Source organism: Manis javanica, chromosome 13, assembly GCF_040802235.1.
Source record: "Manis javanica isolate MJ-LG chromosome 13, MJ_LKY, whole genome shotgun sequence".
Taxonomy (NCBI): Eukaryota; Metazoa; Chordata; class Mammalia; order Pholidota; family Manidae; genus Manis; species Manis javanica.
This window is the reverse complement of record NC_133168.1, coordinates 20,955,374-21,193,442: the sequence shown is the minus strand read 5'-3', so window position 1 is coordinate 21,193,442 and position 238,069 is coordinate 20,955,374. Positions and strand designations below refer to the sequence as shown.

The 238,069-nt window shown below is 39.5% G+C and overlaps 2 protein-coding genes across 2 annotated transcripts; one reads left to right on the top strand and one right to left on the bottom strand.

Moving 5' to 3' along the window:
* The first annotated feature begins 67,020 nt into the window (after positions 1 to 67,020).
* LOC140845326 (centrosomal protein of 162 kDa-like) lies at positions 67,021 to 168,724 on the top strand. The gene is given in 29 exon segments (XM_073219300.1): positions 67,021 to 67,794; positions 68,560 to 68,670; positions 80,349 to 80,463; positions 82,598 to 82,744; positions 90,874 to 90,904; positions 96,092 to 96,165; positions 96,168 to 96,210; positions 101,648 to 101,716; positions 101,719 to 101,838; positions 102,423 to 102,504; positions 106,653 to 106,935; positions 107,787 to 108,045; positions 113,115 to 113,245; positions 113,492 to 113,625; positions 113,627 to 113,717; positions 119,454 to 119,521; positions 119,816 to 119,888; positions 121,639 to 121,751; positions 134,628 to 134,733; positions 137,154 to 137,280; positions 138,511 to 138,552; positions 138,555 to 138,673; positions 139,398 to 139,502; positions 142,673 to 142,789; positions 142,791 to 142,886; positions 145,753 to 146,405; positions 150,174 to 150,315; positions 158,759 to 158,841; positions 168,345 to 168,724. Coding segments are annotated over 26 exon segments (3,243 nt in total). The 5' UTR covers positions 67,021 to 67,794; positions 68,560 to 68,670; positions 80,349 to 80,463; positions 82,598 to 82,741; the 3' UTR covers positions 168,424 to 168,724.
* A 2,876-nt stretch (positions 168,725 to 171,600) lies between these two features.
* LOC140845327 (melanocortin-2 receptor accessory protein 2-like) lies at positions 171,601 to 201,750 on the bottom strand. Its single transcript, XM_073219301.1, is given in 5 exon segments — positions 171,601 to 181,346; positions 188,786 to 188,831; positions 188,834 to 188,884; positions 199,226 to 199,359; positions 201,564 to 201,750. Coding segments are annotated over 4 exon segments (615 nt in total). The 5' UTR covers positions 199,353 to 199,359; positions 201,564 to 201,750; the 3' UTR covers positions 171,601 to 180,955.
* Between the last annotated feature and the right edge of the window lie 36,319 nt (positions 201,751 to 238,069).

Here is a 238,069-nt window from a genome sequence, read left to right as displayed (position 1 = left end):
GGTCTAACCTCCTTTCCATGAAAGCTTATGAAAAAGACTCTAGATTCACTTATTCATCAAACCTATACTAAAGATCCAGTACATGCTAGCCACTGAGGAATCCAAGAGTAATAAGATGTCACAGGTTTAACCATAGGCTATAATTTATTTAAAATTAAGATTTAAAGCCTGAAAAATTACAGACTTGAAAGAGACCTCAGAAATGATCTAATCCAACCTATTCATTTTAAGCCCCAGGGCAGTCAAAAGATTTGTCCAAATTAATTGCCATTCGGTATGTTTAAAAGTTTAAAAAGACTACTGCATAATTTAAGCTCTTTTCAGATGTATGTAAAGTCTAGTGCATTAGTTTATGTAGCCACTATTTATAATTTTATTCTTTAATAGTTGTATATGATATTCGTTGGCTCATAATAGGTTTGTTTGTTGTTTCCTTTAAGCAAAATCTGTCTGAACATCCAGTCTGGAATCGTGCTTATTAAGACGAGGCTATGTGCTCTGGTTCTTGTTTGGACCAGTTAATTTGATTATGTGCCATGGTCTTAAGTCTGACCAGTTATCTCATACACATTTGAGGCAATCTAGACAAGACACTACAGCTAAATCAAATAAAATCTGTTTAGAGAAACTGCTCAGCCAAATATCCTGATGAAAATGAATCTGCAGGCAGAAGAGGGTCCTTGTTGATAGCTAGGCAAAAATACTCAGTGACTATTTAAGGATTATTCCACTTTTTTTTTTCTATCTAATTATCTTCTTATCAGTTTGTCTTGCAGCAGCAGCTGAAGTGACATCCATTCTCAATTCATGTTCAGGTGAGTGTAACTATTTTGAAAAAGACAGTCATAGTGACTGTCAGTTGGCATCTCCCTTCCAAAAAACCCCAGTTGTATTCAGATATTCATTGCTCAGAGAGGATGATCCAATAAGGAGCTGAAAGATAAATCTGCTTTAGCTTAAGCCAGTCATGATTTTCCCATTCCCCTTGCCAGTGATTGTCGATGGCTGTTTAAAAGGAAGTTTGTAGGCGTATATCTGGGAAAGGTTTCCATGACTAGATGGTTAGCTAACCCCCAAAGTTTAATTCTTCCCTTCCATAGCATGATCTGGAAAAGAGCTGCCCATCCAGGCACAAAGAGGATGTGTGCTTGGGGGATCAGGGCTGCATGTATGTAAACAAGAAGCTGTGACATTGGGGGCCTGAATGCATTTGGCTTGGGACAGCTGTATCTAAGCTGGCAAAGGAGCACTCTTCCTGCGTGAACCCCAAAGAACCACTGCGGAATAAACAGCTCCAGACAATACCACCTTTCAAACAACCTCTTGGCTACATTGGTTTCACCACCCACATCAGCTCCCCATTATAGAAAACTCAAAACAATACTAAGGACTAACTAGGTCTGTAGCAGAGCTACTGAGAGAGGTGGTTTAGGACCCTGGCTTTGAAGGCTGTACCTACTCTCCCTGTAAGAAGCCAGTGGGGAAGAAGAATGCCTTATGGACCAGTGTAAGGAACAGGGGCCTATGCTGAGAAGCCCAGGAAAAGGACTGATTTCCTGTAGTCTGGCTAGAAGGGGGCTTGACAGTCATTACAATTCAACCTAAAAATAAATATGATCTTATTTTGTAAGATGAACTTGTGAACATGCCAAGTATATTATCATGACTATTTTTTGAAATTTGTAATGCTGGACATTTTCTCCTTGAAAAGACAGGTATTTGGGTACAACAATTTTTTGAAATCAGGTGTGGTTATATAGACTAAATAATATTGGACCCATTATATACCTGTCATAAAATGACTTGGTTAGTGATAAACAATAAACAGGACATTGCTAAATAAAAAAAACCATCTATAATATTGAGCACTGAGAATTTTAAGGACTATCTAAAAAAACCAAATGTACCTAGGTGCTATCAGATAAAATCAAATTAAAATATGTCTGATTTACTGAAGGTCACGGTTCTGTCAGCTCAGTAGTTGTAATCATACAATATTTTCTGGCACATACATAAACACATAAATACTGGTCAACTTCCAAGAGGTTTACATTTTTAATCACTTCAGTTAGCTTAGTAACCATACTCTGGCACAGGATTCACTTCAATATCCTCAGGCTTCCACCTTTTACTCCTTCCGCTGCTGCACCAACTGCTTCTGCCCAGGTTTCTCTGCGCCTAGCTCGTGGTGCCCGGGTGGGGAATCCACTGTGCGTTACACGTGCACAACACAGAAGTGGGGGGGTCATACTGGCGGACCATACTCAATGGGGGATGGAGCAGATTATAAATACTTTATTCTTATATTATTCATGTAGACGATTCTGATACATACTCCCTTAAGTTCTTTGAAAGGTCCCAGCCTCAGTTACTTGCCAGTAATGTAACTATCTCCACAGCACACCCCTGCAGTGGTTTTCCTTCCTCCCCTTTACTATCCCTGTCCTCCACCCTTATTCCCCGGGACTACTTTCAAATTAGCTCCCTGCACACCAAGACTTTGCTTAAGGTCTGCCTTCAGAACTCCATTTTTATTAATTAGAATATATTTATTTTTTTACATTTTAAAGTTAATCACAACAGAAGATGTAGTAATAATCAAATTATAACATATGTGAAGATGCTGGGACTAATATTGGTGCCTTGTTTTTTGATCTTCCCAAACCTCCAGACAAAAACAGAGAAAGCAAGTAGATAACAAAACCAAAAATGCAAATGAACATTTCCCAAAAAAATGAAACAAGGTATTTCCACAAACCCCAAAATACAGCAGGTGGAGACAAACCACCAATAGATACAAACTATATGTTGTCACCATATTTGTGGAAGAAACCAGAGGGATGCAACAAAGCATTTGGCAAACCTGAGAAAATAAACAGCAGGGACTTCCTCGAAAGGGGAGCAGATCTTGCTGAGAAGAGAAGCTGAAACTGGGCAGGATTTTGCCCACTGCATTAGGATGGAGTGCAGTCCACCCCCACCCTTGTGAAGTCTCAGAAGTGACCAGGCAGGTGCTTTTCAAGACGACTTCACAATGAGAAGAAATTGCAGGGAGTGGAATAGAAATTGAGCAGGATAGGTACAGTGGAGACACAGGAAAGAAAGGAACCAGGTAAAGTGCAGGAAAGGAAAAGAGCCAAGAACGCTCAGACACCCCAGAAAGCAAAGCCACCGTCTTTCTAACACTACATGGGAACAACAGAAGAGGGTGCGCTGTAAAGTTAGAAGTTCCGTCTGAACCAAGCCTCCTTCAGAAGTTCAGGAAATATGAATTCATGTAAAAATAAGCAACAGAAAACTATGAAGGTCAAACCCCATAGTAAGTTACTATAAGAAAAAAGACTAAGAAATAGAACCAAAATCCTGTAGTAAACATTTCTTATAAAATTTACAGCATTCTGTAAACATGCTCAAAAAGCAGATCAAAATAATAATGTAGCATTTCAAAATAAGCTAAACGACATTAAGGAAATGATGACACAAGACATGAAAGACCAACATACATCAGAAAAATCCAGAAATGAGTTGAGAGATTTAAAGAAAATCATTGAAAATAAAATAAAAATACCGTTTTAGAATTGAAGACTATAACAGAAGGATCACAAAAATAAACACAACAAAACATGCCCTAAGAGAAATAGGTGGAAGGGATGACACTTTGAAAATCAAAAGTAAATGAAAAGGAAGTGGGGAACGGAGAGTTCCTGTTGAGCAGAGTTGCAGTCAGGGAGGATGGAAAAGTTCTGGAGACGGATGGTGGTGATGGTTGCACAAAACTGTGAGTGTGCTTAATGCCACAGAGTTGTGGCATGAAAACTGTTAAATGATGTATTTTATGTTATATGCATTTTACCTCAATTTAAAAATATTTAAAGTAAATGAAGAGATTAAAAAGTGAAAAGGAAAACAGGAAAGTGACATATATTGTTGACTGTCCAAAAGTTCATGAGAAAGAAAAAAAATGAAACAAGAAAATGAACAAATATAAACACTGTAATTCAAGAAAGCTTTCCTGAAGTTAAGAAAAATATATTGAGAAAACATGTAGCTGAGAATACTGACTCAGAACAACTAATATCTATACATAATTTAGTAAAACTCATAGACTTTTATAGATAGGAAAAAATCTTCTTGTTGCATCTATGCAACAAGAGATGATTTTATAAGGGGAAAAAAATAAGTTAGTATCAGACTTTTTGACAGCAAAACATTATACCAGAGAAAAAATGAAGTAACATATTTAAGACACTCAAAGAAAGAGAATGTAAAATATATAAAGGTCATAGACAAACATGCAGGAACTCAGGGAATATCATTCCCATAGTTATTTCCTTTGGAATTTATTAGAGAACAAGCTTCAGACAGCTAAAATAACTAGAACTACATTGATATAAGCTCTTGGTTGAGCATTAAATATGTTGTTACTTATAGAATTAAGATTTAGTGGGAAAGGTATCCTAGACTGCAAAGAATATACGATATGATAATATAGACACAATACAATTATTTTTAAAAGGTAGGGGAAGAATGGGGAGAACACATAGAAACATATATAACTTCTTTTAGTAATCATAATGGTGATCTTAATGTAAGTTTTGTTATTCTGAGACTGTCCCATATGTAACATGGGATAAAGAAAGTGGGTAATTCTGGGACATTATAATTCTATGATCCCTGATATCCTTAAAAACCAAGATTTTTCAGTGTAGACAGAATAAATACAGATGTAATATAGAAAAGGCAAAGTATAAACCCTGTGGTCCTGTTTTTGAGTCAGAAATATTAGAATGAATTATCTGAAAAAGCCTAGAAACAATGATAACCCTTGTTCCAATGGGTGATCCTAGAGCCTAGATTGTAGTCTTTATATATCATTTCCTATTAAAAGACAGTGGAACTTCTTGGAAAAGTGGCTAATTCCATATCAGGAGCAAGTAATACACAAGATGACCTGAAATATCCTGGCAGAGAGTAAAGAGAGACTATTTCATAATGTTGGAAGACTTTGGAGCCAGTTGAAAGAAGCTCCCATTGGCCAAAGATAAGAAAGTAAGTATCAAGAAGGATAAAAATAACATTCAATTGAAACCCATGAAATATATTTATATTTTGTAATGATATTTAAAATAAACTAATTGGTCATTCTTGAAAATAATAGATAACCACTTCACTATCTTGAAAATTGGGTAAATAAAAAAACCAAATATGTGGTCCCTCTCCTATGATTATACTATTGGATAACCAAATAGTAGATGATATGAGGCATCTCATAAATTTGCTAATTAATAAATTAAAAAGAAGTGATAAAATTAAATATCATCTTTGTTCCAACCCCAATAAGTTAATATAGCTAAGCTTTGAATATCAACTGCTATAAATATTTAAAAAGAGCAAAAATAATTATTATGTGCCTCCTGATGAAAACCATAGTATCACCGAAAAGACTGAACCTGAGGCTAATTGAATGTGTGGATCCAGTTGCCAATCTGCGGGAAATACAATGGACAGAGGACCGTGTTCAACTGCATCACGGGTATGCAGTCGGCGAAATCTAGATTGCAGACTCTGGACTATAAAAGTCTCACTTGAGGGATAAAACCCTAACAAAATGCTGGGAAGAAATTACTATCCACATCGGGATCATGGTGCCTTTGGAGGGAGGGAGGTGCTGTGACTGGACAGGTCCATGAAGACATTTCTGGACAGGCTGAGTTCTCATTAGAAACAGACTAGTAGGATACATAAATAGATTATAGATCTAGATTAGATATGGATACAGATTAGATACAGATATCAATATATAGGCTTATGTCATTATGGAGGCTGAGAAGTCCCACAATTTGCCATCGCAAGCTGGAGACCCAGGGAAGCCAGTGGTATGATTCAGTCTGAGTCTGAAGGCCTGAAAACCAAAGGAGCCAATAGTAGAAATCCCAGTCCGAGGGGCAGAGACAGCGAGATGAGGTCAGATGCCCCAGTTCAGTCAGTGAGGCAGGGGAAGAGAGGCAAATACCTCCTTCCTCCACTTGATCCAGTCAGACCCTCCATGGGTTGCACGATGCTCATCCACCCTGAGGGTGACTTGCTGAGTCCTCAGGTCCACATGTGACATGTTGGCCCAGCAGCAATGTGTAATCTGGGCACCTTGACGTGGGTCAGTTAACGGAAAATAACCATCACAGCTGGCAACATTCTATTGCTTAAAATGAATGGTGGTTTCAAGTCTGCCTGCCTTATAACAATTTTCTAAGCTACACCTTTTTGTGTGTGTGTTTCTGTACCTGTGTTTTATTTTACAATAAAAGAAAACAAAATACAAGCAAACCCCATATCAAATATAGTTTGTGTATCTACATGAAAAGTACATTTTGTAGGCAGGAATACTTTTTAAATCAATCTTGTAATTTCCAACCTGCTACACAGAACCTAGGGTTCTTAATAGAGAAAATATTACTTATAACCCCTTTAATAACATAGGCAGTGTTTAAAACATCTTTTATGTTATCCCATGGGCCTAGCACAATGGTGAGAATGTAATAGCTATCATTCATTGAAAGTTCACCACATGGTAGGCACTATGCCAATTGCTTTGCATGAATTATCTCATTTAATCCTCCTACAACCTCAAAAATGGTCATTATACTTATCCTAAAGAATATTCCAAATAAGGAAACTGAGTTTAGAGAAGTTCAGTCCCAGGCCTCAGGTCCCCCAGCTCTAAGCGGCAGAGCTGGAGTTAGAACCCCAGAGTGTTCTGACTCCAGGAAATCCTACCTCCAAGGCAGGTATTCAGCAAGTATTTGTCTAATTGAAGTTTTTATAAAAAGTAAAATATATTTTGCTTATCTTTCATTCACTGAGTCATTCTGAACACAAAAACTATCAGACAATTATGTTTGTGTTTGAGTAGAATACATTTTCCAAATTAGTGTAAATAATATATTATATCAAATTAATCAAATACAGCATGTCAAACATCACTTGGTAATTTTCACAAAGCATATAATCTCACCTAAAGCGAGTGTTTAGGCTAGTAGTTTTAAAAAAGGAGGAAAAAAACAATTCTTCAGAAAATCAGTTAAATCTCCCAGAGCCTGCTTTCTCATCAGCTACCTTCAGTTTCCCAGTGATTCTCTTAACACTGAATAAACAAGGTGAAATACACCCACAGGGTGCATAGAAGAATTAATGATGTTGATCATTTTTTTTAGTTTGTTTAAGTGCTTGAAATATTAAAAATAAAAAATTCTGTTTTGGCTGCATTGTTTACATTCCATGTCAAGGTGACTTTTTGACATGTGATTTTCCTAATTTGTGTATTTAGGTAAATATAGGAAGTCAGTATTTTGTAGAAAAAAATAATGAAAGTTTTTATTAAATTAATAAACATGAAACTTGAGAGTAGAAACATCTTAAAAAGTTGTTCTATTCAAAATAGCATTCATATCATCCAGTTTAACCTTAGGTTTTCTAAGAACAATTTATATAGATTAGAGTTTTGGATAATGAACTACCCAGAAGAATGAACATTCTTGAAATACCCCCTTTTGCAGTTGTTTGAAGATGAGAAAAGTTAATAGTTATTACCTGATGTCTTGCCTGAAGGTTTCAGCCCTGGGCAAGTTCACTGTGGATTCAGTGAGACTGAGAAATGACAATGGAATGTTCCTGGGGGTAAAAGGCTTTAATTTTCCCATAAATAGGTTGAGCTCTAGAATCATGTCTATATCCAAGTCTGCAGGTCTGTAAACCTCCTTTGTCTCTGCCTCTGCCCAGACCACTGGGCAGAGCTCTTTCTATAGTGATTCAGTCAATAGCTTATTGCCTACAAGTGTGGAAGCAGTAGCCTAACAGTAGGCCAATTCCATCATCAAGTAGTTTAGGGTCAGATGAAGATCCTGGCCATAGGAACTTCCACTTTCCCCACACCTGAAAAGGTAACCCAAGGAATTATGAATGTAAACACCTGAGTAACTACCTCAACTAATAAATATCTGATGCTGTATTAAGAGAGGGAGAAGATAGTGTAGTAAGAAAAATTCCAATTGTGGCTCTGATTTGAATGAAATTATGAGTTGACATTGAAATATTCATGAATTTGAGTAGAATATATGATTTTAAAATTGTACATGGAACATTGCATTCCAGAACCTCACTACTTGTAAAAACACCACATTATGCAATTAGCTTTGCAATCTACATAAATAACAAATGATCTTCATTTTATACCTCGCTGGTTATAGTTAAGTTACAGTTTTGCTATTACAAATATTGTCACTAACCTCATTAGAAACAAATTGTTTCTGTTGTCATCATTTGTGTTGGGTCATCTTGCCAATGGGTTTCAGCTCCAGGCAAGTTCACTATGGATTCAGTGAGACTGAGGAATGACAATGGAACATTCTTGGGGTGAAAGGGTTTATTACCTGGCTTATTTGCCCAGTGATAGATGGGGCACTACATCTGCATCCAACAGTCTGCAGGTCTGTAATCCTCCTTCATCCCTGCCTCCACCCGAACATTAGGCAGAGCTCTCTATATAGTGACTCAGTCAGTAATAGCTAATTGCGTATGGGCATGGAAGCAGTAGCCTAGCAGCAGGTCAGTTACATCATCAAGTAGTTTATGTTCAGGTGAGGATCCTGGCCATAGGAACCTTCACTTTATCCACACTCCACCCCTCCAGGATTCTCGCCTCATAATCTTCACACTTTCAATCTTCTGCAATTGTCCCTGTGTTAGAAAGCTGGAGCATTGTAACCAGATTCCACACCACCAACAGAAGATAACAGCAACATAGAGATAATAATAAAAATTAAGATAAAATAAGATTTTGATACAGATAATAGAAATTATAATAATTAACAAGCCAGAGGAGGTTATTTCAGCTATATTCAAAAGCAGTTCTACTCAGATGAGTTCATGACTCACACTTAGTAGTGTTATGGATAGGGAGCACCATGCACCCGAGCAAGTAGCAGTTTTTTTGCTAGGGTGTGTGCCCAATCCACAAAGACCTTAGGGGCAATAAGACACATGATTTAATGGCACCAACATAAGCAAATCTTGTCAATCAGGTAGGATGCATGCAAGAGGGTGGTCCTGTGATAGGACTGTAGCAGGAAGGGGGTCCCGTCCAAGTCTAGTATACCATACCTTTACTACTCTCCCAGTGGGGGTTACTGAGGGGTCTATATACAGTGCTACTGGAGATTCACACAGTGGCCATAATGATAAAATTCCTTGGTAAGATGCCCCTCCCTTCTGGCCATTCAGGATAGCCTACTGTGATCTTTGGGGGCCATTCTGCTGTTACCCCAGGAATACACAGGAAGCCAGCTTCTGGGCCTTGTCCCCAAGGTGCCAGGAGGGCCAGCCATTGTTGGTCCATGTGTCAAAAGGTCCAAGGCCATGCCTACTAAATGGAGTCTCCAGGGTTTAGTGCAGTTGGTGCTGGCAGTAAAATATTATTCTGGTGACTGAATCTCAGTTTCAACAATTCTTCCTTGGCTCTTGGGGATGAAAGGATTTATTACCTGGTTTGTTCTCCCAGCTATAGGTCAGCACTAGAATCACATCTGTACCCAGCAGTCTGCAGATATGTAATCCTCCTTCATCTTTGCCTCTGCCCAGATCACTGGGCAGATCTCTTTATATAGTGACTCAGTCAATAATAGCTCACTGCCTACAGGTGTGGAAGCTGTAGCCTAGCAGCAGGCCAATTATATCATCAAGTAGTTTATGTTCAGGTGAGAATCCTGGCCATAGGAACCTTCACTTTTTCCACATGGGCTATACCCAGTAATGTTCTATGGGAATTCTATTACTGTTATTTCTGGATTCTGGATCAGTTTAAAAATTCACTTACCCTATAAGAGTAACCTACCACTTCTTCTTTGTTCCTCCTTTCTTTCTACCTGCATTTCTTTCCTTCTATCATCCATTGAACAAATAATTATTGACTGCTGACCAAGTATACCAACCCTATGCTAGGAAATACACTGTGAGCCTTCCCTCATGTTGCTTAACCTAGGAGGTGATATAAACAAATACACAGGTGAATGTCACAAAATATGATATTTGCAAAATAGAAATAAACACTGGATGGTTTGGGCACATAAGGAAGAAGCAGTGAGTCCCGACCGGTAGGGAAGGTGGAGAAGGACACACTTCTTTGAACATCACAACCATCAACAATGAGGGAAACTTCCAAAGCCAATAGACAGAATCAAAAATTTTTCCCATAAGATTATCTGCAACCAGACCATCTCCTTCCATAGCCCCCAGCTCATTGCTCTCTTGAGCTCCTACCCCCTATTTAAAGAGCCACTTTAAAAATGTTGCCTTTAAAGGACCAACATCAGGAAGCTGACAGCTCACAAAACAGTCTGCTGGCACCAGGGCTCAAAAGGACAGCCCCTAAAAGCAGAGGCTCCACTCGTTAGCCCAAACACAAGCTATTCTAATCCTTTCTGCCTTCTGTGCTTACGTAGTACAGGCCTTCTTCGATTACAAGACACTTTGAAGATCTCACCTTCTCCCATTACTTGTCTTCTACATAAAATGCCCACAGATGTGAGTCTGCTAGAATGTGTGAGAACTGCAGTTGATCATTTATAAACCAATACTTCCTCAAGTTTGAAATTTGTTCGGATTCAGTGATGTTGAAAGAGGGTATTTGCTGCAGGAGCACCCCCTGCTGGCCACAAAGGGAGGTGCTGTGAAACGGATGATGGAAGCCAACAGACCTGGAAATACTACTCAACACTTCCCATCTGGTAACAAGTACTTACTGAGTGATACTCTGTGATACTGAAGGACTGAGATTATACATGCAAGTGACAAAGCGATTATCTTTTTTTTTAAACCTAGTGCATTTAATAATATGATCTCTTTTAGAACAACAGTCTCAAAAGGAACTGGTAGTTTGGCTGAATTCAAGCATCATGGAGATGTTTTCTTTTTGTTTTGTTTCTTTTTAAATGCAGTCAACTCAGGCTATGCACCAACTGAGAAAGAATAGAAAGATACAAAGGAACACTAAACCATGCCATGTTCTTGAATGGGGAGATTCAATAGTACAAAATTGCCAATTGTCACAGAAACATCTATAAATTCAACATAATCTTAACCAGAACTTACATGGGATTCCTTGATAAATACAAGTTGATTCTACAGCTCATCTCTAAAAGAACAGACAAGAGATTTTTTATTTGCTATTCCAAGTATCAGAGCACAACAGAAAGCTACAGTAACTATACTGGCAGGTACTGCCAGTATTTTGGTACTGGCAAGATTAAGGCACCAGAAACAGATCCAGATGTTTTGGGGAATTTAGAATTTGATAAGAATATCTTGTAAAGAAAAATAGAAGAGGATTCAGTGAGTGATGTTAAGACCATTGGACATAATGCTTATCATAAGATGCACAAGAATATATTACAGCTGGCTTAACAATCAAAGCAAAAGAAATCATAAAAGGAATAGAAAATGTAGGATGACATTTTTATACTACTACGAGGAGACAGAATTTTCTAAACCAAACACAAAGTTAGCCACACTTTCTAGCTCAAGGAAATATGTATTCTCTTATAACTTACACATGATTTAACATATGCATAGTTAACTTTCCCCTGCTCTGATTTGATCTATCATTACTCAACACATAATTTGCTATTGTTATTGATGGTGGGGATGATGTGGGGGGCATCTTTTTTTTGAGATAGGAGCACATGGAAATGAAATTGTTTGGCTAATAAATATGGAACCATGGACATAGTCCAAGGAATTCAGAGGCATTAATTGTTCTTTCAAGTGCTTGGACTTCCTCAAACTAGTTCAAACCCACAGATGCTAGCTGTAGTATCTAGGTGTATGGGTCTTGTTTTTGGATATTCTATTTCCTGCCCTCCCCCCAATACTTAAATTCAAGTCAAGAAAACCAACCAATCAGAAAAAAGCAAGAAGTAAAGACTAAATCCTCTCTTCAGTTCTAGAGATAGAACAGGTGACAGGTACAGAGCTTCAGCTGCCAGAGAACTCACTCTACAGCTTATGTGAGTAGGCACATTGATGAACACACTGTTCTGAGGCAGAAAGCCACTTAAAACACCTCTGTCAGAACTGGGTAAGGATCTGTTGAAGAATCCACTACCCACAATGTAATATTCCAGTAATTAGTCTGTAAAAAGACCCTTGAGCCACTGAGCAAAGGAAACGGTCTAGACAGCCACACTCAAGAATGTGCCATTGTACGCATAGCAGATGGAGTTTACACTCTGCTCCTGGTTCACAAAGTGAAGCGAGTGTGCCAGTGGGCCGTGGGCCAGGATGTGGGGGGCTAAGTAAGTTCTCTTGGAGAGAGCAAAGTTCTTCTGGGAACCATATCAGCATATCAGCTGACAGACAAATAGAGGTTTTGAATGAAATTAGGCAAGACGGTAAGTTGGAAATGTTCTTTCCAATTCCCATATGCAAAGATGTGTGGACATCTACCAGATTTTGAATTTTGTCTGGACTGTCAGATTTCCAGGCAATTCTGAGTATCAGGGTTTCTCTGTGAGATACACATGAGGAAGACTTGTACGTGTCAATGATATATGGAAATTCTGTGACTATCTTTCACTACTGTATTTTGAAACTACCTACATATTTGATTGTACTTGTATAACATGACATTTCACTTATTTTCAGATGACAGTTTAGAAGATGGGGACAGAAAAAAAATCTATATTTTTCTAGTGGATTTTCAATACATTACAGAAAAAGAGCCTCCTGCCAGAAACATAATTTTCCTTAATGCATTACAAAAGAACCTTAAACTCCACCTCTTTCATGAAGAATTTCACTGGTTAATGAAAGAAAGTTGGCAATTGCTCCCAGTTCCTCAATTGTTCAAATTAATTTCCCATGCTTATCTATTTACTTAATACTGAAATATATATGTCACTTGCCTATAATTAATATAAACTCTTTAAATTCAAGATTTTTAATCTCATAATATCTGTTATGTTTTTCATATTGCAGCCTGTATTTTAAAGAAAAAATAATGAAAACTGTTCACATAAAAAATTTCCCCACAATTAACCTTTTTCTGTCTATCAGGGGATTCACTAAAGTTCTTTTCCCCATCAGAATAAACTCAGGATTAAAAAAAAAAAAGACCGTTATTCCAAATAAATACCTGTCAGACATATAACCTACAAAACTATAAGATAAATTGTTTTAAGCTAGTATGCCTGCCGTAGTTTGTTACAGTAGCAATAGCAAAGGAACACAAGTTTCCTGCAGGGCCATTAGTCCCAGAGCTAAGCATTCACGCAGATCTGGGAGTCGGAGGAAAGAAGACCTGGGGGGACAAAGCGGCGGCAGGTGCATCTGCTGCTCTGAATCAGGGCGAGTAAGCAGCTTGGCCAACGAGCCTGAGCTACAAAACCAGCTGCTGCTTCCCTTACACGTCCCAGTCTCCCAAGATGTCAAATATGTCAGATAAGAAAGAAGATTCTACAAAATTAAGTCCAGCCTAGTCAGATTAACACATTATAAGGCTATTTTATAGGTTTGTCGTGCCACCAACTTCGCCTCTGATTTTCCTTCCTTCCTTCCCCTTAAAGAAATTAATATCAAACTGATTGACCTTGAAATAGAATCTTAAAATGTTTAAGTGCATTCAGGGTATAGCAAAAGAAATATTCCCCATGACTCTGGGTTACTACGTGTAAATACTAATACATGTTGTACATACACATTTACATGTTTAATGACTTATAAAAGGTGAGCTTGGCCTAAACGAACATCAGGTTGCTAATTGAGATCATCAAGTTTCATAATGAACATTTAATGAAAATGCATGATTTCCTGCAAATTGTCACAACAAAAAAAAATGTTATTCAAAGATGCAGTGCATCTGTATTACAACATGGGAAAATAAGTTATAAAAGGCAGAAAGCATATTTAGTCTCTAGCCTCGTCTCCACTGTCTGAGCTGGGTGTGCTCATGGAAAATTACCTTATTTCTCTGAAATTTACTTGCCTCACCTGTAAAACAAGAATGATCTCTTCAGCTACCTTTAATTCCAGGAAACTTATAGCATTAAATTATCTGTGATTTTCTGAAGTCAAAGAGCATGTAATAGAAAGGATTGTTATGAGGTGGTTTTCCTGAACAGGTTTCCTAACTGCTTGATGTAATCAGTTCCATCCATGAAGAAAACAGAAGAGTGACTACATAGAGAGTTGCCATCAAGACCCAGCTTTTGAAGAACATAACTGAGAAGAACAGTAAAATTCCCATGCCTGCTGAGGTTGTATCCCTCTATCTGAGGGCAGTCATAAACCTTGGAAATGCATGGAAAGGAAACTGACCATGCCTTACCCTAAGAAATACCCTAAGAAATGAAAAAAGCATGGTAGTATTAAAAGAACCATAGGTGTGTAGTAGACCAAAACAGCGAATGCTTTCATGCCATTGTTTTCTAACGAGCCTTAGTAAATTTTCTGATCCACAGCTCTAAATAGAAAATTTTGGCTGTAAAATGTATTGAGAATTTAACTTATTTTCCATATGGTTTCATAAAGAGATTAAAAAAAAAAGAAACTGCTGTGAAAACATTATAAACAACAAAAAAAAGTTTGACCACATTAAAACAGTAAAGCACAAAAGGACAAAAGGATGATTTTTTCCCCCTAAACTTCTGGCCTGACCATCAGTCCTCCAAAAGTACCCCCTACCAGATGGCCAACCCAGCAAGGGAAGACAGCCAACTTGATTTCAAATGTGAGAGTGAGTTTTTATTTAAATGAAAGATAGAAACTGTCGCAATTTTATTGTATCTAAGAGAGCAGCTCGAGTGTTCAGCATGTGGGCCTGGTTTAAGCAGAAGTTTGTCTTTTCTGAATAGGAATCATATGTAATCCCAGGCAGTGGCCTGAACCATTTGCTAATACTAATTGTTTGGTTGAAAGCGGAGCAGGAGATTGTTAAAAGTCTTCCCTGGCAGAAACCTGATCCGTGGAAACGCACTTCACAGGAACTGTGATGAGGTTTGCAGCTGGCAGGAGAGTATGACAGTGTGGCCACATGCGTCTCCGTGTTCCCTTTGGCAAGGGAATCCCGACTCACATGAAACAACTCCAGGAGTTGCTGGGGGCCTGAAATGCAGATTGGGCATTCTTTTCCTCCCAGCCCCTCCTCAGCCCGTGATTTGACAACAAAAACGAAAGTGGGTTTGTGCACCATTTCTAAGAACACATATTTGCAAAATGATATGGCTATTCTAATGTGATTAATAAAAGTACATTTAAGATAGAACATTGGCAAGTTGGAAAACCACCAAATAATGCCAAATGTATAAACTTACTTGATGCTTTAATTTAAAACACCAGCATCGATTGAAAAGTCTGTTATTATATGAGTCATGTCACAGAGAATTTGTATATAAATTATGCTTACCTATTATTCTAGGAACCTAGAAATAATTGCCTATTAAGATTATTGTTAACTAATCTATACATCATCAAGTGGATTTTGTGAGCTAAAGTATTGAATTATAAAAGTGAAATTTTGGTTTTATGTTAGTCATGACAATATCTGAGAATCTAGTTATGTTCTATAAGTTGTAATGTAAATTATCTTACATTTTTAATTGTTGTGGGACATGTAAAGTTGTTGCTAAATTGTTGTCACATTCTTTTCTGATTAAGATTTTGTTAACCAATACCTGAAAGTGTCTCCTCCTCCCACCACATCAACACTGCAGGAACTCTGTATGACTCTGTCACTTCAGCTTTATCAGACATTTCTATGGCTCCTTCCAGATGATGGAGAAAGGTACCTGAGGAAAGTTCATTAGGGAGAATCAACACATAATATTACGTAGATATTCTAAATGTACTTTAGAGGATAGAGTGACACATGTCCCCACTACTCATACACTTACTAGCATGTATTTAATAAGTATAAAAACCTGCATATGGTTCTTCCACATTTGTTAGAGTTAATACTCTAGCTTTTCAACCAAACATTTACTGTCACCATTTTACAGGCAAGGGAACATAGTTCCAGAGATCCTAAGTTGAACTGGGGTGTAACACCCATGCTCTTTCCATGACATCTACTTATCTAATAGAAAAGAAAATGCAATTATAGGTCCTACTTTGGAAAAGGCGTACATGAAAGAAATGTAAATTAAAAAATGAGAATCAGAATGGTTCACGATCATTTAGCAGCTATCAGTCAAAGATGTCTTAATATCTTTGTAATACTACAGATTGTAATCTTATGAGAATGCCGCATTGGCTTATAAAATAAAATCTTGTCCTGCCATCTGGCAAGAGCTCTTTTATTCTAAATATTTAAGAGAAAAATACTGTTTTTTTTCCAAGTCAGTGGTCTTTTTTTTTTCTTCTTTTTTTTTTTATTAAGGTATGATTGATATATAATGTTATGCTCAGGCTCCACATGAGCAACACTGTGGCTACTAGATCCCCCCATTATCAAGTCCCCACCACATACCCCATTACAGTCACTGTCCATAGGCATAGTAAGATGCTATGGAGTCACTACTTGTCTTCTCTATGCTACACTGCCTTCCCCGTGCCCCCCATATTATGTGTGCTAATCATAATAGTGTTCTTTTTTACAATATATTTTAAACAAATTATATTATGTAAATTTTATCTACAAATATATTGTGGTTTTATAAAAATTTTTATAAAAACCTCTGATTTGTTTTTGGGTTTGGTTTTGCTTTTAGTTTCCTAGTAGAGGCTGGAGTAGATAAGCAAAAGGAATGGTGTACTGCACATAAGCACAGAAGCCAGTTTCCTGACTTCTATTCCCCATCTAAGAAAAAACCTTTCTTCTAGTGAATCCTTCTAGGTTTATCTCCAAGTTTCTCCTGTTACAAAGCATGAGCATTATCAAATATTGACGGTGCTGTTCCCCTCTGCCCCTCACTGAGGCTCACTGAACCAATGCTCCACACCCCATCCACAGGACCTCCCCACCGCCACCCTCCAGGCCTCCCAAGAGCCATGACTTGAAGACGGGGCCCATGTCTTAGTCCCCAGACCAAGCCCAGTATCTGGCTCATGATTGAAATGAACAGAGCTGGTTAAAGGAATTTGCCTTTCCAGATACCATGGGAATCCTATCCGGTAGACCAGTACTTCTCCAAGCAGACTGTGGATCTGAATCACTCGGGGAGCTTTACAAAGTCCTGCTGTCTGTGTCTCGCTTCCTGAGATCCTGACTTGACCGGTCCAGGGTGTGACCTGAGTACCGCCATGTTGTCAAGCTCTGCAGGTGATTCCACTGAGAAGCCACGAGTGAGAATCCCTCTAATGGCCAGCTGCTTCACCAACTGAGAAATGCTGCCAGCAATCCCATGTTCACAGTCTGAGGTTATACTGGTCAGATAGGATTTCCCTCATTCTGTGGCCCCATCCCTGCTTTTGGGGTGTAAGACAAGTAACTGCTCTTGCGTTAGAAGCTTCTGAACCAGTATTTAATCCATGCAACATATAATGCCCACAAACTTTCAAAGGGATGCATTTAGGTTATATTTTAAGTAGGTTTTAAGCAACTTTTCTTCTAGAAAAAAATATCATTTTACAAGCCCAGGACAAAGGGACACAGGGAACAAAATTTACAACTCTCACTTACTACCTCTAATGTATAGAGGCCTTCCATGCCAGTAATATGAAAAATGTTTGTATGCCCTAGAAAACACACACTCACACATGCGCACACTTACATACACAGATTGTGTGCATGTAAGTTGATAGAGTTAACACCACACAGAGGTAGATGATTTGAGAAACCTTTTTTACAAACAATCTAGCATGATTCTTGTTCAGCAGACTGCTTCTCTGAGCTCGCTGGGCTTGTACACTAGATGGAATTAGCTCCTAGTGAGATATAGGGCAACAACCATGCCCTGGGGCACAACCTACAGGATCCTTTGTGCTCGGACCCCTGCCTACATCACCATTCCTAACCAGCCCCTCCCCTTCTCCCTCTCCCCTCACCCTCCACCCTGAGCACTTCCTACTCTGTGATGCTACAGTCCCATGAACACACTGCCGAGGCCACACTGCCCTGCCAGCTGCCCTTACAATCACTCATCTTCCTGTCTTCATCACTGGATTATAAGCTTCTTGTGGAGTGATCCCATGCCGTCAGTATTGTCTTGCCAATGGGTTTCAGCCCCAGACAAGTTTGCTATGGATTCAATGAGACCAAAAAATGACAATGGAATGTTCTTAGTGTGAAAGGATTATACCCAACTTTATTTCCACAGTGGTGGGTCAATCACTAGAATCCCGTCCACCTCAAAGTAAGTCTGCACACAGCAAGCCAGTCTCTGCCTCTGGGCCTCTCTGCCCCACAGCCATCTCAGTCTCTGTCCTCAGTGCTGCCGCCCTTCCAGCCTCTGCTCTCCTGCAGCCTTGCAGCCCTGAGCATGGAGTGGAGTTCTTTATAGAGAGGCAATAACAAACAGTGTATTGCCCACATGAGTGTAGTGAGCTGGCCAACCAGGATCAAGTGAGAATCCTGACCATAAGAACCCTTACTTTCTCCACAGGTATTTTTTATCTCCAACACTGGAAAGGAGTAGAGGCCTGGAAACCCTTTGGCCTCTTGAACTGATTATAGAGTCCAGTCCATGCTCTTTCTAGGACTTTCTGCAAGTCCAGTCAGAGAAGTTTTGGATGTCGATAACTATCCTAATCCTCCATAGCAGTGGGTGAGACTTGACTATCCAGACCTTGAGTCAGTGTGTTAAATAATTCAAAGAAAGAGAAGAACATGAAAAGTGACTTTGAAAAACATATCTTCAGTAGGTGCCAAAATAAATGAATAAAATAATTGATGTTAACTTATATTTTTTAATTTGACATTGTTTTTAAACACTTTCTTGGTAGAGGAACTATGTGGAAAATGGAAGTCCCTATGGCCAGGATCCTCACCTGAACCTAAACTACTTTATGATGTAACTGGCCTGCTGCTAGGCTACTGCTTCCACACCCGAGGTAATAACCTATTACTGACTGAGTCACTAAATAAAGAGCTCTGCCCAGTGCTCTGGGTGGAGGCAGAGACGAAGGAGGATTACAGCCCTGCAGACTGTCGGAAGCAGATGTAATTCTAGTGCTTGATCTATCACCAGGAGAACAAGCCAGGTAATAAGCCTCTTACCCCAAAAACGTTCCATTGTCATGCCTCGGTCTCACTGAATCCATAGTGAACTTGCCCGGGGCAGAGACTCGCTGGCAAGACACTCAGTTACAGTGATGACACACAGCTCAGCCCTGGTTCCCCTTCTGACAGAGGCCCACACAGTACTGATGCAGAACTGGACACTGTGGCTGCCCCTGGGGTCCAGGGAGACCAGCGCCCTTGAGCCCTCACTGCTTCATTCTGGGAACTGTTTGCTCGTCGAGGCAGCACCCCCACAAGGGCCCCTCCCTGACTTCTAGCACCTTGCCCTGTGCCGCCAGTAAGGCCGATGGCCACAGGAGCCCCTCCTCACCCATTCTGCTTCTAAGTTTAGTGATGGTAGGTGGGTGAGGAAGAGGATCAAGAGAACATTTTTTAGCATCCAGTACCTATCAGTTATTACAATAGTGCTGTGTGCTCTTTCATCCATTATCTCATCTTCAACATCACAAAACTCCATGAGATAGGCCTCACGATCCCTTCTCTACGTAAGGGGAAACTGAACCCTCCCACGGGGTTACCAGCTGAGCTGGCCGGTGGCAGAATCTGGGTACAGATGGCTCTTCTGACCGGAAAGGCAGTGACAGCCCCAGCAGCCAGGAAGCCCGCCTGCTCTGGTATCCACCTGCCCCTCCGGTGTTGAGCTCTCCCTGTGGGCGGGTGCCTCTGGCTAGGACAGTTGAGGGTGGGGGGGGGCTCTCTGTGAAAGCCAAGTCAGTTCATGGAGACCAGAGTGGGAAGAGGATGTGTTCCTGGTCTCTTCATTTAAAACTCAGAACACATTTTTTCATGGAAGAAAATATTATGCAGACAAGGTCCACTTTTTAAAAAATGTATGCAAAAGCACTTTGCAAGCACCGAGCAGTGTGTGATGTGCCCGTGAGGAGCTAGTGCTCTGCAGGACCTCAGCAGTAAGATTCCAACACTTTGTGGGTTAAGTAGCCTTTTGCAAAGCAGAATTTAAGCACTGACTCTTACGTTGTCTCAAAGGAAAAATACTTTCCAATAGCCAAACAACTGACTGACAACGACATTTGGAATCCAACCAGTTCATAAACTGGGAACTGACTGGATTAACGTGAAGAGGACACATCAGCACTGTGTCCATCACCTATTATTTATTAAGAGCTGTGCATGGGTGAAGGCTTCAGGGTAAAGTAAAAAAAGAAGGGAAGTGTTAATCTAATTTTTTTAATGGCAGCAATTCCACATTCCCACTTGTGAATGGACTCAAGCTGTTCCAAAACATCCCTCTCATCTCTCGCTGTTGTTCCCCTCATTGCACACTCATCTTTCACTCTCCTGTCTTTCTACTTTCCTCTTGATACTCTGTATTTTGTGGATCTTCCACATTTATTCAACACTTATTCTTGCATTGAACAAACTCTTCTCAAGAGCTGACTGTATCCTCAGACGCTGTGACAGTCTAGAAATACCCAGGTGAGGAAAAGACAGTTCTCAGCAAACCCCCCAGCCAGGAGGGGAGGGAAGGCTGAAATAAATAAAATTTTCTCTAGTCGGATAAATACGGAGACACAGAGGGAGCCAGAGGGCGTCGTCTAGGCAGAAGGCAGAGGAACTATCCTGGTTCTCCTCGTGCGCCTCTCGCACCTGCAGGTCCTCTTCGTCCCGTTCCCCACCGCACCTCTTTACACCCTCCTCAGCTCTCCCCTGAACTGCCCTAACCGGCCTCCCGGCCTCTGCCTCTCCCCGCCGTGATGCAGTGAACATAATGATTCCCGGTGAATGTTTCTTCGGAGAACTCCAGTCACATAATGCCCCCTAACTATCTCACCGGTGCACTTTGCTCTCCGGATGTTACCCTTGGTGGTAGTGCACCTGGAGGCCCTCCCCCACCTGTGTCTGTAGCTCACCCTCACACAGAGCTCCCTTGTGAGTTAGTCAAATGGACCTACGTGTTGTTTCCCCAAACCTAGCCAGGATTTGGGCCCCCATACATCCAGGCTTCAAAGTCCATATTTGTCTCTTTCTGTCAAGCCGTGTTGCCTCCGTTGCTATTTCTCTTGGAGCAACAGACTTTAAAATGGTATGTGTACCATCACTTTCTCTATAATATTGTGGATACTTTCAGATTACAACCTTAGTCTTGAGGATCTTTACATATCAGCATGTCTACTGCCATGCATAAAATAATAGAAACTTAATGTGACACTGATGTGAAAGGGCTCCATCGGGATGACACTGAGGGGGTTCAATCTATAAGCCCCTATCTTGCTGCCATATGCAACTTAACTCATCAGTAAACAACTGTGGGGCCATATGTCCACAGACACAGTAATACAAAGCTCAGGGATTCTCACCAGTGTAATTCCTTACAGAGATTCGGAACAGAACAGAAACTAGAGAAATTGGCCTTCGGTGTTTGCATCTGGCAAAGTTTGAGAAGGACAGGATAGTGAGTGTCAGCAAATACTGAAAATGCTTTGTTTATTTGCTTAAGATATTCAAAGTGAACCATTTGTCAAATTTGTGGGCCCCACAAACAAGTGTTTCTTCTCAGCCAATAATGGCTTCTAATGCCATCTGGAAACCTACACCAGTTAAGAAAGAAACAAATATGCTTTTTTTTTTCTTTCCTTATAAGACCTCAAAGCTTGTAAATCTGGGATCTGTTGGGGAGGGAAAGGAAGAGAGTTCCAAAAATGGGGGCCCTTCCTCAGGCCCAAGCTCCTGGCAGCAGAGACTTGAGATCGTAGAGGCAATCAGGGATCATGTTTATTCTGTGGCTCAGGAATAAAGTAGAGGTTGCTGCTATCTCTGTCACACTGAAAGAGCTTCATTGTGATCCAACATACAGTTCAGTCCAGCCCTGTAAATTATTATATTTTTATTGATATTATGAAAATGTACCCTTGTTTCTCTATTGTCACAAAAGCATGTTGTTGAAACACTTAAAATATCTTGGCACACTTTAAAAGTGCTTTCTAAAAAAAGACATGAAATTAATGGTGCATTTCAGTCAACATATCCCTCACAAGGTTTGCTTTCCCCTTCCTCAAAGCCACAGAATAAAACAAAATGGGTCCAGCCAAGACCTCTGAACATTTCTCCCATGGTAGTAACATCTGGGTAGTCAGGAATGAGAATCAGTGTTACAATCTCCTCTCATACCCTAATGTGCGCATGAGCAGCATTAAGCTAGTATTATCATCAGGTTTCACTTGTCAGTGAAGTTTTAATTACCAATCCTTATAATGTCATTTCTGTGAGGGAGTTTTGTAGTTTATCTCCCATGTTCTTGCTTCCCAACTCTTTGTCTTGGCAGACTCCAGTCTATTGTTTTTCCGGCCCCCATTCAGAAGGCTTCAGATCCAGTGTAACGGCTTACCACTCTATCAGCGTCATTTTTTTGAACCCCGTATTATCTTAACCACAGCCATCAGGCACATAATCTTAGTTGCCCATTAGCCTGGAAATGGGCTTTTCCCCACTTTGGTTATCTTATCCACAACATGTGAAACTATTACCTCATTCATCCTTGTGCTGGTTCCAGAGATTAACCCCAAAACTTTCATGACAAATGTACAATTTAAAAAATAGTCAGTTTCCTCAAATTTTATTTTGTCAAAATTGTTTAAAACTTTATCCCCTGTTATGATGTGGCTACTAGAACTTGTCTTTTATACTGTCTCATTTCCAAAGGCTGGAGCCAAATATGATGTCATATGTTCTAGCAGCCCAGCACTTATCTGAAGGAAAAAACATATCCAGAGCTGTTACCATTTTTTTTATTTGTTATAATAACACACATAGCCCAAGCTAGAAAACATATTTTTAAGGGACACCAATGAGACAAACTTTAACCTTTAACTACCAAAAGGATTCTGTAAGTATTTCAAAGAAAGACAAATTCTATTCCTTAGGCTAGACATTGATTCCTTTGGCATTAAATGGCAGCAAAATTACTCCACTTATTAGTCGAGCATCATATGAGTATTGTGGGAAAATGTTAAGAAGTGAGAGATTGTGTGCATGTCCAAAGGAATTTAATATTTAATATTTTTAAAAGGAAAATAAAACAAATTGTGATTCTCCCATTTTCTAATCAGCACCAGTGGTGCCGTATTTAAATGGCATGAATGGAAGATGCTGTCATAGAAGATCAGGAATACGGTCTTCCACAAGATGTAGAAATAGAAGACCAGGGCCTGGACCTAGTAACATGATGTGGAGCAAGTTTCTGACTTTTCCTTATTTATTAGAAATAATAAGCCTTATTGTTCAGAGTACTTGAGGAAGATCAACCAAATAATTCATGCAAATGTGCTTTGCAACTATAAAGTACTACACAAATAGATGCTGTCATATCTACCAATTTTTAGTCCCCACTCTAAATTTATTAAATTGTCAGAGTTGGCACCCACCCCATTTCCACTCTGTACATGCTTCTCCCCAGCACTGACCACACTGTGCTTTCTATAATCACATCTACGTGATTATTCTTGCCACCAGCCTACAAACTCCTTCAGTTCATCTTTATAGCTCCTGGGCCAAGGACACTCTTATTACATGTCTGTTGAATGATTTACTTGCCAAATGAATATTTCTATAGGGCCCCCAAGTTTCATCAACTCATTTCTCATTTTCAGTCTTTCCATTAAACCCCACCGCTCTTGTCTCATTACTATGTGGTCTACACAAAATAACATTAATTATTGTTCTTCATCCCAAACGTTCCTTACTGTTTTCTCTGGAATTGTCCCTTTGGCCAATGAAAGACCTTCAGTACTGTAACTGAAGCCATTGCAAGCAAGAAGTTTCCTTGAAGTCTTAGGAATTATTCTAAAATTCATGGAAATTTTGAATGGAAATCCATGATATAATTGAATTTATCTAAATCCAAATAATATTTTTCTTCTAAATATTTGAATAAAATTGGTGGTCCTAAATAATGAGTCTGTGTAGGCAAAGACAGAATGACTACAGCGTTGTTGGACGGACAGGAACTCGCCGCTCCAAGCATGGAGGAGACCACACTGGGCCAGCAGGAAGAGGCACAGGAGTCTTAGGTTCAAAATGACCTCTGGCTACGTTCTGGCTCTATCATTTATCAGCTGTGTGATCTTACATAAGTCACTTAACCTCACTCATCATATCCTCAACTGTAAGACAGTTTTATCATATACGGTGTAAACCCATGTAAGCAAGCCCCAGGCCTGGCATGCGGCAGGAGGTCAATACTGGTGGCTATCCTTATTGCCATTATTATGAGTTATTGTATGCTGATAACACACGTACTTAAATCATTCAATTAACACTCTTTCTTTTGTTTCTTGTGCTTGCCAAGTGACTTTGTAATTATAGTTTTACTTCCTGTAAAGACTCAGCTATTGGGAAAGAATTTAATGATCAGTGAAAAGAAGTGGCCAGTATATGAAATAATTCTATTTCTTGTTGTAAATTAATACACTGGAATTCTTGTTTTTATACATGAGTCTTTTGTGAATAAGAGTAACTGAGTAACCTGTAATAACATTACTTAGTCTTCAAATAAAGAAATTTCTTTGAAGTCTTAGGAATTAAAACCAAATTTTAACATCACATATTTCAGCTTTACCCCAGTGTTGAGAACTAGTCCCTGGGGTGTAGAGACACCACCAGGAACCTCCAACAGTACCATTTGGCCTGTCTCAGGCAGGGACCCATCTCTTTCTAATTGCCCACTTCTCCAAACTGTCACACAGGGGCTTGAAGAAAAATAGAAAAATATATTTTTCTTTAACTAGATCCTCACATTTCTCACTAATAGGGGTAACAAATTCATTTTTGTAGTGGATTAAATAAAGCAATAAATATGAAAGTACTTTGCAAACTGCAAAAGCATGTAAGGTGTTGTGTATTTGTTCAATGCATTTAAAATATTTATTGGGTGCCTACTGTGTACCACACTTCCAGGCATCAAACAGAAAATGAAATGGAGCCCTTGCCCACACTCTGACAGCAAGAGGCACACAATAAACAGATCATTGTAGTGTTACAAATGTTACAGATGATAACAAAAGTACTGTGAAGAAAATGAAGCAAATGAAGGGGGATATGGAATGAGGGAGTGAGAAGGCTGACTGGGGTCACTTGATCAGAGAGCTGGAAGGAGCGACAGAGAGAGCCAAGTGGATGAAGCAGGTAGATAAAAGGGCAAAGGAAAAGACCAGTGCAAAGGCCCTGCAGTGGCTGGGGGAGGAGCCCGCATGTGTGTTAGCTACTAAGGGTCCTTTTAGGAAAGACTGAAAGTCACCCATATTCAAGAGAAAAACTGACCAGCAAGTGTATTTTGTGGCAGTAGGGTCCTCTGGAAGAGAGCAGGAAAAGGACTGAGATGGTGTAAGGGCACTCCGGAGCTGGGGTGTGACTGGTAACACTGTGCCCTGAAACCAGGGAAGCAGCCAGAGTTGGAGAAGGAGCCCACACAGGGCAAAGCAGCAAAGTCTTACTCTATTCTACCTTGCCCTTCCCTCCCATCAGTGTCACTCCTGTCCCAGTGATCACTGGACACTTGTCTTAGGGAGATAAGCACTGGAATGTCAGGAGAGTGGTGCAAGTGGTCCCGAGTGGCAAAGACGGTGGCAGGGAGAGCACAGGGGGAAGAAATGTCCTGATTTTCACAGAGAGAAAAGAGATGGATAACGGGCTGCAGGGCAGGTGCTCCTAAGTGGATGTTCATCTTTAATGCACGTGGGCTGCAGACTGCCTGAATTATTTTTTAGGGTTCTTTTCTGCGGTGTTTCTAGGGAGAAGGGAATGTCTTACTTTAAATTTTAATTTTAATTTTAAATATTATTTTAAAATTAATCCTTAATTCCATCTTGATGGGTTTTATTATCTCTATCCTGGAGAGTACAAACATCATTTTCTTATTGTAATATGGAAAATCACTCACAGAATTTGATTTCCTTTGTGACCTTCACTAGCTATATATGATATAAGAATCATTCAAAATATTTTTTCTAGAAACATCATTGAATAAGATTCATTTCCAGTTAAGGAACAGCTGAAGGAGTCTATGCATAAGACATATGTATTTTACATATTTTCACAGAAGTTTATGTTAGCCTTGCACATCAAAAAGAAGTGGACATTTCCATGTTGATACACAAAAACTTCTGCATGCATAAGGAATAATGACATTGTCCATGAGGGAACATTTTTTAAAAAGGAAATTGTGTATATGTGCATTTTTATTGTTGTGTTGTTTTCATCATCTTCAACTCTGGCTGAGGGAAAGAAGTTAATGCTAGTGAAATTTCCATGTATCATTCCTTTTTTGGGTCATAGGCCCTTTACAGACTGATGAATGCTACTCTCCCATTCTTCTACAATCAACAGACACAAAATTTTACATCCAGTTTCAGGGGGTTATGGAGCTACTGAAGTCTATGTCCTACAGACCCAAGGTCAAGAACTGCTCTGAAAGATTTTAGAATCTGGCTGTGGTCAGCCCATGGTCTCTATCATGACTGAGCCATGTTCACATAACCTACTGATTTGCTGGATTCAATTTGCAGATGAAACCGCATTATCTTCTACCTTGTAAAAGATGGAAGACCAGGCACTCAATACATAAGTTGATTCCTCCTAAGAAAGACAGTTGGGAGCACAAACTTACGGTGCCCATGAATTTGGAAAATATTGTAAACTAGCAGAAGCTATATTGACAATTGTGGTCTGTACTCACAAAGCAATATGGAGAGTAGCTCTAAGGTACATTTCATTTTTTTGATCATTGTAACCTCCCAAATCAATGGGAAGCCGCACAATATAAAAATATTACATCTATTCAAGCAACTGTTAGTATTTTATTTCTATATAACTTGAACATGAAGAGATTGAGATATGTTACCTTTTCTCTTTAATCAACTGCCGCAGGAACAGCAGATGCTTTTTGCACTGGTCCCTGCCTGTAGCCTTTTACATTATACATAGCTAGCTCTGAAGAGATACAGTTAGAACTAGAAAAAAGAGTATATTTTGAGAGTATAGATTTTTACTTCCTGCCAAGCATCCTATTCTCATACACTCTTGTGACCCTATGAAAATGGGAACCATGAAAATATTTTCTGGTTTGGAGGTTAATCTACAGTTCACTTTCTCCAGAGTACTCCACCAAAGACCAGATGGGATACTAAAATGAAGTAGGTTCTAACTACAAAGCACCCTTGTAGCCCGAGGCAGGGGAAAGCATTACAAATATGTGTGCTATGTGGAGGTCCCAGCGGGATTTCCGCAAAGAGCTTGTCTGAAGGAGCATGTCCACTCTGGGGAGCAAACCACTCTGAAATTCCCAATTCACTTTGAGCGCTGACCCTACAGCCTGGGTAAGGAGGCCAATTGAAACCACGTGTATGGGCTGCAGCTCTGGGCAGACTACAGTGCCCTTGCACACTGCCTTCTGGTTGAGGTCCCAGAGCCTTGCCATCTACATGCTTGTAGATCAAGCTCTCTAAAGGCATTGACTTAGCCTTCTAGAAAAAGTGTCTCTCTTGTGATGGGGAAACAGACGCTTTGGCATCACTCAGTCCTGGGTTGAATGTTGGTGCTACCACTTCCTAGCTGTATGATTTTTAGGCAAGTGACTGAATCTCTGAGCTTTCTGTATCCTCATATAGAAAAAGGATAATTATGCCTATCTTGCAGGGTATTACAGATATCGAGTAAAAGAGTGGAATAGTATAAGGAAGCAAGCTAGCAAAATGATTGAGAGCTCTACATTCAGTCAGCTTCACTTTCTGCATCTGCAAAGTGCAAATAACAAAATACTTACTTAATAAGGTTCCTGGAAGGATTCAGTTAATTAATATACTTACAGGGCCTCAGCCAGAGTTTGACACACATTAAATGTTTAATAAATGTTCATCTTACTGGATAATGCACATATAATATTTAGCAGAATGCTATGACAAAGTAGGAGCTCAAACATAGCAATACACCCTCTTATTTTATGCCCAAACATTGTAAAAAACTGTCATGTTTATTTCTGTTGTTCTACAAATTCAGTTTGTTTAGTGTTAAAACATCTCTTTTTAAATGCCCTAATACTTCATGTCCTATATCCAGATTATCTCTGCCAAAATCAGACTGTGTTAATTCCCCGAATTTTTGGAGAATATAAAACACAAGCTGAGTTAAACAGATTCAGTGAAAGCTAAATAAAAATCATAGAGAGATAATGTTGATCTGAGATCAAAGATTTGTGACAGATGAATTTGGTAATCTCTACCAAAAATACTCTAGAACTTCATGAAAATCTCAACAAGAAAAAAAAATGTTTTTCAAAAAAATCTCTTTCTAATTGCCAAATGAAAGATTTGTACAGTATTTTACTCAAAACAGCAATTTTCATTCTGTAGCCAGCATACTTTAAAGAGGAGAAAGCCCAGTTGTATGCATTGCCATGAAAATGATTCCAGGTGCAACAGGCCCTCAGAATTTATATAACTCAACTCCTTATTTATTTCCTTTAATCCACATGCTATTGCCAACCACATGTTTCTCAATGAAGACCGTGGTGGCACCGAACTTCCAAGTTAGGTGCTGTGAGTGCATTTCCTGAGTGCGCGACATAAAAAGTAGCTGTTGTTTTTAAAAATCATTTCTGTTGTGATATTTCCAGAGGAAAAAGTCGTTTAATGACAAGCCTGCATCTTCTGTGTAGAGATGGCCAGTGTGCACATAGTTACTAGAAAGCAGAATCTTCAGACTCTGATGTTAATTTAGCTCCCTGGCGGCGGCCTGCAGCAAAGAGCAACACTGTGATTGATGAGCGCTGTCTCCCGGGGGATGCATGGGGCAGGGGGAGGAGGGACCTAATTAAAATCAAAACCCAATGTGATCTAAACACAGAAGCATTCTTTGAAAAAATATATAACATAGGAATATTATCCAGTGGACAATATGGCCTTATTATCTATGCAAATGAAGGAAAACAATATAAATCTATGTAGATAACCACAAGGAGAATAAGGTCTAGGATATAACAAGTGTCAATGAACAAAATTTCAAACTCCGTTATTAAAGACCAACCTTTTGACATACAGAAATAAGCGTTTATCTACCTCAAGTTCTATTCCTACCACCCACCTGCTTGTACTTCTTTACATGTAAGAACAATTTCTTGCAGCCAATTTAGAGATGATTATACAAACAGAAAATTTTCTATTACATCTGCCTACATTTATTTTTACATAAAAACTAAGCTATGTAAAATTAAAAGTTCAACCAGACTGACACTATTAATGTTTTCCTCTAAGAGGTCTGAGTATAAATTCATTAGGTCAGAAAAGTAATTTGTAAAAGTTATATATAAAAAACAATGACATGAATTTCCTCCTTTTAATAGTAAACATTAATTTATAACATCCTCCCTTAAAATAGTGAAATCTATTCCATACCATCAGTTATCTTTGAAAATTCCAGGAGAAGCCATGTTGTTACCTTCTTGATGGAATTTTAGAGACTTTGGAAATACAAGCCACAATCTTTTCTCACTGCGCGAGTTAAGATGATTATTTTTCGGATGGAACATCCAAATGAGCAACTTTTCACACATTACAGATGTGGTGTTCATGTCAACATCAGGCAGATCAAACATGGCTGTGGGCAGAGGTTAAACGATAGATAAATCATTTCGTGAACAGCGTATGTAAAACTCTCTGCTCTTCGTGTATATCTGTGCCTCGGTGCTTCTTTATCTTTGCTACAGCCTGCGTCCTTTTCTTTTCTTTTTCTTTTTAATATGATTCCCAGCGTTTTGATGTCATATGTTTTGCCTTATTCAACCATTTGGAGTACAGGTGTGCCGCTGTGTTTTTGACGGAGTGTTGCTATTCCAGAAAGCTCCACCAAAAACACAACCCCGCACATGTAACCCAAGCCCGGAGATGAGCCGGCCGTGGTGCCTTTGTTCTGGTCAGAGAACTCCTCACGTAGCTCAGCGGAATATAGAATTAGTAACACACCCTATAGTTAAGGAATAATCCTGAACTTTAAAAGACCTCAATCTTCCCCTACGAATATTCAAGGAAGACATTTGTTTTTAAATTCTATGTGCATTCTACTAGAATTACAGTCAATGTTTTTAATTGCAAAAGTCCTTCGTTAGTGAATAAGCCCCTATATGCATGCCTTATATACCACCTCAAAAATGGGAACATTCCATGATATTGGTTAAATAATTTTCTGAATCAGAATGAGAACCTTGAGATAATTTCTTTCAATGGAAATATCCCCTAAAGTGTTGGTCAAGACTCTTGACTCTGACAGACACATAACCAGTTCTTATTTCTTTGAAAATGTTTCAGTTTCTTATCACACTAAGGAAATGGCCACTTTCAAAAAGCTTGCAACAACAAAGAGCACAGCCCGGTTTTTAGGCTTAATCTGGGTATTATTTTCAAGGCACATTTTGGGGAGAGCCTTTGTGTGCTCTGTGGGAGGCTCGTCTCTGCCAGTGTTTATTTCTCATACGGGTGCAGTTCAGAGGTGATTACTGAAAAAGATGCTGAAAGAAAGGGAATAAACGAGAGGACAGGTGTCATAGTCTTCGTGCTCTTGTTCAGAGCACGCACACTAATACCATGGTGGCAAATTTGGCACTATGTGGGTGGCGGCCTGACTTCAAATGCTCAGCTGCTCTGGAGCCCAGCTCACTGACAGACTGTCTCCTGCATTTGGGGACCACCAGATGATGAGTCTCTGACCCTTCAAACAAAAAGCCTGAGCACCATATGGCGGTGTTAAAAAGTGCTATCTAAAGATGCAAGGACTTTATTGTTGGCAGCCGCGCTCAGAAAATAGCGCCCAATGCAGGGCAGCCGGAAGGCCCCGAACTTCCTAATGACAAATCATCGCACACCACTAAACTACATGCTAATTGCGCCTTGGCATAAGGACCAATGAGACCCACCAAATGGTTATGCTAATAAGGCATATGGAGCCGCACCAACCAGGTCAGAGCATGAGAACTATATAAGCAAGCCTCTCCTTCCCCTCTGGGTCCTGCCCAACTCATTTGTTTCACAAAGAGCTGAAGAATAAAGCTTTCTGCAGAAGAATCCTGCTGTTGTTGCATGCTGTTCTTGCCGGCGAGGACAGGGCACGCGACAAGTGGTGCCGAATCCCGGGAACCAGAACATCACCGGCACAGGGAGGACCCTTCAGACATCTGGAGAGGATTCAGAACTGCAGGTCAGAAGAAAGCCTGGAGGGGTAAGTTCCAAGAGGCCCCTGCTTTTTAGGATGATGGTTGATGGTTCTCTGTAAATAAGGAGGCACCATGGGGAATGCACCGTCATTAGTCACGGCGCTGCAGACAGCTCTCAAAGAGCGAAACTGGAAGGTCTCCAGCAAAGTCTTAGGATCTTTTGTGAAGGAGATAGACCGTGTGGCCCCCTGGTTCATTTGTTCAGGGTCCCTCTCAATCCCGAGCTGGGACAAACTGGGGAAAGATCTTGATAGAGAGGAGGAGGAGGGTAGCCTGAGGGGAGGCACCAGGCCCCTCTGGAAACTGATTAGAGCTTGTCTGCAAGATGAGAGATGTGAAAAGGTAATAAAACAAGGTCAGAGAGCATTGACAGATATCCAAGAGAGCATGTCAGAAATGGAACGGGAAACAGAGAGCGCGCGCGGCCGAAAAAAGGCCACAAAAACGAAGGTAAAGAAACCTCAGAGTGAGGGAGAAAGCCCGCTTAGGGCAAAAGCGAAAGAGCCCCGAGAAGCGAGTGACGATTGCCTCGGAGAAAATAGTAAATACCCCTGGAAAGAGTTGAGGGACCTCCAACTCTCCAATAGGGAATCTGAGGAGGAATTAACGTCCGCAGAGGAAGGGGAAGAAAATAAAACCGCAGAGTGTAGAAGTAAGGGAACCAGCAAAGTTGAAAAGCGGACCAAGGAAAAAATGAAAGCAGGGTGTCCCCCGACGCCCATTGCCCCGCCACCTTACGTGAGTGGCGCACTCTCCTTTTGCCACCCAGATACTCTTCAGGCAATTAGACAAATGTTTCCTGTATTTGAGGATAACGGTGTACGCTCTCACCAGCCCCTGAGCCATAAACAAGTTAAAGACTTAGCGGAATCCGTCCGAGCGTATGGGGTCAGTGCCAACTATACCATAGCACAAGTTGAGAGATTAACAGAGACAGCCATGACACCCGCAGACTGGCAATATGTAACTAAGGCATGCCTTTCTAGTATGGGGCAATACATAGAATGGAAGGCATTGTGGCATGATATCAGCATGACCCAGGCACGCACAAACGTGGCCGAAGGACAGCCTGCGTGGTCATATGATATGCTGACGGGCCAAGGACAGTGGGTAGCCAACCAGACCGCCTTCCCCTTACAGGTATACGCACAAATAAACACGTGCGCCGCCAAGGCATGGAAAGCCCTCACCAACAAAGGAGAAGTATCAGGCAATTTGACAAAAATTATTCAGGGGCTGAGCGAGCCATTTTCTGACTTTGTCGCTCGTATGATGGAGGCTGCAGGCAGAATATTTGGAGATCAGGAACAAGCAATGCCCCTAGTGGAGCAATTAGTATTTGAACAATGTACCAAGGAATGCAGACAGGCGATAACACCCTGGAAACAAAAAGGGATACATGCCTGGTTGAAAGCCTGTAGAGAAATAGGAGGGCAACTCACCAATGCGGGCCTAGCCGCGGCCATATTACAGAGCCACAAACAAGCCAGGATCACTAACAGAAGTATCAAATGCTTTCAAAGCGGGAAATTAGGACATATAAAGAGAGAGTGTAGGAGCCCAGCTTCAGAACAAACAACCCAAAAGACCCCTGGGTTGTGCCCTAAGTGTAAGAAAGGCAGGCATTGGGCCAATGAGTGCCGGTCTATTAAAGATATAGAAGGGAAACCCTTAGAACTGCCAAAAAACGCCCAGAGGGGCCCCCGTCACCAGGGCCCGCAAATATATGGGGCAACCAGCATGCAAGTGTCATTCGGGAACAACCAGGCCCCCCAAGGAGAGCCACTTCAGGTTCCGCGGGATTGGACATCCGTGCCACCACCAGAATAGTATTGACTCCCCAGATGGGAGTTCAGCCTATCCCTTCAGACTTTAAAGGCCCCCTGCCACCAAATACCATTGGGTTACTCCTAGGGCGCTCTTCTGCTGCATTGAAAGGCCTGGTAGTTCATCCCGAAGTTATAGATCAAGATCATGAAGGACAAGTAAAAATCATGTGTTCGGCTCCCAGAGGAATCTATCCTATATCCCCGGGAGACCGCATAGCCCAGCTCTTAGTTTTACCTAGTCTCCACGCCAATTATCCTGCTACCAACACGGAGAGGGGAGAAAGGGGCTTCGGCTCCTCTGACTGGGATTCAGCCTTCATAGTATTAGATTTAGCAGACAGACCAAAATTAACTCTTCAAATAGAGGGAAAGAGCTTTGAGGGAATCCTAGACACTGGAGCAGATAAAAGTATTATCTCTGCAACCTGGTGGCCCTCCAAGTGGCCTGTGACCCAATCCTCACATTCATTACAAGGTTTAGGATATGAGTCAAGCCCTTCAATTAGTGCCAAACCATTGAAATGGCGAGCCCCTGAAGGACAAGAGGGTACAGTCACCCCTTATGTACTCCCTCTACCGGTCAATTTATGGGGGAGGGATGTCATGAGAGACTTAGGCCTCAAACTCATTAATGAATACTCCACCCCCGCCCAAGGCATGATGATGGACATGGGATACATCCCTGGCAAGGGGCTGGGGAAACACCAACAGGGACACATAGAGCCCATCCTGCCCAAAGTAAAGAATGACCGTCACGGCCTGGGTTTTTCATAGGGGCCATTGAAGGTGCCATGCCCATACCTTGGCTCACAGAGGAGGCCGTATGGGTTCCTCAGTGGCCCCTATCCTCTGAAAAATTAGAAGCAGCTCATTGCTTAGTGCAAGAGCAGCTCCAAGTGGGACACCTAGAACCCTCTGTGCCCCCATGGAACACACCCATATTTGTAATCAGGAAAAAGTCAGGATCATGGAGGTTGCTTCATGATCTGAGAGCAGTAAATGCTCAAATGAGAATGTTGGACCCGTACAACGGGGACTGCCACTCCTCTCTGCCTTCCCCAAAGAATGGAAAGTGCTCATAATAGATATTAAAGATTGTTTCTTTTCTATACCTCTAAGCTCCAAGGACAGGGAAAGATTTGCTTTTACTTTGCCAGCTATTAACCATGAACAACCCGATGCCAGATTTCAGTGGAAGGTCCTCCCTCAAGGAATGGCAAATAGCCCCACCATAAGTCAACTGTACATTCAGCGAGCGCTAGACCCAATTCGTAAGACCTATCCCACGCTAAAGATCATCCATTACATGGATGACATCCTTCTTTGCTCTCCACAACCAGCGGAAATAGAAGAAGCATATATAGATCTCACTAGATCCCTAGAAAATTGGAGACTGAATATAGCAAGCGAGAAGGTCCAAAAATCTAGTGTTAGCAAATTCCTAGGAGCAACCATTTACACAGATGTAATTTGCCCCCAAAAGCTTGAGATAAGACATAATCAATTGCGAAATTTGAATGACTTCCAAAAACTCCTAGGGGATATTAATTGGTTGCGCCCATACCTAAAGATACCCACCACTGAATTGACTCCACTATTTAAAACCCTAGAAGGAGACCCACAACTAACGTCACCGCGCTCCCTCACACCTGAGGCATTACAAGCCATTCGCAAAGTAGAACAGGCTTTGATGACAGCACAATTAAATAGAGTGCAATCGAATGAACCCTTTGAGTTGTGTGTGCTTCCCACCCTGGAGCTGCCAACAGCAGTTTTATGGCAGCACGGCCCACTGATCTGGATCCATCCCCAAGCCTCTCAGGCTAGGACAATAGAGTACTATCCGGCAGCCGTGGCCAAACTTGCTTTGAGAGGAGTAAAAACCTCCATGACACATTTCGGAGAGGCTCCAGCTAAAATTATAACCCCTTACAGCATAGAACAGATACAAGTATTATGTGCTATGAACGATGATTGGGCCATACTTGCTTACAGTTTCTCAGGAACCTTTGATAATCATTTCCCTAAACATCTCCTCATCAACTTTGCCAAAAATCATCTCCTAGTATTTCCTCGGGTCACTAGCCTAACCCCGCTGCCTCATGGAAAAACAGTTTACACGGACGGGTCTAAGACAGGCACAGGTGCCTATGTCCATGATGGCAAAGTTGTGACAAAAGGCTACACGCCTGACACTCCACAAATAGTGGAATGTCGCATAGTCTTAGAGGTCCTACAAATCTTTCCTGAACCTTTAAATATTGTGTCTGACTCCTGTTATGTAGTTAATGCAGTCAAATCTCTAGAAGTGGCCGGGCTAATCAAAGCGTCCAGCCCAGTAGCCACTTTGTTCAAACAGATACAATCAGCACTACTTCATAGGCAATCTCCTTTGTATATAACTCATATCAGAGCACATTCAGGCCTTCCCGGGCCTATGACCCAAGGCAACCACCTGGCAGACCTCGCAACCAGAAATATAGCTTTTCCCCTGCTAGACCCTATCACCACAGCTTCAAAATTCCATACACAATTTCATGTCACTGCCGAAACACTGCGCAAGCGGTTTAGCATAACCAGGGCCGAAGCTAGGAACATTGTCCTTAGCTGCCAACATTGCTGCAGCTTCCTTCCCACACCTCATGTTGGGATCAACCCCAGAGGTATTAGGCCTTTACAAGTTTGGCAAATGGATGTGACGCATATTTCGTCTTTTGGGAAACTGAAATATGTACATGTATCCGTGGATACTTGTTCAGGAGTCATCTTTGCCTCCCCATTGTCAGGAGAGAAAGCTTCCCATGTCATCCAGCACTGCCTTGAGGCTTGGAGCGCATGGGGGTTACCACAGATTCTGAAAACAGACAATGGCCCAGCCTATACCTCTACAAAATTTGCTCAATTTTGTCATCACATGGGGATAAAACATATCACTGACCTTCCCTACAACCCACAGGGTCAAGGGATTGTGGAACGCGCGAACCGCACGCTCAAATCCTATTTACTTAAACAAAAAGGGGGAATTGAAGATATACCCCCCACACCAAAAACTGCCATAGCCCTAGCACTTTTCACTATAAATTTTTTGAATCTGGATGCTCAAGGCCATACAGCAGCGGATCGCCATAATCAGTGGCCAAAAGACCCACAAGAACTAGTAAAATGGAAGGACGTGTTATCTAACCAATGGAAGGGCCCGGATCCAATCATAATCAGATCCAGGGGAGCTGTGTGTGTTTTCCCCCAGGGTGAAGAAAATCCCTTCTGGATCCCGGAGCGCCTAACGAGGAAAGTCCTAAACAAAGGAGATGACTTCGCTATACCTCCTGACCCTGCTCCTGACACTGGAGACCCCGACTCAGGGAGTATTGAGATGGGGAATCCTGTCTGCCTTTCCTAAGCCTATGCCTGTCCGTTTCAATGCAGCCGTTTTTCCGCGCTTTTTCACTACCAATGCTAGTATGAACTTGCCCTACTTAGTTAAAGACACCCTAGTAGCTCCCCTGGGAGAAAACCGATCCTTCGTAACTAATGGGTCATTATGCTTCACCACTCAGAATCTAGCTGGCTGTATCTCCCTGAAACGGAGGAAATACGGATGGTTCAGTGACATAATTCTAGAGGCCAGTAGCCTCCCCGTTATGTCAGCTAAATTTGAAGGGCCTAATAAGGAAGGGAGCCCGCCCAATAAGAACATGACTATCCACCAGATGGTTCTCTGGATCAATGGCACATTTGTACACTCTCCCAGGAACAATTCCACCGACAGGCCTCGTCAACCCAAATATGCCTCCCATTGTGTGGGTGACTATGAGGGAGAGCTGTGGCCCTGGACTGACTGTCAGTCAACTGTAGTAACGTGGGCAACTGAGAGGCAGGAGTTTACCATCTCCCCAGATATGGAGGGACGGCCAGCCAATGAGGCTTGGTGGCCAGTAAAGGTGCTCGAAGGCGAGTTTCGTCAGCAGCTGAGCATGAACCCCTTCCATAAATGGATGCTGTGTGGAGTCAATGGCTCGTGTACCGACCTCTCCCCCTTTTCCGCCCTCCAGGGTGGGGGAATCGGTGTAAAAAATATCACCTTTTGGTGCGAGAATAACCACATGCGCGCACACTGGAACGTGATCATGACCCATAACAACGAGAACTACACGTGTTCAGCAAAATCAGGTCCAGAGTCACCTAATTCCCTTTTTCCACCTTCTCCAGTATGCGTATACCCCCCATTTCTGTTTATCTTATCCAATAGTAGCTTTGACTCCTGCTCCAATGAAACCTGCTTTCTGTCTCAGTGTTGGGATGCGCGTAACTTTACCAATGCTTTGGTAGTCCGCATCCCCCGTTGGGTCCCTGTTCCCGTAGACGCCCCTAAAACCATGACTCTGTTTCGAGAAAGGCGCAATTTCGGTGTTACAGCCGCCATAGTGCTCCTGATCTCCGCGACCGCGGTCGCAGCCACCACCGCTGGTATAGCTTTAGACACCTCCATCAAATCGGCTACAGAGCTCAATAACCTTGCAGCCTCAGTAGCTTCTGCCCTGGACCAACAGTCCACACTTGATGGCAAACTGAAAGGAGGAATAATGATCCTCAATCAACGCATAGATCTCGTGGAGGAACAAATAGAGGTGCTCTGGCAAATGGCCCAATTGGGATGTGAGCGGAAATATCGTGCCCTCTGCATCACTAGCATTCAATATAAAAATTTTACACGGGCAGCTAATCTGTCACGAGACCTGTCCCAGTATCTTTCAGGAAACTGGTCCCAAGACTTCGATGGGACACTAGAAGAGCTGCGGCGAGAAATTATCCACATCAACTCCACCCGTCTAGATATCTCCATAGCGGAAGGACTCTCTTCCTGGTTCCTCAGAGCTCTCTCCCACGTCAAGGAGTGGGCGGGCATGGCTGGGATGGGCGTGTTCCTGCTTGGAGGTCTCATGCTCTTACTCTGGTTGTTATGCAGACTCCGCAACCAACATAAGCAGGACAAGGTGATCCTTGCTCAAGCCCTAATGGCGATAGACGTTGGCGCCTCTCCCCAAGTGTGGCTCAACATGCTTAAGAAGGAAGCTCGGCTTTAGCTTGAGGTAGCTCTTGCACCCTGAGCCCATGTGGCACTGCACCAGGCCCAAGTACCTCAATGCTTAATCACAGCTTTCTTTAAGAAGCTCATGGTGCAAGAGGGTTGAGAAAAAGGGTCCAAACCCTTTGTACCAAGCAGTCTCAATGCCAGCCAGAGGATGTGAGGCAAAGCACTGCAAGAGGTCTTGGACCCCTCTGAGAGGCATGCCTGACTGCATAGGGGTAGATGCCCAAAACCCCTCTCCAAAAAGGGGGCATCAGCAAGTATGATGGAGGTCAGGCCTCTGTCTCCGCCTCTGCTGGCAAGTTCCGCCTTGAGCTTCTGTTAGACAAAAAAGGGGGAGATGTTGGCAGCCGCGCTCAGAAAATAGCGCCCAATGCAGGGCAGCCGGAAGGCCCCGAACTTCCTAATGACAAATCATCCCACACCACTAAACTACATGCTAATTGCGCCTTGGCATAAGGACCAATGAGACCCACCAAATGGTTATGCTAATAAGGCATATGGAGCCGCACCAACCAGGTCAGAGCATGAGAACTATATAAGCAAGCCTCTCCTTCCCCTCTGGGTCCTGCCCAACTCATTTGTTTCACAAAGAGCTGAAGAATAAAGCTTTCTGCAGAAGAATCCTGCTGTTGTTGCATGCTGTTCTTGCCGGCGAGGACAGGGCACGCGACACTTTATGGAGAGCGTTCATACGTCACTCTGCTGCATGGGGTCAGTTCATTCTATTGCTTTTGTTGTTACAAACCACCTTCTAGCCTGTATCCTCTAAAAGAAGTACAGCCACAGACTAAAGAAGTTTAAAGCTGGGTGGAACTTATAAGCCATCTAGTCCAAACTTCTTAGAGGATTAAAAAGATAACATGTGAAACACTTTGTGAACTGAGAACTTCTCCCTAAAAGTAATATATTTTATTTAAAAGGTAGGAAAATCAATGACTAGGAAGCTATAATTTATCTACTCAGTCTGATAGAGAAATGCTTAATCAATTTTAACATTTTCATTGTTTTAATTACATACAAAATTCATATAAAGCTTAAAATTAGGTCATGGGTTCCATAACTTCTATTTTGAATGAGGAATTTGGGATTTAGGGCAAAGTCACTAGTGAAAATAGTCTATCTTGGGAGCAATCCATGAAACTTCAGAGAAGGTGTCAACTACAGCTGGAACACTTCTGTATAGGTTATCTTACAATCTGGCCTAATGGAAGTGCCAGTTGGAAGCCAATATCATGTATTTCACAGGATTTCAGTTTGCCAGTGTATTTTCTTCGCATAAAAATGAGAGTAGGATATAAAATGTTGTGTGATATTTTAATCCCTAAAGTCTCCCAATGCCTTTATCTAGGAGTATGTACAATACAAAAAACACAAAAGGCCTAGGTGGCTGCCCAGAGTGGGACCATCAGGTTTCTAAGTCTGACTCTAGGGGTCCCTAAGCTAATAGAGCCACACAGTGCTGCTGAGAAGCAAGACCCAGGTCCCATCCCCGCCGGGCACCACGCAAGGAAGCACGGAAAGAAATAGAGCCGCCCAAAGCGGCCGAAGGTTTGAGTCCATACCGAGGGCTACACGCTGTGGGGGCATGGAGCTGGGAACACCTGCGCCCCCACCCTGCAGGCCTGTGTGTGCTGCTCTCAGGTTCGAAGGAGTGGAGGTGAGGTAAGAGCTCACTGACTTCTAGATGCCTCATAGCATCTGCAAATTCCATGGGACCTGGGACTGTGCACAACAGACCTACACATCTGCAGGGAACCCCTCAGAGAGGCCTGGCTAGCAGGTGGGATCTGGTGAAGTCACAGGCCCTGCTGGGATCTCAGCCGAGCCCACCATCCTGTTTCCCCATGTCTTTCATGACCTGAATGCCTCCCGGCCCTCTGCCCAGATTGCACATTCCCAAGGGTGCTCCAGGTCCTCTGCTGAAACCTTCTCCCACATCAGTCACGGTGCCTCTCAGCTGCTCATAACATGTTAAAGAAGAATCAGGGTATTGATATGTGAAGAGCAAAGTTGAGAAACTGAGAGAAAAAGGAAGGAAGCACACACAGCAGGGTTGACTTTACTCATAGTCAAGGAACAAATTAAATGCCTGATTATAATGGGACTCTTTCCAGCTTCACCACAGTTTTAACTGTAGACATCAACAATATGGGAGAAAATGAATAAGAATTTGCCATAATTCTCAAGTTATCAAATGAATGTGACATGTAAGACAATCCCCCACCTTGAAAAGTGAAACTGAAGTAAAGGGAACTTCAGTGACCTCCCAACCCCAGAAACTATCAGATGTCCAGTATCTCGCATTTCAGTACCTGGTCCCCTTCTGTTTGTTTTCTTTGACAGAGTGGTGATGCTGAGGACAGTAATGCATAACGTCACTTATTCAGTAGCTCTGTCAAAGCTGCTGATGACAACTGTCAGCACATGGAGCACCACACCTCCCTGGTTAGATTCGGCCTCCTATTCGCCAGGAATCCAGTGGCAGAGCTGAAACACACTTTATCTCTTAACTCTACATGGGGGCAGAATTTCCACCCACCTTTACTCTCTTGATTCTCTTCCGTTTTTGCAACTGAGGGGAAAGACTGCACTAAACTACTCCCATATCACTTTAGGGAATTTAAAACAAGTCGCCACTTTCATAGCTTAAACCTTGTCCGATTTAGCTGTAAACTAGTGAGAGGGATGAAAAATGGTTAATCTAGAGCATAAACACTGCTAGAGATCAAATCTCTCTCCCAGTGTGATGCTTAGGATAAACATACATTCACATACTGTTTATTATACTTCCCAAAATTTTTAAGTTTAGTGTAGGGAAAATTTTTCAAGCTGTATTTAGAGAGTGACCTGAGATGTGGGAAAGTTGTCTATTGCTTATGTTACTTTTTCACCCACTTTTGAATCCTTTGAGGCTACATTTCCGCTGAGTTCAGCGGGAGACCGCCGTCCCCCTCTGCTCTCCCTGCCTCTGCCCGGCAGAGCCTCTTTGTCGTTTTATCTGATCGGATCCAGAGGCCCTGCTATGGCTACTCGCTCAGATTTTTCAAGGAGGTTATATTTCTTATTTCCCAGGCTTCAGAAGACCTAAAAAGAACTGGGTAAAAATCTAAAAGGCAAAGCTGCTCTGTCTGCCAGCATTGCACGGAGATAGGATCAGGCTTAACTGAATGAGAGCCTATCTCTGTCCTTCTCCAATGGTTAAAGCAAATTTTATGAGACCAGTTTAGTAACTACGGTCTCTGGTTTGCTGTAGGTCCATGCTTAATACACTTATTTTTTTCTTATTTGTCAATGAAAAATATCCATATGAACATCTATGCTTTCATGACCAACTTAAAAATGAAACTGCCCTTAAGTCATGTTTGGCCCTCACATTTGCATATCTAATATTAGGTTAAAAGAGAGACTTACAGAATAAATTTGAAATGGCACCAGTAAGAGGTGTTCAGTCTGAATGGCTGCTATCACCATTTATATACTTACAACCACTTTCTACATTTGAGTCTCACGGTAATTCTTTTACCACTTAATGGAGAATCTCATTCGGAGTGTGGGGACCCTGAGACTCATTATGAAGGATTTGCTAATCAAGACAAGTGGCCCTCTTTTCATGAGGCTTTGCTGGCAGGAACATCCATCGCTTATGTTTTCAAAAGACAGATTATGCCCATGGAGCATGGGTGAGGGAACATCTGTCATACATGAAAGATAAAATATATCTGGCTTTGCCTTTTCATGTTTTATTTTTTAGAGCCATAAAAAATTAAGAGACTAAGTCAGGGGAAAAAGTTCAAAAAAGTAGCTTGTGCCATTAACTCTGCTAGGGCATCAGAGGAGATATAGGATTTCAGTTCTGAACTTGAAATATGTGAAACCAGAGATTATGAAAATAAATATTTAGTCATATTCCTAGTTGTCTTTTCATAAAGGTTAACAGTTTCATGCTGAATTCAAAGCAAACAGTGGTGAATTAAGAACTTTGTTCAAACTGCTTTGTCATCTTCACAGTGATAACCTCCTTATGAAACTCAGCAATTAAAAAAGATAAGACTCTCCAAGAGAACACTAAAGAATGACATTGTTATCAGAAATCATTTGCATGCAACATAGAAATTTTAATAAGTCATTCATCTTAAATATAACATATACATATATATAAAACATAAATAGCTGAGTTCGGTCACCAGACTTGCCAAATTGTTTCATATATCTGAGCTAAGGCCCAGTTGGCAAGTCAGAGTAGTAAAACAGACTGAAGTCGGGGTAGGGGGGCAATGAGTAAGATTGTCTGCATATGGGAGCAGGAAGGGTTTCATTCCCCTGTCTTCTGAGCCTTCTGTACTGGATCACAAAAAATGGCTGGCAATGATTCTGGGTGCTCTAATTGGTTTTGGTGTAAACTTTTACAATTCTGACCATCTTTAAGCTCTGTTCGTGCAAGGGCCACCTCTACTCTATTCACAACTCTTCTCCAGAGCCTATCAGTCACTAGTGCTCACAAAATATTTGTTCAATAATTGAATGAAAGAATGAACATATCAACAGTCTGAGTAGAAATGGTTTCATTTCCAGTGATGCATTTTAAGTGACTATCTGAGAAACATGCAAAATTTGTTACTGTTGAAGGTAACATTTTACTTTTCCACTCTTCCTAAAAAGCTTCCAGTCTAAAACTGCAAATGATGAAATAGAAAATTTAAGTCAGTATCTGCAAAACCTTTATGTAATACTTTGTTTGAGAAAGACAGGATGAATGGATTAGCAAGGAACAGGAAATCTCTTTGAGGAACTTTCTGTTTTGATATAAAGTGAGAAAAATAGGAGAGTGTATGGTAAAAGAAAATGACAAAATGCTGCTTTACAATAATGAAGGTGGTTAGTATCTGCATTGTCTAATAGCGTGAGTGCTTATTTTCATTCCCAAAGCTTGTTTTTCTAAAAAATGTTTTTAAAGAGTAAAAGTTTGCTCCAATCATGCTTGGTGTCTGAAGGCAAAAGGCACAAACGCTTCTGCACCATATTTCCATAGGGCCACTCTTGCTCAGACGTTGTTAGTTGGGCATATCTTGAAAATATTAGTGTAGTTCAAATCATTTCAAAACAGGATCTTACATACACAAAGTTTTTAAAGAATACTTTGTCTCCATAATAAAAAGAAGATAAAGTTCTCCAGACATATTAAATGATTTCACATATTCAATATCTCTCTCATCTGTGCATAAGAACATTATCTCTTCTGTAACAAATATGTGCACACACAGGAAAAGTCAATTTTGAACGAAAGACAAAGAGAACAAAGCACAAACCTACTTCAAAGGACCTATGCTAAGTGGACCCATTTAAAATATCTGGGAAAACAGATCAGAAACTTTTCTTAATTATTTGCCAAACACCTACCTATGCCGAGTACATTACCAACACTATCTAGTATCTTAGCCCTAAGAGATAATTATTTTTGTTATTCCCATCTTACTATAGAGGAAAATTCATGCTCAAGGAGGTGAAGTAATGGAAAATCCAAGCCACACAGCACTAAAGAGCATAAATGAAATTTTGGCCTTGTCCTGGTGACAAAACAATTGTTTTCTAAACCAGTGCAGTGATTTTTAAGCTGTGTTCCATGGGTAGCAGGGCATTTTTGACTGGATGCTGATGGTTGAGCCATCCAGCCCACACTCTCTCCACACATACATTCCTACATATGTGTATACACATAAGCACACCTTAGCAAACATATCTGTTTGACTTCATTTATTTGTTTCAGTTTTTGTTTTTTATTAAGGTATTATTGATATACACTCTTATGAAGGTTTTGCATGAAAAACCAATGTGGCTACTGTATTTACCCATATTATCAAGTCCCCACCCATACCCCATTTTAGTCTCTGTCCAACAGTGTAGTAAAATGCCACAGATTCACTATTTGCCTTTTCTGTGCTACACTGTCTTCCCCATGACCCCCGCACCATGTGTGCTAAACATAATACCCCTGAATCCCCTTCTTCTCCCTCCCCACCTGCCCTCCAACACCCCTCCCCTTTGGTAACCACTGGTCCCTTCATGGAGTCTCTGAGTCCACTGCTGCTTGGTTCCTTCAGTTTTGCTTCACTGTTATACTCCAAAAATGATGGAACTCATTTGGCACTTGTCTTTCTCTGCCTGGATTTCTCACTGAGAATAATATCCTCCAGCTCCATCCATGTTGTTGCAAATGGTAGGATTTGTTTCTTTCTTATGGCTGAATAGTATTCCATTGTGTATATGTGCCACCTCTTCTTTATCCATTCATCTACTGATGGACTCTTAGGTTGCTTCCATTTCTTGGCTATTGTAAATAGTGCTGCAATAAACATAGGGGTGCATATGTCTTTAAATCTGAGAACTTGTATTCTTTGGGTAAATTCCATGGAGTGGGATTCCTGGGTCCAATAGTATTTCTATTTGTAGTTTTTTGAGGAACCTCCATATTGCTTTCCACAATGGTTGAACTAGCTTACATTCCCACCAGTAGTGTAGGATGGTTCCCCTTTCTCCGCATCCTCACAGCATTTGTTGTTCTTATTCTTTTCGATGCTGGTCATCCTAACTGATGTGAAGTGGTATCTCATTGTGGTTTTAATTTGCATTTCCTTAATGATTAGTGATATGGAGTATCTTTTCATGTGCCTGTTAGCCATCTGAATTTCTTCTTTGGGGAATTGTCTCTTCATATCCTCAGGGTTATTTGCTTTTTGGGTGTTGAGGCATGTGAGTTCTTTATATATTTTGGAGGTTAACCCCTTGTTGGATACGTCATTTACAAATAGACTTTCCCATACTGTAGGATGTCTTTTTGTTCTGTTGATAGTGTGCTTTGCTGTACAGAAGCTTTTAAGTTTGATGTAGTCCCATGTGTTCATTTTTGCTTTTGTTTCCATTGCTCAAGGAGATGCATTCAGGAAGAAGTTGCTCATGCTTATATTCAAGAGATTTTTGCCTATGTTGTCTTCTATGAGTTTTATGGTTTCATGACTTACATCTATGTCTTTGATCCATTTTGAGTTTACTTTTGTGTATGGGGTTAAACAATAATCCAGTTTCATTCTCTTGCATGTAGCTGTCCAGTTTTGCCAACACCAGTTGTTGAATATGCTGTCATTTCCCCATTGTATGTCCAAGACTCCTTTATCATATATTAATTGACCATATATGGTTGGGTTTATATCTGGGCTCTCTAGTCTGTTCCATTGGTCTATGGGTCTGTTCTTGTGCCAGTACCAAATTGTCTTGATTACTGTGGCTTTGTAGTAGAGCTTGAAGTCAGGAGCTTAATCCCGCCACCTTTATTCTTCTTTCTCAGGATTGCTTTGTCTTTGGGGTCTTTTGTGGTTGCATATGAATGTTGAAATGATTTGCTCTAGCTCATTGAGGAATGCTGTTGGTATTTTGATAGAAATTGCATTGAATCTGTAGATTGCTTTAGGCAGGATGGCCATTTTAACAATATTAATTCTCCCTATCCATGAGCAGAGGATGTGTTTCCATTTATTGGTATCTTCTTTCATTTCTCTCATGAGTGTCTTATAGTTTTCAAAGTATAGGTCTTTCACTTCCTTGGCTAGGTTTACTCCTAGGTATTTTATTTTTTTGACACAATTGTGAATGGAATTGTTTCTCTAATTTCTCTTTCTGCTAGTTCATTGTTAGTGTATAGGAATGCAACATATTTCTGGGTATTAGTTTTGTATCCTGCAACTTTGCTGAATTCAGATATTAGATCTAGTAGGTTTGGAGTGGATTCTTTAGAGTTTTTTATGTACGATATCATGTCATCTGCAAACAGGGACAGTTTAACTTCTTCCTTACCAATCTGGATGCCCTTTATTTCTTTGTGTTGTCTAATTGCTGTGGTGAGGACCTCCAGAACTATGGTGAATAGAAGTGGAGAGAGTGGGCATCCTTGTCTTGTTCCTGACCTTAAAGAAAGGCTTTCAGCTTCTGCTGTTAAGTATGATGTTGGCTGAGGGTTTATCATATATGACCTTCATTATGGTCATGTACTTGCCCTCTGTACCCATTTTATTGAGAGTTTTTATCATGAATGAATGTTGAACTTCATCAAATGCTTTTTCAGCATCTATGGAGATGATCATGTGGTTCTTGTCCTTCTTTTTGTTGATGTGGCAGATGATGTTGATGGATTTTCTAATATTCTACCATCCATGCATCCCTGGGATGAATCCTACTTGATCATGGTGGATGATATTTTTGATATATTTTTGAATTCAATTTGCCAATATTTTGTTGAGTATTTTTGCATCTAAGTTCATTAGGGATATTAGTCTGTAATTTTCTTTTCTTGTGATGTCTTTGCCTGGTTTTGGTATAAGAGTGATGCTGACCTCATAGAATGAGTTTGGAATTATTCCCTCCTCTTCTGCTTTTTGGAAAACTTTAAGGAGGATAGGTATTAGGCCTTCACTAAATGTTTGATAAAATTCAGCGGTGAAGCCAGGTGGTCCAGGGGTTTTCTTCTTAGGTAATTTTTTGTTTACCAGTTCAATTTTGTTGCTGGTAATTGGTCTGTTCAGATTTTCTGTTTCTTCTTGGGTCAGTCTTGGGAGGTTGTATTTTTCTATAAATTTGTCCCTTTCTTCTAGTTTATCCAGTTTGTTAGCGTACAAGTTTTCATAATATTCTCTAGTAATTCTTTGTATTTCTGTGGTGTCCATAGTGATTTTTCCTTTCTCATTTCTGATTCTGTTTATGTGTGTAGATCCTCTTTTTTTCTTGATAAGTCTGGCCCAGGGTTTATCTATTTTGTTTATTTTCTTGGTGAAGCAGCTCTTGCTTTCATTGATTCTTTCTATTTTTTTATTCTTCTCAATTTTATTTATTTCTGCTCTAATCTTTATTATGTCTCTCCTTCTACTGACTCTGGGCCTCATCTGTTCTTCTTTTTCTAGTTTTGTTAATTGTGAGTTTAGACTGTTCATATGGGATTGTTCTTCTTTCCTGAGGTAGGCCTGTATTGTGATATACTTCCCTCTTAGTAGCGACTTTGCTGCATCCCACAGATTTTGCGTTGTTGAATTATTGTTGTCACTTGTCTCCATATATTGCTTAATCTCTGTTTTTATTTGGCCATTGATCCATTGGTTCTTTAGGAGCATGTTGTGAAGCCTCCATGTGTTTGTGGGATTTTTCATTTTCTTTGCATAATTTATTTCTAGTTTCATACCTTTGTTGTCTGAAAAGCTGACTCATACAATTTCAATGTTTTTGAATTTACTGAAGCTCTTTTTCTAGCCTAGTATATGATCTATTCTTGAAAATGTTCCATGTGCACTTCAGAAGAATGTATATTCTGCTGCTTTAGGGTGTACAGTTCTGTAGATGTCTGTTAGGTCCATCTGTTCTACACTGATGGACAGTGACAGCAATGGGTTTTGTGGGGGACTCGATAATAAGGGTGAATGTAATAACCACATTGTTTTTCTTGTGAAACCTTCATAAGATTGGATATCAATGAACACCCTTTCACATGTTATATGCAAGAGAGCTGGTAATAAATGAAAAGTTTAAGGTACCTTTGAGAGTGGTTGCTGCTGATATTCCTGAGGATATTTTCTTTAGCCAGCTATGTACATCTATAACTCTCACAGGCACTCCATCCACCCTGCCCATCTGAAAGGCCATCCATGTCTTTCCATCCCTTGCTTCCCAACTCAAATTCTGCTCTGCATATGCACCAGTCCCAGGATATCTCCAGCTGCACCTTCCATTCAGTAGTTCAGTGTGCCCACGCTTCTCTAGCTCATTCAGTCAATGACCCCATCACTCCTCTACCCACCCAGTCATCCAAGCCAGAAGCCTCACAGCCTCTTTCCTGCTCTCTCCACCCCACTCTGTAAGTTACCCAAACCAATACACTTACCTTCTGTAAAATCTCTCCATCCCTTCTCTTTTCCTCACTGCTCCTTTCTTTTAAAGCCCTCATTATCTCTTACTTGACCATCACAAAAATCTTCTACCTAGACTCCTTGCCTTCATTCTCCTCCTTGCCAATCTCAACTTAGATAACAGAATTGTCTCTTAAAAGTAGAAATATGATCACATAATTTCCCTATGATGAAGCCTTCAGTGTGAAAAAAAAACTATTTAGGATGGCATTTGAAATGCTTCATATTCTATCCCAGCCTTCCCAACTCAAGCACGAGCAATTTTGACCTAAACAGGGTCATTAGTTCCAAGAATTATGGCTTATAAAACAAGAAAGGAATTCATGACATACACTGAGGAGCTCACAGAAATCTTGGGAAGGTTGAAGAATCAGGATCTGAAAAAGCAGGAAGGAAGGGAGGCTAAGCAAAAAAAATGACAGCCAAAAGTAAACTATACAACCAAGACAGCTGAGACCACCACCAACTGCCACCACAGGACACTGGTCCTTTGGTTCGGACCATGACAGCTGCTCTGTCTGGATACTGTCTCTGGGCACTGAGGGGGGACTGGTCCCACAGTAACTGCCCTTGGAAGCTGTAGCCCCAGGTACACCAGAAGGACCCTCCACTCCATGTGTTTGCTGCCTCCTTTGCTCCACCTGACTGGCATAACCGGCATTAAATATCCACTGCTTGCCAAGAAGGGAGGGGTGGGAAGGGTGACAATGACAAGAGGCAGATTTTCCAGATTCACAGGGCGAGGCTGGCCACAAAAAGTGGTATCAGATGCTGGACAACAAAAAATCAACAGAGGTTCGATCTATACTCCAGCTCCGTGTGCTATTCAACATTCTCCTAAGGAGAAATACTCCTTTTGCCCTTTTAAAAAAATGCTGTTCTCAATTTTTGAAAAGATGGTTCCCTGTTTTCTAGTAAGGTAACGACATTTATCACCTCTGCTGTGAAGCAGTGGCTGGTAGCAGGCAGAGCTGGTAATCCTTTGGCTGGTGGTCGCCACATGGTACTGTAGCAGGATGTTGTAATCATCATTTCACCATTCAATTTCCCATCTCAGCAGTGAGTTCTTCTGTGCAGGGATTACTTATTTTATCTTCATGCCTTCAGAGCCAGGCATTGCACCTGGGACAAGATATGTCCTTAGTAAAGACTGCTAAATAATTTTTGTGGCTCCCCTAGGGACAATGTTTTGGAGTCTATGGGTGACCCCCAGAAGATGCTGGCCTCTACTGTCCATAGTAGAGGCATCAGGTTCCTCTTGCCCAGTGACAGAAACTGACAGTTCCCAGAACTTTACAAAACAATTGCAAGCTGGAAGGTGCTCCAGGCATGAACACTCACTGTTAACCTCGTAACCAACACCTCTTAACTCCATTCTCAGTTCTGACCTTCAATATGGTGTGGTCTTTGGCATATGCAGGTTATGCCTACACAAAAGCTTATGTGTGGCTGTTTTACTGCCCAAACTACCTATAAGCTGGGTAGTAGAGCAATCTTGTGAAAATGTTTCCATTGTTTCATAAATGAGGGCTAAAGGAATTACCAAAGTATCCAAATCCTGTGAAGTAATACTCATGGACACTAAAATTTATATTATCTTCCCTGTGCCATGAAGACAGTAAAGAGCCCATTGTCTCTACCTATATTTCAGATTGAAATTAGATAAATTATTTACTCTTTCATATTGTATAATATGTCAATATAACATAAAATTTGATAGTTTCCAGCATGCATTATTACATTTCATAAGATAGTAAATTTCATGAGAAGTATTCAACTTTTTGATCAATGACATAATGGAAGATAACATTCTTTATACTATTAATATTAACTGAGAGGTAAAGTATTTGTAAATCATGTTCATTTGTTTTAGGGATGAAATTTTTTTACTTGGTACCCAGTTAAATGCTAGCATAAAAACAGTATGATTCTCAGCAAATACATTGACGGTTGTCAGCTGGATGCTTCTTGGAGGCACAGGGAGCTGCTGCTCCTCAGGCAGTTGAGAGGTAGCGGTCAGAACGCACGGTGATCACTCCACCAACATGCACCGAGCTTGCTAAAAGGAAATTAAGCTGAAATAGCTGGCTGAAAAAATAAATGTTACAAGAGTTGACATGGGAAAACTGTGAGAAATAAATACCCATAAATTCAGGGGGAAATGTAATTATTCTCTCATTGTGAGAGTCAGCCATATATTGTTTTCATACCTATGTACACTTATTTTTTCATTGTACAACTGACTGCTTCCACCAGGGTGCCTGGGAAGTCTTGGCCCTCCAGCAGTCCTCAGGAATGTGTTTTGATAGAGTTTTTAACCTGAGTCTTTGAGAACCTTTCTGCTCCATTCAGTCTTCCTTGTGTTTGGTCACATGTTCTGCCACTGTAGCTGTGGGCAGTATTTTGAGAAACTATTAGATTGTATTGCTGTCCTTTCCCTACTTCTGTCCCTAAATGGTCTTCTCATCTTCACCCTGGACCCCTGCACTTGGTTCAGTACAACAAGAAATCAAATAATGTGTGAGTTTCCAGACTTATGAAGAAATACTTAGATTCATCATGACCTAGATAAAGAAACAACATGGAAGGGGAAAGTCTTAAGTCTCAACCTGCATATTAACCATTCCTATTTTAATATTTATTTATTTTATTATTACCGCAGTATTATTTTGGGCCCCTTCCACAACATGAAGTCTTTATTATGAACATACAACTTATATTATTATCACCTAAGCTATAAATATACTTAAAAGTTCACTGATCATTCAGTAATCTATGGATTTTTTTTCAAATATAAAACTCTAACATTAGGAACTGCCCATGGAAGATGCACAAACATCTGAAATTCAACTATGTTAATAATAACTTCTCAGATAATTAAAGGCTTTATTGATTTTTCTGGTTATAAATATATTTTAAATATAAACTTAAGTTTTGTATTTAATTTTACAATTAAATATAGAACTTTAACTTTATATCTGATCATTTTCTTCCCAAAAAAAATCTCAATCAAAATTTTTAAACATGTACACAAAAGTAGTACATACTTGCATGCTTCATAAATTATTTTGTACTTTCCCTTTTTTAAACTTCAAAAAGACTATACTTCCAATGAAGATAATTAGAAAAACATAATAAAGTATAAAAAAATTAATCCAATATGCCTTCCCAGCCCAGATAATTTTCATGTATAGCCTATGCATTTTTTCTGAGTTTATATGTATCCATATATAACAAATTTTGAATTGCAAATTCTAAATGTGATATTTAAATTCTGTCATATACCAAGATTTCAAAGACTAAGGAATTTTCCAGAATTTAACAAGAAATAGAAAGTAGCTTTTTGTCCTTGAAGAGTTGCCAGAACTAAAAATGTAAAACAAACTCAGATTAGCCATGTATTCTGGTTGTGTTATCTGACCTTAAAAGACTTGATCTCGGCCAAAAGTATACAATTCTCTTCTAGTGTTCAGATGCTACTTTCTCAGTAGCATGTCCCTAGTTGGTTTTCACGACTATTCCTGCCAGCCCTGCCTCCCCACCCGCATGATTCACCAGGCTGCGGTTCTGCTGCAGAAGGCTGGAAGTTCTCAGACTGTCCAACTTAATCCTCCATGGTGGTAGCCATCTCTGCATCATTTGTCTGACATATTTCTGGTGTCAAAACAAACCCACTAGATGTTTTGCTTCAAGCAAAGTACGTTCATGGTGGTGATATTTCCAAGTTCTGTCAAGGGTCCATTCCCCACTTAAAACCAAAGTCTATGGCCTCTTGTTAGATTTACAAAAACAAATATGCTTTAAAAACCCAGGGCTAATGTTACCAATGCTACCATGTGACTTGTTTCTTTATTTCTTGCAGTGTCCGTGTTACATATTTTCAAATAAAAAAGTCAATTTCTACTAAAATTAAATCAAATTTACCTCCTTTAAAAAAGTATCAAGAACTCACAACAAACCTTGAAATATGGAGGTTATAACCTAATGGGTTTTATTATCTTTTTAAAGAAAAATAAGGCATTAATTCTTCCTTGGCTGGGAGGGGACATAAATTCTGCATCTTTTCCTATGTATTACAAAATAGCTTTTCAGAGTAGGTAAATAGCCTAAATGTGCTTATTGTTATAAAAGGAAGGAAATGAAACCTCTGAAGAAAGTTACTTTAAGTTACATTAATTTATGAGAAAAATGTGATAAAGTTAGCAAAGCTTCTTCAGGCTTCCCAAAGACACTAGACAGGTAACTTATCCAGAAGGCACCACCATTGGACACCCTCATCCTAAGGACTCTGAGGAGCCCTATTCCGGAGCAGTAAGCAATTAGCCAAGATTTTTTATTTGTTCCAGGCCTTCAGAATTAAGACACAAAAGGAAAGAATTTTCCCATTGATGCAACATACAGATTAGCAGAAACAATTTATTCATCCATATGCTAGACCCTAGGGAGGTAAACATGTGCAATGACACTGTGCAACTGCTGAGCTGATAGAAGAGCCTGTACAATTCCCATGTTTCTCATTTTTCTACCCCTAGACATTTGGTTATCATTGCCATCACCGTTATCAGAGAAAGTAATAGTGGACCACCACATTATATTGTAACTGTTACACTCCTGCCTGGGAATAATGTGTTGCCATTGCTTAGGCCAAAGGACAATCCTTCTACTAATGCACAACAGTGGGCTGCAAGGTGAGGGTTGTGGGGAGAGTATTACCCCCACCACACGTTGGACAACCATCAAGCAGTATTAACACTTAGGAAGTTTTAAGTTATAACTTAAACCATTAGATAATAAAATAGGACCAAGTGCTACTCTCAGTATCATCGATTATTGAATGCAGGATGGTGGTGGATTATCCAGGAATTTTCTTCCTCTGGCTTTCCTCATAAGAACCAAATCATTGTTCATTAAAACTTCCTATGGAGGGCAAACAAGGGAGGGGATGCAGATGAAATTCATTTTGGAACTTGTTAGAAGCATTGGTGAAAGGTCTGGTGGACCTGTAGTAACAGTCTCTTTATATTTTCTTTTTCTTTCAAAGAAATCTTGTTTTCCATCAATGAGATTTATATGGTGACTAGAAAATGGTACGTGTGCCTTGACTTTCCAGATATAGGAGTTCTTCAGAGAATGACTTCAAAAAAAAAACCAGGGCGGACAAAGATGGCGGCGTGAGTAGAGCAGTGGAAATCTCCTCCCAAAAACACATAGAGCTATGAAAATATAACAAAGAAAAATCTTCCTAAAATAGAGACCACAGAACACAGGACAACATCCAGACCACATCCACGCCTGCAAGAACCCAGCGCCTTGTGAAGGGGGTAAGAAACAAGCCCCAGCCCGGCGGGACCCAAGCGCCCCTCCTCCCGGCTCCCGGCGGGTGCAGAGAAACCGGAGCGGTTTTTTTTTTTTTTTTTTTTTTGGTGAGCGCTTTTTGGAAGCCTTAGAGGGACGGGCCCCCGTTGCTGGGAAGGCAGGGTGGCGGGACCGGTGAGGAGGTGCCTGGGAACGGCGCCGGAGGACAAAGAATATCCCGCGTTTCTCCCTGCGAGACCTGGGGGCGGGTGCCTGAGACCGGTGCCTGAGGACGGAGGAGGTCGCGCGTTTTTCCCCTTTTTTTTTTTTTTCTCTTTTTGGCGAGCGCTTTTTGGAAGCCTTGAAGGGACGGGGACCCCAGTGCTAGGGAGGCACGGTGGCGGGACTGGTGAGCGGGTGGCTGGGACCGGCGCCTGAGGACAAAGAATATCCCCCGTTTTTCCCTGCGGGACCGGTGGGCGGGTGCCTGAGACCGGCACTTGAGGACAGAGGAAATCGCGCGTTTTTCCCCTTTTTTTTTTCTCTTTTCTGCGAGTGCTTTTTGGAAGCCTAAAAGGGACAGGGACCCCGGTGCTAGGGAGGCAGGGCGGCGGGACTGGTGAGCGGGTGCCTGGGACCGGCACCTGAGGAAAAAGAATATCCCGCATTTTTCCCTGTGGGACCGGTGGGTGGGTGCCTGAGACCAGCACCTGAGGACGGAAGAAATCGCGCGTTTTTCCCCTTTTTTTTCTCTCTTTTTGCCGAGTGCTTTTTGGAAGCCTTGAAGGGACAGGGACCCCGGTGCTAGGGAGGCAGGGCGACGGGACTGGTGAGCGGGTGCGTGGGACCAGTGCCTGAGGACAAAGAATATTGAGCGTTCCTTCCCTGCGGGACCGGTGGGTGGGTGCTTTTTGGAAGCCTTGAAAGGACAGGGACCCTGGTGCTAGGGAGACAGGGCAGCAGGACCAGTGAGCGGGTGCCTGGGACCGGCACCTGAGGACAAAAAAAAAAAAAAAAAAATCGCTTGTTTTTTCCTTTTTTTTCCTTTTTTTTTTTCTCTTTGTTTCTGTTCCCTCTCTCATTGTTGCTGCTGTTGTTTTGGTTTGGAGAGTGCTTTTTGGAAATCTTAAAGGGGCAGGACAGGTCACTTAGACCAGAAGCAGGGAATCTGGGGATCTCTGGGCACTCTAACCCCCTGGGCAGCAGGGAGCACAGCGGCCCCTTACGGAGATAAATAGTCTCCTGGCTGCTCCCCTCCAACGGGGCTCCACCATTTTGGAGGAACAGCCCCAGCCAGGCCAAGCCCACAGCAACAGCGGAGATAAACCCCAGAGCAACTGGGCAGGAAGCAGAAGCCCTGTCTGCGCACAGCTGCCCAGCACAAGCCACTAGAGGTCGCTATTCTCCCAGGAAAAGGCTACAAACCAACAAGAAGGGAAGCTCTTCCAGCGGTCACGTGTACCAGCTCTGCAAACTATCTCTATCACCATGAAAAGGCAAAACTACAGGCAGACAAAGATCACAGAGACAACACCTGAGAAGTAGACAGACCTAACTAGTCTTCCTGAAAAAGAATTCAAAATAAAAATCATGAACATGCTGACAGAGATGCAGAAAAAAATGCAAGAGCAATGGGATGAGATGCAGAGAAAAATGCAAGAGCAGTGGGATGAAGTCCGGAAGGAGATCACAGATGTCAGGAAAGAGATCACAGAAGTGAAACAATCCCTGGAAGGATTTATAAGCAGAATGGATAAGATGCAAGAGGCCATTGAAGGAATAGAAGCCAGAGAACAGGAACGTATAGAAGCTGACATAGAGAGAGATAAAAGGATCTCCAGGAATGAAACAACACTAAGAGAAATATGTGACCAATACAAAAGGAAAAACATTCGTATTATAGGGATACCAGAAGAGGAAGAAAGAGGAAAAGGGATAGAAAGGGTCTTTGAAGAAATAATTGCTGAAAACTTCCCCAAACTGGGGGAGGAAATAATCGAACAGACCATGGAATTATACAGAACCCCCAACAGAAAGGATCCAAGGAGGACAACACCAAGACACATAATAATTAAAATGGCAAGGATCAAGGACAAGGAAAGAGTTTTAAAGGCAGCTAGAGAGAAAAAGGTCACCTATAAAGGAAAACCAATCAGGCTAACATCAGACTTCTCAACAGAAACCCTACAGGCCAGAAGAGAATGGCATGATATACTTAATGCAATGAAACAGAAGGGCCTTGAACCAAGGATACTGTATCCAGCACGACTATCATTTAAATATGATGGTGGGATCAAACAATTCCCAGACAAGCAAAAGCTGAGGGAATTTGCTTCCCACAAACCACCTCTACAGGGCATCCTACAGGGACTGCTCTAGATGGGAGCACCCCTAAAAAGAGCACAGAACAAAACACACAACATATGAAGAATGGAGGAGGAGGAATAAGAAGGGAGAGAAGAAAAGAATCTCCAGACAGTGTATATAACAGCTCAATAAGCGAGCTAAGTTAGGCAGTAAGATACTAAAGAAGCTAACCTTGAACCTTTGGTAACCACGAATCTAAAGCCTGCAATGGCAATAAGTACATATCTTTCAATAGTCACCCTAAATGTAAATGGACTTAATGCACCAATCAAAAGACATAGAGTAATAGAATGGATAAAAAAGCAAGACCCATCTATATGCTGCTTACAAGAAACTCACCTTAAACCCAAAGATAAGCATAGACTAAAAGTCAAGGGATGGAAAAACATATTTCAGGCAAACAACAGTGAGAAGAAAGCAGGGGTTGCAGTACTAATATCAGACAAAATAGACTTCAAAACAAAGAAAGTAACAAGAGATAAAGAAGGCCACTACATAATGATAAAGGGCTTAGTCCAACAAGAGGATATAACCATTCTAAATATATATGCACCCAATACAGGAGCACCAGCATATGTGAAGCAAATACTAACAGAACTAAAGAGGGAAATAGACTGCAATGCATTCATTGTAGGAGACTTCAACACACCACTCACCCCAAAGGATAGATCCACCGGGCAGAAAATAAGTAAAGACACACAGGCACTGAACAACACACTAGAACAGATGGACCTAATAGACATCTATAGAACTCTACATCCAAAAGCAACAGGATATACATTCTTCTCAAGTGCACATGGAACATTCTCCAGAATAGACCACATACTAGCTCACAAAAAGAGCCTCAGTAAATTCCACAATATTGAAATTCTACCAACCAATTTTTCAGACCACAAAGGTATGAAAGTAGAAATAAATTCTACAAAGAAAACAAAAAGGCTCACAAACACATGGAGGCTTAACAACATGCTACTAAATAATCAATGGATCAATGAACAAATCAAAATAGAGATCAAGGAATATATAGAAACAAATGACAACAACAACACTAAGCCCCAACTTCTGTGGGATGCAGCGAAAGCAGTCTTAAGAGGAAAGTATATAGCAATCCAGGCACACTTGAAGAAGGAAGAACAATCCCAAATGAATAGTCTAACATCACAATTATTAAAACTGGAAAAAGAAGAACAAATGAGGCCTAAAGTCAGCAGAAGGAGGGACATAATAAAGATCAGAGAAGAAATAAACAAAATTGAGAAGAATAAAACAATAGCAAAAATCAACGAAACCAAGAGCTGGTTCTTTGAGAAAATAAACAAAATAGATAAGCCTCTAGCCCAACTTATTAAGAGAAAAAGAGAGTCAACACAAATCAACATAATCAGAAATGAGAATGGAAAAATCACGACAGACTCCACAGAAATACAAAGAATTATTAAAGACTACTATGAAAACCTATATGCCAACAAGCTGGAAAACCTAGAAGAAATGGACAACTTCCTAGAAAAATACAACCTCCCAAGACTGACCAAGGAAGAAACACAAAAGTTAAACAAACCAATTACAAGCAAAGAAATTGAAACAGTAATCAAAAAACTACCCAAGAACAAAACCCCGGGCCGGACGGATTTACCTCGGAATTTTATCAGACACACAGAGAAGACATAATACCCATTCTCCTTAAAGTGTTCCACAAAATAGAAGAAGAGGGAATACTCCCAAACTCATTCTATGAAGCCAACATCACCCTAATACCAAAACCAGGAAAAGACCCCACCAAAAAAGAAAATTACAGACCAATATCCCTGATGAATGTAGATGCAAAAATACTCAATAAAATATTAGCAAACAGAATTCAACAGTATATCAAAAGGATCATACACCATGACCAAGTGGGGTTCATCCCAGGGATGCAAGGATGGTACAACATTCGAAAATCCATCAACATCATCCACCACATCAACAAAAAGAAAGACAAAAACCACATGATCATCTCCATAGATGCTGAAAAAGCATTTGACAAAATTCAACATCCATTCATGATAAAAACTCTCAGCAAAATGGGAATAGAGGGCAAGTACCTCAACATAATAAAGGCCATATATGATAAACCCACAGCCAGCATTATACTGAACAGCGAGAAGCTGAAAGCATTTCCACTGAGATCGGGAACCAGACAGGGATGCCCACTCTCCCCACTGTTGTTTAACATAGTACTGGAGGTCCTAGCCACGGCAATCAGACAAAACAAAGAAATACAAGGAATCCAGATTGGTAAAGAAGAAGTTAAACTGTCACTATTTGCAGATGATATGATACTGTACATAAAAAACCCTAAAGACTCCACTCCAAAACTACTAGAACTGATATCGGAATACAGCAAAGTTGCAGGATACAAAATCAACACACAGAAATCTGTAGCTTTCCTATACACTAACAACGAATCAATAGAAAGAGAAATCAGGAAAACAATTCCATTCACCATTGCATCAAAAAGAATAAAATACCTAGGAATAAACCTAACCAAGGAAGTGAAAGACTTATACTCTGAAAACTACAAGTCACTCTTAAGAGAAATTAAAGGGGACACTAATAAATGGAAACTCATCCCATGCTCATGGCTAGGAAGAATTAATATCGTCAAAATGGCCATCCTGCCGAAAGCAATATACAAATTTGATGCAATCCCTCTCAAATTACCAGCAACATTCTTCAATGAATTGGAACAAATAATTCAAAAATTCATATGGAAACACCAAAGACCCCGAATAGCCAAAGCAATCCTGAAAAAGAAGAATAAAGTAGGGGGGATCTCACTCCCCAACTTCAAGCTCTACTACAAAGCCATAGTAATCAAGACAATTTGGTACTGGCACAAGAACAGAGCCACAGAGTAGTGGAACAGATTAGAGACCCCAGAAATTAACCCAAACATATATGGTCAATTAATATTTGATAAAGGAGCCATGGACATACAATGGCAAAATGACAGTCTCTTCAACAGATGGTGCTGGCAAAACTGGACAGCTACATGTAGGAGAATGAAACTGGACCATTGTCTAACCCCATATACAAAGGTAAACTCAAAATGGATCAAAGACCTGAATGTAAGTCACGAAACCATTAAACTCTTGGAAAAAAACATAGGCAAAAACCTCTTAGATATAAACATGAGTGATCTCTTCTTGAACATATCTCCCCGGGCAAGGAAAACAACAGCAAAAATGAGCAAGTGGGACTACATTAAGCTGAAAAGCTTCTGTACAGCGAAAGACACCATCAATAGAACAAAAAGGAACCCTACAGTATGGGAGAATATATTTGAAAATGACAGATCTGATAAAGGCTTGACGTCCAGAATATATAAAGAGCTCACACACCTCAACAAAAAACAAATAACCCAATTAAAAAATGGGCAGAGGAACTGAACAGACAGTTCTCCAAAAAAGAAATACAGATGGCCAAGAGACACATGAAAAGATGCTCCACATCGCTAATTATCAGAGAAATGCAAATTAAAACTACAATGAGGTATCACCTCACACCAGTAAGGATAGCTGCCATCCAAAAGACAAACAACAACAAATGTTGGCGAGGCTGTGGAGAAAGGGGAACCCTCCTACACTGCTGGTGGGAATGTAAATTAGTTCAACCATTGTGGAAAGCAGTATGGAGGTGCATCAAAATGCTCAAAACAGACCTACCATTTGACCCAGGAATTCCACTCCTAGGAATTTACCCTAAGAACGCAGCAATCAAGTTTGAGAAAGACAGATGCACTCCTATGTTTATCGCAGCACTATTTACAATAGCCAAGAATTGGAAGCAACCTAAATGTCCATCTGTAGATGAATGGATAAAGAAGATGTGGTACATATACACAATGGAATACTACTCAGCCATAAGAAGTGGAAAAATCCAACCATTTGCCGCAACATGGATGGAGCTGGAGAGTATTATGCTCAGTGAAATAAGCCAAGCGGAGAAAGAGAAATACCAAATGATTTCACTCATCTGAGGAGTATAGGAACAAAGGAAAAACTGAAGGAACAAAACAGCAGCAGAATTACAGAACCCAAAAATGGACTAATAGGTACCAAAGGGAAAGGAACTGGGGAGGATGGGTGGGCAGGGAGGGATAAGGGGGGGGAAGAAGAAGGGGGGTATTAAGATTAGCATGCATGGGGGGGAGGGAGAAAGGGGAGGGTGGGCTGCACAACACAGAGAGGACAAGTAGTGACTCTACCACATTTTGCTAAGCTGATGGACAGTAACCGTAATGTGGTTGTTAGGGGGCACCTGATATAGGGGAGAGCATAGTAAACATAATATTCTTCAGGTAAGTGTAGATTAAAAATTTAAAAAAAAAAAAAGAAAGAAAGAAAGAAAAGGGGGATTACTCCTTAACAGGATAAAACTATTGGTAAATCAAAGATCAACGCATGCTTTAAATATCCTTAATGTTGATCACTTAAAGGGTGTCAGATGATCAGCTATGGAGGTACTCTTTTCTGATAATATTCCTTTCTCTTAATTAAAAAAAAAAAAAAAAAAGCAGTTACTGTGTGCTGACCTCCAATGAGTTCTGCACAGTGGTATAGAGGGCATGTCAAAGTGTGGGCAAAGGGTCTGTTTGTTTCTACGCAGAAGATCAAGGCCTAGCTTGGATACCCAGAAAATGAACTAAGATACGATATGAGGAGGAGCTTCCGGCATCAGCACTCTCTGGAGGACTCGTGCCGGGGGATGATCATCAAAAAGCCTCCACAGGGTTCCGGACGATGCTGCGGTTGTGGCTGCATCCAGCCCACCGTCTCCTGGACTTGCCATAAGAAGGAGGAGGGAGATGTCTAGGCTGGCATGTGCATACAGTGAGACAACGAATTTGACCGGATCTGTACTGTTGGAACTCAACCAGGAGTTGGGAGGGGTGCAAGTTGTAGCACCCCAAAATCTCATGACTATAGACTATCTATGGTTAAAAGAACATATGGGATGTGAACAGATCCCAGAAATGGGCTGCTTTAATTTGTCTGATGGTTCAAGTACAGTTGGACAATATCCATCATATCATAGATAAATTTTCACAAATGCCTAGGGTGCCTAAATGGTTTTCTTGGCTTCACTGGAGATGGCTGGTAATTATAGATTTGCTTTGTTTATGTCACCGTATTCCTATTATGTTAATATGTGTGTGCAAATTAGTTAGTAGTTTAAAACCTATACATACTTAAGGTACTATACAAGAAGATATGTCAAAGAAATAATCAATCCTCCCAAGTTTCCTTCATATGCTACATCTATAGCTTTTCTTCTTCCTTCCTAATTACAAACCTTAAATAGAATTCGTGCCTCATATCGAATTTACCGAGTATCATAATTCCTCCAGGTGGTAAAGATACCTCGAGACAAGTGCTGGGCATAGAAGCCACAGGGCATAAATCTGCAAAGAAGTAAAAAGCTAACCTTTGCAAACAATATGGCTTCTCTCTCACTTACCAACTTTACATTTCCCTGTATGGCCCCGGAAGATGACTGGTTAGCCAGAGACGGGTAAGATTCCTCAAGGGAGGAACAACCTAAGACAGGCACAGTCGCAGGGGGGCCATCAGGTGAGAATTTGGGGATCAACAGAGGTGAGGCTCAGAACCTCACCCCCCCTGCTTTGAGAGAAATCTTCTGCATCCGTGGATGTCTTGCTGCCCTTGTCTAGCCTGGATTAATACTTAGTCCATAGGCACACACCTGATCACCTGATCATCTATATTTGCCTTCTTACAGCACTAAACTATGTTTTCTACCTTTATCTTGCATCTACCTACCACTTCAGCATTTTATTAAAAATAAAAATAATAATAATAATAGGAGAAATGTGGGATCAACATATAAATCAAGTACAAAAATCAAATGAATATTCATATTTGACCTGATGGTTTATAGGTCATATTGCATGATCAAAACCGAAAGTTTCTGTGATGAATGCCCTTGTACTGTTCACCATGTAAGAATTTATTCACTCTGTAAGAATTCGTTCAACATGTAAGAACTTGTTCGTTATGCTTCAGAAGATTGGAGACTGACGAGAATTAGGGTTGAGATGGATTAATGATTGTACATTGAGCATTGACCCCCCTATACTGAATTTTATTGTTGTTAACAACCATTTGATCAATAAATATGAGAGATGCCCTCTCAAAAAAAAAAAAAAAAAAAAAAACCAAAATTTTCTCCCATTTCATATCGAATATTAATTTATAATTTATAGTTTTCCTTTTAAGTGTGATGACATAACCAAACCAAACAAAATTAGAGTAAAATATTTCTAACAGAACACATCACTATTTATACAATAGCAGAATCTATTTTAATGTTAAAGGTGATGGACCCTAAATTTACTAATGAATCAAGCAAGTGTGAGAAACAAAAACTCTAAACTGATTTTGGAAAAAGAAAACAAAGAATGACTTCAGAAAAAGTATTATTATTAAGAAAGACCATGAGTTAAAATAATAAAATCTGTGGTGAAGATATCAGAAACTCCAGATTCTAGCCGACCTCCCCAAGCACCACACACCCATTGTCACTGTATGGGAAGAGAGTGATTTCAGGCAGGAACGTGCTGCGCCTGTCAGCAGAGTGGTGGGCTCCACGACCTGAGGGCCGCTGGAGTCTTAGAGAGTAAACTCAGTAAGACCGAACTGACTCAAAGACGACAGCAGACATGAGGGGAAAGACAACTGTGTGGATGCTGGTGAGGACTAAGGTTTCACTGTTTAAACAGATAGTCCATAAAAATGAATTTCTGTATTAGTCACAGAGATGAGGGTTTTTTAATTATTATTTTTAGGGCTTTCTGATAACTGTGATACTCCTGGGGCTCCAAGAGACAAACACAGATGTCTTTTCATACATTAGGTGGGAAAAATGGAATGCATAATAATGGTGATAATAATGAGTATCAAATCATTGTTTACCATATGCACCATATGACGTGCTTCACAAATGACATGACAGCTAATGTTTATTGAGTGTTATGACATACAAGTCACCATTCACCATTTTTACATGTTTTAACTTATTTATTCCTCACAACACTTTTGTAGATACTATTGTGCCTGCTTAATCAGGAGGAATTTAGGATGGATGGTGTCACATTTTAATCTAAATTTCTTGTATAAGTCAAATACAAGTCTCTCAACCAGGCCCCCTCCTGCAGGGATTGCTTTTGCCCCCAGTGGCTCCTCCAGCTGGCTAGACTGACAGCTGCTGAGAGGCATCCCAGACAGCTCCAGGTGCTGGTGACATTGGACTCTAACTTCAGTGGAAAGGATTTTGATTGCCCAATGTCGATTCATGTGCCACAGTATTGTTTTATTCCCATTTTTAAAAATTATAGTAAGATAACAAAATTTGCCATCTTAAGTATTTGTGTTTGTAAGTGTACAGTTGAGTAGTGTTAGGTACATTCACACTGCTTACAACCATTCCCCAGACATCTTTTCAAGTCTTGCAGAACTGAAACTCTACACCCATTCAATAATCCACAGACCCATTTTGCTTTCTGTCTCTGAATATGACTACTCTAGATATCTACCTCATAATAAATGGAATCAACATTTGTTTTTCATAACTCACTTCATGAGCCATAGAAATTTCACAAACATAAAATTATGCTAATGCAAAAAATTAACAATCAACATAAAAGGTTTTTATTATTATTACAAAAAAAGGGCAATGACAATGGATGACTTGTGTATTTTTATTACCCCAATGGAAATTATTTTAACTTATTTTTTGCATTTATAATAATTTACCTAGGAATTTACCCTAAGAATGCAGCACTCCAGTTTGAAAAAGACAGTTGCACCCCTATGTTTGTAGCTACACTATTTACAATTGCCAAGATATGGAAGCAACCTAAATGTCCATCAGTAGATGAATGGATAAAGAAGATGTGGTACATATACACAATGGAATATTACGCAGCCATAAGAAAAAAACAGATCCTATCATTTGCAAAAACATGGATGGAGCTAGAGGGTATTATTCTCAGTGAAATAAGCCAGGTGGAGAAGGACAAGTACCAAATGATTTCACTCATATGTGGAGTATAAGAACAAAGGAAAACTGAAGGAACAAAACAGCAGCAGAATCACAGAACCCAAGAATGGACTAATAGTTACCAAAGGGAAAGGGACTGGGGACGATGGGTGGGAAGGGAGGGATAAGGGCAGGGAAAAAGAAAGATGGCATTACGATTAGCATGTATAGTGCGTGGGGGGCACGGGGAGGGCTGTGCAACACAGAGAAGTAGTGATTTTACAGCATCTTACTACGCAGACGGACAGTGACTGTGAAGGGGTATGTGGGGGGGACTTGGTGAAGGGGGGAACCTAGTAAACATAATGCTCTTTCTGTAGTTGTAGATTAATGATACCAAAATAAAAATAAATAAATAAATAAAAGTGTAAAAAAATAATTAATTTACCTAGAGCAAGAAAAGTTTTGAACCAACACATGCTACCTATGATAAACAAAATACATATCAACAATAGACATGTAAAATTAAATTTATTACCAATAAGATATTTAATATATTTTGCATTTAGTTTATCAGATGCAAAGTTTGAGACATATCTTTCTATGTTTTATGAAATATATACTATGTTCACTAAGAGATGCATTCCTAGAGACTTCTGTTTTAACTTTATTGCCTTTTTTAAATAAGTGGAATACCTTTGTCAATTACATACCCAAGTCCAGTGAAAATTAAATACAATATAGTTCTAAGACAAATAGTCATCAATCCCTTGCATTTAAAATTTTATTCTTAGACTAAAAATTGAGAGCACCTAGGTCAAATAATAGCCTGATGTTCTTGTCACCCATCAGATCATTACATTCTTAAAAATTATTTTCTTTCTTTACAAACAATATTAGGTAGATTGTGATTTTCTTTTTAACAAAGCATTCTAGGAATGTTACAACTCAAATTTCAAACTTACATTTATTTTCAAAGAAAGCAAATTTTCTGTTCAACATTGTCCTTTCATGACCTCTGATGGCGAAAGCGTAAACTGACATTACAAATATCAATGGAAATAATGCCACAAATTCCATTTACCTTGTTATTGAAGATCCTTTCCCTTCTTTTCATACATTGTTTCATTGAGAATGTAATGTTATCAATTATTCATAAACATAGACAGAATGTTGGACAATTTAATACCACCTTAAAGAATAAAAATACCCTCTTATTCACAGTCTTTAAATCTCTAAATATGTGTCCACTTTATATAGCAGAATGAACATCCTAATGATAAAGCAACTTACTAATGTGACCAGTAGCACTCAAAATGTAAATTGAATAAAATTTGGATGAGTTGAAACAAGTATTTAAATTCCAAAATCATGAGACTTTTCCTAAATCTCTGTACATATGAAAATGAAGTATATTTGTATATTAAGATCTGGATTTATTTATTGTTTCAACTTTGTTGATAAGGTAACTGTCTCAGCTTCAGTTTCTCCCAAAAAGGCTTCCCTACAAGTAATTTATCTGGGAATATGACCCAGAGATCAGGAATAATGAAAGGGGGGTGGTAAAAACAGGAAAGAAGAAAAGCTGAAATACAGATGCATTGTCAGAATGGCTATGGCTGTGGCCAACCAATGCTGGACTCCATAGTCCTACCAAGTTGCCCTAATGAAATCCATGAAATGAAAAGAAGGATTTTTCCATGAGTTTCCATGTCCCATTGGTGAAGTTGATGCTTTGGACTTTGACTACCACATAACCACTTGTAGATTGCATTTACAAGGCAATTCAGTGGGAATCACACATTTCTATGTCAGAAAAGTTTGTGCATCACTCAAAATCCTCTCAACCCTACATTTACTGTTCTGCCATTGAGCCTCCTACAAGGTGCTGGCCAGCCGCAGTTTCTGCAAGAGCTTCTGAGAACTAGCCAGTCCCTGTTGCTGCGGGTGGTCCCAAAGCCATGCTGATAGACATCATTTCTCTCCTCCTTTACTGATGACACGTTTTTCTGTGTGTTGGCCAGCACCTCAGCTGATCTCAGGTTGTTTACCTGATAGTGTGACTCAGACCTTCTTAGTCTGGGTTTGGCTTGCTTTGCCGCCATCAGGACATAACTGCTATAACTTCCCATTCACCATTATCACCTGGCACAAAACACCAGGGCAGAGACTGAGACAGCTGCGGCGGTAGAGAGGCCCAGAGGCAGAGACCGGCTTGCTGCATGCAGACTCGCTGTGAGTGACGGGATTCTAGTGACTGACCTGCCACCGTAGGAATAAAGTTGAGTATAAACCCTTTCACCCCAAGAACGTTCTATTGTCATTTTTTGGTCTCATTGAATCCATAGTGAACTTCCCTGAGGCTGAAACCCATTGGCAAGACAGCATCCATCCTGGGGCCAAAAGGGAATCATCAGCCCTGTCTTGCCAACGGGTTCATGTATCACACTTAGAAACAAACAAACAAAAAATATCCTAAATTGAATTGACGTGTACATCGTAAGGATTAAGTGAAATAATGCATGCGAGGCTATCAACTTCAGTGCTCAATAAATAGTAGCGTTTAAAAAATATTATTATCCAAATCTTTATTTTCGCAACAGTTCTTGGAATATATACATTTGTATCGTAATAGACTTGCTGAATGAGAAGTTAGGGCCGGAGATGGGGTTCCTTAACCCTGAGCTGCTAGTAGCAACCCTTTCAACTATTTTACTTAGTGAAATCCTAAATGCTGTCCTCTGAAACTCCAGCTTGTGGGGTTTTTTTTCCTTTTTAGAAAGAAGAAAAAGCTAAAATAAAACAAAATCCAATAAGTAATTGTAAGATGCCGCTATATGGAGGGGTATCGGCACACCTTGCAGATATTCTTAAATGAGTAGCGGGTTGCGGTGTGTAGGTGTAGTTTCAGTTCTTGCCCACTAGATGGTGGAAGAGTCCCTATCCTGACAACAGCTCTTTCTCATAGGTTCGCATTTTTCTTGAAACGCCCCCACAGGGCTTTGAACATGGAGGAAATCAAGTAAGTTAAAATTTTTCAAAACTTCTGCATGGATAGCAAAGAGCGAAAACGACAAGTGTAGGGAAGAGAGAAGATGCGAAGTGATGAGAAATCAGGAAATTAAAGGACCGCGGGGCGGGAGGGGGGGGGGGCTAAATTACATTTCCCAGGAGGCGTTGGGCTGCGCCTACATCACCCATCATGCCCGAGCTCCGGCCCTAGCCGGTCTTCTCAGGAGTGCAGAGAAAGCCGCGGGAGTCTTCGTTGATGAAGCAGCGGCGGCTCTGATCCACCAGATTATTCCGGGCCATGGCTTTTGCCACCTTCCTTCCTACCCACTAAAAGATACAACTTTCCAGCCCGGGCACGAGCCACGTGACCGGCCGGTGTCACGTGACTGCGGTGCTGGGCCGCGGAAGTCTGTTACCGTGGCAACTGACCGGACCCCACAGCTTACCGGGGAAGCGCGGAATTTTGAGAGGTATGTAGGTGAGTCCCGGACGCTCGCCTTGCACCCGGTTCACCATGGCCGAGATTGTCCTCAGGCTCGCTTTCCAGGGCCACTCTCTCCCCTCCGCCCAGTCTCCCCTGCAGGTGCGTCTTTGTCTTCCTGCCAAGTCCGGAGCCCGCGCTTCCTGCTGGGGCCCCCGTGGAGCTGAGCCCTTCCGGGGGGATCCGCCTCTCACCAAGATCTGAGACCCTGACCTTAACCACACACACTCTCAGCCGAATCGGAAATGCGCAGTGTGTGGGAGGAATTGTTCTGCAGGTTGAGCAAAGTATTATCCAGGTCTGCACACATACTTCTCCCTCCCTTGCCTCTGGAAATAAGCTGCAGTTTGAGCTGCCTCAAGGACTTACAATCCAGAATCTGTAGGAGATCTGAAGTTGGATTCAAAGAGAGCTTTGCGTTCCAAGTCACTATTGCATAGTTTTTGCTGTATAGTTTGTTCTCTTCAAAAGAAACAAAATTCGTTCTGGTTTGAATACTCCATTAATTTCATTTTTTGGTAGATTCTGAGTCTTAAAAAATTACATTTATCTGTATCTGGAAACATCCATATCTGTAAGCTATCTAGTTCGCAAAACTGTTAACATGGATTGATAAATAGCTGAACCATAAGGTGCAAAAACTCTGTCCTGTGCTTTGCAAAAAAGAAAGTGTTTTGGATTGCTAATTTACAATTTTTAAAAGATTCTTCAAGTGGACTTGATTTGATTAAGAGATGTTAACACACACGCACACACACACACACACAGCCCTCTAATATGTACAGATTTAGTTAATGTTGTGGAAGCCATCTTTTAACAATTCAATGTTAACAATGAAAATGTAATTCTGGATCTTAAGTGCATGACAAACTGTGAAAGCTGCTTTTCCAGATCAGTTTTATTAGTGAATTAGGAATCTCTTGTCCAGCTGACTGGTCCGTATTGTGCATTTATGCTAAGTCGTAAGAGAAATAAGAGGTGTTTGAGGTTTAAGTCTGGTTGTTTTCATGATGTAATGTGGATTTCATCAAAAAGGTGTTTATTATTGTTTCTTCTTTTATAGCGTTTTCAATGTTTTCAGTGGAATGTTTAGTTTGAGAAGTGAAAACTGTTGATTTTGGCTTACTATTCCAAAGAAGAGCTGGATGAAGAATTTGAACAGTTCATGAAAGAGGTAAGTTTATGTTTTTAAAAGTTTTATTGTAAATTTGTCTCATAAGTTCATCTTTCAGTTCTCTCTCACCCCTAAGATACAGTCTGCCTACCTTGAAAATAAGACAGCTAGTTATTTTACCAGCAAAGTGGGTTTATTTGGGAATGGCAATTTGGGACAAGCAAGCTATGGCAAAACCATAGGCAAATCCAGAAAACAAAGGAGAGGAACATTATAGAGGAAAAAGGAGGAAGTTGGAAGGGGCTCTTCTGAATAAAAGTACATTGGAAGAAAGAGAATTCAGGGTGGTGACGATTTTCTGTTGACTGAGCTGTTGCGAGTGAGGAAAAAATCTTCCTCCTCCTGGGGTAGGAAAATAGGCTCTTCCTGTTGGAAACTAAGGTACCCCTGTCGGGTTCTGCGATGGGTGATGAGTTGGTGGGGTGAGAGAGCCCTCCCAGCTGTATTTCAAGTGAAGTGCCCTCTTTTCAGTCTCACATTTCCCCCTTTTGATCAAGATCTTTCCTTGAAAGCATCACTGACCAGGAATTGGATCATCTGTGTCCCTCAGTTCCAGGAATGACCTTTCTTGTGTTGTATCCCATGTCAGAGCCAAAGTGCATAGCAGTTGGAAACCATTTAAGGCCACATTCGAGGTTAGGATGGAGAACTCTCAAGCATTTGCCATCCGAATCTATATCTTCTCAAGGTTGTACACATTGGAGATCATCTTGAAGCACTGAGCTAACATCACAATTTGGTACACTGTTTCTCCAAAGGTTTGATAGTCAACAGTTATAAAAGTTAAAAGTAATTATACAAACATAATTAAAAATAACATGGCTATTCTAAATTGTATGATGGTTCTGAACCAGGACCCTAGGCCTAAACGTCACCAACTGAACAAATCAAAGGACCATGGTGAATCAGGTGAAATTTGTTGTGGTAACTGTGCTTATTCCCTAATTTTACGGAATTGGGTTTCTACTTCCCCAGAGTTTATCCACGTGCAATAGGTGGTGTTACTATCACATTGACAGCTTGTTCAAAAAGTAAGTAAAAGAGGGCGATGTGATCATCCAAAACTGCTTCTGACAATTAGTCAAGTGGTCCTTGTTGGGCTGCTTCTGCTTTGACTAGGGACGCGGCCGACTCCCCTGATGTTAGGGAGGGACAGCTGATCGTGTCGTCACTGGTACTTATTCCCACTGAGGGAGAAAGGCTCTCCCCGGGGAGGCAAACCTGGAGTCTCGGACACCTCTTGAAAGTTGTCTAAGGTGCCCATGAAGGTTCACCAGAGGGAAGCTACTGTTTTGTTATGAAGAAAAACGTAGAAGAGTGAGTGCAGCAAGAGCACACTGTCCTTTTATTCTCCAGCCATCAAGGTGATGGGCTACCCAAGCCTAGAGGCCATTACCAAAATGTTCACACAGAAAAGGGTAGCCAGCAGATGCACATAGGGCTCCCTCCTAAGTAGTAGCATTTATGGACCTATTGTTGGTAGAGAGGTATTAGCATCTTTTAGTCAAAGCTCAAATACCATGTTATCACATACAGAAAGCCTTCCTATATGTGGCTATGACAGCCAGCTTACAAAGGGTCAACTTACATTGGCTGTTTTGTAGTGTCTTTTATGTATATATTATATATGTATATATATGGAGTTGGGTTAAATTGAGCAGGACCAAAGGTTGTGGATTTAGTGTTCTATCCTGATAAAGGCGAACTACGGAACAGTTTAGGCATGCAGTGACTTTCGGGATTCTGGTTACATTACTTAGAGTGTAAACTAAGGGATCACTGTTATTGTGAACAGATTGAGATTTCTGGTGACAAATGAAACAATCAGAGAAGTTTCACCCTTTTTTAAGCAATAGTGGGAAATGTGGATGAGTGTTATCTGTCCGAGGAAGAAAGGGAGAAAATATAAGAAGCAACAGTGAGAAAGGGGTACACAGGACTAGTCTGGACATCTTGGGAAAACTTTGTCTCCATGAGATGTCATCTGTTTCAATTCCTAGAAATATTTACTTTCAGGTCACCAGTCGGTGTGCAGGTCGAGTCGGGGTTTGGTACTCTCTTTTGATAACACGTGAATCCAGAAGTCTGTTCCCTGCAGCTTGGCAGCCCAAGGATTGTTTAATAGTACCTGGTAGGGCCCTTCCAACAAGATTGAAGAGAGTACTTGTAGAGGTATCTTTTCCAACAGACAAAAATCTCTGGTTGCAAGGTGTGATGTTCACGGCCATTGTCTCCCGGGAGCATGCTGTGAGAGGATGGTTCTACTACACAGGTCATTCTCAACAGCAGCAATAAGGCCTTTGCAGTGCTGGAGCAGATCTCCTTTCTTCAGCTCTGAATCAAAGGAGGCAGGAGCCAGGGGCCCCAGGCACCTTGCAACAGTCTCAAAAAGAGAGAGTTTGAGTCCCAGAGGGGTAGATCTGGAATTTAGAAGGATCAGTGCGGATGCTTTTGGCCAGGGTATTTGAAGGCTCTTTATAAATTTTGCCAATTGGGTCTTAATAATGCCATTAGTACATGTAGCCCTGAGGGTTGAGGGTAGTAAGTAGTCCAAGTGCTATAGGATCTGCACAGACCTGTCAAAGTCAAAGGACTTGACTAATGAGGTGGGCTCCCCAGTTACTAGGACATTTGAGAGGGGTTCCCCAGGTAAAAATAATATTTTCTAATAAGATTTTAGCCACAGAAGGCAACATAGCCTGTCTACAAGGGAAAGCTTCAGTCAAAATGAACAAACATATGAGCCATGACTAAAACATTTATATCCACGAGGGGGGACAGAATAAAACCCATTTGCCAAATCTAGGCTAGGGCAGGGGTCTCATGGATGGGTTTCTCAGAATTATATATTGGATTGGTGGATAAGCAAAATAGGTATTTTTTGCAGCCTTATTAATGGTTCCCCACCAGTATTGGTTCAGGAAGACTGTCATTTTGTCAGTAGACCAGTGACTTAATGCATGTACAGTGACAGGTAATAGAGATTTTAGTCTCTGGCAGGACTAGACTGTTACTTGGCCCAAGCTGGAGTTCTCTCTTTTTAGCAAACCAACAATTACTAGATTGCTGTTATTGCTTCTACCTTTCTGGGTCCATTTTGGGCATCTCTTGTCAGTTTTCCTAGATGATCATTTGCTGAATCATTCCTTTGGACCATGGCAGACGTTTGGTTATTGATTCCTTTAAGAGCAGCATCTTTAGTAGTTTCCTTTGTCCTCCAGGGAGTCAGAGCTGGAATGCCTGGGAACCTCAGTAATAGCCAGAGCAGCTGGCACAAGTATGGCTTCTAACCAGCTTGGACGGTAGAGCCATTTCAATTTTATCCCATTAGAAGTAAGGGAAACTTGCTGTTGCATTAACATCTCAAGATCATGGACTTCCCCAAAAGCATATTGATTATAAGTATATAGATGTTTGTGGTTTTACCCTTGGCCAAGGTACACGCCCAGCTAAGGAGCGTACAATTAGGCCTGTGGGGCTGAAGGTAAAGGTGCTGCTTCAGTGACTTGGAAAGGAGTTAAAAAAGTGCACCCTGCGTGATACTTACCATTTTCATCTTTTAAATAAGACCTATCAGTAAACCATGAAAAATCTGCAATGGTTAGAGAACTTTTCTGTACATATCATGGAGTCAAAAGGTGATCTTTTCAGCATCAAGCAGCTACGATGGGTTTTGTCGGTGAAAGAGGGGAGAAGAATAGCAAGACTAAGGTTGTTAACAGCGGGAAAGAGTTCAAGCAGAGCAGTTGGCAAAGGCTTTCACAGGAGGTAAGATGACTGCCGAAAAGCACTGGATGCGGTGCGGACTCACGAGGGCCGCCTCATGGGGCACAGGGATGGTTGGAGGCACCCCACGGTCATTTCCTTGGTGGCCTTACCCAAAGGGCAATGGCGGGAATGGCTCTGAGACAAGGTGGGCTGTCCGTGGGCCCCAGGGCCTACTTGGTGGCTTGAATACCCTATGGGTTAATGATGCTTTCCATATTTTTGGGCGAGTACTTGAAGGGCAATTCCCTTTCTTCTCACATACAAAAAGGAAAAAGGGGAGCTGACAATTGGGATGTCTGAAAGCAGGGACTTTATTAAGCTTTTCTTTAAGGCCCCAAAGGCTATGTTATCTTGATTTCCCAAATTATAGAGTCAGGTTTGTTGTTTCTTAGTAAAACGTATAGGGATTGGGCTGTAAGAGAAGCCTGGAATTCAACTGTGACAGTAACCAGCTAGCCTGAGAAGAACTTCATGATTGGCTCTTAGTTTTAGGTATTAGGAAGTTCAGGATACTGTGAAGCTGGATCTAAATGTAGTCCTTGCTCCGAGATTGGTACCCTAAATATTGAACCTTAAGTTTGAACAAACAGCAGTTTTTCTTTGGAGACTTTATGTTCTTCTTAGGCTGAAAGTGTTCCTGGGTGACCGCTGTCCCCCTGTGGAGATGCCTGGGAAAGGGAGCAGAGGGGCAAGTCATGCACACATTGTAGGGCCTCCAGGAGAGGTTGTGTCATCTAAGTCAGCTCTTAAGGTTTGCAAGAAATAAGAGGAACTCAGAAAAACCCTGGAGCAATACTGTCTGGGTATACATATTGTTTTCCTTTCCAAGTAAGGCAAAATGATACTGGCTAGCCTTATCAACTGGAATACTAAAGAATGCCCTGCACAGATCAATTATAACAAAAAATTTCATGGAATTTTAGTTACAGTGAAAAATCCCAGTAGGAATAGTTGCTAGTAGTGTATAGGGTTAAGAACAACAGGGTGCTGAGGGATGCTGATGTTATTTATTGCTTGGAGGTCCTGCGCAAACCAACATCCTTGGCCACTGGGTTTTCTTACAGGTAAAATAGGGGTGTTACAAGGACTAATGCAGGGGATAATGAGGTCCTGAGCCTTATAATCTATTACAGGCGTGATGCCTTGGATGATTTCTTTATTTATAGGGTTTTTATTGATTAACTCTGGGAAGAGGTGGTGAGGGATCTATTTGAATCTTACTAGGAGGTACACTGTGGATTCTGCCAATATCAGTTGAGAATTTTGCCCACAGGGAAGGTGGTAGCTGACCCAACAGTGACAAATGGTTAGTGTCCTTAGAACCAGCTCCAGTGCCATCAGAGATGGAACAAGTAAAAGATGTTGAAGTGCAGCTTGATTCACCCAGGTTTATATTAGTTGCTGCCATCAAATTCTATCATTATTTCCCCCTTTTTAAAGAAAAAAAAATCCAGCATGATATTTTTCCAAGAAATCTTAGCCCAGTAAGTGAATCAGGTCAGAGGACCTGAGGAGAAAATGGTGGGTTTATTTGAGAGGACCTAACGCAAAGGGATGGTGTGGAGACGGGAACTGTTGCGGTTTCTTAGAGACCCCCGCTGTGTAGACCGTTTTGGTTCTCTGGGGCAGAGGCTGCTCTGTTCCAGTGGGCAGAGCCCTGAGAATGTAGCTCAATATCGGAGAGGGCAGGTAGACTCATTCCCAGTCTAAGGAGGCGTTTCTGTGAGCCAGTCTGAGGGAGGACGGGATGAGCCCTGTATCTCTTGGAGCCCCGTCACTGGGGAGTCAGAGGACATTGGAAAGACTGGGTAGAGGGCGGAAGGCATCTGGAGGGCGTGTTTGTAACAGTCTTTTTTCCAATGCCCTGGTTTTTTGCAGTAGTGTCAGAGCTCAGGTGGGTTTTGTTTTTGTTTAGGGACCTGCATTTTGTTGGAGTTAAAAATGAAGAATTTTAGTGGTTTTCCTTTTAGTCGAATCATCTAGAGTGTGGGCAACCTGGTTTGCTAAGTTAACTAGATCTGGGGTGGACATAGTTTCCCATTCCATCCTGGTCCTCTTAACTAGAAGGCAATGATCTTGGCTCAATCCATTAATGAACACAGAATTAAGGGCTACCTGAGTGGATTTGACATCCAAAAGAGGACCAGAGTTTTCCTTAAAAACTGAAGTTGATTGCGATAATCATGAACAGGTCCGTCAGGCTTTTATGCGCAAGTGTGAATTATGATCCGGTCAGCAGGCGTAGGGAAAGCTCTTGTAGTTCTGTGGAGGCCTAGGGCCAGGGTTCAGCCTCCTGCCAAAAGTGAGGTCTGGTTTTTTAAATCCCTTTTAGGATTTTTTCATCAGGCCAGTTTCAGCCAGTGTTGGGCCTGGCCCTCACCAACAAGCATATGAACTACTGGGTTGATAGGTTTAAATAACGATTTTTAAATTCCTCAGCTAATCTATGCAGAACTTCAGTCACTTTGCAAAAGTCTTTGACTTTAGCTTGTAATTCAGCTTTCTTCCAGAGAACACAAGAAACTAAGGGTTTGGCAGTCAGATCCTCAGAGGACTTAACTTCAAAGGGGCAGGTTCTGATCGGTTCAGAGGAGGCGGGAGCAGGGGGAGGTTCAAGGTCTGAAGAAAAAAGAAAGCTCAGAGAGACGATTAGAATAAGGAAGCAGAGAATTTAAGGGAAGAAGGAGAATGGCTCTGGAGGCAGGACTTGACACAAGATGGCTTGAAAGACAAAGAAGAGGGGAAAGGGAAAGAGGCCTCGGAAGCCATTTTGACTTACTTCAGTAGTTTATTTGCCTTGGATAATTTAGAAATTGGACATTGCAAAGAGGTAATTTTAGTGTCCTGATACATTTGGTACCAATTAAAATAGGCATTCTTTTCACTTTGCTTAATTTTAGAGCTGTGGTCTTCTAATTTGCTTTTGAGAAAGGTTAACTTTGGAGGGATCAAATATTCCTCGTAACAGCAATTGAAGTCTAAATTATCTTTAGCTAAGTTGATCCATTTGGTTAAAAATACAGATGAGGAGGGACCATAGCTTTAAACCTAAAGTTGGCTGGGGTCCCAGAAGGGAGGCTCTCCTGAGGGACTTCAGAGGATTGGGATCCCATTCCTCAAAGCCAGACGTTCAGAAAAACAAACACATACTCACCAGAAAGGACAAAGCCTTCACAAAAGCAAGAGTGACTAAGCCTTTAAACAGAGTCAGAATAAAGCTGGAGAGCTCAAAATGCAAAGGGGGTGGAGCATGGATCCGAGAGGGACTGACCCTCCAACCCCAGGGTCAGCCGGAAAGCACTCAGCTCAGAGGGAATCAGCACCTGGGCGCTCACTAGCCTCAGTGTTGTTGGAGGACATCTGGGTCCTACTTCTGATCACCAAGTGACGACAACCTCGAAAATAAAGCAGCCAGTTATTTTACCAGAAAAATGGGTTTATTTAGGAATAGCAATTTAGGTATGCAATTCGGGACATGCAAGCTGTGGCAAAACGATAGGCAAGCCCAGAGATCAAAGGAGAGGAATGTTACTTTATAGAGAACAGTGGAAGCCGGGAGGGGCCGCTGTGAATGAAAGTCGTTGGGAGGAAAGCCAGAGCTCAGGGTGGTGGTTTCCCGTTGGCTGAGTTGTAGACGTTTCTCACTGGATGGGCTGTTGCTGGGCCTGGAGAAAACCTTCCTGCCTCCTGCTGGAGGAGTAAAGTAGGCTTTTCCTGTTGGAAAGTGTAAGGTAAGCGTCATCCTAGGCTTTGCAGTTGAGGGGTTGGCAGGGTGTGAGAGCTCCCACTTTGGGCTGCCCAGGTCCATTGTAAATGAGATTTCCTTTGTCCAGTGTCACAGGTTTAGCACCAAACCCTGTAACTCTGCCTCCAGGATATATCTATCAACCCCCTAGGCCTCTCCCTTTTCACTGTTACCATCCTAGTCCAGGACAGTCTTCTCACCTGGGCTACTGCAGCTGTTCCCAAGCATTGCTTTACCACACTGCAGCCAGCATGATTGTTCTGCAAATCAGACTGTTCCTCCTCTATGTAAAACACTGTTGGCTTCCCATTACGTAGAACAGAACCCAAACTCTTGCCCGTGGTTATAAAGCCCAGGGTGATTTTGCTCATGTCTACCTTACTCACCTTATACTACTCTCCTCCCTTATCCACTTACACTGCAGTGGCCTTTTTTCTCCCCCAGGGATGCCAAGCCCATTTCACATTAGGACCTTTGCACTAGCAGTTCCCTTTGCCAATAATGCTGTTCCCCAATTTTTTCGCTGGCTGTCAAAGATCTCATTTTACATACCACTACTTGAAGATTTCATCTTAAGAGAGCTTATCCAGTAAAAAAGTGACCACCAAGGCACTTCTTAGTGGACCACATATTTAATGCTCTGTGTGGCATTTAGCATGATTCATTATTTTACTTGTGTAGGTCTGGTTTCTGCCTCTCCTAAGAATGTATGGTCTGTGATGTGATGGCTATATGTTCATTGCTATACCTGCCATACTGAATAGATGCTTAATAAATATTTGCTGAATGAATAAATAAGAGGATTGTACTACATCCTAGGGACTTATATACATGGAGAGGCCTTGCAGGACATTCAGGAGAGACATTTTAGACTGTTACGCTAACATTCTTGTTCATAAAGGGCGTTGATAGTAGAAAGAACCTCAGTTTCATTATCTAATGGGAAAAATAGTACTTACTTTGTAGGATTGTTGTCAGGATTTAAAAGAACATTCACCAATTGCCAGGATGTAGCAGATATTCAGGGTATGAGTACCACTTCCTATTTGAAAATTGAGTTTTTTAATGTAAAAAATGGGCACATTTTGAAAATTAGGTCTACAAGAAATATTTTCATTGTAAAAGAAAGCAGTTACAGACCGATTTTTTCCCAACCCTCATTTACAACCCCTTCAACATTCTCTCCCTCTACCTCCCTCCCTTCCTTTCATATACAGCCTCAACTCATGGAAGCTCTTACCTCATGTTAGAGATTTGTATAAGGCCATGTCTCATTTTTTACAGTGAAAACCATGATTTTAGAGTCAACGCTAACTTCTTTAGTCATTTTGATAAACTATTGTTCAAACTCTTTGTTCAAGATAGGTTTACATATCTTGGCTTATAAGGAGATTGGTGAGACCAGCCTTTTTTTTCTACAGATTTATTGAGATATCATATGCCATATAATTCACCCATTGGAAGTGTACCATTCACTGGTTCTCTAGTATATTCACAGAGTTATACAGTCATCAACCCAAACACTTTCACAACATCTCATCATTCCAAAAAGAAACCTTGTGCTCATTAACAGTTACCCTTTTCTCTAGCCTTCGGCACCACTAATCTGTCTCTGAATATATGTTTTTTATGGATATTTCATAGAAGTGGATTTATACAGTATGGAGTCTTTTGTGATCAGCTTCTTCCCCGTAACGTTTTCAGGGTTCATCCATGTTGTAGCATCTACCAGTACTTCCGTTTTATAGCAAAACCATATTCCATATGGATTTATCACATTCTATTTAGCCACATACCAGTTGATGGACATTTGAGTTATTTCCACTTTTTGGCAATTATGAATAATGCTATGAACCATCGTGTACATGTTTTTGTGTGGACTATGTTTTTGTTCCTCTTGTTTATATATTTAGTAGTAGAAACAGTGGGTCATATGGTAACTCTATGTTTAATCTTTTGAGGAACTGCCAGATGTTCTCTAAAGTAGCTGTGCCATTTTATGTCCTGACAGTGGTGTATCAGTAGAGAAGCGTTCCGGTTTCTCCTTATCTTTGCCAGCACTGTTGTTGTCTGGCGACGAGCTTTTTGTTTTGATTGTTTTTAATGATAGAAATCTGGAAAGCAGAAGATTGTTGAAGGTGAGAATACCAACTATGTGGTAGGTGGTGGGTGTTCTCCTTTTCTTTTTCTGATCTTTGCCACAGCCTTGCAAGGTCAGTGGTACTATGACTATAACTGATGTATAAACTAAAAAAAGGGGTAACTTATCCCTAAACAACAGAGCTAGCATATTTTAAAGTCTGAAAATCTGCCTGGCCCCTAAAGCCTACACTCCTTCTTCCACACTTTTATGAGGCCATGGGGTTTAGAAGGAATAGACTGAGTCTCAGGCAGATTGTCTGCATTTGGTAAACAGTGAAATGTAGGGAGGAGAGAGAAGTGGCACATTTCAAAGTGATAGTGAGTTTAGAGACTGATTGGAAAGTGATGCAACTAAAATTCAGATGGTATAAAGAATATTTTTCCTTCCTACTTCCTGCCTGGTTGTCAGGGAAGACATTCAGTTCTTTGTTTAATATTTAAAAACTGATATTCTTACAAGTCATTGAGGTAGAATTGTTTGGTTGGCAGGGGGAAGTGTGGAAGTTTATAAGGTCACCCCAGAACACAGGGTAGTGGAAGACAGGCAGGTTTTAGTCAGAGAGGCTTCAGTTTGAATCCCAGCTCTGTAACACTCACAGTAGAAACTTGGGCTTCAGGATTGCTTAAGATTACTTAAGGGGTGACATAACCTAGGTATATATCCTAAAAGAGCAGGCATGAAATAAATGTTGGTTTCTGCACCAGACAAAATGTGTAGAATGAGAATAGAAAGGACCAAGAGTCGATCCTAGTCGAACACTAGGGAAGTCTAGTGTTAAAGAGCCAGGATCTCCTAAAAGGGATGAGTGGGAAAGGTCACAGAGGTCAAGTCTGACCTGGAGGACGTGATGCTGTGAAGCCAAGGTAAAGACTTTCAAGCAGCAGGAGTTGGTCACCAGTGTCAAATTCTGTGATGTGATCAGGATGACTGGCAGGGATCCTTCATCTGTGGGTTGTAGGCGGTCTTTGGTCTCTGGAGGGCTGTTTTGAGTGGGAACCAGATTTTAAGGGGTTGAGTGGTGAACTCACAAAGTTGGCATATAAAGAAGTGATCAGTAGAGTAAAGGGGAGGTGGGGATGAGGAACTCTTCCTGGTTGTTCTGTTTTGTTTTTGCTTTGCTTTTTCTTTTTTTTAAAAGGTCGTGTAGACCCGAGTGCTCGTGCTTGCATTCCACGGTTGTGCCTGGTGCTCTGCTAGGTCTGGGGATGCAGTGGTGGGCAGGTTTATGATCTGAGGGGAGGCAGGAGGGGAAAGAGGAGGCGGGGGAGCTTCCGAGATGACACGGGATACCCAAGGGTGAGAAAACCAGTAGAGCTGGGAGTGACCCCTCGGCAGGTTCTGTTGGGAGAGGAGGAAAGAATTGCTCTTCTGTGACAGAAAGACAGTGTCTTGGTAGGGGAGTTCAGTGGCGGGGTGAGGGGAAGGATGGTAGTTTTTGACTGAAGGTCTTTATTTTCTCTGTGAAGACAAAGGCCAGAGTATTGGCTGCGAGCAAGGGAGGGTAGCTTGGTGTTAGAGCAGAGATTTAGAATTAGTAAAATTTGGAGCAGAAAAGAACAAATAAACGCTTATTAAAGCTTATTAATCATTGCGATGAATGCTCATTTCTCTGGTAAATGCCTAAAATTCAATTCTAACCAATCTTAGAATTCTGTGTTCTTCTAGACCGATGCTAGGTAATTTTGCTCAGTCATTATTTTTTCTTAGGTATGAGAGAATGTCTAGAAGGGGACTGCATCCTTTTTTCTCCTTTCCTGATTAAGTTGCTTGGTCGCCTTGTCTTTATTTCATTGTTGTTGTAGCTGATTTTTTCTCCCTGGCTAGTTTACATGTTTAATTCTGGATATTAAATTAATGTTCAGAGATAAATGCTTGATTTTTAACCTGTTTTGGCCACATGTTTAGAAATACGAATTTATCCATTATTGCTGAGAGTACTGCTCATGTGTGTGGCAGCTGAATATTTTTAGTCATGAATCTGGGATTCTTGAATTTAAATTCAGTAACTTGTATCTGATTCAGCTTTCAGACGAATCTTTTGAAAAGTCAAACAAAACACCAAGACAACCCAAAAGAGAAGTGAAAATGAAAGATACAGTGCCATGGTGGATGAGTGAAGATGATTTTGAAGATGGTGGTAAATATTACTCATTTTTAATTTAAGATGATGTGACCACAAGGGGTCAGTCAAGACTTTAATTCTGGATTTGGTTACTTTGCTATAATATATAAAAAATAGTAATACTTAGAGCATGAATTTTTGAGGTATGAATTGATTTTCTTTATTACTTATTACATAATTGAGAAATACTTCTGCATATTCACTTACTTTACATTGAAATAATTTATATTTTCTCAAATTATGATGACCAGTACATTTACTTATTATATTTAATGGTAAATTAATTTAAGGTGATTTAATAAAATATGATGACAATATATTAATTAGTCATCACATTGAAAAGGTTTTAACAAATCTATAGACTTTGATATCACAATCTGTTACTTATAATAGTAAAAAATAGTTTATTGCTTTAATGGTAATAAAACTAATTATTGAGTCTGTCTGTACTTGTGTACAGCTTTCCCAGAACTATTCCTGGTCACATGTTTACAAATGCGAGATGACTCTGGGATGTTTCTTCAGTATGCCTGCTATACGGGATACTGCTGGGTCTGTAAGGAACCCCAGGCCACTTCTGTTAAGTGCCGACCTTCACACTCTTTGTGGATCATGAAGCACCATTTTATAAACTGATAGGATTTTTGTATCTCTTCTTTAGGGGAATATTTACCATGACTTTGTTTTTTCCACATAAAATTGAGCCCAGATTCCTTAATGTGATGATTAGTGCTCTAGGTAGTCTGATTAGAACCCTCCTTTTCTGGCCCCATGTGCTCCAGCCACACTCAGTTATCCCTCATTTCCTGGAAATGCCATTGACTCCATGCCTCTGTGTATTAGCTCATGCTTTCTTGCCACTAGAATTCCTTTCCTCTCATCCTTCCTGTCCAGTAAAGCTTGGCATTACCTCTTTTTTGCACTCCTTCCCTAATTCTTCTAGCTTCCTTTGTAACATAGCTGTTTTCTCCTTTGTTTTGGTGTCCAAACACCACACAAACACCTACATATTGTGTTGATAGTCTTAGCCTATAAGGTTACCACTGAGGTTAGGAGCTTTGTGAGGGCAGGAAACACATCTTTTTCTTGTATCCCTTGACTCTGAACAGTAAATAAAAATGTGTTTGATACATGAATGTTAGAGTGAATTTGATAGTCACTTTTCTGTTCTTCATAATACTATACAGTAAGGAATTGTCTTAATGAAAAATTCAGTGCATTTTTTTCATAAAACCCCAAACCATGCAACAGTGCTGAAGTTTGCATGTAAGGAATTCTTTTTTAGAATCTTTTCCCCCTTTGGTGCTTGAAAAGGATATTATATAATGAAGTACTATTGGAACTGTTGACAGTCAGAAGTAGATTTGATTAATAAGGAAGACAAAGAAGGATACTTAAGAAGCAAACTGACAGTATCCACTTGAACAAGGGAGAGGGTTTCTCGGCCCAAGGCCATAACCAGGTCCCTCAGTCAGCACAGATATTTATTGAGTTTATGTTATGTTTTGAGTACTAGACCCTAGCACACAAAGCCAAGATATGATTCCTGACATCAAAAGTGTAGAACCTTCTGAGGGAGAAATAACTTTCTCAGTGTTTCAGTTTTCTATTGCTTTCAGAATAAAGAGCAAACCCCTACCTGGCCTAGAGGACAAGAATAGTCTGACCATCAACTCCCGCTCGGGGCTTATTTCCTCCAGATGCGCCCTTACTCTCTGCATCCAGCCTCCCTGGCCTTTTTGCACACACCCTCAGATGTGTTCTGTGGACCCTTTGTACCTTCTCTTCCTTCTGGAATTGTCTCTGTTTTCCAGTTCACCTAGTGACATCCTTCTCTTCATATAAGGCTGAAGATACTCTTAGGTGGCTTGGTATACTGTTTTAAATACTTGTGCTTCGAAATAATTAAAATTTATCATCTCACTATGCAAATTTTTGAAATAGTCTGTCTAATAAGATCTACTGCTAGCAAGTAGAACTGAATTTTTCTTTTGTGAATTTTAGGTCTGATGGATACTTATTTAGTAAACCAAGATTTATTTTGTAGCTACTGTCCACAAAATTAGTATAACAGTATTACTGAGTTGATATAGTACTGAAAAAAATTTCCTAAACATAAATATCTAATGATATTAACTCTCCTCCCTAGGACTGCTTGGAACAAATGTAAGCTATTTGAAAACAAAGCAGACCACTCAGCCTATTACGGAAACAGAGGAGCCCTCTGCCAGACGGGTTCAAGTTCTTAAGAGCAGTGGAACGTCTGTCTTAAGTATTGACAGTTTAGAAACAAATGGTAAGAAATGTAAAGGATATGAGCTGACAGGCTAATTACTGTGCTTATAATCAGAATTTTTACAAAAATTAATTCATAACACTCTTGGAGCTGCCTTTACTGACTGAACCATGAAACAGCTGTCATACCTTTAATTCTTTTAATAGCTTAGAATTACACATCTAGAAAAGCATTATAACCTTACATATTGATTATGAATATAAATCTGTTTGGTGGGTGAAAGATTAAAGTATGTTTTAATTTTTAAAAAATTTACTATAAATGTCAAAAAAGGCATTATAATTAATTTTTTTCAAAATTATGTACATTAATAAAATATATTTATGCTTCCCATTTAGAGATGGTAGTTTCTGAGCTCAATCACAGTATCCTCGGATTGGGGCTGGACACATTAGAAGAACAAGAAGAAAAAGAACAATTTTTTGCCAGGCTTGAGAAAGGCTTACCATCTTCCATTGATTATTCAAGATTAAATAAGGAATTAGATTCTAATGACTCCATACATTTTAAAGCTTTACGTAGGTCATGTAAATTCAACATAAACTAATCATTAAATGCTTTTCATGTGTATGTTTTTGGAAGGGTGGTATCTGCGTGGACTTAGTGGTAAACATTGTAACAGGCAAAGGTTAGATCTTATTTTTAAGTCTTTTCTCTGTTTATTATTTTGGTCAGGATATCACTGCTACATGAATGGCGTGTGTTGATTTGTATTCGAGAGCCCTCTTTGCCTCCAGATATCTGAAATTTCATGCCTGAGATACGGAGACTAACAGTACATTGCCAAAAAGATCCTACTAGGAAAGTAATTAGAAAGTGATTTTCCACAGAGAGGGTAAATAAGAAAGTCCAGGGAGCTGATATAGCTTCAGGGAGAAAAGGAACAGGAAAGAAGGGGAAGCAGGCAGGGTTGGTCTGTGTCCTCCCTTCGTGGATGGTTCACCCTGATGATTATCAGGAGGTGTCCGTGTATCCTGGAAATCCTACTGGTTGACTGAAGTGGTCCTCTGGTACGTACAGTAGACCTTTGACATTGTCACCTTTGTGACGCCTGGTATCTTAAATTTCCTCAGGTTCAGTTTTCAATTTAAGTTTTAAAATTACAGAAGGAAGTCAGATTACAACTTCACAAACACCAAGTGTTAATAAAGTAAGGAGCAGAGAATCATAACCTCTGGATGTGCAGTACCTGGCCCCCTCAGGCTGCGTAGGTTCTTGCCGACAGCGGATAAAGCAGAACAGTGACTGTCATGAACTAGCCGTGCGGGGACTGACATGTCTCCTCAGGGCACTACTGCCTCATTTTACCCTCCCTGCAAGCTGACAAGTTAGCCTGCCAGTTCCGTGGATGCCGATTAGAGAGACAGGATTCCTGGGTCAGAAATGAAGGACTATTCCTCACAACAAAAGCAGTGCCCGCGTGTCATGGTTACTTCCCTCAGTTCCCCATGTCCCGCAAGGCCCTCGGAGGCAGCGCACCGCGCCATGATGGCTGTCTGCACGCGCAGTCGGCTGCTTCCCAGGAGAGGATCACTGAGCTGGCGGAACCTATTGCTCTTACAGTTAGTGGAGACACGCCTTCTCTTTGGGCGATGCTGTTGCTGGCTTTGTCAGGTCTCTCTGCCAGCACAACCCGGAGAAACGCCCTGGGAAAGGAGCGCCTGTGCTTGGAGCTCACGGCACGCCCTGCCAAGGGCCACCCGAGGACCTGCGCGGATTGCCCCTCCCCACCGTGTCAGTGCAGATTAAGCACACAGGCTTGTTGGCCACAAGTTTTTGCCTCACCCTTTGTAATAGTTCTTAACTTTTTGTTATTTCTTAAAAATATTCTTACCCTCTGATATTTCTGCTCTAGAACAAGGTAGTCAGAGTGCTGCATAGCATTGAGTATGCAATGCTGTTTGCTGTTTTTATTATTGTAGTTTTATAGTTTCTTGTATCTGCTAATGATCTCACTAAAGATGAGGTTGATGGATTGGAGAAGGTAGAACTGATTCCTTGGTTTGAAAGAAAGCGGTAGGTGATTTGCTCAAGCTCCTTTGTCGCTTGTCTGAATATTTATTAGTTTAAGGCTCCTATTCAGCTTTCATTTCAGGATTAAATTGCTTATTGGCATGTAAATGTTGACCCTGGCATTTTTTTTCTGGCCTCCACATAGACTTTCACTGGTCTCATCACTTGTGGTCAATTCCTAATCTTCCCTGTAGAAAGAATATCTGGGCCCTGAGACATGTAAATGGATAGATTTAGGTAGAAAATTGTATATTTATGTTTGAAGTTAAGAAATAGTGACATTTTTTACCCTTTGTATTTGGCAGTTACAATTAGTCTTAGACTTTGAGAATCTTTTAGTTTCAAAGCATTATCCTTATAGCTCCTGAATTTTTAGCTTTACACAGAACACGAGTACTTGAGAAAAAATATATAATATTAGAGATTTTTTAAAACTAGCACAAAGGATTACATGGAGGTGTATTATTAACATGTAATACTAAATAAGTAAATATTTTTACAGTAATCAAGCTAATGCAGAATTTACTGAAGATAAATAGGAGAATGAATCAAAACATGAACAGCCACGTAATTTCACTGGTTTTAACATTTATAATATTTGAAAAGATAATATAGCTTTTAATAAAGACATTAATAAGAGAAAAATAGTTAAAAGGAAAATCGTATTATCTTGGGAAGAGCTCTGAACGAATAGAGTGAATTCCCTGTTACAATCTGAGCTACTAAGAAATTGTTGCAAGTGCCCTCCTGCATCGTTTGTTGGCAGTGAACAGTGGACCAGTGGGAAGACAGGAAAAAGGATTTTTGTGCGAAGATCGGGGCAAACCAAAGCATGGTTAGGAGAGGGGAGTGGGTATTTCTCTTAATATCTTTTGATATTTAATGTGCCTGTGTTTTTCAAATGATTTTCTTATAGATAGCATATAGCTGTGATTTGGTGTTTTATCCAATCTATTAACCTCTGACTTTTCATTGAAATGTTTATACCCTTTACAAAAATATATTCATTGGCAATGGTATTTACTGTTTGCCATTTGTTTTTTAGCTCTCCATCCTTTTTTTTTCTTGTTACTGTGTTTGTCCTGTATTCTATTGGATTATTTATAGCATTCCATTTTATCCCATTTTTTTGTCTTGTTAGTTATACCTGTTTGCTGTATTTTTTCTTAGTTGCCCCATGAGTCACAATATGTCTTTTTCTTATTAGTCTATATTATACTAGTTTATACAAGTCTGAACAGTAACACTCTCCAAACACTGCAGTTTTTGTTATACTGTATCTTAAAAACCCCAAATACATTATTACTTATTATTATTAATATTAATGCTTTTATATTATCACTTAATTCTTAAGGATGATAAAAAATTTATATAAAAATTTCTATTTATCTACATACTTACCATTCCCAGTGCTTTGTATTCCTTTGCACAGATTGGAATTTCCTTTTTTAACTTTTATTTTGAAATGAATCTTTTAAAATTTAGTTTTAAATTGAGGTATAATTAACATATTATTTTTCAGGTGTATGACATACTGATTTGACATATATATACATTGCAAAATGATTACCACAGCAAGTTGAGTTAATATTTGTCACCTTACATAATTACAAAAAAATAATTTGCTTTTCTTGTGATAATTTTAAGATCTGTTCACTTAGCAATTTTCATATAGTTGCTTTCTAGTATTAATTTTGAGTTTCTACCCAGTATTTTTTTTCAGCATGAAGAACTTCCTGTCACAAATTTCTTGTAGTGCAAGTGTACTATCCGTGAATTCTCTGTTTTTGTCTGAAAATATATTTGCCTTTGTTTTTGAAAAATACTTTTGCCTGATACAAAATTTTAGGTAGAGTTTTTTTTTCTTTGAGCACTTTATTGATTTCATTTTATTATCTTCTGATAATAAAGAGAAGTTACTGGTAATCCCTGTTATTGTTATTTTGTATATATTGTGGGGTTTTTTTCTGTTTTCAAAATGTTTTGGCCATTAATTCTTCAGATATCATTTCTGTCCTCCTCCCCATCCCCTGACTCTAATTACAAATAGGTTAGAAAACTGAATTCTGTCCCACAAGTTACTCAGACTGTTTCCTTCTTAAAGCTTTTTGCCCCTCTGTGCTTCTGTTTTTATTGCTATGTGTTCAAGTTCACTAATCTTTTTTCTTCTTTTCTTTAATCTTCTGTTAATTCATCAAATGATTTTTCTTTCACTCTAGAACTTCCTTTTGGATTTTTTTCCCCAAATCTCTTTAGTCTCTTCCCTCATGGTTATTTTTTTTTCAAGTCCTCAGCATTGAGCATATTCTGCATGTGTTCCCAACATTTGTTCCAATATATTCCCAACATTTGTTCATTTCTGGGTCTCTTTCTATTGACTTCTAGTTATGGCCATTTTTTTCCACCTTATTGTAAGTCCAGTGATTTTTTTTTTAGTTGGGTATTGGATATGTAGATTTTTACATTGTTAATTGTCTGGATTTTGTTTTCTTCTTTAAAAGAGTGTTGAGTTTCGTTCTGACAGTTGATGCTGCCAGTTTAATCCTTTCAGCCTCTTATGTTTCCTCAGGGGAAGTCTAGAGTGACCTTTGACCTAGCTGAGTTTGGCACTACTGCTAAGGCACAGCCCCCCTGAGGTTTCTGCTGAATGCCCTTACTTCACAGTGAGGACTTATTCCACTCAAGATGGTTAAAGCCCCAGTCTTCTTACCCTGTGTGAACTCTGGGAATTGTCCAGCCTGAACCATCCCAGTTATTCTTTGCTGAAACTACACAAGAATGGATTAGTATTCAGCAAATACTCAAGGAGACTGCAGGCAGATTACTACAGCTCTGTTTCTACGTAGGTACTTCCTATCATTATCACTGCCCTGTAACTTCCAATTGCCTCAACTTTTCTGATCTCTTATCTCTGTCTGCTTAACACAAGACCATCTTGATCTCCACATTCCCTACTCAGCTTTCTAAAATGTATATACTTTCAAGTACTTTAGGGATCAACTCACTTGTTAATCTTTTCTTGGAAATCAAATTTTTGTGCTGCCAGTTGTCCAGTGTCTGAAAACTGTTGTTTCATACATTTTGTTCAGTTGACTCATTGTTTACAAAGTCCTTAAAATCCAACATGGTAGAGGAGAAAGTCCTCTAGTGTGCCTCCTACTTGAATCAAAATTTGCAACTAATTTCTAACAATGAAAAATGTTTTCAAAATGTATCATTTAGAGCTTTTAAATTGATTATTGTTTATTTGAATTTTAAAAACATTTTCCGTTTATGCAAATACTATTTTCAAAGTGCAGGGGTAGGGAATATAATAATAGAAATAGTACCTTGTATGTGTAACATCCACCTCCCGCAAAGATCGGAACACTACAAATATTCTCCTTTTCCAACCAATATGGGAGAGCCTGGGTATTAGCTCTGATATTTCTCAGTGGGGCACCACCTTCTCGGCTTGGTTTTATTCTTCCATTTTTGTATAAACTTAATTTGCTTTGGTATTTCTTTCTGGAATCTTTGATGTGCTATTTTCCTTCCCTTTATTTCTTGTTTTCTCCATCTCATTTCTATCTACCAGTGACATTTTCTTTCTACTTCAAACCTAGTTTATTCATGACAAATTCCTGAGGAAGGAATATGTTGGACAACAATATTTGCCTATAGACTATTCAGTTGCTAAGTGCAGTTGACAAAATCTATTTTTTAAAAATTCACAATTGACTAGCACTTTTCCCAATCAGAAATAATATTTGGCTTTATTAACCTTTGGTTCATAGTAAGTACAATGCTAGCTGTAATAATACTAACAGACAATTATTACTACTAAATATAACACCTAACACTTGTATATATAATGCATAGTGTATATCAGTCACTGTTCTAAACACTTTCATTTTTAACCTTCTCAGTGACCTTTTGTGTGAGATAAGTACTATTTTCATCCCAACATTATAGATGAGAAAAATGAGGCAAAGAGAATTTTTGACCTGGTGATGGTTCTGCAGTTGAAAGTAGCAGAACCAGGAATTGAATGCAGGCCTTCAGGCTCCTGGTCATGCTCTTAAGCTCTATGCTGTTTTACGTGAACTGTTGCTTATACTACCTCTCAGCAGTCACGCAGGCACTACACTACACCTCCTTCCACTGATCTCAGGGAGTTCTCAAAACCCGAGTATTGTCGAAATTCACTGTTCTACCCTCCCAGGTCTCCTCAACTTGTTCATTTTTACTTAACAAATCTAATCTCTGAGGTTACTTAAAATTCAGTCATTCCTACCTTGGACATTAGAATCTTAATTATCATATATTAGTCCTAGCACCCAGAATTATGTCTAATACAAAGTAATTTCTTGATAACTGTTTTGTGAATTTAACTATATCTACTGTTATTTAGAAAATTCCAGTGTTCTTTTTTATGTGAAAGTTTTAATATATGTAACAATTTGTATATAATGATTTGTAATAAAAATTGTAACAGTTCATATGTAAACAGTTTGAGATTTTTGTCTTTGAAAACATATTAAAATTTGTTTTAAAGATATAAAATCTTTTGGACAGCCCTATAATATTTTAGTCAGTTAATAATATAAAAGATTAAAAAGGTAAAACTTTTATAACTAACTGAAGTACAAGAAAAATGAAATAAACCTGTCTTTTGAGTTGAATTCTATTACATCTTTGCAAGAAAAGGTGCATCTAAAGCTATCTTTCTGTTAACATTTTAATAAATTATTCTTATACAGACTTCTTCCTTTGGTAATCCAGTCTTTTTCTGAAATTTGACTTTCTGACCCTGTGATCTTCATGTTTTTAAACAGGTATATTAAAACACACTTTTCTTTGGTAGGTCTTGTCCTTGTGAAGTACAGTAAATACCCCTCCTCAGTATTTATACTAATAGTGACATTACTGTCTGAAACTTAATTGGCTAAATTACTACATTCACATTCATTGTTTCTGTACTCTAGTTCTCTGGTATCACAGTTCCTACCAAGACTGGCCAAGTGTTCTCTTCCATATTGCTTGCCATGTAAAATTTATCCTTGAAGATCCCTAATACTAAATAGTAGAATAATAACTATTTGTTATATTGGTCTTGATCCAGACACGGTCTCTTTTGGAACTGTGTATTAGGACTAGATGTTTTGAAGATGTTATGTAACTGTAGATTCTAAATAGAAGTGAGAGACACTTTCTAGGTATTAATAAACACTCTTATTTTTAAATTTACTTAATACTTTGTCCTTGGCTGTCTATGTTACTCAGCTTGGAGGGAAAGATAAGATGACTTTAGAAATACACAAAGATTAATGTGACATGATTATTCTTAGGTACTTAGTGGGATTTATACTTGTAATATGGCAATTATAATATTTTGTGAAAAATAAATAGGTCAGTAGAAGAGGTGATAGTTTCTGTGAAACTATTTGGTATATTTGGCACAACTTGCATAAAAATGTGCCATCCTAAATGTGGAACCCTAATAGAGAGCCATCTGGGTAAAGATCAAAATAGGAAGGAGTTAGAGCTCTTTCATTGGGATGATCCTACATACTGCCTATCCAAGTGGAGAATGTAGATGACACTAATTAGAAAACTTACTTTAAAGGAACTTACAGTTTTGACAAATTTTAACTTCCATGCCATTTGATGGCCTGCCTTTTTGAAAATTTTTTTCCAAAATACGCATGAAACAATGATTACAAGTTATATTTGATCATTAATTTCAAACAATAAGAGGAAAATGACTGGTGATGGTATAATAGGAGTTACGTATAAAATAGTCATGTTACCTTGAAGTTTGAAAAATAGAATTTCTGAGCAAGGTAGGTGAACAGATGGCATCTAGAAACTCTTAACCAAGGTTATAAAAGCCTAAATTAATTACTAGTAATTGCCAAGGTTCTGAAGAGACTTGTAGAAGTTCTCTCACAGTTACATTCTCTAACCATGTAGGTTTATTGGTGAATGAGAGTGATAGAAAAAACCTAGAAGGCACATTTCTTGACCTTTTAATAATGGAGAAAAGCACTGACTTTCAAATTTTGTTACCATCTGCATCATGGTCATCTTATGTAACTGGTTTCAAGTCAAATGATTGTTTTCTTTTAATTTAGGAAGAAGAGAAAACTGGCATGCTGGCTAATGGTAAATATTTATATTTGTATATTTTAGTTGGAAAAAAATTGGTCTGTTCAGAATTGCATCTAAATTATTCTGAATCACTATCTCTGTTGTTAGATATCTAATGAATTGAAGTTCACAAATTTTCTCAACAAATGTACCTTATGTTTATTTTGAATCCATCTTGTTATATTTAGGAATATTTCCTTTTTTAGAAGGCTAGTATTATATGGCATTATGGATTAATTCTACCAAACATTCAAAAACAAATTCGTTTCAATCTTTCTTAAAATTTTACAAAAGCAGAAAAAGAGGGAATTCTTCCAAACTCATTCTATGAGGTCAGCATCATCTTGATATCAAGACCAGACAAAAGTACTTCAAGAAAATAAAATCACAAGAAACAATTCCATTTACCACAGCATTAAAACAAATAAGATACTTAGGAATAAATTTAATCAAGGAGATAAGAGTTGTACACTTAAAACTGTAAAACATTGATGAAAGCAATTGAAGAACACCCAAATAAATGGAAAGATACTCAGTGCTTATTGATTGAAAGAATTGATGTTCTAAAAATGTCTGTACTACCTAAAATGATCTACAGATTTAGTGCACTTCCTATCAAATTCCAATGGCATTTTTCACAGAAATAGGAAAAATAATCCTAAAACATGTATGGAATCATAAAAAGCCTTAATAGCCAAAGCAGTCTTGAGAAAGAAGAACAAAGCTGGGGCATCATACTTCTTGATTTCAAACTATATTACTAAACTATAGTAATCAAAACAGTATGGTATTGGTCTTAAAAATAGACACAGAGATCAATGGAACAGTTAGAGAACCCAGAAATAAATATATGATCATTTAATTTTTGACAAAGGCACAAAGAATCCACAGTGAGGAAAGGATAATTTCTTCGATAAATAGTATTTGGGAAACTGGATAGCAAAAGATGAAACTGGACCATTATCTTACATGATACACAAAAATCAATTAAAAATGGATTAAATACTTGAGTATAAGACCTGAAACTGTAAAACAGCTGAAGAAAACATGGGAGTTAAGCTCTTTGACTTTGGTCTTGGCAATGATTTTTTAGATTTAACACCAAAACAAAGTCAGCAAAAGCAAAAATAAGGAAGTGGGACTACATCAAACTAAAAAAATTCTCACAGCAAAGAGAACCTTCAACACAATGAAAAGGCATTCTGTGAATGGAACAAAATACTTGCAAACCACTTGTCCAAGAAGAGGTTAATACCCAAACTACACAAGGAACTCATCTAGCTTTATAGTCAAAAAACAACTGAATTTTAAAAAACGGTCAAAGGATCCCAATAGACATTTTCCTAAAGAAGACATACAAATGGCCAACAGGTATATGGAAAGATGTTCAGTTTCACTAATCATCAGGGAAATGCAAATCCAGACCACAATGAGGTATCACCCCTCATCTGTCAGTATGGCTATTATCAAAAAGACAGGAGATAACAAAACTGGCAAGAATGTGAAGAAAAGGGAACCCTCATATACTGTTGGTGGGAATATAAATGTGTGGCCAGTATGGAAAACAGTATGAAGATTCCTCAACAGATTAAAAAGAAAACTACCGTATGATCCAGCAATCCACTTTTGGGAATATATTCAAAGAAAATGAAGTCTTAAAGAGATATCTGTAACTCCCATGTTCGTTGTAGCATTATTCACAATAGCCAAGGTATGAAAATGACCTGTTGATGGATGAATAAAAATGTGGACTATATATACTAATGACATATTTTTCATCCTTAAAAAAGAAGGATATTGTGCCATTTGCAACATGGATGAACCTGGAGAGCGTTATGCTAAGTGAAATAAACCACAGAGAAAGACAATACTGCCTAGTATTACTTCTATGTGGAATCTTAAAAAATAAGTTCAACTTATAGAAACAGTAGAATGGAGGGTACAGGAGGCTTGGGGGTTTGAGGATGGGAGAGACTGGTAAACAGGTACAAATATTAAGTTATAAGATGAATAAGTTCTAAGGATCTAGTGTATAACGAGCAATTAATATTGTATTATGTAATTGAAATTTGGTAAGGAAGTAGAACGTGAGTGTTCTCAACAGTAAAAACAGCATGTGAGGTGACGGATGTAATTAACAGAAATCCTTTCACAAATATACATATATCAAATCATCATGTTGTACACATTGAACATATTACAATTTTATTTGACAATATTGCCTCAGTAAATCTTGAAAAAACAAACATAGTTAATTAAAGAAGAAAAGTAATTTACAGGGTCCCAACCAGTGATATGTTGATATATGTTTAACAAAAAGATTCTGGAAGAAAAGAAAAAGCCTTATTTTGTAGATTTTGCCTGTTTTATGGTGTAAATACTTACATATTGATTGCAAGATAACAACATGCTGGAATACTATGAAGATACTATTCAGAAAGAATACAGAGACAATTGATATGAATTACCTTAAAGTTAGTTGATAATAGTAAAATGTAGTAAAGCAAGAAGAGGGGAAGGAAAGAAAATTACAGGCCAATATCCCTGATGAAAATAAATACAAACAAAACCCCTCATAATTAACAGCACATTAAAAGGATCATATACCATGACAAAATGGGATTTATCCCTGGATACAAGGATAGCTCAATATGTGCAAGACAGTCAGTATGTTACAACATGTTAACAAAATAAAAGCAAAAAAAAACCTAATAATCTCAATAAACATCAGAAAAGCATTTGACAAAGTTCAACATCTATTCATAAAACTCCCAACAAAATAGAACCTGCCTCACACAATAAAGACATCTATGAAAAGCCTACAACTAACATCTCAATCAGAGGGGAAAAATGATAAAACTTTCCCTCTAAGATCCAAAACAAGGCAAAGATGCCCACTCTCACCACTTTTGTTCAACATAGTGCTGCAAGTTCTAACTAGAGAAGACAAGGATAAAAGATATCCAAATCAGAAAGGAAGAAGTAAAATTATATCTGGCTGCCAATGGCATGATCACATGCATGGGAAACCCTAATGACTCCATAAAATTGTTAGAATTAGTAAACGAATTCAGTAAAAAAAATCAACATACAAAAATCAGTCTTGTTTTCTATACACGAACAATAAACTATCTGAAAAAGAAATCAATAAAACAATCCCATTCACAACAGGAACCAAAAGGATAAGATACTTGGGAGTAAGCTTAACCAAAGAAGTGAAAGATCTTTAAACTGAAAAGTATAAAACATGGAAGTTAAAGAAGTCACAGATGAATGAAAGGCATCCCATTTTCATGGACTGGAAGAATGAGTATTTTTTTAAATGTCCATATTACTCAAAGTGATCTACATGTCTGCATGCAATCCCTATCAAAATCCCTATGTCATTCTCTACAGAAACAGGAAAATCAATTTTAAAATTTTTGATCAACCACAAAAGACTCCAAATAGCAAAAGCAAGCTTGAGAAAGAGCACAGCTTGGAGGCATCACACTGCCTGGTGTAACAATATATTATAAAGCTATAGGTGTGAAAGCAATATGGCGTTGACATAAAAACAGATATAAAACTGATGAAACAGAATGGAGAGCCCAGAAATAAATCCATGTATCTATGGTCAGCTGATGTTCAACAAAGCTGCTAAGAATATACAATGAAGAGAGGATAGTTTCTTTAATACTGTTCAGGAAACTAGATATCCCCGTACAGAAGAAAGAAATTGGACCCTTATTTTGCACCACCTACAGAAATTAACTCAAAATGGATCAAAGACTTAAAGACCAAAACTACAAAACTACTGGAAGAAAACAAGAAGAAAGCTTCTTAACATTGCACTGGGCAATCATTTTTTAGATATGGTCCTATAAATACAGGCAACAAAAGCAAAAATACACAAATGGGATTGCATCAAACTAAAATGCTTCTGCATAACAAAAGAAACAACAGACTAAAAAAGGCAACCTATGGAATGAATGAGAGAGAATATTTGTAAACCATATAATAGGTAAGGGGTTAATATCCAAAATTCACAGAACTCATGCAGCTCAAGAGCAAAAAAAAAAAAACCCAGATTGATTGAAAGTGAGCAAATGACCTGAATAAACATTCCTCAAAAGAAGACATGCAAATGGCCAATAGGTATATGAAAAGATGCTAAATTTCACTAATCATCAGAGAAATACAAAAAGATATCACTACACACTTAGAAGGACTATCATCAGAAAGGAAAGATAAGTTTTGGTGAGGATGTGGAGACAAGGGAACTTGTGTACAGTGTTGGTGAGAATATAGATTGGTGGAGCCCCTGTGGATAATGGTATGGAGGTTTCTGGAAAAAAAATGGAACTACCTTATTATTCAGCAGTCCCACCTTTGGGTATATTTCAAAGATAATCTGTACTCCCATGTTCATTGCAGCATTATAATAGCCAAAGTATAGATACAACCTAATATCCATCAATGGATGAATAAAGAAAATGTAACATACATAATATATTATGGATGACATCATGCTAAATGAAATAAGTGAGATACAGATCATGTATGTGTGGAATCTAAAAATGTTAAGCTCATAGAAACAGAGCAGAATAATGGTTACCAGAGGCTGGGTGAGGAGAATATGGTAAGATGTTGGTTAAGGGGTACAGAGTTTCAGTTATGTAAAATAAGTAAGTTCTAGAGGTCTAACAATGTGACTATAGCTAAAAATATTGTATACTTGAGTTTGCTGAGGGGGATATCTTAAGTATTCTCACAGCACGCACACAAAAGATAACTATATATATATAAGGTAATGGATATATTAGCTTGACTGTGGTAAATACATGTATTCACAATGTATACATATATTGAATCATCAAATTGTACAATTACAATTGTAAAAATTACAATTTTTAGTTGTCAACTGTACTTTAATAAAGCTGGGGGGAAAAATATTTCTTTCTGTTACTTTCCTCATCCCCTTTGCCTTCTACACCTAAATGTACATTAGACCTATATACAAGCACAGATAATGTATGTTGATGTAAGTCTGATCTCTTGTACTTAAGAAAGGCATGCTTGTGAAAGATACATGATCACATATTCTTTACATGTAAATATTTCTTTGTTTTTATACAGCATGCATATAATTAAAATGTTCCATTAAAGGAACTATACAAAGTTCTCTATATTCCTAATATATATTTTTTTATGTTGTTCCAGTGGAGCTGCTGGATTCATTAGACTCTGTTGCAGAGGTCAACCTTGATGAACAGGATAGAGCAACAACTAAGCCAAAAAAGCCCTGCCAGAAATAACTGATAATGAAATGACAGGAACAGGTAAAAGTGAAAAACTGGCTGTTCTCTATTAATTGATTAATTTATTAATGGTGACACTTAATGCTAGTAAGCCAAGTCAAGTGTGTTTACAAGTAAATACTTATTAATAAATGAATAAATGCTGTTGATAAGAAGTATAGCTCCATAGGGAAATAGTAACTAATTTTCTATGGCCCTCCAAAGTCTTCAGTTAAAATTGCCATGTGCAGGAGAAATGAGACTTTGGACTTACTTTAATTTTCCATAGTTTCCTGTGTGTAGGAAAAAGCTAGACCACATCTCCAAATTCTGAAATGCCTAGGACCATCTACACTTAAAGTTGTAAAGGTCTTTAAGATTGTTTTTTCAGAATTTTTTCTAAAGCAGTAGGTGGAATACTTATTTCCAAATGAAATCTCATGTAGTATACTCTGTGTGTAGATAAAAATGGTATTTTTTGGTATAAACAGGTTTACATTTGTAATATTTACTTATAAAGTTAGAACAATAATGGTCTTTTGAAATTTTTGAATTTTTGAAATCAGAAATTACAGGCATTTGTTATATTCTTATATCATCATCAGACTTCCAATATGTTTTTATATTTTGTTATTGTAGTATAGTATAAAAATATTATTGGGTTACTGCACAAATACTTGCACATGGAACTTCTTAATTAGCTTGCTTTGCAAGCCTCAATTAAACCCATCCAGACACTTGGGAAAAAAGAGCAATAGAAATGATAAATCACTAATCAACTCCAAACATCTGCTTGCATTTTATTTTTTACTTCTTTGTACTTTTTATTGAAGTGTAATATGCCTATATAAAAGTTAGTGTATCATAACAGTGCAAGTTGATGAACTTTCAAATACTGACACACTCATGTAACCGGCAATCAGATCAAAAAAACAAAACATGACTGAAACCACAAAGCCCGCTCAGATTTCCTCTTTCTAGTCACTGCCATTCTAAGAGTCACCACTATCTTATTTCATCCACTTGTATATTAAAATACAAATATGAAAGTGAAAAAATGACAACAGAATTTCCCATCAATACATGTTACTCCCTTACTTGTTATTACCCAGTAGAATGTTCTGCCACGATGGAAGCATGTGCTGAGCACATGTTCCTCTGTCTTACTGCTGTTTATTTATATACATGAAACATATGTGCCATGATAGTCAGTCCACTTATACAATTTTGATAAGCAGACACGAATTCTTCCAAAAGACCAGTGTAGATCTTGTAGACCCATGAAGGAAGTTCATATATGTACAGGATGGCCAGAGAAACTTTATTCTAGGATACACATGTAAACAAAGTAGGCGACAAAAGTTACCACTCCAGTGGCCTTCAAAATATTACAGTTACATACATGGCACATTTGCATGTACAGATTAATTTTTATTATAGTTCTTATGTTTTAAAGGATAATTTTAAATGAAATTCCAAACATCTGTAGAACCCATGAATTTCTCTGAAAATGTGTTTGTTTGTAAAACACACTATGAATATTACTGCTGTAGGTTATAAGAAAAACTCAGAAATAAAAAAATGTATTACTGAAAATAAAAATTCTATTAAGATTATCCAAGCAGTAATATTAAACTACAGTGTTTTGGTCTTATTTCTTAAATATTCTTGACTCGGAAATAATTTGATGAGTCAGTTACTGGAAGATAGTAGCATATGATTTTATTGTTGTGTAGCCTTGTGTTTATATTCCCAGCCTGGCCCGTTATCAGCTGTGTAACATTGGACAATTAGTGCCTCTAAGCCGCTTTATAACAAGATCTTGGTTTGGTCGATTGAGATCATGTATAGTGCTGCATATATTGTTAAGATTCAACCAGCAGTAGCAACGGTATGGTTCTTATTATTTATACCAGTCCTCTGTTAATAGTACAAATTATAATTAAAAACCTGAAGGCATACAGTATAAATACTTCTTGATTGTGGGGTATTAAATTTATCTAGTATTTCAAAAATTTATTTGAAAATCTTCAAATCAGTTTAAGGAGTGAAAAAGATCAGTGGGTTGTTTTGTTTGGTTTTGTTTTTTACCATGTTTCTTCTAGTATTAAACAGGTTCAGATGATGCATTATCAAAGATCATCTTTTTAAAATAATATTTATGAAATTTTTTGTACTTTATTATTTTGGAAAGGTTGGTAACTATAAAAATGAGGGCCAGAGCTAGCCTTTGCATATTTCCATTTATCTCATGGGCAAGTACCATTTTGAACTTTGGCTCTATGACTAGAACAGTCAGGGTGACAGTATTGTTCCATGACTAGACCCTTGGCTCTGCAAAACAAGATTTGATATATTTCAACTTCCTAAAGTGGAAAAATCTTGACTTGCAGTAATATATAAAATAATTACATAGAGTCCTGTCTTCTTTTTTTAATTGGTATGTCTCCTCTTGGGACTATTATATCACAGGGTGTTGTGAATATTACATGAGATAACAGGTACCATGCATGACAGTCAGCCAGCCAACAAGCAGATATTTATTGTGCATCTACTTTGTGACAGCGCTAGGGTATAGCTAGGAAGCAGAGTCTCTTCCCTAAGGGAACTTGGTAATTATTCTTAATTGCTTTTTACTGGAAATGGCGGTGATTAGATCTCTGACACCTTCATAAAACCACTGCTGCTGTCGCCTCTCCAAATACTACTTTGCTTTGCTTCTGAACTACTTTGGCTTGTTTGTTTTCATTACATATTCCAGGAGCCCATTAATTGGCTACGAATGAGGAATCCTCCTTCTGAACTCCCAGCTGCTACCTGTCTGTCTTCACTAAGAGGAGCCTGCTGGTATCAGTAACATGATGCCTTTTAGTCTGGGTGCAACTTACTGCTCTGACTCCCCACACAGCAGCAGAAACTGGAGTTAAGAGCTTGCTTTTCCTTCCAGCTTCTTCCACACCCCAGAACCTGAATTTTTTCATGCATGGTACAGTGCCTGAGAGCTTCAGTAATGAATGGTGCAAATGATTTCCATGGTGCTAAATCCAGTGCTCAGTTTCCATCTTAGCTGACCCACTAGCAGCCCTTAGCAGAGTCAGTCCCTCCACTTCTTTCTCCCTCACATGCTTTCTTCACTGGGCTTCAAGGACACCTGATTTGTACTTTCCTCCTCCCCTCTACAGGGGTGTCCAAATCTGCCCTCTTCATCTCCCCACTCCTTACTTGACCACCATCTCCTCTGCTGAAAGCACTGTCACCCTTCTAGTTGCTCAGGCCCAAACCCATGGAGTCCCCCTTTTTTCTTCTCTTTCTCTCACACCCAGCATCTAATCATTACAGACCTTGTTAATTCCTCATGCTGAGAATCTGAGCGCCCCTCAGCCCCTCTCCCGGCACCGCCTTGGTCTCAGCCGCCATTATCTCTTCCCTGGGCTATTGTAGGAGCCTCCTAACTGATAGCCCGCTTCAGGCCTTGCTCCCCCTAGTAATTTATTCTTGACCACAGTGGGTCTTTCTTTTTTAATTTAAAAGGCAGAAAAGTTAGCCGTTTTCATAAAATGCATGAAAAAAATTAACTCATATGACCTTGGAATTATTTTTAATATCAGTTTGGATTCATGATTCAAGAGAAAAGTACTTCCCCTGCTCTATTCTGAACAGCCCTTCATACCTCTCTGTCTTCCATTTCTAATTTCTAACTTTTAGGTCATTTCTTTTTCTGAGTGTTTACTGTTGCTTTAAGCCTAGGACCTCTTCTTGACACCTCACACCTGTTAAATTAAGTATAATCATTCAGTACTGCTATGCCATTTACGTGTCATATTTTTTATATACTCAGCAGATACTTAAGTATTGTGCTATTTCTGTAGAGGAGAAAAAAACACCTTGTGCCTTTTTTCTTTTTTCATAAAGATTAATTTTCTCCCTCAGTCATGCTACTCTGGGTCTGATGGATGGTTTAGGGGGAAAGTTAGGCTCACCTTAGCAGGCAAGATCTTCTTCCTCAGATCCAACTGAAAATCCCTGCCACCTAAGTCTTAGTGATTCTTCTCTAACAGTGTCCCTACTCTTTTGTTTTTAATTTATTTAAGCAAATCATATTTATTGGGTGTGCTTCAAATAGCAGTGGTAACCTGAAACATTAGATAGAAGGATATCCCATTGCAAAGCATTCTTAAACACAGTCTTATATGTGGCACTTGGCGACCTCTTATGTTTAGAGTTGGAAATATCCTCTCAGAAGTGTATACTGTGCAAGTTACAACTTATACAGAGGAAGAGGAGGATGTGTATTATATTTTAAGCACTAAAATTGACCGTGGGTATCAAGAGAAAAGTAGGCTGGTCACCCTGTTTCTGTTCTTTTTTTCCACTTTTCTATGACTCTTGTATTCTTTTCTCTAATTCTGAAAATTCCACTGTTAGTAATGAAAGGTACAAAATGAGTAAGAAAATAACTCATAAAAATCTTAAATCATTATTGTCATTAGGTTATTTGAATTCTTTTTTCCAGAATTTATTTATCAGTTGGTATGTAGCAGAGGAGCTCAATAGGGAAGGAGGGGTGAGTGAAGTAACCATGGCATCAGCCTTCTTATCTGGCTGACTGGGTGAATAGTGATGCCATCAGCCAAAACGAGGTACTGGAGAGCAGGTTTTGTTGGGGAATATAATTAATTCAATTGGGGATATGTTAAATATGATTTCCTTAACAATCTAAATGTCTGTTAGAAAGTTTAATATTCAGAAAAAAGGACAAAAGACAGATTTGGGAGTCATGAGCACATGGGTAATAGTTAAGCTAAGGGTCTTGTTGAAATTAGCCTGGCCAAAAACAAAGTAAATGAGAGCTTTTTAGGAGGGGGCTAAAGGTGGAGCCCTGAGATCAGTCACTGACCATAAAAGGTGGAGAAACAGTAGTGGGAAGAACAAGGAGAAGAACGTGTGCAGAAGGAAGAGCCCCAGGTAGGGGGCAGTGTCAGATGTCTCTGCAGGGCTGAAGAGAAGAAGAAATTGGATCGTAAAGTTAGAGGAGTGAATTTCAGCTGGAGAAATGCAGACTACAAGATGCTGTGTGGCACAGGAAAGCAGAGAGAGAGAGAGAGAAAGATAGGAAGGGAAAGAGAGTGTGAGTGATAATGGTAAGGGAGAGAGAGTTCTTGGAAGATTATGTCAGTTTGGGAGATTTAGGACGTTTTGTCCCACGTAGAGGGGTTGATTAAGCGTAGTAGGAAGAGACGGCAATAACTCCTGGGGTTAGATTTTATAGTTACCTTGTCAGGTCAGGCTCTTGACACACTGAGCCTGCTGTGATGTCATACTGGTAGGCTATGCTGCGTATTACCAATGTTTGTATTTATATCAGCCTTGTCCTATTGCCTTGTTTACCATTCCTAACAGATTAAGGGATAATATTAGAGTTTTACATTTCTCATGTATTTGTGTGATTATGCTGTAGATCACATTTATATTTCAACAGCTGTTTCTTGTGGGCGAAGCAGCAGTGACATTGAAGCTTTGCATCAGGCCTATTACCATCTAGCCCATTCTGGGGGGACGCAGGGGAGGAAGGACTTGGGAGCAGTGCAGGGGAGAACGCCAAGAGCTCAGTGAAAGATCATCCTCAGGAAGATAGAGAGTCCCCTAAACACATCTCTACTACAGAATCTGGTAAAAGTTGATTTATTGAGACTCTCTCTGAACAGTTTCCAGTGTAGTGTAATTTAAATACAGTTTCTGTAATGATTGTTTCTCATCTCGGAATTTATTTAAAGGGTTCAAATGAAATCTGGAATCATTGTTTTAACTGTGAAGTTAAACATGGGATAAAATTTCAATTATTCCTCCAATTGCCTTGACCAAATGAAGAAATCACTTAAGTGTTTTCAATTTTTTTACCCTTTTCCATGTACATGTACCGAAGTTACTTTTTGAACAGAGTTACTTTTTGAACAGAGAACAGAGAAAGAGATAGTGTGTGGATACACCCATATACATACATTTAATATTTAGATATTCCATACATAAATGGTATAGATCTATCAAGTACATACGCATATGCATTTCAAATGTAAACATCAAAGGAGGTTTTTTTTCTTTTTTGGTACAAGCAAGTTTACAGTGGGAAACGGGGCTTATTATTAATGACATTTTGCTAAGTGTGTCAATCAGAAAATGTAATTTTGGTGGTGACATAAAATTTAGCAATTTACAAAACATTTTTGGTTGCTGTTCTAACTTTTTTCCCCTCTTAGATCTGCCCACAGTAGAGGAGCTGATGAAACCTATGAAAATAAATTCCTTTGGAGTCAGTGGTTTTGACTTACAACCTGTCAGGTATGAGTTTTTTGGAATGAATTGTACAGTTTGTTTGTTTATTGCCTTGTCACTGAAAAATTTTAGAGTCATTTGTTCTAGTTAATCATTCCTAGTGAATGATTAATAAATGGGAAGCTTGTATGAGTCTACCTGTGAGTCACTGCTTTCTTTATTAGTCCTCACTTAGTTCATCAAAATTCTTCTAATGCTAAAATTAAAACAAAAGGCTGATGCTACCAAAAAAGTTGCTACCATTAAGTAGTCTTAAAGCTTTTCACTGAAAAACAAAATCCTTTCAGCTTTACATATCTTGGATAGTTGATTTGAACAGTGAGAGGGAACATGAATTTTCTTCCGTATATGAGTCATAGATTTCCTTCTTTATAAACCAGCTCATTTTACACTTAGTCACAGACCAGCCAGTAGCTCACAAGGTGAGTCTTTGGTCACAAGAGTAATGGGCGTCTTGGAAATGCTCCCGCTCCAGTGCCCTTTAAAGGAAACCTGTGGAACCTTGCTGTTATTCTCCAGCACACAGAGTAGCACCTCACAACAACTTTGTCGTAAGACAGTTTTACATATGTGTAATGCTTAGGGTATCACATCCGTTATCTCATGTGACCCTCTGGCATCTTTATCTCTGTTACTCAAGTGATGAAAGTGAAGTGAACCAGTCCAGCGGTGGAGCTCTCTCCAGAACCAGATGATGATAGCTACCATTTTTATCACATTTTATAGTAGGCGAGTTACTGTACAAAGTGCTTTCCATATTAGATTTCATTTCATCTTAGAATAGCTCCCTGAAGTGTATTCCATCATTATCCTATCCCCATTTCATAGATAAGAAAAATAAAGCTTAAAGAAGTTAAATAAATTGCTCAAGATGACATGGCTAAAACCAGAGAAATCTGTGTTGTGAATCACATATATTGTCAGTTCTCTGATCTCCTTGAAATATTTCTGTCAAAAGCCTATCATCCTTTCACATATTCATTCATTCGTTTGTGTTTTCAACAGACACATTTTGAGGCCCTACTAGTACCATATCCCCATCGTGTGCATCACTTGGAGTGTTGCTTGCCCTGTTTCTGCATTTGTGCTGGTTGAGAGAAAATGATGCAGCGAAGCTTACTCTAAAGCCCACCCACTTGAATGCTAAGTCTGCTGTTCTGCTGGCCTCCAGTGCTCGTTGGCATTTATAAGGGGCAGGTTATGCCCACTTAGGATTGCTGTTTAGGGTTCTGGTAGTGTAACTGAAGAGATTCTCTTTACCCATCGTGTGTGTTTGTGGGCATAGGTGGAACCATGCTAGTAATGTGAACTCTAAATATAGTTTTTTATGCTTGTGTTAAGAAGTTGAAAACCAGAATACTTACCTTAAAGACATAACAATAATTATAGAAATGTCAGTAGTATAAACTTTAGTACACACATCCAAATACTCTTTAGTAAACTGTAGGGTAGGCAATCCTAGCTACTATAACAAATAACCGTTGAAATTTCAGAAGCTTAACATCATCAGAAAGTTATTTCTTGCTCATATCATATGTGTGTCTGTGGGGCTGGGGAGGGACTCTGTTCCACCATCATTTAGGGACCTAGACTACTTCGATCATCGACACATGGTTTTAAGGTTGTTATGGTCTCAACCAACCAGTTGATAAAAAAAAGAAAAAAAAATGACTTAGAATATTTCCTTTTAGCTGCCTCAGCACAGAATCATTTGTATCCCTGCAGCTCATATTCTATTGACAAGAACCAGTATGTCCAGATAACAAGGTCCAAGAGGGCTGGAAAATGGGGTTTGCTTACGTGCTCAGAAAGAAAAGTGAAATACGAGTTTGTTAGGCATCTAGCCAGCCTTTATAGAATCTACCTTTCTAATAGCCAAGTATGCATTTCACTCTTTTCATACAAAGACCCCCTCATCCCATCCCCAAAGCAAACAACCCAAAGTCCCATTCAGGGCTGTGTCCATGTGAATGGCCAGGATTGCCAGGTGAAGCACAGTCCTCTCCATCAGGCTTGATTTAGCTCCTCATTGTCTGCTGTGCAGTGACTTCCTCCCCCGCACCCAATGATGTAAAACTGCAACAAATACTCCCATTCAGAAAGGGAAGTTCTGAGGAAACTTTTGATTTTGGTTTCCTTATGCAGTCAGTAATGCAACTTCAGAATCCACTGGAAAGACCTTATAAAGACCTCCTACTTTGAAGTTGGGAATTTTCCATAATCAGGCCATTATTCTGCTCTTAAGAAGGAGCTGCCTTATAATACATTGTTCCACATAGCACCTAGCTGTATAGCTCCGGGACAGATTTGTCTTGCATTTTGTCACCCTTGGCTGCAGCCGGAGTGGGCTTTTGGGGGTGGGCATGCCCATCTTGGAGGATGCCCTCCTGTGGTCACTTCCTACTTGCTGGTGGGTTAAAGTTCCTGAACAAGTCTCTGGCTTTTTTTTTTAAGTAGGGTTGTGGTTTCTTTGTCATTACAGTTCCTTCAAAAAGTTAAGTCCCATGTGCCAACAACTGCAGTTACAACTTTTTGCTAGACAAAGGTGTTTTAAACCTGCTTTCTGTCTTTGCTTTCTTGTCCCTCTGTTATTTTCTCTCAGTTTAATTGCAGCTGTCTGGCTGGTGTTGGAATAACAACCTTAAGTGCGAAGATGACACCTTTAATATGACCTTTGCCTAGGAACTGAATCACTCTTTTCAAACAAGAAGTCTTATGAAATCTTGCTTTTTCATAGCATTTTCAATGCCAAATCTTACTGTTTAAACCTAGACACAGAGTGAACCTAAGAAACCCTGAGTTTCTAGACTCTCTGTTCCCTTTGATTGCTTCTCTCGGACTGGCCCACTCTATTGTGAGCTCATCTTTCTTATCGTAAATTGCCAAAAGTAGCTAATAGTAGCTGGCACTTAAGAACTTGCTGTTCTCTCCTGCCATTTCTCCTTGATACCCCAGACTCTGTAGCCATGTGGTCTGCCTCATAAACTATTGCAGGTGACAGTTTAACAAATGTTTGCCACTGTGACATGTGCACTGCCTCCCTCTGGCCTCTGGTTCGTATGCTGCCTTGTCCAAAACCCAGCCATTAAGCCAACAACACGTATCTTAGGTTCTTGTCACCAGAGCACTCCCATTCTAAAGGGAAGGACTAGAAAACGGACCCATCCAGATTTGAGGCAGGGAGGAAATGCAGTTTAACTGGCACAGGCAAGTTTTGATGAGCATCTAGTCAGGTTCTGCGACCACAAAGAGTGAAAGAATTATTTTATTTTCTAATGATTCTAGCTACTTTAAGGCTTCTAACAATTACCAAAAAGCCATTCTACCTTACTTTTATGGAAATGGTAACCTATTAATTTTTTTAATCTCATTTTATAAATTATAAAATTAAATTATCTAATTGACCATTATTAGTTTGAAAGCAGCAATGACTATATTTTTTGGAACTCCCAGAATATGCTGATATTTAACCACATTTAGGATGTTTCCTTAAGAGATTCCCACAGTTTTAAGATCCAGTTGTCTGAAATGTTCTATTGCATTTAGGTGTTTTTTAACCACAGAAATGATTTATTTCAAAATCTTAGTGATGTTCCTGTTCTACTTTAAAGTTTTTCTATACTGTGATGAAATTTATGGTTTTTAATATTTACACCCCATGCCTCATTAACATAAATAACAGTTACTTCTTTAGTTTCTTCTAGAAATGAATAAATTATTTTTCCTGCCTCAAATGCATGTTGACTTTATAAAATATTATTGATAAAAAAATACTACCAAAAGTCCACTTAGAAATTTATATTTTTTTCTAGCACAGAAGCAGTCTCAGTCTTGCTTGGTTTGGCGTTGCTTTGATGTAGGTCTCACAGTCATTCATGTCATCCCTCGTATTGTACTGCATTAGAATTATCTAAAATTTAAAGCAATTATATGATACCATGTGAGTGAATATACTTTCGGCCAGAATTGTAAATAATATATTTGACATTAATGACCTAATTTGAATAGTTCCAAATATTAAATACATTAAATATCATATGTTAATAATACAAATATATTTATATGTATATTATGTGTGTGTGCATTGTATTAATAAAACTGATATTTGAGGAGTCATATAGGGTTCATTATCTATGTACTGTTTTGTTTTATAGCTGTAAGAAATTGGCTGATAGAAAAGAAACTGAAATTGTTAGCCCTTCACCCCTGAATATGAACCCAAATGTTATATCTCAAGAGCCACAAATTGGGAACCAATTTTTTGACAAAACTCAAGAGAATGTGGTTTTACAAATGACAACAAACAAATGTATAGAAAGTAGCTGTCCAAGAGTAAATACTATGGAAGAACATATAGATAAAATGTACCTTGATATTTTGAAGAAAAAGATATCTGTTGCTCCTACATTATTACCTCAGGATGACAAATTAAATAAAGTAAGTGTTTATGATCTAAATAGATTTGACATTTTGTTAAATTATGTTATATAAATATTGTCTGTAAGTATTATTTCTTAAGCTAATGCAATTAATTAGACACTAATCTCCATATAGATCCTGTATGTTTGTGAACAATATTTATTATAACACCTTGCAGTCCCCAAATTGGAAATTTCCACTATAACATTAGCTTTCTTTTAGAAGTCATCTTTTCTATTTTTCACTTTTTTAAGTAAACATAGTCTAGGATTTGAGTAGTATAAGAAAATAAAATTTATTCACCATTCTAGTGCTTTTTACTCAGTTTTCCCAAGTAGGTCTGTATTCTGCACCTACTATGTGAGTTGGCATTTTATATAAATGCTGTTCTCAACTGTTGAGAACTTTTATTTCACTGTTCCTTTTTTCTCTGTTCTTGATCTGTTCTGATTGATGGTTTCCATGATTCCAATATTCTATTTTATTTTATAATTTTGAGTTACACATTTATTATAAATCATCTCCAGAGCTTGTAGTTAAAGCAGGGTGTTAATAAACATTCATCTTGAGAAAGCTAGAGAAAAGAGTTAAGATTTTATGTCATTTCAAAATGTGCTCATCCCTGCTCTCCTCCATGTTCATACTAGTAAATTACACATCTTGCTTTCTGCAAGCTGATTGTTTATTATTTTGCTTATTTTAGTACTGACTTTGAAGATGTGCTTCAAAATACTAAAATTCTGATGAATTAGACTTAGAGAATTTTAACATAGGGATTTGTCTTCTGTAAATTGTTTTTTAGTAATCATTATGGTTTTGCCATCTGTTAAATGTTTACAACTATAGTTGAAGTTTGTACTTGTGCATAGACTTACAGATCTCAGCTCAGCTCTGGAGAGGAAGAGGCTGTAACTGGTAAACAGGTGCCATACAAGGAGACTGGAAGTGCCCTTCCTTTACTTAAGAGAAAACCCCAGAGTGCACTATATGCATCACTTAGGAGCTCAGGCTATGGCAAACCCAGTTCCCCATTCAAGACGTTTTCTACTCTTGAAAAGAAAACTTCAAAGGACATGAAAAGCAAAAACTTGAGATCCATTCCCACATCAAATCAAACTAGGAAAAAAGGTAATCATATATTCCTTTCATAATAGAATTCTGTGCATATAGTGTATTAGTTTACTTACCATGTTCTTTCTTCTCCCTATTTCCTTCTCTTCTGTGAACTTTCCTTCCTTACTCATAAAGAAGGATTAATCTTAAGGTACTACATTCCATTTCTGAAAGGTTCAATTTACAGGAGATTTTTGTCATTAGTTCTGGGCTCTCCTGCTGTGAGATCCGTAGTGTGGGAAGTGAATAGAAGATGGGAGTTTCAAACCCCTCTTCATCTGGCTGGCTTTGTAACATCCAAAATGTTTTCCAGAGAAGAACAATCAATTCAGAATGCAAATGGTAAACTGCAATACAGAAATTATCTGGAGAGTAGTTCAGTATAGACTTGGAGAGGCAGGATGTTTTACATGTCACATAATACACATTTGTGTACATCACAGTATTTCTGTTATTTCCTAATGTAGTCATTTATATTGACTATATTCAACTCAGAAGCCCATTCAGCTATTAAAAGAAATAGAAATGTTCAGGTCAGACCAACATTTCTGCTGCCTTTAGACCCCAGTGGAGAAGGGAGAGCAAGGAAACCAGAAGCATTTTGTCCTTTCTTTTGTGATTAAATTGAATGAATGACCAATTTTATCATTGTTATGTGGTGATATTTGTCATGAGGAGAGCTACCTTTATTGGAAATTCATTTCTAGCTTACGGTATCTTTCCTGACCTTTTCCTATAACTGTGAATTCCAGGACCACTTTGACTACATTTAAAATTATTTAGGCATCAATGACTTACTACTTCTGTCCTTGTGGGCGTGTATTGGCTGTGGTAACTTGTGCATATGAGATGGGAAGCCTAGGGCTGATTTTTGTCAGCATGAAGGAGAACAGAGAGTAGATGTTGCTTATTCTGGAGAGACAGAAATATGATTGTAGAGGATTAATACAAGCATCCTTTTCTCCTGTTCTTAACCTAGGGACCCCTAATCCCTTCTCCTAAGAAATCTTTTGTGTCTCTTTTCTGTGGAACCTCTGTCTGTGATGTCATCTACTCATTAGAAATTAACCATCCATTGGGTCTAGTACCTAAGATTAAAAAAAGCACCTGGAACATTTCTCAGTTTTAGAATCATAAAGAGGAGTAAGAAAATGTTTCATTAATGTTCTAGGAGTGTTCATTCTGTACATTTTGGGAGCAAGAAGAGGAAATTTTGTTTTTAATATTATTTATTTATTTTAGATAAATTAACCTCCAACATTTTTTGAGGTTTACTTTATCCAAATTCATTCATTTAACAAATACTTTTTGAGCACCTACCTTGGTCAGGCAGTTAAAGCCCATGCAATACATCAGTAAACAAAATAGGCAGAGATATTTACCCTCTCCCATCTTTGTGGAACTTTCATCTGATGAGGAGAGACAGACATTTAACAAGAAGCGTAATAAATAAGAAAATGATGTTATATGTAAGAAAAATGGAAAGTACAGCAAGAGTGTTAGGGGTAGAGCCCAGCAGGTTACAATTTTAAATACGGTAGGCAAAGTGGGCCTCATTGAAAAAGAGCCATTTGAACAAAGACTTGTAGGAGATAAAAAAGTTGCCATGTGGATAACTAGGGGAAGTATATTCCAGAAAGATGAAATAGTGCAGAAGTCCTAAAGTACAAAAGATTGCCTGGCGTGTTCAAGGAACAGCAGAGAAGCCCATGTGGCTAGGGCAGAGTAAGCAAAGAGGATTGTAGGAGATGAGATCAGAGTGTTTTTTGCCAACTGAGAGGAGGAAGACAGGGCTAATGATGTATGTGGAATTTAAGTTGAGTAATGAAGGAAGAAGGAACATCAAGTGGTGTGGTACAGTGTGAGACAGGTAGGAACAATAGACTGTGGGTCCCAGTGGGGTCAAAGGGTTCTTGGAATCCAGCTATCAGGGAGGTGGGAGACAGGATTGATAGAGAGTAAATGCCAGAGACTGAGAATCAGGAGTGATTTACTGGTAATAGAAAAAGACACAGAGTATGCCAGTGGGCATAAGTAGCTAGGTGGAGAGAAGTATAAGGAGCCAGAAGCCAGGGGGTCGCAAGTTTCACCTGTGAGTATATTGAAATTACTAAGAATGAAGACACAAGTAATGTCACAGTAGGTGGAAAAGAAAAGAGGGGGATGACGTAGAGGTTGATAGTTGAAGACAATAATATTTTTATGAGTGTTTTTCCCTATTTCAAAATGTTAGTGTTTGTGACTACCAAAATAAAAATAGAACACATCACTAAATTTTAGATTATACAGTGATAAACCATGATTATTTTTATACTGAGTTACTTTTTCTCATTAGACTATTAAGTATGAATTTTAAAAATCTCTTTTCATTGTAAAATTGCCCACAACAATTTTAGTTTTATTCAGAACTATAATTTCTTTGGGATGGTTATGCAGGTTGGGTTGTCTGAGAAGCAGCTCTCAGATAGAGAGTAGTGTACAGAAAGTCTAGAGAATGCTCTTGGAATCAACATTGGTTAAGATGGGAAAGATGACCGACTACTGGGGCGTCCTCAAATAAAAGGCTGCTTTTTTCATGCATCAGAGAAGCCAGGGATAGACAATTAGAGGTGGTAAAACCGTGCGAGGAATCGGATCCCTTTTTTACTGCTACAAAATCCTTAGTCCATGACTTTTGTCTTCATTGTTAATAAGATGACTACCCAACCTTCAGGCCCTGTCAGGAGGAGAAGCAAAAGGTAAAAGGTTTGTGCTAGTTAAATCATCAACTTTAATTCAGGAAAATAGTCACTTCCCAAGCCCAGTGGAGGAAACTTGCTTTCATCTTATTGGCCAGAACTTTGATCTCATGTCCTCCCCCAATTGCATGGAGTCCAGGGAGATGAATATTTTTAACTGGGCACATTGTTGCTCAGGGCAAAATTAGGTTTCTTTTATCAAGGAGAAAGGAGTTTGGCAGCTAGCCGTACCTGTTATGTGGTTGTTTTCCTTTTTATTCTAAATTGATTTTCTTTGGCCATTAACTCTTATGTTTTTATTTTTAGACTACTAAATTTATTGTCACAAAAGATACTTCCTCATTATTTAAAAATTCCAAAATACAGATAAGTAAAAAGAAGGCAATAATTGAGCCAGAAACAGTTGTATCAAACTGGGTGCACATTCTATACTTCTCATGTGTATGTCCATCTGCAGATAGAAGTAAGCATGGATGAAGGAAGGAGAATGGCAAATATATGTATAAATGGACAGAACATTTCATAAGACTGGGATCATACTTTATAAAATCTTTTTAAATAGAATACTTGATTTAGTTTTACTTAAATCTGTAAGAAACTTCATCCTAAGAAATATTACATCCCAAAAGTTCCATTAAAAAAATAGATTATCTAAACCCCCCAAAGGTTGCCAAAACCATGTTGTTTTTAACTACATTTTTCAATTGTATACATTTTCAGTTTTCCTTTGTATGAAATATAAAGCAGTGAAACGTGTGCATCCCCTACTCACACGTCTCCTACCCATTTTTGTTGGTTTTATTTTTACTTGTTTAAGGTATATTTATTATATTCTCTCCTGCAACCTTGAGTCCCTGAGCTTTTGAGGTTAGATCTTGGTCTTGTTACCAAACAGGTGGAATGCTTTTCCCTAGTCCTTTAGCCAAAGCTTCTCCATACTGGAATTATTTTGATTAATTTCTTATTTGACTGAACTTTCTTATTAATCCATCATTTTTCAAGAAGGGCTCATGGGTTCCAGATTCTGCAGTGTTTTCATGCTTGGAATTTATAGCCAAGAAAATTTTCTTCATGTATAAAGAAAAGATACTGTCCCTGTAGCATTATTGAAATAATTACTTTAGAGAAATCAAAATTGAGAACGTGGGAAGGGAGAATTCGATAAAAAAAGCACTGGCTGACTACAACTCGAACAGAAGCCACCTGCCACCCTTGGCTGCCATGTCCTAGAGGGAACCACAGTGCTAGCAGATCACACCCCTGTCACTGGCCACATTCATGGACTAAAGTGAATTGGAATGATTAACACCTGCTTTTACAGTGACTCAAAACTGGTTTCTTTATGAACGCTTTAAGAAATTCCTTGAGAAAACCTACATCAAACAGTCCCATTAAACATGATGATAACACTCTAAGGAAAATCTCCCCGTGTCCGCACAGAAGATTAGAAAGAAATCTTTGGGTGAGGTGACTTGTTTCTCCTTTTGACTTTACTATACTTTCCAAATCTTTAATAACCATTATTTCACTTTTAATGAAAAAGCAAATTTTACTTCTAAAAAGTTAGTGTCTTGAAGAAATTACATTAAAAATATAAATTTCAAACTCTTCATTTACCTCTAAAGCAGTTAAGTTTTACTGAGTGTACAGCTCAGAACCTGTAGTACTTGAATGTGGGCCTCAAGATCTCTTCTAGGTATTTACCTTAAACTTTTTTTTTTGATTAAATGAGTAATTTATTGGCTTTAGAATTATTCCTATTTGGGAATTTACAAAGTACTTTAAAAGCTGGAAATTTGACCATAATATACATTAATCACATTTTTTCTAAATAATACATATTTTCAAGGTATTATAATAGTACTGTAATTTTATCTTTAAATCAGATATAGACTAGCCATTATGAAGTTTCCACGCAATTTGTATTATTCCATTGATACTGTACTTGATATACATTATTTATTAAAAAATGTGCTTTGAAAGCATAGTTAATATTAACTAAAATGCTTCATAAAGTTATCTGGTTTTTGAGTCATCATTTAGATATTCTTATTTGTTATTGCTGTGAACATGTGAATAACATTTAAAAACAGTAAAGCCTGAAATGATCCCAATCCACATCCTCCTCACATTTATTTACTCCATTTGTCACTTGACATGAATCTTGGGTCAATTAGCCTTCTGTGCCAGCATTGAGTAGAATGGGCAGCACTTCTGAGTACAGTGAAGCAGCTGTGTTGGAGTGTTAGACATCAGCCTACCCTGAGATCCTCATTTAACTTAGTGTTCCAGCATATTAGTGCTTACTGCTATGTAATTGCTGAATACACATTCAATTTTGTTTAGAAATCTTATCTGGGACAAAACTCCTCAAGCCTGCAGCTTCAGGTAGACCAGCTCCCCAAACTCAAAGCTGCCTGACTCCTGAGAAGTCTGCACATCCTGCAGAAACAGGGTCCTGTGTTCAGTCTCGGAATGTAGGTATTGGATTTTCAAAGAATATTCATAATTTTTTATGTTCTATAATTATGTCAAAACTGAATTATAAATAATGAAATACATGAAGTTTCTTTTGTATCAAGAGTGATATCCTAATCACTCATATTGGGCATTGGTTTTCTTACATAGAACCGTATCATTTGGGGTTTTTTTTTTTCCTAACCACCTGTGTTTGAATCTAATATGTAAATCTGCTACAATGAAGTAATGCTCTTCCTTAAAAGGATTCTTCAGGATGCCATGGTGGGATAAAGGAGACAGAACTAATTATGTTTAAAAGAGTTCAGGAAGCAGAGGAAAAATGGAGGGGGGCACAAGCCCTAATTGACCAAATTAAAGTCACATTCTCAGAAAAGGAGAGAGCTGGAAAATAAGATGGAAGAACTAAACAGACAACAAGAGAAGGAGCTCTTCAAACTGAATCAAGACAATTATATTCTTCAAGCCAAGGTACTAGACATACCTCTTTTTCCTTTTTATTGATTAAAAAAGAACTAGAACTTCCTGCTAAATGCACTGTCATCCTTTGTTCCTGGAGTTGCTGACGTGATGTATCCGCTGTGTAAGACAAGAACACGTTCCTGAGCGCCTCCTCACAGAAGAGCCTACATCGATCCCATGGGGAAAAGATAAAAATTTAAGTGGGCTCTTTTTCATAGCTTTCTTCTGTTAGCAGTCCTTTTTGAAAATAAATCCCTTAGTTCCCTTGACCTTCAAGAAGAAAAAATTTCGGTAAGAAATGCTATAGAAGGTCAAGATTCAGAGAATGACACTATATAGCATTTCTGAGTCACTTCCGTCACCAAAACCGTCAGCACAGAACAGCACTCGTGTGCAAGAAGAAAGAACTGGGGCTGAAAAGCAAACCAGAATTTTATTTGGGGTCTTTAGGAATTTCAATCTGGGAAACAGATTCAGGAAGAGCCTGAAATGTGCTCTGAGGGATGTGAAGAAAGACAGTTTTGTTTTGTTTTTTAAAGTATCATTGAAATATAGTCTTATGAAGGTTTCACATGAGTAATATTGTAGCTTCAACATTCACCCATATTATCAAGTCCCCCCCAACCCCATTGCAGTCACCGTCTGTAATAAGATGCTAGAGTCACTACTTGTCTCCTCCGTGCTATACTGCCTTCCCCATGACCTGCCTATGCTGCGTGTGCTAATACTAATGCCCCTCGATCCCCATCTCCCTCCCTCCCCACCCGCCATCCCCCAGCCCTCCCCTTTGGTAACCACTAGTCCCTTCTTAGAGTCTGTGAGTCTGCTGCTGTTTTGCTCCTTCAGTTTTGCTTTGTTGTTACACTCCACCAATGAGTGAAATCACTTAGTACTTGTCTTTCTCTGCCTGGTTTATCTTACTGAGCATAGTACATAGTACCCTCTAGATCCATCCATGCTGTTGCAAATGATAGCATTTCTTTTCTTTTTATGGCTGAATAATATTCCACTGTGTATATGTACCATATCTTCTTTATCCATTCATCTACTGATGGACACTTACATTGCTTCCATATCTCGGCTATTGTAAATAGTGCTACGATAAACATAAGGGTGCATATGTCTTTTTGAATCAGGGATCTTGTTTTTTCAGGTTAATTCTAAGGGTGGAAATCCTGGGTCAAATGGTATTTCTATTTTTAGTTTTTTGAGGAACCTCCATACTACTTTCTACAATGGCTGAAATAATTTACATTCCCACCAGCAGTGTAGGAAGGTTCCGCTTTCTCCACATCCCCTCCAGTATTTAATGATTCTTGTCTTTTGGATGTTGGCCATCCTAACTGGTGTGAGGTGATATCTCATTGTGGTTTTAATTTGAACTTCCCTGATAATTAGCAATGTGGAACATCTTTTCATGTGCCTGTTGGCCATCTGAATTTCTTCTTTGGAGAAGTGTCTGTTCATATCCTCTGCCCATTTTTTAATTGGGTTATTTGCTTTCTGGGTATTGAGGCATGTGAGCTCTTTATATATTTTGGATGTTAAGCCCTTATCAGATATGTCATTTATGAATATATTCTCCCATACTGTAGGATGCCTTTTTGTTCTACTGATGGTGTCCTTTGCTGTACACAAGCTTTTTAGTTTGATGTAGTTCCATTTGCTCATTTTTGCTTGTTTCCCTTGCCCAAGGAGATGTGTTCAGGAGAAAGTTGCTCATGTTTATATTCAAGAGATTTTTGCCTGTGTTTTCTTCTGTGAGTTTTATGGTTTCATGAGTAACATAAAGGTCTTTGATCCATTTCAAGTTTACTTTTTTTGTATAGTTAGACAGTAATCCACTTTCATTCTCTTATATGTAGCTGTCCAGTTTTGCCAACACCAGTTGTTGAAGAGGCTGACATTTCCCCACTGTATATCCATAACTCCGTTATTGTATATTAATTGGCCATTTATGTGTGGGTTTATATCTAGGCTCTCTCTTCTGTTCCATTGATTTATGAATCTGTTCTTGTGCCAGTACCAAACTGCTCTGATTACTGTGGCTTTGTAGTAAAGCTTTAAGTTAGGGAGCATAATCCCCCCAGCTTTGTTCTTCCTTCTCAGGATTGCTTTGGCTATTTGGGGTCTTTTGTGGTTCCATATGAATTTTAGAACTATTTGTTCTAGTTCATTGAAGGATGCTTTTGGTATTTTATTAGGATTGCATTGAATCTGTAGATTTCTTTAGGCAGGATGGCCATTTTGACAATATTAGTTCTTCCTGTCCATTTATTGTTTTTTTTCTTTAATTTCTCTCATAGGTGTCTTTCAGTTTTCAGGGTATATAGGTCTTTCACCTCCTTGGTTAGGTTTATTCCTAGCTATTTTATTCTTTTTGATGCAGTTGTAAATAGAATTCTTTTTCTGATTTCTTTTTATGCTAGTTCATCATTAGTATATACAAATGCAACAGCTTTCTGTGTATTAATTTTGTATCCTGCAACTTTACTGAATTCAGTTATTAGTTCTAGTAGTTTTGGAGTGGATTCTTTAGGGTTTTTTATGTACAATATCATATCATCTGCAAACAGTGACAGTTTAACTTCTTCCTTACCAATCTGGGTGCATTTTTTTTCTTTTTGTTGTCTGATTGCCATGGCTAGGACCTCTAGTACTATGTTGAATGAAAGTGAGAGTGGCCATCCTTATCTTTCTTGTTCCCTATCTTAGAGGAAAAGCTTTAAGCTTTTGGTGGTTAAGTATGATGTTGGCTCTGAGTTTATCATATATGGCCTTTATTATGTTGAGATACTTGCCCTCCCTACCCATTTTGTTGAGAGTTTTTATTATGAATGGATGTTGAATTTTGTCAAATGCTTTTTCAGTGTCTATTGACATGATCATGTGATTCTTGTCCTTCTTTTTCTTGATGTGGTGGATGATGTTGATTGACTTTCAAATATTGTACCATCTTTTCATCCCTGGAATAAATCTGCTTGATTATGATGGGTGATCTTTTTTATGTATTTTTGAATTCAAAACATTCTGCTAATATTTTGTTGAGGATTTTTGCATCTGTTTTCATCAGGGATATTTGTCTGTAATTTTCTTTTTTTGTGGTACCTTTCTCTCATTTTGGTATTAGAGTGATGATGGCTCCATAGAATGAGTTTGAAAGTATTCCCTCCTGTTCTACTTATTGAAATACTTTAAATAGGGTGAGTATTAGCCCCTCTTTAAATATTTGGTAAAATCCAGCTGTGAAGCCATCTGATGATGGATTTTTGTTGGGGGTTTTTTGATTGCCAGTTCAATTCCATTACTGGTAATTGGTCTGTCAGACTTTCTGTTTCTTCCTGGGTCAGTCTTGGAAGGTTGTATTTTTCTAGAAAGTTGTCCACTTCTTCTAGGTTGTCTAGTTTGTTATGATATAATTTTTCATAATATTCTCTAATAATTCTTTATATTTCCATGGTGTCCATAGTGATTTTTCCTTTCTCCTGATTCTGTTTTTGTTTATACACTCCTTTTTTCTTGATAAGTCTGGCTAGACTATTTTGTTAATTTTCTCAAAGAACTGGCTCCTGCTTTCATTGATTTTTTTGTGTGTGGTTTTATTCTTCTCAATTTTATTTATTTCTGCTCTGATCTTTATTATGTCCCTTCTACTGACTTCGGGCCTCATTTGTTCTTTTTCTAGCTTCATTAGCTGTAGGTTAGACTGTTTGGGATTGTTTTTTCTTGAGGTAGGCCTGTATTGATTGCAGTATAATTTCCTCTTAGAACTGCCTTCACTGTATCCCATATGTTTTGGAGTGTTGAGTTATTTTTATTTGTCTCCATATTATTGCTTGATCTCTGTTTTTGGTCATTGATCCATTGATTAGTTAGAAGCACATGATTAAGCCTCCATGTGTTTCTGGGCTTTTTTGTTTTCTTTGCATAATTTATTTCTAGTTTCATTCCCTTGTGGTCTAAGAAGCTGAGTGGCCTAATTTCAATCATTCTGAATTTACTGAGGCTCTTTTTGTGGCCTAGTATATGATGTGTTCTTGAAAATATTCCATGTACAGTTGAGGAGAATGTGTATCCTATTACTTTTGGGTGTAGAGTTCTGTAGATGTCTGTTAGGACCATCTGTTCTAATGCATTGTTTATTGCCTCTGTCTCCTTACATTTTTTCTGTCTGATTAATCTGTCTTTTGGAGTGAGTGGTGTATTAAAGTCTCCTAAAATGAATGCATTGCATTCTGTTTCCCCCTTTAATTCTGTTAGTATTTGTTCCACATATTTAGGTGTGCCTGTACTCCTATATTGGGTGCATAGATATTTATAATGGTTATATCCTCTTGTTGGACTGATGCCTTTATCATTGTGTGATGTCCTTCTTTGTCTCTTACTGCTTTCTTTGTTTTGAAATCTATTTTGTCTCACATAAGTACTGCTACTCCTGATTTTTTCTCCCTATTTTTTGCATGAATTATCTTTTAACCATCCCTTTACTTTCAGTCTGTGTGTATGTCTTTGGGTTTGAAGTGAGTGTCTTGTAGGCAGCATATAGATGGGTCTTGTTTTCTTATCCAATCTGTAACTCTGTGTCTTTTTATTGGTGCATTCAGTACATTTACATTTAGGGTGATTGTCAATAAATATGTACTTATTGCCATTGTAGGCTTCAAATTTGTGGTTACCAATGGTTCAAGGGCAGTTTCCTTACTATCTAACAGTCTTTCTTAACTCGCTTATTATCCTATTACAAACACAATCTAAAGGTTCATTTTTTACCCCCTTCTTCTTTTTCCTCCTCCAGTCTTTACATATTAGGTATCCTATTCTGTACTCTTTGGGTATCCCTTGACTAACTTTGTGGAGTTGATTCAATTTTGCATTTGCTTTGTAATTAACTGGTCTACTTCCTTTACTGTGGTTTTATTTTCTCTGATGGCAGTTATTTAGCCTTAGGAGCACTTCCATCTATAGCAGTCCCTTTAAAATATGCTGTGGAGGATGGTTTATGGGATGTAAATTCCCTCAACTCTTACATATCTGGAAAGTGTTTAATCCCTGCTTCAAATTTAAATGATAATCTTGCTGGATACATTATTCTTTGTTCGAGGCCCTTCTGTTTCATTGCATTAAATATATCATGCCCCCTCCCTTCTGGCCTATAAGGTTTCTGCTGAGAAGTCTGCAGATAGCCTGATGTGCTTTCCTTTTTACTTGATCGTTTTTCTCACTCTGGCCACTTTTAATACTCTCTCCTTGTCCTTGATCTTTACCATTTTAATTATTATATGTCTTGGTGTTGAAAGACAGTTTTATTCAAAAAAAGAAAAGCAGTCTTAGGTAAGTTGTATAGAAAGAGTTATAATGGCCTAGGCAAAATAACTAGTTTTGCTCCATATAGGATAGATCACTGTGTTAGTTGCTAGATTGGAGTTCAGCAAAATAAGCCTCATTCTGAGACTGCAACAGGACGTAGCCACTTCTAGTTAGCACAGTGCAGAAATTCATGTTCCATCTAGTTATGGACGTGCATAAGACCAACTTCCCCAAGGCCTCTCAGCCTTATTTTAGGGCCCTTTGACATTCCTGACTCCATTTCAGATGTTTCTATTCATATTATTTAACTATGATTATGTTAATTCCATAGTGGTTATAAGGTAGTATTAGGCCTTTGCACTTTGAGTTTTCTTACTGTTCCTCACTTCTCAATCATTTCCTTCCAAATGAAAAAACAATTTTTACATTTTCTCAAAGTTAAGTAACTTTGAAAAAACAAACAAAAAACAGAGGTGGTTACATTTTGAAGAAACAACTGATCCTGTTCTCAATTTTATTTATTTCTGCTCTGATCTTTATTATGTCCCTTCTACTGACTTCGGGCCTCATTTGTTCTTTTTCTAGCTTCATTAACTGTAGGTTAGACTGTTTGGGATTGTTTTTTCTTGAGGTAGGCCTGTATTGATTGCAGTATAACTTCCTCTTAGAACTGCCTTCACTGTATCCCATATGTTTTGGGGTGTTGAGTTGTTTTTATTTGTCTCCATATATTGCTTGATCTCTGTTTTTGGTCATTGATCCATTGACCAAAAACAGAGGTGGTTACATTTTGAAAAAACAACTGAAGAAAAACTGAAGCAAATCCAAAAAGAAATACAAGAACAGGAGACACTCCTTCAGGGATATCAACAGGTAAGGTGACTCTTCGCAAAAGAAGAATTTGTTCTTGAGATCCTTTGGTTATAAAACTAAGCATATTAAAGTATTCCTGTGCTCATTTAACAGGTAATGGCAATTCTGGCAAATATGAGGAAGCAATAATTTGACTAGTCTGAACTTTTTCATGAACAGAATTCAAGTGGTTAAGAGCATGGGTTTGCATTCAAAGAATCTCATTTGGTCTTAGCTCCACCACTTGCTGTGCAGCCTTGGGCAAATCACTTTAACTTTCATATAACCCAGTTTCCTCATTTGTGATATTGGGTATGATGAGAGTAATAGGTGCCTCATAAGGAGTTTGTGAAATGAAAATAAGACAGTGCAAACCAACCTCTTAGTGCCTGGCACACAGTAACTAGCTAATGAATGTTGCCTGTTTTTTTAAATAGCCATTTCCTTAAAACTATCCCAATTTTCTTTAGTTTTCTATAACACTTTTCAGTGGAAGGTTTTGATATATTCAGAAATACAAATCTGAAATCAATTGGCATTTGCACTATGAGTGAAAAATGAATTAGAGAAAATCTTTGTGTCCTGCAGAAGGCAGACATTTGCGAACCGTGACGGATCCTTGGTGATGTTGACCTGACAGTTGGCCAGGACAGATTTAGTGATCTCTAGCCTGAGATTTCATCTCAGTTTCTTCCCCACCACTCCCTTTTTTTTTAAATCCCTCCCTTTCTCTCTCATCTTTTTCTCCTTTGACAGCATAGCCTAAGAATCAAGCCTGTCAATAACAAGCATTGTCTTCCAGGAACATCCAGAGAAAGCATTCCAGTGTCAGTGATTACATTTATTACCTGTGGAGTACTGATTTTAAAAGACACATTGCCCTGAAGTTTGTGAGAATCTTCCATACCCTTTGTCCGCCATTCTGATCATGCCATTTAGAACATGCATTTTTAAGGATTTCACAGACCCATTAACATGCTAGCTACCCTCTCCCACAAAGATAACACAAAATTTATGTATCTGTGTATATATTTATATTTTTTTCTGGTTTTCACTAATTCTACAAATATTAAGCACAGATCATCTGCCAGGCATTAGGCCAGATACAGTGAGATAGTGCATGGTTTTCATTAGATCTTCAAAGGTCCTTGATTTTCATCAGGTTCTTAAAGAGGTTAATAACCCAGAGCACCTTAGCACAGATTGGTACTTTCTGATCTCAGTTTGAGTCACTCAAGGCTGAGGGTAAACTGGGTCTAGTCCTTGCTCTCCCTCATCCTGACATTTTCAGAAATATCCAGTCTCTAAGTCTGGTCACAGAAAGTTCCAGAAACATGAACGCCCACTGTGACTATAACCAATTTCTTCATTTTCTTCATTGTGGGAAGCCAAGCCAGAAACAGAAAAAAGAGGGTGCAGATAGTCCCCCCGGCCTTTCCACCCCTGGTCCCCACAGTCAGAATGTGCTTATTCCTACAGCCACTCACCCACTTACTCCTGTGAAATGTGCAAACACTGACATAAGGCCCTTTGACTCTGAGCATTTTTGCAACCTTTTTTTCCAAGAAAACATTTTGGAAAGAATTGTTTTCAGGTAAAACTTTTTTTCTGAGATGATATAAGTAGTTTGAAAAAGATTTTGCTTACTGAAAAACTGAAAAATTTAAAAGACTTTAAAAATGTTTAAAGGATATAGCTGTTGTGAGCATATATACTTATGTTTTATAAGTACTAGCAACTTTTAACTATATGTGATTTTCTATTTATGAAGGAAAATGAAAGACTGTATAATCAAGTGAAAGATCTCCAAGAACAAAACAAGAAAAATGAGGAGCGAATGTTCAAGGAAAACCAGGGTTTATTCAGCGAGTTAGCTTCCTTAAAGTAAGTCCTTTTTAAATTCTTAGAACCAAACAGACTATTTCTAAGTGTTTTATTATTATATTAAGAATACATTTATTTTTACTAAGAATGAAGATTTATAGTTTTGTAACTTTTATATTTTAATATTCAGTGGGTTTGTCTTAGTATTAAATGACTAGTGGATACCTTGGTATTTTCAGCCTATTCATATTTGAGTTTGATTATCAGTTTTAGGAAACTGAATATACAGTATTCTTCTTGATCAGTCATTAAGCCTGAGATGCTTAACATTTCCTAAGGAACCATGGGATTAACAATAATAAAAAGTATGTGTCATACAATATCACATAATGTCTTAGGAGAGGTTCCATACCACAGTAGTAGAGCCTGAGGAGGGGATTCCATCTCCTAGTGGATAACATTCAGGAGAAAGGGAGTAAGAGAAGCAAGATGGGGTGGGGGGGGGGAAGGCAAGTAAGCATATGGTCTCAGCTGGAGACTGGTTTCATTCTGCTCTCACCGGAAGCTTGGGAGAACAGACTGTCCCACAGAGTTGGTCTCTGCTTGAGGCAAGGGGGACAGCCTTTTATACCCCTCATCTTTTATACCACCGACTGAGGTATGCCCCAGGAAGGGGCTGGGGGATATTCCCCAGGCCGTGGGGCAGGGCTCTCAGTGGGGTGAAGCATTTCTCCAGAGGAAGAGAACTTCTGAGTTGTTGTCGACCAATGCTCAGTGTGGCAGGTCGGTGGAGCACGAGCCCTACTTAGGAGTCATAGTTTGGACTGTAAGATCTTTTGGATGTTACTCCGTCCGACTTTAACATGTTAGGTAAAAGGCCAGATCTGCAAACATGGGCAAGTCAGGGTACTACCTTCTTTTAGGAAATGACTGCCGATTTGCATTTTCATAAATACCTAATCACTCAGATAGGACTGCTATTGGAGGAACTTCTTTAGCGATGAATGTCATGAACTTTCTTTTTTTTTTTTTTTTTTTATAGTGGAACTACTAATCTTTTTACTCATGGCAAAATAATAATATATTTTATATAAAACTTTATAGTTTACAATGTATTTTCATATAGGATCTACCAATTCATATAGGATTTATCAATTCCAATGACAGTAAGCAGTTAGAGATAATATTATCCCCTCTACTTTACAGATTAAAAAATTGAGGCTCAGAGAGAAAAACTGACTTGTCCGAGTTCAACAGCCATAACCCAAATCTAGAGCTCCTAGGTGAAACAGTTTATGATTCTTCAGCTATTCAACTTTCTGTGGTTCTTTAGTTACTCAAATGTGCTTATCACTCAAATGTGACAAGAGTTCAGTAATCATTTAATTCCCTATTGCATTAAAATGAGAATGACTTCCAAAGAAAAAAGAAGGAATCTTCAAAAAGGCAAATGGAGAGAACCACCTGCCTCTGGTGTCTGGAAACCTTTTAGTTTGCTTTGCTTTCAGAAGCAGAGCTAATGAGAGAGTGTAAGGTGTGGAGCCATGAAAAGTGTGGTGCTCAGCGAGGAATCAAAGGAGCCTTTGCAGCCCCCCTCATTCTTTCTCTCTGTACTTGAGCCCTCTTCTCCCATCTGGCACATCTCTACAAACCATCAAACCCTAACGTCCTCAGCTGCACAGGGAGCCCTGACGATCTGGACATGAATTCTTCTCTCATTATACAAGATCAGACTCATCATTGCCTCTAGTGTGACGCTTGCCTGGGCCAAAGAAACACCCAGTTGCTCACAGGTTACCTGACTCACCTCTAGCCAAAGACGCTGAAGACTGAGTCACCCAGATTGCCTTTGCAGAAACTAGGTACTAACATGTTATTTCAGTTCTGTCTGTTTGCATCTTCAAGCTTTGCCTGCTCTGTATCCACCCCACATCCTTGTCACCCACACCTCTACAGCTATACAAAAGAGGATGTGTGATGTGTGTGCAAATGCAGAGGGAAGTTGCCTCTCAACCTTTGCAGAGCTTTGTAGGTTACACATACTACTGCACATGCTCACATACAAGCACTCCCTATGATAAACAGTGGGACTCGGAAATGGGTTTGGTGGGAGGACTGGTTTGAATCTAAAGTATAAAGGATAAAATGCTTTTATAACTGGGTTATTTATATCTCTGAAATTCTGTTGTCTCACTCAGAGAGTTCTCCCACTCTAAGACCATTACAGCTACAATTTTAACTCCAAAGTTGTGACATTAGAAATCAGGACATCCCCCAAAACCTAGGAAACTAGAGTCCTTAAAGGGCATATAACATGTTTTCCCAGAGAACTGGAACAAGATCCACAAGGGTGGTACCCCTGCACACACCTATTTGAGAGCAGAAGATATGGACAAAGCACATCAGAATTCCTGTCCACTAAACAGGCAGCAGCTAATTATATTGAGAACTTTCTTTTACTCAAAGCTCCCAGTTGTCACTGAAGGACTCCTCTGACCTCTGTCCTCTATTGGCATTTAATGAGTTTTCCATGTTTTTAGTTCTGTGCCTTTCTTCTCATCTGCTGTTCAGTTTCTTTCAAAACCTGCAACCCTGAAGTCTGATAATTAAATAATTTGGGAAATTTTGAGTTAAATGGATTTTTACAAGGTTTCTCAGAGCTTATAGAATGTTAATGTGTGTGGTGAATTTTTGGGAGATTTATATTGTGTGCACTATTTCCCAGACTTTTTCAAGGGCATCTCATAGGACATCTGTTTGGCTTAGATGATGCTAGTGGAGTCTCAGACAGGGACTGCTATCTCTTCCTCTGCTATGGGTTGAATTGTGTCCTCTCAAAAAAGATAAGCTGAAGTCTTAATATGCAATATCTCACGATGTGACCTTATTTGGAAATACGGTCTTTATAGAAGTAATCAAATTAAAACGGGGCCATTAGGGCAGGCCCTAATGCAATATGACCTGTGTCATTATGAAAAAGCAAAATTTGGACACAGAAACAGACATAGACAGAGGAAAGGTGATGTAAAGAGACACAGGGAGAAGGTGGTCTTTAATCAGCCAAGGAATGCCTGAAGCTTTCAGAAGCTAGGAGAAAGGTCTGGAATAGATCCTTCTCTGGTTCCTTCAGTGGCCCGGCTGACAACTTGATATCAGACTTCAGGCCTCCAGAACTGTGAGACAATAAACTTCTGCTGTTCCAACCTATCCAGTTTAGAGTGCTTTGTGATGACAGCCCTAGGAAATGAATGCATTCCCTAATATCCATTTCTGGGATATAGGAATGGTGGTAGATCTGTCAGACTCATTTTCTTCTCTCTGCTTTTTTTTTTTTTTTTTTTTTGAGAGGGCATCTCTCATATTTATTGATCAAATGGTTGTTAACAACAATAAAATTCAGTATAGGGGGGTCAATGCTCAATGTACAATCATTAATTCATCTCAAGCCTAATTCTCGTCAGTCTCCAATCTTCTGAAGCATAACGAACAAGTTCTTACATGGTGAACGAATTCTTACAGAGTGAATAAATTCTTACATGGTGAACAGTACAAGGGCATTCATCACAGAAACTTTCGGTTTTGATCATGCAATATGACCTATAAACCATCAGGTCAAATATGAATATTCATTTGATTTTTGTACTTGATTTATATGTTGATCCCACATTTCTCCTATTATTATTATTATTTTTATTTTTAATAAAATGCTGAAGTGGTAGGTAGATGCAAGATAAAGGTAGAAAACATAGTTTAGTGCTGTAAGAAGGCAAATGTAGATGATCAGATGATCAGGTGTGTGCCTATGGACTAAGTATTAATCCAGGCTAGACAAGGGCAGCAAGACATCCACGGATGCAGAAGATTTCTCTCAAAGCAGGGGGGGTGAGGTTCTGAGCCTCACCTCTGTTGATCCCCAAATTCTCACCTGAAGGCCCCCCTGCGACTGTGCCTGTCTTAGGTTGTTCCTCCCTTGAGGAATCTTACCCGTCTCTGGCTAACCAGTCATCTTCCGGGGCCATACAGGGAAATGTAAAGCTGGTAAGTGAGAGAGAAGCCATATTGTTTGCAAAGGTTAGCTTTTTACTTCTTTGCAGATTTATGCCCTGTGGCTTCTATGCCCAGCACTTGTCTCGAGGTATCTTTACCACCTGGAGGAATTATGATACTCGGTAAATTCGATATGAGGCACGAATTCTATTTAAGGTTTGTAATTAGGAAGGAAGAAGAAAAGCTATAGATGTAGCATATGAAGGAAACTTGGGAAGATTGATTATTTCTTTGACATATCTTCTTGTATAGTACCTTAAGTATGTATAGGTTTTAAACTACTAACTAATTTGCACACACATATTAACATAATAGGAATACGGTGACATAAACAAAGCAAATCTATAATTACCAGCCATCTCCAGTGAAGCCAAGAAAACCATTTAGGCACCCTAGGCATTTGTGAAAATTTATCTATGATATGATGGATATTTTCCAACTGTACTTGAACCATCAGACAAATTAAAGCAGCCCATTTCTGGGATCTGTTCACATCCCATATGTTCTTTTAACCATAGATAGTCTATAGTCATGAGATTTTGGGGTGCTACAACTTGCACCCCTCCCAACTCCTGGTTGAGTTCCAACAGTACAGATCCAGTCAAATTCGTTGTCTCACTGTATGCACATGCCAGCCTAGACATCTCCCTCCTCCTTCTTATGGCAAGTCCAGGAGACGGTGGGCTGGATGCAGCCACAACTGCAGCATCGTCCGGATCCCTGTGGAGGCTTTTTGATGATCATCCCCCGGCACAAGTCCTCCAGAGAGTGCTGATGCCGGAAGCTCCTCCTCATATCGTATCTTAGTTCATTTTCTGGGTATCCAAGCTAGGCCTTGATCTTCTGCGTAGAAACAAACAGACCCTTTGCCCACACTTTGACATGCCCTCTATACCACTGTGCAGAACTCATTGGAGGTCAGCACACAGTAACTGCTTTTTTTTTTTTTTTTTTTTTAATTAAGAGAAAGGAATATTATCAGAAAAGAGTACCTCCATAGCTGATCATCTGACACCCTTTAAGTGATCAACATTAAGGATATTTAAAGCATGCGTTGATCTTTGATTTACCAATAGTTTTATCCTGTTAAGGAGTAATCCCCCTTTTCTTTCTTTCTTTCTTTTTTTTTTTAAATTTTTAATCTACACTTACCTGAAGAATACTATGTTTACTATGCTCTCCCCTATATCAGGTCCCCCCTAACAACCACATTACGGTTACTGTCCATCAGCTTAGCAAAATGTGGTAGAGTCACTACTTGTCCTCTCTGTGTTGTGCAGCCCACCCTCCCCTTTCTCCCTCCCCCCATGCATGCTAATCTTAATACCCCCCTTCTTCTTCCCCCACCTTATCCCTCCCTGCCCACCCATCCTCCCCAGTTCCTTTCCCTTTGGTACCTGTTAGTCCATTTTTGGGTTCTGTAATTCTGCTGCTGTTTTGTTCCTTCAGTTTTTCCTTTGTTCCTATACTCCTCAGATGAGTGAAATCATTTGGTATTTCTCTTTCTCCGCTTGGCTTATTTCACTGAGCATAATACTCTCCAGCTCCATCCATGTTGCTGCAAATGGTTGGATTTTTCCACTTCTTATGGCTGAGTAGTATTCCATTGTGTATATGTACCACATCTTCTTTATCCATTCATCTACAGATGGACATTTAGGTTGCTTCCAATTCTTGGCTATTGTAAATAGTGCTGCGATAAACATAGGAGTGCATCTGTCTTTCTCAAACTTGATTGCTGCGTTCTTAGGGTAAATTCCTAGGAGTGGAATTCCTGGGTCAAATGGTAGGTCTGTTTTGAGCATTTTGATGCACCTCCATACTGCTTTCCACAATGGTTGAACTAATTTACATTCCCACCAGCAGTGTAGGAGGGTTCCCCTTTCTCCACAGCCTCGCCAACATTTGTTGTTGTTTGTCTTTTGGATGGCAGCTATCCTTACTGGTGTGAGGTGATACCTCATTGTAGTTTTAATTTGCATTTCTCTGATAATTAGCGATGTGGAGCATCTTTTCATGTGTCTCTTGGCCATCTGTATTTCTTTTTTGGAGAACTGTCTGTTCAGTTCCTCTGCCCATTTTTTAATTGGGTTATTTGTTTTTTGTTTGTTGAGGCGTGTGAGCTCTTTATATATTCTGGACATCAAGCCTTTATCAGATCTGTCATTTTCAAATATATTCTCCCATACTGTAGGGTTCCTTTTTGTTCTATTGATGGTGTCTTTCGCTGTACAGAAGCTTTTCAGCTTAATGTAGTCCCACTTGCTCATTTTTGCTGTTGTTTTCCTTGCCCGGGGAGATATGTTCAAGAAGAGATCACTCATGTTTATGTCTAAGAGGTTTTTGCCTATGTTTTTTTCCAAGAGTTTAATGGTTTCGTGACTTACATTCAGGTCTTTGATCCATTTTGAGTTTACCTTTGTATATGGGGTTAGACAATGGTCCAGTTTCATTCTCCTACATGTAGCTGTCCAGTTTTGCCAGCACCATCTGTTGAAGAGACTGTCATTTTGCCATTGTATGTCCATGGCTCCTTTATCAAATATTAATTGACCATATATGTTTGGGTTAATTTCTGGGGTCTCTAATCTGTTCCACTGGTCTGTGGCTCTGTTCTTGTGCCAGTACCAAATTGTCTTGATTACTATGGCTTTGTAGTAGAGCTTGAAGTTGGGGAGTGAGATCCCCCCTACTTTATTCTTCTTTTTCAGGATTGCTTTGGCTATTCGGGGTCTTTGGTGTTTCCATATGAATTTTTGAATTATTTGTTCCAATTCATTGAAGAATGTTGCTGGTAATTTGAGAGGGATTGCATCAAATTTGTATATTGCTTTCGGCAGGATGGCCATTTTGACGATATTAATTCTTCCTAGCCATGAGCATGGGATGAGTTTCCATTTATTAGTGTCCCCTTTAATTTCTCTTAAGAGTGACTTGTAGTTTTCAGAGTATAAGTCTTTCACTTCCTTGGTTAGGTTTATTCCTAGGTATTTTATTCTTTTTGATGCAATGGTGAATGGAATTGTTTTCCTGATTTCTCTTTCTATTGATTCGTTGTTAGTGTATAGGAAAGCTACAGATTTCTGTGTGTTGATTTTGTATCCTGCAACTTTGCTGTATTCCGATATCAGTTCTAGTAGTTTTGGAGTGGAGTCTTTAGGGTTTTTTATGTACAGTATCATATCATCTGCAAATAGTGACAGTTTAACTTCTTCTTTACCAATCTGGATTCCTTGTATTTCTTTGTTTTGTCTGATTGCCGTGGCTAGGACCTCCAGTACTATGTTAAACAACAGTGGGGAGAGTGGGCATCCCTGTCTGGTTCCCGATCTCAGTGGAAATGCTTTCAGCTTCTCGCTGTTCAGTATAATGCTGGCTGTGGGTTTATCATATATGGCCTTTATTATGTTGAGGTACTTGCCCTCTATTCCCATTTTGCTGAGAGTTTTTATCATGAATGGATGTTGAATTTTGTCAAATGCTTTTTCAGCATCTATGGAGATGATCATGTGGTTTTTGTCTTTCTTTTTGTTGATGTGGTGGATGATGTTGATGGATTTTCGAATGTTGTACCATCCTTGCATCCCTGGGATGAACCCCACTTGGTCATGGTGTATGATCCTTTTGATATACTGTTGAATTCTGTTTGCTAATATTTTATTGAGTATTTTTGCATCTACATTCATCAGGGATATTGGTCTGTAATTTTCTTTTTTGGTGGGGTCTTTTCCTGGTTTTGGTATTAGGGTGATGTTGGCTTCATAGAATGAGTTTGGGAGTATTCCCTCTTCTTCTATTTTGTGGAACACTTTAAGGAGAATGGGTATTATGTCTTCTCTGTGTGTCTGATAAAATTCCGAGGTAAATCCGTCCGGCCCGGGGTTTTGTTCTTGGGTAGTTTTTTGATTACTGTTTCAATTTCTTTGCTTGTAATTGGTTTGTTTAACTTTTGTGTTTCTTCCTTGGTCAGTCTTGGGAGGTTGTATTTTTCTAGGAAGTTGTCCATTTCTTCTAGGTTTTCCAGCTTGTTGGCATATAGGTTTTCATAGTAGTCTTTAATAATTCTTTGTATTTCTGTGGAGTCTGTCGTGATTTTTCCATTCTCATTTCTGATTATGTTGATTTGTGTTGACTCTCTTTTTCTCTTAATAAGTTGGGCTAGAGGCTTATCTATTTTGTTTATTTTCTCAAAGAACCAGCTCTTGGTTTCGTTGATTTTTGCTATTGTTTTATTCTTCTCAATTTTGTTTATTTCTTCTCTGATCTTTATTATGTCCCTCCTTCTGCTGACTTTAGGCCTCATTTGTTCTTCTTTTTCCAGTTTTAATAATTGTGATGTTAGACTATTCATTTGGGATTGTTCTTCCTTCTTCAAGTGTGCCTGGATTGCTATATACTTTCCTCTTAAGACTGCTTTCGCTGCATCCCACAGAAGTTGGGGCTTAGTGTTGTTGTTGTCATTTGTTTCTATATATTCCTTGATCTCTATTTTGATTTGTTCATTGATCCATTGATTATTTAGTAGCATGTTGTTAAGCCTCCATGTGTTTGTGAGCCTTTTTGTTTTCTTTGTAGAATTTATTTCTACTTTCATACCTTTGTGGTCTGAAAAATTGGTTGGTAGAATTTCAATATTGTGGAATTTACTGAGGCTCTTTTTGTGAGCTAGTATGTGGTCTATTCTGGAGAATGTTCCATGTGCACTTGAGAAGAATGTATATCCTGTTGCTTTTGGATGTAAAGTTCTATAGATGTCTATTAGGTCCATCTGTTCTAGTGTGTTGTTCAGTGCCTGTGTGTCTTTACTTATTTTCTGCCCGGTGGATCTATCCTTTGGGGTGAGTGGTGTGTTGAAGTCTCCTACAATGAATGCATTGCAGTCTATTTCCCTCTTTAGTTCTGTTAGTATTTGCTTCACATATGCTGGTGCTCCTGTATTGGGTGCATATATATTTAGAATGGTTATATCCTCTTGTTGGACTGAGCCCTTTATCATTATGTAGTGGCCTTCTTTATCTCTTGTTACTTTCTTTGTTTTGAAGTCTATTTTGTCTGATATTAGTACTGCAACCCCTGCTTTCTTCTCACTGTTGTTTGCCTGAAATATGTTTTTCCATCCCTTGACTTTTAGTCTATGCTTATCTTTGGGTTTAAGGTGAGTTTCTTGTAAGCAGCATATAGATGGGTCTTGCTTTTTTATCCATTCTATTACTCTATGTCTTTTGATTGGTGCATTAAGTCCATTTACATTTAGGGTGACTATTGAAAGATATGTACTTATTGCCATTGCAGGCTTTAGATTCGTGGTTACCAAAGGTTCAAGGTTAGCTTCTTTAGTATCTTACTGCCTAACTTAGCTCGCTTATTGAGCTGTTATATTCACTGTCTGGAGATTCTTTTCTTCTCTCCCTTCTTATTCCTCCTCCTCCATTCTTCATATGTTGTGTGTTTTGTTCTGTGCTCTTTTTAGGGGTGCTCCCATCTAGAGCAGTCCCTGTAGGATGCCCTGTAGAGGTGGTTTGTGGGAAGCAAATTCCCTCAGCTTTTGCTTGTCTGGGAATTGTTTGATCCCACCATCATATTTAAATGATAGTCGTGCTGGATACAGTATCCTTGGTTCAAGGCCCTTCTGTTTCATTGCATTAAGTATATCATGCCATTCTCTTCTGGCCTGTAGGGTTTCTGTTGAGAAGTCTGATGTTAGCCTGATTGGTTTTCCTTTATAGGTGACCTTTTTCTCTCTAGCTGCCTTTAAAACTCTTTCCTTGTCCTTGATCCTTGCCATTTTAATTATTATGTGTCTTGGTGTTGTCCTCCTTGGATCCTTTCTGTTGGGGGTTCTGTATAATTCCATGGTCTGTTCGATTATTTCCTCCCCCAGTTTGGGGAAGTTTTCAGCAATTATTTCTTCAAAGACCCTTTCTATCCCTTTTCCTCTTTCTTCCTCTTCTGGTATCCCTATAATACGAATGTTTTTCCTTTTGTATTGGTCACATATTTCTCTTAGTGTTGTTTCATTTCTGGAGATCCTTTTATCTCTCTCTATGTCAGCTTCTATACGTTCCTGTTCTCTGGCTTCTATTCCTTCAATGGCCTCTTGCATCTTATCCATTCTGCTTATAAATCCTTCCAGGGATTGTTTCACTTCTGTGATCTCTTTCCTGACATCTGTGATCTCCTTCCGGACTTCATCCCACTGCTCTTGCATTTTTCTCTGCATCTCATCCCATTGCTCTTGCATTTTTTTCTGCATCTCTGTCAGCATGTTCATGATTTTTATTTTGAATTCTTTTTCAGGAAGACTAGTTAGGTCTGTCTACTTCTCAGGTGTTGTCTCTGTGATATTTGTCTGCCTGTAGTTTTGCCTTTTCATGGTGATAGAGATAGTTTGCAGAGCTGGTACACGTGACCGCTGGAAGAGCTTCCCTTCTTGTTGGTTTGTAGCCTTTTCCTGGGAGAATAGCGACCTCTAGTGGCTTGTGCTGGGCAGCTGTGCGCAGACAGGGCTTCTGCTTCCTGCCCAGTTGCTCTGGGGTTTATCTCCGCTGTTGCTGTGGGCTTGGCCTGGCTGGGGCTGTTCCTCCAAAATGGTGGAGCCCCGTTGGAGGGGAGCAGCCAGGAGACTATTTATCTCCGTAAGGGGCCTCTGTGCTCCCTGCTGCCCAGGGGGTTAGAGTGCCCAGAGATCCCCAGATTCCCTGCCTCTGGTCTAAGTGACCTGTCCTGCCCCTTTAAGATTTCCAAAAAGCACTCTCCAAACCAAAACTGCAACAGCAACAATGAGAGGGGGAACAGAAAGAAAGAGAAAAAAAAAAAGGAAAAAAAAGGAAAAAGCAAGCGATTTTTTTTTTTTTTTTTTTGTCCTCAGGTGCCGGTCCCAGGCACCCGCTCACTGGTCCTGCTGCCCTGTCTCCCTAGCACCAGGGTCCCTGTCCTTTCAAGGCTTCCAAAAAGCACCCACCCACCGGTCCCGCAGGGAAGGAACGCTCAATATTCTTTTTCCTTAGGCACTGGTCCCACGCACCCGCTCACCAGTCCCGCCGCCCTGCCTCCCTAGCACCGGGGTCCCTGTCCCTTCAAGGCTTCCAAAAAGCACTCGGCAAAAAGAGAGAAAAAAAAGGGGGAAAACGCGCGATTTCTTCCGTCCTCAGGTGCTGGTCTCAGGCACCCACCCACCGGTCCCACAGGGAAAAATGCGGGATATTCTTTGTCCTCAGGTGCCGGTCCCAGGCACCCGCTCACCAGTCCCGCCGCCCTGCCTCCCTAGCACCGGGGTCCCTGTCCCTTTTAGGCTTCCAAAAAGCACTCGCAGAAAAGAGAAAAAAAAAAGGGGAAAAACGCGCGATTTCCTCTGTCCTCAAGTGCCGGTCTCAGGCACCCGCCCACCGGTCCCGCAGGGAAAAACGGGGGATATTCTTTGTCCTCAGGCGCCGGTCCCAGCCACCCGCTCACCAGTCCCGCCACCGTGCCTCCCTAGCACTGGGGTCCCCGTCCCTTCAAGGCTTCCAAAAAGCGCTCGCCAAAAAGAGAAAAAAAAAAAAAGGGGAAAAACGCGCTACCTCCTCCGTCCTCAGGCACCGGTCTCAGGCACCCGCCCCCCGGTCTCGCAGGGAGAAACGCGGGATATTCTTTTTCCTCCGGCGCCGTTCCCAGGCACCTCCTCACCGGTCCCGCCACCCTGCCTCCCCAGCAACGGGGGCCCGTCCCTCTAAGGCTTCCAAAAAGCGCTCGCAAAAAAAAAAAAAAAACCGCTCCGGTTTCTCTCCACCCGCCGGGAGCCGGGGGGAGGGGCGCTCGGGTCCCGCCGGGCCGGGGCTTGTATCTTACCCCCTTCACAAGGCGCTGGGTTCTTGCAGGTGTGGATGTGGTCTGGATGTTGTCCTGTGTCCTGTGGTCTCTATTTTAGGAAGATTTTTCTTTGTTATATTTTCATAGCTCTATGTGTTTTTGGGAGGAGATTTCCACTGCTCTACTCACGCTGCCATCCTGGCTCCGCCCCTCTATGAACTTTCTTTTTATGCACATATTTCCTTCATTCTTTTGTTAGATAACCTAGGGAGTAAGAGGCAGGGTTGCTGCCAGCTCCAGCTGATCTTTATGCAAAAATAGCAAAAGGCACACCTTGTATCTACAAAGCTAGACAGTACACAGGGTGGCAAGTAAGGGCACTTCTGTGTAAATTATGGGAAAAAATACCTCTTAATCCTGGTAAGCGTAACCCCAGGCCAATTGTGATAATCTGCCAGTTCCAGTGCATGAAAGCATTTACATCTGCTTTCTTTTCAATGCTTCAGTATTTTTAAATGTCATCTTATATTGTCTAGCTTTTAAAAAAGATCTATTCCAAAATCCGAAACTGAAGCTCTCAGTGGAACTTTCACAATTAAATGTTTCATTAGTGCATTAGGGCTAGATGCTCTTAAATGGAGTCTTAAACTCCTTGTTATAGTATCTCTGGAAAAACAAATACAATTCTAATGTCCAAATAGTAGACTGTGTTTGGTTTTATTTGTCAGTTTCCACGTGTAATTGGCAATTTGTATTTCGCAGAAAGGAATCTAGAATGATGTGACAACCAACACACATTACCATAGGAAAAATGGGGCCCATTTTTCTGGGACATTGATTTTTTTTTTCTCTAAGAATTGAGAGAAAATATATTTAAAAACAACTTCAAGGTTCTATTCTTTCATATTAAACTTAAAATTTCCCTTAAAATAACTTCTTTTAGTATTTTAAACTTTAGATTAAATAAGCTTTTTTCCTTAGCATCTCACATAGTTTCAATATCCACTACAGCTTTTAATCTTTAAGAATTGAATATTTTGCATCAAATGGAGTACCTTGTAAAAAGCAAAATAAAATCTTTTTCTTTTCAAAATAAATCAGAGAGCAGATGCAACAAAGTCATTTCCTATCTCAAGTAGCTGAGACTTCAGAGCCTTCTGGAAACCGGAATTTTACAGATCTGTTAACAGAACTATGGGTGGCACAGGTAAGTTGCAAAGGGATTTTAAAAAGCATAAGAGTAAAGATTATAAAAATTCCTATGTGTGTAAAAAACTTTATTACTTTATGAGTAAATGTTTAAATTTCATACCATTAAAAAATTAAGAAATATCAAGATTAGCTTGTGACCTCACTGTAGAGAAAACAACATCACACTGGTTTTGGATGGCGTCTTTTTATAATCTGACCTCTTGCTGGGCACTTACCACGTGGAGTCATACTGGAGGCATCACCACGCTTGGGGCATGTACAGCTTATTCAGACAAATCTCTCATTGGAAATGTATGTCTAAAATAGGAAAATAATGTGTAGATGGTTATTCACCATAGAAAGTTTCATTAGCTTTTAACCTGTCTCCTTAGGTGGACTGTGTACTTCTAAATGGCAGAGACTGTATCTACAACTATTTATATCACATTTTTCTCACATATATGTGAAATGCCATAGCTGCTGCATAACTTTTTCTCTTTTTTTATTGATTTGTGTTATAAAACATATGGTTCTAGAATTTTCAAGAGCACATTTATCAATGGCAGAAGTTCTGAAATTTTGGTCAGGTTAATTCTATTTGAAGCAGAACAATTCCATGTACTGCATAACTTTTGTCACCCCTGTCACCAGGAACTATGTGCTTATAGCACCCACCAGTCATTTTAACCATCAAAACTACTGCCACATTTCAAAACATCCCCTGTGGGAGGGCAGTTAATTCTCCCCACTCCTTCCCATTAAGAACCATACCACTGAACTAAAAGGCCCTTCCAGTCTATTTGAATGATTGTATAAATTAGAAAAATTCCAATTACATGCCAACTTTAAGAAGAAATTTATTATATAAAATTAGATTACATAGAAATCTAAACATACCATAGTTTGATAACTGATGTTTAACAGGTTTTTGTAGTATATAAAGTATAAAGTACAGCTTCAAATATGAATCCATTAGGGAACTTTCTTTTGATGCATGTATGTATGCATGTATAGAATGATTAAAGAGTGAGTGCACTTTCCTCTCCTTATCAGTAGGCCTAAAAAATTAACAAGTTAAAAGAGTACCATATTTTATGAAGGCTGAAAAAAACATAAGGTTCCAACCATAGCATTAGTTTTATTCAAAGGCTGTTTTTAGTGACCTTTTACAAGTGTGTTGTTGGAATATACAGCTCTTGGAATATACACCCTTAACCCAGCTCCCACAGTATTCCTACAGGTAAAAAACCCACTGATAATTACCTACAGTTAAAAATTATACAGAGAAACAAGCCATCGTGAGCCAGCATGCATAACTGAAACCTCGGAAGGCAATACTACAGATGGGGGAACTAATGCAGCAACAAATCAGTCTTGGTCCCCGTAGAGCTTTCTGCCTAATAAAGAGAAGAGGCTTGTGCACAAGTCAATGTCATAGGAGACAGAAAGAGATAAATGCTAGACTAGCGGTACAATGAAAAGTTTATGGTGATGCAGTGGAGGGGATAGCAGGAATAGGCTCATTTGAACTAAGCTTTGAAGGGTAAGTATGATTTTTATCAAGTAGAGGAGGAGGGGCTAAGAGTAGCATGGAACATAGAGCATATCGAGAATTCATGCAACAGTGTTTTGATATGCCAAGCATTTTTTATGCATTTATGATAAAGGGATTACCAAAATAAAGTACTGCTTTCAAGTAAATACATGATGTCATTTTTCAAGTAAATTTTAAGTAAGTACATAAAAGGTGGTGATAAGCATTGCAAAAATAAAATAAAGCAACAGGAGTGGGTTTGCTGTGTTAGAAAGAACTTGTGGGGCTTCATTTGAGCAGAAATCCTGATGAATAGAAAGTGAGCCGCCTACATATCTGGGGGCAGAGGACACAGCGCAGACACCTCGGGGCAGGAGTGTGCTGGGTCCGCTCAAAGAGCTCAGCAGTCTCTGGCTGAAATGGAGTGGAGGGGTAAGATCTGTAGTAGCTGAGGTCAGAGGCGTGGGCAAGGCTGGGTTACGTGACGCTGAAAGGCGTGGTGAGGACTCTGGATTTGCCCTGGGAGGATGGGAGCCGCCAGAGAGCCTCAGACAGAGGAGTGATCTTAACTGATTCTTTAACACAATTCCTGTGGCCACTGAGGAGAGCAGACTGTATTGCTGCAGGCGGAGGAGGCAGACCGGTTAGGAGGTCAGCGCAGTGATCCAGGGGAGGTGGAGGAGCAGATCGGGAGGTCTTCAGGCTGCGGTGGGTTAAATCATTAAAACTGACTCGTATTCTCTAGGGAGCTACTGGTAATTGTGGGAAGTGATAAAATCAGAACTGAAATTTAGGAAAAATAATTAGCACCAGTTTTTATGAAAGACTGAGTGAAAGAGAGATTATACCACAGTTTTTTATGGTTAGAAATAATTTGCTTTTGTAATTCTATGAATATCAAGAAAGAAAAAATAAGTTTATTAGAAGACATCAAAAGACTGAAACAGGACAAACAAGCTCTTGAAGTAGACTTGGAAAAAATGAAGAAAGAGAGAGACCAGGGCAAGGAGCAGATTGCTTATGCCACAGGTAAGACCCTTGGCTGGAGCAGCTTACCTTCATATTCATGGCTGTTCTTTATTCTTGAATTTAAGTAACAGCAATTGGATAGTGTGATCAAAATGCTGTTCCTTGAAGTATATCCTAATTTTAGAGACCTTTTTTTTCAAATCAGTTGTAATACGTATGTACATTTAATAGGTTTTAGCAGGGGTAATTGCAGGATAAAAGAAAATCAAGGATTATTTTGAATTTGTGGCATTTTATGTTTAGTTCACATATCTGCCATCCCACCTGGACTGTGACCTTCCTGAGGGCATAGTCTGTCTTTTTATCCCTGGGTCTGAAACATAGGCTCCCACCTATTTGCCAAATGAACAAATAGCACTAAATTTTGTAGAAAACACAAGGATAAATATGGTATTCCCCACCAGGGAAATCAAAGATAAGAATGCAGAAAAGTTTAATATTTTAAAAATTGCAAATAAACATGATATGGGGTGCTATGTAAGAGTTTCAGAAAGGGAAGGCTGTCATTTGAGCCAGGTCCTAACAGATGGGAAAATTCAGAAGTGGGGGGGGGGGGCTGCCCAGGGTGTGTCATGAGCATGTTACTGAGTGTACCTGTGGACTGGAGCTTCAGACGGGAGAGCACAGGACTAGGAAGGTGGATCGGAGGAGCCCTTACCTGCTCAAGTAAGGATCTCTCCTCTGTGGAGGTATAATCTGCAGTGTAAGATATGTACAATAAAGTCCACTAACTGTTTGTAAGAAACCCACATTTACTTTTCTCACTAGTAAAACAGAATAATAATAATAATAGTATCCATCATGTAAGTTTTTTGTGCTAGAAAAAATCATTCATAACAGGCATTCTTTAATGTTTGCAATTGTTACTTCTTAATATAATTATAGGAATTCTTCATTCTTATTATCTCTCAAGTCTAACATTTATTTTTTCATGGAATGACTTTACTTTTATAATGAAAGTGAGTGGGAAAACAGTTGATTTATCAAAAATTTCTGCATAGTCAACTTTGCTGCAGGTTTGAGGATTTGGACTATGAACACAATCTTCAGCTCTCTTTACTAAAAGTAGATTTAACTAGACACCACCTTGCACACATCAGTTGTTTTTTACCTCATATTTTTTCATAATGCTTTTATTAGGTAAGCACTGGTTTTCATGTAAAATATTTTAATATAGTTTATTTCCATATTTTGAAAAATTGCAGTCAAGTTATTGAGTTTATCTTATAGGTGAAAAATTATGTGAAATAAAAATTTTAGAAGAAACACATAAAGGGAAATCAGTCTTCTGCAAAAAAGATTACAGTGGTTTGCTGAAAATCAGGAACTTCTGGATAGAGATGCAGTTCGGCTTAAAGAAGCAAATGAAGAAATTGAGAAGCTCAAACTTGAGGTAGTCATTTCAGAATGTATTTCTGCAGTGACCCTTTACCTTCAATAATTAGTTCTTAGCCTTATAAGTGTTCTAGAATCAATATCTAAACTCTGTTCACTCAAATTGCTGGTTTGACATTTGGTTGCATTTAGGTGTGTAGCCTATTTTAGATTAGACTGACGGTAAATCCAAGCTGCTCGCCGTGCCCTGTCAGGCCCCATGTGGTCTGGGTCCTGCCTGCCCAGTCATCGTACCTCAGCCCCAGGAGTCACTGTCCCCCAGCCGCACCAGACCTCCCCCTGGTTCCTGAACATGCCGAGCCTTTTTCACTTGATGCCTCTGGCCTAGGTTCTTCCCTTGTCTCACTCCTTGTTCAAGTCTCATCTCAAACTTCTCCCCAGAGAGACCTTTCCTGACATTCTCTAATCTAATGCAGCCGTCAGTGTCGTCCCTGACTCTCTTCCCATGGCTTCACTCCGTTTTATTTTATTCATAGCACTTGTCGCTCTCTGAAGTTATTTTATTCACTGAGTGACTTACTTTGTTAGCTGATCAGCCGTCTCCTTTCCCTGGAGTATAAGTGCCCTGAAAGCAGGGACTTCGCTTGTTTGCCCGCTTTGTCTCCATGCAGTGCCACATCTGGGAATTCATGCATGAGTTAGGGAACCACCATCATGCTGCTCTCCTTGTGTTTCTCTATGTTTTAAATATGCTTCTTAATATGTTCTTTACTTACTGATAGGTCGAGAAACTGAAAGCTGAATCTGGAAATCCATCTCTTCAGCAGAAGATACACTTGAAAGATAGAGCAGCTGATGCCAAAAAAATTCAGGATCTAGAGGGACAAGTATGTATTCAGGGTAAGTTTTCATTAAGATATTTCATATATAGTGCATTTCTATGTTCTCTTTTGCTCCAGGAGTTCCTACAAAATATATTAACCTGAAAATTCTTGTTTTTATTCATTTATTGTGATATAGAACTGCTCCTACTTTAAATAAACTTGATATGTAATATTTAAAGTAACTAATAAAAGTAGTAAGCAGCATCACTTTATATAATCTGTGGCTTTATACATAAAGGGTTTTTAGACTAATGTGCCTCATTAGATGGTAGAACTATTGATGGAAAGTTATTTTTGCATCCCAGCTCTTTTTAGGCATCTGGGAAGAAGGAAGTAGAAATCTGAAACACTGGGTGTGGAGTTAGAATTCCTTCTGTTGAAAGACAGGTGAGAGAGGAATACAGCAAGGGAGACCCATGAGCGGGGACCGTGGTAGTAGTGCTCGGGAAAGGTGAGACACCCTAGAAACAGCAGGCAGCCTTCCAAAGAGCTGGCCATAATTATGAGTTCTTGTTCACTGCACAGGCTTAGAAATATTTCATGGTCAATGTGGCTGGACGACGTTCTTCAAAAATCATTGTACACTGATTAGGGTAAAGATTTTTTTCATTGATGTAGTTTTTTAGGGTGAAATATTAACTTTTTCATTCTACTTTTAAAACTAAAGTAACACTTTTATTCATAACTAAATATTAAACAAAATAAGGATGTTCAGCCTCATTCATAAGGGAGCAAGATTCTGTAGTCAAGTCATGACACTTAAACATACAGGTATTATTCCATCACAAACCCAAAAAGTGAGGTCATCACTGGGCTGAATATTATCCCAGTTTTATGAGAAAGAAAAAAAACAAAATATTAACTTTGATACTTTCACAGGACCTGTTCTTTTATCAAAGGTAAAATTTGATAGTTTGGCTCAGTGGCCAGGAAAGAAACATGACAAAGGTAGTTTGAAGAGCTAGAAATATTCTGAAGTAAGTGTAGTCCAGGATTGCTTGGCATTTTTTCAGTGTTTAAGATTTAGAGTAGCCAGTTTATTTAAAGTGGGAGCAGTTCTATGTCAAAATAAATGAGTAAAAACAAGAATTTTCAGTGTTTAACATACAGAATTGTGACAGAGAGAAGACCAAAGAAACTCCCACTCCTCCTGGTAACTTCAAGAGAAGTAGTGTAGAGCTGAATGTATTAGAATAAAAAAATAAAGCATGTTTCAAAAGCAAAGTTAACACTTGAAGTGGTGATCCATATTGATGAGAAATATAATACTTTATTAAAGTAAATACTCTTTTTATTAACACTTTCATTAAAAATGTATTGCTTAATCATCTTAGATTATATCTTTCTAAAATATTACTCATTAATACCATTTTATATAGTTTGCTACATATACATTTCAGATCTTATTCAGTGCCCATGAACATTTCTAGCCTTATGATTTTAAATCTTTATATATATATATATATATATAAATCTATATATATATATGTATATGTATATATTTTTTTTTTGAGAGGGCATCTCTCATATTTATTGACCAAATGGTTGTTAACAACAATAAAATTCTGTATAGGGGACTCAATGCACAATCATTAATCAACCCCAAGCCTAATTCTCAACAGGCTCCAATCTTCTGAAGCATAATGAAAAAGTTCTTACATGGTGAACAGTGCAAGGGCAGTCATATCACAGAAACTTTCAGTTTTGATCATGCATCATGAACTATAAGCAATCAAGTCAGATATGATTATTCGTTTGATTTTTATACTTGATTTATATGTGAATCCCATATTTTTCCCTTATTATTATTTTTTTTTAAATAAAATGCTGAAGTGGTAGGTGGATGCAAGATAAAGGTAGAAAACATAATTTAGTGCTGTAAGAGGGCAAATGTAGATGATCAGGTCTGTGCCTATAGACTAAGTAATCTTAATATATATTTTATAATAAATGTATATCACAAAATATCTAGAATCATTTTGGAGCCATATTCTAAAATAGATTATAGATACATATGTATGAATTATAAAATAGATTATAATTATAGAGTAAAATATCTTCTTTTCTAAATAGCACATAAGTAAAAATGAAGCTAATTGGAATTGCATGTTACAATGAAAATTTCAGATTACATGCATTCATTCATGCTTTTATTTAATATAGTATTTCACAGGTTAATTTCCAGTGAGAATTTAAAAAATTTTTACTTTGTATGACAGCCACACTGATATCTGTAACCAAAGAATAATATTAAAAAGCAAATCAAAGAAGCTACCAATAAAATCTAATTTTCCCCAAAACTGTAATATACATTTCAAGATATCAAAATTAGGTTGAAACTGTGTCTTAAAATTTTCAGTGAATGCATTAATTATAAGTATATTAAAACAGTGATTTAAAAAAAATCTGTCTCTTTTCAATATACATGGTATATGCATGTATATATCTTTACATGCTCACATCTAATTACTAGTTTTTTAATACCAGAGGAAGCAAAACTGAAAATTTTGCAGATGTAATTATCAATATTTTTATCTGTATAAATATTTGTATTTATATCCCAATTTCCATTACATGTATGAATGTGCAAGCAATCTTCATGAATGGAAATATTTGCTATTAGTTTTGCAAATGATGTGACCCTTAAATACCTAACATGAACAATGTTCAGTCTGTAAATAGGATTTTCAGCACCAGCAACCTATCTTGTCTTAGGAAACATCATTTTTGAGACCAGATTATAATAAAAGCCAACATTATCAAGCCCTTACTATATGCTCTGCTACCTACACATTTTACCGGGAGAAATGTCATTTGATGCTCACATGTTTTCCAAAGATATCTTAAATCATAATATCTTTAGCAGAAACAGATATACACATATATGCATGTATAATAGCCAGCTCTAATCTCTGTGGACCCTGGTGCAGTTCCAGCTTACAGAAAGACCATGTGCTGTGTCATGGTAGACTGAATGAGAAGTGTTGTAAAGACATCATTAAATATCACCTATTCCTCCTTGCTTGCTAATTGAAAGACATCATTTTAAAATAGATTAAACATCTCTTTGAAATCTAAACATGATTGATATAGTATAATGTAAGTTTTATACATTAAACTGCTTAATTTTAATATACATCAGACCTTACAAATGTACAAAAATATTTTAATAGGTGAAGGAAATGGAAGGAATTCTAAGAAGAAGATTTCCCAGTTCTTTACCTGCTTTAATATTGGCTGCATCAGCAGCTGGTGATACAGTGGGCAGAAATACAGTAGAATTTATGGAAAAAAAGGATAAAAATAATGGAAGCTGATCTGGAGGGCAAAGATGAAGAAGCAAAGAAAAGCCTTCGTACCATGGAACAACAGTTTCAGAAAATGAAGGTCAGCACCAAGTAGCCGTGATGACGGGCTCAGAGGTACCAAGAGGACCGGAGGCTTCTTAGACGGCATTGTAACAAATAGCTGCGATCGTCCTTTCCCATGAAACCTTTGAGTGTTAACAGATGCGAAGGAAAACTAGGTCCTTCCTTTTTGTTTTCCGTCAGCAACTTTTTATTTCCAACATGGAATAATCAAGCAAAGGACAATCTTTACATAAGCCCCTCTCAGTGATATTAGAATTATTTGAAATTAAGTCATGAAAAGACAGAGTAAAACATCTGTTACATATTCAGTATAAATATTTTTCTGAATTACAGTGGTTGAAAACATTTGTCCGAATTTACCTGGACAACGGAGAGGGAATGGGACAGAGAGTAAATTTTTAGAATACAAGAGGCAGGGCAGTGTCTGCTGCAAATGTCTTACTGAGTTTTCTGAGTGCTCATCAGGAATGTATCAGAAAGTACAAGTGCCGCAATGACCAAATATGAAACAGGATGTGATACTTAATTTACTTCCTAAGAGCTTGTTGAGCGCATGGTCTCTGTAGTAATTCATGCCGGACGCTTTCACAGGCGTTTTGGTCCATCCAGTGTAATCTTTCCAATCACCTGTGAGAAATAGATCCTGCTGACTCACTTTGCAGATCAGGGACCTGAGATGTTCGCAGTTTAACTCCCGCCCGAGGTTCTGCCGCTGGCGAGACGCAGAGCAAAGCCTCCAACTTTGCGCCGCGTTGCTTCTAGGACGCGGACCTCATTCCTCATGGGTTTCTGTCCTCAGAGACGCAACGGTGGTAGAATGCTAAGTTTCAGAAACAGGAAAAGGTTGAAAACCTGGAAGTTCCTTGGCCTGCTAGTTAAGGTCTTACCAAGGAGGGGAGGTTTCCTTTACCCCACCCTCTTCAAATCTTTCAGTCACTTACCTGGTTCATTTTCTTGTCTCACTTCCCTAAATTCTGAGTTGCTCTCCTCCTTTAACCACCCAGTTTTCAGCTTCCCTAACTTAGCCTCTGATGTACTGTTAATTATGCCACTTTTACTCCTAAGTTTCTTTCAGTTCCTCTATTCCTTTTCATCACCATGTCACTCTCCTACCGTCATTAATAAAAGATGGCTCAATTACTGTTGGAACTTCCTGACTAGTCTACCCATACCCACCTCATTCACCCCATTCTCTAATCAGCTCTTGACACCAAACGCAAAATCATATTGTCATCTCTCTCTCTCTCTCTCTCTCACACACACACACACACACACACACACACACACACACACACACATGTCTTTGTTTATACCCCTCAATGACTTCATATGGCAGGCCCCTTTTTGCCCCGCAGTGCCTCCCCATGCCATGCGTCTGCTGCCCACTCACATTGACCTATTTATCCCCCTTGCCATGTGTCTTTCAGCCACAGTAATTTGTGTACTCTGCCCTCTGATGGTACTCTCTGCCCTCTCACAGTTAGGGCATCCTGTCCAGCTCTCAAAACAAGCATTGCTTCCCCTGTGAAGCCTTCCCTGGACTCGCAGGCAGACAGATTCCCTCTATAAGCACTGCATCCCGCACCCCTCCCCTCCACTGCATCCACCCCATCTGGAGGATCGTGAGTGACCTCTCCCCATCCAGCTTCTGGGAGTCACGACCACCCCACTTCTGCTCTCTGTTGTATTCCACCACTCAGCAAAGTACCTGACACAGAGTAGATGCTCAAACACTTTAACTAGTTAATCCAAAATTTGTAAGGTTATCAGGAGGATTGAGTGGCAGAGTGTATGTAAAGCCCTTGTGTCATACCTGGAGCACAGCAGACACTCAAGAAATGATTGCAATAATTACAGTTAATATTCCACTGACCAAAAAGAGGCATAAATTCCAACCCATGACCCCATTTTTATATATCTAAATCTACCCGTCCATTTTTCTTGTTTGCAGTCCCTGACTACTCCTGCCCTGGTTACTTTCTGCCTGTTCCTCTTTCATTTCTGATTCCCAGTACACACCAACCACTTGCTTGTCTTATATGGCTCTTCCTACTTCCAAAATGTCCCTGCCTCCACTTATCCTCAAATTTATACTCATCCCTCATGGCTGAACTTAAATGTGTAGTCTGCCCACCTTCACTCAGACATCCAGATAACTCAGGTGCCTCGACCCTCCTGCATCAGGAGGCCCACCATCCCAGTCATAGGACTCTGCAGCTACTGCTCTGTCACTCTCCTTAATCAGGCCAGGAACTCATAAGACAAGAACTAACTTTCTTTCCCTCTAGAATCTGGCACAGTGCCTGGCATTCAGCAGTAACTCAATAAATACTCATTAAGTAAATGAACAAACACTACTGCACCTCCCTACACAGAGTAAAGTATTAGATTATTACTTTTACAATACTAAAGCTCCAGTAAATAAATTCCAAGCTGACTTACTACCTAGGAGATTTCTAAGTTGATGTTAGAAAGTTGAAACTGTGCTATTTCTTAAAGACTTCAATACCAGCAGTTGCTTTCGCTATTCATCATCAGAGTATAGTTTGCATAGAGAAGGATACACAATAATAAGTTTGATTGTGAGATTTAAAATAAGTTCTGGGATATACAGAATGTCTAATGTAGTGTTTATAAAGCAAAATATCTAATGTAATGTTTATGAAACAATTTACTTATGAAATTATATAAAATACCTTGAGAATATACAATGGTATGACCTTCTAAGACTGGGATTTCAATACGTAACACAAGGAACATGGAATTGGAGGCATCAGGATATGTGATGACTGCCTGAATGAATGAATGGGAAAACGCAGGCCTTCAGTGACTAGTGAAATGTGTAGCAGTGGTTTGGCATTACATGGATTCTTTCCTTTCAGATTCGGTATGAACAGAGACTAGAGGAGCAAGAGCAGCTACTTGCCTCCAGATTGAGGGGAGCACCTCAGAAACAGCGTGGGGACCTCTCCAGAGTTAAAGCACTAGAGAAGGAACTCAGCGACATGAAGGAAGCCCATCAAGTCACTGTAAGAAACCTTGAAGCTGAGATAGGAATTCTTAAACATCAGAAAGCTGAATTGGGACTCAAAAAAAAAAGACTGAAAGATGATAAAGATTTCCAGTCTATAGAATTCCAGGTGGAACAGGCTCATGCCAAAGCTAAATTGATGAGGCTTAATGAGGAGCTGGCTGCAAAGGGGAGAGAAATACAAGACCTTTCAAAAACCGTGGAGAGGCTTCAGAAGGAGAGAAGGACGATTCTCTCTAGTCAGAGTTCCCAGGGCAGAGAGGAAGCGACTACAAACAGGGTGAAGAAAGGCGTGCCTGCAGGGAAAGGGGACGCGCTCTCCTCCTCTGCAGCGCTGGGGGGCAGACTTTACCAACCAGATGCTTTTACAGGTTCCCATCTTTCAAAGGTTTTACAGGAAAACTGCAGGTTGAAAAGTGAACTGCAGAGATTAACTGTAGAGAGGAATGAGCTGCAGATGAAATCTGATGTAGCAATGAATCAATTTGAAGACTCCATGAAAAGGTAAAATGTGAATTCAAAAATACATGGGGACATGAAAAGATAAAAATTTGAAAATTGTAAGATGTATTTCTTCCGGTAATTTGACCCTTAACTGAATTTATTACCAAATCACATTGCTAAGCGTAGATCTGTTTCAGAGTGAGATCCTCTACCTGTGCCCAGAATCCGATGAACTGGACTCTCCATGTCAAACCAAACCATGCACTTGGGCTGACCAGTCCTGTTTTTCTGCTAGTGTCCAAATGGTGTTGATAAGCTGACCCATTGGGCCCTCTTACAAACGAGTATAATAATTTATAATTACCACAGGAAAATGCTGCCACAAAATAGCCACTATTAAAACTAGTGATATTCTAAGAGGAAAAGGTCCTCTTTTCCCAAATAATTCTTATTAGTCTAGTGATCACACCCATTCATTCCTTGAGGAACGTGTCTGCTCATCCCTTGCTTCCCGAGAGTCTCAGATACTATCCACGGCCTCTCCCCTGAGCTGCCCCACATGCTCAGACCTTTGCACTTGATCAAACCAAGTGCTGGTCCTCTTTCAGCACCACTTTGCCGCCAGCAGCTTCTTTTATTTCTGCCTCACTTATTCTTAAATACAGCTCTCATCCTCACCCCTCTTGGAAACCTGGTCTCTCAGGAACGACCTTTCCCGGTCAGCGTGGTTTTACGTGACGTTGTTGACCACACCGCCTTTCCTGAAACGGTTTCCTCCCTTAGCCTCCATGACTCAGCAGCTCTGACCGAAATTCCTTTTCTCTTCCCTTTAACTGACTCCTGACTCTCATTCACCCTCCTTGAAAATCTGACTTTCTGCCACAGTTTCAGTTTTAGACTTTCTGTTTATTTTTCTCCATTGCTAAACTCATCACTCATATGGCTTTTATGAGCCATGACGTTAGATTTACTTTGCAAGACTTATTCTCTTCCCTGGGTTCATATATATGTGTATATATATTTTTTCCTTTGGATTCTTCCTCTTGTATCTCAAATATTATCTTTTCTACCTGTGAACTAGGTCCTCCTCCCAGCTTCCTCATCTCTGTTTATAACCATATTTTTTCAATTGCCAGGCGCAGCTTTACTTCCTTCATTTCTTGGGTTCCGTTTATGGGGTACTTTAGAAATAGGTCCCATCTTGCTTTCCTCCGAACTACAGTGCAGCGGCCTCCCTAGTACGCCAGCCGGTGCCCCACCCTGACCGCCCTGGTTTTGGTTGCTGTCTCCCCCATTCGTCTTGCTTAAAAACCGTTAGTATTCTTTAAGCACTCCTGTGTCTGAGTTACTCTGTTCTCCACTGACTCCCAGCTTCCTGAAGAATCAAGACTGAATTTCTCTGCCTGGTGTCACGAGTCCCCATCACTGGTCTAATACTCCACTGTGGGGCTCACTGTACTCGCTGCCTCTTGAATGTTTCAAGCCCTACTTCTTCCACCAAATACTTCCCTGAGCTTCGCAGGAAGTGTCCTGCTCCCACTTCCGACTCCTGGGTGACCTGTGATGTGTACCGAGAAAGCACTGTCCGCACACAGCCTTGTAGCGCCCGGGAACTGATATAAAATCACACTTACTCTGCAACCTGGTGTAGGAGCAGAATGAGCATCCGGAGCGCCCAACAAATGCTTACTGATTGATTGGCAGCCACACGTGACTGAATCATCGTGGCAACTATACTGCCTCCAAACTGAAACCTTGTTTCTTTAGTCCTGAATGCAATAGTAGCAGTGGAGCTGTTTGGAAGGAATCACATGTTTTCCTAGAAATAATTTAAAATAAAGATTTTTCCTATAAATTGTCCTAAACATAATTGGGAATTTTTTTAGTATCGTCAGTGTGTTTCTCAGATAACTCGGCCTGAGAAGTGAGGAGTAATCTTTCCTAGTCCCCCCGTTTATGAGCCATGACGTTAGATTTACTTTGCAAGGCTTGTTCTCTTCCCTGGGTTCATATATGTGTGTATATATCTTTTTTCCTTTGGATTCTTCCTCTTGTATCTCAAATATTATCTTTTCTACCTGTGAACTAGGTCCTCCTCCCAACTTCCTCATCTCTGCTTATAACCATATTTTTTCAGTTGCTGGGCCCAGCTTTACTTTTCGCGGGGTATGTACTCACGGGGCCAGGGTGGGAGGATGGGTGACCAAGGGTGACAGACTCTGGGGAGAAGTCCTGTGGGTCCTCTCTGCCCCACCCTACTGTCAGGGCTGTGCTACTGATGACACATCGCCCTGGGGAATTCAAATCTGCAGATTTCAACTGAAAGCCACAAAAATGAGCTCCATCTATAACAAGTGATCCCTGGTTGTGAGCTGTTGGGGTATGGTTGTTAGAGGCCAGCAGAGGCGAGGGCTTATGGAAGACCCTTTTCTCTAAGACCTGGGCCAGGCCTGACCCCACTCTCAAACCTGGGTCTCCTTGGCGGTGCTGTCAGACACAGATCCATGCAAATCCCTCCCCATGACCCGTTACCTTGATGATCTGTATTATATTTTAATGTATATGTGAATATATTGAAAATAATTTGTTTTTTCCTAGTTTTTATGGGTTTTTTTTTTTTTTTGCTTTTAGCCTCTCCATGCTAGGATCACAGGAAGACTTTGAAAGGACAGTTTAAGTTTTCCTGCAAGGTTTAATTTGTTATCATGTAAATATTCCAAAGCAAGCTGCCTTGTGGTTTCGGCCAGTCTTGTGCTATGTTGATAAGATTGATTTACTGCTTAAAATCACTTTACTTTATTCAATTTTTACTGAACTTTTTATGTAAAAAATAAAATCAATTAAAGAAAAAAAAAGATTTTAGGCTGTTTTTTACACTTTAGATCAGTTACATCATGGGTGCTTTAGCTATTTATGCTTTTCTTAGGACCCTAATCTCACTGTTTCCATGAAGAAATAATTCATATAGTCAAGTAAGCAATTGATAAATTTCTTTGTAGTTTCGAAATTTCCATATTAATATATATCAACAATGACTTACTAAGTACCTGTTTTGAGTCTCAAACCCTGTCATTTTTAAATAATTTTCCCAATAAGAGAGAAAATGTTTTTCTGTAAGAAATGTATCAAGTCTTTAGTCAGAACTTTACCATTTACTAACTGCCTCTGAGTGCATAGATTTTGTCACAGAGTAAAACCAATGGTTTCTCACACTTAATGGTACAAATGAATTACGTGCACATTACCCTGGGCCCTGATAATTGCCATAAAAATCACTGTATTGTTGTGACGCAGGAGCTAGCCTGGAGTCATATGCATAGACCAGGAACTGAGGCATGTTGCCTAGAGACAAAGCATTGGAGATTCTGTAGGGAATTGAGGTTACCCAAATAAAAGTCTGCACAAGAAAATCTGAGTTTATCTTAAAAGGTAAAATGTCAAGCCCTTTGCTTTAAATCCACGCAGACATTTAGAACCTTTAATTCCTTCCAAAAGTTCAGCCCCAGACGAGTCAAATGGAAGGCCCAGATTCTGAGGTCCAACTCTGCTGGGTTTGAACCCTGACTCTGCAGGTTAGTGATCTAGACCCCAGGTACATCACGCATTCGTAAACTCAAGTTTGTCCTTATAAAATTCAGCAAATAATAGCAAGCCCGTGGAATGCTTCTAAGAACTCAGAGGCAATAATGCATAAAGCTCCTCACACAGGACAATACTGGGGCACGCTCTCCCTTTGCTTCTCTAAGTTTCAGGCTTCTTACACTATTTTTGTGCTAACTGAATTGAAGAGCTGCTTTTGTGTGTGGTTTTCTTTAATTTGCTCTACAGGATCAAGGAAGATGCTGCAGCACACATCACGTCTTCCAAAGCCTCTCATCAGAGGGAAATAGAGAAACTCCTTTGCCAAAATGCATTAGAAAATTCTTCTTCCAAAGTAGCCGAATTAAATCGCAAACTAGCAATTCAAGAGGTAATGACTTAAACAAACTTTCTTTGGCTTTAACATGATTGTTTTCAGGACTGTTAACCAAACATTATTTAATTGGGAAATATTTTTTACTTTACTTTTTTGAGGTTGGTAATAGAAATGTGAAATGATTGGCTTTTTTGTTAATAGAACAAGATGCCATTACCATATGCTTAACTATTGTACTTTAAAATCATACCCTTTAAATATCTGATTTTACAATTTTGTCCCTACATTTCTCAAACAGGTCTTCTCCTAAGTTAGTTGTAATGGATGGTCAAGACCTTGGTACTTGAACTTGAATGTTGAACCATCCCCCTCCTTCCCAAGCCCCAGCTGACAAGTAATTATCCTAGTTGTTCTTCCTGCCCCATTACTTTTCATTCATTAAACAAATAATGATTCAGCGCCTACAGTCAGGCACTGGGGACAAAATAATGAACAGAGGGATAGACACAGTTGTAGGCACAGTTCTAGTATTATGAAGCATAGTCTCTAAGAATTACCACAGGGTAGCTGACAGCTCATCCACATTTCCTTGAATAAATGTATTTTCCTTCTTGGTTAGTGTATATATCTACTTGGAATATCTATGAATATCTACTGTTTGGCCCATCTTCTGTGCTTGTTAGCAAGGTGAAAACACAGCATTAAAGTAGAATTTATATCCCCAACTTATTTTCAAATCATGTCCCCAGAAAAGAAAAAGGAAAAAGCACATAGGGCAAGAAGGTAGCAGTTTGTAAATCAAGTTGAAGAATATATGAATATTCATTGTACTCTTCTTTTCTGTAGGTTTTAATTGTAAAACACAAGCTGAGGGGGGAAAAACTTCAAGAATAATTATCTTACCACCACCTCTCTCATCAATAATTATTTAATAGTCTTGATTAAAAACAAATCCCTTAATTGGGGAAGTTTAAATATGGACTGGATATTAGATATTTTGAAATTATCATAAATTTTCTTAGGTATAAAAATGTTATTGTGGTTTTATGAGAAAATGCCCTTATAAGGATGCATGTTGAAATATTTGGAGTATTTAGGGTGAAATGTAATGAGGTTCGTAATTGAATTTCAAGTAGCTTGGAAAAATGAATATTTTAATGAAAAATGTAAAGTGCTTTACAAAAGTAACCATTATACAGCTTTGCAAATAACTTGTATAGCTTCTTCCCACGTAGGAGTGGGATGGTAGTGGGCAGTGTAAACATTGTACCAAACGACTACAGACTGAGGAGCAGTCCAGGAGAGGCAGGAGGAGTGGTGGCATTGTGCTGGAGGGCCCTGAGGATTACTTTCCCAGAGTTTTAAGTGTAACATGGTAAACTGTGTGTTAAATGAAAGTCAGCACAGTCTGATCATAAAAATAGTAATTTTTTTAAAAAGCATTAGAGATAAGAGATAAAAATGTTCCCTAAGTTTTTTCAGTTTCTTGATGGAAGTATTTATAAATTTTGGTTTCTTTGTCTAAAAATATAAGTGACAGTTATTTCTAAAAAAAGACAGCTATTATTAGGCTCATGTTGTCTTTATTCAGTCAATTGCCCTTTAATAGAAACATTGTCCTACTTATGCCCAGTGTTACAAAGATAAGTGGTCACTTTTCAAAATGCTTGGACTTTATGGAGGTTTATTTTAAAAGGTATTTTTTTGGAACTTCAGAAGAAGAGTACTAAAGAAACCAAATAGATTATATTCATTACTTTGTGATACATATGATGCTTTATATTAAATGTTGAAAAAAACAAAATAAATTTATTCTGTGAGTTTAATTAATTCAACAGACTTTATACCTGTGGCAGTTTATTTCTGACATTGAATTTGGTCATTTTAAAATATTAAGATATTTTTAATATTTTAGAACAAAAATAGTTGGGTTTCTTTGTGTCTCAAATAATGTTCAAGGAAAAACTTATTTACATTGTACTTCTAACATAATTTCCTAGGTACTAATAAAGCATTTCCAAAATCAGGTTAATGAGCTGCAGGGTAAACAGGAGTGTCTTGTAGTTTCTCAAGTTCGAGAAGAAATTCTACAGAAAGAAGTAAGAAATAAACAAAATATTGAGCCAGCGTAACATTTCTTAACTGTTTCAATCATATTCATCTTTCTGTATAAATGTTTAACTTAAATGCAGAAATAGATATAACCTGAAAATACCTGTCACCTGTCAAGAACATATTTGTGACTTCTTTATGGAAATAATGCTTTCTCCAGATGAAGCTCAAATATTTAAGTGATTAACTTATATATTTGTGTTTGTTGTTGAGATTTTCTGGGCAGTGGGGAATTGAATGGTTAAAGTCATTTCTACATTAAGTACTACACTATTTAATTTGGTAAAGAAATAGGTAAAGCAATCATGGCAGTGATGCTGGATTACCCAGGACAGTATCACCACAGGAATTAGATCTCCCTGCAAATACACCATTTTTATGACTCTAAGATCCTTCTGTTTCTAGAAAGTCCAAAAAAACAGGTAAGCTGTGCTTTCTATTCTTTGAAGCATATACAGCATTTTTTTATTACTAAGGGATTTATTAAATTAGCACAAGCAAACCAACTAATTGTATTATGAAATGTTAATATGTTTGTGAGTTTCTCCTCATTGATTTCTTGTTTCATACCATTATGGTCAGAGAAGATACTTGATATGATTTCAGTCTTCTTGAATTTGCTAAAACTTGTTTTGTGGCCTAACATATTTTCTGTTCTCAAAAATGTTATGTGTGATTGAGAAGAATGTGTCTTCTACTGTTGCTGAATTGAATATTCTGTCTATGTCTGTTATGTTCATTTGGCTTATGATGATGTTTAAGTCTCCTGTTTCCTTATTCTGTTTCTGGGTGGATTATCCATTGTTAAGCGTGAGGTATTAAAGTTCACAACTATTATTGTACTGCTGTTTATTTTTCTTTCTAGCATTGATTTTTTTGCTTTATATATGTGGGTGCTCCAAAGTTGGATGCATAAATAATGGATATGATTGGTGTATCTTCTTGAAAGATTTACCCCTTTACCATTATATAATGACCTCCTTTGTCTCTTTTTACATTTTAGTTTAAAGTCTGTTTTATGTAAGTATGGCTACACCTGCTTTGTTTTGTATACAATTTGTTCGAATGTCTTTTTCCATCCCTTCACTCTCAGTCTATCATTGGATCATGTTTTTGTTTGTTTTTTTAAATCTATCCTGCCATTTTGGGAGTTTTTTTTTTTTTTACTGGAGACTTTAATCCTTTTATATTTAAAGTAATTACTGATAGATAACAATTTGCCATTGCTATTTTGTTCATTATTTTCTAGTTTCTTGTTTCATATCCTTCCATTTTTTGGTGTGTTTTGATTTTGGTACCAGTACGCTTTTACTTCTTTATAGTCATCTGTGTAAATACTAAGGTTTTTCCCATGTGGTTACCATGAGGCTTACATAAAATATATGTAACGTAATCTTAAATTATAACACCCTCTTTTAAGCTGGTAACAAGTTAACTTCAATAGAATTCCTAAACTTCACATTTGTACTTCTCCCTCTCCCAGTTTAGGTCATTGATGTTATGGTTTATATCTTTTATACCATTTAATAGCAGATTATTATAACTATGGTTATTATTACCACAGTTGTTTAACTCTTAGAGTTATAAATGAATTATGCCCCACCATCACCATATTACAAAATCTAACTTACTCTATATATATCATTATCAATGAGTTTCACATTACCTTCTTAAGTTTTTGCAGCATTAGTTACCATTCTTTTATTTCCCCTCAAAGAATCCCCTCTTTGTAAGGCAGGTGTAGTGGTGATGAGCTCTTGCAGCTTTTGTCTGTTCAGAACCTATAGTTCTGAGGAACAACTTTCCTATGTGTGGAATTCTTGGTTGACAGTTTCTTTCAATATTTTGAATCTGTCAGCTAGTTCTCTGCCCTGAAACACTTCATTTAAGAAATCCACAGATAGTCTTATGACAGTTCCCTTGTATATAAATTTTTCCTCTTCTCATGCTGCTTTCAAAATTCTTTGTCTTTGACTTCTGACAATGATGGTGTGTCTCCGTGTAGCCCTGTTCAGGTTCAACCTCCTTGGGGTCAGTTGGCTTCACAGATCTGGATATCCACTTCTCTCCCCAGATTTGGGACATTTCAGCCATTATTGCTTTAGGTATACTTTCTGACTCTTTCTCTTCCTCTGGAATTACCATAATGTGGATATCGTTTCTTTTATTTGTGTCCATTCAGCCCCATAGGCTTTCTCCATTTTTATTTTCCTTTTTGCTCCTCTGACAATTTTAAATTGCCTGTATTCTGGATTGTGGGCTCTTGTCTTCTACATGGTTGAGTCTGCTGTCCAGGCGCTCTTGGATTCTTTAGGCCAGTCATTGTATTTTCAGCTCTAGGATTTCAACTTGTTTTGGAGTTTTTTGATGGTTTTGATTTCTTTGTAAAACTTCTCATTTTGTTCATGTAATGTTTTTCTAATTTTGTTGTCTGTATGTTCTTGTTCTCTAAATTTAAGAGTTCCTTGATAGTTCATAGATGTCCATTTCTTTATGGTCAATTCCTAGAGCTTCATTACTTATCTTGATGGTGGTTTACAGATTTTCATGGTCCTTGATTCCTTTTTCGTTATCTGCATATTTGAGAAACCAGTCTTCTCTTTAATATGTTACAGGTCCGACTTGGCAGAGACAGTTCTTCCCAGTCGGCTCAGTTTGGGCTTCTGGGTATGTCTGCTGGTAACATTCCTGGGCAGGAGGAGCGTGCCCTTGGGGCCTGTTTTTGGGTGAGGCCACTGCCCCAGCTCTCAGGCTGGGTGAGTGGGGTGCCAGCTGAGCGCAGCTGGGTGAGATTTCTGCCTTGGTTCCCTGCCAAAGTGAAGCAGGAGGACGATGGCCTAGTATGGAATTCTTGGTTGGATTTTGTCCACTGGTGGGAAACCCTGTTTGCCTGAGTTCTCCGGTCAGGCTCACTAGCCTCTCATGACTGAGGGTTATATTCAGCAGTAGGTGGGGCTATGGGCCCCATCAAGGCCTGCTCAGCTCGGTGTTTGGAGACCCAAACCAGGCAAGACCTGTGCCGTGCATTCTCTGGCCAGACAGAGTGAGTGAGAGTCTGTGCTCTCTTCAGGTGCCTTTGTAAGCAGGGCTGTTGCAGGTTTGCACAGCTTCCCGTGTGTTGCGGTTGGACCCGCGGTCAGGCAGGCTGAGAGCTGTAGGCAGCAGTGGTTGGGGGCCTTCAGTCAGTCTCCTTCCCGGTTCAGGCCATGGGAGACCCAGCTCCAATACCAGTGACGTTGTTTGTCTGTGGTCCTGACCCAGCCAAGCAGCCTAAGTACCCTGGCCAGACAGGTCACTGGCTTTGCTTTGCAGACTGTCAGCTCTGACATCCATACTCTGCTCTAGTGTCGCTGGGCTACTCAGCTTTCCAGATGTTCCATCAACTTCCTGGTCGGGTGGGGCTGCAACCGTCACTTAGAAGTGGTCCAGACCATGACTTAGCTCACATGCCTGGGAGGGTACAGACCGGGCGCCAGGGCTGGCAAATCTCTTCATTCAAGGACCCAGATCAGGAGACCTACACCCTCACCCCACTACCTTGTCAGACGGCACCACTGACTTGGTTCTACACATGAGCAAAACTGCCAGTTGGGATCGCTGTCCGGGTGCTGCAGGTCTGCCATGGAACTCAGTCTGCCATGACCCCAGTGCCAGGGTTCTCACCAGCCCCTCCCTACTTCTCCATCACAGTCAGACTCCCAGTAGTCAGTCTCACGGAGTCCCCCATAATCTCCATGGGGCAAGACCAGAGTTGGGGCTTCCAGGGAGTAAAACACATGCTGCAGAGCTGGGTCTCCATCCCGGGCTCTCCTTTCCACCTGGAGGAGCCACAGGCTCGGGAGATCTCTGTCGGTGAGGTGTTACCAGCCTGGCAAAGGGGCGGTGTGGGCAGCATGCAGCTGCTGCTCCTACTTTTCTAATATGGCCTGTCTTGGTCAGGCTGGTGCAGGAGTGCTTCAGCCCCAGCCTCGTGTTCCAGTATTCTCTTGGTAGTGGCGTCTTGTCCATGAATAGCTGTTAGCTGTTCTTGTGAAGGGGAGCATGAATAACCTATGTCACCATCGTGACATCACCCATCCCATCTTTATATCTAATATATCTTTATTACCACTTTTGCTATACATTTGTATAATAGGCAAATAGTAATAATAAACATTTGTTCAGTAGGTACTAGGCACTGTGTGAAGTGCTCTGTGTTTCTCAGCATAACCCAAAAGTATTGTTGTTATTTTCCTTTTATAGATGAAGACATTGATACTACAAAAAATGACATAACTTCTCTGAGGTTTACCAATCAATACATAGAAGTGCCAGCATTAGAATCTAGGGCCTCTGATACTAGCTCCCAGGCTCCCAATTACAGTTCACCAGTGCCTTCCCTTTGGACATTCAGGCTGTTGCCATTTGGTACCACATAGGTTTTCTGTAGTATCAAGTAGCAGGAAGCATTTTTGATCATGCATTTTTTGTCTGTTTGCCCGTTTACCTCCAGAGAATAATAAATTCACTGAACTACAAGGATTTTCTTAAAAATATTCAACTTTATACTCTTAAGAGTTACTTTTAAATGAGTACAAATGAAGGGACATTTTCTCTTTGTCTGGAACCAAGTTTCTAAATTTATGTAATTTACAAATGAATAATCAGTGAAAGGTGAATTCATTAATTAATTCATGAATAATAGTTAAACACTCTCTGTCATGCATAGCTACAGGTGGTGGGGATACTGAGAACCAAGTAGACAAATTCCTGCTCTCATGGAGCTTATGCATTACTTGGGGAATCAGACAATAAATGTAAGGTTTGATAAATAAAAGTAACTGAGACAACATGTATAAAGTACATAGCATAGTGCCAAGCACATGATAATGTCATGACTTAGTACTACTTGTCATTTAAGAATCAGTTTAAACCTAGCTGCGTCCAGTGAACAGGCCTCCACTCTAAGTTCTGTGTCCCTCCCGCATCCCCATCTCTCCACCGTAGCGCACCCGATGAGAATTCCTATCCATCTGACTGCTCTCACTGGGCTAGAACTTCCTGTCTGGTGTCCCAGGAGTGGGTTACCTATGGATCACGAGATAGTAATAGCTGGAAGTGTTCTTATGACAAACTCAGAATCATTGTTTAATCTTTGTAAAGTTGACAGAAAAGTTGATATTTGACCAGTATGTGTATGACAATGCCTCTGACAACTTCCTTAGTTCAATAATCCTTTTTGTTTTGTTTTGTTTTGTTTAGCTACAATTTTTAATAATCATTGTTTTAGCATATAAGATTTTTACACCCAGCACCCATCACCACAGCATGTTCTGTAAGGCCTCTCCCTGGCCCTTCTGCAAACCATACCAATTCACATCTGCATGTTTCTTTTTTCACTGATGATGCCATTAGGGAATGTTCCACATTTAAAGTATTTAGACTTGACTCACAAGATTTAATTTACTTGTATTTTCACATTTTTTAACTTACTTAGGAGAAGTATGTGGGGTTTTTTGTTTTGTTTTTTACTGTTATTGTTATTAGGTAAAACATTGAATTTGTTCATTTTAACCATTTTCATTTGCTTGTTTTTTACTTTGCCTTTTGATGTTAACAATTGCTAAACTATCATAATTATATAGCATAAAGAAAATGCAATTAATTGTTTCACTAAACCCAATTTAGAGATTCCTCACATCTCCATTTTACTCCTGGTGCCCCCAAATATTACCATTTTCTCTGTGAGCCATGGTATGAAAAAGGAGGTACTGCACTACACCAACCCTCCATGAAGACAGGGACTGTGTCTTTAGTGTCTGCATCCTCATGACCTAAACAGCAGCCAGCACAGAAAGAGTTCAGTACTTCATTATCTCTACTTTATACACATACATTTATTTGTGGAGTGAATTATTATAAATTATAGCAATAAGATCTAGAAGAGAATTGCAAATAGAATTATAGGGAGTGGACTAAAGAAGGATCCATAGTTTTTGAATTCCTTCTGTGTGTTGGGTGCTTTCAATGTGTTATTTAATCCCAAAAGTAATCACCTATTAAACACTTTATGGCAAAGCTGAATACAGCAAAGAGAATGCCCAACTTCATTTTGAGTGCCATAACCAGCCTGGTATATGTGGGAGGGAGAAGGCAGTCCTGTCATCTGGAAACTTTTGGAACATGAGGTCATTTCAGGGCTAGGATGAACCTTTACTTCCTAGATGTATGGAATGACAGCTATTAATTATTCTAACTACTCAAGATACCTTTGTAACAACAAACCTCTTATCTAGAGAAGTTTATACAGAGAAGAGGTGATGAACATTTTTACCCCTTTAAGATGACCTGTTAAAAAATTACTTCCTTATCATAGTTTTTCATTTACTTCTTACCTCAATTTTAGATAGCAGAACTCTTAGAGGAATTGAAAGAAACCAAAGAAAACCGTAAACCAGACATGAACAAAGAGAGCAGGAACTTCAACAGGTAAAGTAGTAAATCACATTTACATATTATAAAATTCACCACTTTTAAGTATCTCTAGCTTGCTATAGTATTGTCATCCCTAGCAAACTTCTTATTGTTCCCATTGGGTATTGAGTTTATAAAAAAAATAAATGTATACGTTTTGAGACAAAATAAGACTTTAAATCTCAAATACCTAAATATTGGTATGCCTTTTATCTGGAAAAATAGAGAAGCAACTTGTATCATGTTCTTTCTTAATTACTGATTGGTACTTAAAAAGTTTGGCATTTAAACCCTGGGAACAGGGCTTTGTTTGGGAAACATGTTCCATATTCAAGTGATTTCAATAAATGTTTGTAAGAAATCAATTTACATTAAAATGTGATCATTTAAAATAATATGTGCCTACCACTAGTAGTATGATTACTGCACTTAATTACAAACAAATTAATTAATAGAAATTAAAAATAACAGAACTAAGGGCATGATTTGTTTTTAGGTGCCAGCCTTGGTGCTGTTATTAGCTTCACATAAACAGTGTATTAATCTGCTTGGGCTGCCACAACAAAATATCATAAACTGGGTGGCTTAAACAATAGAAATAACATTTCTCACAGTTCTGAGGCTGTAAGTCCTAGGTCAAGGTTACAGCTGACTCAGTTTCCAGTGAGAACTCTCCTCTTTGATTTGCAGGTGGCCCTGACTATGTGTGTGGACTGCAGGCTGGGGGAGGGGAATAAAGAAAGAGTTCTCTGATGCATTTGCTTACAAGGACACTGCTGCACTCTGATCAGGGCCCCACCCTTATTGCTTCAGTTAACTTTAATTAGTTCCTTACCCTAAATGTGGCCACACTGTGGGTTGCAGCTTCAATAGATGAATGCGAGTGGGGGCACACAAAAATGTTCCATCTGTAACAGTATAAATTTATATATTCTTTGAAAATAAAAAATGTATACATGCAAAGCTTTATGGTTGACATGCGGTCCACAGAGAAACCCTAGTTCTATTAAATCATATCAAGATTGTAGCTTTTCATCATTATAGGAACTTTGAAATATAAAATGGAGAACAAAGAAATTATTATAACTGATTTCTCATTCTTACTCTTGGACTTTTATTTGTGGACTGCTCTTAAAAACATGGAATACCAAGAAAACATCAGCCTTAGCAGAACTGAGGCATCATAGTGCATCACCATTTCAACAGACACACCTGTGTGTGTATAGGACTTTGTAATTCCTGTTCTAGAAAACGGTTATAAGTTGATAAATTTGTTTAACATTACCTTTTTACTTGTTATAAGCACATACTTTATTATAGCTTTATCACCAATAATTGTTATAGTCTTGTTATAAATACAACTAATATGTACACAAATAAGTTATATAGTACACAGTACAATTCTAAAATATATACAGGATTATTTTTCAACAAATACATGTATATCTTAAATATATAATTTCAATATGGTCTACAAAATTGGCTTTTATTTGCCTAAGCAAAAATGTAGTAGGACTTGTAGGACATCCTTGTAGGACATTTATAGAGAAGGTGATAGATGTGTTTCATATACAACATGGTAAAACGCTAAATTAGGATGTCATCAAGATGTCCTCACAGATCATTCCTGACTTCAGTCTCCCTCACAAGAAGACCAACTAGCATGGAGAAGACACACCTGTGAAAATCCCGGACACAGAGGTGCGACTGCAGCACCCACTTGGAGCACAGAGACCAAGAAGGACGGCATTAGAAGGGTAAGAGGAGTGTCCACACACTGAAGGCATCCTCCTCACCCAGCTAGCACAGCACTGCAACAGGGGCTCCCAGGAACCTACGGTTTCTCCAGTGGGAAAAAAGAGAGCCCAGGGTTAACACTGAGCTCACCCACCATTATGGGTTGCTTCCCAGGAGGCCCACTCATTTCTCAAATTATAGGAGTTTCAGGAAGAATCTGTGAAGCTTGACCACAGGACATCAAATTGTGATCAAAAAAAGGGTTACAGCAAGCACCACTCAGCTCTTGGTAGCCTGAGGCCCTCCTCAAAGCTGTATCAAAGTAGAGAGAGAACCAGTGCTGCATCCACTGCAGAACCAACACGGTGGCCAGAACCAAGACTACTGGGAGTCGGTGAGCAGTTTGCCTCATTCAGGACCCAAACAACAGCACCCGCCAGCCTTGGAGCCAGTTCAGCCACTGTGCTTGGACGGGGAAGCTAATTAATCATCCCATCTATTGCTGAATACAGCCTCCCGTCACATTTAACCAAGAAGCCCATAGCCCATCCTACAGCTCTTTACAATGGCATTTGTGCAGAAAGCCCAGCCAGCAGGTCTGCCTGTCTGAAGAGTTAAGCCAATTTACTTAGTAACACCATCTGTCCAGGGTTCTTTGTCCACAGTTCTACCTGATTTGGGTCCCCAAACAAAGATCAGTGCCCACCTTGGGAAAGGAAGCTAATTCCTAGCCCCATGTACTGTGGAGTATAGTGCCCAGCAGTACCCAACTAGAAAGCCTGACTAGAGAATCCAGATTCCTGTAGAGCACATCCTATAGCAGTGCTTGGGCAGCAAACCAAGCTACCAGTCCTACCCAGCTGTTCCCAGCTGCCAGCATCCCCCTGTCCTCAGTGCTCAGGCAGCAGCCTCATCCAAAAAAGAGACCCCAGTAGAGTAGACAGCCCCACCTGCCCAGGAATGCCACCAGCTGTGCCCTGTCCAAAACCCTGAGCTGAGCTGACTGGCAAAGGACTGCCTGTGGAAGCAAACTTGTAAAGTCCAGAAGAGGAGACCAGTTAAATGCACAGATATCAACTCAAGGGTCATGAAAAATCTGGTAAACATGACACCATCAAGGGAAGCTAATAAAGATCTAATAACTATTCATAACAAAATGGAGATCTGTGGACTGTTCTGACAATTCAGAATAATCCTTTTAGTGAAGTTTAGTGCACTATAAGAACACTCTGAAAGACAACTTCCTAAACAAAATTAGAAAAATAACGCATGAGCAAAAACAAGTTCAATAAAAAAATGCAAAACAAAAAAAAAAACACTTCCTTGAGCTGAAGAATACAATGACAAAATAGGAATTCAAAGGACAGCTTCAACAGAAGATTTGACCTAACAAAAGAAAGGTCATTTGAAATTACCAGTCAGAGGAACAAAAAAGGCAAAGAGTGAAAAAGTGAGGACATCTTACAGAACTTATGGAGGCACCATCAGAACAAACTATCCCCATTACAGAAATCCCAGACAGGGAAAAGGACAAGAGCAGAAAGCATATTTAAGGTAATAATGAAGCTTCCAAAATGGGAAAAACATGGATATCCAGATTCATGAGGCCCAGAGGAGCACAAAAGGATTGAACTTAAAAAGTGCTGAAACAAGAAACATTATAATTGTCAACAAGTGAAAATGAAAAGATGCTATTTAACAGTAAAATCATAAATGTGGGTATAAAAATGAATAGTAATAGTAAACATTGTCAAAGTCAGATTCTCTACTGTTATAGTGGTAACACATAACTCACTTAGTACTCTAGGTTAAAAGTTAAAAAATAAGCATATTAAAATAGTCTTAACTACATCAATTTGTTATGGGTACTCAATATTAAAAATAGGCAACTTGTAAATGGGATTCAGCAAAAGCAGCTCTATAAGGGAAGTTTATAATACAGACCTACTTCAAGAAACAAGAAAAATCTCAATCTAACCCTACACCAAAAGGAACTAGAAAAAGAACAAACAAGGCCAGTTAACAGAAGGAAGGAAATAATAAATATTGAAACAGAAATAAATGAAATAGACTAAAAAAATAATAGAAAGAATCAATGAAACTAAGAGCTTGCTCTTTGAAAAGATAAAGTAGAAAAACCTTTCACTAGACTCATCAAGAAAAAAAGGGGACACTAATAAATAAAATGAAAAAAGACTGACACTACAGAAATGCAAATATTTATGAGAGATTTCTATGAAAAATAATATTCCAACAAATTGGACAATCTAGAAGAAATGGATAAATTCCTAGAAATATGCAATCTCCCAAGACTGAACCAGGAAGAAATAGAAAATTCGAACAGACAGATTACTAGTAATGAAATCGCAGCAGTATTTTTTAAATTAAAAAAAAAACACCAGGACCACACAGTGTTTCACAGAATTCCACCAAACATTTAAAGGAGAGTCAATGTCCATCCTTCTCAAGCTATTCCAGAAAAATTGAAGAGGAAGGAAAAATTCCAAACTCATTCTGTGAGGTCAGCATTACCCTGATACCAACCAGGCAAGCACACTATTAGAAAAGAAAATTATAGGCCAACATTCCTGATGAACATACATGCAAAAATCTTGAATATTAGCAAACTGAATCCAACAATACATTGAAAGGATCACATACCATAATCATGTGGAACTTATTCCAGATATACATGGACGGTTCAACATCTGTAAATCAATGTGATACACCACATTAACAAAAGGAAAGATAAAACTGTATCATTTCAATAGATGCAGAAAAGCATTTGACAAAATTAACATCCACTCATAATAAAAACTCAACAAAGTGGGTACAGAGTGAATATACCTCAGTACAGTAAAGGCCACATACAACAAACCCCAACACTAACATCATAATGGTGTAAAGCTGAAAGACTCATTATAGCTTTAAAGACACACATAGAGAGTGAAAAAACTGAAAAAAGATATTTCAAGCAAATGGTAATCAAAAAAAGGCAATAGTAGCTATGGTTCTATCAGGCAAATTAAAATTTTAAACTAAAAGAAGAGAAAAGGTAAGTATGTAATGATAAAGTAGTCAATACATCAATAAGATAATTGTAAATATGCACCCAGATCAGAGTACCTAAATATATAAAACAAACACGAATTAAAAGGATAAATGAACAGCAATACAATGGTAGGGTACCTCCCCAGTCTGAGCAATGAATAGATCATCTAGACAGAGCATCAATAAAGAAATAGTGGGATTTGAACAACAGTCTAAAAAATGGACCTAACAGACTTATACAGTACATTTCCATCAATAACAGAATACATATTCTCTAGCACATATGGAACATTTTCTAGGATAGATAGTATGTTAGGCCACAAAACAAGTCTGATCAAATTTGGGAAAATGAAAATCATATCAAGTACCTTCTTTGACCATAGTGGTATGAAACAAATCAATAATGAGGAAAACTCACAAATACATGGAAATTAAGCAACACTCTCCTGAACAACCAGTGGATCAAAGAAGAAATTAAAAGTGAAATTAAAGAGCATTTTGAGACAAATGAAATTGGAAACACAATATACCAAGACTTACAGAACACAACAAAAGCAGTTCTGAGAGGGAAGGTTACAGTGATAAATGCACACATCAAAAAACAAGAAAGATTTCAAACAACTTAACTTAACACGTTGTAAACTAACAAAGCAAAAAGAAGGAAACCAAGATTAAATACAGGACAGGAAAATAATAGAAAAGATTAACAAAATTAAGTTGGTTCTTCAAAAAGTTGAATAAAATTGACAAGCCATTAGCTAGACTAACCAAGAGAAAAGGGGGAACTCTCAAAATGCAAGTGAAAAAGGAGATATTACAATTGATACTAAAGAAATACAAAGGGTCATAGGAGACTACTATGAAAACTATATGCCAACAAGCTGGGCAACCTAAAAGACAGAGGTAAGTTCTAGAAACATACAACTCGTCAATAATGAATAAGGAAGAAATAGAAAATCTGAATAGACTAGTAAAGAGACTGAATCAGTAATCGAAAATTCCCAACAAAGAAAAACCTAAGACCAAAAGGCTTCACTGGTAAATTCTAACAAACTTTTAAAGAAAAATTAGTATCAGCCCTTCCCAAACTCTTCCAGAGTAGAAGAGGAGTGAACATTACCAAACATATTTTACAAGGTCAGCATTCCCTCATAATAAAGCCAGATAAGGGCACTACCAAAAAAGAAAACCAGAGGCCAGTATCCCTTATGAATATAGATGTAAAAATTCTCAAAAAAAATTAGCAAATGAAATTCAACAGCATGTTAAAAGGATTGTACAACATGATCAAGTGTGGTTCATTCCTGAGATGTAACAATGATTTAACATATGCCAATAAGTAAATGTGATAACATCAAATTGCTAGAATGACAAAGTCTTGTCTACTCAATAAATGCAGAAAGAGCCTGTTAGAAAATTCAATATCCATTCATGATAAAACTTTCAACAGATTAGGTATAGAAAGAATGTACCTAGACATAATAAAGGCCATATATAGTAAGACACAACTAACGTCATACTCAGTGGTAAAAATTTGAAAGCTTTTCCTCTAAGATCAGAAATACAACAAGGGTGCTCACTCTAATCACTCATATTCTACATAGTACTTGATGTCCTAGCCAGATCAATCAAGCAAAAAAAAAAAGAAATGAAAGGCACCAAAATTGAAAAGGAAAAGGTAAAATTGTCTCTATTTGCAGATGACATGATTTTATATATTGAAAGTCATAAAGACTCCACCAAAAATTTGGTTAGTCAACAAATTCAGTGAAATTGCAGGGTATATAAATAAATATACAAAAGTCATACTGTTTCTATATAGTAACAAATTATCTGAAAAAGAAAATCCCATTTATAGAAGCATCATAAACAATGAACTGCTTGGGAATAAATGTATATCCAAGAAGTTGAAAGAGCTGTGTGAGACATTGTGAAAGAAATTAAAGTAGATAAAAATTACTGGATAGGTGTCTCATATTCATGGATTGGAAGAATCAATATTGTTAAAATGTCCAACTCCAGCTATAAATTCAGTGCATTCCCTATCAAGATTCCAGTGTCATTTTGTACAAAAATAGAAGAAACAATTCTAAATTTGTAACCACAAAAGACCCTGAATAGCCAGAACAATCCTGGGAAAGAACAAAGCTGGAAGCCTCAGACTTCCTAATTTTAAAATATAATCAAAGCTATAGTGATCAAAACAGTGTGGTACTGGTGTTAGAAGCAGACACATAGACCAATGGAACAGAATCAAGAGCCCAGGAGAAAAACCATCCATATACAGTCAACTAATATTTGACAAGGAAACCAAAAATACCCAATGAAGAAAAGACCGTCTCTTCAATAAAAGGTTCTGATAAAATTTGATATTCACACACAAAAGAAAGTGGACCCCTATCTTACACAACTCACAAAAATTAATTCAAAATGGATTACAGACTTAAATGTAAGACCTGAAATCATATAACCCCTAGAAGAAAACACAGAAAAAAAGCTCCTTGACCTGGGTCTTAGCAATGGTTTTTTGGGTATGACACCTAAAAGCAACAAAGCAAAAATAAACAACTGGGAATACATCAAACTAAAAAGTATTTGCATGAACAGAAAATCAATATATGAAAAATGCAACCTATGAACTGAGAATATATTTAAAAGTCACAAATGAGATAAGGGGTTAATATACAAAATATACAAGGAACTCATAATTCAACTGCAAATATATATATGCATTTTTAAATGGGCAAAGGACCTGAACAGATATTTTTCCAAAGAAGATATCTAAATGTCCAACAGATACATGAAGAGGAGTTCCACATTACTTATCATTAGGAAAGTGCAAATTAAACCCACAATGGGACACCACCTCACACCTGTTAGAAGAGCTATCATCAAAAAGACAAAAATAGCAAGTATCAGCAAAAGTGTATAGGAAAAGGAACGCTTGTGCACTGTTGGTGGTAAATTTATATAGCCACTATTGAAAGCAGTGTGGAGGTTTCTGAAAAAACTAAACCTCATTTTAATGAGGGGATGGTCATTTCACAGTTGAAAAAAGCAGATCCACATAAGCAAGGCGGTCTAGTGTGGTAGTCAAGACAAAGGACTCTCCAGGTTGCCTGGGTGTGAATCCTGAATCTGCTTCCTATGGGTTGTGTGTGAACATTGGGCAAAAAAATTTTTCTTTAAACTTACCTGTGTCTCCATTTCCCTACCTGTTAAATGGGGATAAATACACAGAATCTATATGTAGTATGTTGTCAAAATTACATGACTCGATACATGTAAAATGCTTAAAACCAAACCTGGCACATGATGATGCTACATATGTGGTTTTATCATTATTTCTGGTGCTATAATGTGTGGTTCATTAATGGCATATGTTGTATGTTAAAACTGTCTTGACAGCATCTCAAGTGCCATTTTTAGGAGGAACAGCATCTTAGGGATGTTTGGATTAATACGAAGGTATTAAAATTTTCTGATGCTTTAAATGCTTTTTTCAAAAAGACTGTAAAACTCTATCTGAACTGGATACTAGATTTCCCAATTCCTACCCTCTTCACCTGCAAGCCTTTTCAGACACAGGGGGAGCCTGTTAATAAGGCGCCCTCTCCTCCCTCCCCTCCTCTGATACACCAGTCACTGGTTTACCATAGTCGGCGTTGTCCCACTGTAGCTCTTTGCAATCTCTTAAATGTACTTTGCCCGCTTTGTGAATTTCCTGGGGAGATGTAAAAGAAGCCCCTTCCCCTTAGTTGTGAGGGAACTGACAGGCCAAAAAGTGACTCAGACTAGCCCAGCTTGGTGAGTAAATGAGTTTTATTAAGGGGTTACTTATGGAACAGTGGATGGCATTCACGTGGTTGCTGCACAGAAGTGGCCACTGCAGACCTGTTAGGCTGGCTCTTATCGGGATCGGGAAAGGGCTACGTGCAGGGGGCATGTAAGCACAGGCTGGTGCTTATCTTGAGTTTCAAGGGACTCAGCGAACATCCTTGCAGTCCTTGTGTCTCCAGCCTGCAGGCTGGGGCAGGGGAGTGTCCTGGTCCCTTTGTTTGGAATGTAGCCCAGCAGTTTGTCATTTAAAATGGCTGTGGTAGTCAAATTGCCTTTACTTTAGTCAAGTTTCAGAGGATCTTCTGTAACAACCCCCACTGTGAACTCCAACGGTAATAAGGGACTTTCTATTCCAAGATCATACAGCAAACCCAGCAAGTAGTAGAAGCCGAACAAAGCAAAGAAATTGACAAGTGGAAAAGACTTGCCCAGTTGAAGAATCGTGAGCTGGACAAGTTCCGCACAGAGCTGGACTCCGTATTAGACATCCTCTGAGAGCTGCACCAGCAGGGGGCGGGGGTCCCCGCTACTCCGGCAGCCGCCCCGAGGGCACCAGAGTGTCCCTAGAGACTCGCAGGGCCTCACAGGAAGACTTGGGGATGGATGGTGGACGGGATTGTGCCAGTTTTGAAGGAAGTTTTGAACACAACAAGCAACCAACACAAAAGGAACATTTCAAGACAAATTGCCCTTAACCAATAAGGAAAAAAATAGCACTGTGGTATCTTACTGAAAATCATTAACCAGTCACACTTTATAAATCATTTATGGACAGGGCCCTTTATGTCCATGATTAGAACCAGTAAGGTTTATTGACACATGCTAAGGAAAGGAAAGCGCAGATATGCAGCCATCATTGACTAACTGTTATTCCTAATTCTCGGTGACAGAAAAGCAGCTCCTCTTTCTCTTGGAAACGGGGAGGAATGTGAGCACGTAGCATGCACAGTCACATGGACGGTCCCCTGAGTAGCAGAGCTTCCATGATGACTTAACAAGACCTGTGACGTCCGCACGGGAAGCAGGTGAGCTCTCGCGTTTTCCCTCGGAGCTCCACTCCTGCCTCTAGTTGCCTCCCGTCTGTACTCGCCATCAGGTGAAAATGTATTTTATCAGCGCTGAGGATTTGGTTTATTCATTGTTTTAATCTTTTATGCTGTGTGTCTTAAATGCAAGTCTTTGTCTGTAACTCTAAGACTATAAACAGAACAGAACATTTTTACTTTCTCTACTTAAAAACTAACATATGTTCATTAGAAAAAGGCACGCATACTTGTGTGATTGTTTTATTTTACAATCCCATCCCAAAAGCAGATGTAAGTATAAAAGATACTAGTAAGTTAAAGATATGGCCACTTTGTTTTCAAGTGTTCTGGCCCAGTTGCTATCCAATAAAAGTATAATGGAACCACATGTAATTTTTAATTTTTCTGGTAGCCACATTTATCTTTTTAAGATAAAAAGAAACAGATAAAGTTAATTTTGGTAATTTATGTAATCTTTCTAAAATATCAATATAAAAATGGAATTTTTTCTTTTTTTTTTCATTCCAAGTCTCTCAAATCTGGTGTATTTAACATTTACAGCATATCTCAGTTTGGACCAGCCACATCCCAAGTGTTCGATAGCAACATGCCAATAAATCCAATTCTAGAATAATAACTAAAACACTTTATAAAGGACAGGTGAAATCGATTTTGGTGAAATTATGGGTAGCAAGTGAAATGTGGAAATTAAATAGAAGGAATGCAATTAATGTCTTATTGTCCAGCATTTTTTAATGTCCTTTTCCTAAGAGGATAGAAAAATCATTAGTTACAGTTTGCTATTTCTTGTGACAATTTTTTATTTTAAGTTATAATATAAGCTACTTTGGTCATGATTTGAGTGGGCTTCTGTGTATTTTTTATCTGCAAGGCTATTAGTTCGTAGCCGCAACCATCCCTCCCTTTGTCTTTCTGACGGGAGAGCCGCGGGCCGTCCGTCCCGAACACAAACACGACTGAAGCACAAGGAGGTGCGAACATCAGCTGGATGATCACTCCAGGGACATGCATCCTACTTAGATGAGAATTCTGTATTCTGTTGTGGAGCTGTGTTCATGGCAGATGTTCAGTTCTATTCAGATTAATGATCCATAAGCACTGTCAAAATCATTAGTTACAACTAAAAACCTCAGCAACCATATCCCAGTCCTTAGCCATTGCACAAAGCATCTAGGATGAGAACAAAAGATAGGCACGTTTAGGCTATCTTGAATAGGAAAGCTTGTATGAAGATTTAAGCTCCAGAAATTACCAGTCCTCTCTTAACCACCTGCATCCACCTCACAGTGTTATAAGGCATATGCATCCATAGGACTTCCCTTCAGAAACTTTATCAGGATAAATGGCTTGCTGGTGGCACCACTGCTTGTGTGCAGAGACACCAGATCACATCTATTACTTGTGAGCCTGTAGCATTCTATAGTATCTACCAAAACAACCCTGAGAAATTTGATCTCTACTATTGAGTCCCATTCTGTGTTGCAAAAATCCTAAGTTTGTGACTAAATGCCAAGGTGAAAATGTATTCCCCTTTCCCACCACTCCTACGAAGGGCTCTAATTCAAGATCTGCAGGCACGTTGTACCACAGAGGTAATCTTACTCAGAATAAGGTAGACTGTTCTATTCTATTCAGCAGCCATTCTGTTTTGAGAGGCTTAGCATGAATGATGGGAAGAGTGAAGTTTGAAACTTTTTTAGTCCCTCCAAGTTCCTGATAGTAGTACAGGAACCCTTCTAATTCTAGCCTTCTCTGTCAGTTTCTCTATAGAAGAATCTTTAATGAAACGCACACATATTCCTTCTCAGCACCTGTCCAGCCCTAATTACCCTATTTCCTCCCCTCTAGTCTAAACCATAGTAGGTCCATTTTTCTCTCCAGGTTTGCTGAAAGCTTCAATTACAGCCACATAAATAGTACAAATAGGAGGAAACATACACTTTCTCACCTATACCTGCTTTATAGGAGTCATAAATAAATTTGAAGGGCAGTATTAATCAGAGGGGAAATCTAGTCCATACGAGAAGCATTGAGTTTCATTCGTAGAATAAAATGAGTTGTTATTAAATTCAGGAACAAGAGAAATGGACTAGACGGTGGAGAAGCAGACAAAAAATAATAGAGGGTAATTGTACCACGTATGCATCTTTGGGGCGCTAAAGAGAAGAGACAAGAGCACCACGGGGGTCTGACCCCGTGGAGTGACTCTCGGTAAGTCTGTCCTGCCCTTGGACCCCCCCTGGGTGCCTGCCGATGGCCCCACCTTAGGGTGCTGATACTACAGTGAGGAAGTCCTGACGCAGAGGACGGGCAGAAGTGGGGCTGCACACTGTGTACCCCCTTGGAGAAAGTCTGCAGAGAACTTGGAGGAAGGATTGTGAGGTAGGGAAAAGAGCTCATGAGGGAGAGAAGGTTTATAACAGGGTGAACCTGAGACTGCTTACTAAGGAGGACCGAATGGAGTGAAGCGTCTGGGTGCTTTTCCTCCCTCCAACTCCGGTGGTGTAAGAACCACACATGTGCATACGCCCAGGTCTTACCGGTTTTGCTCATTTATCACGACTACATGCAAGGAGCTCTAATCAGAATAAGCAGGTGCTCATTTTCCTGGCATGGGATCGGGGCCTTCAGAGCAGCCCAAGCCCTCAAACATATGTGGGGCTTAGTAAATTAATCACCTTCAAGGGATACCTTGACCTCCATCTACAAATACAATTCTCTCCTCCCTCCAATCCCTAGAGATGGTATCTACTCTCATACAGCAGTTACCTCTACCAACAGGGGCGTGTTGGAGCTGCGTCTCTACATTTCTTCTCTCCTGAGTGTTGCCCCAGTTCTCAATTCCTGCCAGAATTACCTACTGTGGTCATAAAGGTCGACATATTCAAAACCAGCTCCTTGTTTTTCACCCTGAAACCAGCTGGCCACTCCCCTTCATTCCAACCGATCTGATCTTCAAATGATGCTGTCCATATTACTACCTCTTAGGTTCTCCTCTTCTTTCCCCATCTCACTCCCACCACATCCCTTGTTCACCACACGAAGTTTTCATGATAATATTCTTCTTTAAATGGAACACTGTATCGCCGAATTTTAGCTCCGGGCACATCCACTCAGCATTTGGCAAGATCGAAAAACAGTCTTGCCATTGGGAAGTGTTCTTACCCAGCTTCATTCTCGCGGTGGCCTTTCTGAGTCCTTAGATTACATTCGCAACATCCTCATGCAGCAAGTCTGCCGTTCAGAGCCGCACAGAGCACTGGGGTGGGGGTGGGGGGCTCTGTATAGCAGCACCGAACAGCAGCTCATTGCCAGTACGCATGGAAGCATGTGCCTGCGCGGTAGGGAAGGAGAGCATCCTGGCAATGGGAACTTGTATTTTTCCTATAAACATATCTTGTGCATCTAATGTCTGATGACTGTTCTCATTGTGTACATATACACACACGCGCACACACACACACCCTGTCCGGCTCCTCGTTTCCCTGCGGTATTCTAGAGTAGTCAGTAGATGATATTGATAGCGATGACACAAGCCTCTCAAGGACTCTGATAAAGAAGGAAAAGCAGGGCAAAGCTGCCACAGAAACAGGCTTCAGAGCAAATAACTGCTGTTTGTAAATTTTACACTACTATTTAAGATTCTAATGAGAATTTTCTTTAATGCTAACCAAGATGCTGCATTCTGACAAAAATATAAGAGGATTTGTATCGTCTTAACAATTTGTCTACTAGCCTTTTAAACACGTGATGGCTTAATGCAGATTAGTGCTGTGCAAAAAATAAACAAGATTCATCTAATCTCACCAGATGTAATGAATGTGGAAAGACTAAGGAAGGACAACAGAAGGCCGTTCATAACTGTCTCGGACTTCAAATTGCTCACAGAGAAACAGTTTCCCAAGGGGGGGCCACCTCAGTCTAATGCCTGAGTGTGACAAAAAAGCCGATTTCCCTCCTCACATGGTGACACTGCTAATCTGTTGGGTGCTAAAACAGTTCCCTTACTGTATTTGTTCTGAATACATATGGAACAATTTAGACTCTACAAAAAGCAGGCTGAACATATTCCCATGCTGTCAGATCACTGGGCTGAAATGGTCCCACGAAAAGGACATGATTATATTCCATACAAAACTTCTTTCTGAGAACAGCAGGCTTCTACAGGGCAAGGGTGTAATTGCACCTCCTCCCGGTGGAGAGCTAGAGCCAGGCTGGAGGGGCCAGTGGAGATACAGCACTTGCGCCAAGGTGCAACTGCCCTGGCAGCCAGACTTTCTTGATTTCTCAAAGATAAGACATTCCAGCAAAAGCTGGATGAATACCCAAAAGATGGATATTCATATATGAGCATGAATAGATTGTTAAGACATAGTTACATAAAATTATCATCAAGTCAAAGTATGCTTTGATATTTAGAAAATAATTATCCCATTATTCTTTGAAAGCACAGTAATAGCAATCAATACACATAATAAAGACTAAGAGGTCTTAGAGATAACAAACAATGGAATAAGCCATTCTAAATATTGGATTCCTTGGCAATATAGAGGAAATGAACTAGATGTCTTCTGCAGATCTCCCTTAATTCAGGACTCATTCCTAAAATGTATAAAACTAGTTTTTTTCAACAGGGGAACAAACCAAGATTTCTGCTCTGGAGAGGTTTACTGTATGGCAGGAAAGACCAGACACGTACATACAGCCAAATATGAATAAATGCAACAAGAGTGTTATGAAGTGTGAATGGAGCACAGAAAAGTAATTCCCATCACCTGGAATCTGGAGAGACCTTTTTCTTGGAAAATGTGGCTTTAGGCTTTGAATATTGATCTTAAGAAGGGGTGGAATTTTGGTACAATGGGATGTAAGAAAGGGAATTTTAAAACAGATTCTAAAGTTCATAGAGAAATACACAGAACCTCAAAAAGTCAAAACAAAGCAAATATCTGGCTGGAGGACTTACACTATCCGATTTCAAGACTCACTATAAAGCTACAGTAACTAGGAAGTATAATATTGCCATAACATAGGCAAATCAAAAAATAGAACAGGATAGAATATCCAGAAATAAATTAACACATATAAAGAACTTTGATTCATACCTTACAACATAGACAAGAATTAACTCAAAATGGATCATAGACCTTAATAGAAAACCTTAAACTATGAAACTTCTAGGAAAAAATAAATAAACCTTTATGCCCTTGAGTTTGGTGAAGATTGCTATAACACCAAAAGTATGATTTATTTTAAAAAGAAATCAATAAATTAGACTTTACCATAGTGAAGAACTTCTGGTCTTCAAAGACACTATTAAGCAAATAAAAAGACAAGCCATAGGCTGAAATTTGTAGATCATATATCTAAAATTTAAAAGGATTTATATCCAGAGTGAAGAATTCTCAAAATTCAACAATAACAAATGCCCTCAATAAAGGAATCTGCCAAAGACTTGAAAAGACACTTCACCAAAGATATCCAGATGGAAAATAAGCATATGAAAAGATGCTGAACACCATCAGTTATTAGTGAAATGCAACTGAAAACTGCTGAGAGATAACTACTACACACGTATCAACATAGATAAAATTCAAAAGACTGACCTTACAAAGTCTTGGCAAGGAAGTAGAGCAACCAGAATTCATATACACCGTGAGGAATTTAAAATGACACAGCTGTTTTGGAAACTGTTTAGCAGTTCCTAAAAAGGTAAACACCTATCTACCACATGACCCAGACATTCCTCTTCTAGGAATTCAAGGAAATAAAAGCACATGTCCATACAAAGACTGTAAACAAATATTCATAGCAGTTTTATTTATAATACCCAAAATGTAAATATTCCAAATGTCCATCAGGAAGTGAATGGAGTACATCCCTAAAATGAAACACTACTCCAATAAAATGTAATGTGGTATTGATACGCTCAACATGGATGAATCTCAAAATAATTATGCTGAATGAAAGCAGCCAGATAACATAGAAGAGATATGGCATGATTGCATTCATATAAATAATTTTAAAATGCCAACCAATATGTAGTGCAGACAGAAGTTCAGGGGTTGACGGGGAGGCAGGGATTACAAAAGGGCATGAGAAGACTTGTGGGTGACTGATATGTTCATTTTCTTGATTGTGGTGCTAGTTTCTTGAGTATATGCACATGTTAAAATGTATTAAATTGTACACTTTACAAATATGTAAAACTTACTTGGTCAAGTATACCTCAAAGTTGCTTAAAAAAATGCAGTCTAATCCTGACCCATCTGAATGCCTGACTGAAAGAGATGAGGCAGCCCTTACTGCCTAAAGGAAGTAGGGGAAATTCATGGACGAAAACATGTGTGGCATCAGTGGACTCTTCATTCACAATGTCTGCCAAATAATAAAAAAGTGTCTGGACAGGAAAAGTGTTGAAACTACATGATTCGTAATATGAGAATAAGAAATATTAGGCAACAAATGCAAACCCACAGATGATCCAGGTATTAGGCTTAACAAATAAAAACTACAAAATAATTCCTCTTAATATGTTCAATAAAATAGAGGAATGATGGACAAAACAGATGAAAGGATAAACCGTTTCACCAGAGAAATAAGCTGAAATGTACTATTAAGAAAAACCAAACTGATACTCTAGAATTGAAGCTTTCAGTTGTGGAAACACGGTGAACTAAGTTAATTTGAATTCCTTTTAAAAGTAAGCCCAGGTGACAAAAATAAACAGCAAACTTGCAGTCAGAATCGTCAGCTTGTAAGCTTTTGCCACAGCTCCCCAGAGGAAAGGGGTTTTCATCTGTATCGTGAATGGGGTTACAGTGTCCATTCAGAAAGAGGGCTTCATACCAGATGGAAAGACTCCTGCTTTTCTGACACCCACCGCATGACAGTTACTGGGTGGGGTCACCTCTTGGGTGAAAGGGAGACTCAAAGATCTCTGTGCACCGACACAAGGGAGGCATGGGGAAACTGATTTTACCAGAGTCTCTAGGAAAAAACAAGGTCTCCCTTAAAAAAGCTGAACTCCAAACTCATGCCTCATGTGGATGTGGAATCCAAACCTACATTTCACTTACGATGCGGGAATCCCCAAGCAGAAAATAACAATAACGGAATTTCAGATTGATCAAATCATTTGGGGCCTAAGGATAAGCAACAGAAATTTGTTCTCTAGGAAAACTTTTATAAAGCAGGGTGCATGGAGGACTGTAGGAAAAAACAGTACTTGCTGAAGGGGAGCTCACACAACTGCGTGCAAGATGAACAGGGAGAAATCATCAACCCTAAGTAAGAAGGGGCAGAGCCCAGGTTCCCAGGACGACAGTGCTCCGGGGCATAAAATAATGAAACAATCTAAAAGAGAGCATAAAATGAGTATGGCTGAATCTTTTTTTTTTTTATCATAGAAAATGTAATGAAAAATCAGGACATTATGAAAAAAGAATTTTTTTTAAAGAACCAACAGAACTTATGGAAACAAAATATACGTAACAGTTGATAAATAAAATTCAATGGTGGGTTTAACAACAGACTTTAAACATCCAGTATGTTCTTTAAAATTCAAGAGTAATCTCTGAAATTCCTGTTTAAAAAGAGAATAAAAACAAAGGGGCCACAATGGAGCTTCTATTCTCAGTGCTTTATGTATTTCATCACTTGATGTTCACAAACCTCTCGGTGGGCTTATTCCCCCTTTTTGTATATGAGGAAACAATCTCAAAGGGACTGAGTGTCCAGGTTAAGATCGCAGTTACCGAGCAACGGAACCAAGCCCAGACACACCATCTCGGCCCTGTACCCTCGACCAAGACTGCGCGGCGTAAAGAGGGAGAGAAGAGCAGAGCGAAGGGGACAGAGGTCACAGGTAAGGTGCCAGGAACAAGGTATCATCGGGAGCCACATATGTTTACATGGAATAAAAGAATCAAAGGATTTACAGACTTCATTTGTTTACCTGAAACAAAGCAAAATTAAAACATAAAACAGATTGAAAGTTAAAAGAATAACATAAAGAGATCAACAAGAGTAGAAAAAAGGTATATCAGATAATACTAACCAACAGAAAGAAAATAATCTATACTTTCCAGATTCACTATTTACTTGAAACTCAGCTTGATCGGCCACTTACTAGCTCTGCACCTTAGCAAAATACTGAATCTCCCAGAGCCTTTGTTTTCTTAGTACACCTGTAATAATAGGTATGAGAAACAGCCCCCCTCCATGCAGCCAGTTCTTACTGACCGCCAACTGTGTGCAGGCGCTGGGCTAGCCCAAGGTCTGTCATGAACAAAATAAAGATCCCTGCCTTTGCAGAGCTTACATTCTAGTAGGAGGAGCAAAAAATAAGCTACAGACATAATAATCATGTGAATTACATAACATGATAGGAGGTGATAAGCACTGTAGAGAAAGAAAAAGAGAATCTGGGAATGCTGGGCAGGGATGAGGAGGAAGCAGTTTCCAATTTACAACAGGACGGCCAGAGTAAGAACACTGGGGAGGTGGATATTACTTTGCTAAGATTCCCACAGCAAAGTACTACAAACTGGGGGACTTAAAACAGCAGAAACACACTGTCTCACAGTTCTGAAGGCTGGAAGTCCAAAGTCAAGGTGTCAGTAGGCTCAGGCTCCTTCTGAGGGCCGAGGGCAAATCTGTCCCAGACTCTGTCCTTTAGATGGCCATCTTCTCTCTATCATCTCTCCACATCGTCTTCCTTCTGTGCATGTCTGTGTCCAAATTCCCCCTTTTCCTAAGGACACAAGTCATACTGGACTAGGGCCCACCCTAAGGACCTCATCTTAACTGCTGACATCTGCAGCAATACTGTTTCCAAGGAAGGTCACATTCTGTGGTATTGGAGGTCAGGACTCCAACATATGAACTGGGGCACACTCAATCTGACCCTCACAGGGGGCATTTGAGGAAAAACTTGAAAGAAGTGAGGGAGGGGGCCATGTGGGGCAGAATGTTCCAGAAGGGGACTAGCCAGGGAGGCAGCCTTAAGATGGGCACATGTCTGATGTCTCCAAGGGACAGTGGGGGGCAGTGTGATGGGTGAGTGAGCCAGGGGACAGAGGAGTGGGTGCTGCCAGCGGTGCAGTGGGAGCAAGGCCTTGAGGGCTCTGTAAGGACACAGCCTCTTCACCGAATGGCATGGGAAGCCATTGCAGGATTTTGAGCAGAGAAGCAACCTGACTTAACTTATACTTAAAATGATCATTTAAGCTTCTGTGTTGAGTTCTCATAGGAGGGCTTCAAAAATTAACTTCACTCAGAGGCTGTTTATGCCCAAGAGATGCCATAAGATGTTTACAAGGGTGTTTATAATGATGCTGGTAGTGTCCCTTCCCCTCTCCCCAGATTCTTTTACTATCCAATGTGTGTCTCCCAGCTTCTGGGAATGTTGGCCCTCTAGTGCCCTTTCTATAGAGAACTGCCCCTGGCCAAAGCAGAAGTCACCTTACCTGACTGGCCTGGGGCTGACTTGCCTAATGGAGTGAATACAGGTGACATATTGAGGAGACTCACAATGTTCTTGAGAATGTTATATCAGCAGAAACACCACCAACTTCAGCTTTATGGGACAGAGTGGACAAGACAAATAATACTGGCAGACTCCCCAAATTCTACATGCAGGAAACAGGCTCATTAACTTCTCCATTAGAAACACATTTGGCACTTTAAGAAAAAGGAAAGATAATTCCTATGGTGGAACTGCTGGCCCAGAGGGTAAACCCATGAGCCACAGAGCATTATTTCCAGGCCTTGCAACTTGAATTTTCCCAGTTGAAGTTTGAAATTGCTTGGGACTTGGGACTCCTTTTTGCCTTCCAGCTCCTCCCTTTCTAATAGGAATGTCTGTAACCAGTATCCTATGCTTGTCCCACCATTAAATTTTTGGAACAAGTAACTTATTTTCTAGTTTCACAAGTCCATAGATGGAGAATTTTTCCTCAGGATGAATCATATGCAGAGTTTCACCATATGTGATTTAGATGATTAATATGGTGAGATTTGGGATTTTGAGCTGATAATATTTAGACTACATATTAGACTTTGAAATGATGCTGTAATAATTGAGATTTTAGAAGAGGTTCACATGAGGTGAATATCTTTTGCATATGATGATGGACATTAATTCTGGAGCCGAAAAGAAGACAGTGGCAGCTTAGTGGCCCCATAAATATCTATGTCCTCATCCCTAGAACCTGTGAATATTACCATACGTGGCCAAAGGGACTTTCCAGTTGTGATACATTAAGGATCCTGAGATGCGAGATCACTGTGGGCAATCCAAGGTAATCACAAGGGTTCTTAGAAGAGGGAGGCAGTATGAACAGAGACAGAGGTGTTAAGTAAAAACAGAGGTTGCAGAGTTACAGGGCGATGAGCGGAGGAGTGCGAGCAGCCTCGGGAAGCTGGAAAAGTCAAGGAAATGGATTCTCCCATAGGGCCTCCAAGCTGAACACAGCCCTAATGACACCTTGGCCTTAGCCCACTAACACTGATTTTAGACCTCTGCACTCTTGAACCGCAAGAGAATAAATGTGTGTGTTAACTCACTGAGTCTGCGGTACTTTGTAACAACAGAATTTAAAATGACTTCAGGAAGCAGCATGAGTGTGAAGCGCACGCCCCCGACTGTGCTGTGATGAAGCCCTTTGGCTCTGACCCAGGAGTCTCGTGTCTTCTACCAGCATCCATGCAGATGGGTCCGGCTAACTTCTAAGTTTGCAAGAGGGGTAAAAATCTTAGACCTTCACAGTTTTTGACATTTAGTTCAAAAATGATGATATAATTGTGGGTATTTTTCCAACCTTTAAACATCCTTCAACCTACTGACTTGACAGCCTACTTAAAAATAATATACCACTTAAGTAGCTTGGAATCCTAATAAGAAATAGACCACAGTGTATATTTGGTTAAGTAAAGTATGAGTAATCATACTCATACTAGAAGTTAATACAATCAACATTCTTTACTATTCTTGCTCTCTTGCCTGAAAATAGTCATCAAAATAGCAAATACCTATTTACAAGAATGTGTTAAAGCAGCTTTAATTACAAGAAATATTTCATACTTTGTTCTGTTATTTAGTGTTAGAGTCTTAAGGAAGACTATTTTCCTCAAAGGACATTATGGGAAAGGAATTTCTTATGGGAACAAATGCTAAATGAAATCTGGTACATGACTTAGACCACTGGGATCCTATAGATGATAGAAGTTAGGAGGACCATATTAGGAGGACCATAAACATGGAACAGTTTTTAAAGGAAATGAAAAAACTGGATGTGAAAACAAAGAACAAGAGAAAATTCCTGTGCAATCAAATCTGTTTATTTTTTTTGCTTAAGCAAGACAGGTGGTAAACAAATACATAATGAAAATGCCACCCAGAGATTAGCATCAGGCCAGGCACGCAACTGACTGTGTGTGCAAAATCAAGCCATTTCCAATACCTTCATGTAGGTTTGATTTCTTCATGAAATTAACTGTGTTGCACCAGGCCACCTTGAATATTGTTGGTGGGGTACTTACGACCCATTCACCATCTCAGCTCAAAGCCCACACACTAGCCTCATGGCCATGAGCTACACATTTACCAAGGAAATAGAGAGTATAGCAAACAGCACTTTTCCTGCTCAGCAGCCAGTGGCAGAGCAGTGTGTGCAGACACAGATACACCAGTACAGACACAGATGGCACCTCCCTCACCCAGCAGACAGCCTCCTCTGCCCTTCCTGGGGACAGGAGTGCTGTGTGATATGCCCCAGATGGGTACTGATTCTAGGGGAGGCTTCCCAGGGCTGTCCCCAGGTCTTAGTAGGGGTGGCCAGAGGCTCCCAGAAGAGCTCTTCCAGCAGAGCCAACGCAAATGCCAACCACAGTGACTGTGTGGGACACGTCTCCTGACATCCTGGTAGACACTCACGCCCTGCTGGGGCAGGTTAAGGCAGAGACATAGGGGATCCTATAACCAAAGCTAGGAGGTGGTGCCTTAGTGTACACTGCCTTAGGTGTATCCCAGCCTTGTCTAGAGGCAGTCACAAACTCATGAATGATTAGAGCTGGGATGCATCCTCTGCTCCAGACCCTTCACCTCACGGTTAAAGCTGTGGCAGCTGGAGAGGTAAAGCAGTTTGCTAAAGGTGGAGCATGGTAGGGGCAGGGCCAGAATGGTGCGCAGCGCGCTGGCCCCATCCAGGAACGCTGACACCAAGCTTTCAGCAAGGAGGGTGAGATGGTGTAAATACGGTATTCCCCAAAGAGGCCCCAGTGTGTTTAAAGGCATAAAAACTCAGCTTGATCAGCTCAGAAGGGGCCTTCTGTCTCTCTGTCCCGTCTCTTTGTCTCTCATACACCCCCACGCACAATTTTGGTGAGAACTTTCTTGCTACACAAAGGTGTCTTGCAACATCATCAAGAAAACATTTCACAGAGCATTTTTCTCAATCCAGGTCCTTGTCTGAGGCCTGGGAAACAGGCTTATTTTCTAGAACGATAGGTGGTTCCGAAATCAGAAGCTCATCCTCCCCAAAGGGGGAGCTCTGGTCGGTGTTCACAAAGTTGGGGATGTCAAAGTCCCTGGGTCTGTCCAGCTCCTCTTCCGGCCACCCGCGGCCCCTGTGGACCTCCCGGAGCTGCACACTGCTGCCAGGGGCTGTGGCCTGGTGACAGGCTTCGGCCTTGCCCAAGCGTTCCACTTCATTGGCATGGTAGTGAAAGAGAGACCTGGACTCCTTGTTGCCCTATCGAGAAAATACTTTATCTGGCTCCAGTGGTCTTCCAAAGTCTGACACAAAGCTGTTCACTCTGAATCTCTTCTCGGACTCTGCACTGCTCTACAGAGAAGGAAAATAAAAAAATTTCTTACACCCTGTCTCATTCACCTGCAGAATTGTGCCTTTCAGCATGTAGGGCAGGCAGGCATATTTCCACTGAGCACTTACTGAGTTGCAAGTCCCTCTACAGAGTGCAGACAAACATGAGAACTGAGAGACATCCCTTCTGAACATGTAAACAAACCCCCGACAATGCCCCAAGCTGCAGACCCCCGGGCGCCCCCGGGGAGGACACCTTGCCAAGGCGTGCCCTGGCGGTCTGCATGGGACCCCAGGTCTCAGGGCCTCTCGCTCTTTGGCATTGTAATGACTTGAAGTACTTCTTACAATGCAGAGCCCTGGGCTGCAGACCTTTACAATGTCTGGAGGTAGGGATTGAAAATCTGTATCTTAATAGAGAGCCAAGAATCACTACTCTTGCCCAAGTGCAGAACCACGGACCTACACCAAGGCCATCCTGAACAAAGAACACACTCCCATGCCGTTAGCTTCCTGGTCGCCAAAGCAATGTCACTTCCATTTATCTCACTCAGTTCTCAGAACTGAGAACTGTGTGGTCAGTGAGTCACAAAGAAACAACTCTTAAGATGACAGATTTTCCTCAATGTGCAGGTATCCTTTGTATGCCTCGAGTATCAGCATCGAGCCCCACAATCGGACGACCTGACATGCATACTACGGGAAAGGAGAAAAGCGTGAACAACGTAAACAACGTAATGCTTTGGACATTATCTTTTTTGCAATCAGCTACTGTATATTGCATTGCAGACCTTTTGTCTGCGTGGGCCTTTGCTCTGGAGGTGTAGGCACTAGCAAACATTTTCCTCCTTTCATACATGCACGTTAAATAGCAATGTGAGCAATACTTCATCCATACTTCACTTCCAGTACTTTTTGAAATATTTGTGTAAAATGGAATTTAAAGTTTACTTATGATTGTATGTGACCCACAGAGGAGCTCTGTTATTAACACAAAAAATTTTTAATAGATAAAAAAATACTTCAAATAGTTAAAGAATTAAAAATATGGGGAACCACTAGCAGAAAAGTTCTGAGTTATCCTAACATTTTTAAAATTACAGTTGTTTGATAGAATCTTGAACTTTGAAGATTCATTTGCTTAAGTTATTTGTTTTGAGAATTTGTATTCCTCATTTTCAGCTTGTTATAATGCAATTTGGATGATCTATTGACTGCAACACCACGGACTCCACCAGCCAGACTGAAAATACTGTCCAGACTGTTCTGAGTCTTGATTTTCTCTTCTTATCACCATGGGTTGTGTCGTGCGTTCTCTGCACATGTGCAATATTCTGACCCTCTGTGCCTTTACTCGTGCTGTTCCTTTTCCCTGGTGGGCCCTTCCACACTCCTCTGTCTGTCAAAATAAAACACCTTTTTTCACCATCCAGGTCAAATGTCGCTGCCTCTGTGGAGGAGACTCTGCACTCCAAGTGGGAAGGACTTCCTCCCTGCTCCACGCTTCTGCGGTATTTCACTGACTTCTCTGATGAGACGCAGCCTTTCCTGCCTCACGTCCAAACCACTGTGTCCAGTCTTCCTCTCGTGTCCACTGTGCTGGGTTTCTCTCATCTTTGCCTCTCTCAGAGGACCTTGCAGACGTTGAACCCTCACGGTGCGCACTGAACAGCTACATCTGCAGGCGAGCCGCAGCCCAGATTCCTGGAGAGGCGCAGCCACCTCCAGCATCAGCGATGTACTCCTTCCTCTGGATTCGCATGACGGACAACCTCAGGAGGGCAGACACCTCCCTCCTCCAGTCAGAGGGAAAGTGGCTGTGATGCACTGGGTTGTTCCTTGGGGGATTTCCCAGATTTCTGACAGACTCTTACAGGTGGAGGGCCGGCTGCTGTGCTGAGTGTCAGCGTGCCCGCAAGCTGTCCTCAGGTTCGCTCAGCCCAGGAAAGGCAGCGGGCAGACCAGCCTGTGGGCACCTAGCATTCCCAGCAGCCACTTTCAGTGGCCTTTTAGAGATGTTTAAGCTACAACAAAAACCTACTAAGAGTGAAGCTCTGTGATTAACAATGAATGAGAAGATGATGATAACCACCAACACTCATGGAGACACAGCCTGTGCTGAGAGCTTTATCTCACATAGCAAGCTTCTAACGGAAGCCCTCCCTCTGTGTGGAAGTGGCTTTGGGTTGCTTTAGTTGATAGCTCTGACTTACCAGGAAGATGCCGGGACATTAGAACAACCCTGAGCAGAGTCTGGGGTCAGCTGCAGCTACACACTCAGTAAATGCCTCTTAATTGATGAGGAATTAAAAGCAACTCCTGAACAAAGGTGTGTCGGTTGAATCCGATACATAAAATAGTCATATTCTCTAACCATTGATAGTGGTAGACATCTCAGAATCTCAGGACCCCCTCAGGAACCACTCACTACATCTGCACTTTGCCAGCTAGTTCCTGGGGCCTTGGCCATTATCAAAGACCTCGAGCAGTGACATTTTCCTGCTATTAGCTTTAAGGTACAAAGGGACCCATCCTTCAGTGAGTGCATATTCAGGTAAATTGCATTTCAAGGTAAAATGTAATTCTATTTGTCCAAGGCCCTGAGTAATCCTGCATTCACACCTGAATGAAGAACATCCCCACCCGGACAAGGAGCACTTCACAAAGGCTATAAAGGGGGGTATTTGAGGTATATGAAGCCTGGGATTTGGTAGCTTTTTAAAGAACTCCAGAACATTCAACATAAAAATGTGATTGAAGCCTTTCCCTTTACTCTGTCTCTCTGGCAGATTTATGATAATGGACTATGGTGCCTTAACAAGACAGCATACACAGTAAATGGCTCCTCAGCTGAGAAAGCAGGGGCAATAGTTCTTTTATCTTTACTGTCCATAAGGGATCCAGGTAAAAGGGTTTTTTCCCCACACACAGCAACAAATATTACATGGGAAAAATAATCCCCATTAAAGCTGCCTCTTGGGCTGAGAAGCTTTTAAGAACGGTGACATGAGCTTTATAATAGCCCTTCTCCCTCTGCAGTTTACTCTGCGAGTGCTCCCAATATCTGGTTCTCCCTTCTCCTGGGCGTGCAGATCACCCTTCCCAGCCCAGTGGCCAGGAGGGTGTGGCCAGCTCTGGCCAACAAGCTGTGAGAGGAGGGGCGGACGCCACGTCCTGGCTGAAGAGCTGAGGGCAGGCGTGGGTGGGTCTCCACATATTTCCTCCTTGTCTCAGTAACCTGGGAGGCTGGATGTTGGAGACAGTGCAGCTGCACATGGAGAAGCTTCTGTCCACCCCTCAGCAGGCATGCAGCTTGAGCAAGAGATAAATCTGCTGTGTTATACTGAGATTCGAGGATTTGACTGTTAATGTCTTCCAACCTAGTCGGATTATTACACATTCCCTCCCTTAACAGAAGCCACTGAGTACACAGTGACTCCAGAATTGAAGCACTTATGCCAGTATGATCCCAAGGTGAAAACTTCAGGGAGAAACTTGCCCATTTTACTGTGGTGTCATGGATTCTATACAGTTGAATGGATGTCATCTCTTGCCGTCCAGCACTGTTAAATGGAGGTCCAGCCAGGGACCTGTTCACTCTCAGGTAAACTGTGACTGTTTCCTGATGGCCGCCTGCAGTGCCGATTTGAAAACCACTCTGAGGCAAAATCTTGGCTATGCAGGGAAGATAACACAGTTGATCAGTGACGTCTGTTGTGGATGTGGGCATAAGGAGAGGGGTACGGGGTGGGGCATCTGCTGTCCTTGTGTCTTACTACTTGTAAAGGGAAACACATTCACTTCCCATGTGGATGAGATCCTAGAGAGCCATTCAGCCCTGCCCTGAGTTGTCTCCACGGAGAAAATAATAAAATTAAGTGGTAGATTCAGCACTAGCCCATTTTGAACTTGCAGAATTGATTGGCTTTCTTAATCAGGGTGTTGGGAGTCATACTCCAAAAGGATGCTGCCTGATACCCCACTTGTGGGCATAACTGTTCTTCATGACCAACCACCCAGAGAGCCTGCTGTATACAAGTCAGAATTCAGACACGTCAGTCCTTCCTGCCCATCACCAAGATTCTCTACTTAGCCTACTGTGTACAATCATTTCACCATTTCACTGAGCCACACGCTCCAGGTGAAACTGGGCTAGAATGGGGAATGTTCTGGCAAGTGTAGACACAGCGTGGGTGCTCAGGGCCTGGCTGTCCAGTGGGAGGATGGCTGCCTCTTGGTTCTCCCTCTGTCTTTAACTAGACCCTCAGCTCTCACCAGGACTTCTACCACAATGAAGGGCTGCGCTAGACTTCACTGGGTGCCACGTTGAGCCCCATGTCAGCCAGCAGCTCCATGGCATTAGCTCATTTAATCTTTGCAATAGCCCCAGGAGACAGACACTACTGGAATTCTACAAATGCAGAATCTCAAGGGTAGAGAGGCTTAGAATCCAGCCCAAAGTCTTAGTAAGCAAATCTAGAAGTGTCTGGCTCCAGACCGACGCTTGGTCCAGTATGTGAGAAAGAAAACAGATCTGATTGCTTTCTAGTACCTTTGGGTCAATAGAAGAAGGATATTTGAAATTAATGTCATGAGGTAATTTAATGTAGTGGTTAACAGCAGGCGCTTCAGAATAAAAGAGACTTTAGTCTGAGGCATGGCTCCACAGTTTTTCTGCTGTAAGATCTCAGACAAATGATTCAGCCCCATTTTTCTCATTTGTAAAGTTGGAACATTTATGGGATTTATTTCATCTTTCTGTGAGGATGTAGTGAGATTATACCTATAAAGTGATTAGTAGACCCTGCCATATGGTAAACACACTTTTAAGGTTATTATTATTATTCTCAATGATTTATCATTCTTTCTTCACACTAATTATCATAGGCAAACTTAAAATTGGTTGTTTCATATTAAAGTTGGCTGAATGAAAAAATAATGTCTGTTTTAGAGAAAATTTCTGCCAAATAAATGTCAAGTTTACTAAGAACTAAAAGCCTTTTTAGCTGATGCATTTATGTACTTTTTCTATATCTGTTTCTTTCAGTTTTCTGTTAAGATATACTGCAACTAAATGCCATATCTTACACTGCCTCAGACTCAAAAAAAAAAAAAAAACACACATATAAAATGTGGCCCTGAGGGCTTATCCCTTATTAAAGTAAAAAAGGTTAGACCTTCTCCTTAACTTCATTAAAAGTATGTAGAGCCACAATGGCCCCTGTTCTTTGAGGTTATTCAGAACCTCCATCAATAGAGAAAGCATCTAGTGGTGGAATTGCCAACTGAAAGACTAGAAATGCAAGTCTCAGCTACCCAGAGTCCCCATGACATGTGAAGGAAATGTGTGGTCAAGGCTCTCCAGAGGAACAGAACTAACAGGAGGGTGCAAGGGGGGGTGGGGGGTAGGGTTGTGAGACACAGAGACAGAGATTTATTTTAAGGAACTGGTTCATATGACTGTGTTGGCAGGCAAGTCCAAATTTTGCAGGGTAGGCTGGCAGGATGGAGCCCCAGGGGAGAGCTGCAGTGTAAGTCTGAAGGTAGTGTTCTGGCAGAATTCCTTTTTGGAGAATTCCTTTGAGGGAGGTCATTCTGTTTACAGGAAGGCCTTCCACTGATGGGATGAGGCCCATCCACATTACGGAGGATGATCTGCTTTACTCAGTGTATACTGACTTAAATGTCATCTCCTTTAAAAAATAAGAACCTTCACAGAAACATCGAGAATAATGTTGGACCACCTATCTGGGTGCCATGGCCTAGACAAGTTGACACATAATATTCATCATTACACGAAGTCATGTTCTGTCTAGGGCTGCAATTTTCACATCTGTAAAATGCTCTGTATCCTACATGAAGCAAATGTGTATCAAGAACCCTGCAAGACCCCCTCTGCCCCTCCGAGGAAAAGGAGCTACTGTGCCCTGACCTCTCTGGGATGTGCCCCATCTAAGCGTGTCACCAGCAGCTCTTATCACAGATGTTTGTGAGGACATGGAGAGAGAAGAGGGAAAGTTCTTGTCTTAGTGGCTTTTCGGTGGCTGTTAAAGAGATTCTCAATCATAGGTCTCCTTAGGCTTGAATAAAGTGGTTATTTTCCTTTCATTTAAAATGTGTTTAAATTTTTTCCCAAACCTTAGTGTCTGACAACAGCCAAGTGATGGCCAGAGCTGTTCCCTTACCCAGGCCCTTGTGAGAGTCCAAGTGCAGGCTGCAGACCGAACAGACTGTGGTGACACAGAACAGTGCAAATACTGCTGCCGGCTGGGAGGATTAAGTGAGATGCCACATGGGAAATGTGAGGATTTGGGCTAAATTTCTTCCATTTACTCTCCCAGGTGGCTCTCCACCCTCCCCGTTCTGTGCCATTTATGGAGCCTCTGGCTGCCAGCCATGTTCAGCCCGTGGGGAGCAATGGTGGGTGGTGGGCAGGAGGGGAGGAAAGGAAGGTCTTGGTATGTAATCCGAAGCTTTGTTCCTGGCGGTCACACTGGGCTCGCGGTCTCCCCTGGCCCAAAGCTACAGCTCCTCTCAGCCGCCCTCTCCAGAGGACGCCTGGGGTGCGCTCACAGCCCCCTGCAGGCCTAGGGTGGTAACCGCTGTCAGTCGGCTGGAGCCCCAGGCCTGCCCTAACCTGGGGGTGTCCTTCTCCCTGCCGCCACTGTGAGTAGTCCCTTCATGGAAAGCTCTCCTCATTACCCACTCTGAGTGTGCCGTCTGTGCCTGCTGGGACTGACTGACAGGACAGTCAACATTTGTTATTTTTACCCCTCTTTGTTATGAGTAGGGATAAATATAAATGCTGTAAAACATGTCTGAGATTTTTGCAAGCCATAACCGAACAAAAACCTTCTGATGTTACTTAGTGTTCTTTGAGCACCCATGTGCTAACGTCCTCCGTAAATCCAAAGCTCTACACAAGTGTTTTCCTTTCTGCCATCAGGACTACATACTCCCTGGCGTTTTCCTTTCTATCCTAGTTTTGAGGAAACTAAATGTTGATGTCAGTGTTCATTGTCCATCACCAATTCAACTGAGTGCCCAGTAACAACGATTTCTGCTCCCTGAAAGGGTTTTTAAAACTGGTTTTCATCCTATTTTGCTGTTGTCTTTTTCATTGTTTTTGGTCTGGTGAGTCAACTAAATTCTTCTGGGAGTAAGGAGAATATACATCCTAATTAATAAACATTTCAAAATAAAAATCAGGCCTGGATCAGCATTAAGACCCTAGGAAAGGACCAAGGAACTCAGGTTCATAAGGGGACACTTGGGAAGTGGAAGCAGGAAGCAAAGTACCAGGACAAAGGGGGTCCCACCCAAAGGTGCCTGGGTCCAGCAGCGAATCCATAAGCAGCTTTTCTCCACCAGCTGGAAGCAACCCCAGCCCCGGACACTGTTTCCATTTCATCAGTTTCCCATGGAGCTTAACAGACCCTCGGAGCAGCCCAGACTTACTCTTGGTGTGGGGCTCCTGTCTTGGTCAGCAAGGTCAGCACAAAAACATGAAGATCACGACGACTGTGAGACCAACCCAAAATCCAATCACAATGGAATCTGCAAGACAGTTAGTACCATGATTAGAATTTCACAGCTGCTTAAAACTTGAACATTCAAGGAATATGGGTACTTTGGTCCATGAGGTGAGAGAGGAAGCCAACAATCTGATAAGGTGATCTTGACCATCAGTCAGCCAGGGACAGATAAGACGCAGGGGATGAGGGAGAGGGAAGAGTCTGAGTCGCTCTGGGTTTCCACTCCAGGAACAGTAAGAGGCTTTGGCATTATTGGTTCTTGGTTTTCATAGCCCAGTGAAGGAACCTAACAGAGGACGCAGACCATGTAGGTGCTTAAGACTCCACTGAAGTATCTTTAGTTAGAAGACATTTTTCAAGCTATAAGCGAACAAAAACTTATGTTTTTGGTTGTTTTGCAATATGAAGATTAAAATGAACCCTGGTTCAAACTAACCCAGTTTTGTATTTCCACTTAAGCTCCCAGATCTTCATTACTTCTGCAGAGACCTACAGATGGCCTCTGGAGTACTCTCCCTGTCCCCTCTCCCCCTGTGCTTTCTCTGTATGATCTGACTTTAACGTAGCTCTGACAATGTTGCTCTTTTATGAAAAACTCTCCAACAAAAATATACTGACCTTTTACAGGTGAAAAGAGATTCCATATGTATAGCACTTGCGTCTGAGAACATGGCACCCCACGTTTGCTAGCTATCACTAACAGTGTCATCAACTGCCCCCGGCTTACCCCTGCTGTGAAACCCAGGTTTCCCGTCAGGCTAGAGGACAAGTGTCCCTGTATTTACTGTGACTCTCGGCCACAGCTTCCGAACACCCACACCTTTCCAGGGTGCTTATCTTCACTTGGCTGGAACAACTTTCCCCGAACTAGGGCTAATGAAAGTCTGTCCATTCTTGAAGAACCATTCCTTGCACCGTCTCCTTCTCAGCACCTGGGTGCGTTGCCCCCCTGAAGTGCTGCCTCCTGTAACTCTTGTCTGTGCTTCTTTACATGGGTGCTTCCTTTATCCTGCCAAGGTAACAGTCCCAAGTGTAGGTTTCTGGGATGACACAGACTGTTTACAGAGTCTGGCACATATACTAGCATCTCAGATCTGAGGGAGGTAACAGAGTTTGATTACTTTACATCTTCTAGTACATTCTAAATTTACCTATATGGGAGGGAATACAGGGAGGATGCATAGCAATTTTTAAATAAAAATGATTGGAACTTAAATGCAAAGCATAATTCTAATTAAATTGTATGTATATGAAATTTTTTCCTTAAGTGAAAAATCAAATCAGCAATTTACTCTGCATAATTCATGCTTTCATTCTACATAAACTATTGCCTAGATGTTAAAAACATGTATTCAACAATATGTCTTCAGCACTCTGGATACAAAACTAATGTATCATTTCCGGGGCCAAGAGTGCCAAAGAATAGAAATCGTAGAGCTTGCCTTATAATGTAATAGAAATAAGGCCTAAAAATGACAAGTACCCAGAGTCACTTGCATGCAAGCGCAACTAAAGTGTGACAACTGACATGTGATGACACCCCAGCGACGGCCATGGACCTCAGCACGCATACCACGACGGCTCCGAATGCAGCACTTCCCCAGCCGCCCGCGTGGCTCAGCACATTCGGAAAGGACGTGCAGCATACGTTTCAGTCCTCAACTGAGAATTCAATCCTGCTGACTCTCATGCAAATGTGGGCCGGATCCGCACCAGCTCTCCTGTTCCATGGCCCGTGGCAGGCCAAAGGGGGTGAAGGGGCCCTTCCCCTGGCCTGGCCCTGCCCCTCACTCTTCCAGTGCCCAGGGAGCCCATCAAAAAGCAGCGATAATGTGGGGTTCAGAAGGGTCACAGCCCTCCCATGAGGTCCTGGGGGAGCAGAGCGGGGAGAAGGAGGGCTGTGGTTAGAAGGTGAGGATCCCCGTGCTCCACCAGCCTTTGCAAATGTTCCCTCGATAACGCGGCATCCACGTTTGCTGTCACAATGTGCTTTAAATGACTGTTTATTCATGCTCCCTGCAAACAAAATACCGCTCCCTCAAATTATTTTCATGCTTTTTCTTCTACCTCATTGTCTGACACGTGGCCTGACCCCAGGCCACTTTCTTCCCCTGAGCCACTTTCAGGGGACATCAGAGACCTTCATCTCATCCCAGAATACCCAAATCCTCCGGAAGTCTGATTCTTACACCGGGTCTCATAGGCATGGGCACTGCAGAAAAACAGAGACAGCAGAGCCCTGGCCTTCTCCAAAGCCCTCTTCCTGGGAAGCAGAGTGGGTGTGTGCAGAGAGCGCAGCTCCAGGCAGGCCGGGAGTTAAGGGAGCCACGGGAATCCCCAAAGGGGTTTTTCACAGAGCTGAGCAGCCACTTTTGTCCTGTCTAGAAACTGAGCTACTTAGAGACCACTGCAATACAGGCCTGAGGCAAAGTGCGCAGGGCAACACCAAATGGAACACTTCATACTATGGTCACTTTTCCTGACCCTGACCTGTGACAGACGGAATGAAATGGGAGCTGAATGGTGACACTACGGTGTTGACTGGAATGATCTCTTCCGCTCTAACAGGACCAACTGCCCCGTCCCAGTCCCCTCCTTCCCACCTCCGGAGGATACAGTGTCCCCTTTCCCTTTCATGGGTGTGTGAAAAACAAGGGCTAATACTTAATTAGAAAGACAGGTTCAGGACCAGAGTCAGCACAGTCCCCACACCTCTTGGTTCCAGATGCGTCAAGTTCCTGATGTGTCCGGCTCAGCTTTATGGTATAAATACCTGGCCAGGGGCCACCAGGGAGGCTGCTGCACACATCTCTACCTCACTCCCCATGACACACCTTCCTCCAAGCCTTCACAAGCCCCAGCTCCGCGGCCCACCTTGATGACCTGGCTTCTTCATCCATGTATGCGTCTGACATCATCTGCATGTAGGCATGTGAAAACAGCATTTAGCGTGGCCACCACTGACAGCTCAGGGTAAGGGGATGCGCCTTCAGCCTTCCCTCAGAGCAGCAGCCAGTGACTATAAGTGTCCACTCGTTGGCTCATAGGCTTTTGCTTCTACTTCTTTTAAGAAAACTCTGTCTCACCCAGCCAAGCCCTTCATAAATGTCCCATTTTCTTCCCTCCCTTTATAGCAAAATTATTTTGAGATTTTTCTAGTACATGCTGTTTCCAATTCCTTTCCTCTCATTTTTCTCTTGAGCCAATCCCATCAGCCTTTCACTCCCACCACTCCACTAACACCACTTTAAATGCGTTTTATGCATTTCTCACCACTTCCCTGCCCCACCATCTTCAGCTGACTGAACCATTTTAACAGTCCCAGGACTGCTCTTATGTCTCCAGTCTCACCCCTTTCTTTCCTCAACTGCAGAGTGGTCTTATTGACACCTAAGCCAGATGCCTCTCCTCTTCCTCAAACCTTCAGATGACTTCTTAGGGAAAAAGCTGAAATCCCCATAATGACCGGTAAGGTCCCAACACCCTCCTCCCCATTGCCCGACTCCGTCTCCCCTGCAGCGCTGCCTCTCAGTCATTCCCCTGGCACCATGCTGGCCTCTGTGCTCCTGTGTGTTCCGTTTCACTCTTGCCATGGAGCATTTCCTGAAATGTTCTTCCTGACACCATATGGCTCCATCTCTCACTTCCTTCAGATCTGTTTTCAGATTTCTCTTCTCAGTAAGGCCTTCCATGGCTACTCTCTATACTTTCACCTCTGCACCCCACATCTCCTTTCCCTTCTCTTTTTTTTCATCACCATCTAGCATAGTTTGTTTATTTATTTATTGTCTATCTCTCCCACTACAAGGCAAGATCCATAAGAGGAGGTCTTTTTGTCTTTTCTGTTCACTGTTGTACCTCCAGTGCTTAGAATAGTTCCGTGTATAACAGGCACTCAACAAATATGTGCTGAAACAATGAATGAATGAATGTGCATTCTGCTGGTACCAACTGGGGGTCAGTTATATGTCCACGTCTGATACATGATAAGGTTTAATACCAGAGTCCAAACTGAGGGCAAAAGAATTCACAATGACCACCAAAGGATGTTCCTCCTTGAAGGGTGGGACTCTTGACTTCAGCTGGCAGAAGAACTTGGTCTAACAAAAAACGAAGCTATGGTTGCCTAGTACTATCCATCCCAGGCAAAGCAAATGAAGATAACTATTATGGTCATTCCTATCCTCAAGAAATGCTCCCCTTGAAATATCATCCTTCTCTTCTTTTGAACCTGCAACTAACTGGCTTTGAATTTGGATCAGCAAAACAAAGAGACCCACTTGAAGGTCAGAATCATAGCATTTTTAAATGGAAGCGACTATACTAGTATGCAGAGTCTGACAGCTGACATAATCTTTTTTATATTCCTGCATGTCTAGGGTTTTTTTGGGAGGTGGCATGCTTTTTACTTTCTCTGTATCTCATATCTTGTCAGGTTTGTGAACCTGGGGTCTTTAATCAGACCTCTTATATTAGAACAGTAAGGACTCACCCAGGCATTTTCTCCTGATGTGAATATTAAAACTAAAAGCATACCTGATTAATAGTAGAGTAGGTAAAGTAAGTATATAATGTTTCATGCTTTGCCTACATTTTGCAGGATTTTTTTCATGCTGTAATAATTTCCAGAATGTAATAGGCTCAAAAAAGATTTTCAATAATCTCTGGAAATGTACCAATAAAAATTACTGCAGTAGCCTGTCTTTTTTGCCACTTAAACTAAGGGAAGTAGATAAGAACAAACTGACATAAAAATAAAATTTGTGTCACCAAGCTGTAAAAGCCCATATTACAGGGAAATGTTTGGCGGTTTGCCTGGTCATTCTGATTTCCAATAAAGTTCTTAACAAGCAAGTGACCTTACCTAATGGTTGTCCAAGAAAAGCAGCAGATGAAAGAATTAAAATAAGCTGAGGATTATTTTACACCCTTCCTTAAAATAATCAATGACAGCATATCCCAATGGATTCCATGTGCTCATTTTATTTCCACAAAGAACTAATGAACAGATACAAAAAAGGCATGAGAGAACGCATTTAATTGTTACTGTTCACTTCAAGAGTAAAGATATGTGACTTAGTTAATGATTTTTTCAGGACCAAATATAGAAAGCCATTGGTCCGGGAAATGAGTAACTCCGAAGCCCATTACAGCCGCGCTGCCGGAGCCCTGGAGGTGGGGCCCGCGGAGCCGCACAGGAGAGGCCCTGCCGCTGCCACTGCAGACAGCGGCACCTGGGCTCCCGGCATCCGCAGGGGAAGCCGGGTCTCCCCTCCCTCCTGCGACGGGGAGGTGGGGACCAAGGCGCAGCTATGTAATGAGCTGGAACTAGGAGCTGACCGAGCTAGGGAGTCAGGAGGTTCCTGAGCACTCCTCCTCCCTTGGACGTGCTGAAGACACTAGTAAATATGGCATGACTCCTTCTGAAAGAATCACATGATCTAGCAGGGTGACTCCTACACATCGGGCAAATGGGGAAGTATCCACGTCAGGTCAATAAGAAATACTGAGAGGCTCTCTCACCGTCAGTCCCACCCCCGGCACAGCGACGCAGTGTTGAGAGGGAATTCCCAGCTCCCCACTTCCCCCCAGGAGGAAAGGGTTCGGATCACACATCTAGAGCCCCATTTTTAAGATTCCCCCTGGAGGGATGGACCCCCAAACATCTAGCTCTGAAAGCCAACAGGATTTCTGTCCATGAGAACCCAAGACTAAGCAAACAAAAAAGCAGTTCTTAATGGGTGCAGAAGCCCACCTCATGGCTACCCCTGCAGGGCTCAGTGCAGGGGGGGGGCGGGCAGGAACACCCACCTCCTGTGTTCCCCTCAAAGGGTTTTATCCACAGACTTTAAAAGATGCTGCTTGAAGGCCGGGCTTCTAATTTTGCAGCCATCTAGGGCTGTGCTCCTGCGCAGGGCCAGGGCATCTGCAGACACTGCCCCACCTTCTCTCTCCAGCCCACTCTAATAATAAACCCCATTACCAGTGTCTTCTCCCTGTAAGGAGACTGTACTCAGGGCTGGCACCATGGCTCCTGGGCTGCTGCCCAGGCTCCTGACCTCCTGGCCCCGAGAGCCGCCGGAGCTTACAAGTTCCAGTCCCACCCGACTACAGTAAACAAAAAGCAGTTCTTCACAAGCAGAGCAGCACCTTTCCATGGCTACACCCTGGGCGGAGAATAGAGACAGCATGTAAAAACACTCATCTCCCAGGATCTCCCTGGAAGGGGTTTAGCACATGCTTTCCCAGCTGCTGCCTGAGGGTCTGGCCTCTAATCAGACTGCATTTGTTATGGCTGATGACCACAGTCCTCCCCTGAGGGACAAAGGCAGGTCTCCATACAACGTCAACTACTGGGAGCCACTAAGAACAGAGAAGGTTGTGGGGACAATCATAGAAGCTTGAGTGACAACTAGGGGCTGGGCTGCACTGAAAGGCAAGATCCATCTCCCACACAAGTCCACTCTGATGCAACCAGAGAGGTGGCTGTTTTACCTAAGACCCAGAAAACCAACAAGAGTCAAGGAAAATGAAGCAACAGAGGAATATGTTGCAAGACAAAGAACAAGACAAATCTCTAGAAATGGAGATAGGCGAATTACCAGACGGAACATTCAAAATAGTGGTCATAGGATGGGGGTAAGCTCCTTGACATCAGTCTTGGTAATGATTTTTTGGATTTGACACAAAAAGCAAAGGCAACAACCCTAACGATGAACTAGCAGAAAGAGAAATCAGGAAAACAATTCCATTCACAACTGCATCAAAAATAATAAAATACCTAGGAATAAACATCACCAAGGAAGTGACAGACCTATACCCTGAAAACGACAAGACACTCTTAAAAGAAATTAAAGAGGACACTAACAAATGGAAACCCATTCCATGCTCCTGGCTAGGAAGAATTAATATTGTCAAAATAGCCATCCTGCCTAAAGCAATCTACAGATTCAATGCAATGCCTATCAAAATAGCAACAGCATTCTTCAACAAACTGGAACAAATAGTTTTAAAATTCATATGGAACTACAAAAGACCCCAAATAGCCAAAGCAATCCTGAGAAGGAAGAATAAAGCAGGGGGCATCTCGCTTTCCAACTTTAAGCTCTACTACAAAGCCACAGTAATCAAGACACTTTGCTACTGGCACAAGAACAGACCCACAGATTAGTGGAACAGAATAGAGAGTCCAGATATTAACCCAAACATATACGGTCAATTAATATATGATAAAGGAGCCATGGACATACAATGGGGAAATGAAGACCTCTTCAACAGCTGGTGTTGGCAAAACTGGACTTGGCCAAAAAAGCTACATGTAAGAGAATGAAACTGGATCATTGTCTAACCCCATACACAAAAGTAAATTCAAAATGGATCCAAGACCTGAATGTAAGTCATGAAACCATAAAACTCCTAGGAAAAAAAACATAGGCAAAAATCTCTTGGACATAAACATGAGCAACTTCTTCATGAACATATCTCCCCGGGAAAGGGAAACAAATGCAAAAATGAACAAGTGGGACTACATCAAACTGAAAAGCTTCTGTACAGCAAAGGACACCACCAATAGAACAAAAAGGCATCCTACAGTATGGGAGAATATATTCATAAATGACAGATCCGATAAAGGGTTGACATCCAAAATATATAAAGAGCTCATGCACCTCAAGAAACAAAAAGCAAATAATGCAATTAAAAAATGGGCAGAGGAGCTGAACAGACAGTTCTCCAAAGAAGAAATTCAGATGGCCAACAGACACATGAAAAGATGTTCCACATCACTAGTCATCAGAGAAATGCAAATTAAAACCACAATGAGATATCACCTCACACCAGTAAGGATCACCACCATCCAAAAGAGAAACAACAAATGTTTGCGAGGATGTGGAGAAAGGGGAACCCTCCTACACTGCTGGTGGGAATGTAAACTAGTTTAACCATTGTGGAAAGCAGTATGGAGGTTCCTCAAAAAACTCTAAATAGAAATACCATTTGACCCAGGAATTCCATTCCTAGGAATTTACCCTAAGAATGCAGCAGCCCAGTTTGAAAAAGACAGATGCACCCCTAGGTTTATCACAGCACTATTCACAATAGCCAAGAAATGGAATTAACCTAAGTGTCCATCAGTACATGAATGGATAAAGAAGATGTGGTACACATACACAATGGAATATTATTCAGCCATAAGAAGAAAAACAAATCCTACCATTTGCAACAACATGGATGGAGCAAGAGGGTATTATGCTTAGTGAAATAAGCCAGGCAGAGAAAGACAAGTGCAAAATGATTTCATTCATATATGGAGTATAAGAACAAAGAAAAAATTGAAGGAACAAAACAGCAGCAGAATCACAGAACCCAAGAATGGACTAACAGTTACCAAAGGGAAAGGGACTGGGGAGGATGGGTGGGAAGGGAGGGATAAGGGGCAGGGGGAAAGAAAGGGGGCATTATGATTAGCCTGTGTAATGTGGGGGAGGGGGCACAGGGAGGGCTGTACAACACAGAGAAGACAAGTAGTGATTCTACATCTTTCTATGCTGATGGACAATGACTGCAATGGGGAATGTGGGGGAAACTCGGTGATGGGTGTAGTCTAGTAAACATAATGTTCCTCATGTAATTGTAGAGTAATGATACCAAAAAAAAAAAAGCAAAGGCAACAAAAGCAAAACTATACCAAAAAGGGTGACATCAAATGAAAAAGCTCCTGCACAGCCAAAGTCACCATCAACAAAATGAAAAGGCAACCTATGGAAGGGGAGAAAATATTTTCAAACCATATATCTGATAAGAGGTTAATATCCAAAATATAAGGGAACTCATAAAACTTAATGACAAAAAAAATTAAAATATGGGCAACTGCACTGTGTAATTGAAATATGCAAGAGAATAGAACTTAAATAAAGAAATATCTGAGGTGATGAATGGGTTAATTAACTCAATGAGGGCAACCCTTTCCCAATGTGTAATATATCAAACCATCACTTAGCACACTTCAAATACATGACAGTTTTATTTGTCAATTATACCTAGATAAAGCTGAAACAGAAAACCCTCTTTGCAAGGGAGCAGCAAGTGGGTATGAGGGATCATGGATGCCAAGACAGGGCAGAGGGGCAGTGCCCAGAATATAACAAAGGACAAAAGCATGTCCTTTGCCATATTTGCATGTCCAACCATAATCTCTCTTGTAGTTTCTAATGTAATCTAAACCAGTTAACCACCTAAAATTTTTGTAGATTCTAAAACAACCAAACATCTCTGGAATATTTATGTGGAATAACCATGATGGGACGTGGAGTTGGCAGCCGTTTCTGCTAATTATGTCGACTCTACTTTAGAAAACAAGATGCCTTTTCAGAGAAGACACAAAGAGATTCAAAGACCCAACACTGTTGGCTTTGAAGGGGAACAACAGCCTGGAAATACGGCCTCTCGGTGAGAATGACCCATGTCAGACAGTCAGCAGTGAAATGGACTGGTTCCTACCAGTCAAGCCATACTTCACTTGGACTTGGGACCTTACAGAACTGTGGTATAATAAATTTCTGTTGTTTTAAACCACTAAAAAAAAAAATTATGTAAAACAAATGCCCCCTTTTATTCCTACCGTATCTCCCTCCTTTTTCCAGAAGTCAACTGTTTAGTGCATATATTTCTAGCCCCTTCTCTACGCATTTATGAAAAAATATGTGCATGTATCACTGTATGGTGTTATTTCTGGTGTGTGTGTTTATAAATTGGATCATTGTGTGAAAAAAAATGCCTTTTCATGCTGACTGGTCAGCATTTAGTTATGATTGGAATTAGAGTGACCTTTCACAGAATTATACTACCTTGCTCTGTGCTGAGTCATTAATCACTCCAGGACATGAAACACACTTCATGTCTGGAACACAGAGTTAGGAATGACCACAGGCTGTCCTCGCCCGTCCTTACAGGCATGCACAGACGGCTCTCCACAGCCCCAGGAAACCAAGAGAGCTGAAAGGATGCCGCTGACTGTGTGCTACAGAAGAAGGCTCTTCAAACAATAGCTCCAGATTGTATTTTTGTACACATTTTTGATGGTCCAAATATTCACACAGTTTGGGAGAGCTGGAATCATCAGTACTTTTTTCAAAAATCTTAATTTGAAAATGATATTGAATCACGTTCCCCCACTAAGGGAACCTTTCCAGTTCTTTGAGATGCATGTAATACCATCCCTTATTTGGAGGGGGCTGTTTTCTGGGGTTTTGCAGGTAGAGCTCTATAAAAAGATAGAGTATTTAGGGAAAATATTCATTGGGCATTTCACATGGTAAGACAAATACATATTATGCTTACAATGGGAAGTTTGTATAAAACTCACATTTATGAGCCTTCAGCCCTTCAAAGGAAACTGGTCCAATCTCATAATACTCATATTCCCAGGTGTAATCAGAATTAGATGCAGGTTGCCGGGATGTTCTGTTAGAAATTAACCTCTGGGCAGACATCTCCACCCTGCAAAATGGAGAAAGGCAAGTATACAAACTGTTAACTCATCCACAACTACACAGTTCTCTAATTGCTCTTGATCACACTCAGAAGATCAGTAGGTAAAGACCTCAGGTAGGTCAGAGAAATGTAAATAAAAACCACAATGAGACATCACCTCACACCAGTTAGGATGGCCAGTACAGAAAAGACTAAGAACAGCAAATGCTGGCGAGTATGTGGAGAAAGGTGAACCCTCCGACATTGCTGGTGGGAATGTAAGCTAGTTCAACCATTGTGGAAAGCAATATGGAGGTTACTCAAAAAACTGCAAATAGAAATACCATTTGATCTGGGAATTCCACTCCTAGGAATTTACCCAAAGAATATAATTTCTTAGATTCAAAAAGACATATGCACCCCTATGTTTATTGCAGCCCTATTTACAATAGCTAAGATATGGAAGCAACCTAAGTGTCCATCAGTAGATGAATGGATAAAGAAGAGGTGGTACATATTCACAATGGAATACTATTCAGCCATAAGAAAGAAACAAATCCTACAATTTGCAACAACATGGATGGAGTTGGAGGATATTATGCTCAGCGAAATAAGCCAGGTGGAGAAAGACAAGTGCCAAATGATTTTCCTCATTTGTTGAGTATACCTACTAAGCAAAACTGAAGGAACAAAACAGCAGCAGACTTACAGACTCCAAGAAGGGACTAGCAGTTACCAAAGGGGAGGGGTGGGGGAGGAAGGATGGGGAGGGAGGGGAAGGGGTTTTTGGGGTATCATGATTGGCACACATAGTGTGAGGGGTCATGGGGAAGACAGTGTAGCAAAGAGAAGGCAAATAGTGACTCTGCGGCATCTTACTACACTGATGGACAGTGACTGCAGTGGAGTATGGGGGGGACACGATAACATGGGTGAATGTAGTAACCACATTGTTTTTTCATGTGAAACCTTCATAAGAGTGTATATCAATAATACCTTAATAAAAAAATGATCTAAGTTTCAGTTGTCCCACCAGGAACAGGAAAATAACAACAGTACCTACTGTCACTACCATGGAGCTGCCGTAAAGATTAAATGTGATGTTGCCTGAAATCTGAGTATCCAGGACCCAGGGTAAGATCAGTGACTACTAGCCAGAACTGCATTATCAGAAGCGAAGAATGCTCGTCTGGGATGGAGGAGCTGAGGCTTGTTCTTCAGGCGTCACCAACAGCCCTCTGACGAATCAGCCAGTTCCCATCAAATTCACCATGCGGCTCATCGATCTATGTGCCCTAGACAACTGAATAAAATTATAATAAAAAACTCAAAGGCATTCATTTAATTTAACAGTTATAATGAGAAACATGGGATTCACTTTGCTCCCTGAAGTCAAAAACATAAGAATAATCCTTCAGTTTGCTTAAGGAAAATAAGATGAAGTCTGCTTTTATCATATCATTTTCATTGTAAACCAAGCATCACCGTCAATGTAATACACAGAGCAAAGGGAGGCATGAGGCTTCATCTAGTATCAAAGTAGGTAACAGAAAAATAGCAGTAAGTATGCAAAACAATCAAGAAAATAAAGATGGGAGAGTCTTTTCCGTTCCCTCAGCAGCAGGCCCCACAGCTGTGCTGTTCCCCAGTCTGCGCACAGCCTGGATCCCCAGCTGGGGGCCTGGCCCAGGGACAGCAGGTGGTCCTGCGACTCGCTTGGCTCAGGGAGAAGCATCGCCACCACCTTCTGGGCCGGCCAGGAGCCGGCAAGTCAAGTCTCCCTCTTAGAGTCAGATATCAAGAAATACGAACCCCTTACCTACCCTAGAGGGGGAGTTTTCCCTACTTTCTCTCCCTGACACAGCTCCTGCTCATCTAAGTGGACTGTTCAGGGAGGGACATAAACCAAAGGCCAGAGAGTCACACGTGCCAAGGTACTAAAAGCAGAAAGGCCGTCGTGCAAAGGCGGAGCAAAGCGCTAACCCGGACCAGAGACCAGAGTGGGTGGGGGGCGCAGCCGGCCCGTCGGGGGCTCTCCGCGGAGGTCGGGGCACGGCAAACCAGCTCCCCAACGCCGCCGCACTTTCGGCGGCCTGGGAAACGGGGGTTCTTGTATCCCAGAGATTGGCTTGGAAGACAAAATGCCTGCCTCTCCTTTGGAACGGTCACCTAACAGCCTTGAAACAGTGCACGAGGCAGTATTTTTTCCATCCAAGTCTCCCATTAATCACCTCGGGCCATCAAACGCACAAGGACAAAAAGGCAGACAGAAGGCCGTTGTAGGGCGTTGTTTGTGTCACGTCCATCACCGAGGCCCAGAGGGGCTTTCCCGAGCTTTGCAGAACCCAGGCGGGCCCCTCATGACCCTTCGGGAATGGCCAGCGGGCGTAGGGGCGGCCCCCGCGGTCCGACACTCCCGGCGCCGCGAGGACCGCGGGGACCGAGCCCAGCGCGTGGGAGGCGGCGCACCCGCAGCGCGAGGACACCAGGCCGCTGTTCCCCGGACACAGCGCGGGAGACGGGCGCCCGGCACAGCGCTGCCGGCTGCGCCCCTGCCGCTGCCGAGCGGCCCCTCCGCAGAGCTCCTCGGGCCAGGTTTCTAAGGAATGGAGATGTGTTTCTTGAAGGACCATGTATTTGTTTCATGTTTATGTAATTTTCAAAAGTCATTTAGTAAATTATAAACTCTTAATTATCAAAATTCTGAGACAGGGACTGTGGGGGTAGTCAGAGTAGGGTGAGGGCCTCTGGAAAAAGACCCCTACCAAAACTCCATACTAAACAATTAAGCAAAGACAGAGTCACATTAATTCTCTAAAGTAAAATATCAAACTAGGAATATAAGCATTCTTCAGTGAAGATTAGTTAAAACTAAAGAGCCAGGAGTAACTTAGCCTGGTATGTTTGAACATCTCCCAGATAAGAAAATACCTCACCATAGCCCATGTTTTGTTTGTGTCAATTAAGTGAGGCTATTGTAAAATTTACTTTAGCCTGCTAAAAGGCCCAGTTTATCTTTAACTTTACCCAGATGCTGCTTTTCCTCCTCCAGCCCCTAATCAAGTAATATATAACCTGGGCAATTAATATAACAGGAAGGTCCAGCCATAAACAACATAGTGAAGGGCAGGAAGGATTCCATCTTAAAGCTGCATTTTTACACCCAAGAAGTTAAGAAGATTCTTAACTTACTATTTAACAAACAGACAATAACTCAGCTCCCCTTGAAAACAAGACAAGCAGCCTTGATTGATATGCTCCCAAATCAAGAAACTGCTATGCTGAGAAAGAATCAAAGCAGTAAATTTCTTATGTTAACTCTGCAAAATAGTATGGAAAACTGATAAGAAACTTAGTGTCTCTTTAAAAATAAACATTTAGAGACCATTTGGTGGATCTGCCTCCCTAGTTCTTTGTCTCTCAACTGCCTATAAATCCCCTAGACAATGCACCGCCTACGGACTCCCTTGTCCTACCAGGAGCTCTATTCTCTCAGTGTATCTCTAAAAAGGCCTCTTCCTGGCTCTCCTACCTTGACTCTTTGCTAAGTTCATTTTTCCACTCCGCAAACAAGCCCGCCATCCTTACTATCTCATTATGAAGGCATCATTATAAGAAGCTTACCTTGCAGAGTACGGTGTAAGATACTTGTAGAATTTTCAAACCAGTTTCCAAACAATGTGAAGGAAAATTGCAGTCCATTTATTACGCTCTTAAATGATGACCTGGACATTGTTCAGAGAAAGACAGACTTGTGGGTAAAAGAGATACACTGTGAGTTTACATTCTGGAGAACTTTTCCTCCTTAGCTATTCTGAAAAAGCTCTTCTTTGTGAAAGGAGCGCTTGACAATCATTTGAAGATATACACTTCCAAATATCCTAAAAAGCTCCATGAGAGGCTGTGAAAAAATACCACCTCTGTTTATAGTCAGTATGTGTGGCAATGTGCAGCAATTCTATAGTAGTAGCCAACAAGGATTAAGCCTTTTCAAAACTCCACTTTTTCACACATGAATAGAGAGAAAGAAAAGATTTGGGAAAAGAAACAATGCCAGACCCCAGATTGAATGTCAGTCAAGGACTTGACCTTTCATGAGGGAACATTACATAGTTTGTTGGCAATTAGGGGAAGATCAGATTTTTTCTGCACCCTAACTCGGGTGTTTTATCTTTCCTATGATCACAGTAGGTTTTAGTTTTTAAATAGGAAGACATGTAACTGATTTTAATTATTGTAAAATATTCAAAACACTTTTGTCTTGCAAATAGATTTCAGCCCCAGACATGTTCACTATGAATTCAGTGAGACAGAATGTGGGTAAAATTGCAATATCTCTCACCTGGCCTTAGTCCATCTCCATATCAATAGGGGACCTCACAGGCTGGAGAGCAAAGGCTTCTCTGGACCTGGAGAGGCTGGGTGGGGTCTCTTCTTTGCAGCCGGGTCAGGAGAGACATGGGAGAGTGAAAGTAGACTGTTTGTAACAAAATGGACTGGTTTCTCCCACTTTATTTCTCCCTTTGACAGATTTTGGTTTCAAAGGTATTTGCCCCGGGATACTCCCCCAAGAGTTACATAGAAAAAAATGACAGTGGGAACTTCTTGGGGTGAAAGGGCTTATACTCGACTTCATTCTCACAGTGGCAGGTCAATCACTAGAATCCCATCCACTCAGAGCGAGTCTGCACGCAGCAAGCTGGTCTCTGCCTCTGGGCCTCTCTGCCCTGCAGCCATCTCAGCCTCTGTCCTTGGCACTGCTGCCCCTCCAGCCTCTGCTCTCCTGCAGCCCTGCAGCCCTGCAGCTGTGCAGCAGCCCAGAGCACTGGGCAGGGCTCTTTGATACAGAGTCAGTAACAAATGTATTGTCCACACGTTTGTAGTGAGCAAGCCGACCGGGGCCAGGTGAGAATCCTGGCCATAGGAACCTTCACTTTTTCCACAACTTGGTTATTTAATAATTCGATTACCAGGTATTGCCTAATAGCATCTCAACTGGAATGAGCTATAAAATTATCAGAAATATATTTTATCAGTGTTTATAATTTATAGATTTTTATAATTTAGATACAGCTATTAGCTATGTATTGGTTTCATGGTGAAAGAGATTTCTAAATTTAATAAATTATCTCAAAGTTTAGATCCAAAAATATAAGAGATGAAACTCATGGTAAAAGTTGCCCACTAAAGTGACATCTATCCAATAGAGCACGATAATGTCAAAGCACTTTTCTCCCATTTAATGCCATCATAGTACCTGAACTTTTCCTTCATAAGATTTATTACGACTAAAATACATTATGTGATGGTTTCATTCACACCTTCTCCAAACTATAAGGTCTTTGAGGCTGAACTATGTTCTCCATGCATTTTATTTAGTAGATTGTTAATAAGTATTTGCAAGACAAGTAAACGAATGGCTCTGGGAGTATATATAGCAATAAAAATCAGAAGTCTATTGTATTTATAGGATAGATAAGAATAATAATTATAATAAGAAACGGTATCAAAAAGAACAAAATAGTGATGCTGGGGTTCTTGTTTGTGGAGTCAAAGAATGAACTTAGCAAACACACAAGGTAGGAGAGCCAGGGAGAGGCTTTTATTGAGAGATACAGTGAGACGACAGAGCTCCTGGCTTGTGCCAGGAGGGGACAAGAGAGCCCAGGGTGGTGTTGTCCAGGGGATTTATAGGCAGTTGAGGATTTGGGGGAACTGATAAAGGACTTAAGGGAGTGGACTTGTTAAAAGCGGTCTTAGGATGTTTGTCCTCGATGAGACATCAAGTCCGTTTAGCATGCTAAAGTGAATCTTACACATGATTACAAATGATTAGTATAATAAAAACATGGGCTACTTTCCTTTATCTGGGGAATATCAACTGATCTCACTGAAGAAAGACTCTAGAGCTTAATGTTTAACACGGAGTTTTGGTGGGGGTTTCCTTGCACGTAGTTACACTGCTCTGACTGTAATTATCCTGCCTTGATTTTTCCGGACACCCTCACTCTGACTACATCCATGGTCCCTGTCTCAATAGGATATGTGGATGTTTGTTTTTAAGATTAATTACCAAAAATGCCGTGGTAGGAAGACCACATCTTAACTTGGTCAGAGCACAATGGCCCTGTTCATTCAACAAATAATTATTGAGCACGTACTAGTGCTGCATGTTCAAAAGTGAATGAGCAAGCATCATGAACTTCACATTGACAGAAATCATGTTTATCCCTGTTTTCATCTGCTTTTTATTACAAAGTCACAAGGCAAGGACATATTAAAAACAGGCAGAGTAAAGGTTCAAGTAAGGATGAGCCAGCTGCAACATCTTTGTGTACAAAGAACATTTCCCTCTGCAAAAGATGCTGAGGCTTTCGTGTCATTATTATTTCTAGAGCGTCCTCAGAGGATTCTAACAAGACAAGGCAACAAGAGACAGTACCGATCTAAATATAAAGCAGTTCTATTATAAAATTTTCCTTTCAAGAGGTGCTAAATATGAAAATGTGTGTGCTTAAATTCCAGGCTTCTATTATACAATCTGAAGCACTGCCCTTGATTTGTCTTCCCAGCCTCTCCTAAAGCTGCTCAGTACGCCGCTGGCAGGGCTCTGACTCTGGCGTGTGCGGAGCTGTAGTTATGAAGACTCCGAACTGTTTCTGCGTCACAGTGGAGGCAGGAGAGCAGGGCTCCGACAGTTCTTCCTGCATCTCCGACAGAGGGAGGGGAGTCAGATGGGAAGCAGGGTGGAACCAGAAAATGGTTGTTGTTTTTTTATGAGAATGAATGGTTAAGTAGTAATTGATACAGTCAAAGCTGTTTTTTGAGGAATTTTGTTTCCTCCTCAAAGAAAAATTTAAGCTCTGTGAACTTCATTTCTAACACTGAAAAAGTTGGTTATACTGGAAAAAAATTATTTCTAGTTTGTATGAAATTAATTTCAGGAGAGAGACATGTACATTACTCATCTTAGTACCGCTTAGTGAAAAATATTTAAATGACTTCCAAACATCTCTCAGACTATTAGATTGGCAAAAGGGAGTATGTGAATATTTACATTTATTTTCATTAATAAAAACTGACACAAACTTTCTTTAAATGAAAATTCTGCTTGCACTATAATAGAATGGTAATTCTTTTTCGTGGGAGTGTATTCCTTTTTTTTGCTGGCACTAAGGAGTTAAGTGTAAGGACAATGAACAGTTCAGGCTAAAACTGCGAGAACATGAAGGTGGAAAGTGTGAACTTTGCTGTCTCCTGAGTTCCTATTACCAAGTTTCTTTCTCTCTCACTTTATCACCTTTAGGGTTTCACTTTGAGGACTGTAGAAAAATAAAAGAGAAAGTTTTGAACATACACTGACACTATACTTTTGATAATCAATATAGTTCCATACACCCTATGTTGCCCAACAGTAGGAAATATGAATAAAAGTAAGTAGGAAAAGAATTTTAGATGATATTCCATTTAAAGTATAAAGAAACCCTACAAAAAGCATCCTATTTATGATACTATTTCAGTAATTATAGTCATATATATACTTATTCACTTAATTCTTAATACAAATTTCTGGTAAGAAAAATTGAATAAAAAAATCAACCTATAAGATCTAGGTGCTATGCCACAAAAGATATCAACAAAAATGTGCTAAAAATCTATACATTTAAAGTATGTTAGTCAATATTTTTAAAATAATATAAAATAATTTTATATTCAATTTTCTTTCAATAGATAGAATGATCTTCAGTTCTCTGCCTAATAGATTACAGCTTCTTTTATAGTCTATGGTAGCCAATTTTAACTTGATCTTTCCTGTATAGTTAGGCAAGAGATCACAGGCGTATCGCAAGCGATAGAGCCTATAGGCCGGTCAACGTTACAGAGAAAGGGTGGGCAGGAAAGGCACTGAAAGACGTGGACTCATAGGACAAAGCCAGTGCACCTGCATTTCTCTGGTCTTTTTCTTGGTAAAGTTGGAAACAAGACAATTTATTGAATAAGGATGGACATTGCTTGGATTAAGGATGCTTGCACATTGAACACTTTTGGCCCTTGGAGTAAAGGCACACACTATACCTGACTGGACGTCACGTCAGACTGGTGGCAGCCATGACCTGCCCCTGGAGGTTCGGGAGGTCTCTGTGGGGCTGATGGATGAGGTGATTGTGAGAGAATGACAGGCAGGTATCTGGGCCAGGTGAGATACGAGGGGTTAGAAATGAGAGCGGGGAAAGTTGGAAAACCTGGGAACGCCACAGGAGTCTCTTACAGATGAGAAGCATTGCCAAGTGTTGGTCGAGACATGGTTAGATGGCATTACTTTGTACTCAGCACAGTTTCCTGTTCATCTGCAACCGTGTTTAGTGGTGAAAATGGGAGTTAAAAATTTGTGAATTATCAAGTCCCTTCGAATTTGATCTTGTTAGTAGAGGAATAATTGGGTTAGAGACCCAGAGGAAACTGTAGCTTCTAAATTCTCCCTGTGTTTCCAGCCCCACTGACTGCAGTCTCTCGGAGTAACCCTGCTTCTCTGGGCCTGTGTGTGCAATCAGCGGTGGCTTACACGGAGTCCTGTGGACGGTGGGCACCCAGGGAGCCAACACCATTTGTGAAGTGCCCCATATGACAGAGACCAGCTCAGAATCTAAGACAGAATGGGAATGATTGTGAGAGATTGTTCTGGAGGTGGGCTTCAGGGGCCTAGCTGGGGGCCGAGGAGGGTATTCATCAGAAATGCAGCTGACAGAGAACTTTAGCCTTATAAGTATGTCATTGGGCATTCTAAAAATGCTGAAGGTAATGTCAGGATATATATGGAGAAAGAAATTATAAATTGGCCACCATTAAGGCAGTGGGAGAATATCCTTTTTAAGTTAATTAGAGGTAGAATGGGAATTCAGTGTCATAGGTCTTTGTACTTGAAAAAGGAAAGGTGATAAACAGTGACCTGTAAGTACATAATGTAAACTGTGTAGTATGTCTGTGGTTTCTTTGAAAGCCTTTGCAAACTGGGCAATGCAAAAGCTTCAACATAAGGGATTTGTAAGATGATGGATGTGATCAGTAGAATAGGATTGAGAAAGATAGGAATGTAATTTTAGGGGAAACGGAGGTCAAGGCCTGGTGTGCAGCAGGGCTGGCCCTACAGATATAAGGACCAGTACAGTCATTACAGGGCCTCCTGGTCTGAAGGGTCCTGCACTTGTCACATAATGCTCTTTGGTTAACATCTTGAAGATCTTAATAATTTGATTTTCGAACCTGTGTCTCATCATTGAAGTCCATGGGACAATAGAACATGTGTCAAAGCTTGTAGTCTCAACTCACATGCATTCCTACCTCCAATTTACCCCCGTTCCCCACCTTCCACCTTTCCAGGAAAGATTCAGTGCTGCCTGTGCCTGCCCCAGCAATGGCAAGCAGCTGGGCCCTTCCTGGCCTCTTTCTCCCCACTGGTCCCCCAGTGACAGCTACCACCTCCTGCCCCTGGTGACCAGGGACCTGCGTGCCTCCCTCAACCTGTACCCATCCAGCCATAGTTGCTGACTCTCATCCGTGGTGGGGGGCTGGACATACATTTGAAGAGAGCCACAGTTGAATGTGCATGTCTCAAGGTACCTTACAGTGGGGCATGGCTGTGTCCATCCCTGCCCAGGGCTTGCAGCACCACAGCAAGTCTGGTGGGTAACTTGGTAGGAGTAAGCCTTAGCTACCGCTGATGCAGGTGCTCAGTGTGTCCTGTACAGAGGCTGTAATTCCTTGGGACTTGCCTGTCCACTATTGGTTGGAGAAGCCAGCCCATGGGAAATGGAGCCTGACTTCTTGGCCCTTGGCTGGAGTGAGCCATGTATCAGCATATCAGTGGCTGGTGGGAAGGGGCATCCAGCAGCCTGTGGGCTCTGAGCTAACCTATAGAGTGGCAGGGTGAGGCTGTCTAGCACCACTGAGCATCTGTATTCTACAATATTCAATTGCAAATAAAAAACACCCTGACAGGTTGAGAGAGATGGTGGAAGAAATAAAAATGTTTTATATTTTAGTACCTTTAAGGACACTTTTTGTCTGTGTTTGCATTTTGCACTGGGGCCCAAAAATTATGTAGCCAATCCTGTTGCTCAGGGTGATAATGTGAATATTAGAGATAAAAGAAACTACAGAGTCATAATTATAGGAGTATATACTGGTAATGAGAGAACATAGTTTATTTGCAAAGTGATTCCAAGAAACGTAAAACAGAGAGTTGGAAAGAGAAACAAAGAAGTTATAACTGCTTCCCTGTCCACCAAAAAAATGGTGTGATTATTGAATAGGAAAGCACTGTGGGAAACTGTGGTTAGACTTCTTATGGAACTTTGCAGAGTACACGGTGCCTCAGAGTTGTCCCAACCCCTGTGAAAGAGGTGAGGAAGCTGAGGGAACTTGAGTTCAACTTCCATTCATCACTGGACTGCTTATGGGGGCATTGACCCCTCAGCATTTCTGGGCGAGCCTATGTGTAAGCTGAGAATCAGTCTTCAGTCCTAGAGTCCCAGGGGCTGACAGGAGACACTAGGGGGCTATTCGGGGTAGGAATGCTGCGAGGATCAGGCCGGGGCACCAAACGGATCTGTGATGCTTCTTTAAACCATTGGATTTCCAGTGAGTTGACTGTAAGGGCGATGCTACCAAGCTAGGCCACCGTGAATTAGGAGCACACTACATGGGTGCTACTTCCCAATGTTTATTTGGATGAGAAACTAATAATAGCCAACTCCAGAGGCCTCAGAACTGTACTTGCCATTTAAAGTAATAAGAATTCACAGAAGCACAAATATGTGCAATGTGTTCTATGTAAAGTACCTGATTTCTTAATTTCCTCAATATGCTTCTCTGTGAACAGCAGTCTCTCAGCTCAGAATGTTCTAAATACAATTAGCTTTCTGGATTCAACTAAGTGCACTAGTTTTGCATAAAGCAAAGTTTTCATTTCTATAGTTTATAATCTACACACGTATAAACATATAGTATCTTGCTTTTCATATATATATTTACTATTAATTTTCTGTTAGTAATTGTTAATATTTGGAAAACATAATGGTACCTCATCTTACATTTATTAAGTATCAAAAGTTAGCCTTTAGGAAGTACTAAAGTCAGGGTCTGTTAGGGGAATACTGTACCTGGAAAATAGAGGGGAGGCACATCACCTGTAGAGATAAACAAGGGTTAAGGATACATAATGCCTGAGTTTGAATCCTGTCTCTGTCACTAGCTGTATGACCTTTGGAAGTGTGGTTAAAATTGCAATATTTCCAGAATCTCTGACCTGGCCTTAGTGCACCTCCATATCAATAGGTGATTCTAAGGCAGAGCAGGGCATACCTGGACCAGAGAAGTTGAGTGGGGTCCCTTTTTGCAGTCGGGTTGTGAGAGACATGGGCGGGCGAGCAGAAGTAGACAACTGCTTGTAAGTCACAAATGGGTTTCTCCCTCTTCATTTCTCTCTTTGAATGATTTCAGCTTCAAAGGTAATTTGCACCAGGCAGGGAACATATTCCTGCCATCCCCCCCACCTCCCTGTGGAGTTACAGGAAATTACTTCACCTATCTGTGTCTCAGTTTCTTTATCTAGCTTCACAAATTTTCTTCATATTTAAATGAAATAATATTTATCAAGTATTTAACATATGCCTGGTACATCAAATAAGTGAACACATTAAAATGGATTTATTATGTATTGTTTGAGTAAACATTCAGAAATGGTTTAGGTTGTTACTAGTGACTTGAAACTGGTATCAGAGATTAGCTCCAAATCAGTCAGGAGAAACCAGAAATGTATAAAATCTCACCTTAAAAATGGCAAAGGGAGTTTCACTGGGAAACCAACAGAATAACCCCTCTGGTTTGCTCGTAACATTAAGAGCAGGTTCCCTGGTTAAAAGGTGAGTGCTGATGAGTTTTAGGCTATAGGATTCATACATATATTTCATCCCTTATCTATATTACAGGCAAAATACCACCAATGTTAATTAAACATATAAACTCAGTCTTACATAAACTCATTCAGAGAATAAAAGTCTCCTAATCACTTTTATGTGAATAGTAAAAGCTGGGTACCAAAACTATGCATAAATACAAGGAGAATGGAAAACAGCAGGCCAATATCACATGTAAATATGGATGCAAAAATTATAAGCAAAATATTAAAAAACTAAATGCAGAAATGTGTCTGTACACATTTATGTGCATGTAAGTGCATATAAATGGAGACTTATACATATGTTTGTTTAAAGTTATAATCAAGCTAAATCACACATACAGCAATTTAAAAAAGAGAAAATATATGATCATCCCGATAAGTGGAAGAGATATCAACAAATACAACAATAACTTTGAATTTTTAAAAATCCTCCTACCATCTAGTAATAGATGGGATTACTTTCACTGGATAAAATTGATCTACTGTATCTCAGCAAATTCATTTTCAAAGAAGGATGAAAAACAGTTCCTTTAAAAATCAAGAATGAGGCAGGATGGCTAGCAGTACCATTTCTCTTTAATACTGTTAGCAATTCTAATAACACACTGAGAAAAAAAAGGTATGCAACATTTGGAAAGGGAGAAAAGAAATTGCCATTATTGCATATAAAATGATAGCCCATGTAGTCCCACAGAACCACAAAGTACTAGAACCAATAAAAGAGATTAATAAGGTTTCATGATACAAAACTAATAATCAGTTATAAAGTTTTATCTACAAATCAGCATGTAAGCATTAGAAATTTTAACTATAAATAGGTATCATATACTGGCCAACAGATACATGAAAAGATGCTTCACATCACTAATCATCGGGGAAATGCAAATTAAGATCACAATGAGGTATCACATCATGCCAGTAAAGATGGCCAGCATCAAAAAGACTAAGAACAAATGCTGGCAAGGATGTGGAGAAAGAGGTACCCTCCTACACTGCTGGTGGGAATGTAAGCTAGTTCAACCATTGTGGAAAGCAATATGGAGGTTCCTCAAAAAACTACAAATAGAAATACCATAGGACCCAGGATTCCCACTCCTTGGAATTTAGCCAAAGAATACAACTTCTCATATTCAAAAAGACATATGTACCCCTATGTTTATCACAGCACTTTTTACAATAGCCAAGATATGGAAGCAACCTAAGTGTCCGTCAGTAGATGAATGGATAAAGAAGAGGTGGTACATATACACAATGGAATACTATTCAGCCAAAGGAAAGAAACAAATCCTACCATTTGCAACAACATGGATGGAGCTGGAGGACATGATGCTCAGTGAAATAAGCCAGGCAGAGAAAGACAAGTGCCGAATGATTTCCGTCATTTGTGGAGTTTAACAATGAAGCACAACTGAAGGAACAAAACAGCAGCAGACTCAGAGACTCCAAGAAGGAACTAGTGGTTACCAAAGGGGAGGGGTGTGGGAGGGTGGGTGAGGAGAGAGGGAGAAAGGAATTGAGGGGTATTATGTTTAGTACACATGGTGTGGGGGCTCACGGGGAAAACATTGTAGCACAGAGAAGGGAAATAGTGAATCTGTGGCATCTTACTACACTGATGGACAGTGACTGCATTGGGGTAAGGGTGGGGACTTGATAATATGAGTAAATGTAGTAACCACATTGTTTTATCATGTGAAACCTTCATAAGAGTGTATATCAGTAATACCTTAATAAAAAAAATTTTAATAGATATCATATACAATAGCAACAAAATGTTTTAAATTCTTAATAAAAATCTAATGTCTGTGTTTGTGAGCAAAAAACCAAGAATATCTTAAAGAATTCTGAAGAATGAGATGCAGATTTACTCTACGAAATATCAGAAATTGTCCTAATTGCTTTGATAATTAAGACAGTGTGGTCTTGAGAAATAGGCCAGTGGAAGAGGAACAATAGCCAAAAGTCAGGCCTATGAACATAGAGAATCCAAGTACAAGACAGAGGCAGGATTGCAATTCATTGAGAAAAGACTGTACTTTAAATATTCAGTCAGTGGGGCTTGGACAGTTTTTATCTGCATGGGAAAAAAAACTTCTCATGTTTTCTTTTACACTTAATTGCACTACAGTTGAATTAAAGACTGAAAAATGTGAACTAAAATAAAAATCCTAAAGGAAAACCTAGAAGAATCTATTTATAACTACTCATGAATACAGAATTTTAAAACTATATACTAAAAGGACATATTACTTAAAGGAAGAGGATGATATATATGTGCATTAAGAATGCATTAAAATTAAATATTTTTATACTTAAAAAATCAAGTGAAAGGGTGAAAAGGTAAAAAAAAGTTTAAAAATGGTGTATTCATGTACTTGCACACATGAAATGATATATGCACAAAGTTATTCATTGTAGCATAGTTTCTAATAGCAAAATACAATCTGAGCCTAGGAAATCTCATTTTTCACCATTAGATGAACTCTGTTCTGTGTATATACCTACCAAAAAAAAGAAAGGGAATATTGTGGCCTGATACAGTGTCTTCCAACAGGACTGTAATAATGCCAACAGTGGTTGAGGCATTTTTCCTTGACATTTTCATGTTATTTAACACTTGGTGCCACCACCTCTGAGGACAATCATCTGTGTTCCCTCAATTCCATGGGGGGAAAAAATCAAAGTGTGCCAAAGACTCAGAGAAAATAGATGCGACTCACATGAATAGCTTGCAGTTAATATCTACAATACATTTTTTTAATGCTGCAAGACAATAAGAACAAGATGATACACCCAATGGCAAAATGTGAAGGCCTTTCAAAGAGGAGAAAACATATAATGGCTTACATACAGTATAGTGAATACTTTTTCATACCCATTAGAATGTCAGAACACTAAGAAAAATTTAATATCAACATTAGTAAATAATGGAATAACATGTACACGTATATACTTTTGAGTTTGTGTAAATATATTCAATAATTTTTATGAGTTATTTATCAAAATATGAGAGAATTTAGGAGGAATATATTCTGTGGATCAGCAAATTACTACCACATACACATCTTAGAGGAACTCTTACATTTTGTACAAGAATATATGTGCAAGAATGTTTATTTCATAGATTATAATAATGAAATATTGGAAATAACCTGAATTATTAATATAAAAAATGAGAGTAGAGTAGAATAATCTAAAGGGGATAAAGTGAATGACCTATAGTAACAGGTATAATTAATACATGTCAAAACAAATGTTGAGCAAAAACAACAGCATAATATGTTCAGTAGTGTGCCACCTATACTGGCCTTTAAAAACAGAAAATAATCATATATAACTTATGCCCATTTGGGTGCATAGTAAATTAATAAAAATATGCAGAGGGAAGATATATGCCAAATTAAGACAGGAGAAAGAAATTTGCAAGGGGTAAGCATGGAATTTATCTTTATTTGATTTTTAAAAAGAAAGCTAAGACTGAGGAAGCCAGGCAGTAACTATGTAGGCAGAGTTTTACATTATTCCTTATATATTTTTTCATGCTGAAAATTATTTTATAATAAAGGACTACTAATAGCAAAAGATAGGAGCCAGGTCTAGGCTGTGTGTGGGGGAGAAGACTGACCGCAAGGGCGTCTGAGGGAACGTGCTGCTTTGGTGGAAGTGTTCTACATCTTGAAAGTGGTGGTGGTCACATGATTCAGTATATTGTCAGCCATCGTAGAATTATACACATAATACTGCTGGCTTTTAGTATATGTAAATTATATCTCTACAAAGTAAATCAAAATCAAAATCTTCTCAGGCCTTCCAACCTTAAAATAATGGCAGGTAGACACTCATTACTTTAAGTATCCCCAAAGGTGTCCCTCTCTGCCTCTCTTACTAAGCTTCTCTCCCAGATTTTCTTTCTCTTCACTGTTCTTTGTCTGTGCTTACACCCCTTTGTCTTTTTCTGTTTTTGCTGATTTCTCACAGTACCTGCCTGTCCTATTTTCTATCTGTCTGTCTTCCACTGTCTCTACTGCCAGATCACACTTCCTTCTCTGATGAAAGGAGGCTCTGCTGAAGCACAGCCACAGAAAACCTCAAATCATTTCCCAGACCCTTCCCCCCTTGTCTTCCCAATGCTCACACACACACTCTACCAGACCACAACCTGGAAACTGTGGGGAGAGGAGGAACCAGCTGGTACCTTCTTTAAGAGAGACAGATGCAATGGGAAGGGAGAGGATACTATTCTGGGTTACGGGACCAACTATAAAGCCTAACTTGACTAGGACATTTCACTGGGGCTGTATGGTGAGGAAAATGTAAAGAAACCATAACCTCATTATTAATTATATACAGCACAGACAGAGGTAGAATCAGAAGCTCTTCACTGAAACATCCCATGATTGCTTAGTCACAGCAATGCTGCTGTTTGAATTTCAAGATAAGAATTCTCTTCATTCATATTTTGCCCCAGTGCCAGTTCCTTCATACCATTCCAGCTTCTTAGTTTTATTAGCCCCACTTCAAACTTTTACAGTGTGGTCTGCTTGCTTGTTCATGGTTTGCTCTACTACTTAACCTCCCAAGTAACAGTTTGAAGTCAGTGTATCAAATGAGCTCTGGTGCATTGTGGGTACTATGATAGAAGCTAGAAGGCTCAAGGGGATTGAGATACAGTTGATCTCATAGTTTAGAGAAGAAATACACTTTATCTCCTCAGCATGGCTTTGATATATTTAGCCCAGCAGTACAGTGTTTGCAATCTCTGTATTGACCTCAGTAGTATCTCTCAAGAAATATTCCCCAGTAAACTCAGCTTGGCATTCTCAGGAGACATTCCAGTTATGAAGAGTGAAATGTTAAAGAAAAATGGCTGTGACACCACTCTTTTATTTGTCTTGGATTTCTGAATAGCATGATTAAGGCAGCAGTAGGTAAATTTGATGGGGGCTTACGGATGGGCCTTAGATACGACAAGCACAAAGAAATGATGTCTAGATCACCTTTTTCTTCCAAAGCATATCATCACCATTTATTCCCTTATTGCTTTCTCCACTTCCTGTAATTCCTTTGATAACACCCTAAACATGTTAGCTGGAAAACAAAGATGAAAAACTTACTGGATTTTGGCACGACTTTCTCCACTATAGCTGAAAAGCAATTCACAAATATTTTTATATACTTTAAAAATATCAAACTGATCATTGTTTCCTTTTAGAGAATACTTTTGTATATGCACTGTAATTTTGGATATGATTTTTAGTAAAAAGCAAAATGCTAATAATAAGCAAAGCAAAATCAAGTACATGAAAGTATACCTTTTCTTTATTTATAATGACCAGAAAGGCAGAAAGAACAAACACATTACTATGATGTAGTAGCAGTATTAGCTTATTTTCTCCAGTTTCAAACCCATCATCTTTTAGCTACTTGCATTCATTTTTGTTAACTTAAAATTTCCTTAAAAGTCACTGACATGAAAGTAAGTCTCCCATGATTATTATTAACTAACAACGATTATAGCTGAAAAGCCACAGAAATTTGTGGGGAGGAAAAAGAATGGTAAATTCTAGGTAATTTTCATTTTTATATCTTCCAAAATCTAACATGACTTGGAGACTTTGGTTAATGTTTATTGTAAGCTTATCTTCCAGAAAAACCCACAAATCTTGTTTCTTATGGATAAAAGCTAACCATTAAATGCTGCCTAACGTTATCTGCTACATTTTTATATTAAAATCCTAATTTTTCAGGAGCCTTTACTTGGGTTTAGTTTTGTACTAGCTGACATCAATTATTAACTATGGGAATAATAGTAAAGACAAATTATTATGAATTTCTAAAGAAAAAAAGCCTTATGATATTATTCTTAAAAAACAATAGCATTATTGGAACTTGGTATTCCCAATTTTATAAAAGCTAATTGGAAATGGCACATTATATTTCACTATAAAGAAACATTTATTAGTTGCCAAGCTTGAGTTTGAATAGATTGTGGAAATATTAGAATCTATGAATTTTAAAATAGTTCAAATCCTGGGCAAGAGTTTATAAAAATAACAAAATCTAAGGCAAGTGTTTCTATAAAATTATTTTACTTATTTAGACAATTTCTATCTCACAGCTATATTTGATTCAGTAGTTAAGCTGATAGTTCAATATTCTAGGTAAGTCTACCCTTGACTTTTATGACATATACATGTAAAGCATTTTATTGGAAATCACATAACAGTTGTTTGTCCAGTTTGGTGTATGGCTACAGTTCTTAGTATTAATAAAATTAAATATTTATTATAGATCAGTTCCTAAGAGACCTAAAGTCTGATAAAATGCAAGGAAATACATAGCATGACCAAAGGCTCTCAGGTGGCTACAAATCCAGCTCATTTTCTTTACAGCTTAGCTCTTAACTCCTGTAATATGTCCCCTATTTGAACACAGCACTGAAACAAGAGAAGTGTACCTGAAAACTCAACTACAAATTGATTCAATTTACCATATGTCTTTAATCACTAAACTGCAGGATAAACCTCCCATTTATATAAAACACATACACATGAATCAGCAGTGTGCTTTTACTTTGACTTCAAATCAAATTATATGGGTGTTTAACTGAATAATAATTCCATTTTAGTAAGTTTTAAATTCAAGATACTTTTGATGAAAATAGATTGCTCTTATTGACATTTATTATTTGCAATTCTGAGTCATGTTAATATCATCCACCATGAGAAATTTCATTCCTATACATCTTTAATCGGCATAACACTGGTTGAAAAATGTATTTTTATAAAACTATATATTCTATGCATATTTTTAAAGAGACAATGTTCTTACCTTTGAGTCTAGCATGGTTACTTTAGAAGAATATAATGTTCATTTAAGATTAGTCGGTTCTTTAATATTCAAACATATTATCATAGCAGTTAATGCCCAGGAAAATGCTCTGGATGAGGGGCTGCAATTTTCAAATTTCAGGAACTGCAAGAGGTAGCAGTAAAACAGTCAGGATGAATAGATTTTTGACAAAATGCATCAGTCAGTGAGTTAGCAATGCTTCCTCAAACCACCTTACAATGGTTGGGAATATTGTACTTGCACAAGGATGTTTCCCAGGTGCCTGAGATGATATCTACAGTAGCTCCCTTTGAGGTACAGAATCTAAGCTCTGAAAATTGGGAACAAATACATGATATGAAAGAGTGGACCAGCAAAGGGAGGAAATTTCAGAGAGGGCAATATGTTGCTCTCATAAATGCTGGGCTACAAATACGATAGAATTATATTTTTAAAAATTTGTCCAAAGGATGTGGCGCTGAAAAAAATCAGACTCCAAATTATCTAGTCACTCAGTAAATGTATGTATTAGCTTTAACATTTCATATTTTAATTTAAATACAGAATAACTGGAAAGAGGACATACTCAAAATACCCATAATTGGTCAAATCATTCTACTTCTCTAAGATTCATTTTCCTCAAGACTAGGATATAAATAAACCTACCTTACAGGGCCAGTGCAAAGATCAGCAACAATGCAGGTAAAATCTCTTGCTCAATAAATGCTAAAAAGTTTGTTTATGCGGAAATCCTCAAACGGCAATGAAAAGGTGAAAGAGTATGAACACCTTTACCGTTGTGTATTTACTGGGCAATACTGCTTGTTCCATGATTGCTCTTCTTCTAGTTTATGTCAGCAGCAATGTAGAAATATCAGTTCTTTCATAATCTCACCAATACTGAATGCTAAAATTATTTTAATTCATTCATTTAATGAGTACTTAACAATGCCAACTATGTGCCAGGTCTTGTACTAAGCAAACGAGTTACAAAGATGAGACTTCTATTCTTGTCACTGTAGTTTACTGCTTACTCTGTGCAGCTAGGCATATAATGCAGTGATCATTGATGATACAGAATATCTAAACAACATTATCAGCCAGTTTGACCTATTTGACATTCACAGAATATTCCACCCAACAACAGGAGAATACACATTCAACCTAAAAGCCATAGGATAAGGTAGCCCAAAATTTGGGCCATAAATTGAGTTTCAGTACATTTAAAAAGATTCAACCCATACACAGTGTGTTCTCTGAATTAGGAATAAATAGCAAAAAGATCTCTAAAGATTTCTCCAAACATTTTAGGAACCAAAAACACAATTCTAACTAACCTATAGGTCAAAGAAGAAGTCAACAGGAAATTGGAAAGTATTTTGTACTGAATGACAATGAAAATATAACCTAGCTCTCAGAGGGAAATTTAGAGCACTAAGTGCCTAGTCTTAGAAAGGGAGCAAGGTCACAAATTAATGACTTCAGCTTCCACTCTAACAACAGAAAAATAAAAGCAAATTCATCCCAAAGTAAACAATATAAAGAAAATTATAAAGGTCAGACAGAAAATCAAATGAACAGAAAACAGAAAAGCAATAATGAAAATGAATAAAACCAGAAGCTGTTTCTCTGAAATTAATAAAATGGATAAAAACTTAGCCAGACTGTTCAGGGAAAAAAAAGACAAAAATTATCAATATAAAAGTTTGATAAGGGAATAATATTATGAACAATTTTATAACAATATGTTTATTAACTCAAAGTAGACAAATTGCTTAAAAGATACTAATTGCCAAAACTCACTCAGAAACAAATAGGTAAACTGAATAGGCCAATATCCATTAAATAACTGAGTGGAAAATCTTCCCGTAAGGAAAATTCAAGACCCACATGATTCAACGATTAATTCTACTAAACAAAAGGAAATAATACCAATTCTTCACAAACCCTTCCAGAAAATTCAAGAGTCAAAGTACCTCCCAGCTCACCTTAGGAGATCATCATCACATCATCACTCTGACATCAAACCATATAAAGGATGACAAGAAAACCACAAACAATAACCATCAGGGTAAATTTTCTAAGAATAGTAAAATTTTATTTGTATTAGTCATTATTATCTATATCAAGAAAAGCTTCTAGAATAAGTGAGTTTAGAAGTTTTGAGATAGAACATCAAATACATAAAAATCAGTTCTGTTACATATTTGTTGTAGCAATGAACAGATTCATTTTATTCACAATAGAATAAAAATATGATTACTGTGGGATAAATCTAACAAAATACGTGTTAGGACTTACACATTTAAAACTATAAAATATTGCTGACATAATGTAAAGAAGACCCAAGTAAATACTGAGATTTTACTGTGTTGCTGATTCAGAGCACTCATTCTTTATGGTATAAAATTTTCCTGTCTATAGATTCAACACAATCTTAATAGAAATCCTAGGAGGATTTGTTTGTAGAATTTACACTTTTGTTTTAAATGCTTTTGTTTAAATGCTAAGAATTGAATAGCTAAAATAACTTTGGGAAAAAATCAAGGCTAGAATAAAAAATAGAAAAGGTATGGTTTGTGGCATATAGTCAAATAGATTAAAGAACAGAATAGAGTATCTACAATCGATGCACAGATATATGAACAACTAATTTTTGAAAATGTTGTAAAGGGAATTGAGGAGGAAAAAGGTAACTGTTCTCAACAAATGGTACTGGAACAATTGAAAATCTGTATGCAAAAAAGAACAATTTGTGCTTTGCCCTGTATGCAAAAGTTAACTCTAAATGTATCATTTATGTAAATGTCAAGTCTAAAACAATAACAATTTTAAAATAAAACAGGAGAATTTTTTACCTTGGCTTATGCTAAAATTCCTTAAAAAAACAACATCAAAAGATTAATTCATTATAGAAAATCTTTGGTGAAATTGACTTTCTAAAAATACAATTTTATGCTTTTAAAAGGGAAATAAAAAAATAAACCAAAGATTGAGGGAAAATAATAAGCATGTTTCTTGTGTCCAGAATGTATGCAAAATCTCAAAATACAGTAAGAAGACAGTTGAATTTTTTTAATGGGCAGAGAATTTTGAAAGATAGTCAACAGTGAAGATTAAGGATAGCAAAAAGCACATGAAAAGATGCTCAGCACCGTTAGTCATTAGAAAAATGCAAATTAAAACTTCAATGAGATACTTCACACCTACAAGGATGGGTAAAATTGAAAACACTGATTGTATTGGCAGTGATTTGGAGCAACTGAAAGTCTCATATCCTTCTGGTGAGAATGTAAAATACTACAACCACTTTGGAAAACAATTTGAAAGTTAGAAACTCTTTGAAAGTTAGACCTACACAAGCAATATGATTTGGCCATTCCATTCTTGGGCATTGACCTATGATGAAAGAAAGCATATGTCCATATCAACAATTTTACTATACATTAATTTTCATCATAGCATTATTTGTGATAATGATAGGTAATCTGTAAAACAACACAAATACCCATCAATGCACAAATGGATAAACAAATAGCAGTTCAGTCCTCATTATTGACTAATTCTGTACTAAAGATTTCTTCATATATGAATTCTGCTACCAGCTGAGATTTGTTTGTAACCCCCAAATCAAAACGTGCAGCACTTTCATGGGCCCTGGGAGGGCATGAGAGAGCACAGGACTGTGTAAATTTTGAGTCACTCAACACACATTTTCCAGGCTGAGAAAGAACAAGGTGACATTCTGAGGTCTTGTTTCAGCTCTCAAACTAGTAAAGAAGTCTCCTTTTTTTTACTGTACAATAAATGTCGTGTTTTTGCATTTTTGTGATTTTTGTTGGTGACTTTTGTTTAAAATGACCCCAAACATACTGCTGAAGCATTTTCTGGTGCTTGCCTTATAGAGAAAATATGTGCCAGATAAGCTGCTTTGGGACATGAGTTATAGTGCTATTGAGTGTAAATTAAATGTTAATAAATTAAAATGTATATTAAAGTGCCTTTAAGCAGAAACACACAAAAAACAGGGTTATGAATGGATTGATTGATGAAAATGTAACCGGAGACTGGCAGGAGCCTAATCCTGTACTTTCTTAGGGGCAATGACTCGGTATCTCCTAATTTAGTCTTTGCTCGGATTTATAGAGCATAACGACCTCAAATACTAAGAATTCAGTGTATAGCCATACAATGGGATAGTACTAGCAATAAACCAGAATGATCTATTGGTACACAAAACAAGATAAATCTCATAGTGATTATACTGAGTGAAGAAAGTCAGGAAAAAATAAGCACATATTTTATGATTCTATTCATATAAAACTCTAGAAAATGCAAACTAACCTACAGTGACAAAGAAGGAAAGTAAGAGGGCTACTGGGGAAGGAGGTGAGGGTCGGGCAGGAGAGAACTGCAAGGAGGGTGTTGAACATGCTACTCTCTTGCTTTTGGTGGTCATTTCATGGATGTATAAACACATACAACATCAAAACATACACTTAAAATATGTCAAATTTTGTGTATGTCAATTACGTTTCAATCTGTTTAAAAATAATTGGTGTAATTTTTTTGACAGTGGTCTAATGCAGAAAGAAGAGTCTGAATTATGTAAAGCCTCTAAGATACAAAGTTGGAGATATTTGTATAAAATTTGAATTTGATATATTAAGAATATTCCTCCAGCTCCTGCTGGAATATTACTTATTGCTTAAATTTTACCAGTTTTAAAATTTTGTTGCACTCCTGTATTGTATCGGGTAATATTATCTATGCTTCTTTGTTTCTTAGATGTCCCCAGTGAAGGATAGCAAATTATTAAGCTTAAAATAATCTTCTTTGTAATAATTAATCATCATGATATTCAGGCTAATTTGGTAATTTTCATGAAAACCACTGTAATGTAAGTTACTGTCTGTTAATTACATATAGAGGTAAAATTCCAATTTTAGTCAAATATTTACATGATATAGGCGTCTTTCCTGTATATTTCTGATTATAGTAGATAGACATAATGACTTTGATTTTCTTAAAAACAGCACAAAGATTATATTTTACTTCAATGTATGTTTCCCTCCCTTAAGTTTCATTCACTTGATAGCTAAATATCACATGATGTTTCCAAGTGAACAAAAAAATTATTAGATAATTTGCCAGTTTACATAAACCATTTTCCACAATAATCTTGTAATAAAAATAGATTTAGAGATTAACATGTCTATTGTTGTTACTATTATAGCTTTATTTTTATTATTATGTGGCTTATGTTTATTTAACTATATTTTTTATATGGAGGGGAAAAACCAAGTGAGAAAAGAGGATTAAAATATATTCAGTTTACAAATATCAGATGATAACTTCTCCTTTTCTAGATACTATATAAACTACAATTACCGCCAACATGACTTTTACATTGTCATAAATACAACTTTTTTTCTTGTTGAATAAATAAATGAGAAAAATGAAATGAGTGCTCAAAATATGCAATGCTGGTTTCTGGAAGAACAGATCAAATTGCCATTAACATCAATATGATTGATACTATTAAAGATTAAATTAAAACTATTTTATTATTGAATGTGTCAGAAACTGATGATTCAGATTTGGCTTTTATATGCATCACCATTTTAATTTCAGTTACTGAAGAAATCTTTCTAATCTGAATGCTTAACCTTTTTTCTGATATTCTACTTTTTTTAACGTTTGCTTCCCAAAATACAGTTCTATAATTTTATATAGTTGTATATAGTCTGGTGAAAAAGGTTGTGAAATTTTTCTAAGAGTAACAGAAATATGTTATTTCTGAGAAATGTGTGAATAACGGGGAGATAAATTCACAATTTTATATATCAAAATATGATCAATTTGTCAATATATTCATTCTAGCAAAGTCATATATAAAACTTCTTGACTTAATCTATTACATATAAATTAGTGAACAGATTGATTAACTTTGTTACAACAGTAATGATTTTTCTGATCTCTATTGGTCCATTTAATTCTTAGCTTAATAAACTACTTTCATTTTCATCTAATTTTTAAAAAATGTTTTTAATATACCAAAGTACAATATAATTTTGATATAGTAAACATCAAGGATGACAACCATTTTTCAAAAAGCTCAGTTTAGCAAAAGGTGAAAAAGTATTATCAATATTATTTTTTTTTCTATAAATACAAATAATACTATTGTGCTGATACTGTTTATTGGCTAACCAGACACAGATCCACGTTTCTTTTCTGCCACCTCTACTCTCTGGACTGGAAAGGTTACCTAGTCATTTTTTGCACCTCTGTTGCAGTGAGGTATGGCCACGGGCACAGATCTGATTTATGAACTGCAAGTAGAAGGTACTGAAAACTTTGAAGAAGGGTTTTGCATTTCCTAAAACAGGAACAGATGCAGCGGTGCCATTCATGTCTGTCCTCTTAAACTCATACATGAGGCTTAGAGCTGCTGCATAGTTCATGCCACCATGACAAAAAGGTAGAGAAACTCCAAGATTCCAAGACCAATATCATTGAGTTCCTTTTTTCTTCAGATATAGTTGATATATAACATTATATTAGTTTCAGGTGTACAACATAATGACTCAGATACTGTGATATTGAGTCTTGAGATATTGTGAAATGATCGCTGCAATAAGCCTAGGTAACGTCCATTACCACCCATAGATATACATTTGTGCTCAAACTAATGTCACAAGCTACCTATTTCCTTATTTCTTCATCTGTGAGAAATATTGACTCCTATTTGTTTAGGATACTGTAGGTCAAGTTGATTCTTATTGATATTAATGTTGTTCTAGACAGCTAAATGTACTTTTAACCTCTACAATACTTTTTCTTTATTTTGTTTCAGGTTGGCTATTTCAATGAGCAAATTTTATTTTGTATAATGGTTATGGTTAGATTTACACTGTTCATGAAAGCAGGAAAAGTGGTGATTTGCTGGGAAAATTCATAACATCAAAACAGCAATCAGTTAATACAGGTCAGTAGAATAAGGGTTACCAAGACAATTCAACATTCTGTCAGAAATTTCTGAGCTAATTGATAAACTTCCATTTTACTTTGCTAGCACAGTTTTGGCTGTGTCTCATACATACAGAGAGAATACTTGGGCATGCTGCAAGAAGTATCGTTAAAACAGAAAGACAAGTATTTCATTGGTTTACGGTTAATATTTTGTAGGTTAATACATATCCTGTTTCCTATTCACATTATAATGACTAATAATATTAAGCCTAAATCTCTACATTAAACACTCCATTTCACAGAATTTTTATAAAACTAGGTTTGTTAAAGAGATGAAAACAAATACACAGAATAATAATCATAATTATAATAATGATAGCTGAAATTTATTGAGTACTTATTATGTTCTGGATTCTGGTATTAGTAATTTATACACACATCAATTACAGACTTATGAATCTGGTACTATTGCCAGTTTTATGTATGAGGAAACTAAGGTACAAAGTGATAAAGTAACTTGCTCAAGGTCACACAGTAGTAAATCCTAGAGTAAGTTTAAATGGATGCAGTTCTTCAGCTCAGCAGAGCTTATTTGCATGTCATATACAAAGTGTCTCATTTCTTTTTTGGGCAAAGGTGGGATATTTGTGGGCAGAACAAGTATTCTAATTCATAGTCTGGCTCAGTTGAAGGAAGGATTGTCTGGGATATTTTGAAAATGGAATCACAGTTTGGGATTCACAAGAACTTTCTTCTATGCTGGACCACTGGAATTGGTAACTGACCTTCTCTGTTACTGTACAAAAAGACTTGAAGCCGTTGCAAAAAATGAACAAATTGGTTTGTTAGTATTTATTTCTCCTAATGTAAGAAAGTTTAGTTTAGTTTCTCAGTGACTTCCTAAAGCCACAGTATTCCTTTGGAAATTAATGCTTTTCTACCTTCCTTCCCTTTCTCTCTCCCTCCCTTTATACCTTCCTTCCATTAAAAAAGATTCTGGAAATTTGAAAATGAATTTTAATACATAGTACATGATTTTATTATTTTTAAAAAGAAGAGATTCAAATTGTTCTAAAAATATTAGATCTACTAAGATTTCACATACATTGGAAGAAAAATATTATTCTTTGCATTCTGATTCTATAGGAAAATTTTAAAACTTTATCACCTAAATTTTAGTTGAGAAAGCCTGAGGTGCTTGCTGGAAGAAGAAAAAATTAAGAAATCTTTGGGAGTGACAAAAGTAAGTAGTCTCAAAAGGTCAGATGGTAAAACTGAGAACCCATACAGAACCTCCCCTGGGCACTAATATTGAATGTTAGTGTTTGAGTGTAGGCTGGATCTACAAAGAAGAGAAATGCCATGCACAGCTGGGTGTAATAAAGAAATAATTTTACAGGTTTTGTCACCTACAGCACTGCCTTCTTTAAAGATGTCTAACACAAAAAAAATCTCTCAAGTGTATTTATTGACTAAAACCAGTTCCACAGAACCAATTAGTATCTTACACAGGCTGCCCTGCAAGGCTTATGAGGCCCTCCATCACCTGTCCATTTAACTAGTTAGCATTTGTTCCAGCAATTTGTCACCATGTCAGAATGCTAGCATTTCAGAATGGGAGTTTTTGATTGAAAGAAATCTAACTCAGAAACTGCAGATATTTCTCCTTTAATAAGACTTACATATTTATGTTTCTATTCTACTTAACCTCAAGTATATTGTCTGGAAGGTGAGGTTAATTCTTTGTACTTCAAAGATTTCAAATTTAAGTCAATTGGTTTACCTGAATTTTCAATATCATGCAAAATGAAATTATTTTATATTTTAGTAACAGTTCAGAGTACTAACATTGCTAAGTACCTTACCTCAACAGCTTCAGTAATTAGATTTTTATTACTTTTCCAATTCAGTCATTTGCTTTTATATTCATTTCTTGTCCTTTTTTAAATTTCACACTATTGAATGAATTACATTGTACTTATCACTGAATGAAGGAGAAAAATATCTTCATTGCTCATTACACTGTACAGCTCAGACTTGGAGTTCTAGAAATATTTAATGGTGGAAGGATTACTGCAACAACTCAATTAAATTACAATTTGAAATAAAATGTGTACCCATTTCAAGCTCTGAGTATGAAATATAATTAAATATAAAGCTTGCTATTGATTACCAGTCAACAGCTTAATTTTTGTCTCTAAAATGCCGCACAAATACTACAATAGTATAATTTGAAACATGTTGGCCACTTAATGTAGACTAAATTGAGCAGAATCACAGAGCAGAGGACTGTAGCAAAATACATGATTTATAAAATGCGTCAATTTGTAAACTGTTCTACATCATAGAACGATTGTAGTAAAATGTAAGTTCTACATGTTGTTTCAAAGAACCAGCCACTTTATTACCTTAGGCATGCCAATCAAATGAAAATTATTCCAGTGTCTAACGTTTACATATGATTCAAAACTAAGATGCATCTTTTACTGGTGAAAACAGGTATGTAGACGGTCTCTTTTCTGACTACCCTATGAGTTCACCTGATTAAGATTTCTAATGCAAAAGAGGCAGGCCACATGCTGGGGACTCAAATGCCATCTCCTCATCTGAGTGCTGTTAAGCAGTTCCCATGGCATTTCTCACAGACTTTCAATGTGTGCTTGTCACTAAACTCAATCCCAGAGATAAAACAGAAAATGTAAACTCCTGAGGGAGAAGCATTGAGTAAAAAGCTTTCCTGAAGTCCTCAGAGTGCTGTGCTTTTATTGCCAAGGCGTCAGTCCGTAATCTCATTCCCCTCATTTTACACAACCAAGGGTTTGACATGGATGGATATTAGGCTGAAGTAAGGAATGCACAATAAAAATAGGACGTAGGTGTACACACATGCATACATATGAGTGTTCACAACTAATCTCCATGTTTAAGACATTGCAAATTCTATCTTCCATATTCATTCCTAAAAATGTGTGTTGTTATTTAGAAAATATGCTTAGCAGGTAAAGCTGTGTTTGTAGGGTAGAGAAAAAGAGAAAAATATTTGTAAGGGTTATTGGTTCAATATTATATATATTTTTATTATACTGCATATAATATATATACATGCATAATACACACACATATTACAATTTCCGTGTTTTTACAATTCTTATTTTCAAAATAAAGCGGGAAAAGAAATAATTTTACAGATATATTCTTCTATTGTTATCTAAAATAATAGAACATCAAGATATTTTCTTAAGAATTTGTCAAGTAAATAAAAGATACCTGGCAAAAGTATTTAGCTTAAGTCTTCATTAAAGAAGACTATCAAAAGCTATAACTTATCAGAGGCTATAAAATAACTAGTTAGAGATGGGCAGACTGAAATATAACTCTTAGGGAAGAAAGAATGCTCAAAAAATCTTGAGAAATTGGCTCCTTAGGAGAGAGGAGAGAGAAAGAAGGGCAAGAGAGAACTGAGCTAATTATACACTGAAGCAGAGTAAGTTGGAATGTCCTGGGCACACATATGGGAATTCCAGAGGGTGCTGATGACTCCAAGAAGTGATGACTGTTTTTTCTGGTTTGGTTATGAAGTCATTTTTGTACCAGGAAAATTATTCCCCATGCATAATTACAAGATGGTTTGGTTCTCTCATGAGCTCCCCAAGTGATAACTACCAGATTTGAATAAAGGGAATTGATCGTGCACAAATGTTGATTGATTTCTTAAACTTCTTTAGTTCAGGGATTGAAGAAATACTGTTTCCTTACATGTATCTCAACAAATTTGCAGACAGAGTAGCTACACATGGGTTAGCCCTGCGTGAGAGGGTTCCTTCTATTCCTTAAATATAATTATAATAATAATACAGCAGTAAGAAAAGCTACTAACTATACTTCAGCCAGTGTTCTTTATATAGCATAACTCATTCAATCCTTTCACCATCTCTAAGAGTAAAGTGATGTGTAAATTAGGACACCAAAGTATCATAGTGGTGAGGATATGATTCGAGCCCTGAAAGGGCTCTGTTTCCATCCCCCTACACACTAGAGTAAGTTCCTCTAAACTGCTTGCACTGTTTATAGAAGGAAGAGAGAAACTACCATTTATTGAGCTCTTTCATTTTGATGTTGTAGTAACTGTATATATGCTCTCTCAGTTAAATACCACCCCACATTCTGTAAGGTGATTATTAATGCCCCAGATTTCTTAAAACAAAGTAATTTGTCAGAAGTTATAGTAGTAGTAATTGACAGGATATATTCAAACTCATATCTGTCTGACATCAGAGCGCATATCTGATCGCCTTTTCAGCCAGTGAGAGGAATACTATCGTCAGTCCAAAGCCTCTGTCCAAGTTTAATTTCATCTGTAGTCTTCCTAGTACCTGTAAGCTTTATGAAGGAGCCTAAGTTAAAATGATGATACCCAAATTTTCCTTATAGTGATAGGAAATCTTTGGGTTATATGGGCACACATCATTCTAAATGAAAATGTGATTTATACTGTGTCTTCAAGTATTATTTTGGAAATTTGTATTAACCCTTGGAAAAGAGTAGACAATGTAAACATAGATTTTCTTTCTTTTCATGAATGAAAAGACCACCTTAAATTTTCTTTAAAACTCTTCAAGGAAGAAGAGAGAAATTTTCTTCATGAGCCAAATGCAACGCAAGGCTTAATTAAACAATGAATATACAGCCATGAATACAAAGCTGTTGTTCTAGATATCCCAGTGGTATTATTTTAGGGAAAGCTGAATGAGAGTTTCATGATGTCTCGGGTCCCCTCCTGTTGCACGTGTTTCCAGGGCCAGTAATAGCGCCCGGCGTAAGTATGCCCTCGGACTCACCTGTGCTGAAAGAAGGGGCTCAGCATGGTTGTGGCTGAAGCACGTGAGAGCGACAGAACAACATTTATTAAGTTTCACATATGTCGGTGCTTCTGTGTTGGGTGCATAGATATTTATAATGGTTATATCCTCTTATTGGACTGCCCACATTATCATTATGTAATGTCCTTTGTGTCCTGTTACTTTCTTTGTTTTGAAGTCTATTTTGTCTGATAAAGGTACTGCAACTCCTGCCTTTTTCTCCCTATTAGTTGCATTAAATATCTTTTTCCATCCCTTTACTTTCAGTCTGTCTAAGTATTTGGGTATGAAGTGAGTCTCTTGTAGGCAGCCTATAGATGGGTCTTGTTTTTCTATCCTTTCAGTGACTCTATATATTTTGATTGGATATTTTAAAGGGACTGCTCTAGAAGGAAGCACTCCTAAGGCTTAATAGATGTCACCAGAGAAAATAAAATCACAGTAAAAAAAAGCACACCAACCAAATACTAACTAAAGGCAAAAAAGAAAATCAACTATCCACAAACACAGACAAAAGAAACACAAATGAGTACATATTAAAATACCTAACATATAAAGAATGGAGCAGGAAGAATAAGAAGGGAGAGAAATAAAGAATCATTCATATTGTGGTTATAATAGTGTAATAGGAGAGTTAAGTTAGACGATTAGATAGTAAAGAAGCTACCCTTGAACTTTTGGTAACCACGAATCCAAAGCCTGCAATGGTAATAAGTAATTATCTATCAATAATCATCATAAATGTAAATGAAATAAATGCACCAATCAAAAGACACAGAGTAATAGAATGGATAAAATTGCAGGACCCATCTGTATGCTGCTTACAAGAGACTCACCTCAAACCCAAAGACATACACAGACTAAAAGAGAAGGGATGGAAAAAGATATTTCATGCAAACAATAGGGAGAAAAAAGCAGGTTTGCAGTACTTGTATCAGACAAAACAGACTTCAAAACAAAGAAGTAACAGGTCTCAAAGAAGGACATTGCATAATGATAATGTGGGCAGTCCAACAAGAGGATATAACCATTATAAATATCTATGCACCCAACACAGGAGCACCGACATATGTGAAACAAATACTAATAGAATTAAAGGAGGAAATAGAATGCAAGGCATTCATTTTAGGAGACTTCAACACACCACTCACTCCAAAGGACATATCAACCAGACAGAAAATAAGGACACAGAGGCACTGAACAACACACTAGAACAGATGGACCAACAGACATCTACAGAACTCTACACCCAAAAGCAGCAGGTTACACATTATTCTCAAGAGCACATGGAACATTCTCCAGAATAGACCACATACTAGGCCACAAAAAGAGGCTCAGTAAATTCAGAAAGATTGAAATTCTACCAACCAACTTCTTAGATGACAAAGGTATAAAACTAGAAATAAATTTTACAAAGAAAACAAAAAGTCTTACAAACAGAGGCTTAACAACATGCTCCTAAATAATCAATGGATCAACAACCAAATAAAAACAGAGATCAAGCAATATAGGGGACAAATGACAACAACAGCACAATGCTGCAACTTCTGTGGGATGCAGCGAAGGCAATTCTAAGAGGAAAGTAAACAGCAATCCAGGCATATTTAAAGAAGGAAGAACAATCCCAAATGAATAAAGTCACAATTATTGAATCTGGAAAAAGAAGAACAAATGAGACGTAAAGTCAGCAGAAGGAGGGACATAATAAAGATCAGAGAAGACATAAATAAAATTGAGAAGAATAAAACAATAGGAAAAAAATCAATGAAATCAAGAGCTGGATCTTTGAGAAAACAAACAAAATAGATAAACCCCTAGCCAGACTTATTAAGAGAAAAAGAGAATCTACACACATAAACAGAATCAGAAATGAGAAAGGAAAAATCACAATGGAACCCACAGAAATACAAAGAATTATTAGAGAATACTATGAAAACATATATGCTAACAACCTGGATAACCTAGAAGAAATGGACAACTTCCTAGAAAAATACAACCTTCCAAGACTGAACAAGGAAGAAACAGAAAATCTAAAAAGACCAATTACCAGCAACAAAATTGAATCGGTAATCAAAAAACTACCCAAGAACAAAACTCCCAGGCCAGAGGGATTCAACTCTGAATTTTATCAGACACATAGAGAAGACATAATACCTATTCTCCTTAAAGTTTTCCAAAAAATAGAAGAGGAGGGAATACATGCAAACTCATTCTATGAGGCCAGCATAACTCTAATACTGAAACCAGGCAGAAACACCACAAAAAAAGAAAATTACAGACCAATATCCCTGATGAACATAGATGCAAAAATACTCAACAAAATAGTAGCAAACCAAATTCAAAAATATATCAAGAGGATCATACACAATGATCAAGTGGGATTCATCCCAGGGATGCAAGGATGGCACATCATTTGAAATCCATCAACATCATCCACCACATAAACAAAATGAAGGACAAAAAAAAACATGTTCATCTCCATAAACACTGAAAAAGCATTAGACAAAACTCAACATCCATTCATGATAAAAACTCTCAACAAAACGGGTATAGAGGGCAAGTACCTCAACATAATAAATGCCATATATGACAAACCCACAGCCAACATCAGACTTAACAGAGAGAAGCTGAAAGCTTTTCACCTAAGATTGGGAACAAGATAGGGATGCCCACTCTCCCCACTGTTAGTCAATATAGTACTTGAGGTCCTAGTCATAGCAATAAGACAAAACAAAGAAATACAAGAAACCAAGATTGGTAAAGAAGAAGTCAAACTGTCACTATATGCAGATATCATGATATTGTACATAAAAAATGCTAAAGAATCCACTCCAAAACTACTAGAACTAATATCTGAATTCAGCAAAGTTGAAGGATGGAAAATTAATACAGAGAAATCTGTTGCTTTTCTCTACACTAACAATGAACTAGCAGAAAGAGAAATCAGGAAAACAGTTCCATTCACAATTGCATCAAAAAGAATAAAATGCCTAGGAATAAACCTAACCAAGAAAGTGAAAGACTTATACTCTGAAAACTACAAGACATTCTTAAGAGAAATTAAAGAGGACACTAAGAAATGGAAACTAATCCCATGCTCTTGGCTAGAAAGAATTAATATTGTCAAAATGGCCATCCTACCTAAAGCAATATACAGATACAATGCAATCCCTATCAAAATACCAACAGCATTCTTCAATGCACTGGAACAAATAGTTCTAATATTCATATGGAACCACAAAAAAAACCCGAATAGCCAAAGCAATCCTGAGAAGGAAGAGTTAAGCAGAGGGTATCTGGCTTCCCAATGTCAAGCTCTACTACAAAGCCACAGTAATCAAGACAATTTGGTACTGGCACAAGAACAGACCCACTAACCAGTGGAATAGAATAGAGAGTCCAGATATTACCCCAAACATATATGGTCAATTAATATATGGTACAGGAGTTATGGATATACAATGTGGAAATGACAGCCTCTTCAACAGTTGATGTTAGCAAAACTGGACAGCTACATGTAAGAGAATGAAACTGGATTATTGTCTAACCCCATACACAAAAGTAAATTCAAAATGGATCAAAGACCTACATGTAAGTCATGAAACCATAAAACTCTTGGAAAAAAACATAGGCAAAAATCTCTTGGACATAAACATGAGCAACTTCTTCATGAACATATCTCCCCAGGCAAGGGAAACAAAAGCAAAAATGAACAAGTGGGACTATATCAAGCTGAAAAGCATCTGTACATCAAAGGAAACCATCAGTAGAATAAAAAGACATCCTACAGTATTGGAGAATATATTCATAAATGGCATATCGGATAAAGGGTGGACATCCAAAATATATAAATAACTCACACACCTCAACAAACAAAAAGCAAATAATCCAGTTAAAAAATGGGCAGAGGAGCTGAACAGACACTTCTCCAAAGAAGAAATTCAGATGGCCAACAGGCACATGAAAAGATGCTCCACATTGCTAATCATTAGAGAATGCAAATTAAAACCACCCTGAGATATCACCTCACAGCAGTCAGGATGGCCACCATCCAGAAGACAAACAAGAACAAATGTTGGCGAGGATGTGGAGAAAGGGGAACACTCTGACACTGCTGGTGGGAATGTGAATTAGTTCAACCATTGTGGAAAGCATTATGGAGGTTCCTCAAAAAACTCAAAATAGAAATACCATTTGACCCAGGAATTCCACTCCTTGGAATTCACCCTAAGAATGCAGGAGACCAGTTTGAAAAAGACATATGCACCTCTTTGTTTATAGCAGCACTATTTACAATAGCCAAGAAATGGAGGCAACCTAAGTGCCCATCAGTAGATGAATGGATAAAGAAGATGTGGTACATGCACACAATGGAATATTATTTAGCCATAAGAAGAAAACAAATCCTACCATTTGTAACAGCATGGAAGGAGCTAGAGGGTATTATGCTCAGTGAAATTAGCCAGGTGGAGAAAGACAAGTACCAAATGATTTTACTCATATGTGGAGTATAAGAACAAAGCAAAAACTGAAGGAACAAAACAGCAGCAGAATCACAGAACCCAAGAATGGACTAACAGTTACCAAAGGGAAAGGGACTGGGGAGGATGGGTGGAAAGGGAGGGATAAGGGAGGGGAAGAAAGGGGGCATTATGATTATCATGTATAATGTGGTGGTGGGGGCACTGGGAGGGCTGTGCAACACAGAGAAGACAAGTCATGGTTCTACATCATCTTACTACGCTGATGGATAGTGACCCTAATGGGGTTTGTGGGGGGACTTGGTGATGGGGGGAATCGAGTAAACATAATGTTCCTCATATAATTGTAGATTAATGACACCAAATAAAATAAAAAAACAAACAACAACAAAAAAAGAAAACAAATCCTACCATTTGCAACAATATGGATGGAGCTAGAGGGTATTATGCTCAGTGAAATAAGCAGGATGGAGAAAGACAAGCATCAAATAATTTCACTCATCTGTGGAGTGTAGGAACAAAGCAAAAACTGAAGGAACAAAACAGCAGCAGACTCACAGAACCCAAGAGTGGGTTCACAGTTACCAAAGGGAAAGGGAATGGGGAGGATGGGAGGAAAGGGAAGGATACGTGGGAAAAGGGGGCATTACGATTCACACACAAATTGTAGGGGGTGTGGCAGCAGGGGTGGCAGTGCACTGGGAAAGGAGTATAACACAGAGAAGACAAGTAGTGATTCTGTAGCATCTTACTACACTGATGGATAGTGGCTGTAATGGGGTATGGGGTGGGTACTTGAGTATGGGAGGGGGAGTCTAGTAACCATAATGTTGCTCATGTAATTGTAGATTAATGATACCAAAATTTAAAAAATGATTTTTCAGATAAGACAAAAAAGTATGAACCATTAAATAAAATATTGATAAGCCAGAAAAAAACAAAACAGAACAGAGGGGCATTCCCTACTGATTGAAGTTTATAAATTAATGTTTGAAGAGATAGTTCAGGCTAAATAGGCATAGTTACCCAGGATGTATGTAGATGTGTAGTAAGCAGACAGACATATACAGATTAATAACACAATTTAAGGACAGTTTCCCATCATTCTCTCTGCATGTAAGATAGGCTTCTTGGAAAGCCTTTATCAAGTTCATTTGTTTTTCTCAGCATGAAGTATCATATATAGAAGAAAAACAAATTTAATGAAATCTTTTATCTACTTAGGTTTGTTGAAAAATCAGAGGGAACAAAATACCACTGCATTTTGCTTCATTTCAACTCCTCATTTGTACCCTGCAATCTCAAAATTATAAAGGTAAGGTAAAGAGGATGTGATAACCTGGAACTACGGATACACTGGATAGGGACATAGAACCTAGGCAAAACCTGTCACTCGTCACCTACTGTTCCGAACAGAACGGGCAATGGTGAGGGAGTCCTTCTATCACCCCCAAGTTGGAACCAACCCATTTCCATGCTTAATCTAGGTTTTATTACAAGTGGCCTAGCTTACTTTGTGCCTTAATCACATTCAGTACAAGCAATGCAAGGAATCCATAAGATGACACAAAATGAATTCCACATTGAGTCTTCCCTGCACTATGTTCTATTCTACCTGTATTTATATTTATAATGCCCAAATGAAGATGTGAATTAATAAAATGTGTAGGAGCTGCTGAACAGGGCATCAGACACTGAGCACGTAATAGGTTGGGGCATAAAATTACTCACACAGATAAATCCTGGAAACAGCTGCCTAAAATATTCTTTATATTGGAAAGGTCATTACTCAGGATTTTATAGGCCATTTCTTGGCTGAGGCCCAGATGGCTTATGGCTTTACAGAAAGGCGACGTTGAATTCTATGATTGACAGGTGGCTTTTATCACATCTTGGCATTGTCATTTGTGGGAACAGGACTGGCAGTCTCCTGTAGACGTGAGCACCTGAGTGGTGCATGTAGTCAGAGCCTGTATATCTGGCCTTGAGTGGGGCTCCCCATATGGTGGCCACAGAGGATCTGGGCTGCTTTGGTGACACCAGAAATCTAGGAAGAAGCCCAGGGACAGGGCCGATCCAGTGCCTTATGAGCAGGTCTCGCCGCATGAGGTGAGGAGCAGGGGATGGGATGAGTCAAGGCCCAGCCCAGAAGCCCCAGTCTGCCCTCACCTGCTGTGGTGATCCTGGGTTCTGGCCTGAGAGGAGCAGGGGGCACAGGCTGGGTTTGGGGGTCTTGGTGCCCAGGGCACTCTAAGGACTGGCTCCTTCCCTCAGGAGCCACCACCAGTGCTGCCGTGAAAGGAGGCTGTCCGGGGGGAGCAGCAGTCTATCTGGGCCAGGAAGAGCCCGTCAGCACTGGGGCCAGCTTGGATTTCTCCAGGGCCCCACGGGTCCCACGTCACACTGACGCCCTAGCCCTGAGCCTCCCAAGTCAGCCTCCCCACCCCATGGCCAGGTGGTGTCTCTCACTCTGAGCAGAGTGTGCTCCAGGTCGCTGGGGCCCCTGCTCCCCACCGTTGCCGTGTCTTCACTGCCTCAGCAGAGCCAGGGAGGACCACCCCAAGCACATACACAGGCTGCGGGGACACTGAGTCCTTACTAGCCCCAGACCTCAGGGGGCCCCATGGAGATGGGGGCCCCAGGCTGCCTTTGACCTCCCCTGGAACATGCCCCTCCTTCCGTGGTCTATTCCTGAGTCCCTGCCCTCACTTCTCTCTTCTTAGCTTGGCCCCTCAGGTGAGAACACGGGTGTGAAGATTTGGATATTTTCAGAGGTCTCAGCAATTTGGACTATAAATATGTCATAATGAGAAGTGGAGAAGTAGGAGTCAAAGGATGGAAATACACTGGGTGCCCACAGTAACGCCAAAGCAAGGGTAACTTTCTAGAACATTCCACTTTGGCTTCCAGGCCCTCCTCCTCCAGGGCTGCATTCCCGGCCCTGCCCATGTTCCTCTGTGTTCCAGGATGGCCCGTGTCGCCCGTGGTGGGCACGGCCTGCCCAGACAGCTGCCCCTGGGCTCCGGAGTTGTCCTTGCTGTGGGCTCAGGGCCCACACAGAGCCAACACGACAGGGCACAGAGGCCAGGGCTGTTCTGGGGTGCGCTGATTCCCTAACTCCCGGGCAGGTCCTCTGGGTCCTGGAGCTTTCAAACCCAGGCACCCAAGGGGCGTTTGGACTCTAATGTTGCCCCTGACCATGGAGGCCCCAGAGGGGGCCGGGCAGGATAGCAGACCAGGGCCCAGGGCCCAGCCCACTGGCGAGCCCAGTGCACGGGCATTCTGGTGTTGCTGGACAGAGAACAAAGGGAGTGTGGGGTCATGGCTGATTTCAAACACCAGAGGCAGGGCGGTCTGAACAGCCAGTGTTCACTTCTCAGTTGGGAGGCTGGGCATCTGATATACGGCAGATCTGGTGTCTGGTTGGGGCCTGGGGCCTGGTCACTAGAGGGCTGTCTGCTCACTGTGTCCTCATATGGCCCAAGGGACAAAAGAGCTCTCTGGGCTCTCACGCAAGGGCACCGATCCCACTCACGGAGGCTCCACCGTCCCGACTCAGGCACTTCCCAATGGCCCCCCCGTCAGGCTTCAGGATCTGCTTTGGGGGACACGAGTCCTCAGTCTGTTGTAGA